Below are 288,358 nucleotides of genomic sequence, written 5' to 3' on the forward strand. Positions count from 1 at the left end.
AGAAAATACAATCTGCCTAGTCAGAAATAAAGTGTGGAGTAATGGAGATAACTCTGGCTGTTAAAAAGTAACCTTCAAGAAGGTGGGGAGATGTTATGTGGCTTGCTATATCACCCTGTCTAGACCAGTGTTTGAAACATAGAAAGAGGCTCAGAGAGTTACTGAATGAATAAATCTTATTGAACTTGTTGCCAGAGAGGTGAAACACAAGATCACTGGGAGAGGGGAGATCAAATTAGAAACAAAGCTACTTAAGCTTTTCTTCCAGCATGAAGAGAAAAAGGAGAATAAGGGCTAACAAATGGAACAAAATAAACGCTTTTCATTGTTCTTTGTCCCCATGGATACTTCTGATAGCTGATGGAGGTTAAATTGTCAGTAAGTTGCAATTTTTTGGGTGGGAGCTCTCGCAGGTGCTATTTCCAACCTTCCTCTATAGAGAGAGGAAGAGTGCAAGGTGTTCGTCTCTATAAAAAGTTCCACTGAGACTATTTGAATAGGAACTGCATGAAGGCAGAGTTCGGGTGGGGCATGGTGTAGTGGAACAGTAGAAGAAATGGAAAACATCCATATTGGTTAATTTTTCATTCAAAACATCACCTGGAATGTCATTTAAAAAATATTGTGTTGTGTGTTATGTGTGTGGCTATATAATGCTGTTTTAATTAAAGGATGTGTTTATTTATATGGTAGGTTTTCCTAGAACTAATGAATTATTTGAAAAACGTGGGATTGTTTAAGTCAGTGGTTCTCAATTAGAGAGTGGGGCGATTTTGCCCCGCACCTTCCCCCTGCCCATCCCCCAGGGTCCCTTTGGCAATGTCTTGAGACATTGTTGGTGTAACTGGGAAGAGGTTCTGCTGCCATCTGGTGCTGAGAGGTCAGGGATGTTGCAAAAAATGCCACATACAAGACAGGCTCCAGGACAAAGAAAGATCCTGTCTAAAATGTCACTTTGGGAAGCTGAGGTGGGCGGATCACAAGGTCAGGAGTTCGAGACCAGGCTGGCCAACACGGTGAAACTCCATCTCTACCAAAAAAATACAAAAATTAGCCAGGCATGGTGGTGTATACCTGTAGTCCCAGCTACTCGGGAGTTTGAGGCAGGAGAATTGCTTGAACCCAGGAGGCGGAGGTTGCAGTAAGCCAAGATCAGGCGACTGCACTCCATCCTGGGCAACAGAGTGAGACTCCATCTCAAAAAAACAAAAGAAAACAAAAAAATGTCAGTGGAGTTGATGTTGAGAAACCATGAGTTTCCCATAATTTTAATCCAATTCTCAGGACTTTTCTGAAAATCTACTATTTGAATTTAGGGCAAAATATTCTTTTTGTTGATTCTCAAACCTGGAGGCATTCATATCACCAAGGTGCTTTAAACAATACTGATACCAAAGCCACCCCAGGCCAATTAAATGTAGATGTCCCAGAGTAGGGCCTAGGCCTCTACATTTTAAAATTCCTAATTATTATTAGCGTTGAACAGCACTCATTTAAATGATGTAATACAGGAACTGAAAACCATGCACAGTTGATTTATCTTATCCACACTAAAAGTATCCACAAATAAAATGATACAATTCTGCAACTTAAACAAGAAATTATCACCTGTCATTAGTCCGTGACTTCCTATGTGCTTGTTTATATTTTGTAAAAAAAAAATTTTCTTTTGCTTAAAGAAAAATCCATAATAAAAAAGTTCTTGGTTTCAGAAAGACAGTTTTGGAACACAGTAAAAAATATTTCCTTTTTTGCTTTGACATCTTTGTGGCAATCTGAAACTTCTAAGTCCATTTCTTTCTTTCTTTCTTTCTTTCTTTCTTTCTTTTTTTTTTTTTGAGATAGAGTCTTGCACTCTCACCCAGGTTGGAGTGCAGTGGCATGATCTCGGCTCACTGCAACCTCCGCCTCCGAGGTTCAAGTGATTCTCCTGCCTCAGCCTTCTGTGTAGCTGGGATTACAGGTGAGCACCACCATGCCCAGCTAATTTTTTGTATTTTTAGTAGAGACAGGGTTTCACCATGTTGGTCAGGCTGGTCTGAAACTCCTGACCTCATGATTCACCTGCCTCAGCCTCCCAAAGTGTTGGGATTACAGGTGTGAGCCATAGCACCTGACCTAAGTTCATTTGTTTGTAGTAAATATTTCAGTGACTCATTAGAGAGGCAACCTAATAATAGTTGGCCTTGTGTTGTATTTCATGCTGTTAGTGTGTGAGATTGCAAATCTAAATAAAAACCATTATAATTTCTCTATAATTAAAAACCAGCACACATTGGGCCCAGTTGCTCTTGCCTGTAATCTCAACACTTTGGGAAGCTAAGGCAGGCCAATGACTTGAGGCCAGGAGTTTAAGACCAGCCTTGCCAACATGGCGAAACTCATCTCTACCAAAAAAATACAAAAATTAGCCTGGTTGGATGGCAGGCACCTGTAATCCCAGCTGCTTGGGAGGCTGAGGCAGGAGGATTGCTTGAACCCGGGAAGTGGCAGCTGCAGTGAGCCAAGATCACGCTACTACACTCCAGTCTGGATTGGATGATAGAGTGAGACTCCATCTCAAAAAGCAAACAAACAACCACCAACAACAAATCCAGCACATAAAAATACCTGTGGATTGATAATTTTAAAATAGTTTTTAGAATAAATAGCTGTGGTTTGAACTTAAACACTGTTTTTTTGTTTTGTTTTTGTTTTGTTTTTGAGACAGATCCTCCATCTCACCCAGGCTGGAGTGCAATAGCAGGCTCACTGCCACCTCCGCCTCCAGGGTTCAAGTGGTTCTCCTGTGTCAGCCTCCCGAGTAGCTGAGAGTACAGGCATGTGCCAGCCCACTGGGCTCATTTTATATTTTTAGTAGAGACGGGGTTCACCATGTTGGACAGGCTGGTCTGAAACTCCTGACCTCGGGTAATCCACCTGCCTCAGCCTTCCCAAGTGCTGAGAATACAAGTGTAAGCAACCACACTTAGCCTGCTTTTTACTTGGATTCTCATTCACTTCCTTTTACCTTAACTGTATTAGTTCAAGTATTTTCTCTCTTTCTCCCTCCCCACCCCATCTCTCTCTGTCCCATCTCCCCCACCGTCTGTCTGTCTCTCTCCATCTCTCCCTACCATCTGCCCAGAATTTTCCCAGAATTAGTTATGACGTTAGAGACAGAAACAGAAGTTGACTTATCGTATTACTGAATGGTACCTCAATAGCATAAAAAGGCACATTTAACAAAAGTCTTTCCTAAAACTCACCCAAGTAATTGAAAGTTAAATGAGTCTTAACAGAGGTAAGAGAATACAATTCAATAAAAGTAGCAGAAAAGCTCAAATGACTGACACAGATAGAGATTTCCCACATATTACTTCCCAATATTGAATTAAAATTTGCCCAAAAGACCCATCTGCATATTCCAGAGCTCACCAACACATTGATATAAGGAAGGCCATATTATTTTAGTAACTATTTTTCTAGCTTGGGGTGCCTTGTAAAATCCTTTACACCTCCTTGCAGCTCTTCTTTTATACCCATGCTTACTCCTGTGTGATTTCATTTGGCCCATTTGATTTTGAGCATTATGTATATAATGGTTTTCCTCAAATCTTTGTCTCCAGGAGAGTGAAAAGCTTTAAAAAAAGGTATTCCCTCCCTGCAGACAGGCACAGTGAGCTCCACAGAAGGCCAGCCTCATTCTTATGCCTTTGCATCCTTATAGCTTAGCTCCCACATATGAGTGAGAACACACAATGTCTGGTTTCCCATTCCTGAGTTACTTCACTTAGAATAATAGTCTCCAATCTCATCCACGGCACTGCAAATGCTGGTAATTCATTCCTTTTTATGGCTGCATAGTATTCCATTGTATAAATACACCACAGTTTCTTTATCCACTTGTTGATTAATGGGCATTTGGGTTAGTTCCATGATTTTGCAGTTGTGAATTGTGCTGCTATAAACATGCAAGTGCAAGTGTGTTTTTCGAACAATGACTTCTTTTTCTCTAGGTGGATACCTAGTAGTGGGACTGCTGGATCAAATGCTAATTCTACTTTAAGTTCTTTAAGGAATCTCCACACTGTTTTCCATAGTGGCTGTACTAGTTTACATTCCCACCAGCGGTGTAGAAGTGTTCCCTGTTCACTGCATCCATCCCAAAGACTTTGGGGTCTTGGGGAAAAGAGTGGGACGGTGGTGAGGGATAAAAGACTGCAAATATGGTGCAGTGTATACTGCTTGGGTGGTGGGTGCACCAAAATCTCACAAATCACCACTAAAGAACTTACTCATCTAACCAAATACCATGTACTTACTCATGTACCCCAATAACTTATGGAAAAATAAAAATAAAAAAAGGAGGCCAGTGTCATTGCAAGCATGGGTTGTTTAAACCACGAAGTTCTCATCTTCTCCCCATGTGTTAGTTCCCTCTCTTGGACTCTTTACCTTCTCAGTTTTTTCTGACAATGACATATTGTTTTACTAGGGACTTAAGACAGCTCTACAAAAGTCTAGGGCTACTTCATCCCCAAAGTCAACAGTTTTCAGTCATCTGAAAGCTACCTTTTAGTTCCTTATGATTCCCAAGCATAACACTTGATAACTCAGCCTTGTTCTCCTCTAACTTTGCATCTAGAAAGAAAACAAAACAAACAAACCACTGCTTTCTGACCCATTCTTTGTACAAATCATGCATTTCATATTGCAACAGAAGCTTAGGACCCTGTGTTGCTGTGTACGTGAACATGCCGTGTCTGGCATTGGTATTTTGACTTCATTATATTTTTAAATTTCAGTAATACTGAGTGAGATAAATCATAATTCCTGGTTCATGACATTTTCATCATTGTTCCAGGTATAGCCCATTTTACCTATTTAGCTAGCTATTTAATTAGGTATTGTTAATAGTATAATGGACACCCGAAAATCTCACTGCCACGAACAAAAGAGGCCTTATACAATCAATAAATCTTCCTGTTTTGTCCACTATTATCTTATAATCTATGCCTATTATCTCTTCCTTTTTATATGGATTTTTTGCATTTATTTGTTTGTTTGTTTTGAGACAGAATCTCCATCTGTCACCCAGGCTGGAGTGCAGTGACATGATCTCAGTTCACTGCAACCTCCACCTCCTAGGTTTAAGTAATTTTCCTGCCACAGTCTCCTGAGTAGCTGGTGCTACAGGCGCATGACAACATGTCTGGCTAATTTTTCTACTTTTGTAGAGACAGGGTTTCTCCATGTGGGCCAGGCTGGTCTCAAACTGCTGACCTCAAGTGATCCACCCACCTTGGCCTCCCAAAGTGCTGGGATTACAAGTGTGAGTCAGCGTGCTTGGCCTATTGCACACATTTGTTTCTACAAGTGTCTCTTTTTTTCTAGTTACCTTTAACTTTATAAAGAAAGAGTATATCCTGCCATGTATAGTCTGTTTGCATTTTCTTTCACATACTATTATATTGAGGCATTTGTTTAACGTATCCATCTCTGTCATTAATTTATTTTGACAGCTGTACAATATTTCAGTATGTGAATACCTAAGAGTTTATGCATCTGCTGTTCTATCATCGTACATTTTATTGGTTAAGGTTCTTGCTAACATGAGCTGTGCTGCTGTAAAGTTGGTTTGTCAAGACTTTGATAATACATATGCAGTAGCTTTAGCTGCGTTCCACCAGGAGTGAAAATGAGGAATCATCATCTATGTGGGTGGTCGTTTTTTTGAAGGTGGCATCTGACTCTCTTCCAGAGTCATTGCATTAATTGATACTTGCACCAGCAAAGTATCAAAGATGCTTTGAAGCCAGGTGCAGCAGTTCATGCCTGTAGTACCAGCTCATTGGAAGGCTAAGAGGGGAGGATTGCCTGAATCCAGGAGTTTGAAATCAGCTTGGGGAATAGTGATACCCCATCTCTAATTTTTTTTTTAATAAAAGATATTATGGAGCCATAAGAAGTTAACATGACCATGTAAGAATAAAAGAGGCTGCATACCGAAGAGTGTTGAGTATTTCCAGTCCCAGGCAATGAATCTGTTGAGCACCTATCAGAAAAAGCCATTGTCCATAAGAAGTAGAAATGGAGATGGACATGTGAACAAAGACTTGATAAGGTGTGACGAACATAATAAAAATGAACACCATGAAGAAAACACTCAGCAGTGTTAGAATGTTAACACTCACGAGAGAGAACAACATCCACCGCTGGAACACTCATGGGGTGACAATGTGAAAGCACCAGCTGTTTAGTTCTGCTGAAGCATGGTTGACACTGGTGGGTCTGGAAAGAGATGAACTTCGCTGGGGGAAAACATAAAGAGAATCTTACTGCATGATAAACAACTGTCACATCAGCAGGGGGGCTCTAGCCATGATTTTTAAAGTAGGCAACAATAATAGTAGATTCTAATTTTAGAAAGAAGGTTGTGAAGGCATCTGGATGATTGAGAAGGCAGGTTTCAGACCAGAGGCAAAGACATAAGAGCTAATACTTTCGTTGGTGTTCACCGATATTAACTCAGTGATTACTTATGACAACACCATGAAGTTGGTATGTTTTTCCCATTTTGCAGTTGAGAACAATGAGCTAACATAAATAATATCCCCAAATCCACACTTCTAAAACCTTCCACAGGGTCTACCTGGTGTTCAGATCCAGGCAGTCTTTTTCAGGCTCTACATTTTCAGCAGCTTTTATTTAACTGATTGTCTTGGGTACTTGCAATATTCCAGGCATGATTCCTGCACTGGGTGATGGGGGCAGGATTGTGCATGTGTCTCGCCCTATGGAAAAGCCCAACAGGGAGATGGTCTTACGTAGCAAAAGCTCAGGGCAGAGGTGGTTGAGACACATGCAAATCTTAGAGCTCTGCAGAGCAACTAGGGAAAGGCCCCAAGAACCACTTGTAGACACCGCCTCTTTGTATAGCTGCTGCCCCCATCACCCAGTGCAGGAATCATGCCTGGCATATTGCAAAGTACCCAAGACAATCAGTTAAATAAAAGCTGCTGAAAACATAGAGCCTGCAAAAGACTGCCTGGATCTGAACCAAATAGACCCTGTGGAAGCTTTTAGAAGTGTGGATTTGGGGATATTATTTATGTTAGCTCATTGTATAGCTGCTTGACACAAAGCAGTCTTCATCTCTGGGAAGGAAACTGAGGATCTGTGGTGGGCCCTGGTCAAAAATAAATGACCCACACCTGGCCAGAGCTCCTCACCCAAGTGGACACCAGGCCAGGGCTGGGCAAATGAGATTCTGGTTTTTACAGCATAGAGAGGAGAAGTCAGAGCCCCAGTACTGACTGGGCTCTGTAAAGTAGAGCAAGAGCATCCCCAATTCCTGCTGCATGGGCTTCTTTCCCATGCAAAGCCTCCTTGTCCAACTTGCCCTTTGATTCTATCACCTGGAACAGAATTATTTCAAGAACGGTGACGAATCCAGAAGGATGCAAAAAGAGGCTCCAGGGAAAAAAACTGGCGAAGAGACATGGGAAATCTAGGCATATGTGCTGTTTAGGAACAGGAGTTTCAAAGGAAGGGGTCTTGGGAATAAGTCAGTCCCATAAGCTCAACAAGGTAAGAGCAAAACAGTTGGGGAGATTTTGTATCCTCAGCAAGAAGTAATTCCCTGGTCTGCTGAGTGGCTTGAAGTACAATTAGTGGGAAAATTTCTGGTTCAAGATGATGGAAAATACCCCTGTTCTACTTTGAAAAAATGAACTACAATAACGAGGAAAGGAAATAACTGTCCGTCTAGAATTCTCTTCTAAAAAGAGTATTCTCCAAAAATAAAAATGAAAAAAAAGACATTCCAATATATCCCCTCAAGAAATCTGAGAAAATACATTTCCTATAGAACCATATTAATATATCTATTATCTATCTGTCTATGTATCTATCTAATCTATCTGTAATTACATATAATTACAGATAGATTATATTAAATATATGTAATTATATATGTAAGTTCTTCCTTAAAATTAATCTTAAATATAATTACATATATTTAAGTTCTTCCAGAAGGAATGATCCCAGATGGAAACATGGAAATGTAAGAAAGAAGAAGCAATGGAAGGGATAAATAAATATAAAAACAAATCATAATGAATATTGATTATAATGTTTGTGAAAACATAATTTTTGTGAAATTTGAATTACATAATGAGAATCAAAATGTACAAATTAACAAAGAAAAAATAGAGTTTACAAACAGTCCCTGTAATTATGGAAATTTTATATATATATATATATATATATATACACAAAAAAATTATATACACATATCTAAATATCTCTCTCTCTATCTATCTATTTATCTAGTATCTTATAATCCTTAATCTCTGTGTAGGTAGTTATGACAGTCATAATTTTAAAGTTTTGCAGACCAGAGTAAAAAGTCCTTTGATATTAAATAAAAAATGAACAAGTGCACCTAATTCTCTGAAAATACAAAAAGGCTTAGATTGCTTTTCATTTCTTTTTTTGTGCATAATGGCAAGAAGCAGTAATTCACTTGGCAATATTCTACTAATATGAGTGAGCTGACAGTTCTCCAATCATGCCACTGGTCTTCACTGGGTTCCTCTGTATAATAACTCAGGAACATCACTGCCTGTATGAACGCTCTCAGCTGAACCAACTGAACCTCCCCTATGTGTGAAAAGCATTACAAACATTGAGACGTTGGAAATAAGTTTCTCAGGAAAAAATACCACCTGACTGCTCGACAATTCAGAATGATAATTATTTGCAGGAGGAGAAAAAGAAGCTTGTTTAATACATATCCATACCTCTCCTTCAGTCTCTTTTTGAGCACAGAAGTTGTTACCATATTGCTAGGTAACTGAGCTATCTCAGGCAATGTCCAGAAAGACCAGGGAGAAACACTCCCACTAGGAATCCCCACTTAAACGTTAGGCAAATCCCATTAACCATTTTTTTTCTTTTCTGTTTTCTCATTTTTCAGAAAACAGGGTCTCGCTGTGTCACACAGCATGGAGTGCAGTGGTGCGATCATAGCTCACTGCAGCCTCTATCTCCAGGCTCAGGTGATCTTGCTTCAGGCTCTCTGGGACTAGAGGCGTGTACCGCTTTGCCTTACTTTTTCTTTTCTGGAGCGGGTAGGGGGAGATACGAGGTCTTGTTATGTTGCCCAGGCTCCATTTACCATGTTTGATATCCAAATGTTGTCCATCTGTGTCCCAGCGAAACACAGATTACTAAGAAAAAAGGCAAACTGAACTCCTGGCTTTGGCACTCCCTGGAACTCAAAGTCAACTTTGATGTGCTACATAGTGCCTGAGGAGGGCTGGGCATTCAGAGGCCCAGAAACAATGAGAAGAGGCCGGAAGGGAGTCAGCTTTGCTTTCAGACTCTCAAACACCCAAAATTCAATCTTAGAATAGAATATTCTTCAGCTGGTTCACACTAGCCACTATAGAAAATCCTGGAAGTAGGGCTCACACCTGTAATCCCAGCACTCTGGGCGGCCAGGGAGGGCAGATAAACTGAGATCAGGAGTTCAAGACCAGCCGGGCCAACATAGTGAAACCCCTGTCTCTACAAAAATTATCCGGGGTATGGTGGCACAGGCATATAATCCCAGCTGCAAAAAAAAGTGGTTCCAAACAGAGGCTTCCATAGACGTAACTCACAGACAGTCTACCTTTGTCAGTTAATTTTGCAGGGAATAGTTGGAAAGTTTTTAAAAGCTAGGGAAACAATTATTCGAAACTGCTATACTAATTTCCCTAATTTAGGTCAGTGTGACTGTAGAGATGCAGGAATGGCTTGCAATATTTAAATCCACACTAGATGTAATCTAGTAGGTGCTAAGTGCGATTGTGGCATGACTACCCCAGTGAGAAATATGCCGTAGAGTGGGCAGCTTTGTCCTAAAATTAGGTTATTGTCACACACGGAGGGTTCTGTGCTTTCCTTCCCGTTTCATTTAAATGGCCAGCGTGTGGCGCTGTCTCCCGTTAAAAATCTGCTTTTGTAATTTCCAGAGGCTTCTCCCCAAACACCTTGGTATTTATATGCCTCCGTGTAAATTTTGATAGGCTTGAAAACATCAGAGAAACTGAAGACTTTTTTTGTTTTGTTTTGTTTTGTTTTGTTTTTTGAGACGGAGTCTCAGTCTGTTGCCCAGGCTGGAGTGCAGTGGCGCGATCTCCCACTGCAACCTCCGCCTTCCGGGTTTAAGCAATTCCCCTGCTTCAGCCTCCGGAGTAGCTGAGACTATAGGCCCCCCACCACCATGCCAGCTAATTTCTGTACTTTAAGTAGAGACGGGGCTTTACCATGTTGGCCAGGCTGGTCTCCAACTCCTGACCTCGTGATTCGCCCGCCTCCCAAAGCGTTGGGATTACAGGTATGAGCCACTGCGACTGGCTGACTTTTAACAGAATAGAGTTTCAGTAACTCTGAAGAGCACCTGTAGATTTATCTTCATATTTAAACATGAAATTCAGAATAAATGCGATTACTTATTTGAACTTTGTTTAAAAAACTGCCTCAAAAAAGTCTCACTTTACAAAATGATAAGTACAAATTTTACTGAAAAGTATATTACGCATGTCACATGAAAAGTAGGACACTCAAAAGTTAGAAATGTCATTTTTAATTAAAAGTTACATTATTTAAGACTTCATTAAACTTTTGCTTCTATTAATTGTTTTATGCTTCTCCAAATATTTGTTTAGGGACAAGCCAGTAACATTTTTGTCATGTCAAGAGCCAGAAGTACAATGGTTACTGTTTATATTTTTAAGTGGCCTCTCATATTTGACTTTAAGTGTTCCCACCTATTTGTATGTTTTTCACTGTCTATGGCTTATATGTAGAATTTGACATGAGAGCCCTAAGTATTTATGGTTGCTTATAGTAGCATTGGTAACATTAGAAGTAGGGTAAAATTAGTTAACTGTCTTGTCACTGGGGCAAGTATTCAGTTTTACTGGCATCAGGCAGCCTGTGAAACCACTGGGTTTCAAAAACCCACCCTCCTTGCTGGGTGCAGCATCTGTTCTGCTGTGTAAGACACCAGAATCAACAGAGGCCATCATATGTGCTGGAGAGACAGATTCACGGTAGGGTTTTGAGAGGGAAATCACACCCACAGCCAAACATCACCATAGCCATCACCAGATAATTGCCTTTGACATGTGAAAATGCACCCTCTGACACACTTTATTATTTGTAATTATTTTAACTTTGGTAACCATTGCATCCAGGAAAAAAACTTCAGCCATGACCTAGTCTAGATTCTCAGCACAAGTGTAGAGCAGGCAGCAAACAAATTTAACACTGATTGATGGTGACATGACATGAGAGGGCAAAGAGAAATTCTTGAGAAGTAGTGGTAGTTAGAAGTCATAGTATTAGGCAATTCTTTGTATATTTTGTAAAATAAGTTTAAAATGTCATTAAAATAGTCTTCAGTGCAGAAAAGTAATAGGAAACACAATTCTGAAACTTTGTAAAATCTTAGGAAACATCACGGTGACTAACAAAAGTGATCTCTTTAAACTGTGTGGACTGCAACTACATTTTTATAATCTTGTTGAAAGGGAAAATGTGTTACATGCTAAAATTATACCCAAATAGGGTATCTAGCCTTGCAAGATAATAAAAGAAAGCAGAGGACTATAAATGGATGTGGTGGTCTTTTGTGCAAACAGCAGTGTATATTCAAAGACCCTATGCCGAAAGTAATAATTATTATTTGTAAAATCATTAAATTGGCCATCAGAGACCACATGGGTACAGTACCATGAATGTGAACCTCATTCTTGCCTGAAGCCAAATTGCAAAAGATGCAAATTTGACATTTATCCATTTGGTTCTTTTATTTATTTATTTTTATTTTTATTTTTTAATTATTATTGTACTTTAAGTTTTAGGGTACATGTGCACAATGTGCAGGTTAGTTACATATGTATACATGTGCCATGCTGGTGTGCTGCACCCACTAACTCCTCATCTAGCATTAGGTATATCTCCCAGTGCTATCCCTCCCCCCTCCCCCACCTCACAACAGTCCCCAGAGTGTGATGTTCCCCTTCCTGTGTCCATGTGTTCTCATGGTTCAATTCGCACCTATGACCGAGAATATGCGGTGTTTGATTTTTTGTTCTTGTGATAGTTTACTGAGAATGATGATTTCCAATTTTATGCATGTCCCTACAAAGGACATGAACTCATCATTTTTTATGGCTGCATAGTATTCCATGGTGTATATGTGCCACATTTTCTTAATCCAGTTTATCACTTTTGGACATTTAGGTTGGTTCCAAGTCTTTGCTATTGTGAATAATGCCGCAATAAACATACGTGTGCATGTGTCTTTATAGCAGCATGATTTATAGTCCTTTGGGTATATACCCAGTAATGGGATGACTGGGTCAAATGGCATTTCTAGTTCTAGATCCCTGAGGAATCGCCACACTGACTTCCACAATGGTTGAACTAGTTTGCAGTCCCACCAACAGTGTAAAAGCGTTCCTATTTCTCCACATCCTCTCCAGCACATGTTGTTTCCTGAGTTTTTAATGATTGCCATTCTAACTGGTGTGAGATGATATCTCACTGTGGTTTTGATTTGCATTTCTCTGATGGCCAGTGATGGTGAGCATTTTTTCATGTCTCTTGGCTGCGTAACAGTCTTCTCTTGAGAAGTGTCTGTTCATATCCTTCGCCCACTTTTTGATGGGGTTGTTTTTTTCCTGTAAATTTGTTTGAGTTCATTGTAGATTCTGGATATTAGCCCTTTGTCAGATGAGTAGGTTGCGAAAATTTTCTCCCATTTTGTAGGTTGCCTGTTCACTCTGATGGTGGTTTCTTTTGCTGTGCAGAAGCTCTTTAGTTTAATTAGATCCCATTTGTCAATTTTGGCTTTTGTTGCCATTGCTTTTGGTGTTTTAGACATGAAGTCCTTGCCCGTGCCTATGTCCTGAATGATAATGCCTAGGTTTTCTTCTATGGTTTTTATGGTTTTAGGTCTAACGTTTAAGTCTTTAATCCATCTTGAATTGATTTTTGTATAAGGTGTAAGGAAGGGATCCAGTTTCAGCTTTCTACATATGGCTAGCCAGTTTTCCCAGCACCATATATTAAATAGGGAATCCTTTCCCCATTGCTTGTTTTTCTCAGGTTTGTCAAAGATCAGATAGTTGTAGATATGTGGCGTTATTTCTGAGGGCTATGTTCTGTTCCATTGAACTATATGTCTGTTTTGGGACCAGTACCATGCTGTTTTGGTTACTGTAGCCTTGTAGTATAGTTTGAAGTCAGGTAGTGTGATGCCTCCAGCTTTGTTCTTTTGGTTTAGGATTGACTTGGTGATGTGGGCTCCTTTTTGGTTCCATATGAACTTTAAAGTAGTTTTTTCCAATTCTGTGAAGAAAGTCATTGGTAGCTTGATGGGGTTGGCATTGAATCTGTAAATTACCTTGGGCAGTATGGCCATTTTCACGATATTGATTCTTCCTACCCATGAGCATGGAATGTTCTTCCATTTGTTTGTATCCTCTTTTATTTCCTTGAGCAGTGGTTTGTAGCTCTCCTTGAAGAGGTCCTTCACATCCCTTGTAAGTTGGATTCCTAGGTATTTTATTATCTTTGAAGCAATTGCGAATGGGAGTTCACTCATGATTTGGCTCTCCGTTTGTCTGTTGTTGGTGTATAAGAATGCTTGTGATTTCTGAACATTGATTTTGTATCCTGAGACTTTGCTGAAGTTGCTTATCAGCTTAAGGAGATTTTGGGCTGAGACAATGGGGTTTTCTAGATATACAATCATGTCATCTGCAAACAGGGACAATTTGACTTCCTTTTTTCCTAATTGAATACCCTTTATTTCCTTCTCCTGCCTAATTGCCCTGGTGAGAACTTCCAACACTATGTTGAATAGGAGTGGTGAGAGAGGGCATCCCTGTCTTGTGCCAGTTTTCAAAGGGAATGCTTCTAGTTTTTGCCCATTCAATATGATATTGGCTGTGGGTTTGTCATAGATACCTCTTATTATTTTGTAGTACATCCCATCAATATCTAATTTATTGAGAGGTTTTAGCATGAATGGTTGTTGAATTTTGTGAAAGGTCTTTTCTTCATCTATTGAGATAATCATGTGTTTTTAGTCTTTGGTTCTGTTTATATGCTGAATTACATTTATTGATTTGCTTATATTGAACCAGCCTTGCATCCCAGGGATGAAGCCCACTTGATCATGGTGGATAAGCTTTTTGATGTGCTGCTGGATTCGGTTTGCCAGCATTTTATTGAAGATTTTTGCTTCAATGTTCATCAGGGATATTGGTCTAATATTCTCTTTTTTGGTTGTGTCTCTGCCCGGCTTTGGTATCAGGATGATGCTGGCCTCCTAAAATGAGTTAGGGAGGATTCCCTCTTTTTCTATTGATTGGAATAGTTTCAGAAGGAATGGTACCAGTTCCTCCTTGTACCTCTGGTAGAATTTGGCTGTGAATGCATCTAGTCCTGGACTCTTTTTTGTTGGTAAGCTATTGATTATTGCCATAATTTCAGCTCCTGTTATTGGTCTATTCAGAGATTCAGCTTCTTCCTGGTTTAGTCTTGGGAGAGTGTATGTGTCGAGGAATTTATCTGTTTCTTCTAGATTTTCTAGTTTATTTGCATAGTGGTGTTTGTAGTATTCTCTGATGGTAGTTTGTATTTCTGTGGGATCGGTGGTGATATCCCCTTTATCATTTTTTATTGCGTCTATTTGATTCAGGTCTCTTTTTTTCTTTATTAGTCTTGCTAGCGGTTTATCAATTTTGTTGATCATTTCAAAAAACCAGCTCCTGGATTCATTAACTTTTTGAAGGGTTTTTTGTGTCTCTATTTCCTTCAGTTCTGCTCGGATTTTAGTTATTTCTTGCCTTCTGCTCGCTTTTGAATGTGTTTGCTCTTGATTTTCTAGTTCATTTCATTGTGATGTTAGGGTGTCAATTTTGGATGTTTTCTGCTTTCTCTTGTAGGCATTTAGTGCTATAAATTTCCCTCTACACACTGCTTTGAATGCGTCCCAGAGATTCTGGTATGTTGTGTCTTTCTTCTGGTTGGTTTCAAAGAACATCTTTATTTCTGCCTTCATTTCGTTATGTACCCAGTAGTCATTCAGGAGCAGGTTGTTCAGTTTCCATGTAGTTGAGCCGTTTTGAGTGAGATTCTTAATCCTGAGTTCTAGTTTGATTGCACTGTGGTCTGAGAGACAGTTTGTTATAATTTCTTTTCTTTTACATTTGCTGAGGAGAGCTTTACTTCCAGGTATGTGGTCAATTTTGGAATAGGTGTGGTGTAGTGCTGAAAAAAATGTATATTCTGTTGATTTGGGGTGGAGAGTTCTGTAGATGTCTACTAGGTCTGCTTGGTGCATAGCTGAGTTCAATTTCTGGGTATCCTTGTTGACTTTCTGTCTCGTTGATCTTTCTAATGTTGACAGTGGAGTGTTAAAGTCTCCCATTATTAATGCGTGGGAGTCTAAGTCTCTTTGTAGGTCACTCAGGACTTGCTTAATGAATCTGGTGCTCCTGTATTGAGTGCATATATATTTAGGATAGTTAGCTCTTCTTGTTGAATTGATCCCTTTACCATTATGTAATGGCCTTCTTTGTCTCTTTTGATCTTTGTTGGCTTAAAGTCTGTTTTATCACAGACTATGATTGCAACCCCTGCCTTTTTTTCTTTTCCATTTGCTTGGTAGATCTTCCTCCATCCTTTTATTTTGAGCCTATGTGTGTCTCTGCATGTGAGATGGGTTTCCTGAATACAGCACACTGATGGGTCTTGACTCTTTATCCAATTTGCCAGTCTGTGTCTATTAGTTGGAGCATTTAGTCCATTTACATTTAAAGTTAATATTGTTATGTGTGAATTTGATCCTGTCATTATGATGTTAGCTGGTTCTTTTGCTCGTTAGTTGATGCAGTTTCCTCCTAGTCTCGATGGTCTTTACATTTTGGCATGATTTTGCTGCGGCTGGTACCGGTTGTTCCTTTCCATGTTTAGCGCTTCCTTAAGGAGCTCTTTTAGGGCATGCCTGGTGGTGACAAAATCTCTTAGCATTTGCTTGTCTGTAAAGTATTTTATTTCTCCTTCACTTATGAAGCTTAGTTTGGCTGGATATGAAATTCTGGGTTGAAATTTCTTTTCTTTAAGAATGTTGAATATTGGCCCCCACTCTCTTCTGGCTTGTAGAGTTTCTGCCGAGAGATCTGCTGTTAGTCTGATGGGCTTCTCTTTGAGGGTAACCCGACCTTTCTCTCTGGCTGCCCTTAACATTTTTTCCTTCATTTCAACTTTGGTGAATCTGACAATTATGTGTCTTGGAGTTGCTGTTCTCGAGGAGTATCTTTGTGGCGTTCTCTGTATTTCCTGAATCTGAATGTTGGCCTGCCTTGCTAGATTGGGGAAGTTCTCCTGGATAATATCCTGCAGAGTGTTTTCCAACTTGATTCCATTCTCCCCGTCACTTTCAGGTACACCAATCAGACGTAGATTTGGCCTTTTCACATAGTCCCATATTTCTTGGAGGCTTTGCTCATTTCTTTTTATTCTTTTTTCTCTAAACTTCCCTTCTTGCTTCATTTCATTCGTTTCATCTTCCATCGCTGATACCCTTTCTTCCATTTGATCACATTGGCTCCTGAGGCTTCTGCATTCTTCACGTAGTTCTCGAGCCTCGGTTTTCAGCTTCATCAGCTCCTTTAAGTACTTCTCTGTATTGGTTATTCTAGTTATACATTCTTCTAAATTTTTTTCAGTTTTCAACTTCTTTGCCTTTGGTTTGAATGTCCTCCCGTAGCTCGGAGTAATTTGATCGTCTGAAGCCTTCTTCTCTCAGCTCATCAAAGTCATTCTCCGTCCAGCTTTGTTCCATTGCTGGTGAGGAACTGCATTCCTTTGGAGGAGGAGAGGCACTCTGTTTTTTAGAGTTTCCAGTTTTTCTGCTCTCTGTTTTCCCCATCTTTGTGGCTTTATCTACTTTTGGTCTTTGATGATAGTGATGTACAGATGGGTTTTTGGTGTGGATGTCCTTTCTGTTTGTTAGTTTTCCTTCTAACAGACAGGACCCTCAGCTGCAGGTCTGTTGGAGTACCTGGCCTTGTGAGGTGTCAGTCTGCCCCTGCTGGGGGGTGCCTCCCAGTTAGGCTGCTCGGGGGTCAGGGGTCAGTGACCCACTTGAGGAGGCAGTCTGCCCATTCTCAGATCTCCAGCTGCGTGTTGGGAGAACCACTACTCTCTGCAAAGCTGTCAGACAGGGACATTTAAGTCTGCAGAGGTTACTGCTGTCTTTTTGTTTGTCCGTGCCCTGCCCCCAGAGGTGGAGCCTACAGAGGCATGCAGGCCTCCTTGAGCTGTGGTGGGCTCCACCCAGTTCGAGCTTCCTGGCTACTTTGTTTACCTAAGCAAGCTTGGGCAATGGTGGGCGCCCCTCCCCCAGCCTCGCTGCCGCTTTGCAGTTTGATCTCAGACTGCTGTGCTAGCAATCAGCGAGACTCCATGGGCATAGGACCCTCTGAGCCATGTGCGGGATATAATCTCCTGGTGTGCTGTTTTTTAAGCCTGTCGGAAAAGCACAGTATTCGGGTGGGAGTGACCTGATTTTCCACGTGCCGTCTGTCACCCCTTTCTTTGACTAGGAAAGGGAACTCCCTGACCCCTTGCGCTTTCCAAGTGAGGCAATGCCTCGCCCTGCTTCCGCTCACCCACGGTGCATGTACCCACTGACCTGCACCCGCCATCTGGCACTCCCTAGTGAGATGAACCCGGTACCTCAGATGGAAATGCAGAAATCACCCGTCTTTTGCCCCGCTCATGCTGGTCACTGTAGACTGGAGCTTTTCCTTTTCAGCCATCTTGGCTCCTCCCCATTTGGTTCTTAATTGTACCCTGTGCTGTACATTTCACCATTTATTTTTCTTGTGTGTGTGTGTGTGTGTGTGTCTGTGTATGTGCGTGTGTGTTTTACTCTTGGCATTGGTTTGGTGATGCAATTTAAAGCTGAGCAGAAGAGAACCAAGTCTGGAGGAGAAGGAAAACAGTTAAAGAACAGTGTTAGCAGAGCTGAGCTAGCAAAGCCTGAGAACTGCACCTGAGAGTGTGGAAGTATGGGTAAATACAAGCGTACTTCCACACTCCTTGATCTTGCCACTTTTACTTTTCCTGAAGTGAACTGCAATCTCTATGAGAAGATGCACACTCTTGCATCATCAAATGGGGGCAATTAGAAAGGAAGCTAGACCTCATCTGTGACTTTCCTCCCTTTACTTCACTTTCCCCTGATAACCAAAACCAGGATGACACTGTTCTGTTCATGACTCTTAAATGCTGTCATATTTAACTATTTGTTCTCCAAGTTTTTCATGAGTTCTCATTTTGCTTTTCCAAGAGAGATATGTCAGATAAAGATTATACTTGCTACCTTCACACTTTATCCTTATCCAACACAGCTGGAAAACCTTTAAAAAGGCAAATTGCTAGCCCAAAAAAACAAGGAGTCTAAGAGAGTCTTGGATAAATGTATTGGAAAAATATGTCCATTTGATTGTTAAGAAATAGATTGGTATGTCCAATCCATATCAACACACATCTAAAAAATATACTTTCAATAAAATTAAATCATAGATTCTATTTAAATTATAATATCTGTACAATTTTTAACAGATATTTTTGTTGTTGTTGTCCTTTTTTTTTTTTTTTTTGAGAGAGGGTCTGGCTCTGTCACTGAGGCTGAACAAAATGTTGTGATCTGGGCTCACTGCAGCCTCAACCTCCTGGGCTTACGCAATCCTCCCACCTCAGTCTCCTGAGTTGCTGGGGACCACAGGTGTTCACCATCATGCCTGGCTAATTTTTGTACTTTTTGTATAAACGGGGTTTTACCATGTTGCTCAGGCTGGTCTCAGACCCCTGAGCTCAAGTGATCCTTCTGCCCCAGGCTCCAAAGTGCTCCTCAGATGTACTTCTGAAATCAAATATCCCTCAAAGCATAGTCCCTGGTTGAATTTATATGGAATCGCCTGGGGTATGATTTAAAAACTGACATTTCAACTCCTCACCTTAGATGTACTGACTCAGAATCGCTGAATTTAGGGTCCTGGAGTCTATCTTAAGTAAAGATTACAGAGGTTTCTCATTTTTTGCAGATAAACAGAAACAAACAAAGAAACAAACAAAGAAAAAGAAACCAATAACTGGCCGGGCAGGGTGGCTGCTCACTCCTGTAATCCCAGCACTTTGGGAGGCTGAGGCAGGCAACCCATTTGTGGTCAAGAGTTCGAGACCAGCCTTGCCAACACAGCTAAACCCTGTCTCTACCAAAAATACAAAAATTAGCCGGACATGGTGGTAGGTGCCTGTAATACCAGATACTCAGGAGGCTGAGGCATGAGAACTGCTTGAACCTGGGAGGCAGAGAACGCAGTGAGCCGAGATGGTGCTACTGTACTCCAGTATGGGCAACAGAGTAAGACTCAGTCTTAAAAAAAAAAAAGGAAACCAATAACTAAAGAAAATGCAGGGAAGAGAATAACTTTTGCAAACTGTGAAAGAGGGCTTTATTTTGTGTGATTCCTCTAGAACCTGACCAAGACAACCACACATTTTGGTCTATCTTTGTTCATGTAGATATAAATAAGAGACAATTGTTCATGTAGATATAAATAAGAGACAATTAAGATGCTCTTCTACTCTCTTTAAATGTGTGTTTGTCTATTTAAGTAAAACCAATGTCAGCGTAAGGTTTAATTCTTCACTAGACAAATTCCGATCATGGGGGTCAAGGAGACTTGGAGAAAGACATACTAAGCACCTTCTTACTAGCTGCACCTGAGGGTCCTACCCCTTTATCCATCATTTCCTCAGCATACTCTTAGTGTTTTCCTCCCCTGTGGCTGGCTTTCATGAACTTAGGTTGTGGCTTACCTGGTTATGTCAAAAGTCAGAGAACTTCCATGTTTCAACTTGGAAGGTGAGCTGGATAATAAATTAGGTATACATGGGCAGAGTGAAAAAAAAAAAACTGGAATTTGACTGTTATTCTGACTTTACTAGAATGTTTTCCTTTTAAAAGTTACTTTAAGCTGCAATTAAAATAAATAATATGAGAAAGACCTGCGTAATCACAGAGAAAGTATGTGATTATTCTAAAGGAAGAAAGCAATATAACTGCAAGTATTATTTTAACATATGCATAATAAGGTAGCCCTATATGTTTATGCCCAAGTTTCCTTTTAATAACTGACTGTTCTCCTTTATGGTTTAGTATAAAATGCATTTATTCATAGAAATGAATATGCTATGGAACCCATAGAAGTAGCACACACATTGCTTTTTTAAAAAAATACAGCGACCCTTGTGAACATCCAAAGGCTGTTTTTAAAAGCTCAGCATGCTTGTCCTTGTGATTTCACTTTCTAGAATATGCATTTCATGATATGACAGGCAAAATTATAAATCAAATTAAGATACCTAAGAAAATGTCAGTGTACATAATATCTTTGCCTTCACCAAGACCGCGTATTTGCTTTACTTTAAAACTCCAAAGAAACACTAGGAAACAATCCCCTACAGCTTTTGGAAATGTTTTTAGTAATTCACAAATGAAAGTGACAACATTTAGAAGACAATCTGTGTATTCAGACATCATTATGTATTGACACATGCCTACTTGGGGTCACTATAGTTAGCTTCTTTACTCTTCATTAATATTAATTAACATATGTAAAAAAGATTTCCATTTGCAATTCTGAGCAATTTTAAAACAAATAACTGAACTCATGTAAGCTTAGCCCAAAATTACTAGGTTTCCAGCCCAAGTAAAGCAGTGGTCCCCAACCTTTTTGGCACCATGGACCGGTTTCATGGAAGACAATTTTTCCGTGGACCTGGAGGTAGCAGGTGATGGTATAAGGATAAAATTGTTACACTCAGATCAGCATTTGATTCTTATAAGGAGTATGCTACCTAGATATCTTGCATGCATAGTTCACTGTAAGGTTGGAGCTGCTATAGAATTTAATGCCGCCACTGATCTGACCTGAGGAAGAGCAGTAATGTTCCCTGGACTGCCACTTACTTCCTGCTGTGTCTCGGTTCCTAACAGGCCACTGACATGTACTGGTCTGAGGCTTGGGGACTGGGGACCCCTGAAGTAAAGGATTGTCATGGCTAAAACCTACAGATAGGGCTAGCTACATAATTTGTGAGACTTCATGCAAAATGAAAATTCAGGGAAACTTGTTCAAACATTATAAAGAATTTCAGCCGGTGATGGCAGAACAGCCCTTCTAAGAGTGTGACTGTACCACTGTACAGCTTGCATGCCCCTGAAACTGGCTCTGCCTGTAGAACCTTGTGAACAAGATGACCCTGATTTTCTAATTCGCTAAGAAACACATCAATGCCAGTTGATTCGATTGGCCTTGCTGGTTTAAGCTATGTGAAGAAATACACATGTAAAATGATGTACTTGAAAAACACTCATAATAGGATAGCTGCAGATGGCTGTCATTCCAATTTGTTAACAGGCAGATATCAAAATTGCAGAGTGGAACCTGTGTATAAGAATAGGGGAAAGGGTGGAAAATTGCAAAACAACTGTACAGCCTTTGAGCAAAGAGGATTCGAGCCTTCTGATGTAGCTTTGAGTAGAGGGAGTGCATCTAGATAGCCTGACTGTGCTTAGCTGGGTGCTTATGGAGATCCTCTTTTCGAAGGTGAAAGTGCAATTGGGTAGGAGACGGTGGAGATGTCAGAGCAAAGGAACAGCAGTCAGTTGTCCTTTCGAATTGCAGTGTGCCTGGGTCTTTTTTCTCTGGGTTTTCCTACCTGCAAGGGGACTGTCACTTCCTGATGCGGCTGAGGAGAGTGTAGAGCTTTGTTACAGGTTGTGTGTTATCAATGCCTCCTGTCTTTCTGTGGCAGGATCCTGGCTGGGGAGGGAGAACTCGTGTGCTAAAAGAGCACTGGAAAAGACAAGAGAGGCCGGAGCAGCCATTCCAAAGCTAAAAAGGCTGAGTCAAGAGGCTCGGGGCAAATCATGGGGAAAGAAAGAGGTTAAGACGCAAGTCTATTTTGAATAAATCACTCACTGTGGGCGTGCAAAGCTTATTAGAAAAACAAACGCCTGGCTGGGCGTGGTGGCTCATGCTTGTAGTCCCAGCACTTTGGGAGGCCCAGGCGGGCAAATCACGAGGTTAGGAGATCGAGACAATCCTGGCCAACATGGTGAAACCCGTCTCTACTAAAAATACAAAAATACAGGAGTGGTGGCGGGCACCTGTAGTCCCAGCTACTCGGGAGTCTGAGGCAGGAGAATCGCTTGAATCCGGGAGGCGGAGGTTGCAGTGAGCCGAGGTCGCCGCACTAAACTGCAGCCTGGCGATAGAGCGAGACACAGTGTAAAAAAAAAAAAAAAAAGAAAAGAAAAGAAAAACAGACGCCTTAGGAAACAAAGCGTGTGGAACTAAAGGAAGGTAGGACGCCCCTGGCGGTCCTGAGGCCTCTTTGGTCCTGCTAAAGAGAGCACCCCTGCTGGCAGGCGTGGGCCTGCTCACACCTGGACGGAGAGGGGAGGTAGGAGGGGCAGGAAGCGGTTGGTGCGGACGGGGAGGCGACTGCGTGGGGTCTTCCGACATCACCCTTCAGCTGAGTGTCCGGGGTCTCATTCCCAGAGACCCGCCCACGGGCCCTGCGTCCGCCCCTCCTGTCACACGCCTTCCAGCCAATGGCGCGGCCGCCTGTCCTTCTCATGCCACCCCTGGAGGGCAAGCAAGGAGGGAGGTTGGCTGGGAAGGCCTGGCTGGATTTGAAGTATCAAACTTTCCGGCGTGGTCGTTGCGGCTGCTGGGTCCCCAGAGTGCGGCCCCGGCGAGGAGCATGGAGCATCGGCCAGCGCCCGGCGCCCTCGCATCCGATCGGCAGCCATGGTGCCCGAGGTGCCCGGCGCGGTCCTGACCCTCTGCCTCTGGCTGGAGGCCTCGGAGGGCTGCCTGGCGGCCGGCCCCGGAGCAGCTGCTGCTCAGCTGCTGGACGAGTCGCTGTCTGCCGGGAGCGTCCTGCGCGCCCGCTGCGCCTCCAGGTGCCTAAGCTTGCCAATCATACGCATCTCTGCCTTCTTCCAGCACTTCCAGGTTAGTGGAGACTCCCGCCCGCCCCGGGTTCTTTCTGGTGCTGCGGCCGCGGCGGGAGTGCACCCGGGCGCGAGAGTGCACCCGGGCGCGCGCCGACCAGCCTAGGCGCGAAAAGTTTTCGGCCAGCGCAGCGAGCTGACCTGGCTTCTCCTGGGCGTGGATCTTACAGTCGGGGTGCTTAAATCGTGTTTTCCAGCCTCCTCCCGGCTCCCGATACGAAAAAGAAGCCCGAGGCGTCCTGCCCCAGTCTTGTCCTTCCCAGCAGGAAACCAAAGGCGATTTTCCTGGGGAGGGAGAGTCGTGAATGCCGAGGGTGGGTGTGTGGATGTAGCTGTTTCCCGGGAATTGAGTGCCCGAGATTCCAGGCGGGTGTCGACTCCCGCAAAGTCCCAGGTGCTCAGGAGCACTGGGAGAGAGTCCGGGAGGCGCACCCCGCTGCGCCCAGCTGCGCCCGGGGACCTTGCCACGAGCCCCAGCTCCGCAGGTGCCCGCAGGCCGACACTTTTTCTCTTTTGAACGATGATTTTTCACCATCCGCGGGCCGAGAGCTCGCTACCCACCCGTGGATTCCCCAGCCACGGCACTTGTGCCAAGTCGTGTTCCAGGGTGCGTGTATGCGCGTGTTGGAGGGTGCAGGTGGCTCCGCGCGCCTCATTTCGGAGTCCCTAAAGATTCAAGGTCTTGTACACTAGCGTAGAGCGTCAGAGAAGTGCCGGGGACAGGGGATTTGGCAGGACGGTGTTTGGATACGCCAGAGACAGGCTCCAAGGTCACTGTCCCCCAAACCCCATACTTAGGTTCTTTTAGCCGGCGAGTAGAGGAGTGTGTGTGTGCGCTTGGTCGCGTGTGTGGGAGTCTACGGGAACCGCGCGCTTGGCTCCTGAGGGTTGCCCGGACCCTGCCCCGTGGCATGGACCCCCGCGGGGCCTGCGCGGAGGCTCTGGGTGCGGGTGGGCACACTATGGCAGGTTTCGGACTCAGGGGGTGCAGAGTACAGCTGCTGCCTCTCCCAGCCCTGTCGAGCACGCGAGTTCTGAAACCCTGCGTATATTTTTCACCTCTCCTGTCATTCTTACCTCTGTCTGTAGGTGCCCACCTGTTCCAAGTTTCCACCGTCTCGCCTCAGGGAAATTCTGGGGGGACCAAAAGGAGAGGTAGGTGCTTGTTAGGAAGGCTGGCTTCCTGGCTGGGCGGGAACTGGAAAGCAAACCCTTGGCTCTTAATCTCGGGGCCTCTCCTGCCGGGGAGGGGAGGGGGTCAAGTGAGGGCCCTGGAAATTAAGCTGCCAGAGGAGGCGATATTATAAGGGTGGAGTGTGGAAGTGGTTCCCCGTAGCCCTTGGGGACGATCTTAAACCTGCTGGCAAAGCTGGCGCGTGCTCGAGTGTGCCCGTTGTGTTTGTTCTAAATAATAGAAGGAGCGTCTCCGGGGAGTCAGAGAAATGGGCACACTCTGCACTCCTCCTGAGTCTTCAGGGAATGGAAGACCCAGTGCTCACTTCTGTGGTGAAATTACCCAGACATCCTGGATAGAGCCAGGAGAGAGCCCGTCCCCAGTCACCTTGTTTCCAACCCTCTGTGCCCTACCATGAAAGTCGCTCTCCTGAGAAGATGCCACACTATTGCAGAAAACAAAACAGAGCAGCCTATTCCCGGGGAATAGGCTTTTTTTTTTTTTTTTTTTTTTCAATTAAATTGTCAGTGCTGTTATTTATTTGTTTTACAGTTTCAGTGGCTAAAGCAGCAGCTTAGATGAAGCCATTTCCCCGAGAAAGGCATGATTTCTCTTCGGAAGAAAAACTGCTGACAGAATGCACATTGCTGGAGAATCCCAATTACATTTTAATTAGCTGGGGGTGACATAAGCTGCAAATTAGTTAGGACTTAATAAGTGCTGTGTTTGTCATCAATTGCAAGGCCATTCTTCAAGCTTTAACCCTAACCTGGTAATGCTTAAATTGATTTATCTAAATGGCAGGGATTAAGCTTTCTTAAGATCTGAAAAGACAGCAACACACTCTCTTTACAAAACCCCAAGCTTCCCTGTTCCCCATCGCTTGGCTTTTTTTTTTTTTTTTTTTTTTTTTTTTTTTTTTTTTGTAATAATTAGAAGGAAGATGGGCCAGGCACGCTGGCTCATGCCTGTAATCCTAGCACTTTGGGAGGCCGAGGTAGGTGGATCACCAGAGGTCAGGAGTTCAAGTCCAGCATGGCCAACATGGTGAAACTTTGTCTCTACTAAAAATACAAAAAAATTTGCTGGGTGTGGTGGCAGGCACCTATAATTCTAGCTACTCCAGAAGCTGAGGAAGTGGAGGTTGCAGTAAGCTGAGATTGCGCCACTTCTCTACTCCAGCCTGGGTGAAAGAGCGAAACTCTGTCTCAAAAAAAAAAAAAAAAAAAAAAAAAAAAAAAAAAAAAAAAAAAGAAGGAAGATGGGCCGGATGCAGTGGCTCAAGGACTGTAATCCCTGTACTTGAGGCAGGCGGATCATTTGAGGTCAGGAGTTGGAGACCAGTGTGGCCAACATAGTGGAACCCCATGTCCACCAACTCATGACACCGCATGTGGTGTTTATTAATCTACTTGTAAAGGCTGGGCTACAAGAAGTCTTAGGAAGACTCTTTTTCTACAGGGTCACCCCACACCTCCAACTCCTGCAAATGAGCCCATCCAGAAAGCTGTCTCTGGAGCACATGCCTGTTTCCATCTTCTCTTGCACAGTTTCAGGCCATGTTTAAGGATGGGAGAAGATTGCCTGGCCTCCAGCCTGGATGCCAGCCAGGTATGTGGACTTTCAAGTATGAAAGCTGTCAGGCTTTGCCTCAGGAGAGCACAACTTATGCACTTGTGGTATAGGCAGTGACTCAGATTCCCTGGGGCTGTGACCTGCTGTTGTCAGCCTGCTGTGACTTTCCTCTTCAGCAGAGGAATCTAGACTCTAATAGTCTCCGCCCTAGTTGTCCCCACTTTTCTCCACTGCCCAGCACTTCAGCAACAAGACAGAAAAGCAGTGGGTAGATGTGCATACCTAGTACCTCCAGGTCTGCAGGCTGCTTCTGCCACACCTGCATGCAGTGGCTGTCAACCACTCCTGAAAACACAAGGGACTCAGTACTGAGGCATGAAGGTGGGAATGCAAACCAAGAGTACCTGAGTAATCCAGCACTGCTCTGACCTGGAATTCTTTAGAATGTCATACAGAAAGGAAGATGGGATGGAAACCCAATTATTTCACAACTGAATGCTTCCCTTCATTCATGAAAAGGAACAGTGAATGTTACCACCTCCTGAAATGTCGGTATCTGGCTCCAGGATGCTTTGTCCAGGGCATTCAGCATGGAGCTAATTCAGGCTCAAAAATATAATACATGTAGGAGGTTAGCAGAGTGAAGAGGAGCTATGAGTCTGTGAGCTATGGAACAGGGAAGTGGGCTTTGGGGCTGGGCAGATCTGCTCTGCACCCAGGCTCTGCTGCTTTGTATATGGGTAGGTAGGGTGGATTACACCATCTTCCTGAATATCAACCCCTCATGCATCCAGTGGGGGACAGAAGCACCTGCCCTGCAAGATGCAATCAGGACACGAAACGTGTTGGAATAATATACGCAATGGTAATACAGCAGCTCGCTCTGCCTGGAAGATTACTAAGAAGCAGCCACTCTGCTGGGTGTTTTACAAGTTTTACATCACATTTTATGTTCTAACCTGGCTGGTATGTTTCAGTGAATGGTATAAAATGTTAGGACTACGGTAGAGAGACTTATGAAAGTGTTATGGGGCACTGCTTGTATTAAATCTATGGATAAGTTTGTACTGCTTTCCAGAACCCTGACTCTTACACCATTTTTGGGGGAGGGGAGGTTTTGGACAGCAGTTAATGAAGCATATCCATATTATCCAAAGGCATTTTATCTATGAAATATGACCAGAAAAAACTGAAAGTGCATCATGCAATGCCTTGTGTAAACCATAGAATTTCTGTGCATGGTCTAAGCTTACAGAGCCTTAGGATTCTGGTCAGCTACTTTTCAACATTTCTATTTAACTTACCCTGGGCTCCATATTTTGAAAGCAGGTTGTGTATCAACATGTGACATTTGTTAAGTATGACCTAGTTTTTCCTCTTTTCATTAATCAAATATATCCATAACTCTTTCAAGCTTTAGATTATCTTTAGGTCTCCTCCATGACCAGAGGCAATTAATAAAATGAATACTTTGCACCATCATCTTAGGAAAATGGGTTATTTTGGGGAGTTTTCTGAAATATTTTAAAAGAGGTGATAAATGCCAATTCCTTTTCCAGTAGAAGGAAATTGGGTGGGTACGTGTACCACCAGTCAGGATGTTGTTGGTGGAATGATATTTTTTAAGCCGTCTTCCATAACACCAGCAACCTTTTCAGTTGTCCTCACCTGTGCAACTGTGGTGCAAAACTGCCTCCAGAAGCCAATAAGTGAGTGAGAAATGCCATCCTGGTTCCCTGACAACTGACTGCTTCTGGATCATAACAGAGTGCTGTTTCCACTCTGTCTTCTCTCACTGTTAACATTCTAAGAAGTGGGTTCATTGAGTTCAAACATCTAGGAATGCAACAATAAAGACTTGAGTTTCTGCTATGGAGCCTTTGCAATCTCACTCTCAGGCCTTCAGTTTTCTTATCTGTAAAAGAAAATAACATTCCTGACCTCACAGAGTAGTTGGAACAGTCAAATATGTAGTTTATGTGAAACAACTTTGTCAACCCCAAAACTCTGCAAAACACAATGCTAAACACCTTCAATCCTGTGGCTCAGAAATTCCAGAAAGCTTCTGAGTCAGACCCCACTGATTCAGAAGTTGTGTCCAACTGTAAGCCAAGAGACGAACAGCCTCCTTTTCCCCCTTCTTACTCACTTATTGGCTTCTGGAGGCAGTTTTGCACCACAGTTGCACAGGTGAGGACAACTGAAAATGTTGCTGGTGTTATGGAAGAAGGCTTGAAAAATATCAGTCCATCAACAACATCCTGGTGTTATTGATGGACTGGTGCATGTACCCACCCAATTCTTCTTCTAACCCATAAGAATCTGCAAAATACAACCATCTTTCAGGTATCTTAGATTGTGAGACCCCAGCATATGTGAGATGTGCTTCTTGGCTCCACAACAATTAATTTCTTTAAAAAGTTTTTTTTTTTATTTTTATTTTTTAGACAAGATCTCCCTTTGTCACTTAGGCTGAAGTGGCATGATTATATCTCACTGTAGCTTTGCACTCATAGGCTCAAGAAATCCTCTCACCTCAGCCTCCTGACTAAATAGGACTATAGGTATATAAAGTCCATACCTGGCTAATAGTTTTTTCTAAGTTTTTTTTTTTTTCCTAGAGATGAGATCTTTCTATGTTGATCAGGCTAGTTTCAAACTCCTGGCCTCCAGTGATCCTCTTGCCTCAGCCTCCCAAAGTACTGAGATTACAGGTGTGAGGCACCGTGACTGGTTAAGATAATTATTTTCTACTGGAGAGGCATTTAATAAAATTGCTGCAAGTTGTTGACATGAAGAAAGAAACTATTTTGAACATGAATCGACTTTTAAATCCTTAAATATAGTAATTTAACATGATCAAAGGTATTGATATTTTTCAGATGAAGAAAGTCTTTTTTCCTTTTGTCAATTGTTTTTGTTTAGGCCCATCCAATTTTCCATGCCTGTAATGAAATGGCAGAGTTTTATCGAGATTCTTGGGTAAATGTTCCAAGAAACTGGAGTCCTGCATATCACAGGGGATGTTTGCTGTCTGTGAATAATAAGTCACAATGTCTGCCTTCTCAGCTGTGTTGCTGTTGTGTACGGTGGTGGGACATGTGTGGTAATTGTAGCTTATATGTATGTGACAGCCATTTCCACAAGCTGAGAGTGCCTGACAGGCTTGCTTCACTGTCTTTTGTTTGGGGTTTGGGTGTGTGTGTGTGCGTTTACATTTTATAATTTTTTCTGGCATCTCTGCAAAATATAAAGTTAGGCAATGAGGAAATCTTTCAAAAAAAGAATTTTGAAACTTGTCAAGCCTGCTCCTGAGACCAAGATGGTAAAGATGTGAAGTTTGGGGGTTCTTTAATCCCCAAAGCTGTAAAACCTTTCCACAGGGGAGTCTGAGAAACAATACCCCATCAAAAGGCTTAGAAAGAATCCAGCAACTAATTGAAAGTCTTAATTCACATTCTGTTTACCCTTTTTTTTTAAATTGTAACTTTTTTATTTCATAGGGTTTTATTGCTCTTCAGGAAAATAATATTGCGTTAGTGAGCTCAAAAATATATAATTATGTGTTTCATATTAATTACCCTCCTTCTTGTAAAGATAAGGCAGATATGTTATCACTACTTAAAAGGTCATATAATGGGCCAGGCCTGGTGTCTCACACCTGTGATCCTAGCACCTAGGGAGTCCGAGGTGGGCGGATCATTTGACACCAGGAGTTTGAGACCAGCCTGGCCAACATGGTGAAATCCTGTCTCTATTAAAAATACAAAAATTAGCTGGGCATGGTCATGGGAACCTGACCTGTAATCCCAGCTATTTGGGAGGCTGAGGCAGGAGAATCACTTGAACTCAGGAGGCAGAGGTTGCAGTCAGCCAAGATTTTGCCACTGCACTCCAGCCTGGGTGACACAGCCAGACTCTGTCTCAATTTGAAAAAGTCACAGCCAGGCGCAGTGGCTCACGCCTGTAATCCTAGCACTTTGGGGTGCCGAGGCAGGCAGATCATGAGGTCAGGAGATCTAGACCATCCTGGCCAACATGGTGAAACCCTGTCTCTACGAAAATACAAAAAATTAGCTGGGCATCATCATGCAGGCCTGTAGTCCCAGGTACTCTGGAGGCTAAGGCAGGGAATCGTTTAAACCCAGGCAGGAGGCAGGGGTTGCAGTGAGCCTCTCGTGCCACCGCATTCGAGCCTCTTGAGAGAGCAAGACTGTCTCAAAACAAACAAACAAAAAAAACCTAATGTATGGTGATATTAATTTGTATTTAAGGGGGATGTTTTTTCCTAATTCCAATGAACATGATTTCAATCACCTTAAGGGAACAATATGTCTTTCTCGTACTTCTATTTATTATCCAATGATCATGGATTACATTTTGACTTTCATAGCTAATTTTTGGTTACATCTGGAGATGTGGCAATTTCATAAAGTTCAGAAGAGAAGGCAAAACAGAAAGCCTATTTGATGGAATTAGAAACATTAATTTTGCAAAGTAATCCAAGGGATTCTTTTCCCTTGGATTAGATGGGAATTCATTTCTTATGAAATGTATGAATGTTTTCTCCTCATTTTTGTTCTCAGTTCACAACTTTTTTTTTTCTTAATTCACTATAGGATTCTGGTACATTAATAATTCATATGTTTCGTACACACAACATTAATTTTGGTATTCTTTCTTCTCTCCAGTGCAAACAAGGTGTCTATCTAACAATAAACCCCATGAGTTACATTCTTTTTATTTTGGAGACAGAGTCTTGCTCTGTTGTCCAGACTGGAGAGTGCAGTGGCACAACCTTGGCTCGCTGTAACCTCTGCCTCTCACATTCAAGCAGTTCTCATGCCTCAGCCTTATGAGTGGCTGGGATTACAGGTGCGCGCTACTATGCGCATTTCACCTGCCTCCACCTCCTAAAGAGCTGGGATTATAGGTGTAAGCCACTGTGCCAGGCCCATGAGTTACATTGTTTTTTTCTTTGTTTTTTTGAAGGCAGAGTCTCGCTCTATCACCCAGGCTTGAGTGCAGTGGCACAATCTCAGCTCATTGTAACCTCAGCCTCCCAGGTTCAAGCGATTCTCCTGCCTCAGCCTCCCAAGTAGCTGGGATTACAGGCAATGCCACCATGCCTGGCTAATTTTTTTTGTATTTTTAGTAGGTACTGGGTTTCACCATGTTGCCCAAACTGGTCTTGAACTCCTGAACTCAGGCAATCCACCTGCCTTGGCCTTCCAAAGTGCTGGGATTACAGGCATGAGCCACCAAGTTACATTTTTAATTGACCTTTTCTCTGAAAGAAAGATGGAAACAATTGAGGAAGTCTACGTGTAAAAATAAAAATAAATCTCTCAGGTTAAAAGCAATTTCACCTATTCACTGTGTAACTGTTGAGTTCTTTGAATAGTTCATTCAAAGAAAGTTTATTTACTCTTGTTTAATTCTGTAATAGGGCATAATTTCAAGAGACAGTCTTATCTAGACTTACACAAATGTCCCAGCCTCTGTCTTTAAATGCCTATGCTATTGGAAGTAACAAGATTCTTCTGAAATGTGGATGCCTTGTTATACCACGTAGACCAGAAAGTAAGTTGACCAAAACCTGTAAACCAAAAATACAGAGAGAGATTTTGAACAGGATACACAGCTTATATTGATACCTGTCACCCCATCAGGTAACTCAGGTCCTCAGTGCTGTTATAACAAGCCCAGTATAACAAAGAGGGTCATTAGCTTGCTTTCCAACTGATAAGACTCATGCAGACTGCAAATTGAAAGATGCTTTACAGTCATAGGAAATAGTGATAATAGAATCATCCCCACAACTGGAAGTGTAGGAATACTTTCTGAAAACTCTGCAGACAACTTCTGATGTGGTGCTTAGATTTCCACCTTTTATTCTTCATGGCTGGATACTTACTTTTGTCTCTGCCTGCTGTGTTTTATTTCTTGCTTGGTGGTCATTTCTCCCCAGTGGACAGAGTTTTGCTCATTGTAGAAGCGTAAGTGTACCTAAAACTAGGAGCAGAGAACTACGCAGTTGTAAGGAGATGTGATGGCCACCAGACAACAGAGGTTACCCATTCCTGCCATATGAATGACCACATAAAGGCAGAATCACAAACCACATCACAGCATTGGCTCCTGTCCCCTAGAGTCAAAACCAATCCTGTAGAAGCCAATCCTGTTGATGCCAATAATGACAAGTTCATACAGAAGTTATTGACTCTTTTCAGAGAGAATGAAAAGAAAATGGGAGGCCAGTTGCCAACTGTGGTTCTTTAAATTTCATCTGTGGCAAAAAGGGACAGAGATGTCACCTAGGGTGGTGTCCACCATCAAAAACAGTCATTGAAGGTGGCTACTTTGTTTCCCATTTCCTTTTCCATGTTTTGGGCTATTAAAGCTATCTGGGGCCAGGCGTGGTAGCTCATGCCTGTACTCCCAGTGCTTTGAGAGGCTGAGGTAGGAAGATCGCCTGAGTCCAGGTGTTCGAGGCTGCATTGAGCTCCAGTGGTACCACTGCACTCCAGTTGGTTGACAAGAGTTAGGCCATATTCTCAACACAGAAAAGTCATTTCGAACTAGAACTTTGCCTTGAAAATCTAAAATTTGTGTCCCACATATCCTTGATGGATAGTGCCATCATATCTTTTGTTTAATCATTTATTTTTTAAATTTTAATTTTTATTTATTTAATTTATTTATTTATTGAGGTTGGGTCTCACTCTGTCACCCAGGCTGGAGTGCAGTGGTGGAATAATGGCTCACAGCAGCCTCAAACTCACTGGCTTAAGTGATCCCTCCACCTCAGCCTTCCAAGTAGCTGGGACTATAGGCATGCACCACCATGCTTGGCTAATTTTTTAACTTTTTGTAGAGACAGGTTCTTACTATATTGCCTAGGTTTGAGTTTTTCTTTTATTAAAATAGAGACAGGGCTTTGCTATGTTGCCCAGGGTGGTCTTGAACTTCTGGCCTCAAGAGATCTTCCCATCTGGGGCTTCCAAAAGTGCTGGGATTACAGCACTGTGCCCAGTCAGCCCGTCACATCTTTGAGTAGGAATGTATTCTATCTTCTTGCTCTCTTCTGCTCTCTCTTTTTTTTTCCCTTTTCCCTCTCCCTCTCTTTCTATTTTGACATTTGGCTCTACCATTTTGAAAGCAGTACAGCCAAACCTAGTAGTGGTCATCATTCCAGAAATGGCCTGCATCTGGGAAATACTTTTTTTCCCCATTGGGCCAGAATTTAAAAGAAAGTAGAGAACATCTTTTAGTTGTTTTTGTTGTTTCCACATTTTTATGTCCAGAGTAATGAGCTAATGTCCTCACAACTGCAAAGATATTTTCTAAAAAATCTGGGTAGAATATATTCTCTGCTTAAGTATCACAATCAACATTAGAAAAATATTTAGAGGCCGGGTGTGGTGAATTAAGCCTGTAATCCCAGCACTCTGGGAGGCTGGGGCTGGCGGATCACGAGGTCAGGAGATCGAGACCGTCCTGGCCAACTGGCAAAACCCTGTCTAAAAAAATTAGCCGGGTTTGGTGGTGTGCACCTGCAGTCCCAGCTAATTGGGAATGGCTTGCTGAGGCAGGGGAATGGCTTGAACCTGGGAGGCAGAGGTTGCGGTGAGCAGAGGTTATCCCACTGCACTCTAGCTTGGTGACACAGAGAGATCGCGTCTCAAAAAAAAAAAAAAAGAAAAAATATTTAGAGGTGAAACCATGTTAGACTAGTTGGCCATCAGTATTTTCATTTTTCTATTATCTAGGACCCATAGATTTTTGTAATATTTTAAACCTATTTTTAATAGGGCAAGATTTGCCTACTCTAGTTCCATTTATTACTCTACAATGTTGAAAAAATGATGGAGGTTCATTTTTTACATAACCACATGAAATTAGAGCTGGACTTCAATTTCCATATATTTTTCTGTGTGTATATTATACATGTGTGTCTAGTTTAGGGGTTTGTTAAACTTGGCACTTTGAACGTTTTGGAGCAGATTCTTCTTTTTTGAGTGGAGGGGCTGTCCTGTGCATTTCAATGGTTCTGCCCGGCCTCTCCCAACTCAATGCTGGTACCATCCTTCCCACCCCTAGTCATGAGATAACTGTTGTCTCCAAACATCACAATGTGTTCTAGGGGCACAGTCACCTTTGTTGAAAACCACTGCTCTAGTCCTGTCTCTTTCTACTGAATATCTCTCTGGATCTATGTAATGTGTGTCTGCTTCAATATCTGTATTGGGATCTCCATATCTATGTCTGTGTCACCTTCCATCTCTGTCTCTGGGTCTGTATTTCTGTGTCTATCTCTATTTATGTATATGTTTTGCTTGCACTCTATGGCAGATATTCTGGCAGGCATGACATGGTTTAGCTTCTGGTTCTCAGGAAACGTTAAGGATCTGTGCTGTGTCAGACTCTGCTAAGTGCTGGAGTTGGCAGATGACCAGGCATGCACCTCCATTCCTGAGGGATTTTAGCTGGTGTTGGGCTTCTGGGGTGCACAGACAAGGGAGGCATCAGGTGGCACTAGCTCAGAGATGGGAAGCCATGAGAGGTGATGGTGGGGTAATCCAGAGCACAGTGTGTATCTAGAGCGCTGGTGCCTTACTCTGATTCTGTCCCTTTCTACACTTAGATCTCTGCTGTATGTAACTCTGGAATTAAAACTGATGCTATGAACTCTCTTGCTTATGGGGAGATATGGACATCCTCATTCATACTCAGAGGAGAAGGTTGCCCTGAGATCACCACAAAAGGACAGGGTTAGCCTGACAAGTTTTCATCTTCTGAATAAATGAGACCTTTTAGAGTTCTGTTAAGTTTCTCTCTCTTAAACAGAAACCTCACTTTCCTTGTGTCTTTAGCAACCCTGATTGTGAAGGTGTGTTGTGGCATGTGAGCATGATTGTATAAGTAGATGGATGGTTTTACCTGTGAGCAGAGTTGTGCAAACTTAGTTATGCTGCATCTTCTTCTTTAAATTCACATTATCCTTATTTCTGTTGGTGAGCTGGTCCTAAGGTATCCTGTTTTGGGGACTTCTTTGCAAGTAAACTTCTTTTCCTTTCTGAAGACTGTTTCTCTGCCCTCTCTCTCAGACCTTTGCCTACATTTTGATGGTGGTGCTGCTTCAAAGAGTTTTCTGGGATGCCATGCAATTTACTCAGAACAGAGCCTCTTATTTGGCTCTACAGACATGCTGGCTGTCATCAGGTTGAGTGAGGCCCAGAGGGTGTGCCTGGTGGTCACGATCCTGGGATTCAAATATAGTGTGGTACATGCCTGTAGCCCCAGCCGCTTGAGAGGTTGAGGAGGGATGATCACAGCCCAGGAGTTCTCATCTAGCCTGGGCAACATGGTGAGACCCACATTGCTACAAAAGATAAAATAAAATGAACAGTGTGTAACCCTAGATCCCCAGAGCCCTACAGTCTGGTCTGAGAGACCCCTCCACCTCCAAAAAAAGAGATTTAAAAACTTAAACTTTTAATTTAATAGACTTATTCCAGTTTGTTTTGAAGTATCTAGTTCAGTAGAGCATGACATGTAGATCTCTCATGTGTGCTTTTGTTAGTTACTTACAGATTTCCTATTCTGGGTGGCCGTGGTGGCTCAAGCCTGTCATCCCAGTGCTTTGGGAGACTGAGATGGGAGGATCACTTGAGGTTGAAAGTTTGAGATCAGCCTGCATATCAAAGTGAGAGCCCATATCTACAAAAAAAAAAAAAAAAAAAAATAGGCATGGTGTTGCATGCCTCCTCTAATCCTTGCTACTTGGGAGGCTGAGGCGGAAGGATTGCTTGAGCCCAGAAGGTTGAGGCTACAGTGAGCTATGATTATGATTCAGCCTCTGAACTCCAGCTGAGGTGACAGAGAGATCTTGTCTCCTTAAAAAAAAAAAAAAAGATTTCTTATTTCCATATGATGCATATGATAAGATCAAGTAGAATTTTAAATTGAAATTTGAAATCCTGGATAAATATTGTGTAAGGTTAAAGAAAAAAGTAATTTAATTTCAGAGAATGTGTTCTATTGGGAAAACATACCTGACTTTTCAGACATGCTTCTAATTCTGCAATGAACCCATTTTTCTTGGGATGAATTTTATTTTTTTGCAAATTAAACTTTTTTTCTTGGGGTTATTGCTCTTTTGATTTGTATTACATTTAATCCTTGTGCTTCCCTACTGAACATTTTTCTCAAGTGGTTTTTCTCAAGTGGTCCTTCATTAAAACATGTGGTCTTTTGAAGTTTATATTAAAATAACCCAGAATCATGATGAATGGTTTAGAATGTAAATCAGGGCATAATAGACAAGAGGTGCTCTAGTTTAATGAATTATTCTGCACTCTTTAATGAATAATAAATTAGCATAATGAAAAAGTGTTTATCACAAGAAAACAGTGGGACAAAAATCTGACACTTAGTAAAGTCAATTAGAAGGGGAAAAACACATACTTTTAGTCATGTTTTTACCCACTTGGACATTCCCTACTACAAATGAAGCTCAACTAAGTCCTACATCTCCTAGTTTACAAGTGTATAGCAAGGTGGATGTTTTGCTTTACCATGAAAACAACAACTTCTAGGAATTACCAGGGATATTCCAAAATGTGTTGTTAAAATGTTCAGTAGGGAAGCACATGGAAATGACAGTTTTTATCTCTGGTGCCTAGTAAGTTTTTTTCCAATTAGTTTTTTTAAATGGTAATAGTGATAATAACAATAGTTCTCAACTCATGTTATCCAGTACTCTTAATATGTGTAAGTAGTTGATAACATTAATCCTTAGCTTTTGCTTGTCAACATGCCAGATACCAGACAGTTATGCACCTTGTGGGAATAACTAAATATACATAACATATTGCAGCTGTCAAGCCTTGCAGCTGTCAGGCCTCTATTTTGAAAAATAATTGGGTGATGGAGAGGGCCTTTAAAGTCTGCTTTGCACTCTTTTGCTAAAGTCTACTTTTGCCTCACTGTCATCCCCAGCAAGAAATTACATGTTTCTACAGTTGCTCTATATGAAAATGGCCAGACACTGAGATGAGGCCAGGACAGCAGAGGCCAGCAAGGTCTAGACCAGCCAAATGTTGTTACCTTGAGTGTCAGTCTTGCAGAAAAAGAAACCAGCCCATGCAAAGATCAACTTAGTACTTTACAGAGAGGATTGTTCTTTTTTAGTGACTAGAATCCTGTAAGAGACTTGTAAGAGCTGAATGATGGTCTCAGTCATTTACTAGGGATGCTTAGAGGACAGACAACAAAGGGAGTCATTTGGAGTGTATTTCACGAAGTCACGTGAAGCAAAGGAAGACACATTATCTGAAGGTTAGAGTAAGCATCTCAGGCTTGCGTGGGGATCAGCCATATTTGGACAACTTGTAAAACAGCTCACTGCTCTCCAGCCCAGGAGTTTTGATTCTACTAGTGTAAGGTGTATCACCAGAATTTGCAAAAGCTTCTAGGTGAGGCTGATGTCACTGGTTCCAGTACCACACTTTGAAAGCCACTGTTTCAGTTAGTCATGATGTCAGGCTTCTCTCTGGTGCCTTTCTCTGCTTGATAAGAGGTGCCAAGTTCTAGCTTTGGAATTGTCCATTCTCCATCCCCCAGCTTGGACATTCTTCGAGCAGTCTTTGTGTGTGCGTGCATGTGTGTGTGCGTGTGTGTGTTAGAGAGAGAGATAGAGTCTCACTCTGTCGCCCAGGCTGGAGTGCAGTGGTGCAATCTCACCTCACTGCAACCTCTGCTGCCTGAGTTCATGCCATTCTCCTGACTCAGCCTCCTGAGTAAATGGGACTACAGGCACCTGCCACTACGCCTGGCCAATTTTTTTTGTAATTTTTTGTATTTTTAGTAGAGACAGAGTTTCACCCTGTTAGCCAGGATGATCTTGATCTCCTGACCTCGTGATGCACCCTCCTCGGCCTCCCAAAGTGCTGGGATTACAGGTGTGAACCACCACTTCCAGCCCAAGCAGCCCTTTTTGATTCAGGTTACATACAGTTGATTAAGTGTGACCTTACTAAGTAGAAGTCAGTGGTGGTGTCATCAGCAGAAACATCATTGTAGGCTTGCTTACAATCAGTAGGCTCATTTGTCGAATGAGAGGGCTAGAGTTACTGTCTGGCTGCCATCTTTTGAAACATGAGTTTTGATTCCAACTTGTTGATGGATGAAAAAGCCTTTATCAATTCTTCTGAACATAAGTGTTCAGGGAATATAGGTTTAGGATGAAGAACCCTTCTCCTGGGAGAGAATGGGTCATTAGTAATCAAGGTCTAGGTATGAAGCAAAGGTCAGCAGCATAAAGCTGAGGGTCTCAGCAAAGGGTGCAACATTTTTAAGAGTAGACTGTTTACACCTAGAGAGAATTGTGTGCTTGGCCAAATTACCTCATCATGACTGTGTGGTTTTTCCATGCTTATTCAAACAATTGCTTTTAACCAAAACCAGACTACATGAGTCTAAACAGTTTACATTATGTATAACAAATACCTCCTTAGGATGCACCCACATGCTATAAGATTGAAGTACTTTATGAAAGCAAAAAACATTGTCAGTGAGATGGACATATGGGTTGCTACAAAACACCAAGTTCTCACATTTGGTGGGAGGTGGCAAGGAGGCCAAAGTGAAAAAATAAACAGTTAGTGACTTGAAGCAATCTGGAAAAAAACAAACATGAACATATTAAGGCAGAGGTTCTTAATTGGGTTGCAGGTTGAAGCGTGGTTGAAACGACATAGTATTTGTCCTGTGGCTTTAATTTATTTTAGCCACTTTTCTGGATTAATAGTGTACCCCTAAATCCATACATTGATGTCCTTACCCCTAGTACCTCAGAAAGTGGCCTTAATTGGACATACGGTCATTGAAAATGTGATTAGTTAAGATGAGTCATTCTGTAGGAGGGTGGGCCCCTAATCCAATATGACAGGTGTCCTTATAGAAAGAGGAAATTTTAACACAGACATCCAGAGAAGTGAGGACATGGATGTGAAGGTTGGAATGCTGCCACAAGGCAAAGAACTAGCAGAAGCTCAAAGAAAATCATGCAGCAGATCTTCCCCTAGGGCCTTTCAGAGAGAGCATGGTCTTGTGATACTTTTGTATCGTAATTCAGAGAAATTTATTGTCTCCAGAACTGAGAGACAATAAGTTTTTGCTGTTTCAGCCCCCTGGATTGTGGTACTTTGTCATGGCAGCCATAGGAAACTGAAACTGAAGTTTAAATTATACTAAAAATAGCATTTGACAGTATTGGATTTTCATTTTCTCCAGTGGGGTTTTGATATGTGAATCTAATTTAGTGTAACCCTGTATTAAACAACTGTATGCATTCTATGCTTTACATGGATATTATGCCTTTGCAAATACTTGAAACAACCGTATGTTGTAGAAATTAATTAGGCTGCTCTTATTTATAAGAAACTGGAAACCATTTTATTTATCGTTGCATCAAAACTTACTGCAAAATTTTAGAATTCTGACTTCTCCATGGCTAATCCCATGATTAATTGGGATTAATCAACCTCTAGGTGGACTCCAGATCTCTCTGAGACCTTCTTCTACGTTATTGAAAGTCACTCCTTGTGTTCAAAACATTCACATCAATGAACTTGGCATCTTGACAGTTAGACTACAGCCTTGACCTTAGATGGTCTTCTTCATAGACATCTCTGTGATTATCTTGTAAAGACTTTATTCTACTCATTTGAGAAAAGAAGATATTAATTTTTCTGAGAGCTTACCACCATGATGGATGAGTAGGAGCCTGGCATGTGAAATAAAACCTTTGACTTTAAGTAAGGTGTACTTACTATTGAAATATTATTTTGTTTGAACCAGTAATATTCTGTACATTTTTAGACTTCCTGAGCCCTAATTGACTCATCTACAAAGGGTGACTGCTGAATTTGAATTGCTATTAACTTGCAATTCTCAGGATATAGAATTTTCCTCTGACTCTTGTCTTGCCACTATTGCAGATGGCTTTCATATGTTATTCAAATACATGACCACTAAGTTGATGATCCCAGAGAGCTTCAGGTATGTTAATTTTGAGGTTTAGTGCCATTTTTGAACACTTAGATTTCTCCTCCAACCTCATTCTTTACTTTCGTTTCTCCCCATACATTAGTGGGAATTCTAAATTCCCCACTACATGGTCATTTCCATGATGTGGTTTGTGTCATCAACTTGGTCCTGCCCTTGAGTATTATGGAATTTAGCAATGTATGTGTGATCTTCCTTCTTCACACTCAGGCAGGATGGTCCCTGTGTTGTGTTTTTCTCTTCTGGTTTTGATATTTTCCTTTGGCATGGTAAATGTGTTGGAGAGAGTTGATAGAGGAATTAGTTAATTAGAGAATAATATACCAGCAGGCAGAAAATCTGAAAGTTGATCACATGCACCTCCTTACACCTTTACTCTTGAATGGCTTTGAGAGATTTCACTAGGAATTCAGAATGGAAAAGTCAGTGTGGCCAGGTAGCATGTTACAGGGACACTGTAGCCTCTTTCTCTTGGAAAGTTCTTAGTATTGAGACAATGACTTGTCATTAATGAGTTACATTTGTCTGGTTTTCAGCAAGAAGATGGATTGAATGGCCCTCAAAGACCTTCTCTGAGTTGTAATAATACGGTATCATCTGAGTCAGAATGCTACCGTTTACAAACATTTTGAGTGGGTATTTGGAATCACGTGTTGGGTCCCTTTTCTTATCCTGGTTTTGTTTAGAGAGCAGTCTTTGTGAGATTCAAATAGATCTTACACCTTGCCAGAGACTGAAATGCCCATTGATGAAAATACTTTGCACAGAAGGACTGCTGCTGAGGTGGAAGTTCTCAGAGAGCTCTGGAATCCTATTTGGCTCATGTGATTAACTGTAAAGTCAGAATTTCAAAAGCCCTCAATAAATATATAACACAAACAATGGTTTTCAATCATTTGTGCATAAGAGCAGCCATTAGGTACTACCTTTCCTAAGGTGAGTAAGGTTAAATCCTGAAGTAGCTAAGAAACGTTGCAAGTCATGGTTTTAACTGTCTGTGCAACTTCAGTTTCTGCTAAGATTTTTCTTGATGAATTTTCAGTTATATTTATTTATAAAAAATCCTATATTAAGAATCCAGGCCGGGCGCGGTGGCTCACGCCTGTAATCCCAGCACTTTGGGAGGCCGAGGCGGGTGGATCATGAGGTCAGGAGATCGAGACCATCCTGGCTAACAAGGTGAAACCCCGTCTCTACTAAAAATACAAAAAATTAGCCGGGCGCGGTGGCGGGCGCCTGTAGTCCCAGCTACTCGGGAGGCTGAGGCAGGAGAATGGCGTGAACCCGGGAAGCGGAGCTTGCAGTGAGCCGAGATTGCGCCACTGCAGTCCGCAGTCCGGCCTGGGCGACAGAGCGAGACTCCGTCTCAAAAAAAAAAAAAAAAAAAAAAAAAGAATCCAACAGCTACAACAGTTAAGGAAATAAAAGAACTAAGACTACAAAACTCTTCTAGTCATTACGTATCACCTAAAGTACACTATAGCCAGTTGTAAATTTCCATCATGTCATAGTCTTTGCAGATAACCATGGTGAAGAATGTCCCTGGAGGTGAAGGTGGCAAGTAAGCTGTAATCTCACCACTGCACTCCAGCCTCGGCGACAGAGTGAGACCCTGTCTAAAAAAATATTAATAATAATAGTAATGTCATTCAGAGTCATGTAAAATTGTTTTCTTTCTGTGTTGGTCTTGCATTTTTTTCTTCTTTGAAGATGATTTTCTTTGTTTTTTTTTTTTTCAGACTTTTTGTCTTTATTAGTGGTTGACAGGGGCTGGGGAGGGAGGAATGAAAAATGATTGCTAATAGATATAGGGTTTCTTTTAGGGGTGACAAAATGTTATAAAGTTAGATAGTGGTGATTATTATTTTTTTTCTTTTTTCCTTTTTTTTTATTATACTTCAAGTTTTAGGGTACATGTGCACATTGTGCAGGTTAGTTACATATGTATACATTTGCCATGCTGGTGCGCAGCACCCACTAACTCATAATCTAGCATTAGGTATATCTCCCAATGCTATCCCTCCCCCCTCCCCCCACCCCACCACAGTCCCCAGAGTGTGATATTCCCCTTCCTGTGTCCATGTGATCTCATTGTTCAATTCCCACCTATGAGTGAGAATATGTGGCGTTTGGTTTTTTGTTCTTGCGATAGTTTACTGAGAATGATGATTTCCAATTTCATCCATGTCCCTGCAAAGGACATGAACTCATCATTTTTTATGGCTGCATAGTATTCCATGGTGTATATGTGCCACATTTTCTTAATCCAGCCTATCATTGTTGGACATTTGGGTTGGTTCCAAGTCTTTGCTATTGTGAATAATGCTGCAATAAACATACGTGTGCATGTGTCTTTATAGCAGCATGATTTATAGTCCTTTGGGTATATACACAGTAATGGGATGGCTGGGTCAAATGGTATTTCTAGTTCTAGATCCCTGAGGAATCGCCACACTGACTTCCACAATGTTTGAACTAGTTTACAGTCCCACCAACAGTGTAAAAATGTTCCTATTTCTCCACATCCTCTCCAGCACCTGTTGTTTCCTGACTTTTTAATGATTGCCATTCTAACTGGTGTGAGATGGTATCTCATTTGGTTTTGATTTGCATTTCTCTGATGGCCAGTGATGATGAACATTTTTTCATGTGTTTTTTGGCTGCATAAATGTCTTCTTTTGAGAAGTGTCTGTTCATGTCCTTTGCCCACTTTTTCATGGGGTTGTTTGTTTTTTTTCTTGTAAATTTGTTTGAGTTCATTATAGATTCTGGATATTAGCCCTTTGTCAGATGAGTAGGTTGCGAAAATTTTCTCCCATTTTGTAGGTTACCTGTTCACTCTGATGGTGGTTTCTTTTGCTGTGCAGAAGCTCTTTATTTTAATTAGATCCCATTTGTCAATTTTGTCTTTTGTTGCCATTGCTTTTGGTGTTTTGGACATGAAGTCCTTGCCCGTGCCTATGTCCTGAATGGTGATGCCTAGGTTTTCTTCTATGGTTTTTATGGTTTTAGGTCTAACGTTTAAGTCTTTAATCCATCTTGAATTGATTTTTGTATAAGGTGTAAGGAAGGGATCCAGTTTCAGCTTTCTACATACGGCTAGGCAGTTTTCCTAGCACCATGTATTAAATAGGGAATCCTTTCCCCATTGCTTGTTTTTCTCAGGTTTGTCAAAGATCAGATAGTTGTAGATATGCGGCATTATTTCTGAGGGCTTTGTTCTGTTTCATTGATCTATATCTCTTTTTTGGTACCAGTACCATGCTGTTTTTTTTTTACTGTAGCCTTGTAGTATAGTTTGAAGTCAGGTAGTGTGATGCCTCCAGCTTTGTTCTTTTGGCTTAGGATTGCCTTGGCGATGCGGGCTCTTTTTTGGTTCCATATGACCTTTAAAGTAGTTTTTTCCAATTCTGTGAAGAAAGTCATTGGTAGCTTGATGGGGATGGCATTGAATCTGTAAATTACCTTGGGCAGTATGGCCATTTTCACGATATTGATTCTTCCTACCCATGAGCATGGAATGTTCTTCCATTTGTTTGTATCCTCTTTTATTTCCTTGAGCAGTGGTTTGTAGTTCTCCTTGAAGAGGTCCTTCACATCCCTTGTAAGTTGGATTCCTAGGTATTTTATTCTCTTTGAAGCAATTGTGAATGGGAGTTCACTCATGATTTGGCTCTCTGTTTGTCTGTTATTGCTGTATAAGAATGCTTGTGATTTTTGTACATTGATTTTTTATCCTGAGACTTTGCTGAAGTTGCTTATCAGCTTAAGGAGATTTTGGGCTGAGACAATGGGGTTTTCTAGATATACAATCATGTTGTCTGCAAAGAGGGACAATTTGACTTCCTCTTTTCCTAATTGAATACACTTTATTTCCTTCTCCTGCCTAATTTCCCTGGCGAGAATTTCCAACACTATGTTGAATAGGAGTGGTGAGAGAGGGCATCCCTGTCTTGTGCCAGTTTTCAAAGGGAATGTTTCCAGTTTTTGCCCATTCAGTATGATATTGGCTGTGGGTTTGTCATAGATAGCTCTTATTATTTTGAGATACATCCCATCAATACCTAATTTATTGAGAGTTTTTAGCATGAAGCGTTGTTGAATTTTGTCAAAGGCTTTTTCTGCATCTATTGAGATAATCATGTGGTTTTTGTCTTTGGCTCTGTTTATATGCTGGATTACATTTATTGATTTGCTTATATTGAACCAGCCTTGCATCCCAGGGATGAAGCCCACTTGATCATGGTGGATAAGCTTTTTGATGTGCTGCTGGATTCGGTTTGCCAGTATTTTATTGAGGATTTTTGCAACAATGTTCATCAAGGATATTGGTCTAAAATTCTCTTTTTTTGTTGTGTCTCTGCCCGGCTTTGGTATCAGAATGATGCTGGCCTCATAAAATGAGTTAGGGTGTATTCCCTCTTTTTCTGTTGATTGGAATACTTTCAGAAGGAATGGTACCAGTTCCTCCTTGTACCTCTGATAGAATTCGGCTGTGAATCCATCTGGTCCTGGACTCTTTTTGGTTGGTAAACTATTGATTATTTCCACAATTTCACCTCTTGTTATTGGTCTATTCAGAGATTCAACTTCTTCCTGGTTTAGTCTTGGGAGAGTGTATGTGTCGAGGAATTTATCCATTTCTTCTAGATTTTCTAGTTTATTTGTGTAGAGGTGTTTGTAGTATTCTCTGATGGTAGTTTGTATTTCTGTGGGATCGGGGGTGATATCCCCTTTATCATTTTTTATTGTGTCTATTTGATTCTTCTCTCTTTTTTTCTTTATTAGTCTTGCTAGTGGTCTATCTATTTTGTTGATCCTTTCAAAAAACCAGCTCCTGGATTCATTAATTTTTTGAAGGGTTTTTGTGTTTTTATTTCCTTCAGTTCTGCTCTGATTTTAGTTATTTCTTGCCTTCTGCTAGCTTTTGAATGTGTTTGCTGTTGCTTTTCTAGTTCTTTTTATTGTGATGTGAGGGTGTCAATTTTGGATGTTTCCTACTTTCTCTTGTGGGCATTTAGTGTTATAAATTTCCCTCTACACACTGCTTTGAATATGTCCCAGAGATCCTGGTATGTTGTGTCTTTGTTCTCGTTGGTTTCAAAGAACATCTTTATTTCTGCCTTCATTTCGATATGTATCCAGTAGTCATTCAGGAGCAAGTTGTTCAGTTTCCATGTAGTTGAGCCGTTTTGAGTGAGATTCTTAAACCTGAGTTCTAGTTTGATTGCACTGTGGTCTGAGAGATAGTTTGTTATAATTTCTGTTCTTTTACATTTGCTGAGGAGAGCTTTACTTCCAAGTATGTGGTCAATTTTGGAATAGGTGTGGAGTGGTGCTGAAAAAAATGTATAATCTCTTGATTTGGGATGGAGAATTCTGTAGATGTCTATTAGGTCCGCTTGGTGCAGAGCTGAGTTCAATTCCTGGGTATCCTTGTTGACTTTCTGTCTCATTGATCTGTCTAATGTTGACAGTGGGGTGTTAAAGTCTCCCGTTATTAATGTGTGGGAGTCTAAGTCTCTTTGTAGGTCACTCAGGACTTGCTTTATGAACCTGGGTGCTCCTGTATTGGGTGCATATACATTTAGCATAGTTAGCTCTTCTTGTTGAATTGATCCCTTTACCATTATGTAATGGCCTTCTTTGTCTCTTTTGATCTTTGTTGGTTTAAAGTCTGTTTTATCAGAGACTAGGATTGCAACCCCTGCCTTTTTTTTGTTTTCCATTTGCTTGGTAGATCTTCCTCCATCCTTTCATTTTGAGCCTATATGTGTCTCTGCACGTCAGATGGGTTTCCTGAATACAGCACACTGATGGGTCTTGACTCTTTATCCAATTTGCCAGTCTGTGTCTTTTAATTGGAGCATTTAGTCCATTTACATTTAAAGTTAATATTGTTATGTGTGAATTTGATCCTGTCATTATGATGTTAGCTGGTTCTTTTGCTCGTTAGTTGATGCAGTTTCCTCCTAGTCTCGATGGTCTTTACATTTTGGCATGATTTTGCTGCGGCTGGTACTGGTTGTTCCTTTCCATGTTTAGCGCTTCCTTCAGGAACTCTTTTAGGGCAGGCCTGGTGGTGACAAAATCTCTCATCATTTGCTTGTCTGTAAAGTATTTTATTTCTCCTTCACTTATGAAGCTTAGTTTGGCTGGATAGGAAATTCTGGGTGAAAATTCTTTTCTTTAAGAATGTTGAATATTGGCCCCCACTCTCTTCTGGCTTGCAGGGTTTCTGCTGAGAGATCTGCTGTTAGTCTGATGGGCTTCCCTTTGAGGGTAACCCGACCTTTCTCTCTGGCTGCACTTAACATTTTTTCCTTCATTTCAACTTTGGTGAATCTGACAATTATGTGTCTTGGAGTTGCTGTTCTCGAGGAGTATCTTTGTGGTGTTCTCTATATTTCCTGAATCTGAATGTTGGCCTTCCTTGCTAGATTGGGGAAATTCTCCAGGATAATATCCTGCAGAGTGTTTTCCAACTTGGTTCTATTCTCCCCATCACTTTCAGGTACACCAATCAGATGTAGATTTGGTCTTTCCACATAGTCCCATATTTCTTGGAGGCTTTGCTCATTTCTTTTTATTCTTTTTTCTCTAAACTTCCCTTCTCACTTCATTTCATTCATTTCATCTTCCATCGCTGATACCCTTTCTTCCAGTTGATCTCATCGGCTCCTGAGGCTTCTGCATTCTTCATGTAGTTCTCGAGCCTTGGTTTTCAGCTCCATCAGCTCCTTTAAGCACTTCTCTATATTGGTTATTCTAGTTATACATTCTAAATTTTTTTCAAAGTTTTCAACTTCTTTGCCTTTGGTTTGAATGTCCTCCCATAGCTCAGAGTAATTTGATTGTCTGAAGCCTTCTTCTCTCAGCTCATCAAAGTCATTCTCCATCTAGCTTTGTTCCGTTGCTGGTGAGGAACTGCGTTCCTTTGGAGGCAGAGCGGTGCTCTGCGTTTTAGAGTTTCCAGTGTTTCTGTTCTGTTTTTTCCCCATCTTTGTGGTTTTATCTACTTTTGGTCTTTGATGATGGTGATTTACAGATGGGTTTTTGGTGTGGATGTCCTTTCTGTTTGTTAGTTTTCCTTCTACTAGAGAGGACCTTCAGCTGCAGGTCTGTTGGAATAGGCTGCCTTGTGAGGTGTCAGTGTGCCCCTGCTGGGAGGTGCCTCTCAGTTAGGCTGCTCATGGGTCAGGGGTCAGGGACCCACTTGAGGAGGCAGTCTGCCTGTTTTCAGATCTCCAGCTGCGTGCTTGGAGAACCACTGCTCTCTTCACAGCTGTCAGACGGGGACATTTAAGTCTGCAGAGGTTACTGCTGTCTTTTTGTTTGTCTGTGCCCTGCCCCCAGAGGTGGAGCCTACAGAGGCAGGCAGGCCTCCTTGAGCTGTGGTGGGCTCCGCCCAGTTCGAGCTGCGGGGCTGCTTTGTTTACCTAAGCAAGCCTGGGGAATGGCGGGTAACCCTCCCCCAGCCTCGCTGCCACCTTGCAGTTTGATCTCAGACTGCTGTGCTAGCAATCAGCCAGACTCCGTGGGCGTAGGACCCTCCGAGCCAGGTGTGGGATATAATCTCGTGGCGCGCCGTTTTTTAAGCCAGTCAGAAAAGCGCAATATTCAGGTGGGAGTGGCCCGATTTTCCAGGTGTGTCCGTCACCCCTTTCTTTGACTCGGAAAGGGAACTCCCTGACCCCTTGTGCTTCCCAAGTGAGGCAATGCCTCACCCTGCTTCGGCTCGTGTACGGTGCACGCACCCACTGGCCTGCTCCCACTGTCTGGCACTCCCTAGTGAGATGAACCCGGTACCTCAGATGGAAATGCAGAAATCGCCAGTCTTCTGCGTCGCTCACGCTGAGAGCTGTAGACCGGAGCTGTTCCTATTCATCCATCTTGGCTCCTCCTCCCATAGTGGTGATTATTGCACACCTTGTGAATATATTATAAACCGCTGATGTACATATCTTAAAAGAGCATATTTTATGGTATGTGAATTATATCTCAATTTTTTTTATTATACTTTAAGTTTTAGGGTACCTGTGCACAATGTGCAGGTTAGTTATATATGTATACATATGCCATGTTGGTGTGCTGCACCCAGTAACTCATCATTTAAAATTAGGTATATCTCCAAATGCTATTCCTCTCCCCTCCCCCCTCCCCCCACCTCACAACAGGCCCCGGTGTGTGATGTGCCCCTTCCTGTGTCCATGTGTTCTCATTGTTCAATTCCCACCTATGAGTGAGAACACTGGGTGTTTGGTTTTTTGTCCTTGTGATAGTTTGCTGAGAATGATGGTTTCCAGCTTCATCCATGTCCCTGTAAAGGACATGAACTCATCATTTTTTATGGCTGCATAGTATTCCACTGTATATATGTGCCACATTTTCTTAATCCAGTCTATCATTGTTGGACATTTGGCTTGGTTTCAAGTCTTTGCTATTGTGAATAGTGCCGCAATAAACATACGTGTGCATGTGTCTTTATAGCAGCATGATTTATAATCCTTTGGATATATACCCAGTAATGGGATTGCTGGGTCAAATGGTATTTCTGGCTCTAGATCCATATTTCTGGCTCTGGATCCCTGAGGAATCGCCACACCGACTTCCACAATGGTTGAACTAGTTTACAGTCCCACCAACAGTGTAAAAGTGTTCCTATTTATCCACATCCTCTCCAGCACCTGTTGTTGCTTGACATTTTAATGATCACCATTCTAACTGGTGTGAGATGGTATGTCATTGTGGTTTTGATTTGCATTTCTCTGATGGCCAGTGATGGTGAGCATTTTTTCATGTGTCTTTTGGCTGCATAAATGTCTTCTTTTGAGAAGTGTCTGTTCATATCCTTTGCCCACTTTTTGATGGGGTTGTTTGTTTTTTTCTTGCAAATTTGTTTGAGTTCATTGTAGATTCTGGATATTAGCCCTTTGTCAGATGAGTAGATTGGAGAAATTTTCTCTCATTCTATAGGTTGCCTGTTCACTCTGATGGTAGTTTCTTTGCTGTGCAGAAGCTCTTTAGTTTAATTAGATCCCATTTGTCAGTTTTGGCTTTTGTTGCCATTGCTTTTGGTGTTTTAGACATGAAGTCCTTGCCCGTGCGTGTGTCCTGAATGGTATTGCCTAGGTTTTCTTCTATGGTTTTTATGTTTTTAGGTCTAACATTTAAGTCTTTAATCCATCGTGAATTAATTTTTGTATAAAATGTAAGGAAGGGATCCAGTTTCAGCTTTCTACATATGGCTAGCTAGTTTTCCCAGCACCATTTATTAAATAGGAAATCCTTTCCCCATTTCTTGTTTTTGTCAGGTTTGTGAAAGAACAGATGGTTGTAGATATGTGGCATTATTTCTGAGGGCTCTGTTCTGTTCCATTGGTCTGTATCTCTGTTTTGATACCAGTACCATGCTGTTTTGGTCACTGTAGCCTTATAGTATAGTTTGAAGTCAGGTAGTATGCTGCCTCCAGCTTTGTTCTTTTGGCTTAGGATAACTTGGCAATGTGGGCTTTTTTTTGATTGCATATGAACTTTAAAGTAGTTTTATCAGTTCTGTGAAGAAAGTCGTTGGTAGCTTGATGGGGATGGCATTGAATCTATAAATTACCTTGGGCAGTATGGCCATTTTCACAATTTTGATTCTTCCTACCCATGGGCATGGAATGTTCTTCCATTTGTTTGTATCCTCTTTTATTTCCTTGAGCAGTGGTTTGTAGTCCTCCTTGAAGAGGTCCTTCATGTCCCTTGTAAGTTGGATTCCTAGGTATTTTATTCTCTTTGAAGCAATTGTGAATGGGAGTTCATGCATGATTTGGCTCTCTGTTTGTCTGTTATTGCTGTATAAGAATCCTTGTGATTTTTGAACACTGATTTTGTATACTGAGACTTTGCTGAAGTTACCTATCAGCTTAAGGAGATTTTGGGCTGAGACAATGGGGTTTTCTAGATATACAATCATGTTGTCTGCAAACAGGGACAATTTGACTTCCTCTTTTCCTAACTGAATCATCTTTATTTCCTTCTCCTGCCTGATTGCCCTGGCGAGAACTTCCAACACTATGTTGAATAGGAGTGGTGAGAGAGGGCATCCCTGTCTTGTGCCAGTTTTCAAAGGCAATGCTTCTAGTTTTTGCGCATTCAGTATAATATTGGCTGTGGGTTTGTCATAGATAGTTCTTATTATTTTGAGATACGTTCCATCGATACCTAATTTATTGAGAGTTTTTAGCATGAAGGTTGTTGAATTTTGTCAAAGGCCTTTTCTGCATCTATTGAAATAATCATGTGGGTTTTGTTGTTGGTTCTGTTTATATGCTGGATTATATTTATTGATTTGTGTATGTTGAACCAGCCTTGCATCCCAGGGATGAAGCACATTCGGTCATGGTGGATAATCTTTTTGATGTGCTGCTGGATTCGGCTTGCCAGTATTTTATTGAGGATTTTTCACTGATGTTCATCAGGGATATTGGTGTAAAATTCTCTTTTTTTGTTGTGTCTCTGCCAGGCTTTGGTATCAGGATGATGCTGGCCTAATAAAATGAGTTAGGGAGTCTTCCCTCTTTTTCTGTTGATTGGAATAGTTTCAGAAGGAATGGTACCAGCTCCTCTTTCTACCTCTGGTAGAATTGAGCTGTGAATGTGTCTGGTCCTGTACTTGTTTTAGTTGGTAAGCTTTTAATAATTGCCTCAATTTCAGAGCCTGTTATTGGTCTATTCAGAGATTCAACTTCTTCCTGGTTTAGACTTGGGAGAGTGTATGTGTCGAGGAATTTATCCATTTCTTCTAGATTTTCTAGTTTATTTGCATAGAGGTGTTTATAGTATTCTCTGATGGTAGTTTGTTTTTCTGTGGGATCGGTGGTGATATCCCCTTTATCATTTTTTTATTGTGTCTATTTGATTCTTCTCCCTTTTCTTCTTCATTAGTCTTGCTAGCGGTCTATCAATTTTGTTGATCTTTTCACAAAACCAGCTCCTGGATTCATAGATTTTTTGAAGGGTTTTTTGTGTTTCTATTTCTTTCAGTTCTGCTGTGATCTTAGTTATTACTTGCCTTCTGCTAGTTTTTGAATCTGTTTGCTGTTGCATCTCTAGTTATTTGAATTGTTAGCGTGTCAATTTTAGATCTTTCCTGCTTTCTCTTGTGGACATTTAGTGCTGTAAATTTCCCTCTACACACTGCTTTGAATGTGTCCCAGAGATTCTGGTATGTTGTATCTTTGTTCTCATTGGTTTCAAAGAACATCTTTGTTTCTGCCTTCATTTCGTTATGTACCCAGTAGTTACTCAGGAGCAGGTTGTTCAGTTTCCATGTAATTGAGCGGTTTTGAGTGAGTTTCTGGATCCTGAGTTCTAGTTTGATTTCACTGTGGTCTGAGAGACAGTTTGTTATAATTTCTGCTCTTTTACATTTGCAGAGGAGTGCTTTACTTCCAACTATGTGGTCAATTTTGGAACCAGTGTGGTGTGTTGCTGAGAAGAATATATATTCTGTTGATTTGGGGTGTCTATTACATCTGCTTGGTGCAGAGCTGAGTTCAATTCCTGGATATCCTTGTTAACTTTCTGTCTCGTTGATCTGTCTAATGTTGAGAGTGAGGTATTAGTCTCCCATTATTATTGTGTGGGAGTCTAAGTCTCTTTGTAGATCTCTAAGGACTTGCTTTATGCATCTGGGTGGTCCTGTATTGGGTTCATATATATTTAGGATAGTTAGCTCTTCTTGTTTAATTGATCCCTTTACCATTATGTAATGGCCTTGTTTGTCTCTTTTGATCTTTGTTGGTTTAAAGTCTGTTTTGTCAGAGACCAGGATTGCAACTCCCACCTTTTTTTGTTTTGCATTTGCTTGGTAGATCTTCCTCCATCCCTTTATTTTGAGCCTATGTGTGTCTCTGTGTGTGAGATGGGTTTCCTGAATACAGCACACTGATGGGTGTTGACTCTTTATCCAATTTGGTAGTCTGTGTCTTTTAATTGGAGCATTTGGCCCATTTCCATTTAAAGTTAATATTGTTATGTGTGAATTTGATCCTGTCATTATGATGTTAGCTGGTTATTTTGCTCGTTAGTTGATGCAGTTTCTTCCTAGCCTCGATGGTCTTTACAATTTGGCATGTTTTTGCAGTGACTGGTTCCAGTTTTTCCGTTCTGTGTTTAGTGCTTCCTTCAGGAGCTCTTTTTGGGCAGGCCTGGTGGTGACAAAATCTCTTACATTTGCTTGTCTGTAAAGTATTTTATTTCTCTTTCACTTATGAAGCTTAGTTTGACTGGATATGAAATTCTGGGTTGATAATTCTTTTCTTTAAGAATGTTGAATATTGGCCCCCACTCTCTTCTGGCTTGTAGAGTTTCTGCCAAGAGATCTGCTGTTAGTCTGATGGGCTTCCCTTTGAGGGTAACCCGACCTTTCTCTCTGGCTGCCCTTAACATTTTTTCCTTCATTTCAACTTTGGTGAATCTGACAATTATGTGTCTTGGAGGTGCTTTTCTTGAGGAGTATCTTTGTGGTGTTCCCTGTATTTCCTGAATATGAATATTGGCCCATCTTGCTAGATTGGGGAAGTTCTCCTGGATAATATCCTGCATAGTGTTTTCCAACTTGGTTCCATTCTCCCCATCACTTTCAGGTACACCAATCAGACGTAGATTTGGTCTTTTCACATAGTCCGATATTTCTTGGAGGCTTTGTTTCTTTTTATTCTTTTTTCTCTAAAATTCTCTTCTCCCTTCATTTCATTCATTTGATCTTCCATCACTGATACCCTTTCTTCCAGTTGATCAAATCGGCTACTGAGGCTTGTGCTTTCATCATGTAGTTCTCGTTACTTGGTTTTCAGCTCCATCATGTCCTTTAAGGACTTCTCTGCATTGGTTATTCTAGTTAGCCATTCATCTAATTTTTTTTCAAGGTTTTTAACTTATTTGCCACGGGTTTGAACTTCCTCCTTTAGCTCAGAGTAGTTTGATCATCTGAAGCCTTCTTCTCTTAACTCGTCAAAGTCATTCTCTGTCCAGCTTTGTTCTGTTGCTGGTGAGGAGCTGCGTTTCTTTGGAGGAGAGGTGCTCTGATTTTTAGAGTTTCCAGTTTTTCTGCTGTGTTTTTTCCCCATCTTTGTGGTTTTATCTACCTTTGGTCTTTGATGATTGTGATGTACAGATGGGGTTTTAGTTTGGATGTCCTTTCTGTTTGATAGTTTTCCTTCTAACAGTCAGGACCCGCAGCTGCAGGTCTGTTGTAGTTTGCCGGAGGTCCACTCCAGACCCTGTTTGCCTGCGTATCAGCAGTGGAGGCTGCAGAAGAGCAGATATTGATGCATGGCAAATGTTGCTTCCTGATCATTCCTCTGGAAGTTTTGTTTCAGAGGAGTACCCGGCTGTATGAGGTGTCAGTTTGCCTCTACTTGGGCGTGTCTTCCCGTTACATTACTCGGGGGTCAGGGACTCACTTGAGGAGGCAGTCTGTCTGTTCTCAGATCTCCAGCTGCATGCTGGGAGAACCACTACTCTCTTCAAAGCTGTCATACAGGGACATTTAAGTCTGCAGAGTATTCTGCTGCCTTTTGTGTGGCAATGCCCTGCCTCCAGAGGTGCAGTCTACAGAGACAGGCAGGCCTCCTTGAGCTGCAGTGGGCTCCACCCAGTTTGAACTTCCTTGCTGCTTTGTTTACCTACTCAAGCCTGGGCAATGGCGGGCGCCCCTCCCCCAGCCTCGCTGCCACCTTGCAGTTTGATCTCAGACTGCTGTGCTAGCAATGAGTGAGGCTTCATGGGCATAGGACCCTCTGAGCCAGGCGTGGGATATAATCTCCTGGTGTGCTGTTTGCAAAGACTACTGGAAACGTGCAGTATTAGGGTGGGAGTGACCCGATTTTCCAGGTGCCATCTGTCACACCTTTCTTTGACTAGGAAAGGGAATTCCTTGACCCCTTGCACTTCCTGGGTGAGGCAATGCCTCACCCTGCTTTGCCTCGCACTCAGTGCGCTGCACCCACTGTCCTGCATGCAGTTTCTGACACTCCCCAGTGAGATGAACCCGGTACCTCAGATGGAAATGCAGAAATCACCCGTCTTCTGCATTGCTCATGCTGGGAGCTGTAGACTGGAGTTGTGCCTATTCAGCCATCTTGGCTCCACCACCTTTGATGATGATTTTCATTCTTCACAAGAACTTTGAAACGGAGTTGACATTTTTTTTAAAGACATTTCTGTTGTATCTTTCAACTCTCTGGCAGTCAGCTTAGCACTAAAGTTCTTTTTAAAACTACAGGTGAAAAATAACTGCTGGTTACATTGAAACAATATATTCTTCTTGGATGAATATCTTTGAAAAATACAATTATTTTATTTTCAGGAAAAGTACATCAATCTGGACTGAAGTTATAATGCACCTTAAGGGTTCTAGGACCTGCCCTTCCCACCCCGCAGATACCAAAATCTGAAGATTCTCAAGTTGTTGATATAAAATGGTGTGGCATTTTCACATAACCTGCAAATACCCTCTTATATATTTTAAATTATTTATACATTACTTACATCTAATACAATGCAAATGCTATGTAAACAGCTATTACACTATTATTTAGGGAATGATGATAAGAAAAGTCTGGCATTTGCTGTTCTATGAATTTTCTTTTGGTGGCTTTATGCACTGTATAAAAATATAATTAGTATTATTATTTCTTAAATAATGTGTATTTGATCCAAAATACAAGCTTTTTTCAGTTTTTGATGTTATCATGCCAATCTTCTGGATATTTACTTCATGGGAAACAAAATAAGCTTCCTAAAATGTCCACCCAGAGAACCTGAAACATTTCACCAGCTCAATCTATTTATGTCATTCTTTCCAGCTCTTCAGGACCTAAACACTAACGTGTAAATTCCTTTTATGTCTCTCTATTGCTTTCACTTATGTCTTTGATCAGTGCCATTTGTGAAAACAATTTGCTCTGTGACAGGCACACTGCCACTTGCCAGAGAACCAATGGCAAGCACATGTTAGGGTAGGCACTGCTTCCAAAGCTTTTGCAGGCTGGGCGACAGTTGATCATTACTATTAAAACAACACACACAATTTGCACTTGTCCACTGTGTGACAGAGTGCCTGGGAGATGTGCAAGATGCTATAAGAGCAAGCAACAGAGGTATCTGTGGTAGTCAGGGTGATGGGATCTGGGAAGGCTTCTTGGACAAAGTGGCATTTTCTTTGAAGAAAGGACTCTACAGGAAGGCTGGTTGTCTAGAGACAAGTGTATTTCTATATGGTCAAAATTTTTTTTCCTATAGAATTCCATTAAATGAGAAATATTTATACAACACAGAGAGACATTTTTTTCTTTTCTTTTCTGAGACAAAATTTCGCTGTTGTCGCCCCAGCCGGAGTGCAGTAGTGTGATGTTGGCTCACTGAAACCTCCACTTCCCAGGTTCAAGCGATTCTCCTGCCTCACCCTTCCAAAGTACTGGGATGACAGCATGAGTCACCATGCCCAGCCAAGACATTTTTCCTCGGTTAATGAAAAGACTTTTTACTGAGGATATTCCGTAACATTTGAAAGAAATCTTATGTACAACAGATATATGAAGAAAGACTTCCCCGTGAACCTTTTAAATAGACTTTTTATTTTTTAGAGCAATTTTAGGTTCACAGCAATTGAGCAGAAAGTACAGAGAATATCCACATACTCTGCACCCACCATGCACAGCTTCTCCCATTACCAACATCCCCCACCAGAGTGGGATATTTGTGACAATGGATGAACCTACATTGACACATCATCATCATCAGGGTCTGTAGTTTACATACACTTCACTCTTGGTGTTGTATGGTCTATGGGTTTGGACAAATATATAATGACTTGTATCCATAGTTCCATATATCCCTAGTTCCATGTATTGCTTTAAAATAACTTAAACCAAGCGTGGACACAAAATTGTCCATTCAGGGTCACAGGCAATTACTTGTAGTGTCAAAGCATTGATTGGTATCTGAAGAAGGACTTCCCCTGGGGCAGAGTGTTGAAATGTATTGGATTCTTACATTTTTTGATTGCTTTTCTGCTCAAAGAGCACCACATGTAAGTAATGTAGGTGTATTGTGGTGGAATAATGTCATGCACACCTGGACTAAACAAAGTGGCCAGCATTTATTGGGGGCTTACTGGCATCCCTGATGCTAGTGAGCAGGGTTCTTAGAAGTTCTTAGTGGAGATAAATAGTATAACACCTGATGATTGATACAGGTAAAAGCACAGAATGGCTTCAAAACCTTGGCATGGAGGCAATTATTTTAAGAAAAACAGGAAACTCAAAATCCAAAAAGGAACTAGGGATGCATTTTGAGGGAAAATATATAAGTGCATGCATAGCTATGTGCGTCTGTGTGTGTGTGCATATAAAATCTCCTTGTGGAAAAACATCATGAATAAATGCAAAAGATGAATGAAGTGCTGGAGAATTTTTGCAATAGACAAATGATCATTTAACTTAAGTGGTACTAATACTTGCTAAAGTTGATTTTAACATATTGAACAATCCACAATAGATATGGTAAAAGAGACAGACTATAGATGGTAAAGGAAAACAAATGCCCAGTCAGATAAAATTAAAGCAAAATGCTAATATGATTGCCCACTCATCATGTTGGCAAATGTTGAAACATTGCTATCACCCAAGGAAAAAACAGGATGGAAAGGCCTTCCCTTTTTTATTGCAAATTTTAATTGTATTTTAGTATTTGCTTAAATACTGTATGTTAGTATTTTCTTTTCTTTTCTTTTGAGACAGAGTTTTGCTTTTGTTGCCCAGGCTGGAGTACAATGGCCTGATCTCAGCTCACTGCAACCTGCGCCTCCTGGGTTCAAGCAATTCTGCTGCCTCAGCCTCCCTAGTAGCTGGGAATACAGTAATGTACTACCATGCCTGGCTAATTTTGTATTTTTAGTAGAGATGGTGTTTCTCCATGTTGGTCAGGCTGGTCTTAAACTCCCAACCTCAGGTGGTCCGCCCACCTTGGCCTCCGAAAGTGCTGCGATTACAGGCATGAGCCACCACACCCGGCCAGTATTTTCAATACTAAATACTTTCAGTATTTTATTTATTTTAGTATTAGTCTCACTAATAAGACTGAATCAGTTACTCTAGGGTATTATCCATTGTGAGTTGGGAGACATTAAGTCAAGGATTACTCCACAATGGCTAAAGACAATGCTAATGGCAAATGATAACATAATCAGATGGTTTCTGCTAGCTTTGCCCACTATTCCAGCCTAGCATAACCTGAATTAAAAGATCTCAGCCAGAGAAAAAACATGAACAAAATCTTAGTTATGTGGAATGCAGAAATTCTAATGTTCAAGATAAAGAATCATAGTCCAAAAATTTGTTACGTCACTTCAGTAATAACTAAGGATTTAAAAAATCGTGTGCTAAACATTTTGATAAGTACTTTACATGGATTATCTTTTTAATCATTCCAAGCAGCCTATGACATGCTGTCTTCACTAATTTTAAAAAATCATTCTAATCATAATAATCATTTATGCTTGCTTGCCATTGCCCCAAATATTTCTTTGTAATGACGGAGTTTTTCATTTTTTTGATTAGTAGAATATTTTACTTGAATGAAAATATCTTGGTCAAGGCAATGCACTGATATTAATTCCCAATTTAAAATATTGGTTTCCTTCTGATTTTGATGGGTGTGTATAGGTCAATAGTATGTGGAGCACTGAATTCCAGGAAAGAAGAAAAATCCGTGTGGGGCAGGGCAGGGGGGTTTACATTTTGAAGGGGAGGTTGGGCAGCTGAAGACAATCTCTGCTGCATCCTTTGTGCTTTTGTTGTTGAAATTTGGCCATTCAACCTACACAGTAGAAGGGAACGAAAGAAAGCTAATCAAGGTGTTTATTAGTCTGTTCTCACACTACTGATAAAGACATACCTGAAACTGGGTAATTTATAAAGAAAAAGAGGTTTCATGGACTCACAGTTCCGCATGGCTAAGGAGGCCTCACAATCATGGTGGAAGGTGAAAGAGGAGCAAAGGCATGTCTTACATGGTGGCAGGCAAGAGAGTGTGTGTGGGGGGGAAACTGCCCTTTATAAAACTATCAGATCTCATGAGATTTATTCAGTATCACAAGAATAGCATGGGAAAAACCCACCCCCAGGATTCAGTTATCTCCCACAGGGTCCTTCCCACATCACATGGCAATTGTGGGAACTACAGTTCAAGATGAGATTTGGGTGGGGACACAGCCAAACCATAACAAGGTGTGTCCTGCACAGGGCTTCTCAGGACTCTAATTCTCTAATTTTGTTTTAATTAACTCTTTAATATTTGCGAAATTAAAAAAAAAAATATTTCCAGAGATAACATCTTCTGTAATGAAAATCCTGCAATCTACTTTCTGTCCTTTTACCTGATCTCCCCTCCTATTCATTACTCCATCCCATCCATCTGAACTGCTGCTTCCTCAACATACATTATTTAGGACTGTTGGACCAATCTTCGTCTCTCCTTTCAAGGTTATAAATCTGGAAATTCCTTCAAAATTGAGTGTGCATCTTGCTCCTTTCTTCACCTGTGGCTTTACCTGTTGGGTTATTTACCACTGAGGTTAATCACTGGCTTTGTCACTCTGCATATTTTACTTGATTTCCCTAACTACAGGTTTCTTAATTGTAAAATGAATAAATGAAACCTATGTCATTTTGTGGGATGATTACATAGGGTGAGTATGTAAAATATCAAGGCACATATCTGCCACATAGATTTGGTCACTATAATAATAATAATAATTATAGTCAAGGTATATTGCTGCATTAGTGATATTTTTGTCAACCTATTGACAACGGTTGCCATGCCTACTTTTGGAACCCCAGGCAACAGTTGCCATGTCTACTTTGGGAACTTCAGTCACCCTTCCATGCCCTCAGAAATGTGCCTTCTGTATGAAGACCAAATGCTGCACTCCCTTGCTAATGTGATACAGACAGGTAAAGAGGAAAAATAGAGTCTTGTCCCCAGGAAACAGCCTAGTTGATCAATGAAGACACAGACAAAAATAAAGTATATCATTCAGCAGGAAAGGGTGTGATAAGACCCCAAAGAGGAAGACAGTAAGTGCAGAGATAGCTGAGGGTCCCCTGATCTCATCCAGAGATAAGATCCTGCTCTTCTGCCTAGGAAGAGAAACATCTGGAAGGGAAGGAGGTCTCATTTGTGCCCATGTCAAGGATTCTAGACCAAGGAGCAGGACCCCGCTGACCTGACTCAAGAAGACTCAAAGCCTTCAAACCAAGATGGTGCTGAAAAAGACCTTCAGGAACTGGCTTTGACCTAGTTCCAAGGTCTGAGGCTGTCCACTTCAGCCCTGAGTCTCTTTAGAATGTGCCTCATTGCTTCCCATTACTGGATGGAGAGGAGCTTGGAACCCTCAAGTTGAGTCCAGGATGTGCTCAGACAGGTGTGGTCCTTGGAAGTCCCGGCAGGAGCTAACACTGCACAGGGGAAGCAGGGGAAGTTTTAACTATGAAACCCCTCTAGCATATAGCCCTAATATTTGTTTCTTCTCAGCCTTAACTCCCAATAATTCCTTCACATACCTAGGGTTTTAGCCAATCATATGAACCTACACACTGGGCAGCAAGCTGAGAGTGGCCATCATGTAGGAAATTCTGCAGAGCTGCTCTGCCCCAGCCCCCAGCATCCACATGCTGTGCTGCTCAATGCCTAGCCCTTTCTTTTTGCAGTTGTCACCCTGTTTATGACCATGCCCCTCTGTGAACTTTTAGCTTGTTACCAAGCCAATGGCTCCCTTTATAAAACCTCAATTTTATAAAAGGGAATATTATGCCCTATTAAATATGTTCTCTTAACACTTCATTTTCCAGTGATTAAAACGTGCCTACCATTTGTCCAGCGCTAGCCTCTGCCCAATTGAATTACTTCTCTCATGTAATCCCTGCCAAAAATTGTAGTGAAATCCACCCCAGGCTGTTTGTAATGCGTCTCCAGCTTCAGTCCTTGCTTGTTTCGATGAGGGGCATGGACGTGGGGGAAAAGATGAGGGCCCAGGTGTGGACGTACACAACTCAGTAGGTGGTGTGTAGGTTCTTAGGAGACTGGCTAAAATCCTGAGAATGTGTAGGAATTATTGGGAGTTAAGGCTGAGAAGGAGTAAAAAGTAGGGCTATATGGTCGAGGGGTTTCATACTTAAAGCATTCATATGGGGCTGAGATCTTTTAAGCCAGTAATCTTCACATTGAAGAAGAAGATTGCCAATTCTATAGAGTTGAGATTTATTTAGTGGTTTGGGGGATCCTATAATTAAACCATTATTGGGAAGGGACATATTCAGATATATTATTGGCAGTGGATGGGCACAATGTGGTATATTCATATAGCTGAATCTGACGGTCAAAAAAGATGAAGTACTAATATATACTGCAATGTACATGAAGCAAGATTGCTGTAGCATTTAGCATCAAGAAGGCAACACATATTGTATAATTTCGTTTATATAAAATGCCCAGAAGAGGCAAATAGATAAAGACAGAAAGTAGATTAGTGTTTGCCAGGGTAAGGCAAATAGTGGGAAGACAGAATGGGAGTGACTACAAATAGGTCCAGGTTTCTTTTTGGGCTGATGAAAATGTTCTACAATTAGATAGTGGTGATGGTTGCATAGCTTTCTGAATATACTCAAATTGTACAGTTTAAATGAGTGCATTTTGTGAATTGTATCTCAATAAACTTGTTATTAAAGTATTTTCTAAAAGATTTTTTTGATTCAATTTTCTTTTCTCATAACTGCAAACACATGTCATCTTGCTGTATCGATACTGGTATCCTTCATATTAAAATTTTAGACGTTCAAACATAGGAAATGGGTGATTTTATCTCATTTCCACCTTGAACTTCAGAGAACTAGAGGTCATGACATCTTAGCTGTTGGGTGATGTTTTCTGCTAGCTTTACCACGTATTCCAGCCTAGCATAACCTGACTTAAGAGATCCCAACCAGAGAAAAATACATGACCAAAATCTTAGTTATGTGGAATGCAGAAATCCTAATGTTCAAGATAATGAATTACAGTCCAAAAATTTGTTACATACTGAGTGTATCTATTGTTTCATTTAGTTATCCCAGTGACCTGATGTATGAGATATTGCTGATATGCTTGCTTTATATGTGAATAAACTGAAGCTTGGGGATGTGAAGTCCGTTGTCTGTGATCATATGTTTGGTGAAAGAGTAAGAGAAGGCTTTCCACATGAGATTTGATGTGGTTTGGATTTGTGTCCCTGCCCAAATCTCATGTCAAATTGGAAGGATGGGAGGTAATTGGATCATGGGGGCAGATTTCCTCCTTGCTGTTCTCATGATAGTGAGTGAGTTCTCATGAGATCTGATGGCTTAAAAGTGCATAGTACTTCCCTTTCCACTCTCTCTCTCTTACTCTGCCATGGTAAGATGTGCTTGCATCTCCTCTGCTTTCTGCATGATTGTAAATTTCCTGAGTCTCTCTGGCCACACTTCCTGTTAAGCATGCAGAACTGTGAGTTAATGATATCTCTTTTCTTCATAAAATACCCAGTTTTAGGTAGTTCTTTATAGCAGTGTAAGAACAGACTAATACAGGATTTTTCTCCCGATCCCAAACTCTTATTTCTGTAAATTGGTTGACAGCAAAAGCATCCACAGTGCATAAGTTGTAAATTTCCCAAAGTGCTGATTGTTGGCAGACTGTCTAGTGTTCATTTTCCTGCTTCACTGCTCAAAACACCAAAGTTGCCTCAGACCCTTTTTCATTTCAGACAGCTTGGAATCTTTACTATTTTATGTGTCTTTGTTTACAGAATGAAATCAGTGACAAAATGAGACTTACATTACAAACACATTTTCTATCACTGAAAGTGAGGCACATCAGGTTTTGCAAGATTGGGCGTTTGTTAAAATGCAAATATTCAAAAATTATATGCATAAATTATAATTTTAAATTAGAAATCTGTGTATGTGTAGCTTTGTATTAGAAAAGTGTATAATGGGTCAACATTTTTTCTTTTTCTTTTTGCAGAACAGTGGTTCCCTGCTTTGGTGCCAGAATCACAAGTGATGTTCTAAGGTAGATTTCCTATACCTGTATGAATGGTGCAAAAACTTCTAATTTGGGAATAATTATAGTTTCACAGAAGTCACAAAGCACAAAGAAATCACGTGTATCCAGTTTCCACCAATGGTTGCACTTTAAGTAGTTGTAAACAATATCAAAAGCACAAAATTGACATGCATGCAATGTATGTATATAATTTTGTGACATTTTATCACATGTAAGATTTGATTTGGGTAGTTATCACTGCCATCAATTTACAGGTGTCAGTGGTTCTATATACTACCTTATTTTATGTTTTGTTTGTAATTTCCTGTTAAAAAGCATTAAGGAGAAAATGTTTTCTGGTTAGGCCAGAGAGGATTTCATGTATTCCATTTACACTTAGGTAATTTTGCATGCATTTTCATTTCTTTGTAGGAATTGCTGGTTTAATTTGCTGCGTTTTTTGTTTTTTGAGATGGAGTCTCCCTCTGTCACCCAGGCTGGAGTGCAGTGGCGTGATGTCAGCTCACTGAAACCTCCACCTCCAGGGTTCAAACGATTCTCCTGCCTCAGCCTCCCAAGTAGCTGGGACTACAGGCTCTCACCACCACACCTGGCTAATTTTTGTATTTTTAGCAGAGATGGGGTTTCACCAATTGGCCAGGCTGGTCTCGAACTCCTGACCTTGTGATCTGCCCACTGTGACCTCCCAAAGTGCTGAGATTATAGGCATGAGCCACCCCGCCCGGCCAATAATTTGCTTTTTAATAAAACAGACTCTTTTCCATTTTTGAGTATTCTTTTCTGCACACTAAAGAACATGATAAACTTTCTTATCTTACTTATTTATATGTTTGATATAATACATTTCTTACCTCAATCCCAATACACCACAATTTTTCCTTTTTTAATATTTATATGATAATGCTCCAGCTCCAGTCTGAAGTACATTTTATAATAAGATTGTATTAATGAGTAAAGTTTACAAAGTTTGCTAAAAATTTTGCAGCAACTTTGGGATCATAATAATGTTTGATAAAATTTATTTCATGGGGCTGGGCATGGTGGCTCATGCCTGTAATCCCAGCACTTTTGGAGGCTGAGGTGGGTGGATCACAAGGTTAGGAGATCGAGAACATCCTGGCTAACACAGAGAAAATTTACCTCTAATAAAAATACAAAAAATTAGCTAGGTGTGGCGGTAGGTGCCTGTGTCTCAGCTACTTGGGAGGCTGAGGCAGAAGAATGGCATGAACCTGGGAGGAGGAGGTTGCAGTGAGCCGAGATGGTGCCACTGCACTCCAGTCTGGGTGACAGAGCAGGACTCCATCTCAAAAAAAAAAAAAAAAAAAACACACACACACACACAAGAAAAACAAAAATTATATCATGGGTATTACTTTTAGTCCTAAAATAGAAATATACCTTTATTTTATAAACAAAATTTAATCTAAGGAATATATAATATTGAAATAGCATATTTATAAAAAGGATTGTTTTGTTAAAGGTCTTTCAAATACATAAATTATTATAGAATCATATTCCTAAACTAAAAACTTTGTTTCTAATGATGCATTTCCATAATCATGCACATATTTTGTCATTTAATACACATGAATTTTACTTTAAAATAGAGCAGAATTCTTATGGGAATGTGAAATAATTTGGTGAAGGTAAGCTTTGCTTATTTCTGACTGTCTAGATCGTGGGCAGAAATGAAATGCTTGGTTACAATCCACTTATTCTGTTTATGTAATGTCTTAAGCATTTGCTCTGTACAAACATTTTTGGGTATTAATTATATTAAGTGGTTGTCAGCTGGAACTTTGGATAACTTTTTTTATGCCATCATTGCAGATAAAGCACATAATGTCATGAGGCTGATTAAATTTCATAAGTATTCTTATTGTCCAATTTTTAAAAATTGTGTATTATAGGAAAGAGAATTTGTTACGTTGGTATTACTTCTTATTTAAGCACTCATATTTTCCATATCCCATCAAGAAATTATCTTTTACAAACTTAGAAGGAATTTGAATTGAACAGTTTTATTTGAACTACTTTAAAATTATTGCAGTGAAAGAAATTTGTACATTAGGGACTATAGATGGTTAAACCATAGTTTGCAAATGATTAATCAAGGCTGCCATGAGAGACTGAATTCCACAAGAAAAGAAAGCAATCCTTTTTGTCAGAAAGGAAGAATCAATCAATAAGTCACAATTAATCCCAACTGAAAACTCTGGAATATATTACAAAGCTCACAGAAATTTAAGGTTTGTCTTTAACTTGGGATCCCTGGGAATCTTTGGGAATGAATCTTGCTTATTAATCAAAGTTTGTCTCCTTTGGATGTTATCATGACTGGATACCTGTGCAGATAATTAGTTTGCATTTCTTTTGGGATTCATGAAGTACTAGGTGGGATTTTTCTCTTAATGCGTTATGTTAACAAGGTTACTGGTAATCTGTAGTCACTCCGTTTTACAGACAGGGAAAATCAGGCACACATATATTTGATGATGATTCTATAATCACTCAGCAAGCCAGTGTAGGCATAACAGATCCCTGTGTCTACACTGTTACATACGGGCCAACAATTCTAGAAACTAGTTTTTATGAATATAGGGAGAGAAAAGTCAGAAAACCCAGAAGCAGTGTTGACGATACAATTTTCTGATTATCTGTTTGGAAGATTAGGTTTGCATAATGTTTTCTAGAAACCACACACTGTTTAATCACTTCTGGTGACCATCTGCAAAGCCTGTCAGCTTCCCCTTCAGACCCCCTGTGGAACAGATCTCATCTAACCACTCTTCCTGTCTCCAGCCTGCCATTCTCTCCGGCTGTGATGAATCCAAGAGCATCCTGTTGGGTCTCTCAGCCTCCACTCTTACCCCAAAAAATCACATTTCCTCATGGCTGCTGGAAAGACTCTTAAAAATACAAGTGGCATCGGCCAGGCGCGGTGGCTCACGCCTGTAATCCCAGCACTTTGGGAGGCCGAGGAGGGCGGATCACGAGGTCAGGAGATGGAGACCACGGTGAAACCCTGTCTCTACTAAAAAATAAATAAAATTAGCCGGGCGTGGTGGCGGGCGCCTGTAGTCCCAGCTACTCCGGAGGCTGAGGCAGGAGAATGGCGTGAACCCGGGAGGCGGAGCTTGCAGTGAGCCGAGATCGCGCCACTGCACTCCAGCCTGGCAACAGAGCGAGACTCTGTCTCAAAAAATAAAATAAAATAAATAAATAAATAAATATATGTATGTGTGTATATATATGTATATATGTATGTATGTATATAAGTGGCATCACACTGCTGTCTACCTTAAACCTAATGATGTATTTCCTTCTCACTCAGATGAATCCAAAGTTTTATGCTTATACTCACTGGTTCTCTATTGTGTGCCTGTGCTCTGCCCCCAACTTTGTTGTTGTTTGTTTGTTTTTTGAGATGGAGTCGTGTTCTGTTACCCAGGCTGGAGTGCAGTGACATGATCTCACCTCACTGCAATCTCTGTCTCCTGAGTTCAAGCGATTCTCACACCTCAGCCTCCTGAGTAGCTGGGATTAAAGGCACCTGCCGTAACGCCCAGCCAATTTTTGTATTTTTTAGTAGAAATGGGGTTTCACTGTGTTGGCCACGCTGGTTTTGAATTCCTGACCTTAAATGATCTACCCACCTCAGCCTCCCAAAGTGCTGGGGTTACAGTGTGTGCCACCATGCCTGGCCTCTGTCCCCAACTTAATCACCTTCTACTCTACCACTTCATGACTGCTTTCCCCTCCACTCAGAATGTTCCTTCCCTTGCCTCACGAACTGTCTTCATTCAGGTCTTGGCAAAAAAGCCAATTTCTTAGCCATGACTTCCCAGGTCACCCTCCAACATACTTAGAAGCTTTATTGTCCATATTGTGCCCATATGTGATGTTATGGAGTTACTGCTTTATCTGCTTAAAATCTTCCTCGTTCACCAGAAAAAAGCTTCATGGGGACATGAGGACATACATGCTGTCCTCATTGTTCAATGTGGTGTCCCCAAAGCATAAACTGGTATTTGGCACATAGTAGCTGCTCAGCAAACATTTTTGATGAATGAGTGAATGAAACAAACACTTATATTGCATAATCCTACCCAATGTCTTTACCGCATTACCTTCAGGAAAAAAAGCACCATGTCATCCATTCTCAATGTGCATGACTTACTATGTTATTTAGGGAAAGTTTGCTGTTATTTTTCCTGTGTGAAAGTTGATCATATAAATTGAGTCATTTTTGTCATACTCAACTAAGTCAAGGGGCCAGGGGGAGAAAACACAGGGCATGTAATATTTCAAGAAGATAATTCTCTGCAAGCCTGGCTACTCAAGCTGCCTGCCATAACCTGAAACTGGTTTTATCTATAGCTACTGAAACAAGCTGTTGCAACTTTAAGACCAATTTTTCCTACTGTTGTTACTCATCAATCAGAACTTACCAGCTCCCTAAAATTTTATTCCTGCTGGTGAACTTTCTTTCAAAACAACACATAACATCTCTCCTTTTGGTATAACCTCTTTGTTCTTTGGACATACTGAAGAATACCTGGTCTATCTGTATGCCTCGAATGGAAATTCTTGCTTCCTAAATAAAATGTTTTAACTGTAGAGATTTGTATCTGTGCTTCATCAGACTTCAAGAGTATGCTGGGCTTGACATAATGGAATCAGCACTGTGAGCTCAAGGGTCTTTAGCTCCTGCACCACTCAACCCTAGAGAATGAGGAAGAGTACCTTATTGCCCAGCACTGGTCTAGGCCAGTGGTTCTCAACTGAGGGCGATTTGCTCCCCAAGGAACAATTGGCAATGGGTGGAACTATTTTTGGTTGTCAAAGTTGGGAATGAGGAGTTATTAACATCCAGTGGGTTAAAACCAGGGATGCTAATATAGAACCTATACTGCATGGAAAGGCCCTCCCACAGCAAAGATTATCTGGCTCCAAATATCGGTAATGCTGAGATTGACAAACCCTGGCCTACACATTTGGGGAGTTATGAAAGAAATTAAGAGCATGGTCCTCAGCAGTTTTAATTTATTATATAAAGAAAATAAATGTGTAGTTTACTGAGCACAAGGTATGTGCCAAGTACCATTTTAGGGGCTCATTATGTCTAGGAATACTGATTGTCATCAAGTACTCTCTAATACTGGTGAGAGAGGTTGCTGTTTGCCTCCTAATCCAGTTTCTCCTCCTCTCTGCTAAAGGAAACCTCATTCCTCACCTGAGCTCATTTTCACCTTGGGTTAAACATCTATATTTCCCCAAGCTCCTTTGCTTCTAAATTTGGCCACTAACTAATTTATTGCCCACATGGAATCATTGTGAAGAACTTTCAAAATGTCTTTTTAAAAAGGTAACTGATTTAGCTAGAAAGTGTACTGGTTTGTTCTTTCCCCCTTGCTCTTTGCTGCTTGTTAGAGGGCATACCAATGGCAAGGGCCCCAGCAGCTTTCTTGGGCCATGAAGTACTTTTGAGGATGGAGTCCAGGCTGAGAATACTGACAAGAAAGATAGGAGGAACCTGGGTCTTTGAAGCTATTGAGTCCCCATAGCATCCTTGCACATGAAAAGGAAATAACTTTCTATTTTGCTTAAGTTACTGTTATTTTACATTTCGTTTTCCCTATGAAGATGGAATTGTGTGTGGGCAAACTTAATCTTAGCTTAATCTTGGAATGGCCATCTTCATGTCACAGATGCTCAGGAAAGGTAGGTGACTTTCTTACAAAGTCACTTATCTAGTAAGTACCAGTAAATCCCCCACACAGGATTTAAACTGTGTTCTGATGGAATTAAAAGCCAGTGATTTTCTCATTGGGTACCTCACACATATGAAGTCTTATAGAATAACTTTTTAAAACTGATTAAAAATCTCTTGCTCAGTTTGTGGTTGCTTCTCTTGATGTGCTAAGTTTTTTCCTGAGTCACCCGTATAGCTACTGTGAATAGTGTAATGTCCTGGCAAAACAGTGGCCTAATTGTACTGAATGAGCTGTATTTTCTCTTTCTTGCTTTTATACCCCCATTGTCCAGTGGGAAGTCAGAAAGATACAGCCTGAAGATGGCTTACTCTTCTAATTCAGCTTCATTTACGACCATAAGGCTGCAGTTTGCCCTTGGCCGTTGCAAAATAAACTGTTTGCAAAATTGACATCTAAACACAGTTTCAGTCTTGCATGGTTAAGGGCAAACCATTCATTCATTCATTCATTCATTCATTCATTCATTCGTTCATTTTTTTGAGATGGAGTCTCCTTCTGTTGCCCAGACTGGAGTGCAGTGCACTGCAACTTATATCTCTCGGGTTCAGGCAACTCTTGTGCTTCAGCCTCCCAAGTAGCTGGGACTATAGGCATGCACCACCATGCTCGGCCTCCCAAAGTGCTGGGATTACAGGTGTGAGCCGTCATGCCTGATCAAACCTTTTAAAATATATCAAATATATCCTAAAATGATGTCTTTACAATAACTTATGTTTAGTACTTCAATTTTAGTAGTAAGTAAATAACAGTATAATCTCTCTCTTTATTTTTATTTTTATTTTTTTTCGAGATGGAGTCTCGCTCTGTTGCCCAGTCTGGAGTTCAGTGGTGCACTCTTGGCTCACTGCAACCTCCGCCTCCAGGGTCCAAGTGATTCTCCTGCCTCAGCATCCCAAGTAGATGGGACTACAGGCACCCACCACCATTCCTGGCTAATTTTTGTATTTTTAGTACGGATGGGGTTTTGTCATGTTTGGCCAGACTGGTCTCAAACTCATGACCTCAGGTGATCCACCCGCCTTTGCCTCCCAAAATGCTGGGATTACGGGCGTGAGCCACTGCATCTGGCCAAGGTCATTTGTCTCTAATCAAGAAATAACTATATACCTTTGGCTTAAAAACAACAACAACAACATATATATATATATATATATATATATATATATATATTTAAAATTCTATCTAAATAATCTTTGCAATCAATTTTTAATCTTAGTTTCATTTTTTTAGTCCAAGCCACCCTAAGAACTTTTTGGAATGAAATGTTACTACAATACTGTAAAACATGCTGATAAAATGGGATATATTTCCATTGTAATGATATTTTTAAGTTGGTCCAATCTTAAGAATGTACATTACTTCAAGAACCTGTTTTATTTATTCTTTCTTTCGAATAACAAATAGCTCCATGCCAAATATAATGTGAATCAGATCCTATCTTTTTGTATAGGATGTATTATATCCCATATATTATAATGTGGTGGCTGTTCAGCGCTTTCATTTGTGTTTCTAGTTTAACATTTTCTTTAAATACATTTCATTTGCTTATTCCAATACAGTCTGATTAATTCTGTTTCAGTAGATGTTCATTGATCATCTACTATGTCCTAGTCCCTAGTGATAAAGTGATACTAAATGTGAACTTGGTCTTTGCATTAATTTTTGCTCACTGAGAAAATTCCAAGCTATTATTACTTCACCCCTTCTTAAAAATTCATGCAATATTCCTCTGAGTCCCCATTACTTGAAGACTTATATAACCACCTTCTACCCCTTACTTTGCCCGTTAGAGCATTCGTGTACCTTTAGAATCCATTTCTGCTTTTCTTTTTGCTAACCTCTCAATTCTAACTCTTTTCCAATGTTCTTAGTTTCCTGTGTATTCACCCATTAATGGTTAATGTGTGAATAACTTAGTTTCTGTCAGGCTCTGTTTATGGTCTCCTGGCTTGATTCTCATGTTCATTACTTATTTGTTACTCTGGGATGGAAATATTTGATAAAGAATGAGAAAACTATTTGAATGGGCCACAGACACGTGGATCCTAGGACTGACTCTGTTAAGTGTTAGACAGTTTCTCTCAGTAAGGGAACATGGGTGATACAGACCACTGAGATCATTGTTTGCATAAATGATGGAGAGAAGAATTCTAAAGCTAGAGGGAATATTTTGGAATATTCCAGTACAATTCTTTCATTGCGCAGTTCAGGAATCTGAGGCCTAGAGCAATGATATATCCAGCCAAAAACAGCCTCCAGCTCGGAGGAAATGGTTTGTCTTAGATTCTATTTTTCGTTGTACGTAATTTCTCTAAAGGCTCACTTAGGAATGATTTGGAACATTTGACAGGAGATTTGAATTGATGGGCAGAAAGCCCTTGTATTTAGTTATAGTACAGAGTCAAAATATTTAAATGTCAAAATATTTTAATGAGCTGTGTTAACATCTATGTTTCCTAGTAGCTTTTCCTGGTAGAGAGGACAAATATTCTTCTCTCTACCCATCCAATGTTGATGACTTAAATACTTATAACAAAAGATAGATTACAATGAGAAAAACATACAAATTTATTTAGTAAGTTTTACATGATATGGAAGTAAATGATTAATTCCATATATTTTTATGGTAGCTTTGATAAAGAGTGGATGCTGATGGAGAAATATGATAGAACAAAAAGGGTGTGATGTAGTGGAGATAAACTGGGGAATTTAGCAAGGCCTGTTTGTTCAGGTTCCTCTCTGTGACCCTTCACCTTCAGAGATGAGCATGTTCCTTTCTTCCAGGAGTCAGGAGGCCCTCACCTGAGTGTCTTCTGACCTGTTTCTTGGTAATGTTGGAAAAGCTTTCCTAAGCTATATGCCCTGCATCGGGGAGAAGCATATATGTGGGTGAGGAGGGGAGGTCAGAGAGACTTTCCTACTTCTGTTTTTTTAATATACCAAGGTGCCATATTTTGAGTAGTGTCTTCTGAATCCCATCATCCTTTTCAATGTAACTTTTCATTAAACTCAGTGTTCTAGGATAGGGGTTAGCAAATGACTTCTATAAAAACACCAGATAGTAACCATCTTTGTCTTGGCAGCCAATATGGTCCCTGTTGCAACCACTCAACTCTGCTGTTGTGGCACAAAAGCAGTAGTACAGAATATATAGACCAAGAAGAGTAACTGTGTTTCAATGAAACATTATTTGTAGATACTAAAATTTGAATATCCCATAATTTTCACACATTATAATATTTTACTTATTTTTTTCCAACCATTGAAAATAAAAATAACATAGCTCACTAGTTAAACAAAAACAGGTGACAACCTGGATTTGGTCTGTTGCTATAGTTTCTAAACCCCTGTTCTATGACATTACAGTCACACAGACAAAACAAAACTGAAACAAAATAATAAAAATGCATTTTTCTGACAATACAAAGACATATCTTTTTTTTTTTTTTTTTTTTTGAGACAGTGTTTTGCGCTTGTTGCCCAGGCTGGAGTGCAGTGGCGCAATCTCGGCTCTCTGCAACCTCCACCTTCCAATTTCAAGTGATTCTCCTGCCTCAACCTCCTGAGTAGCTGGGACTACCCATGCCCGCCACCACGCCTGGCTAATTTTTGTATTTTTAGTAGAGACAGGGTTTCACCATGTTGGCCAGGTTGCCTCAAACTCCTGATCTTGTGATCTGCCTGCCTCGGCCTTCCAAAGTGCTGGGATTACAGGCATGAGCCACCCCACCCAGCCAGACATATCTTAAAACATTCAAAGTCAAACAAAATGGACAGTTTCTGACATCGCTTATAGAACATTCTTTATCAACCTGCGGGGATTTGAAATAATGAATAGTAAAAAAAAAAACTTCAAATAAATCACAGTTAACTTTTGAAAATCCAGCGTTAAAATGAGATGATCAGAGTCAAGAACAATTGTGAAAGACTTGAAAATTGGCAAAAGTAAAGACTATTTTTTCTCTCTATTGCACTTTTCCAAGTTCTGTGCAGTGTTCACTGTCTTTGAACTATTTTCCCTCTCTGCAAATGGTAGAAAATTGATAATATAGATAACTCTTGTCCATGAAAATGCAAATAAATTGTGTCTAGTGGAATACACTTGATACTTCCTCCAGTAATACAACATTTTGTATATATTTGTAAATCCATTCCAGTACCAGCATTCCTTATTTACGCTATTCACCCATCAATCCATCAATCCATCCATCCAACTTAATCTATCATTTATCTATCTATCTACTGAATTTTTCCTTTGAATCAAATATAACATATGACTATTTCTTGAATTACATAAAATCTGTGGTACATTTTCATTTTATATTTGTGTGAGAGTCATGACCTTACTTTATAAAAGATTTCTCCTTTAACCTTCAGCTCAGAGTTATATTTCAAAACATTGACTCTAAGAATGGCATGTCCCGTAGTAACCACCACATATCTGTGGGAAGTCTGCATGCTTATCTTTCTGCCTTTGGGTGCCAGAAGTGACTGGCTTGATATGGGCGCTACAACTCCAAACTGTTAGAAATTTTCTAGCTTTATTCAGGACCAATTTGAGAGGTGAGGAAGACTGGTTTTGTTTGTATTAAAATCTGTACGGCTTTATTTGCCATCTGTGAAATTTATCAGGTGAGGACCCAACTTCTGAAATACATCTGAATGTGACTATTGAAATTTTTGTTTTGTATGAGATACTTTCTGTGATTTATGTGAATATGACAGTAAATCCATAGCACCCAAGGAAGACATTTCTCAGGAGCAAAATGAAAACTCAGACATACATGAAAATCCACTGTGCCCAAGTATCTAAGAACCAAAGGTGAATTTTTTTTATCTGATTGCAATTCTAATATGTAGTGGATCAAGATTTTAAATGTTTAGATACTTTAGACTTGTTGCAGTACTTACTGATGCTCATACAGTATTTCCTGACTTTATAGATGTTACATTTCAAGAATAATGTTGCTGTTCACCAAACATCTGTTGTCCAACTTATTGATCTCCTTCGGAGTAAACAATGATTTCACAGCCAGATCATGTTTGACAATGACTTCAGGAGAAGTGCAGGCTTGTGTAATTCAAAGAGAGAGATTTATGTAGAAAACGTCTCAAGTTGGGTATAATTAATTCCCCTTCATTTTGGATATTAATGTTATTATTTTGACAAGTACATGTCTTTACTTCCATGAGATCATGTCTTTATTTTTCATGAGAAAATAAATATGATGGGATAATTAACATTAGAAGAGATAAGAGAAATATTCTATTATTTCCTTAAATCAACATTTTGGACTTAACATTTGTGTAGAATGCATGCAAAAATAAATTGTTAGTGTGTGTGAGGTTTCAACTAGTGTTCTTTTGAAAAAGCCATCTGTATGAACAATATTATATTAGCATGATTAATATAAATCACTGGATGTAAATTTCTCCAACTGTCCTATAGCATGATGCCAAAAGTTGATTACAAGTAGACTTGGCCTTTTATGCTCAGTAAGACATGATGTCTCTCTTTCTCTCTGTCTCTATCTCTTATTTTTTATTTATTTATTTTTTGAGACAGGGTCTCACTCTGTTGCCCAAGTTGCAGTACAGTGGTACCATCATGGCTCAGTGCAGACTTCAGTTCCGGGGCTCAAGTAATCCTCCTGCCTTAGCCTCCTAAGTAGATGGGAATACAGGCATGTGCCACCATGGCTGGCTAATTTATTATTATTGTTTTGCAGAGATGAGGTCTCACTGTGTTGCCCAGGCTGGTCTTGAATTCCTGGACTCAAGCCATTTGCCCATGTTAGCCTTCCCAAAGTGCTAGGATTACAGGCGTGAGCCACCATGCCCAGCCTGAAGTTTCTCTTAAGTGAGTTGAAGCAGTTGAAAATGAACTTAGGGCTGCATGTGTGGCATGATTTACAAATTATTTATCCAGTGTTGTGCCATAGGAACATTAAAGTAGGTATAATCTCTGATGCAAAGGCAGAAATGGAAAGAAAAAATAGAAAAAAGTGAGAGCATGGGAAACAGATTAAAAAAAAAAAGAAAACTCACAAATAGCTACATAAACAACTAATTTCAAAACACCATTTCTTAACTGGCCAGGCTATAGTCCTGAGATTTTTGAGAAACCGCTGAAGGCTTCCAGCGGGGTCCCTTCTAGTGATAATGCAGGTGGATGGATCAGTTAATGATTTAAACAATTAGCGATTTCCTGCAAAATTCCAGCTGTCACTGCCCCCTGGAATGCAGACTCACAGTTCTAATTGGAGCCTCCAGTATTGAAGGCGGCATGAGTTGGTGTCACTGATTTGCTTCCCCTGACCACCGTCATTCTTATGGTAAGCGTTTTCTGCCCTCACACTGAGAACTTTTATCAAACATATTAGTGTGCATTTGGGTGATCATTAGCCTGCGGTAGCTGAAACATTCCAGGTTATTTTAGCCTAGAAACTAGCCTGTCTGCTGAAAGAACATGCAAAGCTTCCTGCTAAGCTGGTGCACAATCAAAATATAAGGGAAAGAACAGGTTCCTATTTAGATTTAAATCCAATATGTGACAAGTTAATAGCTCAGTGTGTTTCTGCTTTTCCATGTCAATTTTACGGGTGTGAAAGACTCTTCCACCTGCTATAAACTTCAAAGGAAAGTCATGTGGAAGGGGAAATGCACCTCTGTTTAAGTCTTTTCTTAATCTCTTATGATTAATTTCTTCTTCCATCTGATGAAAGAAAATGCAAACGAAATCTCTTATTTGGTTCACAGTTGAAGATGAGTTCCAGAAAGCCGCCTTTAGAAAGGGAATCTGTTTTGAACATATGAAAACCATCTGAGTCAAGATGTATTACATGGTGATTACAGTCTGACAGATGTTTTGAAGTTGTAATGTGTTCATCAGAAAGCACACAGAGCAGGGATGAGTGCTGATTGTTTGAAGATGTTGAGGTTTATTCTGGCAACTGGAAAAACACACCAATGCTGATTGAAGTTTGGGGACCCTATGTTTCAGAAAATAGGATTGGATTTCAATCACTGGTTAATCAGAATTTCTGGGCATTGAACATGAGATTGTATCATATCATGTTGCTTTATCTCTGCCATGAGAGTCACCGTCAAAATATTCTCTCCTGGGGTAGAGCACTCTCACATGAATTTAAAGGGGGTCCACATTTGCTTTTCTATGTTCATAATTTTGACTCCACATTATAGGTAATCTGTGGAATGAGATTCAAGTCTAGTTGTCTCCTGAATCACACACAGGAGTTCCTCTTAGGAAACCTAATTTGTGTTTGTGCATTGTCTACTTTGGAAACTTCATTTCTCTGTGTTTCTAAAAGAGCATTGTAGGGAAATAAATGGAGGTTTTAAATTTAGCTCTGTTTTTACCACCTGGGTGAATATAGACAGCCTTGCTGAGAGACAGGAGTAGCTGGGTTTCCTAGGCTGACTAAGAATTCCTAAGCCTCGCTAGGAAGGTGACCACATCCACATTTAAACACGGGGCTTGCAACTTAGCTCACACCTGAACAATCAGGCAGTAAAGAGACCTCACTAAAAGGCTAATTAGGCAAAAACAGGAGGTAAAGAATTAGGCAATCATCTGACCTGAGAGCAATCATCTCACCTGAGAGCACAGCAGGAGAGACAATAATCTGATCGGTATATAAATCCAGGCATTAGAGCCGGCAACGGCTACCCTCTTTGGATCCCCTCCCTTCATGTGGGAGCTCTGTTTCCACTTTATTAAATCTTGCAAGTGCACTCTTCTGGACCATGCTTGTTATCGCTTGAGCTGAGCTTTCACTGACCCTCCACTACTGCTGTTTGCTGCTGTCGCAGACCCTCCACTGACTTCCACCCCTCCAGATCCAGCAGGGTGTCCATTGTGTTGCTGATCCAGCCAGGCACCTATTGCTGCTCACTATGTGGCTAAAGGCTTGCCATTGTTCCTGCATGGCTAAGTGCCTGGGTTCGTCCTAATCGAGCTGAATACTAGTCGCTGTGTTCCACAGTTCTCTTCCGTGACCCACGGTTTCTAATAGAGCTGTAACACTCACCGCATGGCCCAAGATTCCGTTCCTTGGAATCCGTGAGGCCAAGAACCCCACATCAGAGAACAAGAGGCTTGCCGCCATCTTGGAAGTGGCCCGCCACCATTTTGGGAACTCTAGGAGCAAGGACCCCTGGTAACATTGCTGTCTAACTTGCCTGAAAAAGAGAAGATAGATAGACTAAATTGTTTCAAACTAAAACAATTTGCCTTTCTCAAGAGTTATTTTATCTGTTCAATGGGGAAGAACCTGCCTTGATCCATAAATAATGACATTCAACCACCTTGGCATATTTATTTTGCAACCAGTTTAGGTCTAGGAATGTCATTGTAAGATTCATTGCTCAAAGCATGATGTTCTATGGGTAATCAGTGTGTGTGGGGGTGTGTGTGTGTGTACTGGATTGCACCATCTTTTTTCATCTGGGTTGGAAAACAAAATCACTTTTTCTGAGGGGGATTTTTGTGAGTTACTCCCTTCTCCCTGTTTGATGCATATCTATGCAGGAAGTGGTTTTTTTTAAGACAAATGTCTGTCAGGACCTTTAATTTCACAGTGAACGTCAGAGCTAATGAAAGTTCTGCTAGCTATGAAGTGGCAATGTAGTATAAGCAAACTCACTAGGCATCTGGAACTTTCCAAGGAGTAGAATATGAAACTCATTGTATCCTGGTGGTACCAAAAGCCACTGGAGAGAGACAGTATTTATACCTGCCTGATGGATGTATCACTTCCAGGTGCTCTAGAATCTATGCCTTGATTACACGGCTGAACTATGTCTTTGCCATTTCAAATCTTCCTTTAACAAATGGCTTTTGCTGAATGGTATGTTGTTGCAGTGCACTGTGGATGATAACTTCAGAAATTGTCCTACAAACCTAGTCATTAGGGCTGCTCTAAAGAGGTTGTTGAGGACATCAGTCTGTTATGTCATGCCATTTTGGGGAGGAAATTTGGAGAGGCATTAATTTTTTTTTCTTTTTTTCTTTTTTTGAGGTGGAGTCTGGCTCTGTCCCCCAGGCTGGAATGCAGTGGCATGATCTTAGCTCACTGCAACCTACGCTTCCTGGATTCAAGCATTTCTCCTGCCTTAGCTTGTGTGCCACCACATCCGGCTAAGTTTTTCTGCTTGTGTGCCACCACACCAGGCTATTTTTTTTTGTATTTTTTTAGTAGAGAAGGGGTTTTTCTATGTTGGCCATGCTGGTCTGAAACTCCTGACCTCAGGTGATCCATCCACTTTGGCCTCCCAAAGTGTTGGGATTACAGACCTTAGCTACCTCGTCCAGCCAAGAGACATTCATTCTGATTGCATTATCAGTACTTATTGTGCCTCCTTGAGAAATGGGTAGATAATTTTAGCCTATGGATGCTGTGAATTTTGCAGTCAATAGTGTTTTCCTCTTACAGTTGGTCATTAGAAAGCTAAAGCTTAAATAAAACAGCCTGTCTTTAACAAGTGTGCTGGAATTGATCATATGCATTTAGGAAACTTGCTTTATCCCTGACAGTATTTATTTATTTCTCCTCATTTTAATTTCCTTTTATCTCATTTTTTTTTTCCCACTCACTTAAGATGTGTTTTCCAGCTGTAATCATAAGGAGCTTTGTAAATTGTCTTGAATTATTTTAAGAGTGAAAAATGGGCCTGGTGTGGTGACTCAAGCCTGTAATCCCAGCACTTTGAGAAGCTGAGGGTGGATCATGAGATCAGGAGTTCGAGATCAGCCTGGTCAAGATGGGGAAACCCCGTCTTTACTAAAAATACTAAAAATTAGCTGGGCACCTTCCCTCCCTTCCCTTCCCTTTCCTTTCCCTCCTTGCCTCCTTCCCTCCCTTTCTTCCATTTTCCCTCCCTTCTCCCTCCCTCCCATCCTTTCTTTTGTCTTTCTTTCTTTCCCTTCCCTCCCTCCCTCTCAGTCTCTTCTTCTCTCTATTCTTCTTTATCTTAAGGATTTTTTTTATTACTATACTTTAAGTTCTGGGGTACATATGCAGAATGTGCAGTTTTATTACATAGGTATACACAGGCCATGGTGGTTTGCTGCACCTATCAACCCATCATCTACATTAGGTATTTCTGCTAAGTATATCCCTCCCCGAGCCCACCAACCCCTTAAAGGCCTCGGTGTGTGATGTTCCCCTCCTTGTGTCCATGTGTTCTCATTGTTCAGCTGCCACCTATGAGTGAGAATATGTGGTGTTTGCTTTGCTGTTCTTGTGATAGTTTGCTGAGAATGATGGTTTCCAGCTTCATCCATGTCGCTGCAAAGGACATGAAACTCATCCTTTTTTATGGCTTCATAGTATTCCATGGAGTATATGTGCCACATTTTCTTTATCCAGACTATCATTGATGGACATTTGGGTTGGTTCCAAGTCTTTGCTATTGTGAATAGTGCTGCAATAAACATACATGTGCATGTGTCTTTATAGTAGGATGATGTATAATCTTTTGGGTATATACCCAGTAATGAGATTGCTGGGTCAAATGGTATTTCTGGTTCTAGATCATTGAGGAATTGCCACACTGTCTTCCAGATTGATTGAACTAATTTACACTCCCACCAACAGTGGAAAGGTGTTCCTATTTCTCCACATCCTCTCCAGCATCTGTTATTTCCTGACTTTTTAATGATTTCCATTCTAACTGGTACGAGATGCTATCTCATTGTGGTTTTGATTTGGATTTCTTTATGGACCAGTGATCGTGAGCTTTTTTTCATGTTTGTTGGCTGCCTAAATGTCTCTTTTGAGAAGTGTCTGTTTGTATACTTCACCCACTTTTTGATGGTTTTTTTTTCTTGTAAATTTGTTTAAGTTCTTTGTAGATTCTGGATGTTAAACCTTTGTCAGATGGATAGCTTGGAAAAATTTTCTTCCATTCTATACATTGCCTGTTCATGCTGATGATAGTTTATTTTGCTGTGCAGAAGCTCTTTAGTTTAATTAGATCCCATTTATCAATTTTGGCTTTTGTTGCCATTGCTTTTGGTATTTTAGACATGAAGTCTTTGCCCATGCCTATATCCTGAATGGTATTGCCTAGGTTTTCTTCAAGGACTTTTATGATTTTAGGACTTACATTTAAGTCTTATATCCATCTTGAGTTAATTTTTGTATAAGGTGTAAGGAAGGGGTCCAGTTTCAGTTTTCTGCATATGGCCAGCCAGTTTTCCCAATACCATTTATTAAATTAGAAATCTTCACCCCATTGCTTGGTTGTGTCAGATTTGTCAAAGATGAGATGGTTGTAGATGTGTGGTATTGCTTCTGAGGCCTCTGATCTGTTCCATTGGTCTATATATCTGTTTTGGTACCAGTACCATGCTGTTTTGGTTACTGTAGCCTTGTAGTATAGTTTGAAGTCAGGTAGCATGATGCCTCCAGCTTTGTTCTTTTTGCTTAGGATTGTCTTGTCTATGCAGACTCTTTTTTTGGTTCCATATGAAGTTTAGTTTTTTCCAGTTCTTTGAAGAAAGTCAATGGTAGCTTGATGGGAATAGCATTGATTCTATAAATTACTTTGGGCAGTATGGCCTTTTTCACAATATTGATTCTTCCTATCCATGAACATGGAATGTTTTTCCATTTGTTTGTGTCCTCCCTATTTCTTTGAGCAGTGATTTCTTGTACTCCTTGAAGAGGTCCTTCAGAGACATTGTAAGTTGTATTCCTAGGTATTTCATTCTCTTTGTAGCAGTTGTGAATGGGAGGTCACTCATTATTTGGTGCTCTGTTTGTCTGTTGTTGTGTAGGAAAGCTTGTGATTTTTGCACGTTGATTTTGCATCCTGAGACTTTGTTGAAGTTGCTTATCAGCTTAAGGAGAATTTGGGCTGAGACGATGGGGTTTTCTAAATATACAATGATGTCATCTGTAAACAGAGACAATTTGACTTCCTCTTTTCCTAATTGAATACCCTTTATTTCTTTCACTTGCCTGATTGCCCTGGACAGAATTTCCAATACTGCGTTGAATAGGCGTGGTGAGAGAGGGCATCCTTGTGCTGGTTTTCAAAGGGAATGCCTTCAGTTTTTGCCCATTCAGTATGATATTGGCTTTGGGTTTGTCATAAATGGCTCTGATTATTTTGGGATATGTTCAACTGATACCTAGTTTATTGAGAATTTTTAGCATGAAGGGTTTTGAGTTTTGTCAAAGGCCTTTTCTGCGTCTATTGAGATAATCATGTCTTTTTTTCATTGGTTCTGTTTATGTGATGGATTACATTTATGGATTTGTGTAAGTTGAACCAGGCAGGCTTGCAACTCAGGTATGATTCCGAGTTGGTCGTGGTGGATAAGCTTTTTAATGTGCTGCTGGATATGGTTTGCCAGTATTTTATTGAGGATTTTGCATTGATGTTCATCAGGGATATTGGGTTGAAATTTCCTTTTTGGTTGTATCTCTGTCAGGTTTTGGTATCAGGATGATGCTGGCCTCATAAAATGAGTTAGGGAGGATTCCTTCTTCTATTGTTTGGAATAGTTTCAGAAGGAATGGTACCAGCTCCTCTTTGTATTTTGGTAGAATTTGTTTGTGAATCCATCTGGTCATGGCCTTTTTTGGTTGGTAGGCTATTAATTAGTGCTGCAATTTGAGAACTTGTTATTGGTCTATTCAGGGATTTGACTTCTTCCTGGTTTAGAGTTGGGAGAGCATATGTGTCCAGGAATTTATCCATTTCTTCTAGATTTTCTAGTTTACTTGCATAGAGTTGTTTATAATATTCACTGATGGTAGTTTGCATATCTGTGGGATCGATGGTTATACCCCTTTATCATTTTTTTATTGTGTCTATTTGATTCTTCTCTCTTTTCTTCTTTATTAGTCTGGCTTAGTAGTCTATCTATTTTGTTGACCTTTTCAAAAAACCGGTACCTGGATTCATTGATTTTCTGAAGGGTTTTTCGTGTCCCTATGTCCTTCAGTTCTGCTCTGATCTTAGTTATTTCTTGTCTTCTGCTAGCTTTTGAATTTGTTTGCTGTTGCTTCTCTAGTTCTTTCAATTTTGATGTTAGGGTGTCAATTTTAGATCTTTCCTGCCTTTTCTTGCAGCCATTTAGTGCTATAAATTTCCCGCTGCACACTGCTTTAAATGTGTCCCAGAGATTCTGGTATGTTGTGTCTTTATTCTCATTGGTTTCAAAGGACATCTTTATTTCTGCCTTCATTTTGTTATGTACCCAGTAGTTATTCAGGAGCAGGTTCAGTTTCCATGTAGTTGTGCGGTTTTGAGTGAGTTTCTTAATCCTGAGTTCTAATTTGATTGCACTGTGGTCTGAGAGATTGAATGTTATGATTTCCATTCTTTTGCATTTGCTGAGGAGTGTTTTACTTCCAGTTATGTGGTCAATTTTAGGCTAAGTGTGATGTGTTGCTGAGAAGAATGTATATTCTGTTGATTTGGGGTGGAGAGTTCTGTAGATATCTATTAGGTCTGGTTGGTCCAGAGCTGAGTTCAAGCCTTGAAAATCCTTGTTCATTTTCTGTCTTGTTCATCTGTCTAATATTGACAGTTGGGCGTTAAAGTCTCCCACTATAATTGTGCAGGAGTCTAAGTCTCTTTGCAGGTCTCTAAGTACTTGCTTTATGAGTCTGGGTGCTCCTATGCAGGCTAATCACCCAACTGTGTTGGGTGCATATATATTTAGGATTGTTAGCTCTTCTTGTTTCATTGGTCCCTTTTCCATTATGAAATTCCTTTAATTTTCTCTTTAGATCTTTGTTGACTTAGAGTTTGTTTTATCAGAGATTAGGATTGCAACTCCTGCTTTTTTGTTTGTTTGTTTGCTTTCCACTTGCTTGGTAAATATTCATGCATTCCTTTATTTATATGTGTTTTGCATGTGAGATGGATCTCCTGAATACACCACACTGATCGGTCTTGACTCTAATTTGTCATCTGTGTCTTTTAATTGGGGCATTTAGCCTGTTGACATTTAAGGTTAATATTGTTATGTGTAAATTTGATTGTGTCATTCTGATGCTTGCTGGTTATTTTGCCCATTAGTTGATGCAGTTTCTTTATAGTGCAGATGGTCTTTACAATTTGGTATGTTTTTGTAGTGGTGGGTACCAGTTGCTCCTTTCCATGTTTAGTGCTTCCTTCAGGAGCTCTTGTAAGGGAGACCTGGTGGTGGCAAAATCTCTAAACGTTTGCTTGTTTGTAAAGGATTTTATTTCTCTTTAGTTTATGAAGCTTAGTTTGGCTGGGTATGAAATTCTGAGCTGAAAATTATTTTGTTTAAGAATGTTGGATATTGGCCCCCACTCTCCTCTGGCTCCTAGGGTTTCTGCAGACAAACTGCTGTTAGCCTGATGGGCTTCCCTTTGTGGATAACCCAACCTTTCTCTCTGGCTGCCCTTAATATGTTTTCCTTCATTTCAACCTTGGTGAATCTGATGATTATGTGTCTTGGGGTTGCTCTTCTCGAGAAGTATCTTTGTGGTGTTAGCTGTATATCCCGAATTTGAATGTTGGCCTGTCTTGCTACGTTGGGGAAGTTCTCCTGGATAATATACTGAAGAGTGTTTTCCAACTTGATTCCATACTCCTTGTTACTTTCAGGTACCCCAATCAAATGTAGAGTTGGTCTTTTCACATGCTCTCATATTTTTGGGAGGCTTTGTTCGTTTCTTTTATGATTTTTTTTTCTAATCTTGTCCTCTTGCTTTATTTTGTTAAGTTAATCTTCCATTTCTGTTATCGTTTCTTCTGCTTGATTGACTTGGCTATTGACACTTGTATATGCTTCATGAAGTTCTCGTGCTGTGTTTTTCAGCTCAATCAGGTCATTTATGTTCTTCTCTAAACCGATTATTCTAGTTAGCAATTCATTTACCCTTTTTCAAGGTTCTTAGCTTCCTTGAATTGGGTTAGAAAATGCCCCTTTAGCTCAGAGGAGTTTGTTATTACCCACCTTCTGAAGCCTACTCCTGTCAATTCATCAAACTTATTCTCCATCCAGTTTTGTTCCCTTGCTGGTGAGGATTTTAGATCCTTTTTAAGAGAAGAGGTGTTCTGGTTTTTGGAATTTTCAGCCTTTTAGGGCTAGTTTCTCCTGCTCTTTGTGGATTTATTTACCTTTGGTCTTTGATTTTGGTGACCTTTGGATGGGGTCTTTGAGTGGACGTGTTATTCTTTTTTTAGTTTTCCTTCTAACATTCAGGCCCTTCTGCTGCAGGTCTGCTGGAGTTTGCTGGAGGTCTACTCCACACCCTGTTTGCCAGGGAGTCACCCACTGAGGCTGCAGAACAGCAAAGATTGCTGCCTGTTCTTTCCTCTGGAATTTTTGTCCCAGAGGGACACCTGCCAGATGCCAGCCACGGCTGTCCTGTATGAGGTGTCTGTTGGCACCTGCTGAGAGTTGTCTCCCAGTCAAGATACATGGGGTCAGGGATCTGCTTGAGGACGCAGTCTGAGCCTTAGCATAGCTTGAATGCTGTGCCAGGTGGTCTGCTGCTCTCTTCAGAGCCATGAACCGGGGACATTTAGGTCTGCTGAAGCTGTGACCACAGCCGCCCCTTTCCCCAGGTACTCTTTCCCAGGGAGATGGGGTTTTTATCTATACATCCCTGACTGGGGCTGCTGCCTTTTTTTCAGAGATGCCCTGCCCAGAAAGGGGAAACCTGGTAGTCTGACAACAGTGGCCTTGCTGAGCTGCAGTGGGATCCGCCCAGTTAGCTGGTGGCTTTCTTTACATTGTGAGAATAAAACTGCCTATTCAAGCCTCAGCAATGGTGGACACCCCTGAATTTCTCTTATTTAAACCCTGCATTTTCTCCAATCTGTTATCACACAGGAATATACACACTGACACCAACTGAGCTATTGCTGTTAATACAATGAACACAGTATTGACAGAGTGGCCTTTCCATTATCATTAAATAGGCCAGAAGCCATTCATTGTACATCTCTGTGCTTAAAATTTTCAGCTGGGGCTCCCATAACTTAAGGCAGAGAGAAAGTCTTTCGTGGAAATCAACATAAACATTTACTACACATAAGAATGGAGAGAAATTTGCTGTTTGTTAGAAAATTGGGCTCAAGTCAAACTGTCTAACTAAATGATACTCACTTTAACTCACTGCAAATGACTAATTCTGCATCAAATTCCACATAAGGAGAACTGTTTGCAGGGAGAACTGTGAGAGCCTCAGGGGCCAGGACAAGCCCTGAACTGTGCAAGCAGAGATCATTTAAGAGTTCAGCTGTCCATTCAGAGATTCATCTTCTTCCTGGTTTAGTCTTGGGAGGGTGTATGTGTCAAGGAATTTATCTTCTAGATTTTCTAGTTTATTTGTGTAGAGGTGCTCCCCAAACCTCCATTTCTCTCTGGAATTAATTAAAAATGGATAAATTATTAATATTAATTAAAAGATTAATACATCTCAAGCACCCAAGCTAAAAAAGTCAAAATCCTCCTTCGTTGCTCCTTGTCCTTTATCTATCTAGCTGTCTGCAATGTCCTTCTGATAAATCTCTCAGACAGTTTTGCTATCTCCTCTGATATCACTGAAGCATTTACTGTCCCTAAAATGTGGTAATTGCACAGCCCCAGTTTTTCTCCCCGCTTTTGCTCTTCATAGCTCCCAAGGTCTTAGACGCTCTGCTTCTCAAACTTTAGTATACTCAAGAATCTCCTGGTGGGCTTGCTCACATGCAGATTCCCAGGCCATACCTCCATAGATTCTGATGTGGTGTGTCTGGGATGGGGCCTGAGAGTCTGCATTTCTAAGAGGATACCAGTAGATACTTGTCCATGGTAGCCCTAATTGAGGCATCACATGTACAGGATCACATGTAATTTTTCAGCATGCTTCATATTGAGTATCCATCTAACTTTCCAGATGACTCTGCTCTTTTGTTTGTTTGTATTTTTCAAGTGTTCATTTTTTCATTCTCATTAGACAATTTTCCCAGACTCCTCAGCATGCCATATTCTTCTGTACCTCTTTGCGTTTGCTTGTAGTAATTTGGAGAGGTAATTCAGCATGGGGATGAAGAGCAAGTGGCAATCCTGTGACTATTAAAGTAGTTCAGAAAATAATCAACACACTGTGGCCTCTCTCCTTAGGGGCTGTGTAATCTTGGGCAAGTGATTTTGTTTTGTATGCCTCAATTTTTATATCTGAAGAAAAATGGGGCAGATTATAATAGGGGCTACCATGTAGATTCTTGTGATGATTAGACGGCTTAATGCATCCCATGGGTCTTGAATACCCATACAGCATGTGTTAACTCTCTTTGTTTTCTTCTTTACACTTATTACTTTACCTGTTACTCCAGACCCATATATATATATACTTTTTAATATTTATTTATTTATTTATTTATTTATTTTTTTGCTGTGAAATTCTCCTTCTCCTACAAAGGCCAGATTTTTTTTTTTCTCTGCCGATGTCTCTAACATTTACCTTTCTTTAGTCCCAGGACCAATTGATGAATCCTTCCTGCCTGTTTGCAAGATGCCATGTTGATGCTTGCATTCATTGTCTTGTAGTTTTTGCCTTACGTATTTTTTGCAGGTAGAGCCTGAAATTCTTGAGTCTTGGAAACTCATTACCCTGATTCCTCCTTCTTGGCTCACTTTTCATTTGTTAGGTTTTAAATAGATGCCATCCACGTGCCTGACCCTGTGCTTGCGAAGAGTTCATTTGGGTGATGGAGTGCTGTGTGGGGAGTAAATTCAGTCATCTAAATCAGAAATCTTAAGTTCTATGCTCTCAGAAGTGTACCTCTTGATCAATGTGATTCTTTCACTTCATTATGTTACATTAGGAGTAATTTGACATTTTTATTACTTCTGGATTACTTTCCAAGTACACTGATAGTAACTGGCTTGATCTTAGGTCGTTATGTTAATATCTTACATTTGGTTAGGATTTATAGTTTGCAAAGTATTATCACATAAATAAATACCTTTTGCTTTTAAAGCATCTTTCTGAGATGGGAATGGAAAGTATTCACTTTCCTTGATTATTATGCAAAATGCTGGATAGAGTGACCCTATCAAAGTCCTGCAGCTAATAAGATGTGGGGACCATAGAATGGGCCTTTATGTCCTTGGAGACTTTGAAAGAGGAGTCTTAGGAAAGCCTGGAAGATGGGGCAGACTGCATGTTACTTGAGGAAAGTGTGTAAAGGGAGAAAGTGTATTCCGGGTATGGTTCTCCTTTCTTTTGGTAGTGTGGCCATGAGGAAGAGAAAAAAGAGGGAAGTCAGGTTTTGAGAGACTGGGCAATCTCTCAAACAATAGATGTAGCTATATTCTCTTGAAAGCACATAAATATTCATCTTCACATTTTACTGGTTTGTATTGATACTAATTTTCTTTGTCCTATATAAAATTGCTATGTAAATACACTAGTATAGCAATGGAAAAACTTTCCCTTTACCCTCATAGGTTTCTGTTATTAGGGCCTATAAATTTAATTCACAAAAGACATATTAACAGGAAAACAAGGCAAACAAAGCTTATCTGATGATAATATTTTCACATGCACAGGGACTTCACAGAAAAGAAATAAAAACTCAAAGAAGTGGTTAGACCTAGAAGTTTATATACCATTTTAATGAAGGGCAATACATTGTGGAGAAGAGAATAGACAAAGAAAAGGAGGTTTTGGGCTCCAGGCAGTAAACTGTGGGAAAGTGACCTAGAAATGTATGGTAGATAAGACTTATTTACTAAGGCTTGTTATGCAGATAAGAGTTATTTTTCTCTTCCTGGTATGGGAGAAGGGAACCTTTTTGCAAATGGAAAGTTATATTACATTTACAAAGAGAAATTTATGTCTGCTTTTAGGCAGAAATGCGGAAGGCAGAGAGTTCTTCCTGTGTCTACTGTTTCTCAGTTGCCCTTAGCTCAAAATAATCCTTATGCCACAGTAGCATATTTTGGGATGGCATATTCTGATACTCTTAACTAGGGAATCTGGACCATACATAACCTGATCACATATTATGAGAGTTGATTAGTGCTCAGTGCTAGAGTGAGAGAATGATGGGAACTGGACATGAGCCTGAGGGCAGTGTTCTCAGTGTGGAAGGTTAAATGAGCAGGTGCCTCCATGTCACTTAAGTTGTATAAAATAAGAGAAATAAGCACAGTTGATTAGATTGCCTTATGTCTTCCTGGGATATCATCTAATTGTCAACTCTAAAACTTTTCCTCACCAACAAAAACACCCTGGTTCAAAATTTTTATTATAGTTGTCTATTTGGGAATTTAATTTAAAGAAATATCATTGAACTATGTTGAAGAAAGTTTGTGTTTTATGACTACTACTTTCTAATAAACAGCTTTTCTTTTATTATAAAAGTAACATTTTTATTTTTTATTGCAGTAAAAAAACCCACACAAACACACACAACATAAAGAGCTATGATCACATCATTGCACACCAGCCTGGGTGAGAGTGAGACCCTGTCTCTGAAAATAATTAAATAAATAAGTCAAAAATTAAAATTTACCATGAGAGCCAGTTTTGAGTGTATAGTTAAGTAGCGTTAAGTATATTACAATTGTCGTGCAACAGATCTCCAGAACTTTTTCATCTTACCAAACTAAAGCACAGTACTCATGAAATAACAACTTCTCATTTCCCTCTCTCAGCAACTGGCAACCACCAGTCAACTTTCTTCTTTTATGAATTTGACTATAGAAATAACCTTTTTGAAGGATAAGGTTTTTTTGCTTTTTTTTTTTTTTTTTTTTTTTTTTGCAAAAATACCTAAAGGTGGATATTATAAGCATAAATAATTTAAAAGTTTGAGGCCAGCACTTTGGGAGGCCGACGTGGGTGGGTCATCTGAGGTCAGGAGGTCAAGACCAGCCTGACCAACATGGTGAAACCACATCTCTACTAAAAATACAAAAATTAGCTGGGTATGGTGGCAGGTGCCTGTAATCTGAGCTGCTCGAGAGGCTGAGGCAGGAGAATTGCTTGAACCCAGGAGACGGAAGTTACAGTGAGCCAAGATTGTGCCATTGTACTCCAGCCTGGTGACAGAGCAAGACTCCACCTCAAAAAAAAAAAAAAAAAAAGTGTGAAACATTTGACTGTATGTCTCCAGAGGCCTAAGGATTTCAATATGCCTACTTATAGGGACTCTTGCAAAGAAAATCAATACAATTTTTCTTACCTCTACCTTTATACTATATGGTAATATTATTTTGTTTCTTAAAGTAGCAATTTAGAAACCAAATAAATGTCTGTAACTGTTTACTTTGTTTACTATTATTATGCATTATCAGTAAGCCTTTGCTAAGTAATGCTATGGTAACAAACAGTCCCCAAACTTCACTTTATTTTACTTTTTCTCACGTGCATATCAGGAATAATTTATGCTCATTTTTATGGTGAAGGATGAAAAATGGCAGAACTTTGGGAAACCTCTTAAAAATTCTGCTGAAATGTGGCACTTGCCGCTTCTCACATTCCGTCAGTCAAGCAAGTCACAGAGCCAAGAGTGATATCAATGAGACACAGAAGTATATGTAGTAATGGTCATAGATATAGTATCCTCTTCCAGGTAAGGGAGAAAATATTTGGGATTCACACATGCAATTTACTTTACTAGGCAAATCACTTGTAATGGTGAAATATTATTTTTAATCATGAGCATTTTCATAGGTCTGAAAATAATGGCAACAATAGGAAATGCTTCAATTCATTTATGTATTGAGAATCTAAAATGAAAATCAACACAGGAAGAATGATTTTTGCATCCTGTCTAAGCCATCACTTATTTAAGATGTTGAAAACGATATTCTTTTGCACTAATATGAAAATGGTACTCCCTAATTTAGGACTGGTAAGCGCAACTTAACTGGATAAAATGGTGACCATTCATTGTGTGAAAATTCATATAGTGTTTATTTGCATACATTATGTGCATCACAATCTGCTATAAATTTTTTTCTGCACTTAAACTTTTGAATTACTTTACATATTACTCTGCTTAATGTCTTGGCTTTATTGATTGGTTCAGCCAATCAACTCTCTGACTTTGTCTATGTCTCCTCCCTTACTTTCCACTTGTTTTCTCAGTCAGGGAATTTTATAGAGGTTTATATGTATGAGATTCATGCTTTAGATTAGTAATTTAAAATCTCCCCAAAATATTTGCCATTTTTAACTGGTTTTGCTATTATAGACCACAAATTACTGGTGCCAGGCCACACAACATGATATGATGCACCTATGTGCTCAGACCTGCATTTGAGGGGCCACTGAGCTAGACCAAATTTCTTCAAACCTTAAAGGGCATCACCTGGAGATCTTTTTCAAATGCAGATTCTAATTCAGCTATCTGTGTGAGTCTGAAGGCATTGCATTTCCAACAAGGTCCCAGGTAATCTGAGGCTGCAGGGTCCATGAACCACACTTTGAACAGCAAGAGTCTAACCAATGAAATTGTGAATACTGAAGTTCATGGGTGTGGCACCTTATCTACATCTACATTACTAATTAGTGGTGAAGGTCCTCCTAACGCATGACTGAGTGAAGGTTCCATCCTACTGTGTGTAACCACCATTGTTTATTTAGTTTTGTTCCTAACAGAAATTATTCTGTGCCTCAAGCCAGGATTTTATTTGATTTCACCACAAGCTATAAAGTTCCTTCAGATAAGCTGGGTTCCAGGATTTTAAAATTAAAGGAGAAAATGTGTCCAGCACAGGAAGTTATTTATGTTGTGGAGGATAAGTCTCTGGATTGGTAGCAGTCTGTTCATCTATCAGAAAAGTCCCCTGGACATGGCCACAAGAGAAATGGAGTGTTTTACACTATAGCAGGTGGGCACAGGAGCAGAGAGGGAGTGTCTTTAAGCACAATACCTACAGCAATGAAATGCTGACTCTTCTCTGATTTCCTCTCCTTTCTAATTCTATAGACAAGCAAAAGTAGAGATGCATGCCAACCAAAGAGGGGCATATTTTCAGGGCTGCTTTTCTTTCCTGGCCTCTCCCATCTTGATGAAAAGGACCATGTGAAGTGTGTGTGTGCATGTGCCCAAGCATGTGCCTTGTGGTTGGGAGCTCCATGTAAAACGGCTGTTCTTCTTCTTCTTCTCCTCCTTCTCCTCCTTCTTTTTCTTCTTCCTCTTCTCCTTCCCCTCTCCTCCTTTCTTCTTCTTCTTCTTTCTTCTTCTCCTCCTCCTTCTTCCTCCTCCTTCCTCCTCCTCTTCTCCTCTTCCTCCTCTTCCTCCTCCTCTTCCTCCTCCTCTTTCTCCTTCTCCTTCTTCTTCTTCCTCTTCCTTCTTCTCCTTCTCCTCCTCCTCCTTCTTCCTCTCCTCCTCCTCCTTTTTCCTCTTCTTCTTCCTCTCCTTCTCCTCCTTCTTCCTCTTCTTCACAAAACATTAAAAAGTTACCATTCCAATCACTTTTAAGTGTGTGGTTCTGTGGAGTGAGACACATTCACATTGTTGTGCAACCATCATCACCATCTCCAGAACTTTTTCATCCTCCCAAACTAAAACTTGCCCCATTGAACATCAATTCCCCCCATTCCCACAACCATCATTCTAATTTCTGTCTCTATGAATTCGACTACTCTGAGACCCTCATACAAATGGAATCATAGAATAATTATCCTTTTATGTCTGCCTTATTTCTCTTAGCATGCCTTATCTCTTTTAAAGTGAAGTTTTAATTTAATAAGCATTATTATTATTTTCACTCTGCATTGTTGAACTGAAGGTTGGTGGGATGGTATTGTGTCTGGAATTGGTGGGTTTTTGGTCTCACTGACTTCAAGAATGAAGCTGCGGACCCTTGCGGTGGGTGTTACAGCTCTTAAGGCGGCACGTCTGGAATTGTTCATTCCTCCCGGTGGGCTCGTGGTCTCACTGGCTTCAGGAGTGAAGCTGCAGACTTTCGCGGTGAGTGTTACAGCTCATAAAAGCAGCGTGGACCCAAAGAGTGAGCGGTAGCAAGATTTATTGCAAAGAGCAAAAGAACAAAGCTTCCACAGTGTGGAAGGGGACCTGAGCATGTTGCCATTGGTGGCTCAGGCAGCCTGCTTTTATTCTCTTGTCTGGCCCCACCCACATCCTGCTGATTGGTAGAGCCAAGTGGTCTGTTTTGACAGGGTGCTGATTAGTGCGTTTACAATCCCTGAGCTAGACACAAAGGTTCTCCACTGTACCCACTAGATTGGCTAGATACAGAGTGTCGACACAAAGGTTCTCCAAGTCCCCACCAGAGTAGCTAGATACAGAGTGTTGATTGGTGCATTCACAAACCCTAAGCTAGACACAGGGTGCTGATTGGTGTATTTACAATCCCTGAGCTAGACATAGAGGTTCTCCACTCCTCACCAGGCTCAGGGGCCTAGCTGGCTTCACCCAGTGGATCTCGCACAGGGGCTGCAGGTGGAGCTGCCTGCCAGTCCCGTGCCCTGCGCTCGCATTCCTCAGCCCTTGGGTGGTTGATGGGACTGGGCGCTGTGGAGCAGGGGGTGGCACTTATTGGGGAGGCTCGGGCAGCACAGGAGCCCATGGAGTGGGTGGAAGGCTCAGTCATGGCGGGCTGCAGGTCCCGAGCCCTGCCCTGTGGAAAGACAGCTAAGGCACTGCCAGAAATCGAGCGCAGCGTGGGTGGGCTGGCACTGCTGGGGGATCCGGTACACCCTCCGCAGCCGCTGGCCCGGGTGCTAAGTCCCTCATTGCCTGGGCTGGCAGGGCCGGCTGGCTGCTCCGGGTGTGGGGCCCGCCAAGCCCACACCCACCCGGAACTCCAGCTGGTCCGCAAGCACGGCACGCAGCCCTGGTTCCCACTCGCGCCAATCCCTGCACACCTCCCTGCAAGCTGAGGGAGTGGGCTCCAGCCTTGGCCAGCCCAGAAAGGGGCTCCCACAGTGCAGCGGCGGGCCGAAGGCCTCAAGTGCCGCCAAAGCGGGAGCCCAGGCAGAGGAGGCACCGAGAGCGAGCGAGCCAGCATGCTGTCACCTCTCAGTATCATCCTCAGTCCCTTGGTCTCTTGGGTTGAATAACTGCATATATTAATCCATTATTTTAAAACTATTTATTCATTGTAAAAGCCCCTTGAACCTAACAAATGCCTGACACATGTGTTTGTCTCCTCAGATTATTTGGTATCTCCTTGGGAAAAGAGGCTGTGGATTACAACTGTTGGGGCTCACTTGAACTCCTTAAAAGGCAGAGCAAGCTTTTATTTTTTTCTATGTCTTTGAGCACCAAGACTGGCCATGCTCACTAAAGGGAATTGAAGTTTAGAGAATGTGAAATGGGCGGCATATACAGATTGGTCTAGGGGTCCTTTCTAGTTCTCCCAGAACCCAAGGAAGCAGACTTCATTTTCCCCATTGTACAATATAGAAAACTGGGAGTTAGATGGAATAATGGACAAGTTTGCCAAAATTTGTTGGTTGGGGGCTACATTGCAGGACTTTTTGTTTTAAAAGCTCATGTTCTTTCTTCATACTTCAAATTTCTGTTCTTGGCATCAGAAGCTGAGTAGATTCTCCCTCCAAGTATTTGGAAAGGAAATATAAAACTTAATTTTTTCACCATACTGAATATTGTTTCGTTCAGACAATATCCCCACACGGAGAACCAGAAACAAAGACATCATAGTCCTTAGGCACTTGGAGTTCAATCTCCTTTGAAATTCTCAGGAAGATCATTTGTTTTACACAATATTCGCTTTGAACTTGGACTCACTTTGGGACTTTAAGTAACCTACAGGATTCCCTAACTGAACCCAGTTGTCCCATTATGATAGGGAATTGTTTTTACTCCTCAAATCAAAGTGATAGCAAACTTTTCAAAGTGTAGGGTGAACCTTTGCAAACACTTTTTTTAAAAAATTCCTTTGCTTTAGCTCAGTGTCTAACCAAGGAAATGAGAAACCATCAGCGCAGGTAGAGAGCTCGCTGGTCAGGTCATCCCTGCTGCTTGCAAAACAATCCAGACCTTGTCTGAGTGGGGTGAACATGGCAGTCCCAGTAGGAACAGCTTGGGTTGGTCATGGCTGTTAATTTTTTTCTCTATTTCTGAACCCTACAACCCACAGATATGTGTTCATCGCATTATTTCCTTTCTGGGTGGCAGGAATCAATATAAAGCTGCTGTGGTGATTTTACCATCCTCCCTTTTATTATTACTTTTGTACCTTTTTATGCCTTGCTATGTTATCAACCCTTTTACTGCTCTGAGTTAAAGACAGCACATAAATAGTTATGCAAATAAAATGAAAGCGTATATTGTTTAATTTACCTTTAGTTATTTCAGAGAGAAAAAAAATACATGTAACCTAAATGTTCCAACGTATTTCTTAACAGTTGTATCTGCTTTGGGAAAAGAATCTCTGTAAATTTTCTTTTAAAATTTTTATTTCCTTAACTTTGTGTGGGTACATAGTAGGTAGTAGGTGTACATATTTATGGGATACATGAGATGTTCTGATACAGGCATGCAATATGAAATAAACACATCATGAAGAAGGGGTTATCCATCCCTTGAGCATTTATCTTTCAAATCTCAGTAAATTGTAAAGCATTTCTGTTCAGTAGGTAGACATCAGCCACATTTGCTATTTTAAGTTTACATTTACCTAAATTGAATACAATGAAAATTCTTCGTCTCTGTAGCCTAGTGGTTTTCGACCAGAGGTGATTTTGTCCCCAAGGGGATATCTGGCAGTGTCTGGAGACATATTTAGTTGTCATTACCAGGGAAGATGTGCCACTAGTATCTAGTGGGGGGCTCAGGGATGCAGCTCAACATGCTGCATGGTAGTGTTACCATGCACAGAACAGCCACCATCGCAAGGAACCATTGGCCCAATATGTCAACAGTGGCGAGAGTGAGAAACTGCACTAGCCACATTTCACGTGCTAAGTGTCCTATGTAGCTAGAAGCTGTGATATTGAACAGCACCAACTTAGAGCATTCTCCACTGTCAGTGCTGACATTTGGTTCTGTCAGGCAGTGTGGTCTCAGGTGAGAGGGAAAAGATAAGAAGGACTGGAAGCAGGGAAGTGATATTCTCATGAAAATACATTTCTTTGAATGAGACCACAGATTCTAGATTTCTTTGCCATAGACAGGTTCCATCTTAAGTTTCTGAGGTTATGATTGTCACTGAAGTCATACTATTAGTAACAGTACTCAGCTGTTTGTGGAGTACTCCCTGATCGACAAATGGTTTGTCATGAATTGTCTCATTTAATTTTTGTAAAACTGTAAAACAAAGAAGCTCTCTATATTCCAGGTGAGAAAAGTGGGGTGATTTATTTTTCTGTTATAACAATGTGTAGCATGAACCCTTGCAATAAAAAAAGAATATATTTTAAAAAGAAAACTGGCTAGACCATGACCTGTTACATGGGTGGAGTCCAGGTCTTTATGTGACAATATCTACAAATTCACAGATCATATTTTTATAGGCACATCTCATTAAAGAAAAGCAGAACTCCACTCCCTTCCCCTCACACTTAAAGAGGACTTATTGACAGATGATGCACCTTTTTTTGACATGTATCAAGTCATTTTATTTTTCATGTTTGGGAAGACCATTTTACTCAGATTAGCTTATGCAAATAAAGATAACATAATGCATGTTTCTTAGTTGTCCTTTAACTTCTACTTTAAAAAGAAAATTTGAGGATATCTTTAGTTGCACATTAGTTATGTTATCTTGGCCAAATGAGGTAATTTGGAGAGAAATCAAAGTATGTAATATTAAATGAGACATATAAGAACCCAATACTAAAATTTAGTCATTTGCTGGCTGTACAAAGTAAAGGTAGCTAGTTGGCCATTTGTGTTTCATAAAAGACAGTCAAAACAACATTTTGCTTACAGAAGAGAGAAGTACATGATGGACTGGATAAAAATAATGTGGTACATATACATCATGAAATACTGTGCAGCCATAAAAAGGAATAAGATCATGTCCTTTGCAGGGAGATGAATGGAGCTGGAAGTCATTATCCTCAGCAAACTTATACAGGAACAGAAAACCAAACATCTTATGTTCTCATTCATAATTGGGAACTAAACAGGGAGGGGAATAGCACACACTGGGGACTGTTGCAGGGTATGGTAGGAAGAGGGAGAGCATCGGGATAAATAGCTAATGCATGTGGGGTTTAATACCTAGGTGATGGGTTAATAGGTGCAGCAAACCACCATGGTACACGTTTACCTGTGTATCCAACCAGCATATTTTGCACATGTGCCCTGGAACTTAAAAATTAAAAAAGAAGAATTAGGGCACCCACAGAGAGACCGCTTTTCACAATTTCTACCCTGGATTGTTGAAATAGAAGCATAATTTTAGAGACCCATGAAATGGGTTTCTTATATTTAAATATCTTAATGATTGCATTGCATAGATGGTTAAGACCAACCACTATTTTCATCTCCACCTGCAACAGAGTCCGCTGTTTTCATTATTTCCTGAGGGTTTATTATGCACCTGAGTGGACTATCTTTGCACACTACCATGGAGGAAATGATTTCTGGTGAAATGGTTTCCATGCCTTTCTTAGATAAAGGATTTGAGGAAATCCTTTGAGATGCTGCCTTTCTCTGCTGAGTGATGCAGACAGCATATGATCAGTTTATGTATTACCATATGTTTTGGCCTAAAACTGATGCCTATGGACAGAGTTGCAGTTAACCAAGATTGTGCTACTGCACTACAGGCTGGGGGACAGAATGAGACTCCATCTCAAAAAAAAAAAATGATGCCTATGGAAATGTGGAATACATTATGTTAAAAAATACTTAGGAGTCTCTTTCTCTTCTTAACGTTTGAAAGGAAATTTGTGCTAATTGAGAGGTGCCAAATTTACAGCTTTGAGATCTTGCAAAGTTCATTTCTTGTATAGGATGTACAGGAGCCCAGACTGTGTGTGGCAAGCCACCTAGTTACCGAGGCAGGAGACTGAGGGCACGAGCCGTTCCAGTATAATAAAATATATAAAATAAGAATAGTTATACTAGATATAGATCTTAGATATGATTATGAATATCATTAATCATTAGTTTGTAGCAATTATTATTTATTCCAATATTATAATAATCCTCGCTCTATAATCATAACCTAGGAAAAACCAGGACATACAGAGACAGGAGCCGAGGAGACGTAGTGAGAAGTGACCAGAAGACAAGAGTGCAAACCTTCTGTTATGCCCGAACAGGGTCACCAGAGGGCTCCTTGGTCTAGCGGTAATGCCAGCATCTGGGAAGACGCCCGTTGCCAAGCAGACCTTGGTCTAGCAGTAGCGTCAGTGTCAAGGAAAAACACCTGCTACTCAGCAGACTGGGAAAGGGAGTCTCCCTTTCCCTGGGGGATTTAGAGAAGACTGTGCTCCTCCACCTCTTGTGGAGGGCCTGACATCAGTCAGGCCTGCTCGCAGTTATCTGGAGGCCTAACCCTCTCCCTGTGATGCTGTGCTTCAGTGGTCATGCTCCTAGTCCGCCTTCATGTTCCATCCTGTACACCTGGCTCTGCCTTTTAGATAGCAGTAGCAAATTAGTGAAAGTACTAAAAGTCTCTGATATGCAGAAATAATAGCATAAGCTGTTCTCTGTCTCTCTCTCCGCCTCGGCTGCCAAACAGGGAAGGGCCCCCTGTCCAATGGACACATGAGCCACGTGACCTTACCTATCATTGGAGATGACTCACACTCTTTACCCTGACCCTTTTGCTTTGTATCCAATAAATAATGGCACAGCCAGACATTCAGCGCCACTACCGGTCTCTGCCTCTTGGTGTTAGTGGTCCCACAGGTCCAGCTGTCTTTTCTTTTATCTTTATCTTGTGTCTTTATTTCTATAATCTCTCGTCTCTGCTCATGGGGAGAAAAACCCACTGACCTTGTGGGGATGGGCCCTACACCAGATGAACTAGACTCTCTATTTCTGGACTTCCTTCCCTGGCTCACATAATGCATTTTCAATCATATTTGAAAAAAATGACTCTTCCATCAAAAGTGGGCTGTGGAAATGAGGGTTTGTTGTTATAGTAGATGAAATAGATTGTATAGAAAGAAGACATGGCAGGAGGTAGGGCAGACATGACTTGGTTGGGAGGTAAAATATATATTTATATATTACAGTTTGCTTAAGAAAATCCATTTGGAGCTTCTCTGTGGTTCCTGGGGTCCCCATATTTTAGGGGTGAGTCAGGGAGTGACATATGTGAATTACAAATTTCACATGAATGGGACGTGTGCATTTTATTATGATGTCTTCAGTGCCATGCTTATCATTTTAACCTTCCGGATCCCTAATGCTTTAAAGCAAGCATGTCCAACCCATATTATATATATTTTATATCGTATATGTAATATATATATGTTATATATATAATGCAGCATACTATATAGTATACACAGTATCTATATATGATGCCATATACAAGACCATATATATATATATACATACACACACACACATAATAGGCCACATTATCATGTAAGTTATATATAAATGTTGATTGATTTGACAAAAGTCTGGGTTTTCTAAGCATGTAGAGATATCAAGATCCTAAAACATGAAAACACAGGTAACTTGTGGTGGATTTGGGTATTAGCCCACGTTTTCTTCCCTGCATAATCAACATTGAGGCATCAGAAAGATGTTCATTTATTTTCCTTTTAAATGAACAGGAAATTATTTTTCAGAAATTTACCATTGTATTCCTCAGTAATAACCAGAAGGGAAATCTGCACCTTTCTACAAATATTATTGTATCTGATTTTTACATGCTTTGACCTAGTTCTCTTGAAAAATATATTTGAACATGAAATATTTAAATGAAGCAACTTTTATTTATGGAAATACAAACCACTTTCCTTAGGGCATATTATATAAACTTTAATAAATACATCATAAGAGGAAAAATGGAAGTATTTGTGAGAATCTAGTATTTCAATTTTCTTTCCTCTGGAATCAGTTTCTCTCATATGTAACAGGTACCTTTACATCACCTCACGAATTATAAACACTTAAATATTATGAGAAATACTTTTCCCTTCCTGTGACATACTGGGATATGGTATAAACATTTAGTGAATGAATAAACTCTGATAGCTAACCCATTTCTCCTGTTTAACATAATTAACTCAGTCATTTATTCATTTGCTTTTTAAAAACATTATTGTGTTTGCTTATTATATGCCAGAGATTTTTATGCAAGGTGCTACTCATATAGGCATAGACTCTGTACTTCATGGAGCAGAATTAGTATACTAAACATAGAAAGACTTAAAAAAATAACGAAGGCAGCATTTGCTCAATTAGTACACGTTGTATCATGTGATTTCAGGAAAATAGGGTACTAGGCTAAGAAAGATAGAAGATAGGAATTATTGCAAAGTGCTCTGAGGATATGTAGGGTTTTCTACCTAAAGGGAAGAGCACGTGCAATGGCACTGAGGCAAAAAATTATTTGGCACCTTTAGAAAAGTTTAAGAAGCTGCTGTATCATGACAAGACACCTGGCAACAGGACCTTAGAGGATGAATTCTTTTATATTCTGTATAAAGTGCAGTGATGGAATCCAGAGAGGTTGTAAGCAGGGGAGTGATTTGACAAAAGATATTTTGGGGAACGATGAAGAAGGCTGAGAATGGAAAGCGGGAGTCTGGTTCCGAAACAAACACACCAATTTAGGCAGAAGAGGTGGGTAGCTCAGTCAGGTGAGGCTGCAGTGAAGGCAGAGTGAGGCAGTTGGATTTCGGGAGACGGGAGGCAAAATTGGCCAGGGTTGGATACAAGAAATGAGGGAGATGGAAACATCCGTTCTGATGCCAGTTTCTTAGGAAAATGCAGAGAAAGACCAGTTACTTTGATGAAGCCAATTGGAGGAGAAGTTGGGCTTTTCCTGCAAGGATAAAGGGAAGCCCTGTTAAAATTCATTTGGGGCATGATAAGTTTAAGCCTGTGAGATTATCAAGGGGAGCTACTAAACAGACAGGTGGACATCTGAAGTCTCTAGCTCAGAAACAATGAGATGTAAATTTGAGTTGTCCAGAATTGTATTTATGGCCATCTAGGAAAATTCTTGGGTAAGTTCGACATTTCGGCATGTTGCTGGGATTCTTCCAGGGTTTGACCCTAGGAGTATTTGTAGTTGCTCCTGTCAGTGGTAATTTAGCAAGCATGGTTGGAGAGATGCAGACTGACATCTTCTGGGATGTTGGCCTCAGTGAGAATTCGACATGATGAATATTAGATGGTAGAGCAGTTGGAATCAGAGGCTGAAGAATGGGACCAATACTGATTCCAATCCCCACTCTTGGCCTCATCCATCACCATCATCTCCCTGCCCTTTTCTTCTCCAAAATAACGACTAGCAAAATAAAACTCTGGCCGGGTGTGGTTGCTCACGCCTATAATCGCAGCACTTTGGGAGGCCAAGGCGGGCGGATCACGAGGTCAGGAGATCGAGACTATCCTGGCTAACATGGTGAAACCCCGTCTCTACCAAAAATACAAAAAATTTGCCAGGCATGGTGGCAGGTGCCTGTAGTCCCAGCTACTCGGGAGGCTGAGTCAGGAGAATGGCGTGAACCCCGGAGGCAGAGGTTGCAATGAGCAGAGATCGGGCCACTGCAATCCAGCCTGGGCAGCAGAGCAAGACTCCGTCTCAAAAAAAAAAAAAAAAAAAAAAAAGAAAAGAAAAAGAAAAAGATAACTTTATCTTGTGGGTCCATGAGGCTTCAGAAACATAAGGAAATCATGATTTCTGTAAGTGTTCTAGTATATCTTAGGCGATATGCTGATAGATACTATAAACTCAGGGGAAGAAGGAAGTGATGATCCCAGATGCTGGTGATGGGGAACCACTCCTGATTTTTTTTTCTTTTTTTTTTTTGACTCCACAAGATTTACAAACGGAACAAGGATACTTTGAGTGGAAGTAATCACATAGTTCCAACACTTTTTTGGGGGAGGGGGGAGGGGGTAGAATTTATGAATAAAAAAAGTTAGTAAATGTTTTCTCTACTTTTCTTTCCTTGTTTATCTATTGGGCAAGCTACCTTCATGTCAGCTGTACTTGGATGAAAGATACTTATTAGTATATGCAAACTGGTGTGTCTACCCTATGCAAATGATGGTAAGATAATTAAAGCAATTGGTTCTTGTGCATCTGTTTTTCAGAAGACTTCTATACAGAATTCTAAATTGTGCTTTCTTTCTCATCTACCATATCAACTCAACCCATCCACCTTCTTTGAATTACTGTTAATTTCAACAAAGTTTGTACTTGTGATAAATTTTTAGAGGTATCATCCTTAAATATTACACAGGAGATTGCATATATTATAATGTACATATATAATACTACATATATTATTAATCATATTAATCATGTATGTAAGTCTATTAAGCAAGTTGGGATTTAGAAAATAATAGGCTTTTGTTTTTCCAGTAGTTTTGGGTCTGCTATGGCAGCCCATTTCAGACCCCATGAGGTCTACTGGATGCTGAATATCATCAGCCACGTGATGATTTGGAGTGGAAAATAAAGATTTCCCATGCCCTCCCTTCCTCCTCCCTGATACTTCCCCTACTGTTATCTTGCATTAGTGTGATACATTTGTTACAACTGATGGATTAATATCGATACATTACTATTAACTATAATCCATAGTTTACGTTGGGGTTTACTCTTGCTGTTGTATATGCTGTGGTGTTTGACAAACACATAAAGTCATGCACCCACCTTTACAGTATTTCATACCATAATTTCCTAGTCCTAGAAATACCCTGCACTGTGCCAGGTCATCCTACTCCCATTCCACACCCCTGGTCTTCTCGTTGTCTTCCTAAGAGATGATTGTTTGCACACCAACATGGCACATGTATATATATGTAACAAACCTGCACGTTGTGCACATGTACCCTAGAACTTAAACAACAACAACAAAAAAACAAAAACAGAAAAAAACGATTTTTTCCCTTTCTCTTTTGGCTATTTCCGCACAGCCGCAATGAAAGGACTTGCTGTGATGCTTTGAGGGAGGAAGGCACCACCAAGTGTCCCTTAACTTCCCGCACACAGAGCCAGACATCTCCAGTTACTGAGAGACAGCTTTGCCTTCTCTGACCTCCTGGGCAAAAGGCTATCAGGTGGCAGAGAGCAGCTGAAGATAAGCAAGAAGGAAGATGAAAAGGAGAGCAACTCAGAACTCCTACTAGGGTCTGGAGACTTATCGTTTTGATACCGTGACTCCCCTTTCTCATCTCAAACCTTTCGGCTCAAAGTTGACCAATCAAATGGTTGGTTTGTGGCTAGTAAGATGACAAGTTTTCCAATCAAAGGTTTTTCTTGATCGAAGGGGTCGTAGTCTCACGGGTCTCAAGGAATGAAGCGGTGGACTGCAGTGGCATGTGTTACAGCTCGATTAGAGAAACGCGGGGACCCAAAGAGTGTGCCAGGGCAAGATTTATTAAAGCAAAAGCTAAGGTAAAGTGAAAGCAAAAGCTAAGGTAAAGCGAAAGCAAAAGTAAAGCTTCCAAGCGGTGGAAGGGGACCCAAAGGGTTGCTGTCTCTGGCTTGGTTGTCTTATGCTTATGTCCCCTTGTGACCCCTCCTCTTTCCCTTTTTCTGTCCTATATAATTAGCTTATTTTCTATCTGCTTATGGGTTGGAGGGCCTGATTGGTTAAAAACATCAGGCTGCAGCTACAGCTTAAACTCCCTATGTGATTGGTTGAAGTTTCAATCCCTTAGCTTGCAGCTATGACTCATTTTGGCGTACAGGAAAGTCTCCTTTGATTGGTTGAAGTTTCAATACCTTAGCTTGCAGCTGTGAGTTATTTTGGCTTAGGGGAAAGTCCCCTTAGGGAGTCCCTATTGACCCAGGAAGTCCAGACAACTTAGCCACTTAGTCCCTCACTAGGACAGTGGAAGGTTAAGGGCTCGGCTCCCACGGTTGATTTGCCTGTCTTCGGTTGGTGGTATTCTGGGAGCTGACACCCTGAACCTTTGTGGAGGTTTTCATTGTTATTGTTTTAACTTAGTAGGCCTTAGTGTGCCTCAATTTGCAATTGCAAAAATGTGGCATCAACCCATTATTGATAAAGGGATAAACTGTGGTAGATAGATAGATAGATAGATAGATAGACAGATAGATAGGAATACAACTCAGCCATAAAAAGGATGAATTAATGGCATTTGCAGCAACTTGGTTGAGATTAGAGACTATTATACTAGGTGAAATAACTCAGGAATAGAACACCAAACATTGTGCACTCACTCATAAGTAGGAGCTAAGCTATAGGATGCAAAGGCGTAAGAATGACACAGTGGAGTTTGGGGGTCCAGGGGAAGGGTGGGAAGGGGATGAAAGATAAAAGATTACAAATTGGGTGCAGTGTGTACTGCTTGGGTGATGGTGAGAGGTGACAACGTGCTAGGGCCCTTGCTTGCTCTCGGGTCTTCCTCAGCCTCGGTGTCCACTCTGGCTGTGCTTGAGCAGCCCTTCAGCCTGCTGCTGCACTGTGGGAGCCTCTCTCTGGGCTGGCTGAGGCTGGAGCCAGCTCCCTGCTTGCGGGGAGGTGTGGAGGGAGAGGTGTGGGTGGGAACTGGAGCTGTGCACAGCGCTTGGGGGCCAGCGTGAGTTCTGGGTGGGCATGGGCTCCGCAGGCCCCGAACTCGGAGCAGCCGGCTGCCACCCCCGGCACAGTAGTGAGGGGCTTAGCACCGGCGCCAGCAACTGGGGAAGGGGTGCTGGGTCCCGCAGCACTGCCGGCCCACCTGCGCCATGCTCGAATTCTTGCCAGACCTCAGCCACCTCCCCACGGGGCAGGACTTGGGACCTGCAGCCTGCCATGCCCGAGCCCCCCTGTAGTGGGCTCCCACGCAGCCCCAGCCTCCCTGACGGGCACCGCCCCCTGCTCCATGTTGCCCGGTCCCATCGACCACCCAAGGGCTGAGGAGTGCAGGCTGGCCATGTGGGACTGGCAGGTAAGCCTATGGCCCTGGTGCCAGATCCACTAGGTGAAGCCAGCTGGGCTCCTGAGTCGGGTGGGGACTTGGAGTTCTTTTATGTGTAGCTGGGTGATTGTATAATGAACCAATCAGCACTCTGTGTCTAGCTGGGAGTTTGTGGATGCAGCAATCAGCATTCTGTATCTAGCTAATCTGGTGGGAACTTGGAGGACTTTTATGTCTAGTTAGAGGATTGTAAATGCACCAATCAGCACTCTGTGTCTAGCTAAAGGTTTGTAAACGCACCAATCAGTGCTCTGTGTCTAGCTAATCTAGTGGGGACTTGGAGAATTTTTACATCTAGCTAGAGGATTGTAAATACACCAGTCAGCACTCTGTGTCTAGCTCAGGGATTGTAAATGCACCAATCAGCACCCTGTCAAAATGGACCAATTAGCCCTCTGTAAAATGAACCAATCAGCTCTCTGTAAAACGGACCAATCAGCGCTCTGTAAAATGGGCCAATCAGCAGGATGCGGGTGCAGGTGGGTCAGATAAGGGAATAAAAGCAGGCTGCCAAAGCCAGCATTCTGAAGGTGCTTAGGTCCACTTCTGCACTGTGTAGGCTTTGTTCTTTCACTCTTTGCAATAAATCTTGCTGCTGTTCCCTGTTTGAGCCCACACTGCCTTTATGAACTGTAACACTCACCGTGAAAGTTTGCAACTTCACTCTTGAAGCCGGTGAGACTACTAACCCACCAGAAGGAAGAAACTCTGAACACATCCGAACATGAGAAGGAACAAACTCCGGACCCACCATCTTTAAGAACTGTAACACTCACTGCAAGGGTCTGTGGCTTCATTCTTAAAGTTAGTGAGACCAAGAACCCACTAATTTCAGACACAATGCATGCACCCAAATCTCACAAATCACCAGTAAGGAACTTACTCATGTAACTAAATATCGCCTGTTCCCCAATAACCTATGGAAATAAAAATTTTTTTTAAAAAATGAGCTTATGTGTGCCTGACACTTGAAACTTATAAGCATATTGCAGTCACTCAGACCTCACTGCACTTCTACAAAGTAGTCTTCTTTCCTTATTAAAATCAAACAGGCAATAACATTCCAAAAAGTCTGCTGTTAATGGGCTATAGTCATTCTTCCCTGCAAATTCAGATGCTGAAGCCTTAACTCCCAGTTGCTCAGAATGTGACTGTATTTGGAGTAATCGTCTTTAAAGTCGTAAAGTAAAATGAAGTGAATAAAGTGGGCCCTGATCCAATAGGACTGGTGTCTTTATAAGATGAGGATACAGACATGCACAGATGGACACAGGGAGAACACAGGGAGGACACAGGGAGAAGACAGAGTGTACAAGTCCAGGAGAGGGGCCTCAGGAGAAGCCAGTCCTGCCCACATCTTGATTTTTGACTTTCAGGCTCCAGGACTATGGGAGATTCAATGTCTGTTGTTTATAAGGCACTGCGTCTATGTATTCTGTGATAGCAGCCCAAAATGGACTAAAACACTACATAAGAAGAGGAAATGAGGACACAGACACACACAGAGGGACTGCCTGGTGAGGACACAGGGAGAAGATGGTGTCTACAACCCAAGAGAGAGGCGTCAGGAGGAACCACCCTGCCCACACCTGGATCTTGAACTTCCAGCCTCCAGGACTGTGGGAAAATAAATGTCTGTTGTTTAGGCGGCCCAATCTATGGGATTTTGTTGTGGCATTTCTAGAAAACTAACCCATCCATCTATATCCTCATAATTTCTCACCTGGCTGCTCTGTATACCCCTGTAACCTGCAGTGTATTACTTCAAAATGTCTTCTAGTTTGCACTGCTGTGGTTCTCTTGTCCTCCTGTTTGCTGTTCTGCTTCTAGACCTGCCCTGGCCTGTAGCCCTCTCTGGGCCATTGAAGTTTTATTTATTGTGATAAATATATATCAAAGACAGGCTACTTACAGGATACTGTATACATTCTTTAGGGCATGTTTGCATATGAAGCATGAAGCAGTCTTTGTGTTCTAAAGATTATAGCATAGTTTTGGGTTAAAGTCTATATACATCTCTCTTAAAAAAATTTTTATTAAATTATAGACCGGGTCTCACTGTGTTGCCCAGGCTGGTCTTGAACCGCTGGCCTCAAGCAATCCTCCCACCTTGGCCTTTTCAAGGACTGGGATGGCAGGCATGAGCCACCATCCCTGGCCACATTTCTTGGTCATAAGAACTATCTGTAGGAGAGAAGGAAGTAGAGAATGGAGCCAGGATGAAATGAACGAGGTGGGTTTTAGTCCCAGTCTGGCAAGTTGGATGACCTTGGGCATGTCATTAAAGTTCATGGTGCAAGTAAAGGTTAGTATTAATAACTCATCAAGTAGAAGTATGTGCAAGGGCCATTCAGACTTCAGTCTGATGCCTAGTCAGGAGAAGGCAGAGGAATGGGGAAGGCACCAACAAACCTAAGCCATTATCCCAAAGACGATGTCCAGGTGTGTCCACTTGAGACCTTTTTTTGTGTGTGGAACAAGACAATGTTACCCAGAGAGCTACCTCGGAAGTCATTTTCAGGGATGGATTTCATGCTGTGTGCAGGAATGCAGCCCCTTCCCCTCCATGCCGGCTCCCCTGTTTTCAGTGGGTATGAAGCTGATGTCTGCTCTTGTTCATATTTTCCGTGACATTCTAGTGCATTTCTGCCTACCTCTGCCACTCTTGAAAGCCTGGCCAAAGTGTGAAAGTGTCCCTCCTCCAGCCTGCCATCCACTTTGTTTTTGCGTTTAGAGACAGAAACGCTGGGTGCAGTGGCTCACACCTATAATCTCAGCGCCTTGGGAGGCTGAGGCAAGTGGATTGCTTGAGGACAGGAGTTTGAAACCAGCCTGGCCAACATGGCGAAACCCTGTCTCTACTGAAAATATAAAAATTGGCCAGTTGTGGTGGCACTCACTTGTAGTCCCAACAATTTGGGGGGCTGACAGCATGCCCAGCTAATGTTTTTGATTTCTAGTAGGGACAAAGTCTTGCTATATTGACAAGGCTGGTCCTGAACTCCTGGCTCAAGTGATTCATTTGCCTCAGCCTCCCAAAGTGGTAGAATTACAGGTGTGAGCCACTGTACCTGGCCAGTAGTGCTTTATTTTACATACTTTCATAGATGTGTTGTGATCAGACTACATTAGATAAATAGTTCTAAAAGTGGTCCATAATCTGTGAAGGTTCTAGGTTAAGTAAAAACATACTTAGTATCTACCTGCCAAATGATTATATATTATGTGATTAGTTCTCTCAATCTACAAGTTTTTCTTTCAAATTTAAACTGTTTTTTCATTGGAATCAAAGAAGTAGCCTCAGAAGTAATGATTTTAGTTCATCATCCTAAAACTTAAAAGCCTAAAACCTTTGCTAAAAATATGAACTTTGGTTACTATTTTGGGTAGTTGTAGGCAGTACATGATCATAGCACCTATATGTGTGATATGTAAAAAATTCTAAAGTAATTGTCGACTGGTAGTATTATTTCTCTAAAATTCACTCCTCTTATGGAAGAGAGATGTGGGGTTGTCACAAGGTGAACTCCAAAATTGAAGTTCAACCTGAGAGGCGACATGGGTTCTTGGCTTCATGCAGGAAGGAATTCTAGAGCAAGGCTACAGAGTAAAGTGAAAGCAAGTTTATTAAGAAAGTAAAGGAATAAAAGGGTGGCTGTGCCATAGGCAGAGCAATGGCATGGGCTGCTTGATTGAGTAAACTTATCGTTATTTCTAGATCATATGCTAAATAAGAGGTGGATATTTATGAGTTTTCTGGGTAAGGTGTGGGGAGTTCTGGAACTGAGAGTTCCTTCCCATTTTAGACCATATAGGGTAGTTTCTAGACCTTGTCACAGAATTTGTAAACTGTCATGGTGTTGGTGGGAGTGTCTTTTAGCATGCAAATACATTATAATTAGTGCATAATGAGCATGCAGACAACCAGTGGTTCCTTTCACTGCCATCTTGGTTTTGGTGGGTTTTGACTGGCTTCTTTACTGCATCCTGTTTCATCAGTGGGGTCTTTGTGACCTGTATCTTGTGAAACCAGTCCTGCCAACCTCCTGTCTCATCCTGTGACTAAGAATGCCTAACCTCCTGGCAATGCAGCACAGCAAGTCTTGGCCACATTTTACCCAGCCCCTGTTAAAGATAGAGTCCTTTGGGTTCTAACATCTCTGGCAGGGCTTCTGTCTTTTATGTATCTTTTTAATTGTTTGGAGAAATAGGAAGTTTTTTCTTCCATGCGAAGTGTGAGAGAAAGTGTGTCGTTGTTTTCTCCTGCATCACTTTAGATTTTCTTGAAATCTTTTTTTTTTTTTTTTTTTAATGGTCGGAGTATTAGAAAGAAGTAGACTTTTGGCAAACTTAGCCTGCAAACATTTACTCAGATGATTGCATATAGGTTGTGTTGTCAGAGAGATTTCATGGAGGATTATTAAAAGAAAATGTTGGCTTTCATTAATAACATTTTCAGAAATGTCTTTAGATACTGCTGATTACTAGCTATTGGAAGTGAAGCAGGCATGCAATTAAATTAGAGCTTTAAATGAATTACATATACCGATGCTACACTTGGCAGCCAGAGATTCTAGATTAAGAGCAAAACAAGTGTGTTATGCATTGCTTTGATTAGCATTCGAGAAATATACCTATTTTTGTAAGTGATATTTGTTTTGTGTATGGTATTTGACTGTTCCACAAGCTGTCAGGACCTTGGCTATGTAGGATCATGGAGTTTTCAAAGGCCTGAGACTTTTTCTGCACTGATGTCTACAGTTGTGAAAATGCACCTGTGTACTCATGTAGCAGCATATTTTTATAATGTATATTTTTAGCAGTGAGAGAAAACAAAAATCACACGCCTATTTTCAGACATTGTTAGCCACACAGCATTTAACAGTTTCTTTATGGAATAAATGTTTGTTCCTTGAGTGAAATGATAAAGACTTACTTTGCCAGTGGCAGGAGTGCCATGTGTTCACTTCAGATGGTCTTGAGGAAGATTTAGGTCTAAGCATACTTATTAAATAACCACTAAATATTTTTGCCTTGAAGCAAAGTCAATATGCCATAAGTAACAAAATTAACTCTTTAAGGAACTCGCAAGTTATGTAAGTTGGATAAGTTTTTAAACAATGTTTCACTGCTACTAGAAAATTGGCTTTCTTTTGGTGTTGCTGTACTGGTAAAGAACTTGTTTTTGAACATGCTTTGGAGAGGTAAGCACTGTAAATTGGGACAGGCTCACATATGTCTTGGAAAAAAATTATTAAAGAGCTCAAAATTTTTAAAATTAAAATAATTAAAAATGGATTGTTCATATGCAACATTATTGACTATAGAATCTAAAATATTGTCATAAGAAATATATGTTATTAATGAAACTTATGTAAAACAAGAAGACACATTACTCCAAAGAAAATGGTCTGGGGATTGTTCATGGGCAGAGATTCAGCTACTTGCAAGGTAAGTCTTTGTCATTCCACTCGAGAAACATCCAACAAACATTTATTCCATAAAGAAAATGTTAATTGTGTTTCAAACTTGATGGCAGTTCTTTTCAAAGGTTAGTAAGCATCAGAATTTTCAGTAGAACTTGTTAAGAGAGATTTCTGAACTCTGATCCCAGAGACTCTCATCGTAGGTTGAGAAGAAGGCCCACGAATTTTCATTTGAAATAAACTCCAAGAGGTGCCCATAATACCAGTCACTGATCATACTTTGAGCAGTATTGTTATACAGAATTGACAGTTGGCACGGGGCAGTTAGTTTCATACATATCTTTGATTTAAAAAATTGGCAATGGATATCAAAAATAAGTTTTTTCATAGAGTCTTCCAGTGTGTATTCTAACTATAACTGTATTTTAAAATAAGGAGGTGCTTACTAAAATATGGTGAAAAAGTAGTATTGGTACACTGTATATCCTGAATTCTACATTATATATGTCTGAAATTTAACTGGGAATTTCTACTGTAATTGGAAAATTTATCAACAATGAATATAAATAATGAAATTCATTATTATAAGAATGAACATATATTATAATGAAAATAATCATGAATGTATGAGAGCTAGGGCCTTGCCTATATTGGATGCTGACATTTGACTATACATGACCATTCATGTTTACAATTACAATTTGCATTAAATATAATTTTGACAATCAAATCTCCATGCAAATGAATGTAACATTTTTTTTTTCAACCATGAGGTATAGCTACTATCAATCGGGCACACACAGATATCCCATATGTACATACATGCTATATATACTTTATATATTATGTGTGTATATATATTATATATACTATATATAGCTATATATTATTTGTGTATATAGTTCATTTATTCAACAATCTTAGTATTTATTATTACAGTCATTCTTCAAAAATGGAGTCTGGCTAGTATCATTGATTAATTAGAATGTATATAGTATTAAGTTATATGCATGTATGTTTAAGTAAACTTCATTTTCTGTTATGAAACTCTCATGTCAGAATCTAACAGATTTAGTCAATGTATTTTAATGGAGTGATTAAACTGGATGTATCCTAGTGCTGTTGGATTCACTGAGATAAGGAACCAACTTAACAATACAAATGTGTACATACATATAGACATACATTTAATACAATGCATTTTCACTTTATCATTTGTAGAAGAGTGTACAAAAAAATAGCCCAATGCTGCCAATTTAAAAGAAATGTTATATTAAGTATTATGAGAAAAAATTTCCTTTGAAACAACAACCTTTAGAAGGTATTTCTTACTAAATAGAAAATATTTCTTAGCTGGGCGCAGTGGCTCACGCCTGTAATCCCAGCACTTTGGGAGGCCAAGGCGGGCGGATCACGAGGTCAGGAGATCGATGCCGTACTGGCTAATGCGGTGAAACCCTGTCTCTACTAAAAATACAAAAATTAGCCAGGCATGGAGGCAGGTTCCTGCAGTCCCAGCTACTCAGGAGGCTGAGGCAGGAGAATGGTGTGAACCTGGCAGGCAGAGCTTGTAGTGAGCCGAGATTGCACCACTGCACTCCAGCTTGGGTGGCCGAGTGAGACACCATCACACACACATAAAAAAAGTAGGAGGAGAGGTTTCCTTCTTGCTGCTATATGGGCTTAAAGTTTATTTGTCTGCTTATTGAGACTTTTATATGTTATTTCAATTTTTTAGTAGACATAGGGCTATTAACGTTTTCTATTTCTTTTTTAGTAGCATTTATAGCCTGAGGCTTTGTAGAAAGTGAACTGTTTGAAGCAAGTTATGACATTAATAAAAATAAGTTAGTTCATATTGCCTAATTCACCTTTATTATTAGCATTTTGATGTTTATTAGGTCTGTAGTGATGAACATTTTTGCAATACTGACATCAATAAGTTATGTATTGTCTATTTTGTTCTTGATTCATCTGGATAGAATTTTGTCAATTTTAGTGCTCTTTTAAAAAATAACTTTTTCTTTTATTGCTTTTCTTTATTTTGGTCATTTTCTATGCTGTTGATTTTTGGTCTTTATTTATTTATTTTTTTTTACTTTTGCTTAATTTTGATGAGTTTGACCTTTATATACTATCTTATTGTAGGAACTTAGATAGTTGAGCTCTTATTTTCATTTCACATATAAGAACTTTATGCTATAAATTTTCCCCTATGCAAACCTACATTTTGTGTTATAGCATGTTTTTGTTTTTACACAGGTAAAATTTCTAATTAGTTTTGTGATTCCATCTTTGAGTTTCACGTGAAAGTATGGTTTATTTTGTAAATATTTGAAGAATTTTAGAGATATCTTTCTATTGATTTCTGGTTATCTTTTATTAAGACAATACTTCAGATTTCTATCTTTTTGAATTTTTTCAGAATTGCTTTTTGGAACACAGTATATTTGGTCTTGAATGACTTCATACGTAATATAAACATGTTATAAATGTATACTTCCATTGTTTTTTACCTTCGTTTGTATTAGTGTCATAAATCATTCTTCTACATTTGTTTCAAGCTCCACATCACATTTTTATCACTTGTGTTTTAAATTTGTCTTCTTTCAGAGATATAGAAACAAGAGAAGTCATCTTTTTAATATAATCATGTATTTATTATTTCTCGAACTAACTATTCATTCTTTGTGTAGACCCCAGTGTTCATCTGTTATCATTTTCCTTTTGTTTTTAACATTTCTTGTAATTGGGGTAGCTGTTATGAATTCGCCTTCTGTATATCTGAGGTAGTCTTTAAGGCAGCTTCAGTTTTGTGTGTGTGTGTGTGTGTGTGTGTGTTTGTGACATAGTCTCGTTCTGTTGTCCAGGCTGGGGTGCAGTGGTGCAATCTCGGCTCACTGTAAACTCCGCCTCCCGGGTTCACACCATTCTCCTGCTTCAGCTTCCTGAGTAGCTGTGATTACAGGGCCCTGCCACTGTGCCTGGCTAATTTTTTTGTATTTTTAGTAGAATGTTAGTGTTAATGAGGATGGTCTTGATCTCCTGACCTCGTGATCCACCCGCCTCAGCATCTTCAGGTTTTAAAGATATTTTGTGAGTATGAAATTTCAGGTTGATTTTTTTTTAAAAAAATAGTATTTTAAAGATATAGTTTCATTTTCTTCTGTCATGCATATTTTCTGAAAAATCTTTGACATTCTTATTCTTGTTTTACTGTTTATGAAGTGTCTTTTACTTTTCTATCTGCTTTGAAGACTTTCTTTCTGTATCTGGCATATGAAGAATATGATTAAATATACTTTGATTGAATTATCTTTGTTTCTTCTGCTTAGGGGTAACTGAGATTTCTCTAACTATAGACATAACATTTTAAGCAAATTTTTAATTTATTGTTCAATATTATTTATTTGTCCCATTTTCTCTCTTCTCTCCTTCTGGGACTCTAATGATACATATTAGACCAGCTTGTTTTGTTTCATGGGTCAATGAGTCTATGATCTTTTTGTTTGTTTGTTTGTTTGTTTGTTTCTTTTTGGTCATTTTCCACCGTCTGCTTCATTTTGATGGTTTTTTTTGTTTTGTTTTTTGTTTTTTTTTTTTTTTGAGATGGAGTTTTGCTCTTGTTGCCCAGGCTGGAGTGCAATGGCATGATCTCTGCTTACCGCAACCTGCGCCTCCCAGGTTCAAGCAATTTTCGTGTCTCAGTCTCCCAAGTAGCTGGGATTACAGGCATGCACCACCACACCCAGCTAATTTTATGTTTTTAGTAGACAAGGGGTTTCTCCATGTTGGTCAGGCTGGTCTCGAACTCCCAACATCAGGTGATCCTCCCACCTTGGCCTCCCAAAGTGCTACGATTACAGGCATGAATCACTGCACCCAGCCCATTCTGATAGTTTTTTTTTTTTTAATCATTGTGTCTTTGCTTTTCTTTTAAGTAATCTTGTCTTCTATAGTGTCTAATATTTTAAAAATTCCATTTGGCATGTTTTTCATTTCTTCCTTTTTACGTTTGGAAGTTCTACACAGCTCTGTTCTGTATCTTTCATTCCTTTCCTCCCTATGTCCATGTTTTCCTCTACATTATTGGGAATATGGAGCATATTTATAATAGCCTTTAAATGTCCTTTGCTGTTAATTTTATCATCTCTATAATGTCTCGTCCTGCTTCTGTAGATCTTGTTTTTCCCACTTTGTTTATGTGCCACAATTTCCTTCTTATTTGCACAGTGAATTACTTTTGGTTGGATCTCAAATTTTTGGGTTTTGAATTTTGCTATATCTTTCTAGAAAGCTTTAGACTTTGTTGTAGCATGTAATTAAGTTCCTTTTGAGATAATTTTTTTTTATTTTGAGGTTTCTTTCAAGTTTCTTAGGGTAAGATTAGAGTAACCTTTAGACTACGCCTAATTTATCCCATTACTAAAGTGATATCCTTCTGAGGATTCTAGCCAGCGCTTCATGAGTTGTGCATTCTCTCCACGTTGACTGTTTGAAATGTGGTTAGAATGGTTTCCTTTACTGATGTCTGGTTGTTCTTTCCTTAGACTTATGCAGTTTGAAGCCATGCACATTAAGGTCAGTATTCAGCTAAAAATGAAGAGGTCCCTCTGAACCTCTCCAGGTTTCTCTCTTCATGCAGTATCATCCTGCTTGATAGTCTACCCACAAGAGCTGGCCATCTCAGCCTCAATCTTTAGTCTATTTCTCCACAACTTGAAAATATGGCAGAACTATCTTGGGATCAGCCTTCCTTGCACTGTAGATTTGAAACTGCATCAAAATCATTCATTTTTTGGCAAAATTGAAATTCATCTCATTTGTGTCTTTTTAGGTTTTCTTGTCTTGTGCCAACTATTGTCCAATGTCTGAAGAAAGTGGCTGCATACAAGAGGCCTTCAGAAAGTTCATGGAAAAATGTAATCAAAAGCTAAAAATAAAACATATAAACTTTGTTTCCCCACATAAGCTCCATCAAGCTTTGATGTTACCAGCCAATTAGTCCATCCCTAAAAAACTGAGTGTTCTGGGAATTTAAACATGTCGATGTAGGTTTTGAAAAATATCATTCACTGAAGAAAAATAGGTGCCCTTTAAAGATTCTTATAAGAACAGGAAACAAAAACAAGTCAGAAGGAGAGAAATCAGGACTGTAAGTTGGATGCCTAATGATTTCTCATTGAAATTCTGGCAAAATTTCTTCCCTTTGATGAGAGGAATGAGCAGGGGCATTATTGTGGTGGAAAAGGGCTCCCTCTTGAAGCTTCCTTGGGCATTTTTCTTCTAAAGCTTTGGCTAACTCTCTTAAAATACTCTCAAATAACATATATCCAATGTTCACTTTTGTGCAAAGTTTTAGTATTAAAATGAGATGGAATTTGGCTCATTACATTGAAAGGTGAACTGTAAGACTATACAAAGTTTGTGCACAGCCTCTATAAGTTAACTGAAACTGACTTATGGTCTGCACTTGCTTATCAGAAAATAATCTTCGTAAGGCCAGTCTTCTGTCCAATTAGAGAGTTGTAGAGGTCTGAGTTGTAAACTAGAGTTACGATAGCTGCGATTGTTGACAAGTTCAGCTGTAGGAACTTAGAAATGTAACATGGCAACCAGGCCCTGAACCGTCTACCCATAGGTAACTTGGGTTATTTAACCTTAGCGTACCTCTCAGTTGATAAAGGAACATCTATTTTGGTCTCTCAGGTCATACCCACTAGGTCCCAATAACACCTTCCTTCCAGTTGTGAGGGATAACAATGTCTCCAGAAATTATGTAATGTCCCCTGGGAACCAGTCCCTTAACTTTTGGAATTTGCAGTTTCCCTTACTTGTTCATAATGAGGAAATGATGTTCCATTTGCATTAGAGTATTAGTCTGTTTTCATACTGGTATAAAGAACTGCCCAAGACTGGATAATTTATGAAGAAAAGAGGTTTAATTGACTCACAATTCAGCATGGCTGGGGAGGCCTACGGAAACTTACAACCATGGTGGAAGGCAAAGGGGAAGCAAGGCAGCAGGAAGGAGAAGTGCCAAGTGAAGGGGGAAGAGCCCTTATAAAACTGTCAGATCTGATAACTCAATATCATGAGAACGGCATGGGGGAAAGTGCCCCCATGATTCGGTTACCTCCACCTGGTCTCTCCCTTGACACATGGGGATTATGGGAACTACAATTCAAGATGAGACTTGGGTGGGAACTCAAAGCACAGCCATGTCAATTAGTTTGTATTTCATTTTGTGATGATCCAACCAGTCCAATAGTGATATAATACAGTAGTGTATAAACAAAGAAATAAGAAATTTCAAGGAAGATCTCTAAGAAGGTAAAATATGAATCACTTTTCTTTTTGTAACTTGGATGGATGTGATGAGTTTGTAGAATTTGACCATGTTTGTGAAATTATTTGAGATGGTAACCTATTTGAAACTGAATAATATGAATCAAAGAGTAAACAAGTATATTTGACAACTTTATAATTTACTCCTCTTTAAAAGAAATTACTTATCTGAGGATTTTAGGCCATCTATAATTAATTTATATGTATTCTCATTATTTCTTGTAAAATTTCTACAACTGTCTTTAAAAATTCTGATGCTAATAAAGGTGGCTAGCACTGATTGCACCTTTATATTGCACCTTTCTTATGTGCTAGTATCTGTGCTATGTGTTTTGGATGATGTATTTAAGGCTTAGGGTAATATTTTATCCTCCTTTTATATTTGAAGAAACTTACACTTGCAAAATTAATTTGGCCCCTAAATTATATAGCAGTTATCTTACGAATTTGTCATGCTCTGAAGGGGACGTGCTGTATTTGTTTCTGTTCCCTCTCATTTGCTATTTCTGTTCTTTGTTTCTGTTCCATCTTTCTTCAGTTTTCCACATCACTTTTACCTCCTTAAATCATTTTCAGTATTTGTGACTCTTCTTTAAAGCTTTGTGTTTGTCTAATTATTTGTTGATCTCATGCTTATATCTGTAACTTCCCACATGTACCATTATTATAATGCAAACTAAACTGTTATATGATTTTTACCTGTTTGGTAGTAAATGTGTAAACTGTAAGCATAGTGGGTCATCATTTTCACAGTTTTATCTGTTCACCACTAGATTCCTAGTACCTAGTACCTAGAATGCCAGTTTGGTCTATAACAATATACAAATGGTTCAGTGGGCTGAACATTGCATTGGCATTTTGATAATTACTACTAACAAATGCAGAAAGTAGGGGAGGGAAAGAAATCATAGTTTAACTAAAGTACCCAAACCATCCCTAATTCTCTGGGATTTGTGAACTTCTTGAACTATTATGTGCCTCATGATATTCTAGAAATCTTTCAGTAAGATTCTGAAGTGTTGCTGACTCATACAAGTTGACACATTTGTTTTCAAAATAAATAGAAAAGCTAGGCCAAGAAGAAGGAAGCCAAGATAAACATAAGTAAAGATTACGATAATTGAAAGAAGAGGGTATGTACTTGTAGAAAAGCGACTTCCCTAATATGCATGTTTCTGATTTTCTCCTAATTTTATATTATTCATGGCCAATGTCTATAATTTGCCTGGGAATCCAATTAATTGCAATCACATCTAACAAAATGGTATTTATAATTGGGTTTCCAAGCAAATTATACTAACATTTCTGAGCATAAATTAGTAATATTTGAATGGATTTTTTTTTTTTAAATTTCATGCCTGCTTAGTGTTTAGATGCCTTCTTTGAAAGAGACACCTGGCCGTTTTGCTTACTTTTTTAAAAGTATACTATCTTTTTTTTTTTTTTTGAGGTGGAGTTTCATTCACTCTGTTGTCTGGGCTGGAGAGCAGTGCCACAATTTTGGCTCACTGCAACCTCCATTTTCAGGTTGAAGCTATTATACTGCCTAAGCCTCCCCAGTAGCTGGGATTACAGGTGTGAGCCTCCACACGTGGCTAATTTTTTGTATTTTTAGTAGAGGCATGGTTTTGCTATGTTAGCCAGTTTGGTCACAAACTCCTGGCCTCAAGTGATCTGGCTGCCTTGACCTACCAAAGTGCTAGGATTACAGGCATGAGCCACCACACCCAGCCAAGTATACTATTTTGTTTTTAATAGAAACTATACATGCCCATTAAATATTAATAAAACAAACTGCACAGAAAAGTAAAACCAAACCATCACTCCAGATTTACCACATAGAAACAGCCATGGTTTACCAGGCAGGAAAGTGTTAACACAGCAAAGCCAAGACTGCAATCCTAATGCCTACTTAAATGGCTGGCAACAGGCCAGCTCCTGGAAGCTTTGTGCACACTAGTTTCAAATAAATGCTTAAAGTTTAATATTACTTGAAGGCAAGAGAAGACAAAGAACCCCCAAAATATTAGAAAAGATTATAAAAGACATTATAAGGTTGGAATTCTTACTCTTTGAATTCCATATTTGTTTTATTATTTACTAATGTTCTAATATTAAGTTCATGATAAGTCACACACATATGTTTTCTCCACACTCTTTCCACCTATCAGTTTTTCTAACATATTATTGTTTTAAAATTCTTAATTTTATTACAGCAAATTCTCTCTCCTAGCCATCATTCTTATTTTATTTAATTTCAGTTTCATATTTATGTGTGTAGAAATGTGATTACTAATTTTACTAATTCTTTTCCAATTTGTTTATTCTTTATTTTGTAGACGTAATTTTTTTTTCATTTATTTTCTTTCTTTTTTTTATTATTATTATGCTTTAAGTTTTAGGGTACATGTGCACAATGTGCAGGTTAGTTACATATGTATACATGTGCCATGCTGGTGTGCTGCATCCATTAACTCGTCATTTAGCATTAGGTATATCTCCTAATGCTATCCCTCCCCACTCCCCCCACCCCACAACAGTCCCCAGAGTGTGATGTTCCCCTTCCTGTGTCCATGTGTTCTCATTGTTCAATTCCCATCTATGAGTGAGAACATGAAGTGTTTGGTTTTTTGTCCTTGCGATAGTTTGCTGAGAATGATGATTTCCAATTTCATCCATGTCCCTACAAAGGACATGAACTCATCATTTTTTATGGCTGCATAATATTCCATGGTGTATATGTGCCACATTTTCTTAATCCAGTCTATCATTGTTGGACATTTGGGTTGGTTCCAAGTCTTTGCTATTGTAAATAGTGCCACAATAAACATACATGTGCATGTGTCTTTACAGCAGCATGATTTATAGTCCTTTGGGTATATACCCAGTAATGGGATGGCTGGGTCAAATGGTATTTCCAGTTCTAGATCCCTGAGGAATCGCCACACTGACTTCCACAATGGTTGAACTAGTTTACAGTCCCACCAACAGTGTAAAAGTGTTCCTATTTCTCCACATCTTCTCCAGCACCTGTTGTTTCCTGACTTTTTAATGATTGCCATTCTAACTGGTAAGAGATGGTATCTCATTGTGGTTTTGATTTGCATTTCTCTGATGGCCAGTGATGGTGAACATTTTTCCATGTGTCTTTTGGCTGCATAAATGTCTTCTTTTGAGAAGTGTCTGTTCATATCCTTTGACCACTTTTTGATGGGGTTGTTTGTTTTTTTCTTGTAAATTTGTTTGAGTTCATTGTAGATTCTGGATATTAGCCCTTTGTCAGATAACTAGGTTGTGAAAATTTTCTCCCATTTTGTAGGTTGCCTGTTAACTCTGATGGTAGTTTATTTTGCTGTGCAGAAGCTCTTTAGTTTAATTAGATCCCATTTGTCAATTTTGGCTTTTGTTGCCATTGCTTTTGCTGTTTTAGATATGAAGTCCTTGCCTATGCTTATGTCCTGAATGGTAATGCCTAGGTTTTCTTCTATGGTTTTTATGTTTTTAGGTCTAACATTTAAGTCTTTAATCCATCTTTAATTAATTTTTGTATAAGCTGTAAAGAAGGGATCCAGTTTCAGCTTTATACATATGGCTAGCTAGTTTGCCCAGCACCATTTATTGAACAGGGAATCCTTTCCCCATTGCTTGTTTTTCTCAGGTTTGTCAAAGATCAGATGGTTGTAGATATGTGGCATTATTTCTGAGGGCTCTGTTCTGCTCCATTGATCTATATCTCTGTTTTGATACCAGTACCATGCTGTTTTGGTTACTGTAGCCTTGTAGTATAGTTTGAAGTCAGGTAATGTGATGCCTCCAGCTTTGCACTTTTGGCTTAGGATTGATTTTGTGATGCAGGGTCTTTTTTGGTTCCATATGAACTTTAAAGTAGTTTTTTCCAATTCTGTGAAGAAAATCATTGGTAGCTTGATGGGGATGGCATTGAATCTATAAATTACTGTGGGCAATATGGCCATTTTCACGATATTGATTCTTCCTACCCATGAGCATGTAATATTCTTCCATTTGTTTGTATCCTCTTTTATTTCATTGAGGTTTGTAGTTCTCCTTGAAGAGGTCCTTCACGTCCCTTGTAAGTTGGATTCCTAGATATTTTACTCTTTTTGAAGCAATTGTGAATGGAATTCACTCATGATTTGGCTCTCTGTTTGTCTGTTATTAGTGTATAAGAATGCTTGTGATTTTTGTACATTGATTTTGTATCCTGAGACTTTGCTGAAGTTGCTTATCAGCTTAAGGAGATTTTGGGCTGAGACAATGGGGTTTTCTAGATATACAATCATGTCGTCTGAAAACAGGGATAATTTGACTTTCTCTTTTCCTAATTGAATACCCTTGATTTCCTTCTCCTGCCTGATTGCCCTGGCCAGAACTTCCAACACTATGTTGAATAGGAGTGGTGAGAGAGTGCATCCATGTCTTGTGCCAGTTTTCAAAGGGAATGCTTCCAGTTTTTGCCCATTCAGTATGATATTGGCTGTGGGTTTGTCATAGATAGCTCTTAGTATTTTGAGATACGTCCCATCAGTACCTAATTTATTGAGAGTTTTTAGCATGAAGAGTTGTTGAATTTTGTCAAAGGCCTTTTCTGCATCTGTTGAGATAATCATGTGGTTTTTGTCTTTGATTCTGTTTATATGCTGGATTACATTTATTGATTTGCTTATATTGAACGAGCCTTGCATCCCAGGGATGAAGCCCACTTGATCATGGTGGATAAGGTTTTGGATGTGCTGCTAGATTCGGTTTGCCAGTATTTTATTGAGGATTTTTGCATCAATGTTCATCAAGGATATTGGTCTAAAATTCTCTTTTTTTGTTGTGTCTCTGCCTGGCTTTGGTATCAGAATGATGCTGGCCTCATAAAATGAGTTAGGGAGGATTCCCTCTTTTTCTATTGATTGGAATAGTTTCAGAAGGAATGGTACCAGTTCCTCCTTGTACCTCTGATAGAATTCGGCTGTGAATCCATCTGGTCCTGGACTCTTTTTTGTTGGTAAGCTATTGATTATTGCCACAATTTCAGATCCTGTTATTGGTCTCTTCAGAGATTCAGCTTCTTCCTGGTTTAGTCTTGGGAGAGTGTATGTGTCGAGGAATTTATCCATTTCTTCTAGATTTTCTAGTTTATTTGCATAGAGGTGTTTGTAGTATTCTCTGATGGTAGTTTGTATTTCTGTGGGATTGGTGGTGATATCCCCTTTATCATTTTTTATTGTGTCTATTTTACTGTTCTCTCTTTTTTTCTTTATTAGTCTTGCTAGCGGTCTATCAGTTTTGTTGATCCTTTCAAAAAACCAGCTCCTGGATTCATTAACTTTTTGAAGGGTTTTTTGTGTCTCTATTTCCTGCAGTTCTGCTCTGATTTTAGTTATTTCTTGCCTTCTGCTAGCTTTTGAATGTTTGCACTTGCTTTTCTAGTTCTTTTTATTGTGATGTTAGGGTGTCAATTTTGGATGTTTTCTGCTTTCTCTTGTGGGCATTTAGTGCTATAAATTTCTCTCTACACACTGCTTTGAATGTGTGCCAGAGATTCTGGTATGTTGTGTCTTTGTTCTCCTTGGTTTCAAAGAACACCTTTATTTCTGCCTTCATTTCGTTATGTACCCAGTAGTCATTCAGGAGCAGGTTGTTCAGTTTCCATGTAGTTGAGCTGTTTTGAGTGAGTTTCTTAATCTTGAGTTCTAGTTTGATTTCACTGTGGTCTGAGAGACAGTTTGTTATGAATTTCTGGTCTTTTACATTTGTTGAAGAGAGCTTTACTTCCAACTATGTGTGTTCAATTTTGGAATAGGTGTGGTGTGGTGTAGTACTGAAAAAAATGTATATTCTGTTGATTTGGGGTGGAGAGTTCTGTAGATGTCTATTAGGTCCGCTTGGTGCAGAGCTGAGTTCGATTCCTGGGCATCCTTGTTAACTTTCTTTCTGATTGATCTGTCTAATGTTGACAGTGGGGTGTTAAAGTCTCCCATTATTATTGTGTGGGAGTCTAAGTCTCTTTGTAGGTCACTCAGGACTTGCTTTATAAATCTGGGTGCTCCTGTATTGGGTGCATATATATTTAGGATAGTTAGCTCTTCTTGTTGAATTGATACCTTTACCATTCTGTAATGGCCTTCTTTGTCTCTTTTGATCTTTGTTGGTTTAAAGTCTGTTTTATCAGAGACTAGGATTGCAACCTCTGCCTTTTTTTGTTTTCAATCTGCTTGGTAGATCTTCCTCCATCCTTTTATTTGGAGCCTATGTGTTTCTCTGCATGGGAGATGGGTTTCCTGAATACAGCACACTGATGGATGTTGACTCTTTAACCAATTTGCCAGTCTGTGTCTTTTAATTGGAGCATTTAGTCCATTTATATTTAAAGTTAATATTGTTATGTGTGAATTTGATCCTATCATTATGATGTTAGCTGGTTATTTTACTCATTAGTTGATGCAGTTTCTTCCTAGTCTCGATGGCCTTTACATTTTGGCTTGATTTTGTAGTGGCTGGTACCGGTTCCTTTCCATGTTTAGTGCTTCTTTCAGGAGCTCTTTTAGGGCAGGCCTGGTGGTGACAAAATCTCTCAGCATTTGCTTGTCTGTAAAGTATTTTATTTCTCCTTTACTTATGAAGCTTAGTTTGCCTGGATATGAAATTCTGGGATGACAATTCTTTTCTTTAGGAATGTCGAATATTGGCCCCCACTCTCTTCTGGCTTGTAGAGTTTCTGCTGAGAGATCCGCTGTTGGTCTGATGGGCTTCCCTTTGTGGGTAACCCGACCTTTCTCTCTGGCTGCCCTTAACATTTTTTCCTTCATTTCAACTTTGGTGAATCTGACAATTATGTGTCTTGGAGTTGCTCTTCTCGAGGAGTATCTTTGTGGCATTCTCTGTATTTCCTGAATCTGAGTGTTGGCCTGCCTTGCTAGATTGGGGAAGTTCTCCTGGATAATGCCCTGCAGAGTGTTTTCCACCTCGGTTCCATTCTCCCTGTCACTTTCAGGTACACCAAGCAGACATAGATTTGGTCTTTTCACATAGTCCCATATTTCTTGGAGGCTTTGTTCATTTCTTTTTATTCTTTTTTCTCTAAACTTCCCTTCTTGCTTCATTTCATTCATTTCATCTTCCATCACTGATACCCTTTCTTCCAGTTGATTGCATCAGCTCCTGAGGCTTCTGCATTCTTCACGTAGTTCTCGAGTCTTGGCTTTCAGCTCCATCAGCTCCTTTAAGCACTTCTCTCTATTGATTATTCTAGTTATACATTCATCTAGATTTTTTTCAAAATTTTCAACTTCTTTGCCTTTGGTTTGAATTTCCTCCTGTGGATTGTAGTAGATTGATCGTCTGAAGCCTTCTTCTCTCAACTTATCAAAGTCATTCTCCATCCAGCTTTGTTCCGTTGCTGGTGAGGAACTGTGTTCCTTTGGAGGAGGAGAGGCACTCTGCTTTTTAGAGCTTCCAGTTTTTCTGCTCTGTTTTTTCCCCATCTTTGTGGTTTTATCTTCTTTTGGTCTTTGATGCTGGTGATGTGCAGATGGGTTTTTGGTGTGGATGTCCTTTCTGTTTGTTAGTTTTCCTTCTAACAGACAGGACCCTCAGCTGCAGGTCTGTTTGAGTTTGCTAGAGGTCCACTCCAGACCCTGTTTGCCTGGGTATCAGCAGCGGTGTCTGCAGAACAGAGAATTTTCATGAACCGTGAATGCTGTTGTCTGATCGTTTCTCCGGAAGTTTTGTCCCAGAGGAGTACCCGGCTGTGTGAGGTGTCAGTCTGTCCCTATTAGGGGGTGCCTTCCAGTTAGGCTGCTCGGGGGTCAGGGGTCAGGGACCCACTTGAGGAGGCAGTCTGCCCATTCTCAGATCTCCAGCCGCGTGCTGGGAGAACCACTGCTTTCTTCAAAGCTGTCAGGCAGGTACATTTAAGTCTGCAGAGGTTACTGCTGTCTTTTTGTTTGTCTGTGCCCTGCCCCCAGAGGTGGAACCTACAGAGGCAGGCAGGCCTCCTTGAGCTGTGGTGGGCTCCACCCAGTTCGAGTTTCCCAGCTGCTTTGTTTACCTAAGCAAGCCCGGGCAATGGCGGGCCCCCCTCCCCCAGCCGCACTGCTGCCATGCAGTTTGAGCTCAGACTGCTGTGCTAGCATCAGCAAGACTCTGTGGGCGTAGGACCCTCTGAGCCAGGTGTGGGATATAGTCTCCTTGTGCGCCATTTCCTAAGCCCATTGGAAAAGCGCAGTATTCGGGTGGGAGTGACCCGATTTTCCAGGTGCCGTCTGTCACCACTTTCCTTGACCAGGAAAGGGAACTCCCTGACCACTTGTGCTTCCCAAGTGAGGCAATGCTCGCCTTGCTTCAGCTCGTGCATGTTGCGCTGCACCCACTGTCCTGCACCCACTGTCTGGCACTCCCTAGTGACATGAACCTGGTACCTCAGATGGAAATGGAGAAATCACCCATCTTCTGCGTCACTCATGCTGGGAGCTGTAGGCCAGAGCTGTTCCTCTTCGGCTGTCTTGACTCCCCCCCCCACCTTTTTTTTTCTTTTGAGAAGGAGTCTCGCTCTGTCACCCAGGCTGGAGTGCAGTGGCTCAATCTCCACTGACTGCAAGCTCTGCCTCCTGGGTTCAGGCCATGCTCCTGCCTCAGCCTCCCGAGTTGCTGGGACTACCTGTAAATTTAATTTGTATCTTTGTTTTCAAAAAGGATCTACAGATGGTGTTTTCTTTCAGTTTGTGCATGAGAAATTTTACCTACAGTTATATCTGAAGTATACTTGGACTGGACAACTTTCTTCCTTGTATAAGTATTACTTTATTTTACTATGGTACTAGCCCATTTGTTCCTGTTTTCTGTTTATGGTAGAATGGCCAGGTTTTGCCATTGCGTGGTACATAGTGCCCCCTGCCCTTCCTCCCAAAAAACACACACACTCACACAGAGTTTATTTTTCTCAGAATTATATAGACATTGCTTTGTTAGCTTCATACACTAAGTTTAGTAGGGAGACATTTGGTAGCAATCATATTTTCTTTCCCATAATCAGTTTGCCTTTTTTACCTGGATGCCTGAAAAATGATAGTTTTCCCTTTGGAGTTCAGAAGCAGAAGATACATTCCAGTGTTGCTTGTTCTTTTCAGTTATTCCTAGAACATAACCTGCCCTTTGTTTATTTGTTTATAGTTTTTTCTGTTTAATTCCTTGATAGTTCTTTTTTTTTTTTTTAGACAGAGTCTCATTCTATCACCCAGCCGGAGTGCAGTGGTGCAATATCAACTCACTGCAACCTCTGCCTCCCAGGTTCAAGTGATTCTCCTCTCTCAGCCTCCCAGGTAGCTGGGATTATAGGCATGCACCACCATGCCCAGCTAAGTTTTGTATATTTAGTAGAGACAGGATTTCTCCATATTGGCCAGTCAGGTCTTGAACTCCTGACCGCAAGTGATTCTTGATATTTCTAGTTTATTTCTTAACTTTATGGTTTTTTTTTCATATTTTACATTTTTGTTTTTAACTCTCTTCTATCCCCTTTCATCTCATTTCATTGTCTTACTATCTTGTCTTCATGCTCTTATATATAATTGTACTAGCAGGAAATAGAACATGGACCACATATATATCTCTTGTCACACATGTTTTTATTTACCATAAAATTGATGGGTATTACACACATACTGATTTGAATAAGTCCTTTTCCAATATTTTCACATTCCTCTTAAGTCTCTAAACAATTAACTTTTATTATTACATGAAATTTTACATGCTTAATGATCATACTTTTATGACACTTAAATTATCTTTGTTCACAGGATTTCCTACTGGAGACCAATTTATACATTTTCTTTATATTTAGAGTATTAATATTCACACAGCATTTTCTCTGACCTGTGCATATTTCTCTCCTTATTCCATTCAGTTAGTAAATTCTCATTAAACTATGATTAATGACCTAGAGAGAGACCTTGTGTACACATATCGTATGTTCTCTAATTTATATCCTGACAAATAATATTTGTTAACCTAATCCAAGAGAATTATGGAAGATAATAGACAGCATCAAAATTTGCCTTTGATACAAATAAACAAAGAACAGTTAAATAAAGCTCCTCTGTAAGATTCCTGTAGCAAATCCACACTACTCTAAGATGAACTTCATTTAATTATGTGTTGCAATTTCTTAGATGCAGATTCCAGTGCTTAATCTGGAAATAGTAGGTTGGATTCTAGTGGCTGGACACACCGTAGAAAAATGTAGAGAATACCTTCTGTCTTTGGATCTCTTAAAAATTTTGTCAGTATGCCAGAAGAAATTTGAAATGTTCAAGGGTAAACTTGTAACAGTGGAAAAAAGACACAAATTACTTAACTCTTATTGAGTATGTATTGGGGGCCAACTATGCACAATAGTCTCTAGATCTTTGTGTGTGTTACTTCATATAATATTCATAATGTAACCTGTATTATTTCAAGATTATATACCTGTCCATAAACCTTGAGTGCAAAGATGAATATATTTGTTTCTATGATCCCCAAAATAATCATAAAAAACATTTTTGAATTCTTACCAAAAAGGAAAAAAATGAATATCCATACAAAACAACTCTCATATCGACTAGAAGATCTAAATTGTTGGGCTAATTATGATCATTCTCCTTTTCTGGTCATTGGGAACACATGCTTCATAACTGTTCTAGCTCACTGTCTTTGTTTATTATTTGTATTTACGTCTGCCCCAGTAGTTCAGTAAGTAATGAAGATAAGGAAGCACGGCTTCTGTTTTCCTGTCTCTCAAAGTTCAAGAGTGTGGCAGTTGGCATATAGATAATTAGAATAACATATGAATAGAGGATCCAAACTTTATCTGACTCTTGACTCATGCTCTTTTTTCGTAGGTGAAGAATTATGAACTGAGTTGATTTCATTATATATGATGCAAACTAAGTCTTTGTGATTTCCAAGTTACCAAGCAGGAAACAAATATTTCTACTTGGAAATCTCAGCCCTGAGGCAGTGGCCAGTGATTTTGGTAACTAAGTATTTTCTTTCAGTGCGTATAATGTGTACGTTTTGTTGAAAGAAGAAAGTTGGCAAATACTACACAATTGTCACAAATCTGTTAGCATATTTCTTTGATTACTTAGATTTGAAACTAAATTTAGAACTTCAAAACTCAGTGAAGTAAAACACATCTAACAGCTAACAGAAAAATGAACTGTAAAAGAGAGTACGAGAAAAAGCCTTGAGAATTGATGATGCTTTAAATGCTTGTAAAGTTTCTTTTTAATTACTTAGCTGCAAATTTGTCATAACTCAATAATGACACCATGACTTTTCTTCTAAGCTTTAAAGTTCTTAAATTGAAAAGTAATTTTAGGACAGCCAATTCATGTTATTTTCACATTTTATAAATGATTAATAACTAACAAACATCTTTATCTTATACCTACAATTGCAATTCAAAACTTGAAATTATACTTTTTCTAGCTAGTATTTCTACCATTTTCCTTTTGTTAATTAATCTAAGAAAAGAACAGGCATTTAATTGTATTTAACTTGTAATGAAGTACTGTTGCTTTGTCATCCATTAAATTTGCAATATCAGAAAGATTATTGTCACTACCAAACAATAGTATTTGGTGCTGCACACATTCTCATAGTATAAAAACTTTCTGTCCATTTTATTTATTTTTTTAATTCTGGTAAAATGCAAATAATATAACATTTGCTGTCTTAACTCTTACATATATTTTAATTCAACATTGTTTGGGAAAAAGAACCATGTGAGACTGTGGAGAATAATTTACGTTGAAATTGTAGTTATCCTGGGATTACTCAGATATTCCCTTGTGAAGTTATGTTTTGAGTCTTCAGTGGCATTTCCAGTCATCATCAACATGAGAATCATAGACTAAAATTAGTGAACTAGCTATCTTTTTGGAAAAGAGTTAGAAACATTTGTCCTCCCAATCTCCCACCTCCCATTAGAGACTTTGATAATGGTGAGGTGGTTTTCTTTTCTTTTCTGTTTTCTTTTCTCTGCTGTTCTTTTTTGTTTTCTTTTCTCTTTTTTCCTTTTTTTTTTTTTTGTTTTTTTTGTTTTTTTAAGATGGAGTCTCTGTCATCAGGCTGGAGTGTAATGGTGCAATCTCAGTTCACTGCAACCTCCACCTCCCGGGCTCAAGCAATTCTTCTGCCTCAGTATCCTGAGTAGCTGGGATTACAGACATGTGCCACTGCACCCAGCTAATTTTTGTATTTTTAGTAGAGACAGTGTTTCACCATGTTGCCCAGGCTGCTCTTGAACTCCTGACCTCAGGTGATCCACCCGCCTCGGCCTCCCAAAGTGCTGCCACCCAGGATTACAGATGTGAGCCACCATGCCTGGCCTTGTTTTGTTGTTTAATTAATATACCTCTACCATTGTGTGAAATACTCTGGTTAATATCGCAAATCTTTCACCATGTCTTTCCTAGATAACCCCCTGTCTCCAGGGTACCTAGGTGCCACCAGACACCTATCTGACTAAAGAGTCATGCTCATTTAGCAGTGAGGAGTAGCTGGCAGCATGCTGCCAGGTTTAGTAAGTGTAACCTGGTGGTAGGGAGTTATATTCAACTACTGTTGAGAAGCAGCAGCAATACATGGGCAGGACTTACCAGGTGTTTTCCAGGTGTTGCCAAGGCATTACCAGGCAATGGTAGGGATGACCCAGTGTTACCCAGGTGTCATGATGGTGCAGAGCCATATTTAGTCATCAGGGAGGAGCAGCAGGCAGCACACAGGCGAGTGTTCCCAGGTATCGTCCAGGTGTCACCCAGGTGTTTCCAGATGTTACCAGTAATGAGCCCTGGTTAGGGATCACTGTGGAGCATCATGCAGAATGCTGGTAGTGAGCTGCATGATGTTCCTATTCTCCCCCTGGACTTGTGTTCACCAAAGCCACCACATTTATTTCTTATATTCCTAAACCTGTTGTGACATCACATAAACAGAAATTGTCCTCCTTGCTCATCTTCCACTTCCAAAGTTGGGGAACCATGGCATTTGCATTGGTTCAGGTAGCCTGAATTGTTGTCACAAATGGAGCTTGACATGTACAATTGTTCAAAACATGCATACTTGCTTTTTTGCCCATGGAGCACTTTAAGGCACAATTCCCGGCAGGGTGCTGTCTTCCTCCATGTGGGCAGACAGTATCCTGGCATCTCTCCTCTTGTGGCCCCACCAGTCTCTACAGCTGTGGCACCACCCACATCTTGCTAATAAGAACATGGGGGTGCCACCCCCTACCACCTGCAAGCCTTGGTCCACAGTGGCACAGAAGTTTGCTGATTACATTCCATTCATGACAACATGGCCACCCCTAGGTAGAAGAAAGGCAGTGAAATTTAACCTGGCTGTGCACAGATGTTCCACATGAAAATGCATTTTGATAGGAGAAAATGCCTCTTTGATGGGATAAAAGAAAGCAAACACATCTATTTTGTCAAACATTCAAGAAGACTTCATGTGTCTTTAATGGAATAGTAGTTATCATGGAAAGCGTCTCCCATAAGGATAAAAGGAGGCTTGGGGTAAAAGTTAAAGTTATGGTGTTCATCTTTTCTGCTATCTTCTATAAAACAAAAAGGTAGTTAAGGTTAGGGCTGGGGCTTGTGGAGCTGTCTTGACTGTTGTCTTCCTTAAAGAAAAAAGAGGGCAAGAGCACAGAGAGCATCCTTCCTCTTTCTTTCCCTGGGTGGGGCAGCTTTTAGAAGTCTCAGCAACTCCTCCATTCCATGGCAGAAAGAAGCCATTATCTTCTGATTGCAGGGATAACCAAATGCTTTTTCCAACCATTTTTTCCTAATGAAAAAGAGGCATTTGAAAAATGGCTCTTTGACATTACTAACACTTTTTAAATAATACATTCCTCTAATAAGTCCAGGGCACGCTATTCTCACTAATGGTTGATAGATTCTGGGCTCAACCAAAATGTCCTCAGCAAGATGCTGTTCAAATCCCAACTATTTTACAGATAACATAGGTGTGGGCTGATTTTTAAACCAGATTCACATTCTTTTACTGCACAACTGATTGACAATTTCATATTCACAATAAAGACTGGAAATTATTGAAATATGTTCAATTAGGAGGCCTAGACAACTGTACTATATAATACCAACAAATATGTTACCATTGTGAGAACTGTAAAGTTTTACAGAACTACTGTTATTTTGATGAATATTAATATATATGAAAAAATAACCAGGTGTGAAGGCTCATGCCTGTTATCCCAATGGCTTTGGGAGGCTTAGGCATGAGGATTGCTTGAGGCCAGGACTTGAGACCACCCTAGGCAACATAGCAAGACCTGATCTCTATGAAAAATAAAAATTAGCTTGGGATGGTGGTTTGTGCTTTTAGTTCTATTTTGCTGGGAGGCTGAGGCAGGAGGATTCCCTGAGACTGGGATTTCAAGGCTGCAGTGAGCTATGATTGCACCACTGCACTCCAGCCTGGTGATAAGGCGAGACCTTATCCATAAAAAAAAAAAAAAAAAAAAGAAAGAAAGAAAAAATTAGGGAGAGCGGCTTGTTATAAAATGAAAATACATGTAGTCTATATAATCCAAAAAGGACCCTCAAGTTGTACTGAACAGGTTATTTATAATCAGTTTTTTTGACAAACATCTTGGAACCAAGGTGGAATATGTGATCTGTGAATGTGAGTGCATATACACAGTGTGTGTGTGTTGCATACAACATAAAATAACCACTCATGGATTATATTCCTTTGAGGAATCAGCATAAATTGTCACTTTGATAGGAGAAAACCAATATATGTATTTTGTCAAACATTCAAGCAAAAGCTTGATGGGAAAAAAATGTATAACTTCCTTTCAGATGCCTTGGAAATCAGACTTTGTGTCTTTAATGGAATATTTTTAAAAAATTCTTTTTTGACTTAGCCTCTTTTCCCCAAGGAGAACTATGAATGCTTTACCAGTTGTGAGTTCCTCAAATACACCCTGTTGGTGAAGCAGGGGGACTGTCCAGCTCCTGAGAAAGCCAGTGGATTTGCGGCCGCCTGCGTTGAAAGCTGCGAAGTTGACAGTGAGTGCTCTGGGGTAAAGAAATGTTCTTTGAATGGGTGTGGACCCACCTATCAAGTACCCAAGACTCTGTACAAAGATAAGGGGCATTACTGGGGGTGTGAAGAGACATGCAGTGCCACAGAAATCTGTGTGTGCCTAGGGAAGGGTGTCCATTGTAAGTGTGAAAAGTCCACAAAACATAAAATCTTAAGAAAATGTATTTTATATCATATACAGACATCTTAACATATTCATGGACCCATAAATATTAGCCATATTAACTGGACTTGGGGTAAAGCAAGTCATTCATATTAATTCTTTTTAATTTGACATATGCGATGGACAGCAACAATTCAGGAAGGTTTTTGTCTTTATTTGTCTTTTCTCTAGTCAGACTGATTCAAGTAAGCTCTACTGGGTACATTGGAGTAATAAATTGATTGAAATCCCTGGAAAATAGGCTGGGAGATACACACTTGAAAAATACACTATAAATATAATGGTGTTGTGCTTTTTCTGCTGACAGAATCCAAGAACACTAGTGTCATTGTACAGATCTTAAATATTTTGATTAGTACCTTGAGATTCTAGACAATGGAGTTCAATTTATCAAACAGCTTAGCAGATGCAATAGTTTATATTCAAAAGCCATTTCTAGAGCACTTAGCTCCTTAATATCAAGTGCTACTTGTCATTTTCTGTAAGTGGGACTAAGCTCTTTTTTTTTTTTTTTTTTCCTGAGATGGAGTCTCACTCTGTTGCCCAGGCTGGAGTGCAGTGGCACGATCTGGGCTCTCTGCAAGCTACACCTCCCAGGTTTAAGCGATTCTCCTGCCTCAGCCTCCTGAGTAGCTGGGACTACAGGCACCCACCACCATGCCTGGCTAATTTTATGTATTTTTAGTGGACATGGGGTTTCACTGTGTTAGCCAGGATGGTCTCGATCCCCTGACCTCATGATCCACCCTCCTCAGCCTCCTAAAGTGCTGGGATTACAGGCATGAGCCACCGTGCCTGGCCTAACCTCTTTTTTTTTCTAGTTGAGATGGTGTCTTGCTGTGTCTCTCAGGCTAGAGTGCAGTGTGCAGTGGCACAGCCTCAGCCCACTGCAGCCTCCCCATCCCAGGTTCCAGAGATTCTCCTGCCTCAGCCTGCCAAGTAGCTGGGACTACAGGCATGCCCCACCATACCCGGGTAAGTTTTGTGTGTGTGTGTGTGTGTGTGTGTGTGTGTGTTTTGTTTTTGTTTTTTTTGTTTTTTTTTTTCAGTAGAGATGGATTTCACAATGTTAGCCAGGCTTGTCTTGAACTCCTGACCTCAAGTGATCTGCCCGCCTCAGCCTCCCGAAGTACTGGGATTACAGGTGTGAGCCACCACATCTAGCCAGGACTAAGGTCTTTTAAAAGCCAAGCTGATTCCATTGTATTATGTATAGTTTGAGATACAATCAAAATACACTATGTCATATAACGTTTTGTTAATTTTTTGGGTCTCATAAAGAGTAATATAGAGCAGCAGTCCCCAGCCTCTTTGGCAACAGGGACTGGTTTCTTGGAAGACAATTTTACCTTGATCGGGAGAGGGGGCAGGGGATGGTTTGGGATGATTGAAACACATTACATTTATTGTCCATTTTATTTCTATTATTATTACCTTGTAATATGTAATAAAATAATTATACAACTCACCGTAATATAGAATCAATGGGGGCCCTGAGCTTGTTTTCCTGCAACTAGATGGTCCTATCTGGGGGTGATGGGAGACCATGATAAATCATCAGGTATTAGATTCTCATAAAGAGCACACAACCTAGATCCCTCACATGTGCAGTTCACAATAGAGTTTCCGCTTCTGTAAGAATCTAAAGCTACTGATGATCTGACAGGAGGTTCATGTGGTAATGTGAGTGATGAGAAGAGGCTGTAAATATGGATGAAGCTTTGTTCACTCACCCACCACTCATCTCCTGCTATGTGGACTTGTTCCTAACAGACCACAGACTGTTAGACCACTACTCAGAGGCCCAGGGGCCGGGGACCCCTAATATAGAGTCAGTCAGCAGGCAGTATTCATTAAAGTACAGAGATTAATAGATGCCTTTCCCTCTTTGTGTCTTTCACACACATATGCCAAATCCATATTGTTTCTAAATACTGGTAGTCTTTTAAAAAATGTGTGTAAAGCAGTATTCATCAATACCAGCTTTGAGTTATGTGCTGACTGCCTATTTTTGGAAGTCCGTGTTACTCTAACACTCATTCACATCTCTTAGAAGTTAGGTATTTATCCCATCTTCTTTTAGCTCTCACTTGGGAATATTCTTCTCTGAAATCTATGTAATTCATCCAGTGTTTTTTCTTTATTATTGGAAACATGCCATAAGTAGTGTGTCTCACATTCTAAATAATCGCTGCTTTTCTCTTCTTACCAAGTAATATTTCTTTAATAGTTTTAAAGTTTTATTGTGTTCATGCCTCTTTCTTTAAACTACAGCAAATCACTTTTGCAAAATTTAAAACCATCTAACTTCTAAAGCATCTGTCATTATGAAATCTTATTTGTCATTAAAGATTATGCTATGTATGAGTAGCATTCACCATAAAAATAGGATGCTTTTGGAATGGTCTTTTTAAAACCAGTTGTAAAACCTGTAGTGTTTTAAAGAGATAATATAAATTAAAATATGCATGTTTATAAAAGGATTGAAGAGTTAGTAGGAATTTCAATTCTGCCTGTTTCACTTGAAAATAAAGGGAATAGTAGAAAGGACCGGAATAAATGATTAAGTATAAAAAGACACTTTCAGTGTAAAACTACATTTAACAAAACTGGATGGACTTTTGTTAAAGTACTGAAGTCACTCTTCTACAACAAATTAGCTCTTAGATTTTTGTGGTGAGAGAGAGAGAGATAATCGATGGGAATCAGCTACAAATAGAATAAACAGACTGTTGACCTGACAATGACTTTTGCTTAATGAAGACCATCAAGTCAATAGATTGTTGTTTTGCAAAAAAGATATATATGTGCAGGTAGATATTTTTCTCTTGCTTTCTTCAGCAGCCCCTCAAGGAAGGCTGGTTTTCATGTCCTAGGACCTTTGACAGTGGCTCTGAATACGTTAGTTTGTGTAAAACGAGGGCAAATAGAGCCCATAGCAACTCCTTCACCATCTTAGCTAATGAGCCACTTGAAGTCCCTGTTGCCATTCCCAACCTGGAGTCCAGCTGCTTCTTCACTCTCAGAAGAGGAGAGGAGGTCAGATATCCCCAAGCCCCAGGGAATATGTCCATTCCAACCCATCGCTTGGCTTTGCGAGGTGAAAACCTGTGCGCAGTCATCACAGAAACCAATCTTGCAATCTTAGGATACTCGTGATCACTGTCTTTCCTACTTCCAAGATGCCTTCTTATTGCTCCAAACAAACTAATGTGAAATAAGATTCCCCCTTTCTCTCTGTCTCTGCTAGGTCTGTGTAATTGCTTTCCTTGATAAGAGTGAGAGTCATGGTGTGTTGAGATTAACTAGTCCTGCTCTCTGTTCACAGCTGCTGAAACTGTTGCAGGCTATGCCTAAGTGATTTTGGTAGTAGGTAGCAGAAATAGATTTAACATCTGTTCTTACTTGGGCTAGCTCTCCTGTCATTTTTAGTTTGAATCTATGGAGCCCTAATAAAAACATTCACTGAGCATCATTGCATTATTATATGATAGGCCAACTAAGGTCTGGTACAGTGGCTCACCCCTTTAATTCCAGCACTTTGTGAGGCTGAGGCAGTAGTTCAGGAGTAGCCTGAGCAAGATGGCAAGACATTGCCATCTCTGCAAACATAATAAAATTAAACAGGCATGGTAGCATGTGCCTGTAGTCATAGCTACTTGGCAGGCTGAGATGGAAGGATCACCTGAGCACAGGAATTCAAGGTTACACTGAGCCATGATCATGCCACTGCACTCTAGTCTGGGCAACAGAGTGAGACCTTGTCCCAAAATATATCTATATCTATTACATATCTGTCTCTCTAATAGGCCAACTAAAAGATTTGTCAATATAGAATATTTTTAATCTAAAAAATTACTACTTTCTGAATCATTTTAGGCTAGTGAATAATGTGGGATTGTTTTACATTTTAGAGATGAAGTGTATAAAACTAGACACAGAGTGTGCTATATGGAGAACCAAATTCTATGGGACAGATTGAAAACCTGAAGTTCCTTCTTAGCTTCTCATTCATTAATTAACATGTATTAAAGTGTTGTTGAATAGTGCTGTTTGGAGATTCAAAATAACATTTTCTTAACATTTTCCATGGTTTACATTTGTTTGTTTGTTTTTTTGAGATGGAGTCTTGCTCTGTCACCCAGACTGGAGTGCAATGGCACAGTCTTGGCTCACTGCAACCTCTGCCTCCTGGGTTCAAGTGATTCTCTTGCCTTAGCCTTCTGAATAGCTGGGATTACAGGCACACACCACCACACATGGCTAATTTTTTGTATTTTTAGTAGAGATGGGGTTCCACTATGTTGGCCAGGCTGGTCTCAAACTCCTGACCTTTTTATCTGCCCACCTCAGCCTCCCAAATTGCTGGGATTGTAGGTGTGAGCCACCATGCCCACCCACTGGTTTACTTTTAAAAGGGGCTGCTGTCACATGCATGGAGAAGTATTGGCACATTTCAGTTGAATACATGTTCATGGAGTGCCTACAATTTGCTGTCATCTGTAATTGGCATTGGGGTGCAAGTATACATGTGACACCAGCCTCCACATGGTCCAGTAGTTTATTACTGAGATTGTCATTAGCACAATACTCTTTAAGTGGGCAAATTGTTTTCCTAACCTTTAAATATATTGTCATTTACCAACCTCTGTACTGTGTTTACTTTTATTACTTATTGAATTAATATTTAAAAATATTTTTAAATTATAAAAACCCATACATACTTTCTGTTTAGTCTGCTGTATTTGTCAAAGGGTAAATGGAAAGTACTGATTTTATAGCTTCAAGAGCTTTATATACTGGTCTCTTGAGTTTTTAAAAGCAATGAGTGTCTTGAAATGATGATCAACAAAATTTCATATTATATATGTGTGTGTGTATGTATGTGTGTGTGTATATAAACATATACATATTTTTTGAGACAGAGTCTCACTCTCGTTGTGCAGGCTGGAGGGCAGTGGCACAATCTCAGCTCACTGCAACTTCAGCCTCCTAGGTTCAAGTGATTCTCCTGCCTCAGGCTCCCAAGTAGCTGGGATTATAGGCATATACCATCACACCTGACTAATTTTTGTATTTTTAGTAGAGATGGGGTTTTGCCATGTTGGCCAGGCTGGTCTTGAACTCCTGATCTCAAGTAGTCCACCTGCCTTGGCTTCCCGGAGTTCTGGGATTACAGGCATGAGCCATCGCACCCAGCCTCCTATTATATTTGAGCACTGAATTTGAGTTACACCATAAGAACCGCGCTTGACCGATGGCTGGAAGTAAGTTAATCTTCATAGACTAGTGTTATAGTTTAAAACAAACAGCAGAGATCCTTTCTTTTACTTTTTAAATAAAATTATTAGCATCAAAATGAAGGGTTGGAAATATTAACACGATTGGAGATGCCTGCTGGTACTAGTTCTATGAAATGCAAACCTTCATATAGTTGTAGAAAGTTTAAAAGGCTTATCTTCTACAGGTAGAACACAAATGAGTGCATTTGGGGGCACTTCCTTTTTCCTTTCTATTTCTATTACTTTCTAAATCTATTTTATGGCTTGGTGAGACAATCTTTCTTCTAGAGGGTGTGTGTTTTACTATTTTGCTGCCAAATCCCATGGCCTCCCTTGGCTTCTAACTGTGGCAAAAATGGTTTGGGCAGGGAGAGAGAAAAGTTAAAAAATTTTACAAATATAAAGATTGAGACTAATTTGTGGCTTGCAGTTATGTATATCTTCCTTTGATGTCAATCTGTTTATTTTCAAACAGACCTGATCATAGAGTTTATTTAATATTTCCACAAATAATCAATATGTAAAATATTTAAACTTCATTTGTATAAATAGATTCAGTTGTATAATGAACCCAATTGTATAAGTGGATTTATACAACTTCTCACAAATAAATTTTCAACAATTTTGAATTAAGTGGCCCAATACCTTAATGTGTTATAAATACAAATTCTAGGTTCTAATTACCTTTATAAGAGATATCAAGTGGTGATTAAATCACTATAACAATAGATCTTGCTACATTTTAATATCATTTAGACTCATGATAAAAAATTAATAGTAATAGTAAAATCTCACAGTGAGTATGCAACTGTGGATTGCTTATCCTAATTGATTTTTCTATTCATATATTTTCAGCATTTTAAAAAAGCATTGGCTTTCTGCTCTTGATTTCACAGAATTTTTTTTGCATTTTAAAGAAAAAAAAGTGGATGTTACATATTGCACATGCCATATAATAATGTCTGTAAATTTTTCAACAGAATAGTTTAGATTTCAGATGACTAATTTGTCCAAAAATAATTTTAAAGAGAAAAATGCTAATCATTTACATAATAGAAAATATATTGAGAAGAGATCCAGTCTACACATCTGGTTATGCAGTTGGGATGCTGGTTAGCCATTGAGTACTGTGTGTACTGGCAGTGAGGGCTGGAGGTCTTGAGAGGGGCTGAGCCTCATCTGCTCACAATTCTAGCAGAGTGCCAGAGCTACTTCCAATCAAAGGAGCCAACTGACCTTATTGCAAAGCAGGTGGACCATTTCTTAACATGCGTATTTCAGGGTCATGCTTCATTATAATTAAAGAGATTTTTAAATGAAGAAATTTGAACAGACATCACCCTTGTGCTCAATACATTTGTTTAAGGCTGTTGGTCTGTAAGTGCCATTCAAGATTAAAACCTTACTGCGAGGGGATTGGGCTGCTTGGGCTGGCTTCTGGTGAGTTAAGGTTTCTTCATAGGCTAGAGTATTTACTGTAGCTGTATTTACTCTAGAGGATTACACACGGGAAAGACAAAGAGCAAAGTAAATTCTGAAATCTCAGAGAATGTGCTCTATTAGTTTGAAGAACTGGTCATCTTTTTTTTTTTACTGTACACCAAAGAATCAAGGAAATAATGAAATGTTATCTGAGGCTACTATCTCTCTTCTTATCCACATACCCTTTCTGTAGAACTATTTGTCTGGCATCTGCTGGCCAACCTTCAATGCAAGAATGATACTAAATGATCACTTTGTTAAGATTTGTTTTTCATCACTCTGAACAAATTTTGATGGCTTTTTTCTTGACACAAAATATAGAGAGCTACTTCTATTAAAACCAATAATCAATTAACTTTGGGATTTCTATCCTATCAGGAATTGATCTTTTATTTATTTTTGTAATGAGTTAGTCTATGGTCAATGCAATAAAAATGTTCTATCTTGTAAACATTTTGGCATTGCTTTATTTTCTCTTATTTATTTTTTGTAAAAAGCAGAGCGAATGTACGTGTGAGTAACAGGACCACGCTGGAAAAGAGATCTGAGCTGCTTGAAACAATATATGATAAATACGGCAGTACAAAATAACTATGATAAATCTTCACCCTTCCCTTGGTGACTTTCAAGCAGAGTAGGGATTATCATTTTTGCAATGGTTAGCATAAATATTGCACTAGTCTCTTATTTCCACATATTCTTGAAGGAAGAGTAAGAAAGTAAGTTTTGCTATTTGTTCAGCAAATATAGGCTGTTCATTGAACATTTGCTATTGCAGAAGTTTCTCTTCTGGGACATTGTGAGGTGTGGGAATGAAGGAGACATGGTTTTTGACCTATGGGGGCTATGGCTTAATGGGAAAACTGGCATCATTAAATGACTTTGCTGCAGCAAGAAGCAGTTAAACGCATGTCTTGACAGTTAGAGGTTCAGCATTGAAGGGGTCAAAAGAATAAAGCCTTTATTTCTGACTGAGAAATTTAGGGGATGTGTCACAGAGTGGTGGCATTTTTTCTGAGCCTGGAAATATTCAAGGTCTTTAGTTAGAAAGCAGAAGGCAAGACATTTCAGAGTGAAAAAAAAATAAACACCACAAACAGCCCATGGTTTTATGAAGTACCTGGCAATGTGTTTCTAGGAAAGCTGGGTTTGTAGATAATATCTGTGACAAAAATTAAACAGATACTTGGAGGTAGACTGACAAATAAAATGGTAGCCAATCATGAAGATGGATGCCTTGAAGGGGATGTCAAGAAGTTTCTCTTCATTCTATAGAGAATAGGATACAATGAAAGAGTTTGGGAAACTGAAGGAGAGAACCTCACTTCTACTTTAGAAAAATAACCACAAAGTACCAATAAGGGGTCATTAGTGAAAGAGATTCAGGTGCAGGGAAATAGGTTGAAAGGCTGTTGTGAAGGTCGGAACAAGGAGGGGAGTAAAGTTGGGTGACCACCATGGCGACACAATGATTTGTAGATTCTTGAAAATGTATTATGCAATAAAACAACTAAATGTTGTTAGCTTCAAGAACATATCAAAAAGATTCTAAGATCCCTTAGCCATTCTAAAGAATAAAGTTGTCATAAAGATAGATATCCCAGTAGAAGGGACATATCTGGAACAGAAAAATTCAGCAGGCAGGTGGAAAAGATGGTCTGCAGCTTAGCCAGGGATTAGGGATAGACTGGAGAAACATTTGCTTAGTAGCAATAAGCTAATCATCCAAGTCAAGGTACCCCCATTGCTATGATTATGCACTGAGAAGAAAAGTTTAGGATACAAGCTTGAAAGAAATGCATGTCATGGCAGAACAGGAGTCAAAGATTGACTTGGTGAAGTCCCAGATCCACCAAGAAAGCTGAGGATCTTAGAAGAAAAATATCCAAAGGATTTGCATATCTATCAAAACCACTTCTATCTTCTGTCTCTCTGTGTGGCCTTTTCTATTATGAAATGTAGAAAGAAGCAGGTATTTCAGAGAGAAAACTGAGATCAGATCGTAGCCCCAGGCAACTTATTTAATCTTCCTTAGACTCAAATATCTCCCATTCAATAAGTAGATAATTAAGCTTTTACCCACTTCACAAATTCCCAGTAAGGATCAGGAGAGACAAATTTATTGTAAATTAAAGGTTGCTACTCAGCCATGACCCATCGGCAATAAAAAAGGAGAATGCAGTAAGTATGGTAAACATTTTCTCTAAAAAATATTTTTTGAAAATCAGCGACTTTGACCATATATAAATATGCTTTTTAAAAATTATTCAACTCCATCCATCTAAATCTTTGATGACTTTAAAATTTTTCTAAACCAGGCTTACCGTGAATTAAGATCCAAATGAAAGAGGAGTTGAAATTCAGCCATGTCACCAGCATGTATCAAACATTATTTGCATTTTGTGTTTGCACATTTTCCAGTTTCTTCTGCGTTTAAACTTACAAAATAGAAGAAGAAATCAAGCATTGTTAAATAGCCTTTCAAATGAGTTTTCAGTGCTTTCAGCAAATGACCATTGTGGACAGAAAATGATATTAATGGTAATTGGTGTTCTTGTTGTTGATGGCATTCACCATCATGGTGACATAGATTCTATCTTATTGAGTTAGTTTTGCATATTCTATTAGTATTACCAATTTCTTAACAAATTCCCTTTCGGAAATGTCTGCTATTTTGAACTGTGGTTCTTCAATATATCAATTACCAGACAACTTGCATGTACAGAAGGTGAGTAAGAAATCAGAATGATTAACTACTTTAAAATGAGACATCTATGAGAAACTTTTGGAGCAGTGCACTCACTCATGCAAAATCCAAACATTATAAATTCATTATTTTCCATTAAGACTATGGTGGAGTGCTTGAGCAGTCATTGCAGAATCTAAAAGACTTGAGCTTTGAAAATCACTCAGGAGATTTCACATGAAGAGATTTCACTTTGCAGTGTTTTCTTTCCTTAAATGGAAAACTCCCTGAGAAAGAAGGAAGATTAAATCTGGAAACCATGTTATAATGACCTTAGAATGTATCAGTAGACACAGAGCATATTAAAAAATGGGAAAATGACTTGAAATGCTTTATAGTGATCTCATAGTGTGAATTCCATGTTAACCTCAAGTGAAACAACCTTGTAACATGATTTATTCAGAAGAATGCACATGAAATGACTGTGTAGAGATTACCAAGGAATAAATCACTTGTTCAGAATCAGGAATCAGTTTATACTCTCTAAAAAAAAAAAAAAAAAGAAAAGTTAAAACAAAAAGGAGCAAATAGCTGAATGGAGTGTCAGAAGACTTCAGAAGTGAAACCCTGTATGAGTATGAAGAGGCCACTTTTATGAAAGGAAATCTCAGTTGTCATCAGATCGGATTCATCTCTTCCAGATTTGTTCTTCCTCAGCTTATACTTTGAGTCACATGCAGATTGTTTTAATTGATATTGTCCTGTTTCAGGTGTCCCCCTGAAGCCCAGAGAAGGGTTACAATTTACAGAATTGCCGTCTGGACAGCTGGAGGTAAGTGGTCCTCCAAATTCCATATTCCTATTGAGCCTGTGATGTTTGTGGTACAAAGAAGGTGGAATTATGGAATCCATCCTAGAGAAGACAATGTCACTCATTGGCAGACAGTGGTACAGGTAAAAGCTTCATATAGACTTTGATTTTCATCCTGGAGGTAGTGTCTGCTACATACCTCCGCACATAAAATTAACTTGCTATGCCTCAAAATAGCTTGACTACAGAAATTACTTACTCATATACGGAATAAACAATATAAAGGTCTGCTAAAGAGAGGATGAGGTTCACAGATACAAATGAATATGCTCAGAGGCTCAACCATTGGAATAATTTCTCTGAAATATACATAGAAGGTAGATAATTTTATAATCTGTTCACATGTATTTTCTCCAAGAACCACATTTCCCTCAGCCAAACTCAAAGCCAATTAGAGTAAGGGAAATGAAACTTTATGAGGACTAATTTGATATTTAATCATCTAAATGCCTTCTCTTCTGTTTCTCCTGCCTTTATTCCTTTATCCCACCCAGACTTAAGGAGCATGAGGTAAGATTTGTATTACAAAATTACTTATTGGGACATAGCCAGCAGCCCATAAACCTTCACCAGTGATTTCTTCTTTGTCTTAGTCAGCTTAAAAACTGATACACCATCTGCATGGCAACACTCCCAGAGTTTATCTTAACACTGAGTCTTCATCTTCTGTCTTGTTGATGAGAAAAGCGAAATGTTATCTTCTTTCTTTTTACGAGCCGTTAAAAGCACAACCAGCTGCTACTTGCTGCCTCCCACCACATGCACACACACACACACACACACAGAGACACATACACACACACAAGAAACCATACATGGATGTAAAAAGTAACAGATTCTGAATATGAAACTGTTCCATGCATTTAGACAATGAAAATGCCTTCCCACATTTATGTCTATAGGAAAAAATTGTCACCTTAAGTTGATTAGGTCATTTTTTTACAAGGACTAGATTCCTATATTTTTGTTAGTAAATGAAAAATAAATGTCATTATTTAGGTGTTTGCAAGAAGAATATTTTCTAAATAGCACTATCTCAAAGGGGTTAAGCACTAAAATAAAACAATGTAAAAACCCCAAAATAAGAAGTTTGATGTAAAACAACAACAACATTAAATTAGAAAAAAAAAAAAAAACTGGTCAAATCAATTCAGTAATTCTATTCTATACTTATTTTATAAAAAAACTTTGCTTCAATAAAACATAAAGCCACTCAGAATACAGCCTGAAATTCCATTTGATTTACATGCCATACTTTCCTAAATCATGGTACAGATTCATTTGAAATTTTTCCAAATTAGTTGAAGATTTATGAAAATAACTGAAAATAAGATAATCTCTTTTGTCTTCAAAAGATTTTTGGAAAGACAAAAGCTCTTTTATTGTTGTTGTTGTTATTATTTTATCCTGTTAATGCTACATATAATACCTCCTTGTCTGCTAAACACTGTAGATACCATGCCGACTTTAAGCTTTTTAAATTCACAGCTGAAACTCTAAATGATGAAGTTGAAACTGTTTTCTCAAAGTCTGCCAAAGCAGGTAGAAAGTTACATGTAAGAGTTCATATTCTTCCTTTGTTCTCAGAAATGTTATTTTAGATATTGATGTAAACATGACAGTCGTTTTCATGTTCTTATAAGCTGAGGTTGTTATAACCTCAGTTATTATAAACAAGTGTAGGAATGTTTAAATCCAATCCTGTTTCCCTAGTTTCATCCAAAGAGCAAGTTGAGTTCAGCACCTGGTGTAGATGAAGGCACAGACTGTAGGTGGTTATTTTTTGGAATTCAAGGCAAAGGTTTTCAAGATCCTACCAATGGAAATTAAACACAGAACATTGTTGAAAGCAGGTATATAGTATGAAGACTATTAAAGTTATTTGATATCTTAAAATTGTAGCACTAGAGACAGCAAAACCTACTGATCTTCCCCAGTGTCATTTTTCCCCTTTTGGGCATTTTATTGAACAAATACATGCTAACACATTTCACCCTTTATGATCAAGACTGGTTCTTCACAGACGTTACGTGATTTACTCAAAGGTTTTTTTAAACAGTGGCTCAGGTTATAATTTACTTCCAGAAATTGTTAGTGGTCTTTAAGCATGTGGGTTGTTATAGCTATTTTTATAATTATATTTGGCATGTGAGTTAAAATATTTTCTTTCTGTAACCTGGAGGTGATTTCATCTTCTTGTCTGTAATGTAACAATGGCTACTCATAAATATTCTCTGTTGATTGAATCGCTCAAATGCTGTAATTAATCACCAGATTTACAAATAGCCCGAGCTCTTGTCATGAGATTTTGACTTCAAGAGATGTTTAATTCTTTGGGGTGAAATATAAGTGATTCCTTGATCCCTGACAGCTCTCTTCATAACTGGGCATGATAAGCAGCACTTATCAGAAGGAAGACAGGCTCAGCTGCACTGGCTGATAGGTTAGTGTATTTTTCTAAACAGATCCAACCAACATGTGAGAATAAAAGGTGACATGTTCCCTGTGCTCTGTGAGTTCAACTGACTGACATAAGACCCAACTGACGGTACCAGTTTCGAGTGGCTGCTGTGAATGTGCATGGAACTCGACGCTTCACTGCCCCCAGCAAACACTTCTGTTCTTCCAAAGGTTAGTCTTAAATACATACATACATGAATATAGATTCACTGTCACCATGTTCATATTTATGAACCCTGTCTTAAGACTCAACAGGTGGCTTTGCTGTTTTAAAGAATGGGACCAGATGTGTTTGAAGGTACTGTGCACATTTATGGTTAAGGACAACTTGAAATTTTGCCTGCAGTATGTCACAGAAGATAACATAAGGGAGTTTTTTTAAAAAACTTTGAAGTGGCGGGGGGTTTTCATTATCAACATCTGTTGAGTTTTTGGTTAAAGATATTTTGCATTAAGCACTATTCAGTTGATTTTCAAAGAGAAAGACTGAATTTAAGCTACTCTAGACAAAATAGTCTTCCTTGAAATGATTGTTAAATTGAGAGCGAATTTGACTCCTCCCTTTGCTTCATAACATTTAGAATTTAAACCCCTCCCTAGTAATTTAATCATTGCTATAATTTTGTTCAGTTCTGACAGCAATGATATTTTAAAATCTCTGTGGAAACAAATGAACAGTATGTTACATTTGCAGTTAATCTGTGACAGTTGAAGCAGGTTTATTTTCTAGTTGCGTCCATATGGCTGTGTACCTTCCAAATTTAGACATCTGCTTGACTAATTTCTAAGGATCTGGTTTCACAAATATAGATTAGTTACCTTGTTCTCCCACTAATCACAAGTTATCTTCTTATGCAGAAACTAAATTTGTTTTATTTTACATAAATTTATTGATTGTGACATTAATAAATAATGTAACTGTTTACATTTAAAAGCCTTTTAAAATGTGTGTGGGGGGGGGGCTTCTTTTTCTTTTCTTTTCTTTTTTTTCCCTCCTAAGGAGGCAAATTCATGAACTAAGCAAACTTTAAAGTGAAATTGTAAATGAAGACATCAAACCCTGTCTTAAGACTCTGTCTCCAACTGATCTGAAAATTTAATGAGGCATGTGAAATAATTAATTGTGGGTTAGTAGGCAGTGATCAATAAAAAGTTTCAGAATGCATCACCTTAAGTTTTATGGTTCAAATGGGATTCAGACGTGTTGTGGTCAAAAATGTGTTACCATCTGTTCAGTTGCCTGCAGGGTTTGGGCTGGTGCTCTATGAACAAGACTGCAAATTCAGACATCGGATGGAAGCTGTTCCCAGCCTCTAGAGACAGATGCTTAAATAATTTCCTGTAAGAGTTGTGGTGGCACCTCTTGTCTAATGAAGGTGGTTTTGCTCCCATGATTTATTATACAGCCTTGCTATTCTCATGATCTGGGCAGAGATCTTTTGGCAGGGCCAGGATCTGGGGGAGAGTAGGAAGGTCAAGCTGTTCTGACGCTTTCTGGTATATCGGAGCAACTTAATAATCTAGAATGCGAACTCTATCTCCCAAATTTAAGTGGACTTTTATTTAAGGAAAATGCAACTATTGTAGTTATCATTAAAATGTTGTTCTGTCACTGTTACAAATACACCTAAAATTCACACGTCCATGTATCTCATTGTGAGGAACATTCCAAGCTTTAGTTCTTCAAATCTTACAAACCAAAAATGTCTGCACAGAATTAACAGAAGATTCCATTATATTTTAAATATAGAAAATCCCAGAATGACAGGTTTAACATATCAGACAAAAGGTGGTAGACATTCCCTCTATGATCTCTAAAGCCAACTTAATCACTAACAAGGTGGGGCCACATCTGTTTCTCATTCTCACCAAATGTCGAAAGATCCTTACTGGGAAAAATGCTTTAAATAACTTTACTGAAATATAATTTTTATGTCATAAAATTCACTTATCTTCTGTTGTGGGAAGTCAGGGACCCCAAACGGAGGGACCAGCTGAAGCCATGACAGAAGAACATGGATTATGAAGATTTTATGGACATTTATTAGTTCCCCAAATTAATACTTTTGTAATTTCTTATGCCTGTCTTTACTGCAATCTCTAAACATAAATTGTAAAGATTTCATGGACACTTATCACTTCCCTGATCAATACCCTTGTGATTTCCTGTGCCTGTCTTTACTTTAATCTCTTAATCCTGTCAGCTGAAGAGGATGTATGTTGCCTCAGGACTATGTGATAATTGCATTAACTGCACAAATTGTACAGCATGTGTGTTTGAGCAATATGAAATGTGGGCACCTTGAAAAAAAAACAGGATAACAGCAATTGTTCAGGGAATAAGAGAGATAACCTTAAACTCTGACCGCCGGTGAGCTGGGCAGAACAGAGCCATATTTCTCTTCTTTCAAAAGCAAATGGGAGAAATATCGCTGAATTCTTTTTCTCAGCATGGAACATCCCTGAGAAAGAGAATGTGTACCTGGGGGTGGGTCTCTGAACTGCCCTCCCGGGTGTGGTTGTCTCTTTTGGTCGAGACTGCAGAGGTGAAATAGAGTCCAGTATCCCATAGTGCTCCCAGGCTTATTAGGAAGAGGAAATTCCCACCTAATAAATTTTGGTCAGACTGGTTGATCTCAAAACCCTGTCTCCTGATAAGATGTTATCAGTGGCAATGGTGCCTGAATCTTCATTAGCAATTTTAATTTCGCCTCAGTCCTGTGGTCCTATCATCTCACCCTGCCTCCACTTGCCTTGTGATATTCTGTTACCTTGTGAAGTACTTGATGTCTGTGACCCACACCTATTTGCACACTCCCTCCCCTTTTGAAACTCCCTAATAAAAACTTGCTGGTTTTTGTGGCTTGTGGGGCATCACGGATCCTACCAACGTGTGATGTCTCCCCCAGACGCCCAGCTTTAAAATTTCTCTCTTTTGTACTCTGTCCCTTGATTTCTCAAGCCAGCCGACGCTTAGGAAAATAGAAAAGAACCTACGTGATTATCGGGGCAGGTCCCCCGATAATCTTCAAGTGTACAGTTCAGTGACTTTTAGTATTTACTGACTTGTGCAACCATCACCATCATCTAATTTCTGTTTTTTCTATTTCTTTTTTTTTTTTGAGACGGAGTCTCGCTCTGTCGTCCAGGCTGGAGTGCAGTGTCGCCATCTCAGCTCACTGCAAGCTCCGCCTCCTGGGTTCACGCCATTCTCCTCCCTCAGCCACCTGAGTAGCTGGGACTACAGGAGCCCACGACCACGGCTAGCTAATTTTTTGTATTTTTAGTAGGGATGGGGTTGTACTGTGTTAGCCGGGGTGGTCTTGATCTCCTGACCTCGTTGTCCGCCCGCCTCGGCCTCCATCATCTAGTTTTAGAATGAGTCCATCACCCCAATAATGTCCTTTATACCTTACTGGGAAAATTTAAAGTTAGAAATAAAGTTAATTTTGTGTCTTTAGCTTCCTTTATTACCCATGTATCTGAACTGCAATCCCATGGAACGGGGAGTATCCTGCAGTTTGGTGCTTAATCTATTTCTTAGAAAAACCTATTTTTTTTTTTTTAAAAGGCCAAAAGCATAACAGTCACAGTGATCGATAAATGATTACTCTCTTTCTGGAAATACGAGCATCCCCAAGGAAATTAAGGACTTTTCCCTTAAGCACTCTTTCTCTCAATAGCCTCCATTTGAGTAATCGGCAATGCTGCTCTTGCAGCAGTTTGTGGCAAAAGAGGCCTGCAGTCATTCTCGACTCTAAACATTTTCTGCAAGCCACCGCAAATCCTCAGATCTGCCTTGATTCACCTTTCCCTGTGTTTCCCCTAATCCGCTCAGTTCTGTCTTTAACTGGGAATTGTATTAGCTTCCTAATCACATCCCCACTTCTGCCTCCTGGCTTCTGCCTTAAGGCTTCTGGATTCCTGTTTCCTGATCGTGGCACCTCATTCCTGCTTTCGGATCCCCACTTCCGGATCCTGGGTTTCAGACCCAGGCCTCTCATCCCTGCTTCCGGATTTCCACTTCTGGATCCCCTCCTTTTTAGTCCTCTCTCAACACAGCCACCTGAGTGATCCTACTAAAATCTGAGCCACTTCCCGTCAGTTTTTTGCTCAACGTGTCCCAGCAGCTTCCCCCATCTGATTCAGAGAAGCCATGTTCTTTACAATGGATTTTAAGACCCAGTTGACCCCCCTTTCTCCTTCCTCTTAGACTTCATCGGTAACCTCCCTGTTTTCCTGCTCATCCTGCTAGGCTCCTCTGTGTTTTCTGAATACTATAATCTTTCCCTTGCTTCAGGATATTGACATTTGCTTGGTCCTGGACCGGGGATATGCTCTTCCTTCAGCTTGTTGAAAGGCTGTCTGGCTCACCTTCTTTATACAAATACCTCTTTTCCAGCAAAAGCATCTTTAGCCATGCTACATATATGTATAAACAAACAAGCAAACAAATCCATTTTCCTGTGTTGTATTTTTGTTCTTATTTTCTGTTATGACTGTCTACCCTGCCTTAGTATTTTGCTTATTAATCTTGTGCACTGTTTATCCTTGCATTCAATTAGGATGAATGTGTGTGTCTGTTTCTGTGTTTCATAAGACCAGATGTGTTTTCTTTTTTACTTCTTATTCCCACTGCCTAGAACAGTACCTGACACATAGTAGCTGCCCAACAAATCCTTGTTCAATATATGAGGAAATGAAACATGAGTAATAAAAAGAGAAGGTAAAGACAGAAAATGTTGTGTTGTTGTTTCTACCTTTAAATTTTCTCAGTAAGGGATGAAGGATCAATCTTTGTGGGTTGATGGACTCATTCGAGAACCCAGTGATGGTGATAGTTACACAACACAGTAAGTATAAGAATGTCAGTGAGCACTTAAGATGAGACAATTTTATGGTATGAAAATTACATATTTCAAAAAAGTTGTTAAAGACATTTTTTTTCCCAGTGAGGCTGTTTTCTACATTTGATGAGCTTGAGGAAGGTAGGAAGAGGTGCCACCATCTTGTTAGTGAAGTGGTTAAGTCTCCTTTAGACATATACTGGAGGGAGTGTCTTCCACCATTTTATTGATTCATTAAATTCCTATCATTCTGTGATGCATCTTTACTGAAAACGGAATCTACTATGAATTCAGTGCTTACATTTTTGATATATAAGAGTACAAGAACTAACACTTGGGATACACCTCAAATTGAGACACATGGAAATGTAAATTTTGAGTATTTGTCCACCTGAAGAGCTAGAACATTTTAATGATGACTGCAATGACTGCTATGTTTCAAAAAATGGTGCATTTTCATCCAATAAATGCCCATTTATACCTGTTTGCTCCAGACCTAAAACTGTACCAGTCTTCCAGTGGTTTATAATTACTTTAAAAAAACAATGACCACTTCCAATGTAGCTGTCTGTGCAAAGCCTAAGCAATTTTCTGTTGTATTTGATTTAGATAGAGAGCCAGGTTTGACAACTTCAGGCTGTGTCAAGGAAAGGGGGAAGGGTTTTTTTGTGTGTGTGTTGTTCGTTTGTTTGTTTTCATCGGCTATGAATACCTCAGGAAATAAAAGTATAATTAAACAAAAAAAAAATAGATAAAATGAGTTCCATTTAGTTTAGATTCACTGCTTGGGATTCATGAGCTATAAAGCTGATTTTCAGAGAAAAGCCAGACTTTTTGTCCTTATCTTTCTTATAGTTATTTTAAAATACAAAATTAGTCTATGTTTGCCAAAATGGATTGACTATTTAATTTTTTCTTAACCCATTTATTTGCACATAACTTAGACCTAACTCATCTGTTTTTATAGTAAATTCTAAGTTATTCATAGGTTGGTAAATTAGTTTCATGCTTTTCCTCTTCTTGGTGAATAACATTTCTGAATATTTTTATTGCTAACTCTCTACCAGAAGAAATGCATGAATATAGAATGGGCAAAATCATTAACTTTTGTAAGAGTTTCAGATAATTTTTATATTTGCTTATTTAAATTAACTATACTGTATTTCCTCCTGGTACTTGAGAAGGGAAACTGGCTTCAAAATTAAAAATGAATAATAGTTTAATAGATTAATGCCTAGTTCTCATTTCTACTTTTCATCTCTTTATTAAGAATGTGGGACTGCTTCCTTGTACCAAGTAAGTTACCTTCACAGGTCATTCCTGAGCCATCAGTCCTGCCAGATCCTAAGGTCTACCTAAACTTTTCTGTCCCATTCCATTTGGAACAAACACCATAAATCCTCTGAGCACAAGGTGTTAATGTGTCTGCATATTCCTATGTAAGTTGATATTTGCCGCTTTGAAATGCATGTCTGACAAATAAATATTGCCCACCAAAGTTAAGACACCTTCAAAAGCTGATCCAAGTGAAGGCTTTGAGTGTGAGCAGGTTAGTTAGGAGGTGAACCAGGAATGTGGTAGGTAAGAAGGGAAGCAGAGCAGGGTGTAGAAGTTTTGCTGGAATGAAGGAGGTCCAAAGAGACCATGGGGTGAAACAGGATAATTTAATCGAATGCGCTCAGACCCAGCGGATTAACATCCAAAAACTGGGCCTAGAGCAAAGACAGTGCTTGACTTTTATACACACTTCAAAAAGTGGCTGGGCTAGCTTGAAACAAGCTTACAGTGGCATGAAGTGTAGTGACATGAAAGCAAGGATACAGAGGCAGAACAAAGGCAGTTAATCAAATAGTAACAGGTTCATAACTCAGAATTACATGTGACTCTTGCTGTGCAGTCCATATGGCTGTTACCTAGGCTTGCTCTAGTGCCTTGTGTGGGTTTGTCTCATAAACTTCAATATGGTGCCTAGATGACTGCAGCCCAGGCCTGCTGAGGCACGTCTTATAACCTTCACCTTGCTGCTTAGATAAAACAGAATACTTGAAGTTACTAGTTACAGAAAACAGGAATGTATAAACTCATACGTTTACTCATATCATAGGGGAAAGGAAAATTTATTTTCTTCTCCCTATATTGAGGGAGTGCTGGGAGAGTCTCCACAACACAATCCTTTGAGCCCTGGCTTCTTTGATAATGTTATCAAGACTTTGCCTGGGTCTGGGCTTTGCCTGTTACTGCCTTTGGGATGTGTCAGCCTAATATAGAAAGCTTGTTTGTGAAGCACAAACACCTCAGAGCTCCTCACTGGAGGGGATTAATAGTGTTATGGTGTTCTAACACCAGTGCAGTCCGTCACTGTCTGCAGCTGTTCCTAGTGTATCCTGTTTGCATGCTGGCAGATCTTGCCCTGAGCCCAGACACAATGTTAGTTAAGGAGGTACAGAGGTAATCAAACAGGCATCCCTTTCTAGTTTCTTTTTTTTGTTTTTCACCTTTCTCATTTCCCCACATTTGACAAGCTTTACATTATTGCCCACTTCTTGGAATGAGAAGACCGCTAATGTCTAAACAATAGAGAGCTCAAACTTTATGAATAACCAGTTTGGAGTCAGGGTTACACATACAAAAATACTGTGCGCTTCATGTTGCAGTTGCTTATCTTTTTTCAGTAAATTGGTGTTTAACCTTTCCTTGATGTTGTTGTTACTTATTAAATGAGTAAAAAAATACATACATTGCATGCTTAGTATTGGAAGTATATATTGTGAAGTAGCTGCTACCTAGTAAAAAATAGTATTTACTTGTTTGCTGAATTTGGGAAACAATGTGTTTGTTTCTGGCTACCATGATCACATATCTGTGTCAATATGGGTAGTAAAAGAAGGAAGAGTTCCAATTTTGTGGATTGTACAAGGGAAAATCCAAATTCATTTTTTTGGGTGTGTTGCCAAAAGCAGGCAAAGATGTTTGTTCATTTGAAATTAGTTATCAATTTGACATAACAAAATAACACACTTTTAAGGGATCTTATGAAGAAACATGTAAAAATCTAACTTAAATTTTCTTTAACCTAGCATAATATCTTAGTCATCATATTCATTTCTCTTCAAATCCCAAGTTCTTCATCTATCTTTTTCTCCTTATTTCCCTATGTATGTAGGATACATTACAAAGGAAAATGAAGCAGACAGCATTGTTTTCACAGCATATAAGTATCACATGGATGTTACTCCACACATGCGTTACTGTGTCAGCAAAACTAGAGCAGACGTCACTGGTGGTAATAAAGTTCCCTGTTGCCCTGTGGGGGCACATGACTTTTTACTCTGTTCCACAGCGGCTTGGGATGTACTGTTTCTGATGGGCAAAAGGCTTGGCTGTACATATGTCTTGAAACTATTTAATAGTTGGAAATTTGCCTGCAGTGTAGCTTCAGCAGTTTTGCTAAGTTTTTTTTTTTTTTTTTTTTTTTTAATGGAGAAGGAATACTACCCCAACTGCTAAGTCTGGAAAGAAAAAAGAAAAGGTTAAATATTATTAGAACAAAACTTGTATTTAGTTTAAAACTATGTGACACAGTTATATTATTGTTTTTAAAATATAACTACACTTAACAAAAGTTATATACCTTGCAAGGTATTCTTATGATGCATTTCAGTGGGAAGTTTAATCTATAGACATTATTGGTAGAAATGAAATAAGTAAAGTCCACATTCATTTTTTGAAATGGGTATTGTTCTCCGTGTGTGCATGTGCATGTTTCTGTTTGATGATCTGTAATCGTTGCCCTCTTTATAGCCTCGTTTGCATGCTACTTAGTTGTTTTTTTAATATGCAGGCATGGGTTCCTGTATTTAACAAATAGTGTTATCTCAAAAATCCAGAGGAGCCTGCCTCAGAAAAAGTGATGGCATTTCTCCTGGGACAAGCAGAAGTGGTCTTCTCCCATGAGATTCCATGTCAGTGCACTAATACGCCTGCATTTCTCCAAGGGTGATAAGTGATTTTATTATCACTTTTATGCAACATAGACTTATAGTCCTTCCATCGTGTCAAACCTTCATGCTCATTACTTTGCCTGTTTGTGTCATGAAACACAAGAGGTTAAGTGATGAAACCTGAAATTTATCTTTCTGAAATCCAATGTTTTATCCTCCGGTGCTGAAAGCACCACAAATGATCATCAATAAAAGGAACTATTTTTCTTCAAGGCTGAAATTGGGTATACATGCTAAATATGTAGCATATTTTACATTGGTAATCACACAAATTGTATAGCATAGAAGGAGCTAATACAGCCTTTCTATTTCAGTTATCTCTGAAAATATTCTTGCTCTCTGCAGTGTGTTTCTGCAGATAATTGTGAGGTTCATAAGGAGGGAGTTGGCATCAAACAGAAAGAGAAGTGAGATGGGGGAAAATGCCCATATTTGAGACTCAGAGGAAGGGTTAGGAGAGCACTGGTCTTGTGGTGTGACTCCCATCCTCTCACTTGAAGATGTAGTAAATCAAACTCTGTTCTTGAAGTAGTGAATCAAACTATGATCCTCAATTTCACCATCTCTAAAATGAGGACAATAATGTTAACATTTAATAGACAAAATACAACTGTATGTTTGTAAAATTAGGAATAAACAGTGCTCACATTGTTTCCTAAACCTAACGTTATCACACTCTGAAATTTTCCTAATCAGGGGAGAGCAGTCGGTGGCCCAGGGTCTAAATTTGGCCTGCAACCTAGTTTTGCAAATCAAGTTTTATGGGAACATAGCCACCCTCATTTGTTTACATATTGTCTGTGGCTGCTTTTGAGCTGTGAGGGCAGAGTTGAGTGATTGTAATGGAGACCATATGGTCCACAAAGCCTAAACTCTTTACTATCTGGCCCTTTCTGGAAAAAGCCTATATCAATGCCTGCACTAGACTATTGTAACAGACACTTTTCCCATTAAAAGGCTTAGAATTTTTACATTCTATAGGGACATTGTTCCTCATTATGACAGTGGAATATAACATATGTAGAGTGTGGCACCTAGAGTTGTGTATTGTTATACCCTCCACCCCATCTTTCTCTCATTTTTGTTGTCACACTCCTTGTTCTGCCATCAATGATGTGAATGATCTTGGACATATCTGTTTACCTCTCTGACCCCTAAAGCCCTCACCAGTTAAAAACATGTGAAATAAGTTGTAAAATTTCTTAGGGCTTTATAATAACATAGAATATAGCGTTTCCCTCCCTGGCTCTCTGGCTCTCATCAGCCACTGTCTATTTATGCATATGTATATGTATATATGTGTATGTGTGTATATGTGTGTGTGTGTATATATATATATATATATAAATTTCACATGGAAATCTCCAACTACATTTCAAAATTCTAAAACAATTAAAAATAATGCATAATGAAAGAAAACATTCTGTATAATTTAGTCAAATGAATATACCTTGTTTCATAATGTAGGGAACCAATTTTTAAGGCAGAGAATGGCTTAAATATAGAAACTTGTTAGGATTGAGTAAAATGCTTCTGATTAGAGAAACTGGATTGACCCTGTCTCACCTGAACCCCATAGTGAATAAGTGGATAAATGAATGGCTGGTTTACAGAGGAGGATAGCAGCAATAAACAGCTGATCTCTACCATTCTTTTTTGGTTTTGTTTTCTTTTTGTTCTTTTTTTTTTAAGAGTCAGAATCTCATCTGTTATCCAGGATGGTGGGCAGTGGTGCAGTCATAGCTCACTGTAGCCTTGAACTCCCAGACTAAAGCAATTCTCCTGCTTCAGCCTCCTGCATAGCTAGGACCACAGGCACATGACACCAAGCCCAGCTAATTTTATTTTTTCTGTAGAGACAGGGTCTTTTGCTATTGCCTAAGCTGGTCTTGAGCTCCTGCCCTCAAATAGTCCTCCTGCCTCAGCTTCCCAAAGCACTAAGATTACAGGCATAAGTCACCATGCCTGGCCTGATTTTATAATTTTATAGTGATTATTTTGAGGGAGAAAGAGATGGGAGTGCATCATCTTGGTAATGGAAGTGTGCCATTTTGGTATTGTCAACTCAAAATGGGCCTTCCTTTTGAGAAAATGACAAGAAAATATTATTAATTCATATCTTTGAAAGCATTGTTTTCTCAAAAGTTGCTTTCATAAATTGCGTTGTTTCGTGTTTTACAATGTTTCATAAACTAGATGACATTATTCTGGGTTATTACAATGAGCAAAATTTTCCAGGGCAGGAAATGATGTAATGAATGAAATAAATTAAAGAAGATGATTAAATTCCTAGTACCAGTGACCCTCTTAAATATTGGAGTTTCTTTAGAAGAGGATGTGATTCTGAGGTTTTCCTTATGAACCTAGAATATCTGGAAAAATCATGTGACTACTTATTTTCAGCATGTAGATATTCAGACACATTGCTGAGAACACAAACGGCTGTTATTATCTTTATACATTTTAATTCTTCTCTTGCCTTGAAGTGATGATTCACTTGTAAGTTCGTTCCCTCCCGGGAAGGTTGGTAGCTCCCTTTTGTAGATTAAAGATTAACTCCTACACCAGTGGAAGGGGCGTTGATTTAATTATTTTATTTCAAACTGGGAAGAACACTCCTTTGATTTTGCAATTCACTTTAGGATCTTGTGATTTAGCAATGCTAATTGACATTGAACCTGAAACTGAAATATCACATTACAAGTCAAAAGTAACATTTAGAAGCTTGTCCTTCGTTTATTCACTCAGCAATTGCTTACTGAGCACATACTGTGTGCTAGGTGCTCTTCTGGACTCTGGAGAGAGATACAGATGTGAAAAAACAAGCAAACACTCCTCCTCTCAGGGAGCTTTCATTATCGTGAGTAGAAGCAGACAGCAAACAAGGTACCTAATAAGTCAGTTTGTGTATTAGTCATGGTTCTCTAGAGGGATAGAACTAATAGGATAGAGTATATAAAAAGGGGAGTTTACTAAGGAGTATTGACTCACACAATCATAAGGTGAGGTCCCACAATAGGCCATCTGCAAGCTAAGGAGCAAGGAAGCCAGTCAAAGTCCCCAAACCTCAAAAGTAGGGAAGCCGACAGTGCAGCCTTCAGTCTGCATTCAAAGGTCCGAGTCCCAAAGCTGAAGAACGTGGAGTCTGATGTTCGAGGGCAGGAAGCATCCAGCATGGGAGGAAGATGTAGGCCAGAAGACTAAACCAGTCTAAAGTTTCCACCTCTTCTTCCTGCTTTTATTCTGGCCACACTGGCAGCTGATTAGAATGGTGCCCACCCAGATTGAGGGAGGGTCTGTCTTTTCCAGTCCAGTGACTCAAATGTTAATCTCCATGGCACCATCCTCACAGACATACCCAGGATCAACACTTTGGATCCTTCAATCCAATCAAGTTGACACTCAATATTTACCGTAACAGTTAGTAATAAGGGCTTGGAGAATAATGAAGCAAGGCATCATCATGGTGACTTTTTTTTTGTAAATGGAACAAAGCATATATAGCTATTTTAAATAGGGTCACATTTAGTAGACCTTCAACAGGAAAAGGAGCCAGCCATGGAGACACCAGGGAAAGCATTTAGGCAAATAGACAGGAAAACGTCAGCAGCATCATGGTTTTCCTTTCCAAGAACCAGTGTGACTGGGCTGAGGGGTGGAGGTGATAAAATGAAAGGTGCTCTGGGAGGTAACTGAGGCACAGGTTGTAGGGCATTCAGGAGACTCCTAGTGGTTTTACTCCAAGTAAGGAACTTCTGCGCACAGGAATGAGATGGTCTCTTGCAGTATAGAATCATCAGGCTGTTGTATTCAGAAAAACCTCTAGGGAGGCAGTGGGGAGCTTTTGGCAGTAATCAGGGAGAGGTGATGTTGGCTTGGCCCAGGGCATTGGCAGTGGTGAAAGGCAGTTAAATTCCTGTTACACTTTGAAGGTAGTGCTAACACAATTTGTTCAAGGGATGTGTCTGCAAAATAAATGTATGACTTCAAGGGTTGGGGCCAGAGCAACTGGAAGAGCAATTCCCATGTACTGAGTTGGTGTCAGTAGTGGGCTGTGTGTGGTGGGCTATGTATTAGTGGTGGGCTATGTATAGGGATCATGATTTTGCTTTGGGACACATTAGTTTTGAGATGCCTCTGAGACCTCCAAATAGAGCTGCTGGAAGATATTTTTTGAGTATTGATATTTGAATGATTAGATCTGCATTCAGGGGCATGGTCAATAGTGAAGATATCAGTTTGAAAGTCATCAGCACAAAGATGTTTTTAAAAGTGTGACATCTGATGAGATCCCTAGAGAATGAGTGTAGATGAGAAGAGAGAGATCCCTGAATTCAGACGCAGAACACTCTCCTATCTAGAGAAGATGGGAGCTAAAGATCATGGAGCGTGGGGCTGAGAAGTAGCTTCCATTGAAACTGAATGAAAATCTATTAGTGTCCTGAAAACCAAGTGAAGCCTGCATTTTTAAGAGAAGAAAGTGATCAGTGTTGTCAATATTGATGACTGAGGGAGTCCTCAGATGGCACTGCCAAACTTCCAGGTTGGGGTGCTTCCTGTCCTAATAAGAATAGGAACAAATATTTCATCCTTACACATTGTGATGTTCAGACCTCATGGTTTGTAGCCACTTGATGTAGTACTTGTCTACTTTTGACCCTACTAGATGAGTTTTCTTAGGTCATCTACCTCAGTATTACCTGTGTGTTTCATATGAAATATTCCTGGATCCCACCTGCACTCAGGGAATCAGCATATCTCAGTATAAGTGTTGGACATTCCAGAGATTCCTGTTATTGAATAAGAACAGGTTGATTCAGAAATACCATTTGATCCAGCAATCCCATTAATGGGTATATACCCAAAGGAATGTAAATCATTCTTCTACAAAGATGCAAGCACATGTGTGTTCATTGCAGCACTATTCACAATAGCAGAGATATGGAATTTACCCAAATGTCCATCAACAGTAGACTGGATAAAAAAAAAATGTGGTGCATAGACACATAGAATACTATGCAGCCATAAAAAGGAATGAGATCATGTCCTTTGCAGGGACATGGATAGAGCTGGAGGCCATTATCCTCAGCAAACTAATGCAGGAAAAGAAAATGAAACACTGCATGTTCTCCCTCATAAATGGGAACTGAACAGCTAAACGATGATAACACCTGGACACATGGAGGGGAGAAACACACAGTAGGGCCCGCTGGGGATGGGGGTGGGAGAAGAAGAGCATCAGGAAGAGCTAATGAGTGCCGGGCTTAACATCTATGTCATAGGTTGATCTGTGCAGCACACCACCGTGGCATATATTTACCTCCATAAAAAACATGCATAGACTGCAAATATACCTTGGAATTTAAAAGTTAATTAAAAGAGAAAGAGAGAGAATGACTTGACTAACAGTATCACATAATATGCTTTCAGTTAACCTCTTACCTAAAAAAATACTATGAAGCTTTCTTTTCTAGAAAATAAAAGAAGTAACCTAACTAAATGTCCACACATTATATTTCATAGAGGAAAGCAAGAACTTTCAAAAAATAACTTATGTTTCCATCATTTCAAAACTACTAACTACTGAAAGTAAAAACATGGGATATTTTTTCTCCAGTCTTCTTCATTTATATCAAGTTAGATATGACTTTTTTGAATCCCCAACACACATGCTGTTATAGTGAGAATTATTGACAGCATCTTCCTGTGACAGTGTCTTGAAATGAAACCCTCTGTAAATCACTGGTGGTGAGAAGCATCTCCACTTGCTCAATTTTTAACAGAAAATGAAGTAAAAACCCTCCAGCTTTGCTATATTTAGTCTTATTCAAATACGTATTTTCAATGGAGATTTGTGAGGTGGTAATTCCAGCACCTCACCTTTCTCTTGACATCTGAAAATGTTTTCATTTATGAGACAAACCAGAAATGGTACAATCAGAAAAATGAATGCTACTGGTAAGTCATCCAGTGTGCAGTGTGGATAAAAAATGGTGCAGTTTTTTTTTCTGATCTCTATTACTCTTAGCTGATGCAAAAATCACTAGCTACAGGGCCACTAAGGTGAAAACAACTATTTGTGTGAGCTGAATTTCTTTTCCTTTTTAGAGTATTCAAAGGTGATTCTCTGTTGCTTACCTATTTAATGTCAATTCACCCACATTGAATTTTACTGTATTTTACCAAAAGATATCAATTTCAGCATATTAAAAATTTGGCTGGGTTGTCTTGGTATGGAAACGCTTAAAATGATCCTTCTGGATTACAAATTTGGACCAAACAAATTTATCTTACCATTTTTTAGATTTTTTATTTGAGGCTGAACAAGAAGATCTTAATAACTTGTTTTCAGCTTCACTTCTCTTTTACTCTTTTTTGGAGACTGTGTCTCACTCTCTTGCCCAGGCTGGCATGCAGTGGTGCTAATCACAGTTCACTGCGGCCTCAACCTTTTCAGATCAAATGATCCTCCTGCCTCAGCTTCCTGAGTAGCTGGGACCACAGGCATGCACCAACCTGCCCAGCTAATTTTTTATATTTTGTGGAGACAGAGTTTCACTGTGTTGCCCAGGTTGGTCTCAAACTCCTAGACTCAAAAGATTGTGCCCGCCTCTGCCTTGCAAAGTGCTGGGATTATAGACATAAGCCATCCTGCCCCCTGCTGTTTTCAGCTTTTCTATTTATAAAAATCAATGCTTCACATGTTGACCATGTAGTCATTACATGTCCAAAGACGTTAGTTTTGTGGAGTCATATGATGTGTCTTTGTTCTGGGATTTCAGATCCATCTGCCCCACCAGTGCCAGCTAACCTCCGGCTGGCCAACTCCACCGTCAACAGTGATGGGAGTGTGACCGTCACTATAGTTTGGGGTCTCCCCGAGGAGCCGGACATCCTTGTGCATCACTACAATGTCTTTTGGAGCTGGACAATCAGCAGTAAGTCTCTTGTACCAACAAAGAAGAAGCAGAGAAAGACTACGGATGGGGTGAGTGGGAACTGGAGGAAGGAATGCTCTTCTCACAAAGGGTATTTCCACTCAAGGCAACTGGCCTGAAAAGAGGCCTCTGCTAAACTGAGAGATGCCATGGATACAGAAAAGGTTCCCTCCCATTCATTTCTACCGAGGAAGTTCACAGAATGCAGGGGGCATGCCACCTATTTCACCTTTTATATTTTAGGTAGAAGCAACTGCATTTAGACTGAGGGGTGACAGCATGCTGGCAGCCCTCACAACCCTCGCTTGCTCTGGGCACCTCCTCGGCCTTGGCGCCCACTCTGGCCATGCTTAAGGAGCCCTTCAGCCCCCTGCTGCACTGTGGGAGCCCCTTTCTGGGCTGGCCAAGGCCAGAGCCGGCTCCCTCAGATTGCAGGGAGGTGTGGAGGGAGAGTCGTGGGTGGGAACCAGGGCTGCCCAGGGCGCTTGTGGGCCAGCGCAAGTTCAGGGTGGGCGTGGGCTCGGTGGGCCAGATACTTGGAGCGGCCTGCCCCTGCCTGCAAGCCCCAGGCAGTGAGAGGCTTAGCACCTGTGCCAGCAGCTGCTGTGCCCAATTTCTTGCCGGGCCTTAGCTGCCTCCCCGTGGGGCAGGGCTTGGGACTTGCAGCCCACCATGTCTGAGCCTCCCCAGTGAGCACCGCTCCCTGCTCCATGGTGCCCAGTCCCATGACTGCCCAAGGGCTGAGTGTGGGCGCATGCGCAGGACTGGCAGGCAGCACCACCTGCGACTGGGTGCAGGATCCACTGGGTGAAGCCAGCTGTGCTCCTGAGTCTGGTGGGAACTTGGAGAACCTTTATGTCTAGCCAAGGGATTGTAAATACACCAGTCAGCACTCTGCATCTAGCTCAAGGTTTGTAAACACACCAATCAGTACCCTGTGTCTAGCTCAGGATACGTGAATGCACCAATTGACGCTCTGTATCTAGCTACTCTGGTGGGGACTTGGAGAAACTTTATGTCTAGCTAAGGGATTGTAAATACAGCAATCAGCACTGTATCTAGCTCAAGGTTTGTAAACATACCAATCAGCACCCTGTGTCTAGCTCAGGGTTTGTGAATGCAGCAATCAACACTCTATCTAGCTACTCTGGTGGGGACTTGGAGAAACTTTATGTCTAGCTAAGAGATTGTAAATACACTAATCAGCACTCTGTGTCTAGCTCAAGGTTTGTAAACATACCAATCAGCACCCTGTGTCTAGCTCAGGGTTTGTGATGCACCAATCAACACTCTGTATCTAGCTACTCTGGTGGGGACATGGAGAACTTTTGTGTTGACACTCTGTATCTAGCTAATCTAGTGGGGACATGGAGAACTTTTGTGTCTAGCTCAGGGATTGTAAACGCACCAATCAGCACCCTGTCAAAACAGACCAATCAGCTCTCTGTAAAATGGACCAATCACCAGGATGTGGGTGGGGCCAGATAAGGGAATAAAAGCAGGCTGCTTGAACCAGCAGTGGCAACCCGCTTGGGTCCCCTTCCACGCTGTGGAAGCTTTGTTCTTTAGCTCTTTGCAATAAATCTTGCTGCTGCTCACTCTTTGGGTCCGCACTGCCTTTATGAGCTGTAACACTCACTGTGAAGGTCTGCAGCTTCGCTCCTGAAGCCAGTGAGACCACAAACCCACCAGGAGGAATGAACAACTCCAGATGTGCCACCTTAAGAGCTGTAACACTCACTGCGAAGGTCTGCAGCTTCACTCCTGAGCCAGCAAGACCATGAACCCACCAGAAGGAAGAAACTCCGAACACATCTGAAAATCAGAAGGAACAAATTCCAGACACACTGCCTTTAAGAACTGTGACACTCAACATGTGGGTCTGTGGCTTCTTTCTTGGTCAGTGAGACCAAGAACCCACCAATTCTGGACAGATTTTGGTGACCACGAAGGGACCATCACCAATCGCCAAGCGGTGAGACTATCACAGAGCAGTGAGACCATCACCTGTTGCTGAGCAGTGAGACAATCGCCTTTCGCCACGCAGTGAGTACTGTAAGACCCCTTTCGCTTGCTATTCTGTCCTATTTTTCCTTAGAGTTCAGGGACTAAATACCAGGCACCTGTCGGCCAGTTAAAAGCGACTAGCATGGCCGCTGGACTAAAGACACAGGTGTCATGCTTTCTGGGAAAGGGCTCTCTAATGACCCCCGGACTGTTCGGCGTTGGGACCGTTGGTTTGCTCAGAACCAGCTTCTGCTCTTCTTGTACTTCTGGGCTGCGCTGAGGGTTGACAGAGAGGAAAGTCATGCAGCTCCAGGGTCCTGACAACAAGTTGGTTGACCCTGCGGCCATGAGCGGAACTCTCAAAGCATGTCGCCCAAGCGAGACTCACCCATCTATCCTATGTATCCTGACCCTTGCCCCCTGGGTCCTAATGCCTGCCAGACAAACTTCCTCTTGCCTCTCTTCTCCGAGGTTAGTCCTGCTTCTAAAAATTGTTACCTGTCTCTGGTGCTTTTCTAGTTTCTCCTATAAGAATGATTTCTAGTATAAACTCCAGGACTCTGTTACCTTCTTTAGGCACCCAGGCTTACCAGTCAGAAGACATAATTTTTGCCCAAAGCCCCATCATAGTGGGGACTACCTGGAATTTTAGGATCCCTCCTCAGACTAACAGGCCTAACGAAAGCTATTCCTGAAGCTAGGATATGGGGAGCCTCAGAAATTGTATCCTTCCTATTCATACAAGTGAAGACAAAAGGTGTCACTCTTCCAACCCTGGAGATCCCTTCCCTCCCTCAAGGTATGGCCCTCCACTTCATTTTGGGGGCATAACATCTTTATAGGACAGGGGTAAAGTCCCAATACTAACAGGAGAACACTTAGGACTCTAACAGGTTTTTGAGAATATGTCGGTAAGGGCGACTAAATCCGATTTTTCTCGGTTGGTCCTCCTTGTGGTCTAGGAGGACAGGCAAGGGTGCAGGTTTTCAAGAATGTGTCAGTAAGTGCTGCTAAATCCGACCTTCCCTGGTCCTCCATCTGGTCTGGGAGGAAAACTAGTGTTTCTGCTGCTGCGTCGGTGAGTGCAACTATTCCAATCAGCATGGTCAGGGACCGTTGCAGATTCTTGGGCAGGGGTTGTTTCTGCTGCTGCATCGGTGAACACAGCTATTCCAATCAGCGGGGTCCAGGGACTGTTGTGTGTTCTTGGTCAGGGGGAGAAACAAAACAAACCAAAACCATGGGCGGTTTTGTCTTTCAGATGGGAAACACTCAGGCAGCAACAGGCTGTCCCTTGAAATGCATCCTAAGCCATTGGACCAATTTGACCCACAAACCTTGAAAAAGAGGTGACTCATTTTTTTCTGCACTACAGCTTGGCCCCAATATTCTCTCTCTGATGTGGAAAAATGGCCACCTGAGGGAAGTACAAATTAGAATACTATCCTGCAGCTTGACCTTTTGTGTAAGAGGGAAGGCAAATGGAGGGAAATACCTTATGTCTGAGCTTTCTTTTCATTGAGGGAGAATACACAACTATGCAGAGCTTACAATTTACATCCCACAGGAGGACCTCTCAGCTTACCCCCATATCCTAGTCTCCCTATAGCTCCCCTTCCTATGAATGATAATCCTCCTCTAATCTCTCCCACCCAGAAGGAAATAAGCAAAGAAATCTCCAAAGGTCCACAAAAACCCCTGGGCTATCAGTTTTGTCCCCTTCAAGCTGTTAGGAGGAGGAGAATTTGGCCCAACCCGGATACATATCCCCTTCTCCCTCTCTGATTTAAAGCAGATCAAGGCAGGCCTGGGGAGATTTTCAGATGATCCTGATAGGTACATAGTTGTCCTACAGGGTCTAGGGCAAACCTTCGACCTCGCTTGGAGAGATGTCATACTACTGTTAGATCAAACCCTGGCCTTTAATGAAAAGTATGTGGCTTTAGCTGCAGCCTGAGAGTTTGGAGATACCTGGTATCTTAGTCAAGTAAATGATAGAATGACAGCTGAAGAAAGGGACAAATTCCCTACTGGTCAGCAAGCCATCCCCAGTATGGATCCCCACTGGGACCTTGACTCAGATCATGGGGACTGGAGTCATAAATATCTGTTGACCTGTGTTCTAGAAGGACTGAGGAGAATTAGAAAAAGCCCATGAATTATTCATTGATGTCCATCATAACCCAGGGAAAGGAAGAAAATCCTTCTGCCTTCCTTGAGCGGCTATGAGAGGCCTTAAGAAAATATACTTCCATGTCACCCAAATCATTCAAGGGTCAAATGATTCTAAAAGATAAGTTTATTACCCAATCAGCTGCAGATATCAGGAGAAAGCTCCAAAAGCAAGCCCTGGGCCCTGAACAAAATCTAGAGACATTATTAAACCTGGCAACCTTGGTGTTCTATAATAGGGACCAAGAGGAACAGGCCCAAAAGGAAAAGCGAGATCAGAGAAAGGCTGCAGCCTTAGTCATGGCCCTCAGACAAACAAACCTTGGTGGTTCAGAGAGGACAGAAAATGGAGCAGGCCAGTCACCTGGTAGGGATTTTTATCACTGTGGTTTGCAAGGACACTTTTAAATAGATTATTCAGTGAGAAACAAGCTGCCCCCTCGTCCATGTCTACTATGCCTAGGCAATCACTGGAAGGTGCACTAACCCAGAGGATGAAGGTTCCCTGGGTCAGAAGCCCCCAACCAGATGATCCAACAACAGGACTGCGGGTGCCCAGGGCAAGCGCCAGCTCATGTCATCACCCTCACTGAGCCCCAGGTGTGTTTAACTATAGAGGGCCAGGAAATTGACTTCCTCCTGGACACTGGCGTGGCTTTTTCAATGTTAATCTCCTGTCCTGGATGACTGTCTTCAAGGTCCATTACCATCTGAGTAATCCTGGGACAGCCTTTAAACAGGTATTTCTCCCACCTCCTCAGTTGTAATTGGGAGACTTTGCTCTTTTCACATGCCTTTCTTGTTATGCCTGAAAGTCCCACACCCTTATTAGGGAGAGATATATTAGCCAAGGTGGGAGCTATTATCTACATGAGTATGGGGAACAAGTTACACATTTGTTGTCCCCTACTTGAGGAGGGAATCAACCCTGAAGTCTGGGCATTGGAAGGACAATTTGGAAGGGCAAAAAATGCCCAGCCAGTCCAAATCAGGTTAAAAGGCAATATCTCTTTTGGCCTGAAGCTCATAAAGGATTACAGAATATTGTTAAATATTTGAAAGCTCAAGGCTTGGTAAGGAAATGCAGCAGTCCCTGCAACATCCCAATTCTAGTAGTACAAAAACTGAATGGTCAGTGGAGACTAGTGCAAGATCTTAGACTCAATAATGAGGCAGTAATTCCTCTATATCCAGTTGTACCAAACCCCTATATCTTGCTCTCTCAAATACCAGAGGAAGCAGAATGGTTGATGGTTCTGGACCTCAAGGATGCCTTCTTCTGTATTCCCCTGCACTCTTTGCTTTGACTCCCAGTTCCTCTTTGCTTTTAAGGATCCCACAGACCACACACCCCAACTTACATGGACGATCTTACCCCAAGGATTTAAGGATAGCCCTCATCTGTTTGGTCAGGCACTGGCCCAAGATCTAGGCCACCTCTCAAGTCCAGGCACTCTGGTCCTTCAATATATCGATGATTTGCTTTTGGCTACCATTTCGGAAGCCTCATGCCAGCAGGCTACTCTAGATCTCTTGAACTTTCTAGCTAATCAAGGGTACAATGTGTTTGGGTCGAAGGCCCAGCTTTGCCTACGGCAGGTCAAATATCTAGGCCTAATCTTAGCCAGAGGGACCAGGACCCTCAGCATGGAATGAATACAGCCTCTATTGGCTTATCCTCACCCTAAAACATTAAAACAGTTGCGGGGGTTCCTTGGAATTACCGGCTTTTGCTGACTAGGGATCCCTGGATACAGCAAGATAGCCAGGCCCCTCAATACTGTAAGTAAGGAAACCCAGAGGGCATCTTGTAGAATGGTAACCAGGGGCAGAAACAGCCTTCAAAACCTTAAAGCAGGCCTTAGTACAATCTCCAGCTTTAAGCCTTCCCACAGGACAAAACTTCTCTTTATACATCACAGAGAGAGCAGGGATAGCTCTTGGAGACCTTATTCAGACTCGTGGGAAAACCCCACAACCAGTGGCATACCTAAGTAAGGAAATAGATGCAGTAGCAAAAGTCTGGCCTCACTGTTTAAAGTTAGTTGCTGCAGTGGCCGTCTTTGTGTCAGAGGCTATCAAAATAATACAAGGAAAGGATCTCACTGTCTGGACTACTCATGAGGTAAATGGCATACTAGGTGCCAAAGGAAGTTTATGGCTATAAGACAACTGCCTCCTTAGATACCAGGTGCTACTCCTTGAGGGACCAGTGCTTCAAATATGCACGTGCATGGTCCTCAACCCTGCCACTTTTCTCCCAGAGGATGGGGAAATGATTATGCATGACTGTGAACAAAATAGTCCAGACGTATGCTGCCCAAGATGATCTTTTAGAAGTTCCCTTAACTAATCCTGATCTTAACCTATACACTGAGGAAAGTTCATTTGTGGAGAATGGGGTATGAAGGGCAGGTTATGCCATAGTTAGCGATGTAACCATACTTGAAAGTAAGCCTCTTCCCCTAGGGACCAGTGCCCAGTTAGCAGAACTAGTGGCACTTACCTGAGCCTTATAACTGGGAAAGGGAAAAAGAATAAATGTGTATATAGATAGCAAGTATGCTTATCTAATCCTACATGCTCATGATGCAATATGAAAAAGGAGGGAGTTCCCAACCTCTGGGGGAACCCCCGTTAAATACCACAAGGAAATTATAGAGTTATTGCACACAGTGCAAAAACCCAAGGAAGTGGCAGTCTTACACTGCCAAAGCCATCAGAAAGGTGAAGGAAAGAAAGCAGAAGGAAACTGTCGGGCAGATGCTGAGGCAAAATTGCTACCAGGTGGAACCCCTTATTAGAAATACCTACAGAAGGACCTTTGGTATGGAACAACCCCCTCCAAGAAATTAAGCCCCAGTATTCCCTGACTGAAACAGAATGGGGACTTTCACAGGGGCATAATTTTCTTCCTTCAGGGTGGTTGGTAACAGAAGAAGGAAAGGTACTTATAACTGAAGCCAGCCAGTGGAAAATACTTAAAACCCTCCACCAAACTTTTCATATAGGTATTGAAAACACTAATCAAATGGCCAAATCCCTATTTACAGGGCCAAATCTCCTCCAGACCATCCAACAGGTAGTCAAAGCCTGTGAGGTGTGCCAAAAGAATAATCCCTTGGTTCATCATAAGGACCCATTGAGGGAACAAAGAATAGGTCACTATCCTGGAAAGGACTGGCAGTTAGACTTCTCCCATATGCCTAAGTCAAAGGGATTTCAATACTTGTTGGTCTGTGTTGATACCTTTACAAATTGGATAGAAGCTTTCGCCTGCAAGACAGAGAAGGCTCAGGAAGTGATTAAAGTCCTAATTCATGAAATAATTCCTAGATTTGGGCTTCCCCAAAGCTTACAGAGTGACAATGGTCCAGCTTTTAAAGCCATGATAACTCAGGGAATCTCCAGGCCACTAGGGATACAATATCATCTTCACTGCTTATGGAGGCCACAATCCTCAGGGAAAGTCGAGAAGGCAAATGAAACGCTCAAGAGGCACTTAAGGAAACTAACACAAGAAACTCACCTCCCATGGCTTACTCTTTTGCCTATGGCCCTGTTGAGGATCTGAAATTCTCCTCACAAAATAGGGCTTAGTCCATATGAAATGCTGTATGGGCGACCTTTTCTCCCAGATGACCTCCTACTTGATCAGGAAATGGCCAACTTGGTGAAAGATATAACTTCTTTGGCAAAATATCAACAAAACCTTAAAAACCTACCTGAAGGTTGTCACAGAGAAAAGGGAGCAGAGTTGTTTCAACCAGGAGATCTAGTGTTGGTCAAATCTCTTCCCTCTACCTCCCCATCTCTGGACTCTTTGTGGGAAGGACCATACTTGGTAATCCTCTCTACTCCCACTGCAGTTAACATGGCAGGAATCGAATCTTTGATTCACCACTCCTGAGTTAAACTTTGGACATCCCCTGAGGAACCTGTGGGATCATCAGCTCAGCAGTCCCAACATCAGCCAGACCAGCCTCGATACACCTGTAAACTGTTGGAGGACTTGCACCTCCTATTTCGGAAAGAAATATCCCAGACGAAAAAGGCTCCTATCCTTTTTGATCCTGTGATCAAAAGAGAAAAGTAGCAGGGTTGAGGGCCATGCACATGCGTATTTGATCCTGAGGAAAGACCTCATCCTCCTTAAAAAAGGTAGGGGAAAACAGCACACTAACCATACTCTTTGTGATAGGACTACATACTCTAGCTCCTGACAGAATGAAAATCCTAATCACATCAACCTTCTTTCTATCTTCCTTCCTCTTGACAGTAATTTACTCCTACCTGTAACTCAGACTAGATAAAATGATCTCGTTTTCCCTGCAGCAGTGCCGCCACCACTAGTGAATGCCTTCTCATCCCCTTTCAATCACTCTCTCGAATGGATCCTAGTGGATAAAAAACTTTTTTTTCTCCAATGGGAAATTAGAACGCAGGGAGCCACTCAGTTTTCTCCCAACACCCCTTTCCAGCTGCTCACTGGAGGTATCTTGGCCAGTACTCTAGGAGTATGGGAAAATGAAAAGAAACTCACACACCTTTTTAGCATACATAACCAGTTCTGTCTACCCAGCCAAGGCATATTCTTCTTATGTGGAATGTTGACCTATATGTGCCTCCCCACTAACTGGACAGGCACCTGCACCTTAGTCTTCCTAAGTCCCAACATTAACATTGCCCCAGGAAATCAGAACTTATCAGTACCCCTCAAAGCTCAAGTCCATCAGCACAGAGCCATACAACCAATACCCCTGCTTATAGGGTTAGGAATGGCTACTGCTACCGGAACTGAAATAGCTGGTTTATCTACTTCATTATTCTACTACCACACACTCTCAAAGGATTTCTCAGAGTTTGCAAGAAATAACAAAATCTATTCTTACTTTACAATCCCAAATAGACTCTTTGGCAGCAGTGACTCTCCAAAACTGCTGAGGCCTATACCTCCTCACTACTGAGAAAGCAGGACTCTGCACCTTCTTAGGGGAAGAGTGTTGTTTTTACACTAACCATTCAGGGATAGTACGAGATGCCACCTGGTGTTTACAGGAAAAGTTTTCTGAAATCAAACAACATCTTTCAAACTCTTATACGAACCTCTGGAGTTGGGCATTATGATTTCTCCCCTTTCTAGTTCCCATGGCAGCCATCTTGCTATTACTTGCCTTTGGACCCTGTATTTTTAACCTGCTTGTCAAATTTGTTTCCTCTAGAATTGAGGCCATCAAGCTACAGATGGTCTTACAAATGGAACCCCAAAGGAGTTCAACTAACAACTTCTACCAAGGACCCCTGGACTGACCCCCTGGCACTTTTACTGGCCTGGAGAGCTCCCCTCAGGAGGACACTACAACTACAGGGCCCCTTCATCACTCCTGTCCAGCAGGAAGTAGCTAGAATGGTCATCAGCCAAATTCCCAACAGCAGTTGGGGTGTCCTGTTTAGAGGGGGGATGGAGAGGTGACAGAGTGCTGGCACCCCTCACAGCCCTCGCTCACTCTTGGCACCTCCTCGACCTTGGTGCCCACTCTGGCTGTGCTTAAGGAGCACTTCAGCCCACCGCTGCACTGTGGGAGCCCCTTTCTGGGCTGATGAAGGCCAGAGCCAGCTCCCTTAGCTTGCAGGGAAGTGTGGAGGCAGAGGCGCGGCTGGGAACCAGGGCTGCATGGGGCACTTGTGGGCCAGCGCAAGTTCCCGGTGGGCGTGCACTCAGCAAGCCCTGCACTTGGAGTGGCCAGCCCACCCACAAGCCCCAGGCAGTGAGGGGCTTAGCACCTGGGCCAGCAGCTGCTGTGCTCAATTTCTTACCAGGCCTTAGCTTCCTCTCTGTGGGGCAGGGCTTGGGACCTGCAGCCCACCAAGCCTGAGCCTCTTGGATGAGTGCTGCTCCCTGCTCCATGGTGCTGAGTCCCATCGATCAGCCAAGGGCTGAGGAGTGTGACCGTGTGGCGCGCCACTGGCAGGCAGCTCCACCTGTGGTCCTGGTGCAGGATCCACTGGGTGAAGCCAGCTGAGCTCCTGAGTCTGGTGGGGACTTGAAGAACCTTTATGTCTAGCTAAGGGATTATAAATACACCTATCAGCACTCTGTATCTAGCTCAAGGTTTGTAAACACACCAATCAGTACCCTGTGTCTAGCTCAGGGTATGTGAATGCACCAATTGACACTCTGTATCTAGCTACTCTGGTGGGCATGTGGAGAACTTTTGTGTCAACACTCTGTATCTAGCTAATCTAGTGGGGACACGGAGAACTTTTGTGTCTAGCTCAGGGATTGTAAACGCACCAATCAGCACCCTGTCAAAACAGACCAATCAGCTCTCTGTAAAATGGACCAATCAGCAGGATTTGGGTGGGGCCAGACAAGGGAATAAAAGCAGGCTGCCTGAGCCACTGCATCTTGATGGTTTTCTGGCTCTAGACTTTGTGTCTCTACAACGTAAATGTGAAAAGTTAGCTCAGACATAGAGGAAACATTCATGCTTCTATTTTAAGTAGAAATGCCTATGTGATACTCAAAAATTCTTATTTTAGTTGTACATCAGAAAGTTCTGTTTCACCAGATCATGTTTACAGATAGAGTATGAGGCATTGATCCATGAGAGGACTTCATTCAACTAACCTTTACTGAGCACCTACTGTATGCAATGCACCATTTCCGATGCTAAAACACTGCAAAGAGGCAGACAGAAATCCCTACCCTGATGGAATTGGCGTTCTGTGACACCTCTCTAAGTGTGTGCCCCCTTCCCTAGTGCTGTGACTTACAATTCTTTTTAAAGCCATTATTATTCTGGAGAACCCAAGGATTGCCTCTTTCTCAGAGCTCTAATGTCAATAACCCTATCATTCTTTGTCATTAGACTTTTGCGAACTGAGGAATTCACATTTAATGAAAAATTTTAGAGCCCTTTATTTATGCCAGACACTGTGAGTTACATCTATTTGAAAAGAAAATTAGACCCATCTAATTTTTGAACCATAGTTGAAGCATATTACAGGTAAATTTTTTATCACTTAAAAATACTTTTCAGGTACTTTCTTTGTAATGTCATTTGTTTGTGGAAGGAATTAAGCTAAGGAACCAGATCAATTGGGTATTTAGCACAGAATTTTCAGATACACCCTTTCAGGAAGTGTTTGGCTATTTATTTTATTTTATTATTATTTTTTTAAGACAGAGTTTTACTGTTGTTGCCCAGGCTGGAGTGCAATGGCACGATCTCAGCTCACTGCAACATCCACTTCCCGGGTTCAAGCGATTCTCCTGCCTCAGCCTCCCGAGTAGCTGGGATTACAAGCATGTGCCACCATACCTGGCTAATTTTTGTATTTTTAGTAGCGACAGGGTTTCACCATGCTGGCCAGGCTGCTCTTGAGCTCCTGACCTCAGACAATCCACCCACCTCAGCCTCCCAAAGTGCTGGGATTACAGGCATGAGCCACCACGCCCGGCCTGAACTATGCTATTTTTAATATTCTAGTTACAGATTGAGACCTGCAGTCATAACCTAAAATACAAGCTCTTAGGATTTTAGTCATTGGCAAGATAAAGCTAAGGACATGATGTTTGTATAAATGACTTCCATCAAAGCAAATATCTATGAATTGATCTGTTAAAATTGAGCTCAACTCACATAAATGAGTGTGGGCATTGTTAGTCCCCATACTGGTCATTTGGGGGTGCCATTTACAATACTTTCAGGGCATTTTTAATCTAAGTTTAATTTATATTTTACTTTCTCAGATTGCTTTTAAATACCTTATGTAATATCATGTCTTTTCACACTTTCTTCCATGTCTTAGATTATAAGGAATTATTTTCACTGTTGCCAGAATGAGTAGAGAAATAAAAGTGAATTTGAACTGGTATACCTTTGTTCACTTATTTATTCATTAAATGTTTACTGTCTGTTTATCACCTGCCAGGCACCATGCTCATCTTTGTTTATGCAACAGTGACAGCAAATAGGCATTATCTTTATAGTTATGGAGCTCTAACCAAATGGGGTTGACAGGGATTCATGAAGTAACCACAGAATCAAACAAAACATTGGGAAAGAGAGGAGTGTCTGCATGAGATAAATATGTAGAGGCAGTGGAGACCTGGAAGCCAGGCTGAGTATTAGTGTCTTTATTCAGAGGGCAGAGAAAAGCCATTCAATGACTCAAAGCCAACCTTGAGATGGGGATATTACCCTTAATTATTTGGGTGGAAACGAATACAATCACAAAAGTCCTTAAAAGTAGAATAGGGAAGCAGAGTGCAAGAATCAGAGAGATGGCATGGTGTGAAGGACTCAGCCCAGTGTTGTTGACTTTGAAGCTGGTGGAAGGGCACCACCAGCCAAAGAATGCCAGAAGCCTCTAGAAACCTGAAAAGTCATGAAAATACATTCTTCCCTGGAGCCTCCAGAAAGGAGTACAGGCCTGCCTTGATTTTAGACCAGTGACACCCATTTCAGACCTCCAGAAGAGAAGACATTTATATTGTTTTAAGCATCTACACTCAAGGTAATTTGTCACAGCAGCTGTAGAAAACCAGTACATGAACTGATTTAAAACACACCAAACCTATTGCATTGGCTGAATTAGTATCCTTATTCTCAGATACAGGGAATGAGGCTCACTGAGGCTGTTGGAGTTGCTTGCTGAAGCCCACCTTCCTTGAAGGTTATGTGTGGGGTCAAAATTCTGCATCCTACAGCCAGAAAGAAAAGTGTGAATGCAAGGAGCAGTTGAGGTGCAGAAATCAACATGGTAGCTACAGCAAAGTTGAATTTGGAAGGCCTCCACATGGGAGAGGAAGGAGGGAGCATCAGCTCTTCAAGGGACTAGCTCAGGTGAAAGTAGATATTTGGGAGCTGTCAGCAGAAAAATTTTTCAAACCATGGGAATCAATGAAGTGATTCATGGAGGTGACACAGAGAGAAGATGAAAGTGCAGTGAACTCAGACATGGCAAGATTTAGGGCTAACAAAAGGGAGGGAACCCAAAAGGAGTGCCCCATGTGTCACTCTTGATGCTGCCTCCTATGAAAATATAATTGCATTGTAAAATATGTAAAGGATTTTTAGGATATGGAGGATCCCCAGGGCAGCCAAGCCTCCTTGTATTGCTGTAATGTAGCCACCCCAAGTCCCCTGACTGCTCTTCACCAAAGACCTTCAGTCATCCGTCATGCTCCGTTCTCATGTCAGCACTTTGGCACGTGCTGTGTATTCCCTGCTGGTAGAGCATTTAAGCTGCCCAATATTGTAACCATGGCCATCTTCAGCTGTTTAAATTTAAATTAATTAAAATGAAACAGAATAAAGAATTAAATTCCTCTGTTAAACAGAGGACATGTGAAATGCTTTATAGGCACAGGTGACTAGTGTTTACCACAGACAGAACATTTCCATCACACCCGCCAGTTCTGTTGGACAGGGCTGGCTGAGAACACCCTCCCACAGGTCTCTGCAGTGCCACTACCCACTGCTACACCTTCTTCAAGTCCTGACTCAGAATTGAACACACGCCAGTCGCCTTATATAAAATCAGCACTTTTTGTCAATCCACCCTACTGCCCTTACCTTCTGTTTTTTTTGTTGTTTTTGTTTTTTTGTTTTTGAGGGGGGGTGGTGGGGGACGGAGTTTTGCTCTTGTTGCCCAGGCTGGAGTGCAGTGGCGTGATCTCGGCTCACTGAAACATCCGCCTTCCGGTTTCAAGAGATTCTCTGGCCTCAGCCTCCCGAGTAGCTGGGATTACAGGCGCCTGCCACCACGCCTGGCTAATTTTTGTATTTTTAGTAGAGAGGGGGTTTCACCATGTTGGCCAGGCTGGTCTCAAACTCCTGACCTAGTGATCTGCCTGCCTCGGCCTCCCAAAGTGCTGGGATTACAGGCGTGAACCACCGTGCCCAGCCACCTTCTGTATTTATATGTGGACTTACTACGTTCTAACATAATATCTATCTTATCTATGTATTGTATTTATTCTCTGTTATTATTGGCCCCATTACTATGTAAAATTCAGGAGGGCAGCAGCCACTCCTGTGTGATTATTTCATTGCTGTTGAATGGAAGAACATGAACACACTCAGTGATTGACTTCAGCGTTGTGCATAGCCTATAATTCTTTTTTTAAAAAATAAACTCTTGATGTCTGCTATGTAAAAATTAAAACCTCTAGTACATGATTTCTCTTTTTGCTAAATGCCCGGAGTGCCCACTTTTATATCTGTTTGCTTTCTCGGATTTAAAGTTCTTCTTTTCTGGTTCCAAAGTGCTCAAAGCGACGTTCCCACTAGATCAACCCAATTTCATCAAAGAGTTTTCTCCTCTGAAAACCCCCATCAAACACTTGGCATGATGTTGGGGGACAAGATGTTAAATCACCTGCAAAATGGTGCCGTTTGGTGCCATTTCACACTCCTCGGACACACTGGGGTGATTAATAAACCCGAGACTGTCAAGGTCTGCTTTCCCACACTCATTGAGTTGCTTGCCGTTATTTTATCTTTTTTTCCCCCCACTTTATTGTCCAAAGTAAAGAAATGTACAGAAAATATTCCTCTTGCCCTGGGAATAAACGTGTTCAAAGGGTCAGTCTTCTGGCCTGTGTTTGAGAACACCAAGTCATATTTCAGTAGGGATCAGCCATACAGAAATGCCACGATGCGCTTGGTTAAGGGAAAGTGGGAAGCATACGTCCCTATCCTTTTGACAAAAGAACTTCTTTATGGCAATACATAACAGGAAATAAACGTGGATAGCCAATTCTGCAAGTGTGAAGGCAATGTTTTTGTTCTTGTGTGGATTCAATAGTATCTCATCTTTATCAAAAAAAAGGTAGGATTGAGAAACTTCTGATGATTCTCTTTTACAACAGGAATTACGAGAGATGTTGCTAGGTGTTGCCTTTCATTGTAGGGCTTTGCTTACTGTAAAAACCATGGCTAGGTTATTCTCAAGACATCTTTGGAATCATTTTGCTATGACTTTACTAATTTTTTTTTCTACTTAGTACTTGCACTTCAACACAGGTTTTCCCTTGGCAGTATATTACTTTTTTCCCTTACTTTGTTCTTAATGATTAAGTATTCAGAATTACTAATTATTATAATTATTAAGTAATCAGAATCTCACCTCCTTTGGCTCACTGTGCATTTATTGGTCACCTGTAGAGTTTCATTTCCTCTCCTTTTCTCCTCTCAAGTTCAAGAACCCCAGGCTACCTGGAATGTAACATCCGGCCTATTATTTTTGTTTGCGTGTTTTGGCATTATAGATCCCACTGTCAACCGATATCATGTGCGGTGGTTTCCTGAAGTGTGTGCCCACAACAGAACAACCGGATCAGAGGCATCATCTGGCATGACCCACGTAAGGACATGATCTCTAGGCCAACTTGATCTGTGAACATAATTAGACAGGAGGATGTACAAACTAGACATGTCAAACAGATAACTCATTCTCACAAATCAGCTATTGAGTAATGACTTGATAGAAGCGGAAAGCAGAATGGTCATTATATTCACTCATTCTTTTATCCATTCACACCATTGCACTGGGAGCTTACTCTGTTATCCACATGGAGCAAAACCTAAAGTGCAGAGACTAAAGACACAGTTCTTAAAGAACTCCCATATTTCAGGGGGAAATATGTCTGAGTATGTGTGTGCTTCATCTTAACTGGACAAAAGCTTTGAATTATTTTCTGAATTTTGACATGTCACCGTGATCTAAAGGTGTAATGGTACAAGTGGATTTCTATGTGACTCTATCATTTAGCACCATGTCCCTAACTGCCATCAGCTCAGTTAGTGAAATAATCTCCCTGTCCTGTATAGCATGCACCAATATTTTGACTTTCAACTTTAAGAGAACATTAAACTCTCTGAGGATAGCAACTCTGTCAATATTGCCCAAAATGTTATTCCAAATATTTTGGGGTTCATTCATGAATTATAGATTAGAATCAACAAACCAACACAAAATGTTTAAGAGGCCATTGTATTATACAAAGTGTATAATACACTTTTATGGAAATTTATATGTAATACCTCAGGACAGTTTAAAAAATCCAAAAACATGGCCCCAAACAGAATGTTTTGGTTTGTGACATATAACTAGAATATTTTTTTTTGAACATTTTCTAAAGCAAGCACAATATTTTAAGAACCATACCTGCTGGCATAATTTTAAGAGAGTGAGATAAAACAAGTCACTGGATTTTCAGAAATACACAGATTCTTTTTCTTTTTTACTGGACTTAATTTGTCTCATGTTCAGCAATGTTTCTCCTTTTATTTATCCTTAAATTAGCTCCAATGTTTGTGACCTTCAGTAAAATAATTAAACAGACATTCTAAATAAGGAAGTTGATTTGAAAAGCAGAGAAAGCAATAAACAGAAGCAGGAATTATTAATATTTTTGTGGGCAGAGGGGTGAGGTTTTTGTTTTACTTATATGTGTGTGCCTCAGAACCTTACAGAACTGGGCTTATGTCAATGCAATTCCCCAATCCTAGGCTTATCATCTTTAGGAACTCTGAAAGTGGTAACAACTATTTGCTGAGCAGATGTAATGTATCCGGCAGAAATAAAAATCAAACTCCAGAAAAATTATCCTTCTAGGGGTGTAGAACTTATCTGTATTTAGTTTTAAGCCTTTAGATCCAATTATTATAATTTGTTTTTATGCTACAATGGAGCATCCACTAATTCACTTACTGCTGCAGATGTCTGTCTCCTATGCAACATGAAAGCAATCTTGAAATATCTGTGAAACAGGATCCTTAATAGCTAACCTTGGATTCCAATACAGTCCCATGTAAAGAGCAGATTTATTTCCAAAGAAAAGCAATTCAGACTTCCAAAGAGACATGGAGGCCTTGGCTTGGGCTTGGGTTGGGCTTGGGTTGGTCTTGCGTTGTCCAGATTGATTTGTTTCCTATTCACTGTTTGTGCTAACTGGCTGCAGAGTTGGGTGCACCCCATCTCCTGTCACCATCTGGATGAAGGGCCAGCACACCTGGAGGTCACTCCTGGTCTCTTTTGATCATTCAGTGCTCTGTCACCTGCAGCCACTTCCACTCCTCACTTAAGTAAATCACTCAAGCCTCAGTTTTGATTTTAATTCTTGTCTCATGTTTTTCCCGTCAACCCTGCTGCTTTCTAGCAAGATCCCCTACCCATCATCCAATGAGTACCAGAGATGTTCCATCTGTACCTTTTTTTCTCTCTTAAAATAATTACACACACACACACACACACACACACACACACACATAAAAACCATGGAGTCTCACTATGTTGCCTAAACTCATCACAAACTCCTGAGTTCAAGCAATCCTCCCACCTCAGCCTCTCAAGTAGCTAGGACTATGACACGAGTCACTATGCCCAGCTATCCATCTGCACTTTTAACATATTCATTAAGAATTGGTAAATACAAAACAGAATGGATAGGTGCCACTTAGCCAGATATAAAAGAAACAGAGATACACACCTGTTATCACAGGAAATGTCATCTTTTGACATTATCATAAAGTTATATTCTTAGCCCCTGACTTGTTACCATTTAGCCTCTTTCTTTTATTTACATTTAATCACAAATTATGGCAGAAAACTGTAACAGCACTCCAAAAAAGGGAAAAATTATATTGCTAAAGAGTATCATCATTTTTTAACAGAAAAACTTACATATAAACTAATTCTATGTCTCAGAGAAGCCTGCATTAGTTTTTTTTAACTGAAAAAAGTTAGATTTGTATTTACAGCTTTACACCACTACCTGCACTGCTACCAACTGAAAAATGCTGATTGTGACCTTAGAAGTAGCCTGCTTTGATAAGGAATTATTACAATTCTGTTTAATTCTAGAAGGCATATCCTGCAGCCATGGGAGTGTTTCACAATTGTCATTAATCAAAATGTGGACAGTATGTGCTTTGTACTTTTTATAAAAGCCATATTGCACACACTATATAGGAAAACATCCTTATTGGATGGAATATTATTTCAATTCTTGCCAGTGTTTTTTAATCCCTAATGAGATTTATTCCTAGCATAATTCTCTTTCTCTTGCTCTACGAAAGTTATATAATGCTTCAACATGTGTCATTTTCCTGCAAGTATAAGGTGACTGTCCAACCAATATGGCCAAAAGTCACTCCAAGGCAGAAGCTGTTTTCTTCACTACTCCACCATGCTCTGCTCTTAAGGGGAACAGCCACAAGCCTGTTGGCTGCCTGGGCGAAGCAGGCACATTATCACCTGAAGGACTTCTACATCTAGGTCTACGGTGTCAGCAGCGCTTTGCAAACCTTGCCAAACTGTGTTTCACAAGACCGTGAATACCAAAAGTGCCTCTCTTTCTAAGTTGTGTTATGTTGGCCCAATGTGGAGGGAAGAGATGTAGGAATGAATGTGTTACTTTAAAGCCTAACAGCCTTGGAAAGATGTCCTTTGATAGCAATGTTATCCCTTTGGAAATGAAGGCAAACATTTAGATACTGCTTGTGTTTTGGGAAAGTTTGATATAATTATTTCATTTTTCCCCACCCTTTTGCTGTGTGGGTTATACTCACACACCTTCCATGCCAACCTAGCAAACCTCACATCTGTACCTTCCATCCCCTCTCCTAGCCAAAGTCCCTGTCTTGCAGTGGGAGAAACTCTTTTAAATGCACTGGATTTGGCCAGGCATAGTAGCTCATGCCTGAAATCCCAGTACTTTGAGAGGCTGAGATGGGAGAATCACTTGAGCCCTGGAGTTCCAGACCAGCATGGGCAACATAGCAAGATCTCACCTCTAAAAAAAAAACAAAAAACAAAAAACAAAACAAAACAAAAAAAACCCTTGGATTTAATAACTCTTCTAACAGCTTTAATATTTGCCTTCTCACTGCAGTCAACGCTATTCTTTAAGAAATAGTTAAGTCTTGCCAGGGTCTAAACTGCTCTCCTGCTTCCATCTTCAAAAAAGCATTCTAAAAATGATCCCCAAAAGACTGGAAGGAGCATTTAGTACCAAGTTAAGAGTGAGGAGATTCCTACTCAACCTATCCCCATATGTCAAAGGGGGTGATTGTCTGAACCCATGTTTAAAGAACAAGATCACGTTGCTTCTATTAATATCATCCCATAGACTGGCTGCCGAAAATTCCTACAATGGATCCCATGGTGACACCTTCTTCAGTTGCCTAATCCTGGTTTTCCTTCTTGCATTGCTGCAGGTCATGTTCTTTCTAAGGTGCTAGCTAAGCCTGAGAACCTTTCTGCTTCATTCATCTTCCAGGATGTGAACACCACCAGTCACTTTACTTGGAAGATGGCCAAGGCCAATCTCTATCAGCCCATGACTGGGTTTCAAGTGACTTGGGCTGAGGTCACTACGGAAAGCAGACAGAACAGCCTACCCAACAGCATTATTTCACAGCCCCAGATCCTGCCTTCCGTACATCCCACCTCTTGTACTATGTCCGTGTCATTGGTATCTACTGCTCCTTTTTACTGACCTTCAGAGGTGGCTACCTCTGTCATTCTGTGTGCTGTACTATTGAGTCTTATTTTTGCATTTTCTTCTTCTGAGTGTATCTTTTGCAAGTATTAACACAACACAAATGTGACTGCATAGCTAAGAAGTAGCATAAGCTGCCATCTAGATAAAGTTTGATGGCTAGAGCTAACTCATGAAAAGACCTTACCCTATCTTGTATATAAGTGATTAAGCCATTTTCTTATATCTTTGTTAACCTCATGTCTCTCTGGTCCCAGTGGACATGGCCTGTTTGAAGTGTTGAGTTGGGGAGGGCGGGAATAGCTAAAAGAAGCTTGTTGTTTGTCTGTCTTCCCCCCAACTTCAAATTTGGCTCGAGGCTGTAATGAGTTGGCCTGTCTCTCAGTCCACTTAATTCCCTGGCTTCAGAAAAAAAAAATCATCTGTGGGATTTTACCTTCTCTGAAAATGCCCTTAGAATAGCCAGCTACCATTACAAAATCCAAAAAGGGGTGGTGGGGAGGGAAAGAAACACAACTTAAATCTCAGAAGGAAAAACTCCATGGAATTAGAGAGTAGTTATCCTATAAATATACTTGGTATTTTTGCATTTTGAAAAGAATGTGTTGGCATAAAAATAAACATTTTCAGTTATGGGCATTGACAGATATTGTGTTTTAAGAAAAACAGTTGGCTCATTCACTGAAATTTGGATTATCAAGAGTTCACATCACAAGATGTGCAGCTGAAGACTTTAAACCATGGGAAAGTCTTATGTTAAGGAATTAAAAAAATAAATAAAACACCAGGAGTGAGCCCTAAGAACTGGCACCTCAGCATATTTTAACTCTGCCAAGTGTCTTAGTCTGCCAAGAATTGAGTGAGGTGCTAAGAAACCATATGGCAGAGAACCCCTACAAATGAGAAATTGTCTATAAATTAAACTATGCCTGTAGAAAGCAACCAAACTTGCCTCTGTATGATATTCTCCAGTGGAGGAAAAACTGTTCTAAGCTCTCTGTGCATTGTGCATTGTCTCTGAAAGGTTGTCGGTGAGCATCCTCTTTCATATTGTCCCCTTAGGATCACTATGTCCCAACAGTGCCCAATCGGAGACCATCTACTCTTTATTGACTGGAAGTGCAAGTACTGACCCCAGGAGGGGAGGGGCCTGCCACCCTCAAGATATTCCAGATGTGGAAGCTCCCACCCTCTTCAGCACACAGTGAGTGGGGTGCCAGGGCATTAAGCCATCCTGTCAGGTCTTGTGGACATAGAGAAAAATCTTGCTGGAAAATGAAAACAAATAAATACACTATTACAGGTTTCTATGAGATAGGGAAATTGTCATCATCTGAAATTCTTTCTCCCTGTTTGTACCGACTTACTAGATTCTATTCCAGGCACCTGTAGTATACATTGCATAGTTGATGCTTAATTTTTCTTTTTTCTCCCTCCCTTCCTCTTTCCCCATTTTCTCCCTTCTTTATTCCTCCCTTGTTTCCTTCTCCACCCTCTCTCCCTCCCTTTTTCCTTCCCTCTCCTTTTCTCCTTTCCTCTATCCTTCATTTTTTTTCCTTCCTTGCACTTTTCCCTATATAATGCATGCTTTTTTCCTTGTCTTTTAAACCGTAAGCACATATGGGAAAAAAATCTGTAGTCTCATATCAATCTGAAATATTTTTAAATCAAGATTCTCAAATATCACAATATAGGAAATAATATTTTACTAAGGAACTTATGTTCTTGTTACATAGATATTACTGTAATAAATGTCATGAATTTTCTTCATGATGTGACCCAAGTCCACCTTTTTATTGCTAAATCAAGTAAAATTTAAAAAGAAAACTGTCACCTAGATTTTCAAAACAGCCTCTTGCTGATTTTTAAATTATGTACTTCTTTTACTTTACTTTCTAGCTTAAATTTTTTAAAAAAGTGTCTGATGATTAGTGTGTGGATAAAACATTGAGAATTAGTCACAGTTTTAACTCTGGTTTTTTTAAATGATAGGTTAGTATGCTTATAATTGATAACTTGTTATGCTTATAATTTGAAGAAAAACAAAAACTATCACAATGGAAGAGCTTGATAGCCTCTAAAATTTTTGTTGGATAAATGCTTTTCTGATATTCCTTCATAGAAATTCCATTTAACAGGGCTTTAAGATTCTTCTCCGGAAATAGAAGATGGCCAAATAGGAACAGCTCTGGTCTACAGCTCCCAGCGTGAGAGATGCAGAAGATGGGTGATTTCTGCATTTCCATCTGAGGTACCAGGTTCATTTCACTAGGGAGTGCCAGACAGTGGGTGCAGGACAGTGGGTACAGCACACAGTACATGAGCCAAAGCAGGGCGAGGTATTGCCTCACTTGGGAAGTGCAAAGGGTCAGGGAGTTCGCTTTCCTAGTCAAAGAAACGGGTGACAGACGGCACCTGGAAAATTGGGTCACTCCTAGCTGAATACTGCACTTTCCCGAGGGGCTTAGGAAACAGCGCACCAGGAGATTATATCCCGCACATGGCTTGGAGGGGCCTATGCCCATGAAGTCTCACTGATTGCTAGCGCAGCAGTCTGAGATCAAACTGCAAGGTGGCAGCAAGGCTGGGGAGGGGCACCTGCCATTGCCCAGGCTTGCTTTGGTAAACAAAGCAGCAGGGAACCTTGAACTGGGTGGAGTCCACCACAGCTCAAGGAGGCCTGCCTGCCTCTGTAGCCTCCACCTCTGGGAGCAGGGCACAGACAAACAAAAAGACAGAAGTTACCTCTGCAGACTTAAATGTCCCTGTCTGAAAGATTTGAAGATAGCAGTGATTCTCCCAGCACGCAGCTGGAGATCTGAGAATGGGCAGACTGCTTCCTCAAGTGGGTCCCTGACCCCTGACCCCTGAGCAGCCTAACTGGGAGATATCCCCAGTAGGGGCAGACTGACACCTCACACAGCTGGGTACTCCCCTGAGACAAAACTTCCAGAGGAACGATCAGACAGCAGCATTCACGGTTCACAAAAATCCACTGTTGTGCAGCCACCGCTGCTGATACCCAGGCAAACAGGGTCTGGAGTGGACCTCCAGCCAACTCCAACAGACCTGCAGCTGAAGATCCTGTCTGTTAGAAGGAAAACTAACAAACAGAAAGGACATCCACACCAAAAACCCATCCGTACATCACCATCATCAAAGACCAAAAGTAGATAAAACCACAAAGATGGGGAAAAAACAGAGCAGAAAAACTGGAAACTCTAGAAAGCAGAGCACCTCTCCTCCTCCAAAGGAATGCAGTTCCTCACCAGCAATGGAACAAAGCTGGATGGAGAATGACTTTGACCAGTTGAGAGAAGAAAGCTTCAGATGATCAAACTACTCCGAGCTACAGGAGGAAATTCAAACCAAAGGCAAAGAAGTTAAAAACTTAGAAAAAAAATTAGACAAACTTATAACTAGAATAACCAATACAGAGAAATGCTTAAAGGAGCTGATAGAGCTGAAAGCCAAGGCTTGAGAACCACATGAAGAATGCAGAAGCCTCAGGAGCCAATGTGATCAACTGGAAGAAAGGGTATCAGTGATGGAAGATGAAATGCATGAAATGAAGTGAGAAGGGAAGTTTAGAGAAAAAAGAGTAAAAATAAACGAACAAAGCCTCCAAGAAATATGGGACTATGTGAAAAGACCAAAAGTATGTCTGATTGCTGTACTTGAAAGTGACAGGGAGAATGGAACCAAGTTGGAAAACACTTTGCAGGATATTATCCAGGAAAAGTTCCCCAATCTAGCAAGGCAGGCCAACATTCAGATTCAGGAAATACAGTGAATCCCACAAAGATATTCCTTCACAAGAGCACCTCCAAGACACATAATTGTCAGATTCACCAAAGTTGAAATGAAGGAAAAAATGTTAAAGGCAGCCAGAGAGAAAGGTCAGGTTACCCACAAAGGGAAGCCCATCAGACTAACAGCAGATCTCTCGGCAGAAACTCTACAAGCCAGAAGAGAGTGGGGGCTAATATTCAACATTCTTAAAGAAAAGAATTTTCAACCCAGAATTTCATACCCAGACAAACGAACCTTCAAAAGTGAAGGAGAAATAAAATACTTTACAGACAAGCAAATGCTGAGAGATTTTGTCACCACCAGGCCTGCCCTAAAAGAGCTCCTGAAGGAAGCACTAAACATGGAAAGGAACAACCGGTACCAGCCACTGCAAAATCATGCCAAATTGTAAAGACCATCAAGCCTAGGAGGAAACTGCATCAACTAATGAGCAAAATAACCAGCTAACATCATAATGACAGGATCAAATTCATACATAACTATATTAACTTTAAATGTAAATGGACTAAATTCCCCAATTAAAAGACATAGACTGGCAAATTGGATAAAGAGTCAGGACCCATCAGTGTGCTGTATTCAGGAAACCCATCTAACGTGCAGACACACGTAGGCTCAAAATAAAAGGATGGAGGAAGATCTACCAAGCAAATGGAAAAAAAAAGGCAGGGATTGCAATCCTAGTGTCTGATAAAACAGATTTTAAACCAACAAAGACCAAAGGAGACAAAGAAGGCCATTACATAATGGTAAAGGGATCAATTCAACAAGAAGAGCTAACTATCCTAAATATATATGCACCCAATACAGGAGCACCCAGATTCATAAAGCAAGTCCTGCGTGACCTACAAAGAGACTTAGACTCCCACGCAATAATAATGGGAGACTTTAACACCCCACTGACAACATCAGACAGATCAACGAGACAGAAAGTTAACAAGGATACCCAGGAATTGAACTCAGCTCGGCACCAAGTGGACCTAATAGACATCTACAGAACTCTCCACCCCAAATCAACAGAATATACATTTTTTTCAGCACCACATCACACCTATTCCAAAATTGACCACATACTTGGAAGTAAAGCTCTCCTCAGCAAATGTAAAAGAACAGAAATTATAACAAACTGTCTCTCAGACCACAGTGCAATCAAACTAGAACTCAGGATTAAGAAACTCACTCAAAACGGCTCAACTACATGGAAACTGAACAACCTGCTCCTGAATGACTACTGGGTACATAATGAAAAGAAGGCAGAAAGAAAGATGTTCTTTGAAACCAACCAGAACAAAGACACACATACCAGAATCTCTGCGACACATTCAAAGCAGTGTGTAGAGGAAAATTTATAGCACTAAATGCCTACAAGAGAAAGCAGGAAAGATCCAAAATTGACATCCTAATGTCACAATTAAAAGAACTAGAAAAGCAAGAGCAAACACTTTCAAAAGCTAGCAGAAGGCAAGAAATAACTGAAATCAGAGCAGAACTGAAGGAAATAGAGACAAAAAAAAAACCCTTCAAAAAATTAATGAATCCAGGAGCTGGTTTTTTGAAAGGATCAACCAAATTGATAGACCGCTAGCAAGACTAATAAAGAGGAAAAGAGAGAAGAATCAAATAGATGCAATAAAAAATGATAAAGGGCAGATCACCACTGATCCGACAGAAATACAAACTACCTTCAGAGAATACCACAAACACCTCTATGCAAATAAACTAGAGAATCTAGAAGAAATGGGTAAATTCCTGGACACATACACCCTCCTGAGACTAAACCAGGAAGAAGTTGAATCACTGAATAGACCAATAACAGGCTCTGAAATTGGGGCAATGATCAATAGCTTAGCAATCAAAAAGAGTCCAGGACCAGATGGATTCACAGCCCAATTCTACCAGAGGTACAAGGAGGAATGGGTACCATTCCTTCTGAAACTATTCCAATCAATAGAAAAAGAGGGAATCCTCCCTAACTCATTTTATGAGGCCAGCATCATCCTGATGCCAAAGCTGGGCAGAGACACAACCAAAAAAGAGAATTTTAGACCAAATATCCTTGATGAACATTGGTGCAAAAATCATCAATAAAATACTGGCAAACCAAATCCAGCAGCACATCAGAAAGCTTATCCACCATGATCAAGTGGGCTTCATCCCTGGGATGCAAGGCTGGTTCAATATATGCAAATCAATAAATGTAATCCAGCATATAAACAGAACCAAAGACAAAAACCACATGATTATCTCAATAGATGCAGAAAAGGCCTGTGACAAAATTCAACAACGCTTCATGCTAAAAACTCTCAATAAATTAGGTATTGATGGGAAGTATCTCAAAATAATAAGAGCTATCTATGACAAACCCACAGCCAATATCATACTGAATGGGCAAAAACTGGAAGCATTCCCTTTGAAAACTGGCACAAGACAGGGATGCCCTCTCTCACCACTCCTATTCAACATAGTGTTGGAAGTTCTGGCCAGAGCAATTAGGCAGGAGAAGGAAATAAAGGATATTCAATTAGGAAAAGAGGAAGTCAAATTGTCCCTGTGTGCAGACAAAATGATTGTGTATCTAGAAAACCCCATTGTCTCAGCCCAAAATCTCCTTAAGCTGATAAGCAACTTCAGCAAAGTCTCAGGATACAAAATCAATGTACAAAAATCACAAGCATTCTTATACACCAATAACAGACAAACAGAGAGCCAAATCATGAGTGAACTCCCATTCACAATTGCTTCAAAGAGAATAAAATACCTACAAATCCACCAGACAAGGGACGTGAAGGACCTCTTCAAGGAGAACTACAAACCACTGCTCAAGGAAATAAAAGAGGATACAAACAAAGAACATTCCATGCTCATGCGTAGGAAGAATCAATATTGTGAAAATGGCCATACTGCCCAAGGTAATTTATAGATTCAATGCCATCCCCATTAAGCTACCAATGACTTTCTTCACAGAATTGGAAAAAACTACTTTAAAGTTCATATGGAACCAGAAAAGAGCCCGCATCACCAAGTCAATCCTAAGTCAAAAGAACAAAGCTGGAAGCATCATGCTACCTGACTTCAACCTATACTACAAGGCTACAGTATCCAAAACAGCATGGTACTGGTACCAAAACAGAGATATAGATCAATGGAACAGAACAGAGCCCTCAGAAATAACACCGCATATCTACAACTATCTGATCTTTGACAAACCTGAGAAAAACAAGCAATGGGGAAAGGATTCCCTATTTAATAAATGGTGCTGGGAAAACTGGCTAGCCATATGTAGAAAGCTGAAACTGGATCCCCTCCTTACACTTTATACAAAAATTAATTCAAGATGGATTAAAGACTTAAACGTTAGTCCTAAAACCATCAAAACCCTAGAAGAAAACCTAGACATTACCATTCAAGACATAGGCATGGGCAAGGACTTCATGTCTAAAACAGCAAAAGCAATGGCAGCAAAAGCAATGTCAACAAAAGCAAAATTTGGCAAATGGGATCTAATTAAACTAAAGAGCTTCTGCACAGCAAAAGAAACTACCATCAGAGTGAACAGGTAACCTACAAAATGGGAGAACATTTTCACAACCTACTTATCTGACAAAGGGCTCATATCCAGAATCTACAATGAACTCAAACAAATTTACAAGAAAAAAACAAACAACCCCATCAAAAAGTGGGCAAAGGACATGAACAGACACTTCTCAAAAGAAGACATTTATGCAGCCAAAACACACATAAAAAAATGCTCACCATCACTGGCCATCAGAGAAATGCAAATCAAAACCACAATGAGATACCATCTCACACCAGTTAGAATGGCAATCATTAAAAAGTCAGGAAACAACATGTGCAGAGGATGTGGATAAATAGGAACACTTTTACACTGTTGGTGGGACTGTAAACCAGTTCAACCATTGTGGAAGTCAGTGTGGCGATTCCTCATGGATCTAGAACTAGAAATACCATTTGACCCAGCCATCCCATTACTGGGTATATACCCAAAGGACTTTAAATCATGCTGCTATAAAGACACATGCACACGTATGTTTATTGTGGCACTATTCACAATAGCAAAGACTTGGAACCAACCCAAATGTCCAACCATGATAGACTGGATTAACAAAATGTGACACACATACACCATGGAATACTATGCCATAAAAATGATGAGTTCATGTCCTTTGTAGGGACATGGATGAAATTGGAAATCATTATTCTCAGTAAACTATCGCAAGAACAAAAAATCAAACACCGCATGTTCTCACTCATAGGTGGGAATTGAACAATGAGATCACATGGACACAGGAAGGGGAACATCACACTCTGGGGACTGTGGTGGGGTGGGGGGAGGGGAGAGAGATAGCATTAGGTGATATACCTAATGCTGAATGATGAGTTAATAGGTGCAGCACACCAGCATGGCACATATATACATATGTAACTAACCTGCACATTGTGCACATGTACCCTAAAACTTAAAGTATAATAATAATAAAATTAAAAAAAAGAAATTCCATTTAACAAAAGTATTTGATAATTTTTAAAACTTGTTTGAGCAAATAAAAAAGGATTATGGTTTGATTGGATAAGTGTGAGCTTAAGGAAAAGAGCTTTTCTTCTTTTTCTTGTTATTTTATGGTTTGGGAAGGCATCAAAGAGGAAGAGAAAAACAGGAAAAGGAGAGAAGGAGTGTGGTTGTACACTCAGATTGGTAATAGGAAAGACATGGTCATAGGAAGGAACATTTGCCAGGGTCTCGTGCTTTTTCTACAAATAAAAGTAATTCTGTCATTTATTTGATACATATAAATGGATGTGACTGACATATTTTGTCACTTTTTAGGATCTCATCTTATGCATCATCATCCACATCATTACAAGCCTTCTCCAGAAAGATACTAAACTGTTCAAAAAGATTTTTTAAAATTGCACAGATGTGTAAGCTTGTTGAACTTCGGCCACAAGACATGCATACTTCCAGAGGCAGTGGTAACTGCTCAGAGGCCCGGACTCTCCTATGTGACTTTAGTGCAGGAAGAACTTCTGTCAATCACGGACGCATCTGGAGACAAGTGAGAAACAGTAGATTGGTGAAGACAGACACCAGTTCCCTACAAACATGGAGAAAATGAAGAATAGGCCTTTTTAATGCTAAATTTTGTTTTCATGTATGGTGTCGCTCATTTCTATTGAATTACAACAGAGCTCAGTTTTCCCTGAATTTGGAGCACCAAATTCTGCCCCAAAAAGTAGAGTAACAAATACACAATTCACTCATAATGCTAAGCATAAATCTAATCAATAAAATATATTTTGACTAAATTATTGATACGATATGAAAAATCAACTAAGATTATACAGCTTTGTTTATTCAAATCTTTCCTAAGATCATTTTTATCTTAGGTGATTTTTAAATGAAAATGTGTAATCTAAAATATACCAGTGAATTTAAATCTAAAAACGCTCCTACTTTAAGTACCTTATGCTGCTCTTTATGCAAAGGTAAATCAAAGTTCCCTCTATAAATTGTGATTTACAAAAGACAGCCAAGCCAAAGGAACTCAATGAAATAAGCCGCTAACCAGATTTTACCTTGGAGAAATGAAAATTATTTCTTGAGGATGCCTTTTAATATTTGATTCCATTATGTGAGAGATTTTCCTGATATGTTATCTTATTTATATTTTCCCGTATTTTCCTCAATGCTGCTAATAGCTTTTGCTGCACTTTTGTTTCACCATCTGAAAATTCACAAAACTTCTTGCTTCAAATGAAAAAATCCCAACTATTGAGCATGTTTAAATCTTTGCAGAGATTTGCCTTTTCTTAATCAAAGAAAGGTCTTTGTGTGCTAGAATATTATTGGTAATGTTTAAAAAAGGCCTTTGATTGATAGAGAAGGACAGTTATTTGCATTTAATTCACCCATATGCTTTCAAATCTATTATATCTTACTTTTTGGAAATTTTTTATGCTACAGATTAGTGCCTTGTAGCACAAACTTAAGTCAAAACATGTTATCAATATAGACTGTTGCAGTGTATATTATAACAACCTAAAACGCAGAGAAGTTTAATTTGATACTGTTTTTTTTCTTGAAGGAATACTCACATACATGGTTTGAAATGTGCATAGATATGCATGTCTATATAATTATAAATGCATGTGTATATGTATATGCAAATATATGTACATATACATATATATACACACAGACACATGCATATACATAAATATACCTTGAGCATGAATCCCTGCAGAAATCGTTTTCATAGCTCACCAATGGTGAGTAAAGATACAGCTCTTTTAAAGGTTATAAGGATAATATATTTTCCCCATCAATGCTGATTCTGAGAAAAGAGCAATTTATCAAAATTGAACACTGTAAAAGAAAGGTGTCCACATGTCTTTACCTACATAAGTAAAACAGGAAGAAAATCAGTAACATTATCCTTAGGTTTTGACAATGGTACTTGCTTCTTGTTGTTTTATTATTTCCTGAATTCATGCAGATGCCTGGCCATTCCTGGGAAGAGTGGATAACCCAGAAATCACTGTACTCCACAGAGCCTCACTGCAGTGTCTAAAAGCAGATGCAAATTAAAATGCAGGGAAAATAACTTTTCTGATGTTGATGCGTGTCATTAGGAAACACATTTATAAACATGGATACCTGATAATAGATATTGAAACCCATTTCCTGTGTGTTAAAATATTTAAAAAGTGAATATTCCAGGAATGTTTTGCAGCTTTGTACAAGTAACATAAATTGGACACCTCAGAATGAAAGTTCATGTTGGTTCTGAATGGTTCGCTGCAGCTCTTGTCACAGGCTGGGATGGATTTATCACACTGAGTTGTGAAATTACCTGGTTCTAAGAATTTTTGAGTGGCAAAAATAGAAAACAGTCTTCATTTGAAAACATCCCTAAGCTTGAATAAATGGATACCATAGATAGCTTCTCTAAAACTATGTTTTAGTCTGGTGTCATTACCAGCACCTGAATTTCAAGTTCTTAAAATTTCAAAAATTAAAATTTTTCATTATTGGCTATCCATTGATCTTTTGCATGAACTTGTCATGAACAAATCCAAATGTTTATGCCAGCAAATTTCTGTACTATTACATAGTGAAAAATGCTGGGAGTCTATACATAGATACAAAATATTATTAAATTATTACATAAATTTAATTTTATAAATTTAATCATGCTTCTTTTGTCTGGGTAATAGACATTGGACAGATATTTTTAGTTCAGATGGTGATTCTGAAGCTTACATCTCCCTTAAAAGAATCTAAAGCATCTCTTGTGGGCTTCTAATTTTGATATAAATAAATAATTTAAATTTTATTGGTGTTATTGGAAGAAAAATGCTATTAATAGGCTAGTAAAAAATGTGTTTCTCTTATGGATTTTAATAAGCTCCAGTATTATTCAAATGATCAAAAATATAGTTACAATTTTTTGAATTTTAAAAATGTGATGGCTCTAATAAAGGATAAAATCTATGCTTTTTAACAAACATAGTTTTGGTGCCTAATTCTGTAATACATTTTATTGAAATTAGATTCATTTCTCTAATGTGAGAAAAATATATCCAGTAATAGTATTGACTGTTTAAAAAATTGAGCTCATCAAAAATATTGTCATCAAATACAGGTGGTTAATTTGATATACATTGCAGTTACATGTTTTATTTTTATTTACAACATTTGCTCCTTAATGATGAATTTATCTGTGTTACCCTGTTTTTCTACCTGGAACTCCATAGAATGATGTTTGCAAACCAACATGTGCTCTTTTCAGTGTTTTAATATGAGATAGTAGAGAAGATAAGGTTTATGGCAGTAATTTTTTGTAATGTGTATTAAACGAAGTTCAAAGATTAGAAATACATCTGTGTCCTGAAAATCTTAGATACATAGCCGATTGTATACAGAGGTTCATCTCAAACTCAACACTATTGACTTTTGGGGCTGGATAGTTCTCTGTTGTGGGGGTTTGTCTTGTGCACTGTAGGTTTTTAGTAGCATCCACACTTTCTCCTCACCAGATGCCAGTTGCACCCTCCCCCAAGTTGAGACAACCAAAAATGTCTCCAGATATTGCCAGCTACTCCTTGAGGGATGGTACCTCTGGTTGAGAACCATTGCTAGAGAATGATGTTTACTGAATAGATGAGAATTTGCCCTTTATAAGAAACCCAGTAAATTTCTAGAGCAAAAACTAAGGGACAGCTAAGAAGTTATTATGGTTGACTTCAAAAGCCTCAACTGTGTCTTTTATGTCCACTAAACAACTTAATTAAAAGATGGAATTTTGACTCGTGTCTGTATCATACAAGTACAAATAGTAATTTTGCCCTATGTATGTGTAAATGTTATTTGTGATATTGTCTTATTTATTTAATGCCCTTTCTTATGCCGTGGGTTTTCAAGTTTACTCATTTCTATGGTTGCAAATAACTCTAAAACTTATTATATAAACTTTCATATTATAGGCAGAACACAATGGCTAAATATCTGTTTCATGTACTTCAAAGTTTATTATAAGATATATTATAATTATAATATATTATAATATATATATTATATATTATATATATATAATATAATATATTATAAGATATATTATAAACAGATATATAAAGATGTTGACTCTTACCTGTGATTTTGCATGGCCAGACTCGGTGTCAGGTACAGAAAGGATGGTCATGACTGTCTTACCTCTACTGAATATTTTAGCGAGTTATATGATTTACGGAGTGATTAACAGAGGTCTACATAAAGTTACTTTTCCCCTTTACTTAATTATATTGTAGTGTGCAGATAAAAAAACTACTACCTTCTCATCCAAGTGGTCTGTAGAATTCATGTTCCTTACAGTGGTCATTTAAAGTCAATATTTATTTATTTATGTATGTAATAAAAAAAGTTGGATTTTTGTGTATGTCTGTCATGTTATTTAGAGAGAAGTAATCTTGTAAAAATGTTTTGTAAAAAACAAAAAAATTGTAAATAGTCTTGATATTCTGTGACTCATTATTTTTATGTTAGAGTTTGTACAAACTGGTTCAATAATAAAGTATCCATAAACCACACCAAGGAGTCGACTCATTTATTTCTTAAAGAAACATTTTTGCTGGGCAAGTGGCATGCACCTGTAGTCTCAGCTACTCAGGAGACTGAATTAGAAGGATCACTTGAGTCCTGAATGTTTGAGACCAGCCTGGGCAACATAGCAAGGCCCTGTCTCCAAACTTAAAGAAAAAAAAAGAAAAGAAACTTTATTGAATTTAAGAAGAAAAATGGACAGTTCCTGCTGCCAAGGAGATTCAAAAGCTCTCTTTCCATGTCAGTGTTAATGGAATTTGAGGTCTGGTAAATGTTAACAAGACAGCACTTCATCCTAATGAAAGTATATTGGAGTTTGACAACCAACACTTTAGGTTTCTATCATCATGTTTACAATTGTAACTCCTGATGGTTTCAGTGGTATATTAAGTCAAGGATATACAATTTTAAGCTGTTTTTCTTTTGCCACCAATATTTACTCCTAAAATTGTAGGATATGCAATGCCAATAAGCATTCACCTATATTTCAATCCTACTCAATTGTTTTTCAATACTACGTACTACACTATAAGCCTTTAAATCTCCATTATCTAAATAGAGTTTTGAGAGGCTTGTACATCCCCACTTTGACATGCAATTGACCCATAACTGCTGATGAGTTGGAAAAAATGCCTAAGGAAAAAAAGCATAAGAAATAAAGGCTTTTAGGGTATTCACTGAAATTATAAATATTGTACCCATTAAGTAATTTCTTTTTCCTCCCACTCTCCCAGCCTCTGACCCTCCCACTCTTCCAAGTGTTTATTGTCAATTATCCTACATTCTATGTCCATGTGTACACCTTATTTAGTTCCCAATTATAAATGAGAACATGTGGCATTTGTCTTTTTGTGTCTGCGTCATTTCAGTTAAGATAATGGCCTCCATTCCATCCATGTGGCTGCAAAAGACATGACTGCATTCTTGTTTATGGCTGAATAATATTCCATTGTGTATATAGGGACCACTTATATGCTGTTGGTCATAATGTAAATTAACATGACCTCTATGGAAAACAATGTGGAGATTTCTCAAAGAACTAAAAATAGAACTACCATTTGACCTAGCAGTCCCACTACTGGGTATCTACCTAGAGAAAAAGCAATCATTATATGAAAAAGAATACATGTTTATCACAGCACTATTCACAATAGTAGAGATATGGAAGCAGCTTATCAAGGCTCTCAGTGGAGGATTGCTTGACAATTTTATGCCATCTTGAGGTTACAGAAAGAATGGAGGCTTGGATCTTGGCAACACAATTTATGGGAGGGAGAGAAGAGAAGTCCTGACTAGCAAAGGTGGTTTTGTTACGCAGATGAAACCTCCCAGGTCGCAGCCTTTAGAGAGAATCGATGGTGACTGTTTCTTTCAGACCTTAAAGGTGTTAGGCTTTTAGTTAATTTTTCCTAGATCCAGACACGGGGGCAGGGAGTGGGTGTCAGAGAAAGCCTGGCTGCAGAAATGCATCAATGCAGATTTTCTCTACATCTACAGATGCAAATTTCCCCCACAAAAGACGGCTTTGTAGGGCTGTTATTTTCAGGCCCTCTGAACAGCCATCTCTAAATATGTCAAAGAAGGGTTATTTGGGGGTGAAATATTTTGATTTCTTTCAATGGCTGCTGCCACACCTTACAGCATGAGCACCCATGCAAGTGGCCCCAGGCTTGATTCTTCCCAGTCCCTGAGGCCTGAAATTCCTGGGAGTTTTCCTGGGAGTTCTTATCCACTCATTGTTTGAGGCTTCACCCAGCCAATCAGCTGCACAGCTTGGGCACCTCACACTGGTCTCCAACCTCCATTCTTCATCAAAGATCAGAGAAGCTGGGGCTGCTGACCCAGAGATCGGGCTTGAAGTTTGCAATAAGAATCCAACTTCCTTCACATTATTTTACTTCTTGAGCTACACCACAGGGTAAACAGTTTCTCAGGGCCAGTGGAGTGTCCTGGCAGGGACTGAAAACCCAAGAAATATTTTTAGTATTGTTTCCATTGGGGAGGTTTTTTTTTACACAAATGAGTCCTGAGAATACAGCTTTGTTGTAAATTGGAGACAACTTTTACATATACCACCCATTGACGGAGCATGGTATCAAAGGAGGAAAAGCTGTAGGGGGATACAAGAAAAATTTTAAAAAAGAGTAAGAGGCCAAGCATGATGGCTCACACCTGCAATCCCAGCAGTTTGGGAGGCTGAGGTGGGAGGATCACTTGGTGCCTGCCTGGGCAACATAAAGAGACCCCACCTCTGCAAAAAAAAAATGGCAAATTAGCTGGACATGGTAGTGCACACCTGTAGTCCCAGCTACTTGGGTGGCTGAGGAAGGAGAATCGCTTGAGCTCATGAGGTATTGGCTGCAGTGAGCTATGATCACATGATTGAGCTCCAGCCTGGATGACAAAATGAGACCCTGTCTAAAAAAAAAAAATAATAAAAATAGTGCCTTCTCTTGTGCGGAAACACAGAAAGTGTGCCTGCCTATCCTTTCTCTGCCTTGGTATTCCCACCTAATAAGGATTTTGCCACTCACTTCATGGTTACTGTGAAGATGGTCATGTAACAGTGCTTGGAAAAATCCAAGTGTGTGTGTGTGTGTGTGTGTGTGTCTAAAAATGTCAGATGGAAGACACCAAAAGCAATGACAACAAAAGTAAAAGTTGGCAAATAGGATCTAATTAAACTTAAGAGCTTCTTCATAGCAAAAGAAACTGCCAACATAGTAAATAGACAAACTAGAGAATGGGAGAAAATATTTGCAACTTATGCATCTAACAAAGGTCTTATACCCAGCATCCAGCACCGATAAGGAACTTAAACAAACGTACAAGAAAAAAATCTCATTAAAGAGTGGGCAAAGGATATGAACAGACACTTTTCAAAAGAAGACATACATGTGGCCAACAAGCATATACAACAAAGCCCAATATCACTGATCATTAGAGAAATGCAAATCCAAACCTCAATGAAAGATCATCTCACACCAGGCAGAATGGGTGTTTTATTAAAAAGAAAAAAACAACAGGTACTGGCAAGGCTGCAGAGAAAAGGGAATACTTATACACTGTTGGTGGGGGTGTAAATTAGTTCAACCATTGTGAACAACAGTGTGGCAATTCCTCAAAGAGCTAAAAGCAGAAATACCATTTGACCCAGCAATCCCATTACTGGATATATTTCCAAAGAAATATACATCATTCTACCATAAGACACATGCATGTAAATGTTCACTGCAGCACTATTGACAATCACAAAAACATAGAATCAACCTAAATGCTCATCACTTGTAGACTGTATAAAGAAAATACGGTACATACACACCATGGAATACTACGCAGCCACAAAAAAGAAAAAGATTATCTCCTTTGCAGGAACATAGATGGCCCTGGAGGCCATCATCCTTAGGAAACCAACACAGGAACAGAAAAGCCAATACCACATGTTCTCACTTATAAGTGGGAGCTAAATGATGAGAACACATGAACACAAAAAGGGGAAGAACAGATACTGGGACCTACTTGAGGGTGGAAGGTGGGAAGAGGGACAGGATCAGGAAAAATAACTAATGAGTACTAGGCTTAGTACATAGGTGATGGAATAATCTGTACAACAAACCTCTGTGACAAGAGTTTACCCATATAACATACTTGCATATGTACCCCTGAACCTAAAATAAAACTTAAAAGAAGAAAAAGAAAATGGAATTAATCAGATAAAAAAATTAAAATGCCAAATCACTAAGGTGGGGGAGTGGAAGGTTTGTAATCCCTAAAACAATTTAGAGCAAGTAATAGAAAATTGAGTTGGTCGTATTTGTACCAATGCTTCTTGATATTCAATCCCTGGCAGTGACGGAATGAAATTTAGAATAAGATGAGGAAAGTGAGCAGTTTATGTAAGATCTGTGTAATAGAAGGTTCTAATCTACAGAGAACACAGTGAGAAGAATTTGCAAAAGCAAAATCTAAGAATGGAAACAAAATAGAATGAAGAGGGCATTTAGAAAGTAAGGCAAAGAAAGAATAAGATAAGGGTGGGGAGAGAAGGACAGACCATGAAACCAAAGACATAAGTATTGAAGACTACAATTCGTTTGCATCATAACTAAGGGCCAGAGGTCTGATTTAGATGCCACAGCAAATTTTGAAATGGGAACACGATAGAGTTAATATTATTGAGTAAATGTTACATATATTCTATATATGAAATTGAAGTAGTTGGGAGAACTAGAACTGATAAGGAACAATGTGGAGTCCAAGGCTCCCTGCGTTTTGTGAAATTTAAATTCAAATCCAAGCCTTATGTCATTTGCCAATCTTCTTTAAAGGAGTCTCTCCCTCTTTCTTTTTTTTTTTAACTTTGTATTTTGAGAAAATTGTAGACTCACATGCAATTATAAGAAATAATAGAGATTATGAATTATCCTGAACACTTCATTTAGTTTCCCACAATGGTGACATCTTTCAAAACTACAGTATAGTATCACAACCAGGAAATTGACATTGATACAAACCATATCCTTTATTCAGATCTCATAGGTTTGATATACACACAGTATTGTGTGTGTAGGTGTTTGCATGTACCTGGTTCTATTCAATTTTACACGCAAATTATTTGCAATCTGTTTACACAAATGAGTCGTTGTGTTTTAAGTAGATAAACCTCTGAGGGACACAGAATGACTTAAAGAAATTAGTTTTCAGGAGGTATGGCATATTTTTGCACATTTCCCCAGGGCTGAGTGCAACTTACTTTGTGCTGATTTTAACTTTAACATTCTAGGAATGATCTACTCAATATGCATGTGATGCCATCTTCAATTTCTGTCAGTGAATTGTTTTCATAAAGTGGCCGAGCACATAACAAGTCTGTTTAGAAAAATCCATCTTGTCAAAGGAAACAAGATGTTTGAATATGGAAAATCTATAGATTTGAAAAATGAGTTCACTGAGAGAAATCCTGGTGCACATTTGTAGTCTAGACATGGATTTGAGAAAAGAAAAAGAACAGTGAAATCCTTTATTGGTTGGAAAACTAAAGATTGCCCAAAGTAGAAAGAATAATCGAGTTTCAGATTAAGGTAATACTTAAAGATTGAGTTTTGCACAATTGACTCTGATTATTAGCATGACTCTGACCCTGGGTCAGAGGCTTTCAAAACTGGCTGCCTAATAGAACTCCCAGGGGAGATTTTAAGAAGTCCAGTGTCCTCTGGCACCTAAAGATCAGGAAAGAAGTATCGACATTGCACACTAGTGCTAGTTTAAAGGGTCCCCAGGTGATTCTAATATGTGCCCAGTGCCACAAACTACTCTTCCAGACCACGAGAAGCTATTGAATGATAAATGTTAGAAACATTCCTACTTGCAGAGCTGAAGAAGCAAAAAGTCATATTGAAGCATCGCATTTTTATCTCAGTGCACCAGAATATACTGAAGTTTTTCTCCTCAAATTCCCTGGATTAAGTTATATATAAAGATGTAGATGCAGACATGAAAATGCATGCAAATACATACACATGTAGATAAATATAGATAAAGCTATCAAAGGCATCTTCCTTTCAATCTTCTTTTGAGTATAATTCGGAATTTATCCTGAGAAATACTGATAAAATATAGGGCTAGGCAAATATAATTTGGGATGCTGTAGAGTGTTATTAGTAGAAACGACTTCTCTTTTCTGAGCCTTGTGAAATAGCTTTCAAGGGGCAGCTGGTAGTGATTTAAGGGCAGTCACAGAGACAGCCAATTAGAGTTAATCAGTCATTATATTTACAGCATCAGACTATCATGCAATACAAAACGGATGCCGACTTGACCTTTTCATCCCCTATATTTCCTTCCCCATCTCAAACAGCAGCCAATCTTATGCAATTGGCTTCATTATGAATAATGGGAAGCATCTTACATTCCTTTGTAGGGTGGTCCAAGTCAGTATGGCATAGGATGGTTCACAAGGCCCTGTCTTTAGCTTTTTGTAGTTTACTTGAGAGACCACTAATAGAATTAACCTCTACAGCTAATATTTACTGAGGAACCACTAATTGTAAGGTACACTAAGTTTATTACTGACATTCCTTCATTCATTTCTACAGCCACCCTATGGCTGGCCATATTTTAAAGCTGAGGACAGTGAGGCAAAGATCATTTAAACCAATAGCCCAGGCTGGTTGTGGTGGCTCATGCCTGTAATCCCAGACTTTTGGGAGGCCAAGGCAGGTGGATCACCTGAGGTCGGGTGTTCGAGACCAGCCTGGCCAACATGGCAAAACCCCCTCTCTACTAAAAATACAAAAATTAGCCGGGCATAGTGGCATGGCCTGTAATCCCAGCTACTAGGGAAGCAGAGGCAGGAGAATCCCTTGAACCCAGGAGGCAGAGGTTGCAGTGAGCCAAGATTGCACCACTGCAGACTGGGTGACAGGGTGAGACTCCATCAAACAAAACAAAACAAAACAAAACAAAAAAACAGTAGCCCAAAGTCATATAGCTACCTAGTGGCAGAGCCTGAAAATAAGCCCAGGCCATTGAGTTCCGGTGTCCTTGTAGTTAACCGTTAATCTTTTCTGCCTGTCAGACTGTCCTCCAATAAGGGCAAGTAGCAAAAGATACTACATAGTTTGTAGCAAGTAAGCACATGGTTTTATATATGTGTATATAAATGTATGGGTAAATATGCATATGTGTATGAAATATTCTGTATACATGCATAGATGATATATGTGTGAAATATGCTATACTTCTGCATGAAATACTATTTATATGCAGAGTACTATGTATTATATATATGCATGAGATACTATATATATTAGAATATTATATATCATAAAATATGTTGTATGTGTGTATAAATACTGTGTATATATGTATGGAATACTATGCATATAAGTATGAAATTTGATATACATATGAAATGTATATGATAGTAAATGTATAGGATACTAAATATATTATCTATGTAGAGGTAGAGAGTGAGTTAAATGTCAATGTGACTTGATATTTTTGAGGTGTTTTTGGTTCCATTTTGTTTTTGTTTTTTGAGCTACACTTTACTGATTCCATCAGAATCTGAACAGCAGGATGTTCTGAAAGATTTTGAATTGATTCTAATATGCAGCTGGAGAGACAATCACTACCATGTGTTTTTGTTCAGACTCTCCATGCAGAACTGAAGACCTGCAATTTGGCTGCACCTAACTTTCTTGCAAGACTCCTTAGGTTTGACCACTGGCATGTATGTTAAAGAATATAGCTAACCCTGAAGTTCTCTTACAAAAGCTATTCCTTTTTCTCTCTTCTCTTCCTTCTCTAGGTAATGGGATAATTTATAAACATTTTCTTTTTACAAAGAAAGTTAAATGTACTTTTTAATTTCAGAGTACATTTTGAAAACATCAGGAGACACATTTTTCAGGACTTTGTCAAAGGCTTGACAACAATTATTCTATATAGTCATCAGTTTTGTTTGCAGCGATTCACCACCCTGGGGTTTGCAAATATTGGCATTTTTCCCATGTGTGATAACTTCCAGGCAAATAGCTAACTGCATGATGAATTTGTAATGCTAAATGTTTTAAGAAGATAATTAAAAAGAAACCCCTTTTGCAGGTTTGCTATGATGAAATATTCCGGGTTTTGATACAATAAAAGTGGTGAGGTTAGATTTGGCTCAATCCCATGCTTCTGACTGCAAAATGTCTGCCAAGTCAAATTAGGCTATGAATTGAAAACGCATGTTGTGGGTATTTTTCATGGGCAAATGTTTCCCAATATTCTTACCATATTTCATATAGAAATAAGTGATTATCGAATGAACTATCTCAAATGTGAAATATATATATATAATTATTCTCAACATAAGAAATGTTTATTGACTGAGTAGTTTCAAGACATGCTATTATTGCTTTTCCACATGAAGATAATTTTCTGTTTCCCCCAATTAATCTCATGCCATGGTTTAAGACGATAATTATTTACTACTAAATAATTCCCAAAGGTAGTCAGGTTAGAAGTGGAAAACATTCCAATGTGCAAAAAAAAGAAAAGAGAAAGAAAACAACAACAATTTGACAATGGAAGCAAGAGTAAAGGTTTTGTTTGTTTTTGTTTTAAAATCAAACCTTGAAAACAACTTGCAGAGTTTTATGTCTTTCCTTGTCTCATGCATAATTTTTGTAACAGACGAATCATGGTGTTAGATACAAGACATTTTGTTCATATGATCTTTTAATTAGATGTTGTTTAGAAAATATTACATGAGTTGTGGGTGGTGAGATCCCCATGTCTGTTAACCAACAAAACACTCTAAGTTTGTTTAATCAACATAATCACCTATTATTAGCCAGTAATGATGATTTTGTTTTGATTTGCAACTGAAAAATAGTGCATTGAAGTATTATGATTGAGCTATTGAATTACTAATATAGGTGATTATTGTACGCTTTCAAATGATAGCTCATCAGTGTCTGTCTATAGGTCTGCTGTTAACAATTCTCTGTACTGCATCCTTATAAATAGTGGTTAGCTGGCCCATAAGAGGGGAGCACTGGAGAGCCTGGGAAATGGAATTCCCAGCAGTATAACCCTTGGTATCATCTTCGTTTTGGGCACTTCCATAGTTGTTAGAAAACCTCACGGGTTTTCCATGGGGAGCTTCAGGCCCATCTCTCCTCACTGGTCCAAGACTGAACACAACTGAAGCCTCATAGTTCTTCATTGCTTTCTAATTTCCAGCCCCAATGTCATGTCCTCTTGAAGTTTCCCAAAGATTCTTATTTTTAAAAAAGGATAGTGAGACTATGGGGAGAGGCTTTCAGCTTTTATTACTTAGGTCCTGTAGAAAAAACCAAGGTGCATATAAAGAGATGCTGGTCATTGGTCTTTGCTTTTTTTTTTTTTTTTGACAAGAGTCTCACTCTGTCACCCAGGCTGGAGTGCAGTGGCATGATCTCAGCTCACTGCAACGTTCACCTCCCGGGTTAAAGCGATTCTTCCACCTCAGCCTCCTGAGTAGCTGGGATTACAGGCATGCGCCACCATGCCCGACTACATTTTTTTTTTTTTTGTATTTTTAGTAGAGATGGGGTTTCACCATGTTGGCCAGGCTGGTCTCAAACTCCTGACCTCATGATCCACCTGCCTTGGCCTCCCAAAGTGCTGGATTATAGGCATGAGCCTCCATGCCTGACTGTTCATTGCTTTTTGCTTCAAGAATGGATGCATTCTAATTCAGGCATTGGAATGAGTGTGAAGGTCAAATTTAGGTGGCTCTGTATGGGGTAGATGTGTGTATTATGTAATGGAATTGGGATTGCTGTAGTGGGAACAGAGGGAGAGATCTAAGATTGGACAAAGGGAGCTCCTGTTTCTATTTCTATTTCGGGTTGAATAATTTAATTAAATACCTGAAAAATAGAGATCGTCTTTTTAACCATTTTTTCAGCACCTTCCCATTTTCAAAGGAGGCCGGATAGATGTGGGTGAAGGTTCTTAAGGTATCTAAAGCCTAATTTTATTACAAGAGGATGCAAGTTTATGCTCAGATTAGTTTTCCTGTCTAATAGGATGCATTCTTAGCATTGGTAATACTTACGACACCATTACAGGGAATTATTTTGGGGATTTTGGAAAATCTTGGTACAGGATGTTAATAATTATTTTGGTTCATTTGTGGCAATTTATTGGCTTCTACATACCTTTACAAAAAACCCAAAAAGAGCGCTCTCGAAACAAACAATAGTAGCTTCACAGAGCAGGACTGGTGGAGTGCAACACTAAGGGAGGTGGGCTTCCTATGCCCAGACTCTTTCCCAGCAAGCAGATCCTTGGACTCCAAAGTTTTTGTTCATTTACTCCCAACAGTAGAAATGTTTAAGGTATTCATTCTCAATTGGTTGGCATTTCTTACTTTACAAAGTATAGGTATGCATTAGTGTACTCACATATAATTTATACTGTAAAACCAACACAGAAGTAGAAAAAAAGATGAGGTTAAGAGATGAAATTATAATGTGGAAATATTATTTCATATATTTTTATTTACAAATGGTACATATTCCCTTTTGTTTTCATTAAAAATATATATTAGCATTGATATTGTCCAGGAGCGCTGACTTCCAATTGTCTTGCTGATTATGATGGCTCAATAATACAGTTTGAGATGATCTCGAGGTATAAGGTTCATGGCTAACAATCATTGATGCAAATTTCCATTTCAAATAATGCTCTTGATAACTTCAGATTCTGCAGGCAATTGCTCGGCCCATCTCATTACATGGGTGCTTTGTTAACCTCATACTATGGATCGTGAAAATCTGCTATTAGAATTAAATCCAAGAATCAACTGAGCTATTATCTTCCTCTCTTGGACTTGAAATATGGACAAATATTGTGATTCCATAGTTCTTTCCCAGGAAAATTGTAAGCTACATATTCATTTTGTGTGGGCAAGATCAGTTAAACCTAGATGAAATAATGCACAAATCTGCCTAACTATGCATATGTCACAGGACACTGAAAGTTGAGGGCTAAGTAAATTAAAAGCCCAGTCAAGGCTGCTCTGTGGTTCACAGACTACAAGTGTGCCCTTAGGATGCTTTGAATTTCAAGAAAATTATGCATCCTGACTGTCATAGTACCAAATGTGCAGTCAACGTCAAGCCAACTGTTACAAATCAGCATAGCATGTCTTAATCACTCCCTTAACTGTTTAGGTAGAGATAAATACGAGTGGAATTTCAAGAACTATCTTCTTACATCTAATCTGTTTTCTTATAAACCTCACTCTACATTGAAGACCATCAAATGAGACAACAATCACTAGAGTACAGCCAGGTTAGGACTGCCTATGGAATTACCTCCAGGGGGTGATAAAAACAACTCCTGAGCATTTTCCAGCTCACTTTGTGGATAAGTGAGGCCTGTATGAGGAGACACTTCTTTAAGAAGGGAAATATCTCTCAGTAGCATTTCCATTTCCTCGGAATATCCAAACTCCAGTATACAGAGCTGAGAATTATGTAGGGCAGTGTATCTGTTTGTTATGCAATTTTCCAGCCTTTTCTCCAAGGAAATAAGCATTTCAGAAATGTCAGATTCATGAACTAACAAATAAATAATGTTGAATGTCTCAATGATTTATAAGGAGATAAAATAATTTTTCCTGAAATCTTACATAATCCAGATGGGGTGTTCTGACCTTCAAGATAGCAGGCACCAGACCTGCCCTGAGGAATGGAACCAGGTTTGGTTCCTGCTGAGGTTGGTCCTGCTGTAACATTTAGCTGTCTCCTGGACGCTGCATGGCAGCAAAAACTAATGTCCTGTTCAGAAAGCTTTGGATCCTCACTCATCTTTTCCTCCTTTCCTTTTCTTTTCTTTTTTAAACTCTTCTATTCTGCACTATTATGGAGTGCCTGCTAAAGAGATAGATTTCTTAGTGACTGTTGCAGGGGACCTAAAATATAATTCAGAATGGGAGAGACCACCGGCCTTTCCTGCAGTTCTCACTTTGCCTCCTGATGGAATCAGGGCCACATGCATTAATCTATATTGAAGATGCTGATTCTCCCTGTGGCCCAGGAAAGCCAGAGGAGGAGGAAAGACAGAGAGCAAGAATTACGCCAATGTGAAGATGGTCATGCAGGAAGGTTTATGAAACGTGGTGAAAGAACAAGAGACACGCCACTGGAGAATATAATGAGAGCTTATTTTGAATGACAAGTATTTCTCTCTCCCTATTTTTTTTTAACTGTTCATGTAGTAACAGGTATATATGCATGGGCAGTCTCTAAAAACAACCACCACCAACAAAACAACTGTATTTGCTAGTGGACTGTTTTGAACAACATCAGATGGAAATGAAGAGGGCAAGAGGTTGGTCCTGGGAAAAAGTCACCTTTTCTCCATTAATGGCACATTTATTTAAGTGTTATCTGTATATTACAGCAAACTATTTTTTGCATTCATTGTTTAACACAACCAACAACAATAAACAATCTTAATTACCAGTTTGTTTGTTTTTTTAAATTATAAATGGGATTTATTGGTTCATGTAACTGAAAATTTCAGAGGCAAGGTATGATTTAAACATATATTGATAAAAATTCTGGTCATGTTTTTCTGCAATTTTCTATATCTTTCCTCTCTCCATGGACTTCATTCTTCATGATAGTATGGTGGTTGCAATAAACTGTTTGATTGAAAAAGTCAACATTTTTCATTTATCATTGTAAAATTAAAGACAGATTTATAACTTCTTTAGGCACGGTTGTTACTGGGAACAATTTTTATTCAGTAGAAATAAGTCTGTTTTTCCTTGAAAGTGCCTTATTCTTTAAACATGTTACTTTTTATTTTGGAAATAACCATAGATGTAGACAAGAGATATCCAACAAACACAGAGGTTGGAATTAAATGCAAAGTGAATTTGTAGCATGAAAAAGAAAACAAACAAAAAAAGGACTTTTCACCAGCTTTTGTGGAAGAAGGTCGCTGAACACTGGCTCTGTTCTCCTCCTGAAGTTTAGTGGAGTTTCTCACAACAGCATTACTGCCCGGGCCATTATGCAGAACCCACTTTCATCTCATCCCTCAATTCCTGGGAGCCTCTGCATTGGAACAACCCTTACGAAGCTTTGCAGCTAGCAGTATTAGCTTGCACTGTGACCACAGGGGAAGGTTAAACAATGCTCACCAGGATGGATGCCTGAAGGGTTATCATCTGAGATGGACTGGACATCCTGCCTTGCAAAAGGTTATCATCCGAGATGGATTGGATGTCCTGCCTTGGAAGACACTCAGCTTGTTTCAATGGCTCTACATCAAGCAATCTTTCTCAGTCCAACTGATCTTATTTAAGCTCCATCAAAAGGGCATTTGCAACACCAGATGATCAAGACAATGTTCAGGGGCTGTGTAGATGGAAGTCCCTTGAAGTTTGATGGCTTGCCTTTTCATGACTTTAACAAATTTCATCTCATCTTGAAATCATTGGCCAACCATAAATCACTGATTAACCAAGTAAATGAATGAAATAGAACTCATAAAATGCAAACTCTGCACATATTAGCAAAGTGAGAAGTCTTTCTTCAGGATCTTTTTAATCCTGATTTTGGCAGGCATAATTTTTAGGACAGATTTTTTTTTTTTTATTTTCAGAACATAAAACTTATTAACATATAAACTCGGAGGCAATACAGCTTTCTTTTTCTTTTCTTTTCTCTCTCTCTCTCTCTCTTTCTTTCTTTCTTCTTTCCTTCTTTCCTTTTCTTTCTTCTTCTTTCTTTCTTTTTTTATTTTTTGACAGGGTCTCGCTGTGTTGCCCAGATTGGAGTGAAGTGATATAATCATAGATCACTGCAGCCTCAAACTTCTAGGCTCAAGCAATCCTCCCACCTTAGCTTCCCAAGTAGCTAGGGCTACAGGTACATGCCACTGTGCTTGCCTAATTTTCGAATATTTTTGTAGAGACAGGAGTCTCACCATGCTGCCCAGGCTGGTCTTGACCCCTGGCCTCAAGTGATCCTCCTGCCTCAGCATCCCAAAGTAGTGGGATTAAACGAATGAGCCAGCATACCCGGCTACAATATAGTGTAAACCAAAAATAAAAATTTAAGCCCTCCAACCATCTGAAGGGACCCCAGTTCATGGCCCAGGAAATTCCAAAATTTACCTGGAAAACTAGTTCAGGCAATGATAAGAAGGGGGAGTTGGACATGCTTCATTATTCCCTCTTCCCTTCTACAATTCAGACACAGCTGACCTTAAGACTGATAGAACAGACTCTTTAAGTCTGTTGTGAAACATTTACAATCTATTCTCGCTGAAGCCTGCTACCTGGAGACTTCAACTTTATGATAAAACCTCAGTCTCCATAGCCCGTTACCTTAACCCAGACATTCCTTTCTATTGATTCCAGGTCTTTAGTTAATAACTCGTTCAACCAATTGCCAATCAGTACATTTTTGAATCTACCTATGCCCTGGAAGCCCCCCACCTTCTAGTTGTCTTGCCTTTCCAGACTGAGCCAAGGTACCAATATACATATAAGATGTATATATCTTATGTTATGTTATGTTATGATTAATGTCTTATGTCTCCCTAAAATGTGCAAGGCCAAGTTGTAGTCTTGTTGTACAAAACCAAGTTGATCACCTTGGGCACATGTTCTTAGGACCTCCTGAGGGCTGTGTCATGGGACATTGATCACTCATACTTGGCTCAGAATAAATCTCTTCAAATATTTTACAGGGTTTGACTTTTTTTTTCAACAATTGCTTTATGAAGTATCCTGATGTTGTTATAGCAAGTTGACATGAATACTAGAATTGCTAGATGTCAGCTGAAACTGGCTGGTATCAAGGAAGCATTCTCAGACTCTAAGAACATGTCTGTTATACAGATCTTGTGGTTTCCATTCAAACATGAAAAATTATTTAATCAAATGAAGATCTTTCAGTACATTTGCTGTGTGAAAAGTATAGATGCATTTTCTAAGCATGGTTATTTTCCCTTTTTTTAAGGAATCAAAGTATAACTATGATCCTTTGTGCAAATATATAGTTTATTTGAAATCACTGGAATTGTATTAAATTAATAGGTTGCACCACTCTTTTTCATTCCCCCAACAAGGAATATTTTATATTTCTTCATTCATTGAGGATGTGGCTTTGTCCTTCACTATAAGCACAAAGTTCCTGGAAATATATGTTTATACACACACACACACACACACACACACACACACACGACTGACTATGAAAAGAAAAAACATATATAGGTGTGTATGAAATCTATGTATATTAAAGTCTATTTTATTATTCTGTAGTTTTAGCTGCTATTATGAGTAAAAATATAATCTAATTTTAAAATTTATACTATTGGAATAAAATGCAAGACAATTTTGACATATACAGCTTATATCATTCATCTTACTACTCTGCCTGACTGATTCTTAAGTACCTTTAATTTTTTTTTCAATTTTCTAGATATTTAGTGTCAGCATCTGCAAACTAAACATTGTTGTAGCTTTAAAATATATGTTAATAATTTAACAATTGCTTTATCTTTCTGCCTTATCAAGAATCTTCAAAGCCATGTTAAGTAAGAGTGGTACTGGTGGTCATTCTCTATTTTTTCCCTTGATTTTTAAAGAAATATATAATTGCTTTTTTCTTTCCAGTGATATTTGCTGTTAAGTAATGGTCATGTTCTTCTAATCCTATCTTACCTAGAGATTTTTTAGGAATAGCCTCACATTTTTAGGCAATTTACCAAATGTCTTTCCACCATCACCTCCCATGAATATAAGCAGATGGTTTTCTCCTTTAATTTAATAAAATAAATGATCTTAAGCCATTCATTCATGCTTTCATCCTATATTAAAATTATTGGTCATTCTCTTGAATATAGTAGATTCTATCGAGTTGTAATTTAGAATGTTTGCATCTAACCATGCACAGTAAGCATATAGAATTATCCTACAATTTTTTTCACTATTTTCCACTCACCTTGGCAAGTTATAGCTTAAAAGTTACACTAACATCATGAAATCAGGCAATTTTCCAGCTTTTTCTTTAGCCTAGAAAAGTTTATGTTACATAGAAATGATTTGTTCTTTAAAGCTCAAATAGAACACAACTGTGAAACCATCTGGGTCTGATGTATATTATTTTTTACCTGGCATCTCTTTAATTACCTTTTCAACACTTTTCTTTATTTGTAGATTCAGTTTTCTGCCTCTTTGGGAAGCCAGTTTGAATATTTTTGCAAGAAACTAGACATTTACTTCAGAATTCTCATATTTATTGCTGTAGAAGTACATAGACTATGCCTTATTTCTTTTAATCTCTTAAATCTGTGATTTTATTGCCTTTTTATTCATAATCTCATTCATTTCTTTGTGCCATCTTATTTTTTCTTAATCTAATATGCTAGTACTTTTTCTGTTTTGTAGTTATTTTCAGAGAAATGATGTTTGGATATATTTCTGTTGGCTACTATTTATACTATTTTAGTAATTTCCATTTTTATCTTTATTCTCTTTTATTTTAGTATTTTAATTATTTTTTCTAGTTTCTTATATTGAATAATTATTTCACTTATGTTCAGTCTTTTTTCATTTTAATAATGAAAGCTTGTGAGTATAAACAGGTTTATCATAGATTTTGGCATACAGAATCAGCCCTTTACTTCCTAGATAACAGACATACCTGTTATGACGTTCCCTTTAATCTGAATATTGTTTAATACCATGTTTTTATTAAATTTACAAGTAGATCACTCAATTTACAAATGATTGGGGTTTGAGGTCATTTTGTGTTCTTGATACCAAGTTTTTGTTGTTTATGAAAATGTTTTGTAAAATCTGGACATTTTACTTTATAGGATTTTGTTTTGGTTAAGTCACAGCCAGCATGTGTATAAATATACACATACACACATGTATCCATAAATACAAATGCAGGTCAGGCACAGTGGCTCATGCCTGCAATCCTGGCACTTTGAGAGGCTGAGGTGGGAGGATCACTTGAGGTCAGGAGTTTGAGACCAGCCTGGCCAACATGGTGAAACCCCCACTCTACTAAAAAGATATATAAATTAGCTGGGCATGGTGGCATGCGCCTGTAGTCCCAGCTACTTGGGAGGTTGAGGCAGGAGAATTGCTTGAACCCGAGAGGTACAAGCAGCAGTCAATTGAGATCATGCCACTGCACTCCAGCCTGGGAAACAGAGCAAGACTCCATCTAAAAAATAAATAAATGCAAATGCATAGATAGAAATATAACTATAGACATAGATATAGATACAATTATAGTTGTAGAGGTAGATGATATAGATGTATAGATATCCTGCCCATATCTCCTTGATTTGTATAATTTTCATGGACACTGCTCTGGTCTTCCAGTCTTCCACCTCCCAGCACCTGTGTCTTCTTGCCCAAGGGCCTTTTCTGGCCACCCGGTTCAGCTCCGGCAAAACACAAAGCGTACAGGACATGCCGGGAGACACTGCCTCCTACACTGGCCTCCAGCAATGGCTGAAGGGTATTGGTGACCATCAGCTCCAACTCCCCTCTTGTTTTGGGCATGAGAATGCTGAGGTGTGTGCTCTGCTCTATGTCTCGGAGACACTCCTCAGAATGAAGCTACAACTGCCTGCAGCAGTCACTTGTATTATAGGACAGCACACCCTTTCCAAGCTCCTTCCTTTGTCTTCTCTTCTCCCTCTGATGTTTCCTATGCTCACATCCCCTCCTAAAAGTGATCACATTAAAATCTTGGTCTCAATATCTGCTCCTAAGAAACATAAACTAACTTTCTCTCTCCCTCTCTCATATTGAAAAACAAAACACAGTTTTCTCTCCAGCTATTCTAATGGCTAGAGGCAGGTAATTCTATTATATAATTTGGCCAGAATAGAAAAATCTGTACTGTTCTTGTAACAGTCTTTGGTGAGAATTGTGTACATTACAGAACTTGAAATCTGTATTGTGATTCAGGTTGCAACCCATTATCTTGAACAAAGTGACACGATATCCAGCTCGGCTTGCTGTGGGCAAAGAGGCTTTGCCGTACCTGTGAAGTATGCAGCTGCAAATGGCATTACTCAGCTCTTGTTTTTGTCCAATAATGTTTCTCAAGGCTATAGCTGACAGGTATTAGGGATCCTCACCTCCAAGTTGAGTCTTATTCAGACCCAGCTAGAGACTGATGTTAATTCAGGTCAGTATCTTCTTCAACAACAATAACAGAAATCCAACTTGGGACAATCTAAATCAGAACGTAAGACATTTCTATTTTGAGACAGAAAAAATAAGCTGAGAAGTTTGACCCACCTCATGATAGGTGGTATGACTTAGTCTGAATCTACACGTATTTTCGGATTTGAAAAAAATCCAACCAAAACAAAGCAAAGAAAGATACTATGTACTGCTGAATTAGTCTGTAGTAGTTTTAGACTGGATGCAGCTGAGGTTGGAAAGGCTAAGTGGTTCCTATCTCTGTAGCATTCAAGCCGATGGAAATTGGGGGATACCTGGAATGTAATCCTTTTTAAAGTTCATAAATAAGGGTTTAGGGCCCCTGCTGTAATATGCCAAGGCAGTTTAATGAAAGATGGGTAAATTATCCCTCTGCCTCCTCCACATGATCTACTTACACAGATACTAAGTCCTGTAATGCAAGAATTGCCATCAGAGATTAAATGCTTAGAAAGGAAATAGATATGAATTTAGATGAAACCCACATTATACTATCTGGTTTTTTCTCAAATGGTATTTAGAAGAATAACGAGAGCATTTCTATTTAAAATCACCAAAGCCTCTTTCCGGCTTATCTAGTCATCTGGTAGAGATGAGTTTTTTTCAGGAGTTCGTAATCAAGAATGATTTCAGAGGTTGAGTTCACTTGAGTTTCAAAGTGTGTACCAAGACAAATTAATTCAGTTAATTCTTTTGATTTAATAAAAAACTACTCAAAATAATTAATGTCACATTTTGGGATCATGTGGATATAATATTTAAATATTTAAAGTATTTTGCATTTTCAACTGAACACCTCTGTATTCAGTTCATGGTGTAGATAATCTGAAAGACAACCAATTATCTTGGTTTTAAATGCGGGGTAGTCATGATAATGCTACATTTTTTGTTACCAAAATGTTGGTGAAGAAACACACTGGGTACACGTATATGTAAGCAATTATAATTACTTATCTCTATAAAGTGGGATAACAATGTTTTGATTTTTGCCCAATGAAATTTACTTTAACTCAAGACTTTCTCTTTCTTTTTCTTTTCCTTTCTTTCTTTCTTCCTTCTCTTTTTCTTTCTTTCTTTTTCTTTCTCTCCGTCTTTCTCTTTCTTTTCTCTTTCTCTTTCTTTTCTTTTCTCTCTTTCTGCATTTTTTCCTATCCTTCCCTCTCCCCCTCACCCATCTTTCTTTCTTTCTTCCTTCCCTCCCTTCTTTCTTTCTTCCCTCCCTCCTTCCTTCCTTTCTTTCTTTCTTTCTTTCTTTCTTTCTTTCTTTCTTTCTTTTTCTTTTTCTTTCTTTCTCTCTCTCTTTCTTTCTCTTTCTTTCTCTTTCTTTCTTTCTTTCTTTCTTTCTTTCTTTCTTTCTTTCTTTCTTTCTTTCTTTCTTTCTTCTTTTCTTCATTTCTTCCTCTCCTCTCTTTCCTCTTTTCTCTGTCTTTCTTTCCTTTCTTTTTTCTTCCTTTCTTTCCTTCCCCCCTTTCTTCCTTTGTCCCTCCCCTCCCCAAATCTCCCCTCCCCACTCTCCCCTCCACTTCTTTCCTTTCCTTTTCTTTTTTTGTTATGCTCTTCATATACCTGGGGAGAATAAAACAATGAATAAACATATCCCAGAAGTTCTAGAGCAGGGGTGTCCAATCTTTTGGCTTCCCTGGGCCACATTAGAAGAAAAATAATTGTTTTGGGCCACACATAAAATATACAAATGCTAGCAATAGCATATGAGCTAAAAAAATAAAAATAAAAAGCAAAAAAAATCTGGTGATGATTTAAGAAAGTTTACAAATTCATGTTGGGCAGCATGGAAGGCTGTCCTGAGCTGCATGTGGGCAGTAGGTTGGACAAGCTTGCTCTAGAGGCTTATGGAGAACAGAGCTCAGTCATCATTATGGGAAGATTGAATCACTGTTCTCAATTCTTCCAGCCTTCCTGCTCCAAGAATGATGCACCCATGCAGGATAGTGGCTCTGCAATGCTGTCCCCTGCAGCAGGGAGCCGCCTTTGCTTCCTGCCATGGTGGTACTGGGCTTGGTGAGAGGATTTGGATTGGCCAGTGGGAATTGAGTGATGGCATAAGGATCTGGCCTGGGGCCAAAGTCTCAGGGAGCCTCATGTTTCCCCTCCCACTCTGGTATTCCTGTGATCTGCTGTCAGGACAGCATGTCCACAGAGCCATCAATTAAAAAAAAAAGAATGGAATGGCATGTGAACCTTAGGTGAATACCAACTGCTGCTTGAAGGAGAGTGGCCCCAGCTCCCCTGCAGAGCCATGAATATTCAAGTGTTTTATGTTATGAATAGCTGGGTTTTGGGATGATCCCTTTTGCTCAGCATTATTGCAGCAATTGCGGCACAGTAGATGACCTAACTGTGGTCTGTCCATATAATGAAAACTGGCCTGAAGTTCATTTGACTAAAAGCAAAACAGTTCAAACAAAATAAGGATTTTGCAAAATTCCAGGAGTCTGCACACCACCACATCTCATTTTGGGGAAAGCTCCATCACCCACAGTTCCCCACTGACAGAAAAGATATAGGTGGCTTCTTACACATAAATTTCTTATCAATATTTTGAAAAACTTCAACAAAAGGAGAGACACAGCTGGGCGAGGTGGCTCACGCCTGTAATCTCAGCACTTTGGGAGGCCGAGGTGGGCAGATCACCTGAGGTTGGGAGTTCGAGACCAGCCTGACCAACATGGAGAAACCCTGTCTCTACTAAAAACACAAAATTAGCCGGGCATGGTGGTGCACACCTGTAATCCCAGCTACTCAGAAGGCTGAGGCAGAATTTCTTGAACCTGGGAGGCAGAGGTTGTGGTGAGCTGAGATTGTACCATTGCACTCCAGCCTGGGCAACAAGAGCAAAACTCCTTCAAAAATAAATAAATAAATAAATAGATAAATAGATAGATAAATAAATAAATAAATAAATAAATAAATAAATTAAAAAAAGAGAAAGACACTTCCCTGGTGGTAGAAACAGAAGAGAAAATGTAACAGAGAGGAGGAAGTAGTAGTGAAAAATACTAAAGTTCTGAGAATAGGAGAGCAACAAAGTGATGATAGGTGATCAAAGTTGTCATTCAAGCTTTCTTCTCTCCATTATTCTGCCTATACTTGGGTTCGTGTTCTTGCAGGGAGGGCGTCTTAGTGATTCCAGCTGCCTATCTCTTCCGCAAGGTGGCATCTTGATGGTAATTCCCCCGGTTTCTTATTTTCACATGTATCTTCATTGTTTGAGGTAAATGGAATGACTTTCTGGCTTTGAAACTGGGAAAATCCAATACACATGTTTGTCAAGAGGAGGCTGAATTATTTCCTTTGGTAAGGTGCTGCTGGTTTTCCCTGTATTAATGCTTATATTAGAAAATATCTACACTGCAAGTCCAAAACACCACTCCAAATGCTTTAGAGATCTGGGCGTCGTGTGTGCTCTTATTTTTATGGTTGGTGATGGTTTTATGGTGTTTGAACAGCTGGTTGATGCCACTCATTATATTATGTACTAGGGAAGAAAAATGCTGTATCTCTTCCCCTAGGAATCCACTTGGGCATGTAGATATATACAAAGATAGTTTCAATGCAATCTATTAGATGTTTATACTGGGTGCTATGGAACCACAGAGGATAGGCACAGAAACTGATTCCTGAAATTCACATGAGCTTTAAATAACCGGCTTGAAATGCCTGTTTATGAACGAAAGGAAAAAAGAAGAGTGCCCAGGTTTCCTCATTTACTCACTTGTTTACTCTAGTGCATTTATGTGTGCATTCTTAGAGTGAGTGTCCACAAGTTCAAAATCCCTAAAAGGAGCTCAAAGCAACTCTTCCTATGAAACACCCTTCTGTCCATTTCAGAGATGAGGATATCTTGATAAGAAAGAAAGAAATAGGAAGAGCATTGCAGAAAGGGATAGACCAGTAGGATGGAAAATGTCTGCTTGTCTTGAGTCCAGTCTTTACAGCTCCATTTCAGAACTATTTCAATTGTTGTGAAGTTCTCCCATGTTAGGGATGCATACTCAAATCCCCAAACACATTCGGGTTAGATATAAATTCATTTTCATTATCTTGCTTTCAGGATAATCCATGCCACTAGAGTATGCTTTCCGAACAGTGAAAACATAAAAGTTAAGAGGATTCAAATTGAAGTTGGAAAGTTTTCCCTCTAGAAATTAGAAAGACAACATTAGTATTAATAGTGTTTAAACTATTGAGTTAAATATTAACATTTTCCATTTAAAATGAAATTTAATAATGTATAGAAGAGCAACACATACATTAGTATATCAGAAGTACAAATGATGAAAGATAATGAGGCTCTTGTCTTCGTAATGAGACTAAAAATCAGAATATTCTAAAGTTTTATAAGCCTTGATCCTGTCATCATTAGTGTATAGTGTCTAGGCTGATCTTACAGAAAACCTCAAGAGAATGTATTTTAAAACTTTCCAGTCTAACAGTGTCATTCAAAAAAAAGGATGTCTTTATGTGGTTGAAAACAAGGTTTAAATTGTGTAATCCTATTAAGAAAGAAAACTAGGCTCTTTTTCATATTCTATTCTGTGTAAACACATGCACACTTTTCCCCCTTACTTAACGTTTAGAGCTTTCAGAGCTGAAGGCCAAGATTTAGTGCCAGCTCTTTCACACTTTTGATATCTCAAGAGTGCCAGCCAAGAAAACATACACAATGCTCACTTAATTTGCATAATATCCAGGGCTCTAAAGAGGTTATAATAAATGCTACAAAAAAAATCTTGTAAGGAATATGCTTGCCTGATATTTAAAGCATTGATATGATTCTGCTCAGAAAGTGACATTTGATGTTCCCAATTTGGCTGTCAGCTGGAGTTACTATGCCTGAAAAAAATTCACTTAACTCTTTCATATATGGTGAACTGTGATTGTCCTGTTGCAGAAAAACACTTCCAAGGCCTCGCTTCTGTTATTTGTTGCTGTCAGCAGCCTTCTGAGATGGGTACACCGTGATACCTGCTCCCTCATCTTCATGCCTTGCTTAATCGCATCCTGTTGAGAGTGGGCTGGAAAGAGCAAGTGGCTTCTGAGGAATGGAGCACTGCCAAGTGTTGGGATGATGTTACTGAGACTAAGCCACAAAGACTCTAACTTTGTGGTCTTCTTTCACTTTCTGGGCCTTCTCACCTGTTTTCATGAAGGAAGTTGTGAGCTGCCCCATGGAGAGGCCTATATGACAGGGAACTGGTCAACAGCCAACAAAGAATGGAGGGCCTCCGTGCCTCAGCCCATGAGGATCTGAATCCCACCAATCACCTTGCAAGGGAGCTTGGAAAGGGATCCATCTAGGCTTGACACGACTGATGTCCCAGCTGACTGCAGGCTCATAAGAGGGCTCAGCTAAGCAATGCCAAAATTCCTCACCCACAGAAACTGTGAGGTAATACACATAATGTTTCTCACCATTATATTTTGAGATGTTTTGTTACGTGGCAACAGGCACCTACAGTAGTCCCCCTCTTTTCCATGAGAGAGATGTTCCGAGATCCAGAGTGGATGCCTGAAACCGAGTGTAGTACTGAACCCTATATACACTGCTTTTTCTTATACCTACATACATTACATACATATGATAAAGTTTAATTTATAAATAAGGCACAGTAAAAGATGAATGACAATAACTGATAATAAAATTAAACAAGTATAATAGTATCTTGTGAAGTTAAGTGATATCTCCTTCTTTCTATTAAAATATCTTATTGTACTGCACTCACCTGACATGGTTAGGCTTTGTGTCCCCACCCAAATCTCATCTTGAATTGTAATTCCCATAATCCCCACGTGTCAAGGGAGAGACGAGGTGGAGGTAATTGAATCATGGGGGTGGTTTCCCTCATGCTGTTCTCCTGATAGTGAGTTCCCACGAGATCAGATGGTTTTATAAGGGACTATTCCCACTTCACTCAGCACTTCTCCTTCCTGCAGCCTTGTGAAGAAGGTGCCTTGCTTCCCTTTCACCTTCCACCACGATTGTAAGTTTCCTGAGGCCTCCCCAGCCATGTGAAACTGTGAGTCAATTAAACCTCTTTCCTTTATAAATTACCCAGTCTTGGCAGTTCTTTATAGCAGTATGAAAATGGACTAATGCATCACCCTTCTTCTTGTGATGGTATGAGATGATAATATGCCTGCCTCATGAGATGAAACCAGGTGAATGACATAGGCATTGTGGCACAGGCATTGTGATGTAGTAGTGTTAGTCTACTATTGACCTTCTGACAAAGCATCAGAAGGAAGGTCATCTGCTTTGGGTGATCCCAGATCTTTGAGCTATGATGATGTCTTTGGGTGAATGTCAGGAGCAGATGCTGCCTATGAATCTTGGGTGGGTAGCAAGTTATGTGCCCAGCTTTGGTGGGTAGCAAGTTATGTGTCCAGTGTGGAGATGCTGAACAAAGGGATAATTTACATCCCAGGCAGGATGGAGCAGGACAGTGTGAGATTTCATCATGTTATGAAGAATGGCACACAATTGAAAACTTACGAATTGTTTATTTTTGGAAGTTTCCATGCAATATTTTCCAGCTGCAGTTGTCTGCAGGTAACTGAAACTGCAGACAGAGAAACTGTGGATAAGGGGACTGCTGTAATGCATTCACTATACTTCATCTCTAAATGTGAGCAACTCCAGAAAACTACTTGGCCAGGTAATGTCTCAGTAAATAGAAAGCACTGTGTTCTACCTTTTTGGTACCTGGAAATAGCTAACTAGGTATTTACTAAATATTGGCTGAAATTACCTTAATTATAGATTAAGCACAATCAGTTCCTGAGAATACTAAGATTAATACACATGATCTATGGTGATGGTTGAAATGTCTCCAATAGTAATTTTTGGCAGAGTTGGTTTAAAGCCCAAAATTGACCACTTGATCAATTTGACCAACAAATTGATTTGTTATGTGATCTTGAGGGGGTTAATTGGCCTCTTTGAGCCTGTTGTCTGATTAACTAAATTGGGAAATAATAAAACCTATCTTGACCGGGCGCGGTGGCTCACGCCTGTAATCCCAGCACTTTGGGAGGCCGAGGCAGGCAGATCACGAGGTCAGGAGATCGAGACCATCCTGGCTGACACGGTGAAACCCCGTCTCTACTAAAAATACGAAAAAATTAGCCAGGCCTGGTGGTGGGCGCCTGTAGTCCCAGCTACTCGGAAGGCTGAGGCAGGAGAATGGCGTGAACCCGGGAGGCGGAGCTTGCAGTGAGCCGAGATCGCGCCACTGCACTTTAGCCTGGGCAACAGATCAAGAGTCCGTCTCAAAAACAAACAAACAAACAAACAAACAAACACCTATCTTGCAGCACTTTTGTGAGGATAAAATAATGTCTGTGGAAGAGCTGACATTTAGAGGGATCTTAATCCAACACAATATTATTTTTGTGTCACCAGTCACCAAGGTGCTCCTAATTTAAGAAGGAAGACAGAAATGATTGTGGCAAATATGGCAGATGTGGAAACAGAGGTGAATTCAGTGTGCAGCAGGGAGACACACTAAAGAGCATCACTTATTTCTCTAAATAACACTTTCAGTTAGTTGCCTCTTAATAGAGGAAAATAAAAATGAACAGGACGATAGTGATTTTTCCCCCTAGCAAGTCTTCACTAGCTAGTTTTGAAAGCATGGCCAGCCTTATCAACTACTTAGGGGTCTTCTTAAGTCATGTTGGAAGGAAGAGAACATGCAGACTTGATCTTTAATTCAACTACATGCAATGCAAAGAGTTTATTTAAAAAAACATATGTGTATATACATACACCTTACCTAATGAATGGCTGGCTCTACTTCATTGTACAGTGCACAGTCCCTGATAATAAATGCCAGGCCTGCATAATACAGAAAGGCTCATTAAACATTTCTTTGGTCTTACTTTCAAGAAATGAGAATTTATATAAGGCATAAATAGCTCATGAAAATGTCTTATTGCAAACAGCTTTGCTTTAATGTTCAATTACCTTTTTTTTTTTTTTTGAGCTGCATTTCTACAACCACACTAAGCAGTTTGTTTCTCATCTTTTGGTGTTTTCTCTTTCTCTTTCTCTCTCTCTGTCTCCACACACACACACATATTTGCACATGTATATTCCAGCAAAATCCCTTGCATATATACAGTGGAAACATTTACCTTTGTGTTTTTTGTTTTCTTGTCTACTGCTGTACCGCAATCTTAAATAAATGCTAAGCTACTTCAGTGCATGGAGTAGAATCAAATGTAGCTTTTAAACCACTCCTTTACAGCCAGTAGCTTTTTGCAAGACAATAACTGGGCCTCACACTCTGAGTTTTCCAAAAGAAGGGCTGTAGCAACCACCTCCTTGGTGTAAAGCAGCATTATAAGGCCTTCTGGATACTTAGTAAGGCACGTTTTGTCATGCCTTTGACCTGATGTGTTGAAAAAAAGTGTTTTGATATGTGGAAACGGAAGCAATTTTTTTCCCTTTGGCAATGTCTACTGCTATTTTACAGTTTGCCAAAACTTTTCTCTTTTCAAAAGTTATCATTTTAGACTGCAGAACTGCTATGGATATCACTTATTGTACTTTCTGAATAATTTTAAAAGACTTCATAACATCTGTCACACCTGTCTTTAATCAAAATAAACCCCTGAAAGATCTTTTCCATTAGGTTTTACATAGCCTTACGGTTTACTATTTCCTCCCTAAAAATAACTTTTATTCACACAATAAGATGGACAAGCATATAGTAAATGAAAAGTAAATATAAATATAGTTTAGGATAGCAAAACATTGTGAAAAACTGTTAGTGCAGTATAACTGCTTCATGTTTTTAGTTAGGTGAACACAGGTGAAGAATAAATATGGATATACAACTTTTCCTTTGAAAACTTTGATGTAACTCTTTCATGTTTTGAAACATTAAAAATAATTTTTATATGACAAAAGTGAAGTAAGTTCTCACACATTCTGCAGTTCTGTATGAAAATTTTGCTAAAGGTAAATGGCAAGATGACATTTATTTATTTAGTGTCATCTCATTATATATTTTTTTCTTAATTTGTCCAACCAAGAGACTTTCCAAGCCTTCTAGCAATAATAAGATTATACAATAAACCATGATCCCAAAAGCATGTTACAGGAAAAACAAAAATCTTGACATTTTAGTTGACTACAAATTTGTTCTGAGCTAATAATATGATAAATTCTAACTGATTTTAGAAATCAGCATATTAGAATAATTTCTTACAAAATGTCACATGTGTGCTACCCAGGCTAGACCACATCTAACTACTATATCCAAGCCATTGTCTTAATTTACAATATAGGATATCAAATAAACACCACTGTCTACTACAATATCTTTTTTTTTTTTTTTTTTTGAGATAGGGTCTTGCTCTGTCATCTAGGCTGTAATGCAGGGACATAATCATTTCTCACTTCAGCCTCCACTTCATGGATGCAAGAGATCCTCCTGCCTTAGCCTCCTGAGTATCTGGGACTCCAGGCATGCATCACCATCTCTGGATAATTTTTGTAATTTTTTTTTCTTGTAGAAATGGGGTCCCACTATATTGCCCAGGCTTTGAACTCCTGGACTGAAGAGATACTCCTACCTTCACCTCCCAAAATGCTGGGATTAAGGGCACAAGCCACTGTACCCCACTTCCTACAATATTTTGACAGACATCAAATAGCTGCACTCTTTCTGAACAAGGCTGAATATAACCTCTTATTTTCTTCTCAATATGGTAGTTCAAGTCACTATACTAATTAATCAGCATTGTTACCATTTGTGACAGACTCAACAGTATCCAGAGTAGAGCAAATCATCATTGAAAGCACTTTTGAAAAATGGAATTGGGAACTGGTAACATTTAGCAAAGAATGACAGTATCCAACAGAACATGGGAGCTCTCTTCAAATATTTAAAGGAGTGGTGTATGGAAAAGGAAGTAGATTCACTATTTGTTACAGCTCTTGAAGTCGAAACAAAGAACAAGGCAGAGAATTGCAGGATCTCTGCTTATAATAGAAAATGTCAATTAGTGAAATAAGTGCTTTTAAAATGCTATAGTTACTCTCAACCCCTAGAACTATTCAGAAGTGGCTGAGGAATTAATCATTGAGAAGACTTTGGTAACAGCGAAATAGGTGACCTATAAATTAGTACCCAGAGGCTAAATTATGACATTAAAACACCCTCAAATTTTCATAAAAATAATTATTTTGCCACTATTGATACCGACTATGTCTGATTATATTCAAATATTTCAGCACAGCATAATTACTGAGTTTGATTTGCAGACATGATTTATATATTCAAAGAAGACTGTGGACATCTCTCTTGCTGAAAGCTCTTTGGGCAAAAACTAAAGTGGCCTTAGACTCAACATGCTCTGCAATATTATCTGCATTAATTTTGAATGTCACAAACAATTAGAAGCATTATTAGTGATAAAAGTATTTATCATCGTATGTCAATATATTCTCTTAATAAGTTAATATATGGAGATCATCATTCTAGATTTACTTTTATCTTCATTTTGACATCTAAGGAATTATGGTAATGTTATGTCAGAAAGTGCTGAAAAATGCTTCAAAAGTGTCAAAATTACACAGGTGCCATCTTGAAAGTGGTAACTTCAGAAAAGTGCCCTTGTAATATCCAGGAATTCATAGTGATAGTGAATAGAATGATAGAAGACAATGCAAAGCACTTCCTCACAGATAGCCAAGTGAGAAACACAGAAAAAATGATGGAGTTGGGAAATCTCTGTATTGTAACCACCATATTGGCATCAATGCCAACTAGATGACAAAACTAGTTTGATGAACAAGAAATGATACATACATAGTCTGAAATAGCCCATTGATTTCTTACCAATACCACATGTCTTATAAATTGCAGAGGTAAAATTAATGACTCTGTATGGGGATATCCAAGAGACACCATTTTAACCAAGTGATGAAGTTTATCATCACCAACAATGAGACAGAGGCATTATATGCATCTAGACATAAGGTACTAGAGAAAACACACCTTGTGTTGATGGTATTCCTGCCAAAAATAAATAAATTGAATCCAGTTATCAGGAATCGTTAAAAAAGCTCATATCGAAGGATGTTCAACAAAATAACTGGCCTGTGTCCAGATATATCAGCTTCATGAACAAACAAGAAACTGACAGAATGTTCCAGACTGAAGGAAAGTAAAGTTACGAGACAATGTGATGTCATTCATGATTGTGAATTTGATACTGGACCAGAAAGAATATAACTAAAAGAGACAGTATAGCAATAATTAAGAAATTTTCAATATCACTGTGAATCAGATAGTACTGTGCCAATGTTATCAATGATACCAATACTATCAATGAATTAGATAGTATTGTACCAATGTTAAATTTCTTGATTTTGTTAATTGTATCAGGTTCATGCAGTTTTTATCCTTGGGAAATTCATATCAAAATATTTGGTGTTAGGTGAATATGATATCTACAACTTAATTTCAAGTAGTTCAGAAAAGCATATGCATATATAGATATACGTGTATAGATATATAGAAGTGTGTGTGTTATGTGTGTATTTGTGTGCATGAAAACACTTAGAGGAGAGAAGACAGATAGATGATAGGTAGATAGGTAGCTAGAGAGAGAGAGACAGACAGATAGACAGAAAGACAGACAGGTCCCTTAGACAGATTGAGGGACAGACAGACAGATAGACGGACAGAAAGATAGATGGACAGAAAGACAGATAGACAGATGAACGGATGGACAAAAAGACATACAGACAGACGGATGGACAGACAGAAAAACAGAAAGACAGACTGAAAGGTAGACAGACAGGTAGACAAAGAAAGACAGGCAGATAGGTAGATAGGTAGGTAGGTAGGTAGATAGATAGATAGCCAGACAGACAGACAGTCAGAAAAACAGACAGACAGACAGATAGACAGATAGATAAACAGACAGATAGAAAGATAGACAGACAGACAGATCCACAGATAGACAGACAAACAATAGCCAGCCAGCAAGCCAGCCAGCCAAATAGACAAAGAGACAGACACATAGGTAGACAGACAGACAGAGAGACAGATAGACAGATAGATATAGATAGATAGATACGAATAGATGGATAGATAGATAGTCAGATAGAGCAAAGCAGTCGGGTGCGATGGATCATGCCTATAATCCCAGCACTTTGGGAGGCTGAGACGGGTGGACCTGAGGTCAGGAGTTCAAGAGCAGTCTGGCCAACATGGCAAAATCCCGTCTCTAGTAGAAATGTAAAAATTAGCCAGGTATGGTGGTGGGTGCCTGTAATCCCAGCTACTTGGGAGGCTGAGGCAGGGAGAACTGCTTGAACCTGGGAGGCAGAGGTTGCAGTGAGCCAAGATTGTGCCACTGCACTCCAGCCTGAGTAAGACTCTGTCAAAAAGCAAAATATAACAAAACAAAACAAAAAACCACAGTAACATAGATAGAGCAAAGCCACTGTGGCAAATTTTTAACATATCCTAAATCTGGTTGAATGTTTACAGCAAATTTTATACAGTACTTTGATATTTTCTGTGGGCTTGAAAATATATAAAATAAAAATTTATAAAAATAAAAAGAGAACCAGAGATGAAAGTTGGAATAATCAAAAATAAATCTAAACAATGATGCATCTCTGGGTAATCAGTTGTTTTTTAGCTCATTCGGATGAAATTTTTGGCTGAATTGACTTCAGCAGTGGATCTCACTTTCTGAAAGATTTGTGCTGTCCTGTTAGGCTATCTGATACACAGGACTCAGGTTGTGGGAAAGAGAAATGAAATACTGTAACTTATGGTAAATATTTAACAAGAATACAGCCCAGTACACTGCAGCATGAACTGCAGGGAAACTTACCTTAAGTAGAACCATACGTAACAATATTTAGGTTTCTTAAGCTGTTTGCGCTTACACCACTTGTGCCTGCATAATATCTAGGATGCCTTCTTAACAGCAATTGTAAATTTTTTTGCAAAGCCCAATACCAAAATGTAAAAGCTGGAAACTATTATGCTTTTCTCAATTCAAACTTTAATAATATACATTTGACAATGAGCTTATTTATATATGGTGAACTGTAATATAATGTGATGCAAATGTCATTCTGTGGTTATTCCCAATTTTCCATAAAATGTTCACAGAAGTAGCATTATCAAATAAATGAAATGTGATAAAAATAATACATTCAATCTTGGCTTTCAGTAGCAGAATTAAAGTTTAATTGCATGGACATGAGTTGCTCATGTTATTCATCAAGTTCAATGTCATTATTGATTTTTCAGGAATAGTATTGGCATGGCTTACATTTTGAGGAATTTAGGCCAGAAATCCTAGATGCCAATAATCTTTCTCTATATGGGAAAAATGCATCCTTTAGTCCCCCTGTCTGAAGGAAAACCACAGAGGCAGTGGAACTGTTAGAAGCAGGAAATAGGTTTGAATAATATAAATGGCCAATGAGTGAGTTTCTTTCTTTCTTTCTTTCTTTCTTTCTTTCTTTCTTTCTTTCTTTCTTTCTTTCTTTTCTTTCTTTCTTTTTTCTTTCTTTCTTTCTTTTTCTTTCTTTTCTCTCTCTCTTTGTTTGTTTGTTTGTTTCTTCTTTTTTCTTTCTTCCTTTTTATTTATTTATTTTTTTTGAGATGGAGTCTTTCTTTGTCGCCCAGGCTGGAGTGCAATGGCGTGATTTTGGCTCACTGTAACCTCCATCTACCCAGTTTAAGCCATTCTCCTGCCTCAGCCTCCCGAGTAGCTGGGACTACAGGAACCCACCACCATGCCCCGCTAATTTTTTTTTGTATTTTTAGTAGAGATGGGGTTTCACCATCTTACCCAGGCTGGTCTTGAACTCCTGACCTTGTGATATGCCTACCTTGGCCTCCCAAAGTGTTGTGACTACAGGCGTGAGCGATGGCGCCCAGCCAATTTTCTTATTTGTATTTTCAGATGAGGTTTGAGAACATTATGTGCAGTTTCATCTACTCAACAAAAAGATGTCGGTCACGCCAAGATGGCCGAACAGGAACAGATCCGTTCTACAGCTCCCAGTGTCAGTGATGCAGAATATGGGTGATTTCTGCATTTCCATCTGAGGTACCAGGTTCATCTCACTAGGGAGTGCCAGACAGTGGGCGCAGGAGAGTGGGTGCAGCGCACCGTGTGTGAGCCAAAGCACGGCAAGGCATTACCTCACTCGGGAAGCACAAGGGGTGAGGGAGTTCCCTTTCCTAGTCAAAGAAAGGGGTGACCGATGGCACCTGGAAAATCAGGTCACTCCCACCTGAATACTGCACTTTTCCAATGGGCTTAAAAAAACGGCACACCAGCAGATCATATCCTGCACCTGGCTCAGAGGGTCCTATGCCCATGGAGTCTCGCTGATAGCTAGCACAGCACTCTGATATCAAACTGCAAGGTGGCAGCGAGGCTGGGGGAGGGGCACCCGCCATTGCCAGGGCTTGCTTAGGTGAGCAAAGTAGCCAGGAAGCTCAAACTGGGTGGAGCCCACCACAGCTCAAGGAGACCTGCCTGCCTCTGTAGGCTCCACCTCTGGGGGCAGGGCACAGACAAACAAAAAGACAGCAGTAACCTCTGCAGACTTAAATGTCCCTGTCTGACAGCTTTGAAGAGAGCAGTGGTTCTCCCAGCATGCAGCTGGAGATCTGAGAATGGGCAGAGTGCCTCCTCAAGTGGGTCCCTGACCCCTGACCCCTGAGCAGCCTAACTGGAAGGCACCCCCCAGTAGAGGAGACTGACACCTCACATGGCCGGGTGCTCCTCAGAGACAAAACTTGCAGAGGAACAATCAGACAGCAGCATCCGCGGTTCACGAAAATCCGCTGATCTGCAGCCACTGCTGCTGTTACCCAGGCAAACAGGGTCTGAAGAGGATCTCTACTAAACTCCAACAGACCTGCAGCTGAGGGTCCTGTCTGTTAGAAGGAAAATTAGCAAACAGAAAGGACATCCACACCAAAAACCCATCTGTACATTGCCATCATCAAAGAACAAAAGTAGGTAAACCACAAAGATGGGGAAAAAACCGAGCAGAAAAACTGGAAACTCTAGAAAGCAGAGCACACTTCCTCCTCCAAAGGAACACAGTTCCTCACCAGCAACGGAACAAAGCTTGATGGAGAATGACATTGAGGAATTGAGAGAAGAAGACTTCAGATGAGCAAACTACCCTGAGCTACCGGAGGAAATTCAAACCAAAGGCAAAGAAGTTAAAAACCTTGAAAAAAATTTAGACAAATGTATAACTGGAATAACCAATACACAGAAGTGCTTAAAGGAGCTGATGGACCTGAAAGCCAAGGTTTGAGAACTACGTGAAGAATGCAGAAGCCTCAGGAGCCAATTTGATCAACTAGAAGAAAGGGTATCAGTGATGGAAGATGAAATGAATGAAATGAAGTGAGAAGGGAAGTTTGGAGAAAAAAGAGTAAAAAGAAATGAACAAAACCTACAAGAAATATGGGACTATATGAAAAGACCAAATCTATGTCTGATTGATGTACCTGAAAGTGACGGGGAGAATGAAACCAAGTTGGAAAACACTCTGCAGGACATTATCCAGGAGAACTGCCCCAACATAGCAATGCAGGCCAACATTCTCAATCAGGAAATACAGAGAATGCCACAAAGATATACCTCAAGAAGAGCAACTCTAAGACACATAATTGTCAGGTTTAGCAAAATTGAAATGAAGAAAAAAATGTTAAGGGCAGCCAGAGAGAAAGGTCGGGTTTCCCTCAAAGGGAAGCCCATCAGACTAACAGCGGATCTCTCAGCAGAAACTCTACAAGCCAGAAGAGAGTGGGGGCCAATATACAACATTCTTAAACATAAGAATTTTCAACCCAGAATTTCATATCCAGCCAAACCAAGCTTCATAAGTGAAGGAGAAATAAAATACTTTACAAACAAGCAAATGCTGAGAGATTTTGTCACCACCAGGCCTGCCCTAAAAGAGCTCCTGAAAGAAGTACTAAACCTGGAAAGGAACAACCGGTACCAGCCACTGCAAAATCATGCCAAATTGTAAAGACCATCAAGGCTAGGAAGAAACTACATCAACTAATGAGTAAAATCATCAGCTAACATCATAATGACAGGATCAAATTCACACATAACAATATTAACTTTAAATGTAAATGGACTAAATTCTCCAATTAAAAGACACAGACTGGCAAATTGGATAAAGAGTCAACACCCATCAGTGTGCTGTATTCAGGAAACTCATCTCACATGCAGAGACACACATAGGCTCAAAATAAAAGGATGGAAGAAGATCTACCAAGCAAATGGAAAAGAAAAAAAGGCAGGGGTTGCAATCCTAGTCTCTGATAAAACAGACTTTAAACCAACAAAGAACAAAAGAGACAAAGAAGGCCATTACATAATCGTAAAGGGATCAATTCAACAAGAAGAGCTAACTATCCTAAATGTATATGCACCCAATACAGGAGCACCCAAATTCATAAAGCAAGTCCTGAGTGACCTACAAAGAGACTTAGACTCCCACACAATAATAATGGGAGACTTTAACACTCCACTGTCAACATTAGACAGATCAACGAGACAGAAAGTCAACAAAGACACCCAGGAATTGAACTCAGCTCTGCAACAAGCGGACCTAATAGACATCTACAGAACTCTCCACCCCAAATCAACAGAATATATATTTTTTTCAGCACCACACCACACTTATTCCAAAATTGACCACATAGTTGGAAATAAAGCTCTCCTCAGCAAATGTAAAAGAAAAGAAATTATAACAAACTGTCTCTCAGACCACAGTGCAATCAAACTAGAGCTCAGGATTAAGAAACTCACTCAAAATGGCTCAACTACATGGAAACTGAACAACCTGCTCCTGAATGACTACTGAGTACATAACGAAATGAAGACAGAAATAAAGATGTTCTTTGAAACAAATGACAACAAAGACAAAACATACCAGAATCTCTGGGACACATTCAAAGCAGTGTGCAGAGGGAAATTTATAGCACTAAATGCCCACAAGAGAAAGCAGGAAAGATCCAAAATTGACACCCTAACATCACAATTAAAAGAATCAGAAAAGCAAGAGAAAACACATTCAAAAGCTAGCAGAACACAAGAAATAACTAAAATCAGAGCAGAACTGAAGGAAATAGAGACACAAAGAACCCTCCAAAAAATTAATGAATCCAGGAGCTGGTTTTTTGAAAGGAGCAAGAAAATTGAAAGATCGTTAGCAAGACTAATAAAGAAAAAAAGAGAAGAATCAAATAGATGCAATAAAAAATGATAAAGGGGATCTCATCACTGATCCCACAGAAATACAAACCACCATCAGAGAATACTATAAATACCTCTACGCAAATACACTAGAAAATCTAGAAGAAATGTATAAATTCCTTGACACATACACCCACCCAAGACTAAACCAGGAAGAAGTTGAATCTCTGAATAGACCAATAACAGGCTCTGAAATTGTGACAATAATGAATAACTTACCAACTAAAAAGAGTCCAGGACCAGATGGATTAACAGCCGAAGTCTACCAGAGGTAGAAGGAAGAATGGGTACCATTCTTTCTGAAACTATTCCAATCAATAGAAAAAGAGGGAATCCTCCCTAACTCATTTTATGAGGCCAGCATCATCCTGATACCAAAGCCGGGCAGAGACACAACAAAAAGAGAATTTTAGACCAATATCCTTGATGAAAATTGCTGCAAAAATCCTCAATAAAATACTGGCAAACCGAATCCAGCAGCACATCAAAAAGCTTATCCACCATGATCAAGTGGGCTTCATCCCTGGGATGCAAGGCTCATTCAGTACATGCAAATCAATAAATGTAATCCAGCACATAAGCAGAACTAAAGAAAAAATCACATGATTATCTCAATAGATGCAGAAAAGGCCTTTGACAAAATTCAACAACGCTTCATGCTAAAAACTCTCAATAAATTAGGTATTGATGGGACATATCTCAAAATAATAAGAGCTATCTATGACAAACCCACAGCCAATATCATACTGAATGGGCAAAAACTGGAAGCATTCCCTTTGAAAACTGGCACAAGACAGGGATGCCCTCTCTCACCACTCCTATTCAACATAGGTTTGGAAGTTCTGGCCAGGGCAATTAGGCAGGAGAAGGAAATAAAGGGTATTCAATTAGGAAAAGAGGAAGTCAAATTGTCCCTTTTTGCAGACGACATGATTGTATATCTAGAAAACCCCATTGTCTCAGCCCAAAATCTCCTTAAGCTGATAAGCAACTTCAGCAAAGTCTCAGGATACAAAATCAATGTACAAAAATCACAAGCATTCTTATACACCAACAACAGACAGACAGAGAGCCAAGTCATGAGGGAACTCCCATTCACAATTGCTTCAAAGAGAATAAAATACCTAGGAATCCAACTTACAAGGGATGTGAAGGACCTCTTCAAGGAGAACTACAAACCACTGCTCAAGGAAATAAAAGAGGATACAAACAAATGGAAGAACATTCCCTGCTCATGGGTAGGAAGAATCAATATCGTGAAAATGGCCTCACTGCCCAAGGTAATTTGCAGATTCAATGCCATCCCCATCAAGCTACCAATGCCTTTCTTCACAGAATTGGAAAAAAACTACTTTAAAGTTTATATGGAACCAAAAAAGAACCTGCATCGCCAAGTCAATCCTAAGCCAAAAGAACAAAGCTGGAGGCATCACACTACCTGACTTCAAACTATACTACAAGGCTACAGTAACCAAAAGAGCATGGTACTGGTACCAAAACAGAGATATAGATCAATGGAACAGAACAGAGCCCTCAGAAATAACGCCACAGATCTACAACTATCTGATCTTTGACAAACCTGAGAAAAACAAGCAATGGGGAAAGGATTCCCTATTTAATAAATGGTGCTGGGAAAACTGGCTAGCCATATGTAGAAAGCTGAAACTGGATCCCTTCCTTATACCTTATACAAAAATCAATTCAAGATGGATTAAAGTCTTAAATGTTAGACCTAAAACCATAAAAACCCTAGAAGAAAACCTAGGCATTACCATTCAGGACATAGACATGGGCAAGGACTTCATGTCCAAAACACCAAAAGGAATGGCAACAAAAGCCAAAATTGACAAATGGGATCTAATTAAACTAAAGAACTTCTGCACAGCAAAAGAAACTACCATCAGAGTGAACAGGCAACCTACAAAATGGGAGAAAATTTTCGCAACATACTTATCTGATAAAGGGCTAATATCCAGAATCTACAATGAACTCAAACAAATTGACAAGAAAAAAACAAACAACCCCATCAAAAAGTGGGCAAAGGACATGAACAGACTCTTCTCAAAAGAAGACATTTATGCAGCCAAAAAACACGTGAAAAAATGCTGATCATCACTGGCCATCAGAGAAATGCAAATCAAAACCACTATGAGATACCATCTCACACCAGTTAGAATGGCAATCATTAAAAAGTCAGGAAACAACAGGTGCTGGAGAGGATGTGGAGAAATAGGAACACTTTTACGCTGTTGGTGGGACTGTAAACTAGTTCAACCATTGTGGAAGTCAGTGTGGCGATTCCTCAGGGATCTAGAACTGGAAATACCATTTGACCCAGCCATCCCATTACTGTGTATATACCCAAAGGACTATAAATCATGCTGCTATAAAGACACATGCACACGTATGTTCATTGCGGCATTATTCACAATAGCAAAGACTTGGAACCAACCCAAATGCCCATCAATGATAGAGTGGATTAAGAAAATGTGGCACATATACACCATGGAATACTATGCAGCCATAAAAAATGATGAGTTCAGGTCCTTTGTAGGGACATGGATGAAATTGGAAATCATCATTCTCAGTAAACTATCGCAAGAACAAAAAACCAAACACCGCATATTCTCACTCATAGGTGGGAATTGAACAATGAGATCACATGGACACAGGAAGGGGAATATCACACTCTGGGGACTGTTGTGGGGTGGGGGGAGGGGGGAGGGATAGCATTGGGAGATATACCTAATGCTAGATGATGAGTTAGTGGGTGCAGTGCACCAGCATGGCACATGTATATATATGTATCTAACCTGCACAATGTACACATATACCCTAAAACTTAAAGTATAATAAAAAAAATAAAAAAATAAAAATAAAATTAAAAAAAAAAACAATTTAAAGCAAAATTTAATAATTACAAGTTTACCACACACATCAAAGTGAAATGTCTTTTAAAAATAGCACAATGATCATGGTGGGTAGGGATATGGCTGTGTCTTACATCACACATGAAGTGTTATATTACTATTTGAAGATGTTAAAGATTTATTACAAACACTATAATTTTTTTTTTTGAGATGGAGTTTCGCTTCTGTTGCCCAGGCTGGAGTGCAGTGGTGCAATCTCAGCTCACCACAACCTCTGCCTCCCAGGTTCAAGCAATTCTCCTGCCTCAGCCTCCTGAGTAGCTGGGATTACAGGCATGTGCCACCACGCCTGGCTAATTTTGTATTTTTGGTAGAGATGGGGTTTCTCCATGTTGGTCAGGCTGGTCTCGAACTCCTGATCTCAGGTGATCCACCTGCCTTGGCCTCCCAAAGTGCTGGGATTACAGACGTGAGCACTGCGTCTGGCCATAAACACTATACTTTTTTTAATTAAAAGAAGGTATATGAAATAATTCTATGGTGGAGATAAACGGGATTCTACAAAATTAATTTTTATTTTGTATATATACACACAAACTTTTACCTTTATTTCTCTGAAATTACTATTTTAATCCTAATATTAGGTTGGTGCAAAAGTCATTGCGGTTTTGGCCATCATTTTCAATGGCAAAGACCGCAATTACTTTTGCTCCACTCTAATACAAATTGTGATGATGAATTTAATAAGTGACCTTGACCGGGCTAAGGGATGACCAGATGGTTGGAAAGACATTTATTTCTGGCTGTCTCTGTAATGGTATTTCCAGAGGGATTAGCATTTGGATCAGAGGGGTTTTTTTTGGGAGCGGGGGTGAGGGGTCCTGATTAGCATAAGTCCACAGCAACCACCAAAAATGTGAATGCTGCTTGCTTTCCATAGTGACTGCTTGAGTTACCTCCCACATAGGACACCTAGGGTGTGTTGCTCCCAGGCCGTGGGATGGATTCAGAGATAATACCATCAACACCAATGTATCAACACAATGCCTGAACATTCCTAGACAGAGATTTAAGTGGTGTGGTAGACAAGGGATCAAGAAGGATGCCAGAATGAAGGGAAGAAATCTGGAAAAACCAAGAGAATTGCAGAAAACCAGATCCAGGGCTCTAATAATCTGTGAGAGCCTATGTAGACTTCTGTCTAGGATGAGTCAATGACTTACCATTTAAGAGCACAGAGTTGGTGGAGCGCAGTGGCTCATGCCTGTAATTCCAGCACTTTGCGAAGCCGAGGCGGGCAGATCATGAGGTCAGGAGTTTGATACCAGACTTACCAACATGGTGAAACTTTTAGCTGGGCGTAGTGGTGCACGCCTGTAATCCCAGCTACTAAGGAGGCTGAGGCAGGAGAATTGTTTGAACCCAGGAGGTGGAGGTTGCAGTGAGCTGAGATTGTGCCACAGCACTCCAGCCTGGGCAACAGAGCAAGATTCTGTCTCAAAAAAGAAAAGAAAAGAAAACAAAAAAAAAGGACAGAGAGTGGACCCTCTACTACTTTTGATGTCCAGCCTGCAATATTAATGCTCCAGAATAATACAAGTTTTGAAAGGGATATCCTGATAAAAACCAGGAACCAAGTTATTTCAAAAGTAAGTTAATGAATCAAAAATCAACAATGAAATATTGATCCTGAAAATGTGACCAAATTTTGGTGCCTGGTGAAATGGAAATTCTGAGCGAAGAAAAAAGTGTAGTCCTTGCTCTTAACTTGCTTAAAAAACAAACTAGTAGAAGATATACAAACTATTATTATAAATGAGGAGTACAGTAACTAGTGACATATATAAGCTTCATTTGTTATTGTCCATTCCATTTTTTTTTTTTTTTTTGAGACTGAGTCTCACTCTGTTGCCCAGGCTTCAGTGAAGTGGTGCAATCTCAGCTCATGGCAAGCTCCATCTCCCAGGTTCAAGCGATTCTCCTGCTACAGGCACAAGCCACTATACCCAGCTAATTTTTGTATTTCTAGTGGAGACAGGGTTTCACCATGTTGGCCAGGCTGGTCTTGAACTCCTGACCTCAAGTGATTCATCTGTCTCGGCCTCCCAAAGTGCTGGGATTACAGGCATGAGACACCATGCCTGGCCTGTCCATTCCAATTTAAATGATAAAAAATGAGATCTCTATTGTACAGAGTGTGAGTCCAGAAATTTTCTTGGAGAAAGTCGGTCTTCAGTTGGGCTTAACATGATGGAGTTTAGCAGAAAATAAGGAGAGGGAAGAACATCAAGCTGGCAATTATGTGGGAAGGATATAGAGCTAGGTATGCACAGGACATATTTCTAAGAGAGGGAGAGAGAAGGCTGGCATTTTGGGGTAGAGAAACCTATTTGAATCATTTTATACTTTGACCACATATTTTGAAAAATGGATCTCTCCCTCTCATGCCTTCATTTGTTTTTACGTTTGCATTGAAATATCATCCACCTCAACTCATTTTCACCTTGTATTTCAAATAAATAAAGTCATAAATGAAATATTTTAGTAAGTGAGGAAATTTTCACACACAAAAACCCAATATACTGGTAATTGTAAATTTCAGCAATAAAAATTAGTTTATACACACTACCCTAAATAAGCCATAGATACTGAGACATAAGGTACGGTCCTCACCCTGGAATAGGCTATTATCCCTCTAAGAAGTGTAAAAATCCACATGTATGTGTGATTATATCAGGGGCTACTGTCTGGTGATAGTGGTAAGGTAGTTCAAAGAAGGAGAGACCACTTCATGCTGTGGGGATTATCACAGGTAGCAATGGAATGGATGAATTTTGAAAGTTGGATAGAGTTGCTGCAGATGGCCATGGTGGGGTGGGGGATATCAGTGAAAAGAGTCAGAAAGAAATAAAGATGAGAAGGTGAGAACACACACTTGTCTTTGTTTTCATAACCTGTTTGCTATTAAGCCTTTTTCAGAGTGTTGGTAAGGCCAATAGTTACAAATATCATGGCACAAACTAGTGAAGGGGACTCAAGGTGAAAGGCTTTACTTTCCTGATATGTATTAGGGAGCACCTGAAGATAGGGCAGACTCTAAATCAAAGTAAGACTGGAGTTAAATGGGGCCAGGAGAAGAGAAAACTCCATGATCCTGCAGCCTAGCCCAGGTAGCAGTGTGGTAAAACTTGCCATTGGAATGATTGGTGATTGTTACCGTTTTTCATGCCCTTTAATTGGAATTGCTGACAGGATCTTGTTCTCAAAACTGTCGGAAGCATTCTTCTGAGAATAGTTTTTGTGAACCTTGCAAGTTCAGAAGAGGGCAAGGTAGTAGAAATAAAGAAAAAGGGAAAAAGAGAAAGGAAAAAAAGGGAAAATATTCAAGGGTTAAAACAAAATGAACTGGATTCACTTTTAATCCATTTACATGATCTTGTGATGTTTCCATGGACTTGCTTCATGCTTTTAGCTATTTTCTACCAATTACACTGGGAGACATGACGGTGTGCAAGTACAGGGAAGACTATTTTCTGATCATTTCTCATTAAAGTGGAAAAGTACTTTTATTTTGCAAAGAAACTTAAGGTTTGTCAAGTTTTTCTGAGTGATTGAAGCTGACCCTTCTTTTTTAAAAATGTCTTTTGGTCTCATCTGCAATTACTCTAAAGGTCTTTAGAGACACATAGAAGTGCAGGTTACAGATTTTATTCCCACATCTTTGCTCTTTGATGTGGCTCTAAATGGTTAATTGGAATGAGAGAGAACTCCTCTAGGAAGAAAAAGAAAGTAGAGGTCTTTGTAGACAAAGAGATTCTTTTTGTTCCATTTACCAAATTGGAAGCGAGGGGATTGCTGCTAGAGGTCTTGCTCTGGCTCAGATGCAAACATTCTTCTCCTACTAATAAGAACTGCTTGATATCAACTTCACTGCATCCTAGTACTCACTGTAGCCATGTAGCATGATAATTAAGCCCGACACCCCTGTCTCTGCTTCTGGCGCCAAATGTCATGACTTACATGGGATACAAGACATAAATTAATCCTTATTCTTAATGCAGTCTCCTGTACTTCATTTACATAGCCAGAGTATTGTCTCAATCCTGCCCTGTGTCATACTATAGGACTTGATGTAAATCATAGCATTAGATTTGGAAAGAAAACATTTCCCCTGAAGCGTTTAAGGTCTTAAGCTGAGCCCTTGAGTCAGCAAATAAGTAGTGCTACAAAAATGCCTACAAACAGAGGGGAAAAAACACCACAAATAGAGCTGTGTCAAGGACAATGCTAGTTTAGGGAAAGCAGGTGATGACAAAAAACCCAGGAAAGTTTGATTGGCATCTCAATGGGTGGATATCACCTCCATGCTGCAGATAAACTAATACTTTTGAGTATGTGCTTTGAGCTAGGGCCTTTCCAAGCCTCATTTACTTTTCTGAGTTAACTAGTAAGGCAGAAACAATTACTCCCGTGTGATGTACTTGAGGTAGCATAGCATAATGTCATGAGCTGGCGTTTTGTTAAGTCTCAGGAATAGCTGTCTTCTATGTGTGATGTTGGGCATTTAGTAAAAGAGAATTAGCAACTGCATCTGCCCTCTCAGGAGCCTATGAAGATCAAATGTAACCCCACATGTAAAGCATTGAACCTCTAGCTCCTTTCAAATGCTCAAAATATGCTAATTATTATCGTACAAAAATCAGTCATGAGGCTTAAAGAAGCATATTTGGTCCAATTTCGCATAACTAACAAGTTCCATGACTACTCTTGACTATAAATAACTAATCATAGACTAAATAATTCTGAGCAAAAAATCCCTTTCTTATGCACCTCTGCACACCGGTACAGAGGAACTAAAAGAATCGTTGGCAGATTACACCAAACCAGTTTTCTCCACAACGCCTCGTCTTTTTTTTTTTTTTTTTTTTTTTTTTTTTTTTTTTTTTTACTATTTTCATCTGAAGATTAATTGTGCTTCTTGACAGATGCTGTTCAGTCCATGCCCATGGCTAGGAAAGACCAGACCAAAGAATGCTTCTCATCTGAGGCCAAAAGTTGGGCAGGCAACTAGAATCTGCTCTTGCTAAAGACCCAAATAAGCACCCCTCTGATCTTAGGTCCAGCAACCACAGAGAAAAGATAGTTCATCAACCGCATCACAGATCTTTACAGCTGGTTCATCCATGCCTTTTACTGTAAATGTAGCAGGATTATAAAATTCAATTTGTAATTCCTGCTGCTCTAGAGGAAGCCTTTGTGTCCATCCTCAAGGCATGGTGACTTGACAGTACCCAGGAATGGAAAAAGAATAAAAACGCTACACCTTTTTCTATCGAGAAGAGACACCAACCCGAGATGTTATTAAGAGTTCTAAATAGGAAACAGTTTATTTTTTTACATTTCTATTTTATTTTAGATTCAGGGAGCACATGTACAGATTTGTTATAAGGATATTTTGCCTGATGCTGATGTTTGGGCTTCTACCGATCCCATCACCCAGATAGTCAACACAGTACCCTAAAGGAAGGTTTTTCAGCCCATAGCCCACTCCTTCTCTCCCCTGTTTTGAAGTCCTCAGGGTCTATTGTTACCATCTTTATGTCCATGTGGATCCAGGGGTTAGCTCTCACTTATAAGTGAGAAAATGTGATGTTTGATTTTCTGTTCTGTGCTAATTTCTTTAGGACAATGGTCAGCTGCATCCATGTTGCTGCAAAGGACAGGATTTCATTTTTTTTTTTTATGGCGGCACAGTATTCCATGGCGTATATGGATTTCTTTCTTTTTCTATTGCTGCACAGTACCTCAGGGTGTATATGCACCACATTTACAAAAATCCAGTCCACCACTGTTGGGCACCTGGGTTGATTCTGAGTCATGATGTTTGGGACCAGAAGTAGAAAGAGAGGTAGGGGGTAATTGTCATGCTACATGCCTACAATGAGTAATAGGATGCAGTGACGTTGACATCAAGCAGTGCTTATTAGTAGGAGAAGAATTTATGCATCTGGGCAGAGCAAGACCTCTAGCAGCACTGCCCCCAGCTGCCTGCCAATTTTGTAAATGGAACAAAAAGAACCTCTGTGTCTACCAATACCTCTATTTTCTTTTCCTTCCTAGAGGAGTTATCTCATTCCAATTGTCCATTTAGAGTCACATCAAAGAGCAAAACTAGAACTAAAACTAGAACTAAGAATGAAAACTAGAACTCCCATTTGATCCAGAAATCCCATTAATGGGTAGACACCCAAAGGAAACAATTTCTAAGGGCAAGAGTTTCTATGTGACCATTCCTTTACGATGAGCCTTTTTATTGGAGTAAAAAAAAAAATTACTCCTTGCCCTTCCCCACCGCCGCCACAAAAAAAATATAGTGATTTCCAATCAAGATAGCTCAGCATGTCGAACCCCTTCCACTTTAAACAGGCAGCAATGCAGGTAAATGCTATGGAGAAAATTTAGATACAGATAGGACAAAGCCAGGGGTCTGATAACAGGTCTCAACATTCACCAAGAGTTTTCTTCTGCTGAAATAACCAAGACTTCATCTTCCTTACCTAGGCGGGAGAATTGGAATAGATTTACCCAAATAAATCCAGAGGAAAGCAAGCTGAGAGAAACAGGTTTCTTACGCTGCTTGGAGTTTAGCTTATTTTAAGTGTGTAGGCTTAGGGTTGAGACACATAACCAGGAACTAAAATATCTACCTCCCTGGCTTAGTGAGAAGAGGATCAGCCATCTTCCTACTCTCATCATGGGCAGGGAATACTGAGCCTTGATACCTGATGTCCCTTTGGACTGAGGACTCTGGAACGTGGCGAAGGGAGTTAAGGAACCTAAAGACTGGAAGATTTAATGCGTGAAAGTATATTTCCTTCTTTAAGTGAAGCTGAAAATACAAATTCACAAGCATGTAGAGAAATATAAGAATATAAAGGACAACCAATAAAACCAGTGATTGCAGGATAAATATAGTCCACAGGAAGCTAAAAAAAATTGGAAATGTATCTAAGATTTTATAATAACAATTATTGGCTGGGTGCGGTGGCTCACACCTATAATTCCAGCGCTTTGGGAGGCTGAGGCAGATGTATCACTTGAGCTCCTGAGTTGGAGACCAGCCTGGGCAAGATGGCGAAACCCCATCTCTACAAAAAACACAAAAAATAGCCAGGCATGGTGGTATGTGCCTGTAGTTTGAACTTCTCAGGAGTCTGAGTTGGGAGGATGGCTTGAGCCTGGAAGGTGGAGGTTTTAGTGGGCCGAGATCATGCCACTGCACTTAAGCCTGAATGGCAGAGCCAGAACCTGTCTCAAATAAATAACCATTGTTTATGTCCAAATGTATATATGAAAGTAGTACATGATTAAAACAAAAAGACGAGAGGCCTGGCACAGTGGCTCATGCTTGTAATCCCGCACTTTGAGAAGCTGAGGCATGAGGATTGCTTGAGGTCAGGAGTTTGAGACCAGCCTAGATAACATAGGAGACCCCGCCCCTAAATAAAGAAAAGTAAATCAGCCAGATACAGTGGTGCGTGCCTATAGTCCCAGCTACTTGGGAGGCTGAGGTGGGAGGATCACTTGAGCTCAGCAGTTCAAGGCTGCAGTGAGACATGAGACCTGATCATGTCACTGCACTCTAGCCTGGGTGACAAAAGAGTGAGACCCTGTGTCTAAAAAGCAAAAAAAAAAAAAAAAAAAAAAAAAAAAAAAAAAAAGTAACTGGGGGGCCAGACATGGAATAAAGATGGATTTTAAGAAGACACCACTGGAAATATTGAATATAAACAATATATTCTTTATAGCAATAATAATTTTTTTTAAAAAAACTATGCAAGTACTAAACTGGGCAAATCCAAATACAGAATTTGTGACCAGGATAGAAGTGTGCAAAAATTACTCAGAGCCTAGCACTGTGGTAGAATAAAATAAAAAATATGAAAGAGGAGTTAAGCAATCTGGAGAATAGACAGAAAAACTACCACATACATTTAGTTAAAGTTCCAGAAGAAAATAAACATTTTAGGAAATGATAACTGGTTACTATATCAAAATTAAGAAAAGCAAAATCAGTTCAGTCAAAACTGCAATCAACTATCAAGCAGGATAAGTAAAAAACAACTAAATCCTAGACAATCATGGTGAAACTGCACAATATCAAGGATAAAGATCAAATGACTCAATGTACCAGGTAAAAAGCAGTTTACCTGAAATGAATTGCAATTACAGTGCAGCAGATTTCTAATTTGCAAAAATAATGCCAGAAGGTAATGGAAATGGAAAATATACAACTGTCTCCTCTCAGAAATTGTTAGAACAAATATGTGTTTTAAAAAATTACTAAGGGCATACAATATTTGAAAAATATGCTCAAACAACTTAATTGATGACTTAATTGAATACTCTAGCCCAGGGGTCCTCAAACCCCAGGCTGTGGACTGGTCCTGGTCTGTGGCCTGTTACACTGGGCACAGCAGGAGGTGAGCAGCCTGCAAGCAAGACTTACTACCTGAGTTCTGTCTCCTGTCAGATCAGTGGTGGCATTAGATTCCCATAGGAGCACAAACCCTATTGTGAACTATGCACACCAGAGATCTAGGTTGCACACTCTTTATGATAATTTAAGTAATGCCTGATGATCTGAGGTGGAACAGGTTCATCCTGAAACAATTTCCCACCCCACCCAACCTCATCCCTGTCTGTGAAAAAATTGTCTTCCATGAAACTGGTCCCTAGTGCCAAAAAGTTTGAGGACCACTGCTCTACACAATAGTAGAATAGATATTTTTTTCCAAAAAACAAATAAAACATTTATCAAGAGATGCTATGCTCTCAGTAAAAAAGTCTCAATTATTTTAAAATGATTGAAAATATATACAATGTATTCACTGATTTTAAAAAATTAGAAATAAATAACAAAAAGTATCTGGGAAATCCCAATATAAGCAACATGCTGCTAAAAACTTACAAGACAAAATAGGAATGACAAGGGAAATTAGAAAATATTTAAAACTGATGATAAAAGACTCAATCCATCAAAATGTGTGAGGTGCAGCTAAAGCATGCTTAGAGGAAAACTTACAGCATTAATGGCTCAGACTAGAAAATAAGAAACGTCCAAAATCAACAACTGGTGATTTCACTCAAGTAGAAAATAATGACAAATTAAACCCAAATAAAGTGAAAGACAGTAAATAATAAAGATAATATTAAAAATCATAGAAACAGAAAAAGAACAAATAATGTCAAAATCAACCAAACCAAATGTGGTACATTGAAAAAGATTATTAAAATTTATAAACCCTTTAGTTAGACTGATCCAATATGGGGCAAGGGAGGAAGGAAGAGGAAGAGAAGGAGGGAGAGAGAGAAATTGAGTGATTTATGGTATATATTTTTTTATTATTATACTTTAAGTTTTAGGGTACATGTGCAGGTTAGTTACATATGTATACATGTGACATGCTGGTGTGCTGCACTCACTAACTCATCATCTAGCATTAGGTATATCTCCCAATGCTATCCCTACCCCCTCCCCCACCCCACAACAGTTCCCAGAGTGTGATGTTCTCCTTCCTGTGTCCATGTGATCTCATTGTTCAATTCCCACCTATGAGTGAGAATATGCGGTGTTTGGTTTTTTGTTCTTGTGATAGTTTACTGAGAATGATGATTTCCAATTTCATCCATGTTCCTACAAAGGACATGAATTCATCATTTTTTATGGCTGCATAGTATTCCATGGTGTACATGTGCCACATTTTCTTAATCTACTCTGTCATTGATGGGCATTTGGGTTGGTTCCAAGTCTTTGCTATTGTGAATAGTGCTGCAATGAACATACGTGTGCCTGTGTCTTTATAACAGCATGATTTATAGTCCTTTGGGTATATACCCAGTAATGGGATGGCTGGGTCAAATGCTATTTCTAGTTCTAGATCCCTGAGGAATCACCACACTGACTTCCACAATGGTTGAACTAGTTTAGAGTCCCACCAACAGTGTAAAAGTGTTCCTATTTCTCCACATCGTCACCAGCACTTGTTGTTTACTGACTTTTTTATGATTGCCATTCTAACTGGTGTGAGATGATATCTCATTGTGGTTTTGATTTGCATTTCTCTGATGGCCAGTGATGGTGAGCATTTTTTCATGTGTTTTTTGGCTGCATAAATGTCTTCTTTTGAGAAGAGTCTGTTCATGTCCTTTGCCCACTTTTTGATGGGGTTGTTTTTTTCTTGTAAATTTGTTTGAGTTCATTGTAGATTCTGGATATTAGCCCTTTGTCAGATGAGTAGGTTGCGAAAATTTTCTCCCATTTTGTGGGTTGCCTGTTCACTCTGATGGTAGATTCTTTTGTTGTGCAGAAGCTCTTTAGTTTAATTTGATCCCATTTGTCAATTTTTGCTTTTGTTGCCATTGCTGTTGCTGTTTTGGACATGAAGTCCTTGCCCGTGCCTATGTCCTGAATGGTAATGCCTAGGTTTTCTTCTATGGTTTTTATGGTTTTAGGTCTAACGTTTGAGTCTTTAATCCACCTTGAATTCATTTTTGTATAAGGTGTAAGGAAGGGATCCAGTTTCAGCTTTCTACATATGGCTATCCAGTTTTCCCAGCACCATTTATTAAATAGGGAATCCTTTCCCCATTGCTTGTTTTTCTCAGGTTTGTCAAAGATCAAATAGTTGTAGATATGCGGCGTTATTTCTGAGGGCTCTGTTGTGTTCCATTGATCTATATCTCTGTTTTGGTAGCAGTACCATGCTCTTCTGGTTACTGTAGCCTTGTAGTATAGTTTGAAGTCAGGTAGCGTGATGCCTCCAGCTTTGTTCTTTTGGCTTAGGATTGACTTGGTGATGCGGGCTCTTTTTTGGTTCCATATGAACTTCAAAGTAGTTTTTCCAATTCTGTGAAGAAAGCCGTTGGTAGCTTGATGGGGATGGCATTGAATCTGTAAATTACCTTGGGCAGTATGGCCATTTTCATGATATTGATTCTTCCTACCTATGAGCATGGAATATTCTTCCATTTGTTTGTATCCTCTTTTATTTCATTGAGCAGTGGTTTGTAGTTCTCCTTGAAGAGGTCCTTCACATCCCTTGTCAGGTGGAGTCCTAGGTATTTTATTCTCTTTGAAGCAATTTGTGAACGGGAGTTCACTCATGATTTGGCTCTCTGTTTGTCTGTTATTGGTGTATAAGAATGCTTGTGATTTTTGTACATTGATTTTGTATCCTGAGACTTTGCTGAAGTTGCTTATCAGCTTAAGGAGATTTTGAGCTGATACAATGGGGTTTTCTAGATACAGAATCACGTCATCTGCAAACAGGGACAATTTGACTTCCTCTTTTCCTAATTGAATCCTCTTTATTTCCTTCTCCTGCCTAATTGCTCTGACCAGAACTTCCAACACAATGTGGAATAGGAGTGTTCAGAGAAAGCATCCCTCTCTTGTGCCAGTTTTCAAAGGGAATGCTTCCAGTTTTTGCCCATTCAGTATGATATTGGCTGTGGGTTTGTCATAGATAGCTCTTATTATTTTGATATACATCCCATCAATACCTAATTTATTGAGAGTTCTTAGCATGAAGCGTTGTTGAATTTTGTCAAAGGCCTTTTCTGCATCTATTGAGATAATCATGTGGCTTTTGTCTTTGGTTCTGTTTATATGCTGGATTACATTTATTGATTTGCATATATTGAACCAGCCTTGCATCCCAGGGATGAAGCCCACTTGATCATGGTGGATAAGCTTTTTGATGTGCTGCTGGATTCGGTTTGCCAGTATTTTATTGAGGATTTTTGCATCAATGTTCATCAAGGATATTGGTCTAAAATTCTCTTTTTTGGTTGTGTCTCTGCCAGGCTTTGGTATCAGGATGATGCTGGCCTCATAAAATGAGTTAGGGAGGATTCCCTCTATTTCTATTGATTGAAATAGTTTCAGAAGGAATGGTACCAGTTCCTCCTTGTACCTCTGGTAGAATTCAGCTTTGAATGCATCTGGTCCTGGACTCTTTTTGGTTGGTAAGCTATTGATTATTGCCACAATTTCAGCTTCTCTTATTGGTCTATTCAGAGATTCAACTTCTTCCTGGTTTAGTCTTGGGAGGGTGTATGTGTCAAGGAATTTATCCATTTCTTCTAGATTTTCTAGTTTATTTGCATAGAGGTGTTTGTAGTATTCTCTGATGGTAGTTTGTATTTCTGTGGGATCGGTGGTGATATCCCCTTTATCATTTTTTATTGTGTCTATTTGATTCTTCTCTCTTTTTTTCTTTACTAGTCTTGCTAACGGTCTATCTATTTTGTTGATCCTTTCAAAAAACCAGCTCCTGGATTCATTAATTTTTTGAAGGGTTTTTTATGTCTCTGTTTCCTTCAGTTCTGCTCTGATTTCAGTTATTTCTTCCCTTCTGCTAGCTTTTGAATGTGTTTGCTCTTGCTTTTCTAGTTCTTTTAATTGTGATGTTAGGTTGTCAATTTTGGATCTTTCCTGCTTTCTCTTGTGGGCATTTAGTGCTATAAATTTCCCTCTACACACTGCTTTGAATGTGTCCCAGAGATTCTGGTATGTGTGTCTTTGTTCTTGTTGGTTTCAAAGAACATCTTTATTTCTGCCTTCATTTCGTTATGTACCCAGTAGTCAATCAGGAGCAGGTTGTTCTGTTTCCATGTAGTTGAGCCGTTTTGAGTGAGTTTCTTAATCCTGAGTTCTAGATTGATTGCACTGTGGTCTGAGAGACAGTTTGTTATAATTTCTGTTCTTTTACATTTGCTGAGGAGAGCTTTACTTCCAAGTATGTGGTCAATTTTGGAATAGGTGTGGTGTGGTGTGGTGCTGAAAAAAATGTATATTCTGTTGATTTGGGGTGGAGAGTTCTGTAGATGTCTATTAGGTCCGCTTGGTGCAGAGCTGAGTTCAATTCCTGGGTGTCCTTGTTAACTTTCTGTCTCGTTGATCTGTCTAATGTTGACAGTGGAGTGTTAAAGTCTCCCATTATTACTGTGTCGGAGTCTAAATCTCTTTGTAGGTCACTCAGGACTTGCTTTATGAACCTGGGTGCTCCTGTATTGGGTGCATATATATTTAGGATAGTTAGCTCTTCTTGTTGAATTGATCCCTTTACCATTATGTAATGGCCTTCTTTGTCTCTTTTGATCTTTGTTGGTTTAAAGTCTGTTTTATCAGATACTAGGATTGCAACCCCTGCTCTTTTTTGTTTTCCATTGGCTTGATAGATCTTCCTCCATCCTTTTATTTTGAGCCAATGTGTGTCTCTGCACGTGAGATGGGTTTTCTGAATGCAACACACCGATGGGTCTTGACTCTTTATCCAATTTGCCAGTCTATGTCTTTTAATTGGAGCATGTAGTCCATTTACATTTAAAGTTAATATTGTTATGTGTGAATTTGAACCTGTCATTATGATGTTAGCTGGTTATTTTGCTCGTTAGTTGATGCAATTTCTTCCTAGCCTCAATGGTCTTTACATTTTGGCATGATTTTGCAGCGGCTTGTACCGGTTGTTCCTTTCCATGTTTAGTGCTTCCTTCAGGAGCTCTTTTAGGGCAGGCCTGGTGGTGACAAAATCTCTCAGCATTTGCTTCTCTGTAAAGTATTTTATTTCTCCTTCACTTATGAAGCTTAGTTTGGCTGGTTATGAAATTCTGGGTTGAAAACTCTTTTCTTTAAGATTGTTGAATTTTGGCCCCCACTCTCTTCTGGCTTGTAGAGTTTCTGCTGAGAGATCCGCTGTTAGTCTGATGGGCTTCCCTTTGAGGGTAACCCAACCTTTCTCTCTGGCTGCCCTTAACATTTTTTCCTTCATTTCAACTTTGGTGAATCTGACAATTATGTGTCTTGGAGTTGCTCTTCTCCAGGAGTATCTTTGTGGCGTTCTCTGTATTTCCTGAATCTGAATGTTGGCCTGCCTTGCTAGATTGGGGAAGTTCTCCTGGATAATATCCTGCAGAGTGTTTTCCAACTTGGTTCCAACTTGGTTTCCAACTTGGAGGAGGCAGTGTGCCTGTTCTCAGATCTCTAGCTGTGTGCTGGGAGAACCACTGCTCTCTTCAAAGCTGTCAGACAGGGACATTTAAGTCTGCAGAGGTTACTTCTGTCTTTTTGTTTGTCTGTGCCCTGCCCCCAGAGGTGGAGCCTACAGGGGCAGGCAGGCCTCCTTTAGCTGTGGTGGGCTCCACCCAGTTGGAGCTTCCAGGCTGCTTTATCTAAGCCAGCCTGGCCAATGGTGGGCGCCCCTCCCCCAGCCTTGCTGCTGCCTTGCAGTTTGATCTCAGACTGCTGTGCTAGCAATCAGCGAGACTCCATGGGCGTAGGACCCTCCGAGCCATGTGCGGGATATAATCTCGTGGTGTGCCATTTTTTAAGCCCATCAGAAAAGCGCAGTATTTGGGTGGGAGTGACCCGATTTTCCAGGTGCTGTCTGTCACCGCTTTCTTTGACTCGGAAAGGGAACTCCCTGACCCCTTGCACTTCCCGAGTGAGGCAATGCCTTGCCCTGCTTCGGCTCGCAGACGGTGTGCTGCACCCACTGACCCACGCCCACTGTCTGGCACTCCCTAGTGAGATGAACCTGGTGCCTCAGATGGAAATGCAGAAATCATAAGTCTTCTGTGTCACTCACCCTGGGAGCTGTGGACTGGAGGTGTTCCTATTTAGCCATCTTGGCTCCTCCCCGATTTATGGTATTAAGAAAAGAATGGAAGACATATCTAAAGTTATTACATGATATTAAGGGCATAATATGAGAAATTCATGCCAACAAAGTTAAACACTTAGATACAATGGACATTAGCAAATTACCAAAACAGATGTTACCAAACCAGAAAAGCCCTGAAATTGAATTTGTAATTAGAACCTTCTTCCAAAGAAAATTTAAGACCAAAAACCTCATTGATGCATTCTAAGAAAAATCAAGAGAAGAAATAATATGAAACTTTACAAACTCTTTCAGAAAATAAAAGAGAAAACACTATATCATATATTTTAATAAAAGTGGCATAACTCTAATACCTGAAAAAGACAAGAATTGTTTATGAAATGAAACAAACACCAAAATCCTTAACAAAATTATATTCAGTATTAATTAAGAATAAAGAAGTAATATATTTGGCAAAGTGAGATTTATTCTTTATTCCACAAATGCAAGGTTAGTTCAATACTAACAAGATCAATCTGTTTAATTTGTTGTATTATTAATATAAAAGAGAAAAACATAGTAATTTCAGTAGAGGTAGAAAGGGCTTTTGATAAAATTCAAGACCCAGTTATGATTTTGGAATTTTTATTGTGAAAGACCAAATAGTTTCCAGTAAAACAAGGGATAAAAAGACTATTTGCTCTCATTTTTATCCAATGTTGTATTGGAGGTCACAGTGCAGTAATGCAACAAATTCTATTATGTAAGGTAAGGTGAGAATATTAAATCGATAGAGGTTAAGATTCCATACTTGCAAATCATGTAGAAAATGCTTAGGTATATAAACAGCTATTAGTCTTTGTATTAGTCTGTTCTTGCATTGTATTAGTCTGTTCTTGCATTGCTATAAAGAAATACCTGAGACTGGGTAATTTATAAAGAAAAGAGTTTTAATTGGCTCATGGTTTGGCAGGTTGTACAGGAAGCATGATGCTGACATCTGCTTGGCTTCTGGGGAGGCCTCAGGAAACTTACAATCAGAGCATAAGGTGAAGGGTAAGCAGGCTCATCTGACATGGCCGGAGCAGGAGGAAGAGAGAGAGGGAGGGGAGATGCTATATTCTTCTAAATAACCAGATCTCACAAGAACTCACTATCATGAGAACAGCACCCAGGGGAATGGTGTTAAACCATTAATGAGAACTCTACTCCTATGATTTAATCACCACCCACCAGGCTCCACCTCCAACACTGGGGATTACAGTTTGACACGAGATTTAATGTTTCATGGGAACATAGATCCAAACCATATCAGTCTTTTATTTTTTTATTTTTACATTTAAAATTTTTATTTTTTCATCAGTTTTTGGGGTACAGGTGGTATTTGGTTAAATAAGTAAGCTTTTTAGTGGTTATTTCTGAGCTTAATTAGTGAACTCAGCTTAGATACAGAATACAAGATCAATTACCAGTGTTAGTGCTATCTCAATATACTAGTTATAAACAAACAGAATTCTAAAGACCAACATACTATCTACTGGTTACTACAGTCAATAATAATTTAACTGTACATTTTAAAATAACTTATAGAGTATAATTGGATTGTTTGCAACTCAAAGGATAAATGCTTGAGGGGTGGATATCCCATTCTTCATGATGTGCTTATTTCACATTGCATGCCTATATCAAAACATCTCATATACGCCATGAATATATACACCTACTGTGTACCCACAAAAATAAAAAAAATACCATCTACCATATCTACCATAATATCATAACACATAAAATATTCAGGATAAATTTAATAAAAGTTGAGCAAAACCTCTACTCTGAAACTTTAAAATATTTCTAAAGGAAAATAAAGTATACTTAGGTAAATAAAATGATCTATCATGCTCATGGATTAGAAGACAATTATTAAATCTCATCTTCAACGATTATGCAGAGAGAGACCGCAATTCTAATCATATTTCCAGGAAACGTTGACAACGAATTCCTGAAATTTACATGGAATTGCAAAGGACGTAGGACAGCCAAAACAACCCTTGAAAAACAAGAACAAAGAGAAGTCACATTAGCTGTTTTCAAGAGTTGTTATAAAGCTACAGCCATCAAGACTGAACCAGGACCGCGTGGAGTCAGCGGCAGGACCTGATAATAGACTCCGGGAACAAAACTGAGTGTTCGGAAACAGACTCACACCCACATATGTACATATGGGGAAACGGAACAGTACCAAAGTAATTTTATGGGGAGAAGGAAAGACCTTCCAAAAAAAAATAATAATGGGGCCGAGATGGAGTAAGCCATCTGCAACTGCCGTCTGTCAATTACAGTAAAATTTCTGGACAAAATACAAAAAACCAAAATGCAAGCCCTTTAAGGAGCACACAATAGCAAGCACACTGGGAACTAAAATCAAAACGTCATTAAGGCCCCATAAGAGGACTGAGTTTCCCATTTTTCCATGCTTGGTCTCCCAGCATTGAGCAGAAGGCAGACCCCGGCTTGGAATTGAGCAGTGAGTGCTGACAACATCACCTTAGGAGAAACCCCCTGCTTACAGCCAAAGGAAGGGCCTCCCATGCGCCAGAATGTGGAGGGAATCCATGTTTCTTCCCCCTTTGCTTCTTCTTGCTCTCCTCTCTCTTGGCTAGTCCAAGTTCAGCAGCTGCACAGCGATGGAGGCGGTGGGGCAACTATAGGACCATCAGCTCAACTCCAAGGCAAGATCTCTCCAGCCCTCACTCAGAGGAATGAGGAAAAGGGCCCCATTTCCTATAGAGTCTGAGGGAATACCTGTTGTCATTTTCTCTTTTTTTCCTTTCATTTTCTTTATTTTTAAAATCAAGTTACATTTTTTAAGTTGACAAATAATAATTGCACAGGCATATGGGGTAGGTAGCAGTGTTGACACATACACAACGTGGAGTGATCAGATCAGGGTAATTAGCACATCCATCATCTCAAACAGGTACCATTTCTGTGTATTGGGAACATTCAATATCCTTTCTTCCAACCATTTGAAACTATATAATTTATTATTGTTAACTATAGTCATCCTACAGTGGTACAGAACAGGAGAATGTATTCCTCCTATCTAGCCATAATTTTGTATTCTTTAACAAATCTCTCCCTATCCCTCTACCTCCCCTACCCTTCCCAGCCCCCTCTCTTTTATCTCTTGCTGCTTTACCCCAAAGGTAGCCCTGGTCACACAGAACAACATGTACTAATGGCGAGTGAACCTTTAGGAGAAACCTGTCTTTCTGACCAGAAGGGTCAGGTAAAAGGGCATTTGGGAGCCAGACTGTAGGGTAGGCTTGGCAGATTTTGGAAACAAAAATATAAGATTCTAAGTAAAATCAGAATTTCAGATAAACCTTGTTATATTTTTAAACTTGTTAATGTATTTTCCATGCAATATTTGGAAAAATATATATATATATATAAAACTAAAAATTCATTCATTATTTATCTGAACTGGTCATCTTGTATGTTATCTGGTGATTCCACATGGGGTTAATTCCAGAGAGGAAAGTGCTAGAGAAGGGTGTCCCCCATTTCTGTGGACAAACTCACTGGAGCCTGGTCTCACTCCAGAGCTGTGCATGCCTGGAAAGTCCCAAGGAAGCAGAGTAAAGACTTTGAGAACTTCACTGCCATTCAAGCCATCTCCCACTTCCAGCCTAACCTCCAAAGAATACGTGTGCCAGGCCATCTCAAACAGCCCAGCAGAGCCTTTAGAAACTGATTTGTCATTGGAGCTGCCACACACAGAATGCAGAAACAAATGTAAGTCTGAACCTAACCGATTGTATGGCAATTCAAACATGGATTTAAAATAATTGGTGATCAAATAACAATTGGATATCTACATGGAAAAATAATACACCTGAAAGCATCAGATATGAAAACAGAATATCTGAAGTCATAAAACTTCTAGAGCAAAACAAAAGAATATGATATGATGCTGAGGTTGTCGAAGATTTCTCAGATTGGGTACAAAATGCATTAATTACAATGGAATAGTTAACAAATTCTGTTTTAAAAAATAAAAAACTAAATTGTACTCATTAAAATGTCTCTAAAAATAAAAAATAACACATGAATAGCAGGAAATAACTACACTACATACAACTGACCCACGTCTTGCCTTATAATTATGTATAAACAATTTCTATAACTTAAGAAAAAAATAATGAGATAAGGGCTTACTCAGATACCGCACAGGGAAAGATATCACAATGGTCAAGAGAAAGTACTTACCATTGTTATTAATTAAAGAAGTGCAAATTTAAATACCAGAGAGATGCCACTACAATGACAAAAATTAAAGAGGCCAAGATGATCAAATTTTGGCAAAGCTGTGGAACGTCCACAACTCTCCCATGTTGTTGGTGGGGTTCATACATGGGGTTCATGCTTTCCAAAACATTTTGACAGTTTCCTATAAAGTTAAACATACACACACTATGATCCAGCAATTCCATTCATAAGTAATGATCTAAGAGAAAGAAAAATCTATGTCTACACAAAGACTTGTTCTTGCAAGTCTTTTTCATAACAGCCACACACTGTATAAAATGTAACATCCATCCACAGGAGGATGGATGAGCAAAGGGAGGTACATCTGTGCACTAACTGCTTCTCAGGAGTAGGAAACAATGAACCATGCATGGATACACACCGTGGCATGGGTGAGTCTCAAGATCACTGTGCTTGAGGGAAATAAGGAAAACACAAAAGAGAACCTGCTGTGAGAGTATATTTCCTGGGTATTCAACAACAAGCAAAATTAACCTATGGTGAAAGAATCGATCAATTGTTGCCTCTGGGGCAAAGGGTAAGGAGAAATTAATTAGGCAGGTTCACAAGGGAAGCTTCCGGGTGATGGAGTGTTCTGTGTTTTGACATGGGTATATATGACAGGTATATGAATTTGATGGAATTTCCCAAATGATAGCACTATGTCAATTAAAAAAAATAGAAACATTGAAAATGGGACTGATATGGTTTGGCTGCCTCACCACCCAAATCTCAACTTGAATTGTATCTCCCAGCAGTCCTGCGTGTTGTGGGAGGAGCTCAGGGGGAGGTAATTGAATCATGGTGGCCGGTCTTTCCTGTGCTTTTCTTGTGATAGTGAATAAGTCTCACAGGACCTGATGGTTTTATCAGGGGTTTCTGCTTTTTCTTCTTCCTCATTTTCTCTTGCTGCTACCATGTAAAAAGTGCCTTTTGCCTCTCACCGTGACTCTGAGGCATCCCTAGCCATGTGGAAATGTAAGTCTAAGTAAACTTTTTCTTCCCAGTCTCAAGTATGTCTTTATCAGCAGCATGAAAACGGACTAATAAGGTAAATTGGTACCAACAGAGTGAGGAGTTGCTGAATAGTTACCTGAAAAATGTGGAAGCGACATTGGAACTGGGTAACAGGCAGAGGTTGGAACAGCATTTTCAGCTTCAGTTCCATGATGAAATCATTGTCTGGCTGTACTGTTAAGTGAAGAGCATTAGAGAGCAATAGAAGCTCACATCATTGTGAGGTCAACATTAGCGCATGGACAGGGTGGGACAGAGCTTTTCAGTGGCATATATCACACTGCCAATATAGATCCTCACTGAGGTTACCAAAAATGTTACTCTCTGTGTGCTTCTGTAAGGCTTGAATAATTGTTACTCAATCTTGGATTACTGTTGTCACCAGGAAAAAATTGAAGAATAAAAACCATCTGTCTTGAGGCAAATTGTTAAATATACCCAAGTCAGTTTACTTAAAAAGTAATCTAGGACTTGTTTTAAAATAACTGAGTGGGGCAGGGGACGGGTCAGGTTTGGAGAGGGTAACAGGTGAAATGGAATTAGCTGTCTTTTGTAGTGGTTGGAGCTGCACGATGAAAACATGGTGATCACTATAGTAGTCCCTCCACCTTTGTGCATGTCTCACAAGTTTCAAAACCCTCTCACTTTGTAGGATGTCAGAAACCACTCCTACAGGATAGATGGACCTGAGTACATCATGCTTAAGTGAAACAAGCCAGTCACAGAAGGACAAATGCTGCCAAATTCTACTTTTATGAAATATCTAAAATAGTTAAACTCACAGAAAGTAGAATGGTCATTGCTAGGGGCTGGGGGAGGGGAAAATGGGGAATTGAGGTGCAATGGGCATGGAGTTTCAGTCATACAAGATGAGAAAGTGAATTAGTGTTCTCTAGAGGGACAGAACTAATAGGATAGATGTATACATGAAGGGAGTTTACTAAGGAGTATTGACTCACATGATCACAAGGTGAAGTCCCATGATAGCCCGTCTACAAGCTGAGGAGCCAGGAAGCCAGTCCAAGTCCTAAAACCTCAAAAGTAGGGAAGCCCACAGCACAGCCTTCAGTCTGTCTGTGGCCAAAGGCCAGAGACCCCCTGGCGAAACACTGGTGTAAGTCCAAGAGTCCAAAAGCTGAAGAACTTGGAGTCTGATGTTTGAGGAAGCTTCCGGCAGAGGAGAAACATGGAGGCCAGAAGACTCAGCAAGTCAGCTTCTCCCACCTCCTTCTGCCTGATTTGTTCTAGCCATGCTGGCAGCCAACTGGATGGTGCCCACCCAGACTGAGGGTTGGTCTGCCTCTCCCAGTGCACTGACTCAAATGTTAATCTCCTTTGTCAACACCCTCACAGACACACCTGGGAACAATACTTTACATCCTTCAATCCAATCAAGTTGACAATCTTAACCATCCCAGAAAGTTGTAAGGATCCACTATAGCACAATGGGCATGTAGTTAACAATACCGTACCATGCACCTCAACATTTGTTAAGAGTGTATATGTCGTGTCATGTGGGTTTTACCACAAGTTTAAAAATACTCCTGAGTATCTTATTCCATGTAATCAACACCTTAGCAAACCTTAGTACTTCACTGCCCTTTCCTGGCTGCATGGCGTATCAGAGAACGTGTGGGCTTTGGAGTCAGACAAGCTTCGGTTCAAGTACTAGGTGATCTGGAACAGGTTACTTACCCTGGCTGGTCCTCAGGGTCATCTTTTGTAAACTCAGGATGGAATAAGACAGCCCCATCTATCTTCCAGCACCATTCTAAGGATGACTCATAGGCATTTCTCAGTCCTGGCAGTGATTATTATTTTTTGATTAGCATGTAGCCCACTGCCTGGACCATAGTAGATGCTCAATAAATGTTTGTTGAATGAATAATTTAATTCATTAATGAATTTTTATTTTATTTTACCCTGCTCCTTACCAATTTTTTAGTGCAATTACTCTTATCTAGTTTTGAGTTGTATCCAAATTCTCAGTCTACTTAAGATTCAAAATTACATATCAGCTTGCTGGGCTAGCACTTTTCCTTACATCTCTCCCTGAAGGGTCCTCAGTTCTGTTTCTTTTCTATGTGTCTTTTTTCCCACTTCCATGGACCTGTGTCCAGGGCCCCTTGCCCCCAAAGCCCTTCAACTAGTTATTCTCCAGCAGAACATTTTTCTGCCAGTAAAAATATTTTCTTTCAGGAATTGGCTAAAAGCTGTTTTCACAAAAACTTCCCTATATGAATTGAGCTTATAATTAACTTACTCTTTCTTAGGACTTCTGCAGAACTTATGTACACCTAAAGCATACCAATTCACACTTGGTTCTGGGGTCTAGAGTAGAGTCACAGAAACATGACTCCTGTCATGAATACAAGCTAGGATGTGGTCCCTAAAGTAGGAGATGTGTCTCGAATGCCCCTTCAATCCTCGTGCAGTGTCTACTATGGTGCTTCCACAGCATTGAGCAGCAGTCCTTAGGAGAGTGGAGTTTAGAATTTGATCTTTGCAGACCTGAGTTTTAATCCTGGCTCTATAACCTATAAGCAGTATAAGAAAGGTACCCAAACTGTCTGTTTCATTTGTCCAGTGGGGACACTACACATTTTACAGGGTGTGATGGTTAATTTCAGGTGTCCATATCACTGCCTTAAGGAATATGTCAGGAATTGGTAAAGCATTGTTTCTGGGTGAGCCTGCACACATATTCCTGGGAAGATTGGTGTGAGCTGGTGGACAGAGTGGGGAAGATGTCTTCAATAGACACAGGCCCCATCCAATTCTCTGAGGGCCCAGTTAGAAGAAACAGGGCAGAGGAAAGGCAGTTTCTTCCCTTTCCCTCCGGGAGCTGAGACTCTTCTTTTCCTGCTCTTGGACATCAGAACTTCAGGCTCTTTTTTTTTTGAGACAGAGTCTCGCTCTGTCACCCAGGCTGGAGGTGCAGTGGTGCGATCTCAGCTCACTGCAAGCTCCGCCTCCTGGGTTCCCGCCATTCTCCTGCCTCAGCCTCCCAAGTAGCTGGGACTACAGGTGCCCGCCAACACGCCCAGCTAATATTTTTGTATTTTTAGTAGAGATGGGGTTTCACCGTGTTAGCCTGACCTCGTGATCCACCCACCTCGGCCTCCCAAGTGCTGGGATTACAGGTGTGAGCCACTATGCCCAGCCCAGGCTCTTTTTATACTGAGAGTTACACTATCCACTTCCCTGGTTCTGAAGTTTCTGGGTGTGGACTGAATCACACTCCTGGCATCCCAGGGGCTCCAACTTGCAGACAGCCTGTCCTGAGACTTTTCACCCTCTAATTACCCTAATAAATCCCCTCTCATCTATCTTCACTGATAACCTGTTGGTGGTGTCTCTCGAGAGCTCCCAATTAATTCATAGGAGTAATGTGAGGGAGAAATGAGGTCGTGCATGGGGAGCATTTCACACCCTGCCTGACACATGCCCAGGTCCAATAGGCTGCAGCTGCAGTTATTCTAGACCTTAGCATCAGTGATCAAAACAGCGGAAGGCCTTCCCTCTGGTACCCAGCCATCACGTTGAGCTTCTCCTGTCATTTTTCAATTCCAGAGTGTTTTTTGAGAGCAATTATGTGTCCCGTGTATCACTGACATGGGGGTCAAAAACAATCCGTATGCGTGGGGATCTGAAGCTGGGAATGAGCAAATGTCAGAAATAGGAGTCAGGAGCAGAGGAAGCTGCATGGTCAAGGGGAATCGACATGAGCCTTCCTGCCATGTGCCGTATTTCCTGCGGTCTAATGAGACAGAGACATATGTATGTATACATCATCTCATGCTTAGCTCTTTAATATGTACAAGGTGTTTTCAAATTTTCCCACCAACTGTTTCGACAGTTGAGAATCTCAAGAACACCTGCTGTTCATGACTGTTGTCAAGGGGATCCTCCCTTTAGGGACACAGGAAGATTTGCCTATAATGCCAGGAAGCTTTGATATCTATTATTTTATTACAAAAATCAACTACAGCTTTGCTGCTATATTACTTCGGGTCTTTACTCTTTCCACTGTTTATTTTAAGCCTCAGCTTGTGGATAGTTGGAGAAGGAGGGAAAATATTTAACACTCTTATTAACTAATTTAACTATGTATATAACATGTAGAATGAAGAAAGACTTAAAGGAAGAGGTAGTATTTGTGAATGCTCCAACAAATTAAAAGATTATTTAAATTATTGATTTCTGATTAAACCATTTATTATCTATAATGAATTAAAGCAGTTTGTGAAAATAAATTCAGTGACATTTTTGCATCTGTAACTTCAAAATCATAGTCACTTTTCAAAGCCAAAAATTCCTGAAGCAGAAGTCTGCCAATCATCACAATAAAACATGAAGCCCTAGTCAGGATGGGTTCCCAACAAATAGCAGTTGAAGCTCCAACTGCCATGAAATCATGAAAGAAACACGGTTTAAGTGCCATGGATAATTTTTTTCAATGCCAAAAGAATCATCACAGACTGTTTTGCGTTGCAGAGTTTGAATGGAAACACAGCATTAAAATAAGGTGCACAAAATTAATTCTTGAATATAATTTTAAAATAAAATGCAATGTTGCTCCACAATATTCATCAAATCCAAAAGTGGCCACTGACAAGATTCAGTTTATTTCAGTTTTTATGCTGTCATTATGTAAAAAAACTATAGCAGGAAGTTCACAAATTTCCCTTTGGAAAGAGATACACAACCACAGACAATAGGCTTTCTTAAAAGACAGCAGCTTTTCATTCCGACTTGTTTCCCATCCATAACATGCAAGTATTTATTGTTCAGGGTCAATACAGCCTTGCAAATAAACAGGCTTTGAGTTATACCAAGCATGCTCATTCTTATATGGTATTTCCATATAAGAAATACAAAAGAAATATACCACAAAATGATGGTGCTCAGGCCATGGGGCAACGCCGTTTCTGTGGTACAGCGTCCTAGGTTTCCTAAGATTCCATAGGAGGCAGCTACAAGTTCGACATGCAAAGCTCTGAAATCTCTCCCTAAGCTAATGAAGTGAAGCCATGACTGCACGAAGGAAAGGATGAAACAGAACTAATTTATTGTTTCTCAAATGATGCTACCATCTCTTCTAAGCCGCCATTAATTTAACATCTTTAAAGCTATAAGAACAATCTATGTAATAAGTGAAAACTGCCTATAAAATTAGTGCTTTACATCTCAAACCCTTATTATACGGAAATTCATATTTTCAGAATCACATAAAAGTTTAACGTGCTATTCATTGTAAGATTTAAGGACATGAGTTATTCTGTCCGTGTAATTACTAACAACTGGAAATTAAATCGTGATGATTTTGTACTTTATTCTTCTTAAAATGATAATTTCCTTTCTCCTTTTTCCTGAGAAACATGCTTCAACAATACTAACAGCTTACCTTCCAAAATAAATGATCACATATAGAATAGTTTATATATAATATATATTTATATTTATACATTATATATTTATGTATTATATAAATATAAATATGCTTACATATTTTATAGATGTCTAAATATTTATATAGAATATAAATATTTATATATAAACTATATGTGAAATTTATCTATATAAATATATAAAATAGATATATAAATACATAAATATATATTATATGTATATAATAGAGACAAATATGAATTATATACACATATACACATTAGAAGCGCAACGATCTTTTCTGTATATAGTAAAGACATGTGTGTTTATATAAAAACCTGTGTATTTATATAAATATAAATACAGATTATATATATACACACATTAGGAATACAGTAGTAAATTCTACCATATATAGAAAAGAACTGTGCATTTGTATAATTATATATAAATGTAGATTACATATATGCACAATAGAAATACACCGGTCTCTTCCATAAATAGAAAGTTCTACTATATCATACTCTCATTGCAATTATTGACAGCTGGGTATTCCATCGTGATAATTTTGTACTTTATTCTTCTAAAAGTGATAATTTCCTTTCTCTTTTTGCCTGTGAACCATGCTTCAACAATCATAACACCTTAACTTCTAAAATAAATGATTATATATAATATATACATATAAATATGTTTTATATAGATATTTATATATAAAATATATATCTATATATCAATATTTCTATATACAATCTATATATAAATATAAAAATATGAAAATACATGTTAATATATAAATATATGGTAGGTTCTAGTATACATAGAAAAGACCTGTGTATTACTAAAGTGTGTATATATAATATATATTCATATATATTCATATTTATGTATTTTATATATAAAGATAAATTCCATATTTGTATGTTTGTATTTATATATTTCATATATAAATACATAGGTTTGCCTACAATAAATATAATTGTATATTTTACTTACATATATTTATGTATATTTGTATATAGTAAATTCTACTATATACAGAAAAGTCCTGTGTATTTCTAATATATGGAAATATGAAATCTACTTCTTGTCTCCACAGTTGCAAAAAGGCTTTTTTCAAGTAGATAGATATTGCTCTACTTTGAATTTTTCTTCTTAATTATATTAGATTGTAGGGAGGGGACCCTGAAAGGAAAGAGATGGAAACCATTGTACCATCAGTTTATATTGAGGAAAAGGTATTTTAACAATGAAACCTAAGTAGGTAGAATCCAGATCCTGGTACTTGGTGCTTGTGCTGGCAGGATTGCAAGAAAAAATAAACCCTAAATGAAGCAGAGTCATCCTGTGAGGGGGAAATTTGTCTCCAGTGCTCAGCCATGACGCAAACCTTATGCTCCTGTCTGGCAAACTGTGACCTCTCCCTCTGCCCTCAAGCCCGCAAGACCCCACTTCCCTCCCTCCCCGCACAACACCTCTTCCTTCCTTCTTTCGTTTCTCGCTCCCCACTCACCACCTCTTCCCCCCTTCCTCCCTCCCCACAGGCCACCTCTTCCTCTCTCCCTCCCAACACACCACCTCTTCCTCCCTCCCTCCCTGCATACCACCTTTTTCTCCCTCTCTCCCCACACACCACCTCTTCCACCCTTCCTCCCTCCCCACAGGCCACCTCTTCCTCCCTCCCTCCCTACACACCACCTCTTTCTCCCTCTCTCACTCCCCACCCACCTTCTGTTCCTCCCTGCCTCCCGACCCACCACCTCTTCCTACCTCCCCGCCACACACCTTTTCCTCCCTCCCTCCCTACACACCACGTATTCCTGTCTCCCTCCCCACACACCACGTCTTCCCCCCTGTCTCCCTCCTGACACACCTCTTCTTCCTCCCTCCCTCCCCACACACCTCTTCTTCCTCCATCCCTTCCCACACACCTCTTCCTCCCTCCCTCCCCACACACCTCATCTTCCTCCCTCCCTCCCACCCCACACACCACCTCTTCCTCACTCCCTCCCCACCCACCACCTCTTCCTCCCTCCCCACACACCACCTCTTCCTCACTCCCTCCCCACCCACCCCTTCCTCCCTCCCCACACCACTTCTTCCCTCCCTCCCCACAAACCTCCTCTTCCTCCCTCCCTGCCCACCCACCACCTCTGCCTCCCTCCCTCCCTCCCTACACACCACCTCTTCCCGCCTGCCTCCCTCCTGACACACTTCTTCCCTCCCTCCCCACACACCACCTCTTCCTCCCTCCCTCCCCACACACCACCTCTTCCTTCCTCCCTCCCCACCCACCACCTCTGCCTCCCTCCCTCCCCACACACCACCTCTTCCTCCCTCCCTCCCCACACACCTCTTACCCCCCCCTCCCTCCCTCCTCACCATCAGAGAACACGGAGTCACTCAGATCGGTTTGCAACACATTCATTTTATTGTCATCAACATGGGAAGCACCCTGCTGGTGAGATCTCTGAGGTCTGGCAGCTGGGCCTAAACTTAGTTGCTGCTCAGGGAGATAGGGGAGTAGATGGGCGCCCCTTACTCAGTGGTTCCTCCAGCTCGCTCTCCTGACTCAGGGGGTCGTGCTGGGTCCCCTCGCTCACTGGCTCCTCCGGCGGCAGCTCGTGCTGAGGGAGCTCCTGGCTGGGCTGGTCGCTGGGGCCGGGTGCCGCTGGCCCGCTCTCCGCCTCAGGTGCCGTCACGGCCGCCATCTTTGTCGCAGCCCCTTTCTTCCCGCGTCTCCCTCCACGAACTGCTTCTCCCTTCTCGGCCACCTTGGTAGTCTGGAAGGACAACAGGGAGATCACAGAAGGGCTCTGGTTTAGGGACGAGGATGGAGGAGGCTGGGAACAGGGACGTGTCCTCAGAAGCGGTGGGGGCCGGGTTGGGGGGTTGTGCCAAGTGAGGACAGGAGAGGCTTCTTGTGAGGAAAGAGGCGAGGGGAAGACGAGGAGGAGCTTGGGAGGGTCACTCACCTTCTTCTTCGGGCCACTGGGGCTCGGCTGAGAGGAGGACTTCCTCTTTCCTGTCTCCTTGGCCTTGGCCGGAGGTCCCGAGGCTCTCGGCTTTGGACTCATCTGCCGCAGCTCAACGTCTCGCAACGGTCGACTAACTCCAGGCTGCCTGGCCTCCCTGTGTATACCCCTCTCGCGATCCCAGGACGAGACGATCACGCCCCTGAGCTGTGATTGGTCAACACTCCACTACCCAGCCAATGGTAGCCCTGGGTGGGAAGGAAGGCCTTATACGTCATAAAGCACCATCAGGACATGGCGGATGAAGTCGGGGGCGGGGGGGGGGGGCGGTGACATCTAATGAGGAAGGCAGGGTGCTCTAGTTGGAGAAAGGGAGATTTGGGTTAGCACCCCTAAAGATAGTTCCCAAACTGACATGTCGCCCCTCCTAAACTCCCCATGTTCAGTTTTGGCAGATCATGTGGCAAGGGAGGATATTTCCCCCACATGTTTCCCCCGGAACCCCCATTCAGTGGTACATTCTGTTCCTCCACAACTACCATCATTACCCAGTTTCTGTATGTCCTACCTAAAATCCCTCCATGCTAACTGGGATGGATGGAGGGCTGTACGAAGACGTCAGTCATCCCTCTCTCCTACAAATTCCTCTGCTACACCTTGAGGATCATTCACTTCTTGGCTGCCATGGAACAACTTTTCCATCTCACATGCTTCTCCCAGCATCCACATAGTGCCTCACAATTTTTCATTCTCATGGTTTAAAGCACTGGCTTCCAGAGGTCAAGATTAGCAAACACACTAGCTCAGCTGGGTATCTGTATCGGGCTGGGTTCCTCAGAGAAGGAGAAACTAAACCAAACAGGATACTCTGTGTGTGTGTGTGTGTGTGTGTGTGTGTGTGTGTGTGTGTGTGTGTAATATTATATATCATAAATATGTATTTACTACCATGTAGTATTTATTTATGAATAATATTATATATGAGATACAGTTTATTCTAAACAATTGGCTCACACATTCACACAATGTGGGGGTCTAGGCAGCTGAAATGTATAGGGCAAGTGAGCATCCTGGAAACTAAAAGTTTCTGCACAGCCAACAATCAACACAATGAAAAGGCACGCTATGGTTTGGGAGAAGCTATTTGCGAACCATATATCTAATAATGAGTTAATATCCAAAGTATATAAAGAACTCACATAGCTCAATAGCAAATAAATAGTATGGTTAACAAATAGGCAAAGGACTTGAATAGGCATTTCTAGAAAGAAAACACACAACTGGCCAACAGGTATATGAAAATGTGCTCAACATCGTTAATAATCAGAGAATGCAAATGATAACCACAATGAACTATCACCTCACTGTTACATGCTGTTGACAGACGTGTAATTGGCACAGCCGTTATAAAAAATAGTATAATTGTTCCTTGGAAAATCAAAATAGATCTACCATACGACCCAGCAGCTCATCTGTTGAGTATGTACCCCACCCCTGAAATGAAGTCCACATCTCATACAGATATCTCCAGTACTAATTGTAACTCACTAATTACACAGGAAATTAGAGTTTCTATTTGAAAAGAATGGTTTTTTTTTCACCATTCTGGTATCAAATATTTATTCTAGTCATCTCTTCTTATTTCTTACTTTGTAATAACCTAGGTACTGCTGCCCATTGACAGAACCACCTTATTATTCCAGCAAGAAATGAGAAATATTGAGGAGAATGCAATATTATACTTCTGTCTTCAACCAGTTTTTCCCATTTTAGGGAGGATTCTGTATTTAACTCTTACTCAGGTAACTCTAGTTACCATATCCGTAGTACCTAGTCAACAATCCAAAAAAAGTAAGAACACAGAATTGACTGGAGTGGTTACTAAACTTTCTATGTTCAACCAGTTTCCTAGTAATTGCTAGTTGTTTATTCAACTAGTACTGAGAAGAATTTGTTTATTCCAGGTACTGGCTTCATGTAGTTATCTCTAGTTAATTACTTACTTGGATAAAGTTGAAAGCTACTGTATTAGGTAATACTTCTAACATGAGGTTGGAATTTTGCATTGAGGAAAATGGTTATTGAACTCCCTGGCATAGGCCAGTTATCTTCAGCTTCCTGGGATCAATTACCTGGTCTGGCTAATTCTAGCTATCTTTAGGTTGCTAATTACATGTTTACCACCAGATGTCTGTGGTAATTCATTATTCCAACAAAACGTAGTAGAATGATTAGGAAGGATTTTGCTTTTTCCAGACATCACATAGATATTCAAATTATCTCCTGTTATCCTTTGTACCTTTTTTTCCTGGGTAACACTCAGCACCTATCCTTCTAAGTTCTTATCCCAACTAAAATCAATAATTGAGACTTGCAAAGGATATGATTTTCAGGATCAGGTTCACTTGGTATTGCAATGATTGTTAGCTGTTTCTATGAAATGTGTTTCATGGGAAAGCCCAGTTAAGTAGAACTTACGTATTAACTCAACACCAGCAAAATTTTATCTGACCTGACCAGATTCCCTATGTTCTACATTCCACTGAACTATTCTTGCTGTCTCTATTTTACTACTTACTTAGGTACCTGACTTATCTGTGGTAGTAATTCATTATTCCAACAATAACTCAGCAGGACGTGGTGAGAAGAATGTGATTTTATTTTTAAAATATATTTTTATTGAGGTAAAATATACACATGTAATGTATCTGCTTTACACCTGTAACCGTGCAGTTCAGTGGTAATAAATACATTTATATTCTTTTATTTCCCCTTCATCCCCTGCTTCCCCTTCTGGCCTCTGGTAACCATCACTATAGTCGCTATCTTCATGAGAACCACTTTTTTAGCTCCCATATATGAGTGAAAACATGCAATGTTTGTTTTTCTGTGCCTGGCTTATTTCATTTAACATAATATCCAGTCATTCTTTTCATGCCTGGATAATATTCCATTGTGTACGTATGCCACATTTGCCTAATCCATTCATCCATCAATGGGCACTTAGGCTAAATCCATATTTTGGCTATTGTGACTTGTGCTGCAATACACATGAGTATGCAGATATATCTCTTTGATCTTCAGATAAATTTATTTATCTATCTATCCATCTCTCTCTCTCTCTCTCTCTCTCTCCTCTCTCTCCCCCTCCCTCTCTTTCCCCAGCAGTGGAATACTTGGATCATATACTAGTTCTATTTTTAGGATTTTGAGGAACCCCATACTGTTCTCCATAGGGGCTGTAGTAAATTACATTCCCACCAACAGTGTACACAGGTTCCCCTTTCTCCACCTCCCTGCTCGCATCTGTTCATGCCTGTATTTTGATAAAATCCATTTAACTGGAGTGAGATGATATTGCATTGTGGTTTTGATTTGTATTTCTCTGATGATTCATAATAAGCATGTTTTCATATGCCTGCTGGCCATTTTTGTGTCTTCTTTTGAGAAACATCTATTCAGATTATTTGTCCATTTTTAAGTCAGATTGTTTGTTATTAACTTTTTTGAGCTCCTTCTGTATTCTGGTTATGAATCCCGTATCAGATGGGTAGTTTGCAAATATTTTCTGCCATTCTGTGGGTTGTCTCTTCACTTGGTTGATAATTTCCTTTGCTATGCAGAAGCTTTTTAACTTGATGTAATCCCGATAGTTTATGTTTGCTTTGATTCTTGTGCTTTTGAGGTCTTACTCAAGAAGTCTTTGCCCAGACCAATGTCCTGGAGCATTTCCCCAATGTTTTTTGGTGGTTTCAGTTACAGGTCATGAATTCAAGTCTTTTTTTTTTTTTTTTTTTGGTTTTTGTTTTGTTTTGTTTTGTTTTGTTTTGTTTTTTTGACAGAGTCTCATCTCACTCTGTTGTTCAGGCCCAGGCTGGAGTGCAGTGTCACCATCTCTGCTCACCATAACATCCACCTCCACGGTTCAAGTGATTCTCGTGCCCCAGCCTCCCGAGTAGCTGGGATTACAAGTGTGCACCACCACAGCTGGCTAAGTTTTGTAGTTTTCATAGAGACGGGTTTCACCATACTGGCCAGGCTGGTCTCGAACCCCTGACCTCAAGTGACCCACTCACCTCGGCCACCCAAAGTGCTAGGATTACAGGCGTGAGCCACCACTCCCAGCCAGATTCAAGTCTTTAATCCATTTTTGATTTGCTTTTTGTGTGTGGTGAAAGAGAGGAATCTAGTTTCATTCTTCTGCATATACTCATCCAGCTTTCCTAGTGCTATTTATTGAAATGTTGGTCTTTTCAGCATCATATGTTCTTTTTGTCTTTGTTGAAGTTGAGTTGGTTGTAAGCATGTGGCTTTATATCAGGTTCTCTATTCTGCTCCATTTGTCTCTGTGTCTGTTTTTAAGCCGGTACCATGCTGCTTGGTTCACTATAGCTTTGTCGTAAAATTTTGAAGTCAGGTAGTGTGCTGCTTCCAGCTTTTCACTTTTTGCTCAGGATTGCTTTGGCTATTTGAGGTATTTTATGGTTTCCTATGAATATTATAAGTTTTTTCCTGTTTCTGTGAAGAATGTCTTTGGTAGTTTGGTAGGGCTTGCATTTAATCTGTTAATCGCTTTGGTGAGTATTGTGAATTATACAATATTAATCCTGTCAATCTATAAGCCTGGACTATCTTTCCATGTTTTTGTGTCCTGAGAAGACAGTTGTTTTTTTTTTTTTAATTTCTGTATTTAACTAGTTTTTCTAGCTATTATTACTTATTCCTAGTAAACTAATTACCTGGGTACTGGCAGGTACAGGTCGACCTCATTTTATTGTGATGCACATTTTTGTGTTTATAGATATTGTGTGTTTTTTATAAATTAAAGTTTTCTGGCAACCGTCAAGCATGTCAGTGTCATTTTTCCAACAGCATGTGCCCACTTCATGTCCCTGTGTCACATTTTGGTAATTCTCACAATATTTCCAACTTTTCCATCATGATTATATCTGTTATGATGATTTCTGATCAGTGATCTTTGATGTTATTATTGTAATTGCTTTAGGACTCCAGAAACTGGGCCCATAGAAGAACACACAAGGAGGCATCGCACTACCTGACTTCAAAATATACTACAAAGGTATATTTCAAAATATACTACAGATCTACAGGAGGAGAAAGACGACGGAACAGAATGCTTCACTGATTGTCCCCCTGACCCCCCACCAAGGACACCAATTTAACAACTATCTACACAGAAAAAAACATCTTCATGAGAACCAAAAATCAAGTGAACACCCATAGTACCTGGTTTTAACTTCACGTAGCTTGATATGGTTTGGCTGTGTCCCCACCAAAATCTCAACTTGATTTGTATCTCCCAGAATTCCGACGTGTTATGGGAGGGACCTAGAGGGAGGTAATTGAATCATGGGGGCCGGTCTTTCCTGTGCTAATCTCCTGATAGTGAGTAAGTCTCATGGGATCTGATGGATTTACCAGGGGTTTCTGCTTTTGCTTCTTCTAAGTATTAAGGCGGATATTGCCTGAGTTTGAGTCCCTCCTGAACAATAGACAAACGTCTCCAACTGGTTCACAGGTGTAGGTAGTGCGTTCTTTGTGGGGTGCTGGTGCCACCTTGACCCTGGAGCAGTAAATCCACTTGATGTTTGAGTTGAACAGCTGTCGGGGTCATAAGGAGAACTTGGTATGGTCCAGTCCACGCTGGCTCCAGTGGCTTTTTGTCCTGTGGGAGAGTTTTAAGATATACCTAGTCTTCAGGCATAAGGTTAGGGTGAGTGTTTCCTGAAAAAGAGGGGCCAGGTGTTGGGCTATGAAGACTTTGATAATGATTGATGGCCTTGATGGTTTGTCCCAGGGACATAACATACTGTATGAGATAATGTCTCTTTGGGTCTAACAAAAGGTCAGTTTGGAAGAAAGATCTTCCAAAGAGATTCCAAAGAGAATCTCGAAAGGGCTAGATGGGCTTCACATTTTGCGGTGATACAGGCTCTTAAGAGTACAATGGGGGGCAAAGTTGACCATAACTGTTGGGTTTCATGTGTTAACTTTGTGAGGTGCTTTTTCTGGTTTGATTGGCTGTCTCCGCCTTCCCAGAAGATTGTGGACGTCAAGACGCATGCAGATAATATTTGATCTGGAGAGCTTCACTGATTCTCTGAAAAAAACAAAAAAATTATTTTTTTCTTTTTTCTTTTTTTTTTTTTTTTTTTGACAGATTCTCATCTCACACTGTTGTTCAGGCCCAGGCTGGAGTGCAGTGTCACCATCTCGGTTCACTATAACATCCACCTCCTCGGTTCAAGTGCTTCTCTTGCCCCAGCCTCCCGAGTAGCTGGGATTACAAGTGTGCACCACCAGAGCTGGCTAAGTTTTGTAGTGTTCGTAGAGAAAAAATGAAATGAAATTTCATGAGAACCAAAAATCAAGTGAACACCCATCGTACCTGGTTTTACCTTCACGTAGCTTGATATGGTTTGGCTGTGTCTCCACCGAAATGTCAACTTGACTTGTATCTCTCAGAATTCTGACGCGTTATGGGAGGGACCTAGGGTCCCTCATTTTAAGAAATGAAAGTGGGGCCATTGTCTGACTGTAGGGCATGAGGGAGCCTAAAACAAGGAAGAATGCGGTCTAAAAGGGCTGAGGTGACTTCTGAGGCCCATGCAGTTTTGGCGGGAAGGGCCTTTATCCATCCAGTGAAGGTGTCTACAAAGACTAACAAATACCTGACTAACAAATACACACATTGCATGATGCATGTGTGTAAAATATATTTGCCAGTCTTCTCGGGGTAGGGTTCCTCTCTTAGAATGGGTTGAAGGATTTGGGGAGGTTTGTGTCCTCCCTCTGGGTTTATTTGGCCTCAGGTGGGACATGCCTGTGAGATGGCTCATAGAGCTTGGGCTATCCCCGTGCTGGTGAACAGTGACTTTATTAGATCTTGGAAGGCCTTAGCCCCTAGATGAGTTGATTGGTATACGCTATTTAGAAACTTCAATTGTGAGGCTCCTGGGAGCAAGAGTTTGCCATTAGGACTTTTTAGCCAGCCCTCTGAGGTATGGGAGAAACCTCTTTCTAGAGCTTTTTGGGCTTCCCCCTCTTTATAGTGTGGAGACAGGGAAGTTAGGCTAGGAATGAAGACAGCCTGAAAGGGTGACCTGGCAGCCACTTTTACTTATTTGTCAGCCCAGGTGTTCCCGATAGAGATTTCATCATTGCTTCTCTGATGGGCTTTGCAGTGAATGATAGTGACCTGTGGGGGAAGCATAGCTGCCTCCAACGGGGCCATGATTTCAGGAACACATTTAATGGAAGTATTTCAGGCCATTAAAAGTCCTCTTTCCTGCCAAATGGCTGCATGGGCATGCACTGCATGATAGACATAGGCTGAGTCTGTGTAAATATTAAGCCTCAGGCCTGCCGCTAATTGTAAGGCACAGGTAAGAGCAATGAGCTCAGCCTTTTGGGCTGAGGTGCTACTTCCTGGCAGAGGTCCAGATTCTGTGATTTCAGTTAGGTTAATAGTAGCATACCCTGACAGTTGGGTTCCACCTATCATAAAGCTACTGCCATCTGTGTACCGTGTGGCCTCTGAATCTATAAGGGGAATATCCTGGAGGTCTGGTCTAACATTACAGGTTAGATCTATGGTTTCCAAGCAAGAATGTTAAAGTGGCCTCTCCACATTTGGGTTTGGTAACAGCATGCCAGCATTAAGGGTTGGCAGAGCCTAATACTCAATTCTGGTACCTGTAGAAGGAGTGTTGGAAATTTGCTTATATGGCTCTGTGAGATCCAGTGAAAGGCCTTTGAGTTTAGGACATTCATTACTTGATGTGGGGTGTAGACAGTTATTGCTTGGCCCAGAATTAGCTCGGAGGCCTCCACAACCAGGAGAGCCACACACACTAGCACTCAGAGGCATGGCAGCCATCCCCATGCCTTTTTTTTGACAAGTAACTAGCTGGCCACTGGGAGGGTCCCAGTGGCTGAGTGAGGACTCCAAGGGCTGTATCCCTTCTCTCAACTATGAACAAGTAAAGATGCTTTGTAAGATCTGGCAAGGCCAGGGCGTGGGCTTGTTTGAGGGTTTTTAGAACACTGTCCATTTCAAGGCTCCAATTTAAGAGCTCCCCCCCGCCGATCCTTGCAGTGCCCCATAAAGAGGTTTTGCTATAAGTCCTAACCGGGTTGTCCAAATGTGACAGAAACCTACCATTCGAAGAAAGGACTACAACTGATGTTTAGTGGATGGAATGTCCACGTTTAGCATAAGATTTTTGCGGTGGTCTGAGAGATCCTTGGGCCCTGGGATGAATGTTAGTCTCAAGAATCAAACCTCCTGAGAGAAGATTTGAGCTTTGGAAGGAGACACTTTATACCCACAAGGAGCCAATGTCCAAAGAGTTGTAATAGTATTTAGGTCTGAGGCATTTTTGGTTGGATTGCAAATAAGCGGTTATCAACATATTGAAGGACTGCTTGAAGCTAGGAGTTTGAGACCAGCCTGGACAACCTAGTGAGACCCCTTCACTACAAAAAAAGTATTATAAGCTGCAGGTGGATGCACTTACCTTTGGTCCCAGCTTCTTGGCAGGCTAAGGTGGGAATGTCGCTTGGGCCCAGAAAGTAGAAGCTGCAGTGGGCTATGACCATGCCACTGCTCTCCAGCCTGGATGGCAGAGTGAGAGCTTGTGTCAAAACAAACAAAGAAACAAACAAAAACCTGCAAGCCCTGTGCTAGCCACTTTATGGATATATAAAGGTATATGCATATGCAGAGGGTAGAGAATCTTCACAACAAAGGGAGTAGGTAGGAATTTTTTTTATATTTCAAATAAAGAATAATCTCATTTCACATAAAGATACTTGAATTTCAGGAGCTTAAAGAACTTGCTGAAAGTTACAAATTAATTATGTGACAAGGTTGGAATCTGAACTTCTCTTTCACCACTACTACTATATAGCTTCCCGGGTTTATAGTAGTAATTAAATCACGGAGGGAAATAAGTAAAATTGGCCAATGAAAGGGAAGCAGCACAGGTATAAATAAACTTACCTGTCATAAAGTCCTCCTTCTTATCATGCAATGTCCTGCCTAACATGTTGACGTAAATAAGGTCCATGTCCATTATTAGCTCAACAAGTTAAATGATTCATTTTATTTTCCTTTGACGGCTTTTTCAAAAGGAAAAAAAGTGGGCTAGCACAGAATGTGTTGTAATCATGAGTATAGACTAGGAGATTCTTTGTTTCAGTTTTTTTTTTTTTTTTTTTTTTTTTTTTTTCCTGAGACGGCATCTCGCTCTGTCGCCCAGGCTGGAGTGCAGTGGCATGATCTCGGCTCACTGCAAGCTCTGCCTCCCGGGTAGCTGGGACTACAGGCACCCGCCACCACGCCCGGCTAATATTTTTGTATTTTTAGCAGAGACAGGGTTTCACCCTGTTAGCCAGGATGGTCTGGATCTCCTGACCTCGTGATCCGCCCACCTCGGCCTCCCAAAGTGCTGGGATTACAGGCATGAGCCATTGCGCCCGGCCAGAATAGGAGATTCTTTGTAAATGAGTATATGTGTTTAAGAAATACATTCATATGGTTATGTTGAGGCAGATGCCACATATCCACACAAACCACATTAGCATCTGCAGTTTTCAAATTTCAGAAATAGTTTTCACGCACACATGTAAAAATATAAAAGCATTCATGAACACATTACCTATTTCAGTAATACATATTTCAATACATAAATGATTTAGCTTATCAACAAATTAATTTATAAGTGTGATAAAGAACAGAAGACACAAGAATTTATGCAGCATTGAAAGTCTTTGGTCACTGGGTGTCATGATGTTCCCCTGTAGTGATTAACCTTTCAGCAATAAAAGATCCTGAATTTTTGGAGAGGAACACTTCAGTGTTACATGGATTAGCATTGTCAATAGAAAGTTTTATTAAAATATGCCACAGTTTTTTCTCAGATTATTATGTCATATTTAAACCACATTATTAATGTAGCTTTTTACCTGAAACTGACCAAGAAATATTAGATGTTCAGATATTTAAATAACAAAGGAATACACAATTCTGTCGGTCATCTTCAAGTTTTATTGTATCCAGGTTAAATCTGAAGAATTTGTACAGTGTATTGATGTGTGTGCCTGGGTACATTTTTGGAAGAACTCTTGGTTATACAGAATTTCCACTGTACAGAAGTTAGCCCTAGATATAATTATTGTGTCTTAGTGTCCAGCTGCTTTTACCCATGCCTTGTGTGTGCATACCTGATAGCAGATGTATTCTAAAACTGCAACCACTAATCAGAACCAGATACCTATGTTTTTTTCTCTTTGAATATGCTCCACTCTGCCAAGTTCGATGGAAGTGAGTGGTTGTGACAATTCAAAACAGTTGTGCCTGTTCTACAACACAAATGCTGCTGAACTTGGAGAAAAGACCTGTGCAGACAGAATGAGAAGACTTAGTCAGTTGCTCTAAGAACGTCATTGGAAAGTTTTTCTTTCTTTTCTTTTCTTTTCTTTTCTTTTCTTTTCTTTTCTTTTCTTTTCTTTCTTTTCTTTTCTTTTCTTTTCTTTTCTTTCTATTTATTTTGAAGGCTAGTTATTGACTAAGTTGTAAAGGTGAATCTGATAAACTGGCTGACTAGTTTAGAGGTCAATATTTAAACCATGGAATTGAATCCGTAGAGGGCAAGAGTTGGAAAAGATGAAAATAGGTTCATGGGACAGTTATATTTTATTTTTGTTGTTTTTGAAACTGAATCTGGAAAATATCCAAGTTATGTTTCAATATATGACACTACATCTTTAAATGACAATTTTGGCGTATATTGTTATGGCCATTTCATAAATTGCTTTTTATTAAACTGGTGCAAAGGTAATTGTGGTTTTTGCCGTTACTTTCAGACCTCAATTACTTTTGCAGCAACCTCTTACCAGTCGTAAGAACATCCTTGCTTTTAACATAAAGGGATTGGTGAAGTTACCATGATTCTCACTTAAGAATTACTGAGAAAAATGCAGCAGCAGGGGTTAGCAAAAACTATTTGTTAATTGAAGGCCTGTGTTTATTTGAATGAAAGGATTTTTCATTTAAATTATAAAAACAGAGCAAGTTCCTAGTTATATCAAATCCATGTTCAATTTCATTCACAGAGATGGTGACAAAACAAGAGTAAATGAACAATGTCAGAATCAAAAGATACTCTGCCTGGAAAGAACTTGCAATGGAATTTTTTAAAAACGAGATTAAAACAGATAGAAATATGTTTATAATTCATTAAATATTTTAAAGTACTTGCTGTTTTAATGAAACTGAACAACAAAGACCCTGTCCTTAGTGAGCCTGCAAGCTAGTGGGGGACTCCAATAATAATCAGACTATCACAAAATATGTTTTGTACATGTCACATAAACCAAGAACGAAGCAGTATTTACAAGATTTCCAAATATTCATATGCTGAGAATGTGTAAATGCTGTAAACCGCAATATAAAGGCACACGTTATTTAACAGAATACACTATATTTCCCCTCTTCAATAAATATCTAAATACAAATGTAAATGTTAGAGTCATGTAATCCATGTACATATAATTCCCTTTCCATTTATTCACTCATATTATTGAAGCTTGGGATGCATAACTTTTAAAAACATGGATAATAACATAGGAAGGGTTATTTGATAGCCAGTAACTATGTCTGTTCCTACTTGAACGGAAGTTCAGCAACATTCAGTGGCAAGACATACGCTCAAAAAAATGTACAAATGATTAACAGTGTACATTATGTAGTTGACAAAAATTGAAGAAATAAGGGGGAAGAAAAGAAAAAGAATACCCATCTCTCCTTTCTCCAGTGGTTTTACTGTGGTAGAGTATGTATACCACTTAATTCACTCATTTAAAGTGCACAGTTCTGTGGGTTTGGTATTGTGTTAGTCTTGTTTTCACACTGCTATAAAGAAATACCATAATTTATAAAGAAATGTATAAAATTATAATTTACAAAGGAAAGAGGTTTAATTGACTCACAGTTCTGCATGGCTAGGGAGGCCTCGGGAAATTTACAATCATGGTGGAAGGCAAAGAAGTGTGGACCTTCTCCACATGGTAACAGGAGAGAAAAGACTGAGTGAAGGAGAAACTTGCCAAAATCTTATAAAACCATCAGATCTAGTGATAACTTACTATCATGCAACCAGCATGGGGGAAACTGTCCCCATGATCCAATCACCTCCCACTATGTTCTCCCCTCAACACCTAGGGATTACAATTCAAGATGAGATTTTGGTGAGTACACAAAGACTTACCACATCAGGTGTATTCACAGACATTGTGAATATTACCATGGTCAATGGTAGAATATTTTTATCATGTCAGAAAGAAATCCCATCTCTTTTAGCCAACATCCCCAGTGATCCTAGCCTTCTCGCAGCCCCGGGCAACCACTAATTTACTTTGTTTCTATTGACTTCTCTATTCAAAATATTTCATATGAATGTAATAATACACTATGTGGCCTTTTTGTGCATTGCTTCTATTAGTCTGGATACTGGTTTTAGGTCCATCCATCTTATGGCATCTGTCAGTAGTTCATTCCTTTGTGGCTAAAAAGTGATGATTATATAGTTACACGATATTTTGTTAATGGGCATTTGGGTTGTTTCCAATCATTAGTTATTACGAAGTACCTCCCTTATTCAGTGGTAAGATATCTTTATGGTAATAATTTTAAATGAAAACATTTTATATTAGTGTCTAAACTCTATGGTGTGGATAAATTGAACATCATTTTTTCTTGAGTCATGCGGTTTTATTGGGGTTGACTTGGTACCCCCTTAAAAACATATATGCATAACTTTGAAACAATAATTTTTATATATATATATAATTTGGAGATGACGTGCTACTCATATATTATTTCGAAGCAGTCAAAAACCTACAAAAAATTTCAGTATGGAATGTAAATAGCTTTCTTTTTTCCTAAGACATCTGAGGGTAAGTTTCCAATCGGATACCTCATATCCTGAATATTTTAGCATGCATTTCCCCAGAAGAGGATTATTATACACAGAAACAGTCAAGACCTAAAAATCAAGAAATGGGCACTGATGTATTTCTACCTTCTAATGGTCAGACTGCCTTTAAATGCCTTGAGGCAGAAGGAGCCAGTTAGAATTATGCACTGCCATGAGTTTTCATGTCTCTTAGTCTCCTTCAGTCTGATTCCTCATCTTTCTTTGACTTTCCTGGTTGTAGCACAATTAAAGCGTAGCAGCCAGTTATTTCACAGACTGTCCCTCCATTTGGGTTTGTCTGCTATTTCATCCTGATTATGTCTGGACTGCAAATATTTGCCAGAGTTAGTGCAGGGGTGAGGCCCTCTTCTTGACTTCGCATTCTGTCACATTCTAAGCGAATAATTTTCAATTTGTCCTATTATTGATGAGGATTTGATTAAAATGTTCCCCAGTTTTAACACTCTTATTTTAAACCCTATGAAATCTTTGCTGTATGCTAGCTCAATGAGCAACCAAGACTAGATTCTATGATAAAATAATTCTATCAAAATTTTAGACATGAGAAACATCAGTTCCTCTTTTAACATATGACAAGTACTCCTAATATCTAGAAAGTAGACTGACCCCTTACTCATTTGTCATGTAGATTCCACTATTAATTTTGAAATCCATATGGCATTTTATAGGAAATTGAATAAAACTCAAATGTTTCTGATTAAGTTTTGCTTAACTCTTGAATATTTTCTTTCCTGAAAACTCATTAAACTGAGATGCCTTTGTAAGAACTTCTTGACTGTGTGTTTTGGAAAACAGAAGCCACATACTGGAAAAATGTATAAACAATATTACTTTCTAGAAAACTCTGATTCAGAATATAAACAGTATACCTTCACGTTCATAAATTCTACTGTGTTCAGTTTACTAGTTTTCTGGTTGTTCTTATTCCACATTCAGTTTATTCATATTTATGTAGAATATTTCAGAATAAGTAACATTTAATTTTAAAGAATATACTTCACAAGGTATTTTCTGATGTTTTAAACTTTTTTTAAAAAATTTTTTAGTATCTATTGATCATTCTTGGGTGTTTCTCAGAGAGGGGGATTTGGCAGGGTCATAGGACAATAGTGGAGAGAAGGTCAGCAGATAAACATATGAACAAAGGTCTCTGGTTTTCCTAGGCAGAGGACCCTGCGGGCTTCCGCAGTGTTTGTGCACCTGGGTACTTGAGATTAGGGAGTGGTGATGACTCTTAACGAGCATGCCACCTTCAAGCATCTGTTTAACAAAGCACATCTTGCACCGCCCTTAATCCATTTAACCCTGAGTGGACACAGCACCTGTTTCAGAGAGCACGGGGTTGGGGGTAAGGTCATAGATTAACAGCATCCCAAGGCAGAAGAATTTTTCTTAGTACAGAAGAACAAAATGAAGTCCCCTATGTCTACTTCTTTTTACACAGACACAGTAACAATCTGATCTCTCTTTCTTTTCCCCACATTTCCCCCTTTTCTATTCGACAAAACCGCCATCGTCATCATGGCCCGTTTTCAATGGGCTGTTGGGTACACCTCCCAGATGGGGTGGCCGCCGGGCAGAGGGGCTCCTCACTTCTCAGACGGGGTGGCCGGGCGGAGATGCTCCTCACCTCCCAGACGGGGTGGCGGTGGGGCAGAGACACTCCTCACTTCCTAGACGGGGTGGCGGCCGGGAAGAGGCGCTCCTCACTTCCCAGACTGGGCGGCCGGGCAGAGGGGCTCCTCACATCCCAGACGATGGGTGGCCAGGCAGAGATGCTCCTCACTTCCTAGACCGGGTGGCTGCCGGGCAGAGGCTGCAATCTCAGCACTTCGGGAGGCCAAGGCAGGCGGCTGGGAGGTGGGGGTTGTAGCGAGCCAAGATCATGCCACTGCACTCCAGCCTGGGCAACATTGAGCACTGAGTGAGCGAGACTCCGTCTGCAACCCCGGCACCTCGGGAGGCCGAGGCGGGCAGATCACTCCAGGTCAGGAGCTGGAGACCAGCCCGGCAAACACGGGGAAACCCGGTCTCCACCAAAAAATACAAAAACCAGTCAGGCGTGGCGGCGCGTGCCTGCAATCCCAGGCACTCAGCAGGCTGAGGCAGGAGAATCAGGCAGGGAGGTTGCAGTGAGCCGAGATGGCGGCAGTACAGTCCAGCCTTGGCAACAGAAGGAGACTGTGGAAAGCGGGAGACAGAGATGAGGGAGAGGGGGAGACCGTGGAAAGCGGGAGAAGGAGATGACGGAGAGGAGGGAGAGGGAGAGGGAGAGCCATCTCTTTTAGGCATTAAACTTGTTTTATCCACAGAAGACACACACTCAAAGTAAATTGTGTGTTTTCAACCTCAGCATTACTGAAATGTGTACTGGATTGTCTTTGTCCTGAGAGGGCTGTCTTCTGCATCATAGGATGTTAGCAGAATCTCTGGCACCTACCAACTAAATGCCAGTTGCACCCCCACCCTCAATCCTGACAAACAAAAATTTCTCCAAACATTGTCAAATACCCTTCTGGGGTATGGAGCTGGGGTGTGTGTGTGTAAAATTGTCCCTGGTTAAGAACAACTGAAGGAAATTTTAGAGTATTTACATAATTTTAAAGACTTCCAATTAAGTAAACATGGATGCAATTATAGATTATAATAGATTTCTAGTAGGGTAGAATTGTCAACATTTACATTATTAGAAGTATTAGGTGTTACAAATGTCAGGAGAAAAGACCAGATAGGGTTACATTTTAAATATTTCTGAAGATATATTTTATAGCATAATATATATTAAAATAGATGATACGGGACTAAGCATTATTGTTAAATTCAATCATAGTTTGGACAAAATGTAGTCCTTTTTCATGTCAGTTAAGCAAGTTGACTCATCTATGAATAGATTTTGACAAGATTTCTTGTCAAATACAAGAATGAATCCTATGGGACTGCAGTCATCAAGATTGCAGTTGTTATAACTGGTCAAAAAAACACTCATTCCAGATAAGAATTTCAGTGGGAATATGTGTGTGTGTGTGTGTGTGTGTATGTATATTTATATACATATAAATATATATAAATATATACACATATAAATATATATAAATATATACACATATAAATATATATAAATATATACACATATAAATATATATAAATATATACACATATAAATATATAAATATATGCATATAAATATATAAATATATATACATATAAATACATATAAATATATATACATATAAATATATAAATATATATACTTATACACATATAAATATATATAATTATACACATATAAATATATATAATTATACACATATAAATATATATAAATATATGTAAATATATATATTCATATACATATAAATATATGTAAATATATATATTCATATACATATAAATATATATTCATATACATATAAATATATAAATATTATATATATATATATATATTTTATACTCTAGGCGGCTTACATCAAATCAAGACTTGCTGGAGCTATATTGTAATGTGCCCAGTGCATATATACATTTTTTCAATCCTTTTCTATCAGATTGCCAGTGTGCATATTGAATTCTAAGCAACTTCAAATAATTCGATATGGGTGTATATTAACTACAAATATCCTATTTTTGGCAAACAAAGTCTTTTTACTGAATTTTCTGTGGGTGGTAGGGAGAGTTAGGAAATATAATTTCACACAATATCTACTGGGTTAGTGGTTAGGTCAAAAAATTAAGCATAAGCAAAACCGGGTGCTTCGAAAGGATGGCAAAACATATTTGATGTGTTTTTTTGCCCATTTTGCAGGTATTTGTTTTATGACTGCTATTGAAATGCTTTCATTAATATTTTCTGGCAAAGCAAACACTTTGTTTTGGCAACATTTACTTGGCTTCTAAGGTTGCTATTATTCAATTGTTCGCTTAATAGAGGAAAAAACTGCTTCAGAGGTGCCTGATGGTATTTATTTATTTATTTATTTATTTATTCATTTATTTATTTATTTTTGAGATGGAGTCTCACTCTGTTGCCAGGCTGGAGGGCAGTGGCATGATTTCAACTCACTGCAACCTCTGCCTCCCGTGTTCAGGCAATTCTCCTGTCCCAGCCTCCTGCGTAGCTAGGACTATAGGCATGTGCCACCATGCCCAGCTAATTTTTGTATATTTAGTAGAAACAGGGTTTCACCATGTTGGCCAGGATTGTCTGGATCTCTTGACCGCATGATCCACCCACCTCGGCCCCTTAAAGTGATGTGCTTACAGGTGTGAGCCACCGCGCCCAGAATTTTTTTTTTTTTTTTTTTTTTAGAACAAGTCTGTAGGGTTATGTGGAGCTATGGTTCAGGAATCAAATAAATACCTGAAGGAGCAGAATAAGCTCATCTGATTGGCAGGGAAGGGGATAGCTCCTGGCAGAGGGTTCAGAATTCTTAAAAAAGAAGAATAAAAAGAAAACACAAAGAGCTTGAAGGTAAAAATTGGATGACAGCTATAGGCAGATACAGACTAATGGAAGTAAGCAACAGAAGCAGATTCAAGGGAATTTGCAATTTCCCTTTGTTCTAGGTTTCTGTATTCCATATTTTTTTTTCCTCTGGCCCACCTTACTGTCAGAAGCTATCACGAAAAGTCAGAAGCTAAGTTTGTGACGTAGATGTTGGTTAGACATAAATATAAGTTTCTGCTAAACTGGATTATGAATACAGAAGAATTTGTCCTACAGACAAGAATAAAATCAACTTAATAGATTCTATGGCATGTCTGGAGAAAAGAAAATTTGGCAATTGCAATCTATCAATATATGGCAAGCTGAATGTAAAAGTCAGGAAGTAAGGGATAGTAAGCTGAAATCTATGATCAAGATACAAGTGTTGGTAGTCCCTGAAGGACAAAGAAAACAGCATGTTGAATTCTGAGTGACAAAGACCAGGAGGGTTTTCCATTTGGGTTGGATTCCTTGTTTCTTGCGGCTACATAAATTCTCCTATGACATAATCAAGGCTTATGGAGTAAAACAATCAGTACAGCAAAGGCCAGGAGAAAAAGAAATATTCCATCTAGAGACAGATTGTAGGGATATGGGGAAAAATACAAAGTTTTATTTTGTTAACAATCTTTATTGCTTATGCAGTTGACTCAAAAAAAAAAAAAAAAAAAAAAGTTAAGATCACCTTCCACTCACAGCATCTCCGCATCAATTTGTGGAGTCTAAAAAGGAAACCCAGTTTATATCCAAGTGTGGGTCTTGATACCTACAAATTTTATTAGCTTTATTCAGAAAATTAACAAATAAAACTTCCACTGTGAGAAGCTTCCATCTTATAACCTGGAGAGACATAAATATAATTAGTAAACTTTTGTTTCCAAAGCAAGTGTGTTTGTGTTTCCCAAGCAAGATTGGCTGTTCCCTCCATCCACTGAAAGAACAATCTGTTTACCCCCACTTGGCTTTCTTGCTTTTAACTTCCCTGGGACCTGCCCATGCTAAACTTACCCCAAAGTGGGTGGTTTGCACAAGAACCGAGGTCAGTGGCCCTCAGTCACAGCGCTACTGACATTTGGAGCTGGATCATCCTCTGTGGTGGGATTGTCTTGGGCCTTGTGAATATTTTGCAGCATCCCTGGCCTCCATGCACTCGATGCCAGGAACATCACCCTCCCTGGTGACAACTAAAAATGCCTCCAGACGTTGCCTAATGTGCCCTGGGGGACAACGTCACCCCTGGGTGGGAACCACTGAGCTAGATTGATGCCCTCTGCATAGAAGGATTGTACTAATTCCACAGTGTGGGAGACTTGGCAAATTATATCACAACAATTTATTGAAGATGTACACAGCACAATCACTCTAACATACTTTTATTGCCCAGTTAAAAATTCCTCCAGGGGTTGCTACAGATACCTATCTAGGCTGTTTGAACTCTACCTGACTAGGCATTCAAAATTAATGTGCCTCAAGATGTTACGATCAAACCAATTTGTTTGATCACTATCATTGATGTAAAGCTATTTGGACTTGAATAATATGTGTACCATATACATGCAGGTCAATTTTTAAAAATCTCAATCAGATTAAACAGTCTCACTCTGAAAAAAATATTTTTAAAGAAGATAATTGTCCCTTCAATATAGCTATTTATCCTTGCCTTTTTAAAAATAATGTGAAAAAACAAGAGTACTTTTTCCTCTAATGTAATATTTCTTCATTCACACTCCTAAACAAATTCAATTTCTTTGAATAGCAAGTATTTTTTTTTTACTGCAGACATAAAGGTTTACTTGTTTCCTAAGTTATTTGTAGTGACTCTGAATATGTATTTTCAACAATGTATTAACAGAATATTTCTGGTTATTCAAAACTTATTTTTCTGACATCTTTTTAAATTCTCATTGATTTAATCCATGTATAATATATTTTTAAAATTTTTGAAATACTCTTAATCTTAAGAATAATTGCGCCTGTAATCCCAGCGCTTTGGGAGGATGAGGCGGGTGGATCACGAGGTCAGGAGATCGAGACCATCCTGACTAACACGGTGAAACCCCGTCTGTACCAAGAATACAAAAAAAATTAGCCGGGCGTGGTGACGGGCGCCTGTAGTCCCAGCTACTCTGGAGGCTGAGGCAGGAGAATGGCGTGAACACGGGAGGCAGAGCTTGCAGTGAGCCGAGATGTGCCACTGCCCTCCACACTGGGCGACAGAGCGAGACTCCCACTCGGGGGGGAAAAAAAAAAAAAAAAAAAAAAGTGGGAGGATATTGGGCCGGGCGCGGTGGCTCACGCCTGTAATCCCAACACTTTGGGAGGCTGAGGTGGGCGGATCAGGAGGTCAGGAGATCGAGACCATCCTGGCTAATATGTTGAAACCCCTGTCTCTACTAAAAAATGCAAAAAATTAGGTGGCCGTGGTGGCGGGCGCCTGTAGTCCCAGGTACTAGGGAGGCTGAAGCAAGAGAACGGCGTGAACCCGGGAGGCGGAGCTTGCAGTGAGCCGAGATCGCACCACTGCACTCCAGCCTGGGCGACAGAGCGAGACTCCGTCTCAAAAAAAAAAAAAAAAAAAAAAAAAAAGAAAAGAAAAGAATAATTGCAAAGAAATCCATGAACTTTTATTTTTCCTAAGCCGTTTGAAGACAGTTGTGGACATACTTGTGTGTGTATTTCCTGGAAAGAAGCACATTCTCTTACATAATCACAGTAAAGCCACCAAAATCAGAAACTTAAAACTTGGCATGTTAACTGCCACAGATCCCCTTCAAAGTTTGCCAGTTGTCCTCATAATGTCCCTCACAGTGGAAAGATTCAATAGGGAATCATGCATTGTATTTAGCTGCATTTTTTTTTTTTTTTTTTTTTTTTTTTTTTTGTGGTGGGGGGATGTCTCTTTTAATCTGAAATTGTCTCTTAGCCTTTCTTGGACTGTCATGACCTTGATGTTTTTGAAGGTTTCATGCCTGTTAGTTTGCCTCGTCATTTTTTCTTGTGTTTGCTCATCATTAGATTTGGATTATGCATATGTAGCAGGAACACTACAAATGTCATTCTGTGTTCTTTGCCCTGCATCCCGTCTGGTGGTAGATTTGTCTCCTGGCTTGTCCATCTTGATCACTTCATTAGGGCAGAGTATTCCAAGTTTTTCTGTAGTAATCAACAGAACTTTGTACAGAGGTACTTTGGTATCCATGTAAATATTACATTCCTCGTCAAATTTGTACCCATATTGTACACAAATATCTATTGATATTTCTTTTTCTCTCTCTCTCTTTTTTTTTTTTTTAAGGCAGGGTCTTGCTCTCTTGCCCAGGCTGAAGTACAGAGGTGCAATCATAGCTCATTGCAGCCTCCAACTCCTAGGATCAACTGATCCTCCTACCTCAGCCTCCTGAGTAGCTGGGACTACAGGGACAGTCATCAGGCCCAGCTAATTTTTAATTGTCTTTGCAGAGATCAGGTCTTGCCGCATTTCCCAGGCTGCTCTTGAACTCCTGGCCTCAAGCAATTCTCCCACCTCAGCCTCCCAAAGTGCCGGGCATTAATATTTCTTGAATGAATTATTATAGTTATCATTATGAAATAGCAATATTCTAATTCCACCATTTCTTCTACATTCTATCAATTGACATTGCACAGTAACGTATAACCTGGGCTCATAGAGTCCTTTTATTAAACAGGTTATAATCTATTTCTGTCATTATTTATTTTTATTTGATGCTTATTTCTTGTTGAATCCATGCAACTATTTACTGATCCATTATTTTGGGCATTCACTCTTTTTTTAGGCAGTCCCTCTCTTACATTTTTCCTGTCACTTTTTCACCTTCACTTGTCTCTTCTAGATTTTAAACGTGTGTATCTTGCAAGATTAATGTTGTGCATCTCTTCTGATTCCATGAGACTTCCTTTATTCAATGGGTGAATAAATGTCCAAGGCTCCCACTGGGTTTTTCTAAGCAATCTGGTTCAGCCTTTGGAGCTGTTTAATGACCTGGCCACCTCAGCTTCAGCATCTCAGAAAAGTTCCAAGATGTGAAGGAATCTTATTACATGCAAGTTCTCACCTTGCCATATTTTGACTTTTTCTGCCATTTAAACAACACAATGGTCACTGCCAAGGGGGTCCAGCATTCTGAGCTATCACACATTCACCCCAGGCAGGCCAACCTTGGATTGCATTACTTGTCATGCCGTTAATGCAAAGATTAACATAGTGACAGCTGCCATTCTTTTCTTTCTTTCTTTCTTTCTTTCTTTCTTTCTTTCTTTCTTTCTTTCTTTTCTTTTTTTTTTAATGGTTGGAGCATTATCTGAAGCAAATATGTTCCCACGCAGCTGCTGTATCTATGATTACACTTTCATTTTGATAATGACAAGCTTTTGAATAAAAGTGCTGGTGAGTTTCTTGAAAACAGTTACAGTAACAGAGTTGAACATTTATTCACATTATTTCCAAATTTGCAAAAGAGGAGAGTAACTAATTTATTTATCTATCCTCCTACTTCTCTTTGTAGCAGAGGAATTCACACTTATGTACCAATAATAGCTCATCATCCTCCCTGCTAAACTTAACTTGCATTCTACGCATAGAATGCATTCACTTAACTTACATTCTACTCATACTGATTTTAAAAATATGACCTTTTAGTTTTCTGTGGAAAGTCAAATCTTCTCTATAAACAGCACACAATAGGTAGAAAACCTAATTTCCGATTTAAAATATTTCAGTCTCTTGCTAAGCAAGTTCCTTTCAGTTTATACATCTGCTCTAGTAAAGTGGAATTTCTTATCACCCCTGTTTTAAGCAATCACTTATGGGTACCTTAGACCCTTTGGGTAGATGCTCAGCTGGTGAGAGCCCTACTCACCTTCCTCTTCCCCAAGATGGTGGATAAGTTTATGAAGGTGTCACTTTGTACAATGGGATGGGGGCCCTGGGCTCTCTCTGGTCCCTGTATGTGCATGGCTTGTTCCCTCTGTGTGGGGTTTGTCTCCATCCAGCCACAAAACTCCTCCATTTGATATGCAGTTTTTGCCTTGGAATATTTCTTAGTTTTGTCTCTTCTAGCATGTTGGAGGTCTAATGGTCTTTCCCTATGGACTTAGCCCCACTTGAGCTCTTGCTGCTACTAGATGTCTGGTGGCGACTCCTCTTCCATTGCTAGCCCCTGCATTCTGCTCTGCCTCTGGTTGTTAGCAGGCAACTCCGCCTGCAGCAACCCCGTGGGAAGTCCACCAGTCTGTACTGCCTGCCAACTGTACTTCTCCCCAGTGATACAGGGAGTAGAATCTTCTGCTAACACAGACATACATACTGCCTCCACAGGTGGCCACCCTCGTTGCTGTGGGACATCTGTGCAAATGTCTTCTCCCACTTTCCAAAAGAGCAAGCAGCACTCCACCCACCAGTGTGACTCTCAACCCATGTAAACTCATCTCAGCGGTACCCCAAGGAAGGAGATCAAGTTATATGCTCCTACTGTCAGTTTTACTCTCATCCACATCTTCTTCCTGCATGTCCCTGGTTTGGAAGAAACAGCTTGTTTTTTTGTCCAACATCAGTGATTCTTAAACTTGACTGTACCAGGGAAGCTTTTAAAAAATGCTGATGTTTGGGTCATGCAGATTCTCAGTCACTGTTCGGGGTATGTCCTACATGAAATAGTGTTTTGCAAATCATTTCCAACATGCAGCCAGGATTACAAAACATTACCTTGTATCCTGAGTTCTCTTTACTCTTGGCATAACATTGAAATCTGTTATATCTTGTGTATGTGTGTGCCCGTGTGTATGTCTATGTGTGTGCATGTAGAGAAAGAGAGAGAAACTGTGTGTGTGGCCTCATAATAGGTTAAATCTTAAAGGTTACAATCTGGGAAATTTTGACTTAAAGAATCCTTTTGTCTCTCTCAACAAATTATGGTCTTTACAGCTGTTGTCTCTAAAGAAAGAAAGAAAAAAAAACCCCTGTGCTTGTCAATAGCTCAACACGGCCTCTTTATTTCCCTTTGCACTTTACTCAGTAGCTCGATATTCTGCATTTTGTAGCAATAGTTCAGAAGCCACTCTCTCTGCCTTAGGCCTCTGGATACCTCAGAATGCCTCAGGATGCCTAGCGAGAAGGATATGCTCACAGAAATGCAAAAACGGAAGCACATCAGTAAAGTTTGCAAAATATGACCTTTGCATCACTGCTATTATCCTCCTCACAGCAAATGAGGCACTTCTAAGTGAAGATTACATTTACTGAGCCACATAAACCAAGGGTTATAAAGTATGAAATATGGAACCAATAGGGAAAGAAATTTATTTTTAGAGAGACAAAGGGACTTGCCCAAGGTAGCACAATTATGTAAGGATCTAACCAAAGGCACCATTTCCGTGGAGGTCAGGAAGCAGCTCTGTGGGAGTAGGGCCAGGAGGTTAAAATCCAAGTGGCTTAAAGGTAATGTAGTAGCTTTCAATAGAATGTAGAAAGAACAAAGAGCAGGGCCTGTTTTCTCTCCTTCTTGATACCTCTACGAGGCTATTACTGCAGCCTAATGATCCAAGAGTCAATAAGAACGAGGGATGGAGTTTCTGCCTGTTCTGTCATTATTAAGTTTTTATTCACCAAAGTGTTATTGATAACTATCTTTTGGAACTATGGCTCAACAAACGATGAAAGCAGCCTAGGTGAAGTGGATCATGCCTGTAATCCCAGTGCTTTGAGGTGGGAGGATCACTTGAGGGTAGGAGTTCAAGATCAGCCTGGGCAACACAGGCTGAAGTGGGAGGATTGCTTGAACCCAGGAGTTCAAGGCTGCAGTGGGTCTTCATTGCACGGCTCTACTCCAGCATGGGTGACAGAGCAACATCTGTCTTTGAACACACAAGGAAGTAAAAAAGAAAAAAGAAAACAAATATACACATGGATAAGTATAAATGCTAATGATAAACTGACTTATCAATATTTTGTTTCACATGAGTGATATTTTCACAGCCACTGGATTACTTATTAGTGGTTCTAAACCAGAGGTGATTTTGCCCTCCCAGGGGGCATTTAGCAGTATCTGGAGGCATTTCACATTTTATGGTACTTTTCATGTTTCCTAAAGCTTTTGAAAAACTGACCTTCTTAATTGACTACTTATGATGCTTTCAATATTCAAATTGTTCAATTGTAATTCAACTTTCTCCGTTTCACTGTTTATTTGCTCTTCTCTGACCTTCACGATTTTGGCAAAGTTAAAAACTTGTGTTGGGTCACAGACCACTAAGATAGAGGTCTGAGCCTAATTATTATTAACTTATTGGTTGCAGAAACAGCTCTTGTATTGACACTAGCTAGATTTATTTTATTTAATTATTTTGGAATGTGCAAATATTATGCAGTCGATGTGCCTCAGAGGATTATTTTCTTTCACTTTTTAAAGTAAAACTAGAAGTTGATATTTTAGCATTCAATATTCTTCACTTTGGGGGACAGATGAACTTCAAAATAAAACATGAAGAGCAACTGTACTCTAAGGAAAAAACAGCTACATCCAAACTAGGCAAGAATGTTCTATAGTGGAATATTTTATGCTGTAGAGAATATTTTACAAGTCATAGCAATGGATTGTGCACACACCTTTATCTTGCCAGAAATGCACTTTATGACTTCTTTTCTTATTCCAAAAGGATAGTAATACCTGATCATCTTCTACTCAATTTTGAAAACATTTATGCTTTCAGGTACAGTTTTACCCAATATGTGGGCTGGGCTGGTTTCAAAAATATTCATATGGAGGTTGCTAATTATAGGATCTCGGGAACTTTTGCAAATAAACACAGACACCTGAATTCAAGAAAAAAGGAAGCTGATTAGAAATAGAAGCCTATTTTAAGTAAAAGAGATTATCTTATGCAACCTGGGTGGGCCTGACTTTACACTGAAAGGCCTTAAAAGCTAGTCTGAGGAGAAAGAAAGAAAAAAGATAGAGAAGGATGAGAGAGCAGAGAGAAAGAGGAAGAAGAGGAGAAAGAGGAGGAAGGAGAAATTCTACTTGTGGACAATAGTTTCAGCTTGTGCCTGTGAAGTTTAAGCCTGTTGGTGATCTTCCCCTCCTTACTAAGGTCTACAATTACTTAAGTGAATTCCTGATAACAAATCAATCTATAGATAGACAGATATAATATGCAAATGTTTTAGCAGCTGTTCATACTTTATATCTGCAAAGTCCTTTCACAGCAACAACTAGATCGAATGACAGAAGACTGTAGCCTAGGCAACCTGACACACTAATACATGGCATGAGGCAAGAGAGAATGAGAGCCAAGCAAAAGGGGAAACCACTTTAAAACCACCAGAACTTGTGAGACTTATTACTATGAGAACAGTATGGAGAAACTGCCCCCATGATTCAATTATCTGCCACCGGCTCCCTCCCACAACACATGGGAATTATGGGAGCTATAAACTCAAGATGAGAATTGGGTGGGGGCACAGCCAAACCATATCAGTATTTCAATTATAATTCTAATTTTTATTTTCTGTTATTTAAAGATAAGACTGGCTACTATATATGCAATTTGTATTCTGCAATCATGCTAGATTTACTTAGTTATAGAAAGATTTATTTTGTCTTTAGGTTTGTTTTGCATTGGCGATTATATTATCTCAAATACAGATTATTTAATTTCTTCCTTTAAGAAAAAAAAGGGAGGAGCCAAGATGGCCGAATAGGAACAGCTCCGGTCTACAGCTCCCAGCGTGAGCGGAGCAGAAGAGGGTGATTTCTGCATTTCCATCTGAGGTACCGGGTTCATCTCTCTAGGGAGTGCCAGACAGTGGGCACAGGTCAGTGAGTGTGCACACCATGCGCGAGCCGAAGCAGGGCGAGCATTGCCTCACTTGGGAAGCCAAGGGGTCAGGGAGTTCCCTCTCTGAGTCAAAGAAAGGGGTGACAGAGGGCACATGGAAAATTGGGTCACTCCCACCCGAATACTGCGCTTTTCCAACGGGCTTAAAAAACGGCGCACCACGAGATTATAACCCGCACCTGGCTCGGAGGGTCCTACGCCCACTGAGTCTCACTGATTGCTAGCACAGCAGTCTGAGATCAAACTGCAAGGCGGCAGCGAGGCTGGGGGAGGGGCGCCCGCCATTGCCCAGGCTTGCTTAGGTAAACAAAGCAGCCGGGAAGCTCGAACTGGGCGGACCCCACCACAGCTCAAGGAGGCCTGCCTGCCTCTGTAGGCTCCACCTCTGGGGGCAGGGCACAGACAAACAAAAAGACAGCAGTAACCTCTGCAGACTTAAATGTCCCTGTCTGACAGCTTTGAAGAGAGCAGTGGTTCTCCCAGCGCACAGCTGGAGATCTGAGAACGGGCAGACTGCCTCCTCAAGTGGGTCCCTGACCCCTGACCCCTGAGCAGCCTAACTGGGAGGCAACCCCCAGCAGGGGAACACTGACACCTCACACGGCAGGGTATTCCAACAGACCTGCAGCTGAGGGTCCTGTCTGTTAGAAGGAAAACTAACAAACAGAAAGGACATCCACACCAAAAACCCATCTGTATATCACCATCATCAAAGACCAAAAGTAGATAAAACCACAAAGATGGGGAAAAAACAGAACAGAAAAAATGGAAACTCTAAAAAGCAGAGCGACTCTCCTCCTCCAAAGGAACGCAGTTCCTCACCAGCAACGGAACAAAGCTGGATGGAGAATGACTTTGACGAGCTCAGAGAAGAAGGCTTCAGACGATCAAATTACTCTGAGCTACGGGAGGACATTCAAACCAAAGGCAAAGAAGTTGAAAACTTTGAAAAAGGTTTAGAAGAATGTATAACTAGAATAACCAATACAGAGAAGTGCTTAAAGGAGCTGATGGAGCTGAAAACCAAGGCTCGAGAACTACGTGAAGAATGCAGAAGCCTCAGGAGCCGATGCGATCAACTGGAAGAAAGGGTATCAGCGATGGAAGATGAAATGAATGAAATGAAGTGAGAAGGGAAGCTTAGAGAAAAAAGAATAAAAAGAAATGAGCAAAGCCTCCAAGCAATATGGGACTATGTGAAAAGACCAAATCTACGTCTGATTGGTGTACCTGAAAGGATGGGGAGAATGGAACCAAGTTGGAAAACACTCTGCAGGATATTATCCAGGAGAACTTCCCCAATCTAGCAAGGCAGGCCAATGTTCAGATTCAGGAAATACAGAGAACGCTACAAAGATACTCCTCGAGAAGAGCAACTCCAAGACACATAATTGTCAGATTCACCAAAGTTGAAATGAAGGAAAAAATGTTAAGGGCAGCCAGAGAGAAAGGTCGGGTTACCCTCAAAGGGGAGCCCATCAGACTAACAGTGGATCTCTCGGCAGAAACCCTACAAGCCAGAAGAGAGTGGGGGCCAATATTCAACATTCTTAAAGAAAAGAATTTTCAACCCAGAATTTCATATCCAGCCAAACTAAGCTTCATAAGCGAAGGAGAAATAAAATACTTTGCAGACAAGCAAATGCTGAGAGATTTTGTCACCACCAGGCCTGCCCTAAGAGAGCTCCTGAAGGAAGCGCTAAACATGGAAAGGAACAACCGCTACCAGCCGCTGCAAAATCATGCCAAAATGTAAAGACCATCAAGACTAGGAAGAAACTGCATCAACTAACGAGCAAAAGAACCAGCTAACATCATAATGACAGGATCAAATTCACACATAACAATATTAACTTTAAATGTAAATGGACTAACTGCTCCAATTAAAAGACACAGACTGGCAAATTGGATAAAGAGTCAAGACCCATCAGTGTGCTGTATTCAGGAAACCCATTTCACGTGCAGAGACACACATAGGCTCAAAATAACAGAATGGAGGAAGATCTACCAAGCAAATGGAAAAGAAAAAAAGGCAGGGGTTGCAATCCTAGTCTCTGATAAAACAGACTTTAAACCAACAAGGATCAAAAGAGACAAAGAAGGCCATTACATAATGGTAAAGGGATCAATTCAACAAGAAGAGCTAACTATCCTAAATATATATGCACCCAATACAGGAGCACCAGGATTCATAAAGCAAGTCCTGAGTGACCTACAAAGAGACCTAGACTCCCACACATTAATAATGGGAGACTTTAACACCCCACTGTCAACATTAGACAGATCAATGAGACAGAAAGTCAACAAGGATACCCAGGAATTGAACTCAGCTCTGCACCAAGCAGACCTAATAGACATCTACAGAACTCTCCACCCCAAATCAACAGAATATACATTTTTTTTCAGCACCACACCACACCTATTCCAAAATTGACCACATACTTGGAAGTAAAGCTCTCCTCAGCAAATGTAAAAGAACAGAAATTATAACAAACTGTCTCTCAGACCACAGTGCAATCAAACTAGAACTCAGGATTAAGAATCTCACTCAAAACTGCTCAACTACATGGAAACTGAACAACCTGCTCCTGAATGACTACTGGCTACATAACGAAATGAAGGCAGAAATAAAGATGTTCTTTGAAACCAATGAGAACAAAGACACAACATACCAGAATCTCTGGGACGCATTCAAAGCAGTGTGTAGAGGGAAATTTATAGCACTAAATGCCCCCAAGAGAAAGCAGGAAAGATCCAAAACTGACACCCTAACATCACAATTACAAGAACTAGAAAAGCAAGAGCAAACACATTCAAAAGCTAGCAGAAGGCAAGAAATAACTAAGATCACAGCAGAACTGAAGGAAATAGAGACACAAAAAACCGTTAAAAAAATTAATGAATCCAGGAGCTGGTTTTTTGAAAGGATCAACAAAATTGATAGACCACTAGCAAGACTAATAAAGGAAAAAAGAAGAATCTAATAGACACAATAAAAAATGATAAAGGGGATATCACCACCGATCCCACAGAAATACAAACTACCATCAGAGAATACTACAAACACCTCTATGCAAATAAACTAGAAAATCTAGAAGAAATGGATAAATTCCTTGATGCATACACTCTCCCAAGACTAAACCAGGAAGAAGTTGAATCTCTGAATAGACCAATAACAGGAGCTGAAATTGTGGCAATAATCAACAGCTTACCAACCAAAAAGAGTCCAGGACCAGATGGATTCACAGCTGAATTCTACCAGAGGTACAAGGAGGAACTGGTACCATTCCTTCTGAAACTATTCCAATCAATAGAAAAAGAGGGAATCCTCCCTAACTCATTTTATGAGGCCAGCATCATTCTGATACCAAAGCCAGGCAGAGACACCACAAAAAAAGAGAATTTTAGACCAATATCCTTGATGAACATTGATGCAAAAATCCTCAATAAAATACTGGCAAACCGAATCCAGCAGCACATCAAAAAGCTTATCCACCATGATCAAGTGGGCTTCATCCCTGGGATGCAAGGCTGGTTCAATATACGCAAATCAATAAATGTAATCCAGCATATAAACAGAGCCAAAGACAAAAACCACATGATTATCTCAATAGATGCAGAAAAAGCCTTTGACAAAATTCAACAACACTTCATGCTAAAAGCTCTCAATAAATTAGGTATTGATGGGATGTATTTCAAAATAATAAGAGCTATCTATGACAAAGCCACAGCCAATATCATACTGAATGGGCAAAAACTGGAAGCATTCCCTTTGAAAACTGGCACAAGACAGGGATGCCCTCTCTCACCACTCCTATTCAACATAGGTTTGGAAGTTCTGGCCAGGGCAATTAGGCAGGAGAAGGAAATAAAGGGTATTCAATTAGGAAAAGAGGAAGTCAAATTGTCCCTTTTTGCAGACGACATGATTGTATATCTAGAAAACCCCATTGTCTCAGCCCAAAATCTCCTTAAGCTGATAAGCAACTTCAGCAAAGTCTCAGGATACAAAATCAATGTACAAAAATCACAAGCATTCTTATACACCAACAACAGACAGACAGAGAGCCAAGTCATGAGGGAACTCCCATTCACAGTTGCTTCAAAGAGAATAAAATACCTAGGAATCCAACTTACAAGGTATGTGAAGGACCTCTTCAAGGAGAACTACAAACCACTGCTCAAGGAAATAAAAGAGGACACAAACAAATGGAAGAACATTCCCTGCTCATGGGTAGGAAGAATCAATATCGTGAAAATGGCCTCACTGCCCAAGGTAATTTGCAGATTCAATGCCATCCCCATCAAGCTACCAATGCCTTTCTTCACAGAATTGGAAAAAAACTACTTTAAAGTTCATATGGAACCAAAAAAGAACCTGCATCGCCAAGTCAATCCTAAGCCAAAAGAACAAAGCTGGAGGCATCACACTACCTGACTTCAAACTATACTACAAGGCTACAGTAACCAAAAGAGCATGGTACTGGTACCAAAACAGAGATATAGATCAATGGAAC

General features: G+C 39.8%; 1 protein-coding gene and 1 pseudogene across 1 annotated transcript; one reads left to right on the forward strand and one right to left on the reverse strand.

The window, feature by feature from the left end:
- ANOS2P (anosmin 2, pseudogene) lies at positions 22,854–191,170 on the forward strand (annotated as a pseudogene).
- Positions 256,920–257,621, reverse strand: VCY (variable charge Y-linked). Its single transcript, NM_004679.4, has 2 exons — positions 257,487–257,621; positions 256,920–257,294 (listed from the first exon to the last, which is right to left on the reverse strand). Exons 1-2 carry the CDS (start codon positions 257,586–257,588, stop codon positions 257,019–257,021), a joined length of 378 nt encoding a protein of 125 aa, NP_004670.1. The 5' UTR covers positions 257,589–257,621; the 3' UTR covers positions 256,920–257,018.

The sequence above is a fragment of the Homo sapiens genome, chromosome Y (genome assembly GCF_000001405.40).
Source record: "Homo sapiens chromosome Y, GRCh38.p14 Primary Assembly".
NCBI classification, from domain to species: Eukaryota; Metazoa; Chordata; class Mammalia; order Primates; family Hominidae; genus Homo; species Homo sapiens.

Coding starts and splice junctions, on each gene's coding strand:
- VCY (NM_004679.4), bottom strand. CDS start 257,588: ATGAGTCCAAAGCCGAGAGCCTCGGGACCTCCGGCCAAGGCCAAGGAG. Junction 257,295..257,486: donor CCAGTGGCCCGAAGAAGAAG/GTGAGTGACCCT, acceptor TTGTCCTTCCAG/ACTACCAAGGTGGCCGAGAA.